The 238,750-nt window shown below is 33.8% G+C and overlaps 18 protein-coding genes and 2 long non-coding RNA genes across 32 annotated transcripts; 11 read left to right on the top strand and 9 right to left on the bottom strand.

Annotated features, from left to right (window-relative positions):
- The first annotated feature begins 1,430 nt into the window (after positions 1–1,430).
- On the top strand, positions 1,431–129,864 carry LOC123671333 (zinc finger SWIM domain-containing protein 4-like). 5 transcript variants are annotated; one of them, XR_006746077.1, is made up of 15 exons: positions 1,431–1,801; positions 112,901–113,012; positions 113,770–113,897; positions 118,624–118,916; positions 119,054–119,204; positions 119,790–119,950; positions 120,026–120,407; positions 120,565–120,957; positions 121,882–122,042; positions 122,101–122,503; positions 123,755–124,185; positions 125,467–125,685; positions 125,792–126,060; positions 127,356–127,696; positions 128,361–129,864. XR_006746077.1 is itself a non-coding variant. In XM_045605096.1 (14 exons), the coding sequence occupies exons 1-14, from the start codon at positions 1,453–1,455 to the stop codon at positions 127,597–127,599; spliced, it is 3,696 nt and encodes a 1,231-aa protein (XP_045461052.1). In that variant the 5' UTR covers positions 1,431–1,452; the 3' UTR covers positions 127,600–129,864. The 5 variants fall into 5 exon arrangements, 4 of the variants coding, with proteins under 4 accessions (XP_045461052.1, XP_045461054.1, XP_045461055.1 ...); XM_045605096.1 differs by having other exon boundaries at positions 127,356–129,864; XM_045605098.1 differs by having other exon boundaries at positions 121,891–122,042; positions 127,356–129,864.
- LOC123671334 lies at positions 109,805–110,501 on the bottom strand. Its single transcript, XR_006746078.1, has 3 exons — positions 110,283–110,501; positions 110,116–110,227; positions 109,805–110,021 (listed from the first exon to the last, which is right to left on the bottom strand). It is a non-coding gene; the product is annotated as an uncharacterized LOC123671334 (long non-coding RNA).
- LOC123671335 lies at positions 118,189–119,353 on the bottom strand. The gene is made up of 3 exons (XR_006746079.1): positions 119,117–119,353; positions 118,674–118,876; positions 118,189–118,374 (listed from the first exon to the last, which is right to left on the bottom strand). It is a non-coding gene; the product is annotated as an uncharacterized LOC123671335 (long non-coding RNA).
- A 941-nt stretch (positions 129,865–130,805) lies between the features above and the next one.
- LOC123670575 (uncharacterized protein C3orf38 homolog) lies at positions 130,806–132,420 on the top strand. Its single transcript, XM_045604074.1, has 3 exons — positions 130,806–131,007; positions 131,058–131,222; positions 131,285–132,420. The coding sequence occupies exons 1-3, from the start codon at positions 130,881–130,883 to the stop codon at positions 132,001–132,003; spliced, it is 1,011 nt and encodes a 336-aa protein (XP_045460030.1). The 5' UTR covers positions 130,806–130,880; the 3' UTR covers positions 132,004–132,420.
- Positions 132,421–133,161: 741 nt separating this feature from the next.
- Positions 133,162–135,307, top strand: LOC123688890 (rabenosyn-5). Its single transcript, XM_045627627.1, has 4 exons — positions 133,162–133,478; positions 133,550–133,963; positions 134,256–134,479; positions 134,699–135,307. The coding sequence occupies exons 1-4, from the start codon at positions 133,343–133,345 to the stop codon at positions 135,236–135,238; spliced, it is 1,314 nt and encodes a 437-aa protein (XP_045483583.1). The 5' UTR covers positions 133,162–133,342; the 3' UTR covers positions 135,239–135,307.
- Positions 135,308–138,512: 3,205 nt separating this feature from the next.
- On the top strand, positions 138,513–150,346 carry LOC123688888 (DNA mismatch repair protein Mlh3-like). Its single transcript, XM_045627625.1, has 8 exons — positions 138,513–138,879; positions 139,027–142,234; positions 144,856–145,074; positions 145,127–145,393; positions 145,955–146,136; positions 148,130–148,256; positions 149,743–149,891; positions 149,956–150,346. Exons 1-8 carry the CDS (start codon positions 138,790–138,792, stop codon positions 149,992–149,994), a joined length of 4,281 nt encoding a protein of 1,426 aa, XP_045483581.1. The 5' UTR covers positions 138,513–138,789; the 3' UTR covers positions 149,995–150,346.
- A 1,152-nt stretch (positions 150,347–151,498) lies between these two features.
- LOC123688889 (sporozoite surface protein 2-like) lies at positions 151,499–152,590 on the bottom strand. The gene is made up of 2 exons (XM_045627626.1): positions 152,452–152,590; positions 151,499–151,826 (listed from the first exon to the last, which is right to left on the bottom strand). The coding sequence occupies exons 1-2, from the start codon at positions 152,458–152,460 to the stop codon at positions 151,554–151,556; spliced, it is 282 nt and encodes a 93-aa protein (XP_045483582.1). The 5' UTR covers positions 152,461–152,590; the 3' UTR covers positions 151,499–151,553.
- Positions 152,591–156,258: 3,668 nt separating this feature from the next.
- LOC123678280 (protein arginine N-methyltransferase 1) lies at positions 156,259–158,868 on the top strand. The gene is made up of 2 exons (XM_045615255.1): positions 156,259–156,420; positions 156,557–158,868. The coding sequence occupies exons 1-2, from the start codon at positions 156,418–156,420 to the stop codon at positions 157,643–157,645; spliced, it is 1,092 nt and encodes a 363-aa protein (XP_045471211.1). The 5' UTR covers positions 156,259–156,417; the 3' UTR covers positions 157,646–158,868.
- On the bottom strand, positions 158,858–170,633 carry LOC123678272 (exocyst complex component 5). Its single transcript, XM_045615243.1, has 16 exons — positions 170,459–170,633; positions 170,278–170,402; positions 170,109–170,226; positions 169,855–170,052; positions 169,736–169,800; positions 169,499–169,682; positions 168,916–169,133; positions 168,750–168,860; positions 168,335–168,430; positions 168,121–168,280; positions 161,977–162,212; positions 161,259–161,345; positions 161,096–161,201; positions 160,888–161,044; positions 160,015–160,172; positions 158,858–159,173 (listed from the first exon to the last, which is right to left on the bottom strand). The coding sequence occupies exons 1-16, from the start codon at positions 170,489–170,491 to the stop codon at positions 159,087–159,089; spliced, it is 2,139 nt and encodes a 712-aa protein (XP_045471199.1). The 5' UTR covers positions 170,492–170,633; the 3' UTR covers positions 158,858–159,086.
- A 97-nt stretch (positions 170,634–170,730) lies between these two features.
- Positions 170,731–173,838, top strand: LOC123682867 (tRNA-specific adenosine deaminase 2-like). 2 transcript variants are annotated; one of them, XM_045621683.1, is made up of 2 exons: positions 170,731–170,879; positions 171,959–173,838. In XM_045621683.1, the coding sequence occupies exon 2, from the start codon at positions 172,233–172,235 to the stop codon at positions 172,836–172,838; it is 606 nt and encodes a 201-aa protein (XP_045477639.1). In that variant the 5' UTR covers positions 170,731–170,879; positions 171,959–172,232; the 3' UTR covers positions 172,839–173,838. The 2 variants fall into 2 exon arrangements, with proteins under 2 accessions (XP_045477639.1, XP_045477631.1); XM_045621675.1 differs by having other exon boundaries at positions 170,745–171,533.
- On the bottom strand, positions 173,512–175,000 carry LOC123682882 (protein HEXIM1-like). Its single transcript, XM_045621687.1, has one exon. It carries the CDS (start codon positions 174,854–174,856, stop codon positions 174,014–174,016), a length of 843 nt encoding a protein of 280 aa, XP_045477643.1. The 5' UTR covers positions 174,857–175,000; the 3' UTR covers positions 173,512–174,013.
- A 3,433-nt stretch (positions 175,001–178,433) lies between these two features.
- On the top strand, positions 178,434–180,792 carry LOC123670726 (integrator complex subunit 11). Its single transcript, XM_045604260.1, has 2 exons — positions 178,434–180,048; positions 180,205–180,792. Exons 1-2 carry the CDS (start codon positions 178,514–178,516, stop codon positions 180,455–180,457), a joined length of 1,788 nt encoding a protein of 595 aa, XP_045460216.1. The 5' UTR covers positions 178,434–178,513; the 3' UTR covers positions 180,458–180,792.
- An 84-nt stretch (positions 180,793–180,876) lies between these two features.
- LOC123670724 (chromosome-associated kinesin KIF4) lies at positions 180,877–198,295 on the bottom strand. 7 transcript variants are annotated; one of them, XM_045604255.1, is made up of 17 exons: positions 197,934–198,295; positions 196,660–196,888; positions 196,289–196,552; positions 195,398–195,572; positions 195,045–195,259; positions 194,695–194,904; positions 193,984–194,565; positions 193,686–193,920; positions 191,617–191,884; positions 190,945–191,161; positions 189,389–189,682; positions 189,086–189,297; positions 188,877–189,030; positions 183,114–183,280; positions 182,620–182,657; positions 181,525–181,594; positions 180,877–181,464 (listed from the first exon to the last, which is right to left on the bottom strand). In XM_045604255.1, exons 2-16 carry the CDS (start codon positions 196,886–196,888, stop codon positions 181,546–181,548), a joined length of 3,309 nt encoding a protein of 1,102 aa, XP_045460211.1. In that variant the 5' UTR covers positions 197,934–198,295; the 3' UTR covers positions 180,877–181,464; positions 181,525–181,545. The 7 variants fall into 7 exon arrangements, 6 of the variants coding, with proteins under 6 accessions (XP_045460211.1, XP_045460210.1, XP_045460213.1 ...); XM_045604254.1 differs by having other exon boundaries at positions 183,102–183,280; XM_045604257.1 differs by lacking the exon at positions 181,525–181,594.
- Positions 198,296–198,440: 145 nt separating this feature from the next.
- Positions 198,441–215,927, top strand: LOC123670723 (DNA polymerase epsilon catalytic subunit 1). Its single transcript, XM_045604253.1, has 27 exons — positions 198,441–198,849; positions 198,904–199,027; positions 199,083–199,301; positions 199,354–199,580; positions 199,743–199,990; positions 200,109–200,496; positions 201,442–201,635; positions 201,700–202,040; positions 203,316–203,508; positions 204,629–204,896; positions 204,952–205,125; positions 205,179–205,619; positions 205,872–206,237; positions 206,440–206,623; positions 207,058–207,348; positions 207,403–207,639; positions 207,694–207,881; positions 208,439–208,801; positions 208,853–209,087; positions 209,800–210,068; positions 210,813–211,154; positions 211,209–211,463; positions 212,247–212,382; positions 212,740–212,984; positions 214,009–214,163; positions 214,227–214,489; positions 215,729–215,927. Exons 1-27 carry the CDS (start codon positions 198,767–198,769, stop codon positions 215,894–215,896), a joined length of 6,597 nt encoding a protein of 2,198 aa, XP_045460209.1. The 5' UTR covers positions 198,441–198,766; the 3' UTR covers positions 215,897–215,927.
- On the bottom strand, positions 215,917–217,078 carry LOC123670729 (ATP synthase-coupling factor 6, mitochondrial). The gene is made up of 3 exons (XM_045604265.1): positions 216,918–217,078; positions 216,657–216,817; positions 215,917–216,185 (listed from the first exon to the last, which is right to left on the bottom strand). Exons 2-3 carry the CDS (start codon positions 216,815–216,817, stop codon positions 216,017–216,019), a joined length of 330 nt encoding a protein of 109 aa, XP_045460221.1. The 5' UTR covers positions 216,918–217,078; the 3' UTR covers positions 215,917–216,016.
- Positions 217,079–217,627: 549 nt separating this feature from the next.
- On the top strand, positions 217,628–219,616 carry LOC123670728 (NKAP family protein CG6066). 2 transcript variants are annotated; one of them, XM_045604264.1, is made up of 3 exons: positions 217,628–218,051; positions 218,178–218,371; positions 218,439–219,616. In XM_045604264.1, exons 1-3 carry the CDS (start codon positions 217,741–217,743, stop codon positions 218,840–218,842), a joined length of 909 nt encoding a protein of 302 aa, XP_045460220.1. In that variant the 5' UTR covers positions 217,628–217,740; the 3' UTR covers positions 218,843–219,616. The 2 variants fall into 2 exon arrangements, with proteins under 2 accessions (XP_045460220.1, XP_045460219.1); XM_045604263.1 differs by having other exon boundaries at positions 217,629–218,051; positions 218,436–219,616.
- Positions 219,617–220,570: 954 nt separating this feature from the next.
- On the bottom strand, positions 220,571–221,744 carry LOC123670727 (protein SEC13 homolog). Its single transcript, XM_045604262.1, has 2 exons — positions 221,052–221,744; positions 220,571–220,998 (listed from the first exon to the last, which is right to left on the bottom strand). Exons 1-2 carry the CDS (start codon positions 221,652–221,654, stop codon positions 220,675–220,677), a joined length of 927 nt encoding a protein of 308 aa, XP_045460218.1. The 5' UTR covers positions 221,655–221,744; the 3' UTR covers positions 220,571–220,674.
- Positions 221,745–224,341: 2,597 nt separating this feature from the next.
- Positions 224,342–226,258, bottom strand: LOC123671646 (glycosaminoglycan xylosylkinase homolog). Its single transcript, XM_045605608.1, has 4 exons — positions 225,682–226,258; positions 225,205–225,629; positions 224,859–225,059; positions 224,342–224,625 (listed from the first exon to the last, which is right to left on the bottom strand). The coding sequence occupies exons 1-4, from the start codon at positions 226,117–226,119 to the stop codon at positions 224,436–224,438; spliced, it is 1,254 nt and encodes a 417-aa protein (XP_045461564.1). The 5' UTR covers positions 226,120–226,258; the 3' UTR covers positions 224,342–224,435.
- A 155-nt stretch (positions 226,259–226,413) lies between these two features.
- On the top strand, positions 226,414–232,429 carry LOC123671647 (ubiquitin-conjugating enzyme E2 R2). Its single transcript, XM_045605609.1, has 5 exons — positions 226,414–226,563; positions 226,620–226,952; positions 227,174–227,260; positions 230,126–230,358; positions 230,940–232,429. Exons 2-5 carry the CDS (start codon positions 226,773–226,775, stop codon positions 231,169–231,171), a joined length of 732 nt encoding a protein of 243 aa, XP_045461565.1. The 5' UTR covers positions 226,414–226,563; positions 226,620–226,772; the 3' UTR covers positions 231,172–232,429.
- Positions 232,430–233,849: 1,420 nt separating this feature from the next.
- LOC123671648 (ras-like GTP-binding protein Rho1) lies at positions 233,850–235,856 on the top strand. Its single transcript, XM_045605610.1, has 2 exons — positions 233,850–234,035; positions 234,150–235,856. Exons 1-2 carry the CDS (start codon positions 233,996–233,998, stop codon positions 234,731–234,733), a joined length of 624 nt encoding a protein of 207 aa, XP_045461566.1. The 5' UTR covers positions 233,850–233,995; the 3' UTR covers positions 234,734–235,856.
- Positions 235,857–238,750: the final 2,894 nt, after the last annotated feature.

Below are 238,750 nucleotides of genomic sequence, written 5' to 3' on the forward strand. Positions count from 1 at the left end.
GAGAATGATGGGCTTTAGAATTTTTATCATGTCTCTTCTAGGTTCCTACCTTTATAAATTTTTCAATATATTTTATTGTGCTTCGATTTCATAGATCTTTAGCAAATTAAACTCATTTCAATCAAATTATAAAATGAATCAGTCATTGCGTGTTTACTGTTTTCTGTTTTATTATTTGTTACAATTTCTTATTGTAAATAATGATTTTTTATTCATTATCATATTTCTTTTAATCATATTTCAAAATTGTTTATTATTATTTTGAATATTTGATTGACTTGGGCCTTCCTTTTAATATTAAGCACAAGTTATTCCACTTTCCATTATTTTATCATGTAACTAATAATTGTTTCTCTACACACTATTTCAGATTTATTACATTTTGAACAATTCAATATTCGAAATGTAAGAAATCTGAAGAAGCTAGTTTGTAGCAAAGCAATTGTTATTTACATGATAACTAGTGGAAATAAGAATAACTTGTATTTGATATTAATATTTTTTCTTTTGTTTATTCACTCTCTGCCGGAAGAAGTGATATCAGCACATACCATGAACACCTTCAAGAACAGGCTGGACAATTTCATGGACTTGGAGATTCAGTTTTATTTTCATTTTCATTGTTTTTTTTTTTTTTTTAATTTGAGCACTATAGGATTAGTCCTCTGCTCTTTTTTTTGTATAATAATAATATGTTTTCTATTTTGTAATGTTGTTTCTCTTTTTTTATCGGTTATTGAACATTATGTTCTTTCTGTTCTTCCTTGATAATCTCAATACATCAGGAAAAAAAGGAATTCGCTATTTGAAAGCAATAAAGTCAAAATCAGATTTCTGAAATTTTTCCCAAAATATATGTACCCAAGAATTGTTCAAATTGTTCCAGCACCTAATGAAGCTGTTGTTTGTAAGGGCTAAAAATCGAGATGTTGTAATTGAAATATAAATTATTTATTTGATTTTGTCCAAATAATTATAGTTTCAATAATACGATAGACAGAGCATTAAGAGAATCCAATTCCAGAAATATTATTTTTATTGTTTATTTTTCAATGAAACGATACTTGGTGAGGAGTCAGGTTTATAATTGTGAATAAGGTTTTTACAGGTTAATGTTGATTTTTCTTCTTTCTATATATAGTTCTTGAATTTTTTGTTTTTCTTTTTTTTGTTCAGAATACATTATAGAATTAAGATTCTAAAATGGCAAGCCTGTATGAATAAGTAAATAAATAAATTGATATGATCACTAATTAGACAAATTGCAAGGGCAATAATACTTACGATTCAAGAACAAACAAAATTTCCTTTGAATTTAAAACGATCTTTGACTTCTTGATAATTTCCCTTTCTTCTCCGTAAAATTTTACCAATATGGCAACGTCGCAAGCGTCTCCCTACCTCGTCTCGTCAGTTCCTGCGGAGAACTCAGTCAGTGAGAGTGCGTTGTAGATGGCACAAGCCAAGCGGGTTTGCTGCTCCCGTGGCAGCGTAAACGGGGTGGCTTTGCTCAAGGACCCGAGTCCTTGCAGCCCCGACACCCTTTTAGACATCACGGCGAAAAAAGTGGCTGAAACTATTCCGTTTCAACGTATAGAGGAACGTTATGACCGTATACCCGAACCCGTACAGAGACGTATAATTTTTTGGTCGTTTCCGAGGAACGAACGTGATATTTGTATGTACTCTTCGTTGTCTCAAGTGCCCCCAGTGAATTCGAGTGCCGAGCCGCAGAATTTGTCTTTCTGCAAAGGATTAAAACTGCTCGAGACCGGTTGTGTGGATAACGTCTTGCAAGTTGGTGAGTTTTCGTTTTTCGTTACCCTCGTAAGCGCACGTATTCGTAATCGGGCTGAATTTGATGATTCAGTGGGGTAGGAGTATTGAATATCTGTCAGTTTGAATTTATCGGATGCATCTTGTATGCGGTGTACTGATCTCGGTCGGCTTCGATGTTTGGGTTTCTTATACTGTTTATCATGGCCATTCATAATCGTACAATATGAAGATTAGTCGAATTTTTAACTGGTGATTCTTCGATACAATACGAATTAGCGGATAACCTCGAATAATATGAATGTAATACTAATTACACATAATGATTATTATTGAAGGGGTTGATTATTTTCTACTGCTGAATCAATATTTGTTAATAATGTATTTAATGATACAAAATAAACATTTTGCAATTATTGTTGACAAACTAACAAAGTTATGAAATTAATTTCGCTTATTTTGATTACAACACATATTTTCGTTGGGATTCAAGTTTTAAACGAATATATTTCTCCTTTCGTTTTATTCTTCCTGATCAAATGTCATATTCGATAATTCTTCAAAGAAATTTGTATAACAGATGACACAGTTTTTCTCAAACAAAACTCGAAAGAGTCTAATGTGAGTACTTTCAGATAACAATTCGTATAGAGATAGGTATGTGGGTACTGACAGTCGAGTACATATTAAAATTCCAGTTGGTGTTCAGTATTATATTAAAAGACAACTTACTTGTATTAGGTATACCCTCGGTATACTATCATTTCAAAAGGGTGTGAAATAGGTGTCATCAGAATTAATCATTTAATGTTCTCTGCTATGGGGTAAAAGATTAGAAGCTTTCTTAGAAGTTTCTTTTTCGGAACAATCGAATTCTAACCATAAAAACTCCAAAATAGGTATTCTGTTTCAAGGATTGGTGTCCTGTTTTATTTATTACTGTTTTCTTCGTGAGCTAAAACACGTTTGTCGAAAATCTGAAACACTATTTTTATGGTTTTCGAACCTTTTTGAATGTTTTTGGGTGGAACATCTGAAATGGATCCCACATATTTATTTTTATTATACTATTGTAGTTTTCTTGAGACCGTTTTGTAATAATGTGGTAAATTCACACAAAAAAAATTATAAATAAAAAAATCGGTGCTCGGAGAGCAGTGGGCACAGCAGCAAAATCGATATCGATCTGGTATTTGAGAAATGCAGATTTTCTGTTAATGTTTATAATACTATTTATTCGTCCTATTGATGAGGAGAAAATATCATTTACTTCAGCTAAAAGTTGATTTGGTTCGAGGATAATGACATTGTATTGTTGTGGAAATGCTAGTTGGGATTTTTCGAACTGGTGCGTTATTTGTGCTAACATCTGTCATTGAACTTTGATAGGATCTAGAGTTTGATTGCATTTACTTAAATAAAAAATTCTACAGTTTTTTTCATACCTATTTTAGGCATATTTTGTTTGAAATATTGCACAATAAAATTATCTTATTATCTTATTGGAAATTAACAACTTAAATACCTACTTCATCTTGAATTACTAGAATTTCTAAATAGGGATTGGATATTTCAACAGTAAACTGTCACTTTTGTATTCAATTGTCATTTTTCGGAGAACCAAATCAGTCAAATTTAAATAGGAAATAATAGTTCTCATTCCTACTAATTTCATTAAAAGAAGTGTGATATTACGATCGAAACATTTCAATTTATTATTTTTGAAATGTAAAGCGTGCAAAATTGTCGATTTCCAACCTTCCTGAAATGTTCACAGTTCACGATCTCATATCTGCAGTTTTCGTAATTGAAGCCATCTTGAATTTAATTTTCCGAATAACTCGAAAAATATCGATTTCATCTAATTGAAACTAAGTTTCAATCAATTTAATGCGTATTTTTCCACGACTTATATATTTATTAGAAAAAAAAATCTTATTTTATGACAATTTCGTTTCCAATATTTCGCCATTTTCGATTTATGAGTAAGACGTCACTTTGACATGTCAAAATTAGTAAACATTTAGATTCATAGAAGAATATTCGAATCAGATGTTAAATGACATCTAACACAAATATTGAGAAAAAAACATCATAATTGTTGAAAATCTCGAGGTTCAGAAAATTTTCGAAGTGTTCATTGATATTTTCAACTATTACTGAAGGGTTGCGTTAAAGCAATGAAAACCAAAATTAAGCAGCGATTGTAGTTGTCTTTACCTATTCGACATGTTCATAAATAACTGTTTTCTTTAAAACGAATAGATGTTTCATATTCAAAATGAATATAAGTAAAGCCCACTGAGATCCTTAAAATACACCTTTGTATTCAATTGTCATTTTTCCGAAAATCAAATAAGTCAAATTTAAACAAGAAATGATAGTTTATATCACAACTAATTCCATTAAAAGAAGCGTGATATTACGGTAGAAAAATTCAAATTATTATTTTTGAAATGTGAAGCGTACAAAATTGTCAATTTCCAACCCCTCTGAAATGTTCACAGTTAACGATCTAAAATCTGCAGGTTTTCGTAATCGAAGCCATCTTGAATTTAATTTTTCCAATAACTCGAGAAATATCGATTCCATCTAATCGAAAGTAAGTTTTGCAATTTCTTGAGTATTTTTCTACCAAAAATATCCATATTAGAAAGAAAAATCTTATTTTTCTAAAAATTGCGTATCCAATATGTCGCCATTTTCGATCAATGACTGAGACGTCACTTTTACATGTCAAAATTAGTTAACATTTTGATTCATAGAAGAATATTCGAATGTGAAATGAAATCTAACATATGAATTAGGCAAAAACATCATAATTGATGGAAATCTCGAGATTCAGAAAGTTTTCAAATTTTTCATTGATATTTCCAATATAAAAAACAATATATATTTGGGTTTTAAAACCCAAATTAAGCAGCGTTTGTAGTCTATACCTATTCATCCTGTTCATAAATAACTGTTTTGTTAAACCGAATCGATGTTTCATATTCGAAATAAAAGCCAACTTAGATCCTGATACGAAGAAAGCGAAATATATATGTAATTGAAATTAGGGCTCACGAAGACTCATTGTTGACCGATGTAATTGATACAATCATCCCCACCCCGTTCAAATCAATAAGAATATCCCTGCATATTGCAACCGATGCGCACTAGTTTTCTGTGATCATCTGGCTACGACCGTTCCCACCTTGGGAACAGAAAGCTAGGCAAAACGTGACTTCCTGCGCTCCCTACGTCTAAATTCGATACTTGCTCCATGTCACAGCCGAGCGCAAACACGGCCTCTATTTGTTTTTTCCAGTTGTGTAAATGGAAATACGGCCGCACACTCGACCGAAACGGCGTACGGAATAATACTAGGAAATTTTGGACAGGGCCGAAGCTGAGGATTGATCCCGAACGAATTTTAAAATAAGGATTTATGCCGGATGAACTTAAGCCTAACCTTAACGAAACATAACTATATTTACTCAGAATTCAGAAATATCGCCAGCTGTCATAATTATATACTCAGAATTCAGTCAACTGTCAAATATTAGTTATGTTTAATACTTTACAGTTGACATTATTGTCAAATTTTAAAAATGATTAATACTTGGCAATTTCAAACATTGAGACTTCTTAAATAGGGGTTACTTTACAAATACAGGGTCTCCATACATAAAGGATTGTCACATCCTAGTTGCCTTCAAATTATCCTTATTTTGACGCTTCAAATAATAGTATATTCTGAAACAAGTTGTAGAATGGGCTCCTATTCCAACAAGAATGCGAAATTCGAGTGTTGGAATAGGAGCCCATTCTGCAACGAGTATTAGACGCGAGATTAGACGATATTTTCTCTACTTCAGTCAAGTTTTGTGAAATATTGTCGAAATTAAAAGAAAAATTCAGATTATATATCCTAGTGACTTGTATAGCGTCTCTACGCAGTTGGTGTGACTGTTACGAAAATTGACAGATTACAGAATTTGAATATGAATCGTTAGGGCCAGTTGCACCATTTGCCTAATCGTTGATTAAAAATTTAAACATTGATTACTTTCTGATTTCTCTTGCACCATCTGTCAAATGACGTTTAATGTGGCCTAATCACCGATTACACTAAACAGGAAAATTTGGACGTTTATTTTTCCGATTAGTTATGTTTAATATTTTACAGTTGACATTATTGTCAAATTTTAAAAATAAATAATACTTGGCAATTGCAAACATTGAGACTTCTTAAATAGGGGTTACTTTACAAATATAGGGTCTCCATACTTAAAGGATTGCTACATCCTAGTTGCCTTCAAATTATCCTTATTTTGACGCTTCAAATACTAGTATATTCTGAAACAAGTTGTAGAATGGGCTCCTATTCCAACAAGAATGCCAAATTCGAGTGTTGGAATAGGAGCCCATTCTGCAACGAGTATTAGACGCGAGATTAGACGATATTTTCTCTATTTTAGTCAAGTTTTGTGAAATATTGTCGAAAAATTCAGATTATTTTTCTAGTGACTTGTATAGCGTATCTACGCAGTTGGTGTGACTGTTACGAAAATTGACAGATTACAGAATTTGAATATGAATCGTTAGGGTCAGTTGCACCATTTGCCTAATCGTTGATTATTTTTCCGATTAGTTTTAAACAGGGTTCTGCGCATAGACCTAATATCAATTTGATAAGAGGCGCAACTCAAAACGTCAAAACATATGACATATTACATAACCATAAATATTATGTCTTTATGGACATAACCTGATGGTGTCACATTATATGTTTCTCTGTTTGGTTTTGTGAGGAATTTCAAAATTGAAATATGGATTCTGATTCAGATCGTGAATTATCATTCAATGACAATTTATAATAATAATTTGTAATTTATTTTATTTTTGTCACCACAAGAACAGAGAACATTATACTAGAATATTGAAATTCCTGATTTTTCTATGATCACCGTCGATATTTTGAAATGTTGCCAAACATATCTCATGTTTAGCGAAACATCGATTATTATCAAACGGTGCAATCGGTAGAAATTATAATCATCGATTAGTACTAAACATTGATTAGGTAAACAGCGTTTATTTTTTGAATGGTGCAATTGGCCCTTAAACAAGGTTCTGCACATAGATCTAATATCAATTTGATATAATGTCTATGGTTCTGCACAACTCAAAACGTCAAAACATATTACTTATTAAATAACCATAAACATTAAGTCTTTATGGACATAACCTGATGGTGTCACATTATATGTTTCTGTGTTTGGTTTTGTGAGGAATTTCAAAATTGAAATATGGATTCTGATTAAGATCGTGAATTATTCAATGACAATTTATAATGATAATTTATGATTTATTTCAACTTTGTCACCACAAGAACAGAGAACATTATAATAGAAAATTGAAATTCCTGATTTTTCTATGATCACCGTCGATATTTTGAAATGTTGCCAAACATATCTCATGTTTAGCTAAACATCAAAGGTGCAATCGGTAGAAAGTATAATCATCGATTAGTACTAAACATTGATTAGGTAAACAGCGTTCATTTTTTGAATGGTGCAATTGGCCCTAAGTTTCGAATTTTGAAACAATTTACAATAACATATTAAATTGGTGAATTATGTCTTATCGAAATCGATTTATCGCCACCAGAATTGAGAGATATTGCGAATAATGTTGCAAATCATTTCAATATATATCCAAATTATATTATATTGACAATTATTGACGTTTGTTGAAATTTGATAAGTGCATACAGGGTAGTCTAACGAAAAGTTAAGATCTCGATTTTCCAACATCCCTCATCCCTTTGCGAAGAGCGGAAAAGTTGTTCCACCTCGAATCAGAAATTGACGGGTCCGAGCGATTTTCTTATTTTTTAATTTTAAAGGCGGAAAATCGTGTAGTAAAGTTTTCGTTGGTCCACGCTGTATATATTCAGTGTTAAATTTCATTTGAATTTCGGTTCAAATTCCTCAAAATATGTACTTTGAAAATAAAGAAAAAAGTTTTTTAATCATAGCACCCTCGATAGCACTTTTCCTCAACAAGATATTCAACTCAAATTCGGCAAAGATATTACAATATAAAGTGTTCATCATGTGTTGAAAAAATTCAAACAAATCTCGTAATCTTCAGGAAAATCCAAATTATTATAAAGATCCAGTTAGTAAGATGTGATGAATTTATCATCACAAAGTATGATACAAGAAACAAACTGTATCTCAAAAACAAATCGTTTGCGGGCCCATGTTTGAAGGATTTTTTATTCTTAAAATTATCCAAGGAATTTTTTTTTTGTACCTACAATTTAGGAATTTATTAAATTATTATGCAGCAACTCGAGCAGCAAATCGAAATAGGTTATGGGACATGATTGATTGAGCCCATTTTTGTGATTATCGAGTAAGTGGAAATATTTTTTGTTACTTGGACAATTCATCAGATGTGCTATAGGAGACAGAATAATTCGGCATTAATAAGGGAAGTATAAAAGATGTGTTCGTGCAGGTAAATCGTTAGGAGACTTAAAAGTAAATCATTTGTTGGGAAGGGGGGAGGTTATTATAGAAACGTAATAGTCCTTTAATGATCTACATTATAGTAGCTTAACTGAACAAACATCGAAAAGAATGGAATTAGGTTCTTCTTATTTCAAGAGAACACAAAAGACGCATTAAATTATTGTGGTTGTTGAATTTTGATTGATTAAAATAAAAAAAAACCTGAATCGATGGAGGATTAAGTTTAGATGTCACTCAACTCGTATATTTCTATCTCTCATTCCTTTTCAGTACTCTACACTCAAAGAATAAACCCCCCTATATGCGGGTATCAGATAATTATTCGTTATATACAAAGGCATTTAAGACTTTCAGACGATAATAGGATCAACTTTTCTTCATTTTTCCCAATTATTTTTTAACATTTTACATTTTCATTAATTGCAATAAGTAATTATTGCAAATCAATGAATTACTGTTACTAGCATCATTATTATACTCCATAAAGTACTATTTTCAATGGTTCTATAGTCAGAAGAATTTTTTTTCATATCATTGATTTGGAATCAATAAACCTATTTAAAATTTGCATTTTTTTTCCGTTGATGGCCTATAGTGCCAAGCTATTTATTCTGTAGCAGCATGAAAAGGTAGCAGATGACCTACCCTTTATGCATACCACATACGAGTTTCTTTCACGTCTTCAACAATAATCTTTCCCTTTATGTTGAACACATTATCATTGGTTATTCATGCCAGCTGTGCGACAGAAGTGCATTTCTCAATAATATAAGCTCTTCGGTGTGGGAACTGGTTGAATTTTTTTCGAGTTGCTTCAAGGAATGCCTCCAAAGATTATACATTGAAAAAAGAAATAGCCCTTAAGATGGGTTTTATTTATTTTTCCCGAACTAATGCAGCAAAAAACATATTTGGTTTGAGTCTTGCTACTAAGGAGCTCTAACTACTACACTAAATATACTACAGAAATTTCAAGAGGATGCGTTTCAAATCTTGCTTTTAACTTTTTCTTAACTCTATATTTTCCATTTTTGATGAGAAGCTTCCAAATTGAAATGCATAGAGTATTTTTAGTATAATACATTTGAGTTTTTTGCCTTTAAATTCGAAAATATTGAGGTAGTAAAAAGTTCTGAAATTTAGGCTGTTTGAGACACCCCATTAAAGCTAGCAGCACCACTTTGGAATTTTTGATTAATTTGAGGCTAATTTATTAATCTATTGATAAATATTTGGTTTTTCAATTATGGAAGAAATAGCGGATTCTACTAGCTCAACGTTAAGCTAGCAGAATCAACAATGCTAATCGATCTTTTGTGTACCATTTCATTATAGCATTTGGGATCAGGTTCGAATCCAATGCCAAATTTCTGAATTTACGTTTTATAAAAAAGATCCTGCTAGCTTGACCGTTGAACTAGCAGTACCAGCCCAATAAAAAAATACCTTAGAATAAATTCACTTACATATCAATTTTAGGCTTCATTCAAAATAATTAATTACCTTCTTACGAAAATTTTTGCTCCTCAGTTGAACGTGATATCAAAGGTTTTGCTAGAGTCTCCATGTTAGGTTCATATTGCCAAATTATTGAGAAAAACGAACATCAAGGGTGAGGTTTCAAACGTAAGCCTAAAATGATGGTGCAATCAGATTTTTCATGTACCGGGTTTTTCACCATAATTTAATTCCCCCTTTAACTTTGTTACTAAAAGTTACAAAAAATTTTTTTCTACAACAGTTTCTCGAAATCGACTAGTGTTTTTTAAAATGATTTCACAAAACGAAATATATTCAGAGTGGGCAACATATTGATTGCAACTTCATTTTTCCGCTTCTGTGTAGTGCATATTCGATGAATAGTTTCATTTAATGACAAACGTATGTCATATATCGTTGTTAACGAGATAACTCAAAAAAGAGCATATTGAATTATCGCAGCCTTCCACTTGAAAACTGATTACTTAGCTTGACAGGTGGTTCTTAAAATTTAAAACTCTGTGATACTCAGAATAAGAGAGATAGGCCGAACATATGTTCATATCAGGGGAAAAAGAGTTAGTCAAATATAGAAAAATATACAGGGTGTTCCATTTGAAAAAATGAAATTGCAATCGATATGTTGCCTACTCTGTATATATTTCCTTTTGTGAAATCATTTTAAAAAACATTAGTCGATTTCGTGAAACTTTTGTAGAAAACATATTTTTGTACCTCTTTCAGTAACAAAGTTGAAGGGGGTGTCAAATTATGGTGAAAAACCCGGTACATTCGATTTGCATTTGGTATTGCCAATTTAGGGTGATATCTCGTTAAAATGAAGAACAAAAAATGAGTAATATGATAATAAAATAGCCTCAATAGAGCCTAAAATTACTATGTAAGAGAATTTCTTTTAAGGTGTTTCTTTATTGGGTAGGATTCTGCCAGCTTAACAGTAGAACTAGCAGGATTTATCCCACAATTGAAGAACAAAACATTTTTCAGTAGGGTAATGAATTAGCCTAAAATTAAACAAAAAAAAATTCCATAGTGGTTCTACCAGCTTTTATGTGGTGTTTGAGAAACACCTGACTGAAATTTCCACAGTCAATTCACAAGAGTTTTTACAAATAACAAGAGTAGTTTCGAATTCCATAGCTTTTGCTTTGTTAGTTGCGGTGAAAATAAATAAAATCTATCTCAAGGATCGCATTTTTGAAAGGCTATTAACCACCAATTCTGGGACACCCTATATCGTGAACCGACGATAATTCTTACGGTTTCTTCAGAGTATATCCTCACCTCACATATTGGTATACCAAGCAGACACCGAATGAAATTAATATTTTTATGCACCATGGTTACACAATCCACCTTGAACCGATCCTCGAACCGTAGATTAAAATGTTTATATACCGTTCTCTCCTCTACAGGTAAAACCGGCCTAGGTGGTGGCCATTTCATTTATTTATTCTGTTCGTTTCCTTTCTTTCTACCTCAATCAACAGCACAGAAACGGTGAACAAAAGAGTCCTTGTCTTCGGCAGTGTGCAGCAGGCAGAATTCGATCTTTTTTTGGTTGGTTCTTCTTTGTGCCTCGCTATAATAACACTCCTCGGTATTCTATGAGCTTTATTCTGATGTTGAAAAGTATAAGTCATGATGATGATATCATTGATTTTTGTAACAATTCAACCCATAGTTTTTGAACAATATCAACAATATAAGTCTTAGTTGACTATTGGATTCCATTCCAATATGTTAGCTTTGAAAATTTCAATGTGGGCTATTTTTTATTTTATACAATTCCAAAGGTAGGTATTTTTTTCAAAAATACCAAGTCGATCAAATTGATAGTAGAGTTGATGTGAAAGTTCAATATCTCAGAAACCTTTTTGTTATAAAATTTATGATATTGAATTAATAAAAATTAAAAACAAGTATGAAGCATATGAAAGCGCAATATCACGGATTTAGAATCTAAGCTCCTGTATGCTTTTATAGAATATGTAAGAATTGAATTTTTCGTGATAAATTTCGAGAATAAAAAGGTACCTAGATTAAGAAGAACGTAATTCTTCCCGACTATTCCTCAGAATTACGTATTTAATTGAAAAACCTTTTATGTCCGTTTTTAATTAATGACAATGGAGAAACCCATGAAAATAGATCCTTTTAGATAAGATTAACTTCGACCAGTAAAAATAGAAGATAGTTGGTGGGACTTTAGAGGTTAAGCCAAACTTTGAAATATAGTCCATTACGAGTTCTTTGTAGAAACCGAAAATGTTCTCAAGTTAATAATACATTAGGCTTTTGCAATTAGTGCTGTCGAAAATGCTATAAGAATTCACTTTCGATTACCTATACTATTGAGTAGTTTTTCCTGAAATTTTGGCCCTTTTCTAACGAACATATCGAAAGGCTCCATTCATATGTCAGGATAATCGAAATTCGGTACTTGGAGATTTGGAATTTTTATGTTTACACTGATGTCTGAAATAGTTTTGGGTGGAAGTTTCGAAGTCATATTTTTCTCAACAATACTGACCGGAAAGAGTTCAAATTAAGAAGTTGTTTGTGAAATTACTCGAAAATTTGTGTGGAATTTAGGTAGTGAGAACTTACTTTTAAGAATAAAGAAGATGACGATCCAGCTTGCATCTACTGCAATTCATTATTTTCAACGTTTGTCAGAAAATGGATCTTTTTCATTTTTGTCCTCAAGATCCAAGTCATCAAACACATTTTTTTTTGCATTTCTGTTTAAAACTTTGCTTTTGTGGTGAGATTTACTGTATTGAACCACCCTAGAAGACAAATTTAGATAATATAGGACGTGAACATATTATGATATTCGATTGAAGGTCTTTACTACTGGCGTCTATTTTCGAAATTAAATGCGCATTAAGAATAAAGTAATGAATTTCGTTAGTTTTTGTTGATAAAGAGATAAAGCCTTACGTTTTTTATGCAAATTCTTAAATCGAATATGTAGAAAACACACTGAACTATTTTTCGTGACGCGATCGTTCTAAGGTTTCAACTGACACTATTTTCACACTCAGGCACTGCACGCGATTACGTCAATTTTGAAGAACCGAGGCGGGAAATTTGAACGTGTATCAACCCTCCCAAGTCTCCCCTATTCGCTTTTATTAATATCAAAATGAAACTTCTTATTGGGAGACAAATGTGCACATAGAAAACAAAATTGTATACAGTTCTGAGGTCTCCAAGAGTGCATGCAAGGGTGAATTCACGTCAGCTCTGTCTTCATTTAGAATGAGGCAACCTCAGATCAGACTCTGAGACAGGAAAAAGATTTTTTTCGATAAATTAGTATAGCCCTTGAGACATATCGTTTTCTCATCCCAAATAAGAAACCCGCCGTCCGTTTAATTCCCGTCACACCCTGTAGATTACCCACGTCCCAGCAAACAGCATCCAATAACGCCGTACGTATCGAGGACCGTATAATTTCCAGCCATCCAACTCATTAATTTAACGGACCTGTCCGCCCAATCCCCCAGTCCGGTCCATGGCGGAGACCACGGAACGCACCCCCATCATTTTGGGCCAAAGGAAGCCGCTACTCTTTTTTTCTGGGGCCCGTATTCATCGATCCAATTTGGCCAGCGTCATCACGGCCTGTACTTAAAACGGAATCGAAGACGTCCAAAATTGGCCGACACACACTCATTTTCTGGGTAACTTATTAATATCCAAGGTTTTCGGTGGATTTTACGCTATAACTGCCGATCGTTACAGACGCCGGTCTAGGGATGGCCAAGGGAAAGAAAACTATCGATATATTTATATGGTATCGATATTGTCTGACACTATCGAAATGTATCTGAATTGGAGGTACAAATGAAAAAGAAAGATTCCTTGGTTAATTTTAAGGTTTCCCCATAGAGTAATAAATATTTATTTATAGAAGAAGTATACGCAATTTTTACATGTCTCCAACATGGTTAGATTACGTTCTCTTATTGTGATATATTTTCAAATTCACAATTTTACTATATCGTTATGAATGTATATTATATCGAATGAAATATATTGATTCGAGTAATTTCCGATTAAATATGCAAATTTTAATATTTGGAATCCGATATTTTTCCTAATTGTCGAATTTATAGTATACACCATATTTATTATTTTCTGTATCGAGCAGCTGAAATCCAAGGTTTGGCAACTTTTGCTCTCCTATTGGTGAATTTCTGATATATTTAGGTATTTATTTCAATATATTTTGAGTTAATATGAAACGTTGATTCACTATAGGACATAAGAAGAGCGTTCTTGTGGAGAAACTCGCGAATTTTGTGAAATATCCCATCACTGATATGTTTTCATTTCCGCACGCTTCATGTCAAATTTGATAGTTCATGTTAGGAACAAAATTTGTTTACTGAAAATGACATATGCTCCCTTTATATATGTTTTTAACGCTGAGGTTTTCTCAAATTCGTTTTCTATTTAGGGGATTCCACTCGGGAACTCAGAACCCCTTCGAGCTAGAAAAAAACAAAAAACGAATGCCACATTTTCGGGCTCGATTTTTGGAAGAATTAATTTAGGTAGAACCGCAACTTTATGAATTCATCTGTTTTCAAGCTATAAGAGAAAATTGGAAAATTTCATTTTATTTATTATTGGTGCTATTAACATGAAACAAAAACATCCTACAGGCACTTGTGGTGATAGAATCCGTAGGTAAATTTTTTTATTTCTTGTTGACGTTAGTTTTGTAGTTATAATACAAACTTGTGTTTTTTTTAATGTAAACCATTTTCTACAACAAATAAATTCGTATTTTTGCTTTCCAAAAATATATAACATGGATATATAAACTTCTTATCAAACTATAAAAATCATCAAAAGTTTCAGTTTTACACGGCAAATCAACCTAGTACCCATCCATAATAATCTGTGAACTTCATCAACATAGTCGATGACCACCAATGTTTCCGGTTTTTTTCAAATTGATAAATTTTGTTCTTTAAATGTGACCAAAATCTAACGATGTTAAATCCGGAGTCCTTAGTGGCCACTGAATATTTTAATTCTCTGAATTTCCCAGATTATTATAGTTAAGAATTTGGTTGATTTGCCGTGTGAAACTGAAACTTTTGATGATTTTTATAGTTTAATAAAAAATGTATATATCATGTTATAGTTTTTTGAAAAAGGAAAAATTAAGTGATTTTGTTTGTTATAGAAATTGTTATGGTTTATATTTAAAAAATACAAGTATGTATAACTTTAAAAAAAATGGCAATAAAAAATAAATAAATGGAATTGGTGAATTTCCCATAGTTACGTCGTATTGATAAGTGGATATACCTTTGACGGCGTGGTATAATCGTTTTGGTGTTTCGCCTCCTGCCATATTGCGATCATTTCCATAGTAACTTTCTGGAACGTTCGCCAAAAAGTAAAAGTCAAGCTCAGTGTAATGTAATTGAATTATCAAAATGCGGTGCTTTGTTTATAGTTATTGATATTATTCGTTATATAATCGTAACGAATACCACTCGAGCATAGACAATATATTTCGATAAGACGAACCTCTTCACTCGACGTAGTTCGCGAAACACCACTCGAGCTGTGCTCTCGTGATGTTTCGGGAACTACGTCTCGTGAATCGGTGTATAATCGAATATTGTCTATGCTCTTGTGATATTATCTCCTCCTGAAGTTCTGCCCCACAATTAGGAAACACCCTGTACATATATCGAATATCGATAGTAACGGAATTGAAAAGATCGACGTTATTTATCGACAATTTGCTGAAAAAGTATCGATGAAAATTGGCCATCCCTATTTTCGGTCGATTTTTACGTTAACAGACGATCGTTACAGACGACCGTCTGCAGCCTGCGGGCGGACATTTGCGGTAGACGTGGCGGAAATGCCGCCACGCCACGGAATCCGATACGATACATATCCTCCATCTTTTGCGGTACGCGAGAGATATACCGGCTATTGGATATTTCCTGAAAATCACGGACGGCTGTTCTGGGACGGCAAGCGCTCGGTTAAGCGGAGCCTAACGTTCTCATGCGGGGTTTGGGATTGTTGACTTTCGAGAGGAGGTTTGAAGGTTGATTCGTATCCGATGATAATATGGATTATGGGAGCCAGTTCCCAGAGTCTCGTCAGACTTGGATTATTTTTTGAGCGGTCGTTCCGAGAACATAATTTTGTCATGATGACGGTGTTCTGTGGTACTGATCTTGGCTGGCCCGGCCGTAAAAAAGGTAACTCTCGAACGGAACGACCTTTAAACAAGAAATTTGCAGTATAGATTCGCATCTTGACAGCCTTGGTTGAGATCGTTAACGTGTATCGGTTGTCCCAAATTAGTAGTTTAGTGAGGAGATCACAGAATCCCTTTAAGCTAGAAAAAATGAGTGGCACATTTTAGGGCTCCATTTTTGAGGGAATCAATTTGGTGGAAACCGCAACCTCATAAATTCAACAGTTTTCAAGCTATAAGAGAAAATTGGAAGAGATTACGTCATTGATGACGTCATCCATTACATATTCCAATATGGAGTTGTGTAACATGTGACTCCCAATATGAAGATCTTTCAATAACCTGCTCAGTGGAACAAATTATTGTAGGATCTACTCATATAAAGTGAACATAAATATGTTTATTTGTTTTATTTTCATATTATATCATTTTTGAAACTCTACTATATACACTGTGTCCGTAAAGTATGGAACAAATTCATTTTTAGTTAAAAAAACCATTTTGAGAAATAATGCTGAAACACGTCGATTTTTGATTTACCGTATTTTAAAATAATAATCTAATATACAGGGTGAATTACTTTCGAGTAATGACGTCACCGTATTTTCTTTTAATATGGAATACCCCCATTATGTCTCCATTTTCCAATTACCCTAGCTGAGCTGATTTCAAAACTGTATCACATGTTGATTCCAATTGGTACAGGGTGGACAAAAATACAATAGTTTTGTGTGTGCTCATAAAGTAACGCGTAACATTCTTTATTAGTTGAATTAACAATATAATCAAAAATACTTATTGTCTAGCGGCAATTGATTTGAATGTCTGCAGTTTGTTACATTTTTAGATTAATAAAAATGTATAAAAATAAGAAATAATTTCTTTCATATTCTGTCTGCTAGACCACAAAATACCAAACTTGTTTGGAAACAGCTCATTTTTATTAATCTAAAAATGTAACAAACTACAGGGTGTTACATTCAAACCAATTGCCGCTGGATAATAAGTATTTTTGATTATTATCAAAAATAGTTGAATTAACAATATTTTGTTAATTCAACTAATAAGGAATGTTACGCGTTACTTTATGAGCACGGACAAAACTATTGCATTTTTGTCCACCCTGTACCAATTGGAATCAACATGTGATACATTTTTGGAATCAGCTCAGCTAGAGTAATCGGATATTTGAGACAAAATGGGGGTGTTCCATATAAAGAAATCACGGTGACGTCATTACTCGAAAGTAATTCATCCTGTATATTAGATTATTATTTTAAAATACGGTAAATTAAAATAAAAATCTACGTGTTTCAAGATTATTTCTTGAAATGGTCTGTTTTGCTAAAAATGAATTTGTTCCATACTTTACGCACACAGTGTATATGATGGCTATTAAAATTGCAATAAATTCTCAATCTAATGACCTTCAGCAATAATGCAATGAGAAAGACGGACTATCCACTATTTTTGAGATTTTCCAATATTCATAATTTCATGTCGCATGCGCTCCTTCAGCTGATGTTCTAAATTGTCCGGTCGATTTGGATACAAATAGCTTTCAAAATAAAAAAGCCCAACGACGTCAGGTGTGGATACCTGTGAGTAAATTTCGATGTTGTACTACCAGTTTCAGATTTATCAATACAGATCTTAGCTCAAGATGCCCTTGGATAAATCTGATTACTGCGTTTTCTGAGGAATACCATAATATTCAAAAACACTCAAATCGTTGCACAATGACAACTAAATCAATTGCTCGAAAGGATCTCGATTGGACAATCGTTTTAGTCTTTACTTATTCAATGCAAATCCCTTACATCCTAGATAGAGAATAGTGGCTGAGTACATCATATCCCAACGTATCTATGACAAGGTCTTCCAAAATGATTAGCTTATTATCAATATGAGACAAACACAACACACTTTCGAATAAATATCGTTAAGTATGTTATACCTACAAATGAAATAGGTAATTGGGACTTGCTTATCCAGGTAGATATGCGCTCGTTCGTGCGTATTGCTAAATCAAAAATGTACCTACTGATCTCATACTCCGCAAATTTTGCAGCGAGAATGATACCGGCAAAAAAAATATACCGAGAAATACTGTGTTGCAGTTCTAGATAAGTTGCTACACGATATCGATAGAATCGAATAGACTTCATTAGTTATAATCGGATATCGTTCCATTTTTTTCCTAGAAGTTGATATAATATATATTACGAAACGAAATGATCTCACAAGGTATATTATAATAGTTGTGCATGCAACAAGTGTGTAAAATTTTTTCAAGATTAGAAAAAATATAGTAACTTCACACATGAATGTTCATAATAATTATTATTTGATTTGATTTTTGTAACTTTTGGACCGTTGATATTTGGTTACTATTAATTTGAAGAATGTTGAGGTAATTAGTGTGGTTAAGAAATTATCAGGTATATCCTCTTCTCAACTTGAAATTAGGAGCTTTTGAGCTCGGTAATTTATGTGCCAATTGTGCCCTAAATACAGTTATGTGTTCTTCAAAGGTGCAATTGATGAACTAACTAGCGCTCGAAAGCTTTTAACTTCACGTTAGTGCCTTCCTCATTTTTTTTCGATATTCTACAGTACTCCGCTTCTCATTCAGCAAAGTTGATGTTATAACGCCGGAAACTAACTTCAGATAAAATTTCATAAGCAGGTATATTCTCTATTTCAACGAGGAAATATTTCAGGAACGAGATTGATTCGATGTATGTATGTACTATTCCAGCTCTAAGGGATGTTTTTTTTTGCGATATTTATGGGGAAATGACAACAACGATATAAGAATACATTAACCTGAATTTATAACCCCTTCTCGGATTTCTGATTACATTTATCATCATCATAAGCATGAGAAGGAGTTTTATTGAAGTTATTGGACTCATTGAAGAAGTTTACCAATTCTGAAATACGTTTTAACAAAATGTATGACTCTAAGGAATCTACTGTTTCAAAATTAATAAATTCCACCTGGTGAAATCATTACTTGTTAAATGCTATTTGTGAACACTTATCGAAAATTCCAACACAATTTCCGCCGATGAATTAAATTTTAAATCTCAAATTTAGCTAGTAATCTAAAACAACATACGTAATATTTCTGAAGTCTCAACAATTATTGAAAATCTTCCAGAAAATTCCCTCAGTTCCCCTCTCTTGATACGCGCACTCGTAGCCGATTCATCGGCGACCAATCACGTACGATGAATTGACAAATTACTGCCTCGTTGCAAATTCTAGTACCGTAACATGAATTGAAACGTGTGAAATCGTTGCAATATTCTGATATTTATTTGAAATCGAAGTAATCTCAAATTAATTTTGGACTGCCCTTCATATTGTCAGAATTTATATCTACCAACATAATTCGATATATAGTAACGAAGAGTCTAATGGTAATGGCAGTGAAAGAAGGCGGTATGACAAATGGTACCGTCAAGTTGAAACGAAACAACAACTAAATGCGACCATTTTTTCCTTTTATGAAGCAATCAAGTTGAGTATGGGTCATATTATTCAAGCGTACAATTTTTAACCAACGCAAGTAAAATTTTGCTTCTTCTGATCCCCCGGTTGACTTATAAGGATTAAAATATTTGGATGTTCCCTTTCCCTTTTTGAAAAATTCCATAATTAATTTCCACAAAAAATAGAGCCTCATATCTTCAGTACGAGACATGAAGCATTAAATAAATCATGACAGTCATTCAAATCTCACAACAGAACTTATCAGATGGACCCAGGGAGACTTCTAGAGGTATACTTCTTCATTCCGTCACTATCAAGGTTCACAGGTCACTTTCAAGCAGACGAGGAATGCAGTGCTATCTGTGGTCAAAATTAATATAAATTGCCGGCTGGAAACTGGATTGACTAAAACTTGACGTCGTGCATTTGAACGAAGTTGAATGTGTATTGTTCCTTTGTTATGAAGATATAGTGGTTTATTATTTCCAGTTCTTAGTGAACCTTTGGGAGCGGGTAATTCCAGAAATATAACACGAGTTTTTATACGAGGCGAAATAGAGATTATGAATTCCCCGAAACAATAAACAAATATCTGAGGTAATGTCAACGAAACTGACTAATCTTGGCATATGTGTTTTAGTGGTTGAAAAATACGAGGAGAAATGTGGAAAACATTAAATATTTGAACTCATCAGGAACACAGGGATTCACAATCAACATTCATTTTATTTCCAAAAATTATTAGTAATTGGATATATTCAAAATTGTCAGGGACATATTTAAGTCATGTGGCAAATGTGTTCTTTGTGCGTAGTTTTATTTCATACATTTTTTGGAAAATATATTTATTTTTATTTCAGTTTCGTGAAGAGAATTTGTTGAAGCTTCTTAAAATTAATGGGCAATCTGAAATGTAAAATTTTCAAGTAAGCTGTTATTAGGCTCATGAGACATTGAGGAAACATCAATATGTTAACTAGTATAGGTACCTATTGTTATATAAACATGATTGTTAAGTGTTGAGAATATTTGCTTTAAATGCAAACCACAGAATAAGTTCATTACAAAATTGTTCAGTGAAAGACGAAGAGAGAGAGAGTTTTTAAATAATTGATCCTAAGTATTAACTTCCACACATAAACTCAAGGTCCAAAAATTTGATCGATATTCTGAATGAAAGTGCTATTGATTTACTTCCACGGATAACCATATATTTTAGGTGTACAACTTTGCTGTAGCGATAAGTGGTAGTCGCAATGAATATATCGCAGATGTCATACAATAATCTTAGGTATTTGATACATAACGTCATCGAAATATTAGTCGTTTTGAGTCTGCATCATAGTTATTCTCGATTAAACATGTCAGCCTACGAGCTAAATTCTTGTCATTTGCGGGAGGTTTTAAATTTCTGCTTTAATATGTAATCTGCGGCTGAGGCTCATCGAATGTTCTCATAAACCTATGGTGAGGCCGCTATTAGTGAAAGAACGTGCCGAGAGTGATTTCAATGCTTCAAAAACGGTGATATTGACATCGAAGACCAGCATGGCGGTGGAAGAGAGAAGCTTTTCGAAGATACAGGATTGGAAGCATTACTTGATCAAGGCTCGTATCAAACGCAATTAGAATTGGCAGGATCTTTGGGAGTGACGCGACAATTTCAAAACGCCTGAAAGTCATGGGAATGATTCAGAAACAAGGAAATTGAGTGCCGTACGATTCGAAGCCGACGTATGTTGAACGGCATTTGTTTGCTTGTGAACAGCTACGTGCAAGGCTAAGATGGAAGGGATTTCTGCATCGTATTGTGACTTGCGACGAAAAATGGGTTCATTACGATAATTCCAAGCGCAGAAAATCATGGGGATATCCCGGCCATGCTTCCCCGTCGACGGCAAAACCGAATATTCACGGTTCCAAGGTCATACTCAGTATTTGGTGGATTAGCTCGGCGTAGTGTATTATGAGTAGTCAAAACCGACTGAAACAATTACAGGAGATCGTTATCGAATGTAATTAATGCGTTTGAGCCGAGCATTGAAAGACAAACGGCCGCAATACAACGAGAGACATGAATAAGTGATTTTACATCATGATACTCGACCCTATGTTGCGAAAGTGGTCAAGATATACTTGGAAACGTTGAAATCGTTGTCCTACCCTACCCTCCGTATTCTCCAAACATTCTTCTCTCAGATTATCATTTGTTTCGATCAATGACACACGGCCTGGCTAACCAGCACTTCCGGTCTTATGAAGATGTAGTAGATTCGTGGATCGCTTCGAAAGATGACCAGTTTTTTCAATGCGGGATTCGTACGCTGCCCGAAAGATAGGAGAAAGTAGTGACAAGCGATAGACAGCCTCGAATTTGGAAAAAACGTTGGAAGCAAAGCTGTACGCATATGTTTGTTTGGTTATGAAGTTTATCAACGCTGTAAACGGGGGTGGATACATTCAAATGCCTGCGTTACTCTTCCTCTACATCTCGAGTCACGACGAGTCAACTCTCCGTTCCAACTGACCACAACTCCCACACCTACCAGTTCCGTTTTCTTATATTGTTTCAGGTGAGAGTTCCTACTCGTCGTGAACCTGCGCTAGGCCCCTGAGCGTCCGCGCGACGTTGCCATATGCCGCATACAAATGGGCCTGTAACCGGATCGACCAAATTCGACTGCGGAGACACCCTCGCATCGACATTAACTCAATTTTCTACCCGACCGAGCCGCGGAGAGGAGAAGAAGGCTCTCATCCTGCCAATAACGCGGCGGTAGAAGCGGTATATTGTTTTTTAGTTGTTTCAACTCTGGCTCGAACGAAGGGGTGCGTGATACGCGCGAGAACGCTGGGGTGCGGTACCCTTGGGGGTGGCGCGGGGATTATTTCGTCCTCTCGCCCCGAACAGGGGCATCAGAGGCGGTCGCCAGACTTGGCTATGACCGAGGGGTAGAGGGGGCGAGCGTGTGTGTTTGTATGCTCTGAATACGGACGGTGGATGAGCTATTATGTTTTCCCTTTCGCATTTAAGGGATGATCCGGTGTGTCGTTGGAAGAAAAAAAATTGGGGGTGATATGTATGTGGAAAAGGGCGGTCGCCCATCCGGATGCTGAGCGTGTCCAACGCTGCTTGGCTTGTTTTGAATTTGTTTAGCAGCAGGGAGGGTTCGATAAATGGCGTATATTTTAAAATAAGTTGCAGAATATGCTCCTATTTTCGAACGCATGAGTGTTGGAATCGCCGTCTGCAACGAGTATTAGACGAAATATTCTTTATTTAAGTCAAGTTTTGTGAAATATTGACGAAATTCAATGAAAAATTCGGGTTATAGATCCCAGTGACTTTTGTATTTTATCTTGGCAGTTAGTTCGACTGTTACGAAAATTGACAGATTACGGAATTTGAATTTGAATCGTTCGTTTCGAATTTTGAAATAATTTTAAGTACGCATTAAATTCGTGAATTATGTCTGATGAAATCGATTTAACACCACCAGATTAAGAGAACATTAACATTACGAGAAATTGTGAATAATGTTGCAAATCATTTCACTTCATCAAAATTATATTATATTGACAATTGACGTGTGTTCAAATTTGATAGGATCGGAAGTCAGTGCAAACAATCTCAAAACCAAAAATATAACTGCAAACAATGCTGCAATGAGTTTATTCCAGCATTGTTCTTAGTACTATTATGAACTCATTACGATACTGAAATAGAGAAATATTTTTATTGTGCGGATACAGCACTGTTTTTAGTGCAGTAATGAACCCATTACGATACTGAAATAAAGTAATTGTTATAACAAGGACGAATTTTATACTTACAAAAAAAAATTTCGATGATTTAGCACTACAACTTTTAAACCAGAGGAGATACACCTAATCTGATACCCTAATCTCAGTCTCTTTTTCTGAGAAACTAACAAGGGTAGTATTCATTTTTGGCCACCTTCTTTTGTTTTCAAGTTATAAGCGAAAATTGGAAAAATGGCGATTTCGAAAAACATTTATATTTCCGCTAATACTGGATAGTGCTCTGAAATTGAAACATTATACAGGCACTTCTTTACGTAGAATCCAGTGCCGTGCTTGTCTTTTCAAAAGGGTCTTCAATTACGAAGCTATGATCCAAAGTTATGTTTTTTCAAATGGGAACACTACATTTCTGTGTAATTTTTTGAAAGCTAAATTTTTTCTGATTCAAAAAATATACAACATTGTATGGTTTGTATAATATAAGTAATAGAAAATAGTCAAAAACCTTTTTTTATCTAAGGGTTCCAATATTTCTATGGTTTCAACTGTTTAGGAGCACAGAAAAATTGAGCATTCTATAACAAGAGCAGATTGACGGAAGGACACTGCTCTTGTTATAGCTGTTATATTATATAGAATTTCTCATTCGAGAGAGTTATATAAAAAAAGATTCGGTAAAACGAATCTGAATCCACCACAAACAAGTCCAAATCCATTTCAAAACTTCCATCATCGAAGTCCCGATCAAAACTGTAAAAATATCGGTGACCTTCCTTGCGTTTTCGAACAGCTGGCCTAGGGATTTTTTTTCGCCGTTCCCCGAACTTGCCGCCAGTGGCTTGGTAATCTACGCTCCGCAGGCAATTTCTGAGTGTACGGAACCCTCCAGGAATAATGTATAATACGCAACATCGGATCTGTGGGGATCCATGAATTGGATGGGATCTCAAGGGGTATCCGAAGGCGTCACATGGTCTTGAGGGGGGGTGGGAATAATGAACGGGGAAGATTGTTAGCGTAGGGCTTCGGTATAATGAAAATAGGGAGGGATAGGTCTCTATGTTATTTATTTTGGATTTCTCCAACAAAGTGAGGATAAGAATTCTATGGTTTTGGTTTCCTTTTGTATAGCATTCCTAATTTCCATAGGTAAACATAAGTGCAGATAATAGGATGTGGGCAAAAAGCACGCTCAAAGGATTAAAACAAATTTTTTGTTGCTAAGTGGCATCTGTCATCTTAATTCATACAGAATTAAAATTCTCCAGATTCATCTGTGAAAGAAAAATGTATAAAATTCAATTTGGCTATGCAAATAGAAGTTCGTATAATAAAGTGTTGTGAATGTACAGGTTGTTCCACCATTGACGCGACGCTCTATATGCTTTATTAGTGTGACGTCACACACCGCCATTTTTGATTCTCCTGTCAGTGTTCGGAATCCAAACAAATAAATTGTCATTCAAATTAGTACGGTGTGGTTGAAGGAATTGGCTTATTTTCATAAATAAGAGTATTTGAGGAACGATTTCAGTATTAATTGATAGACAGAAGGAACGAGGTTAATACCAGTATGTTTGAGTCCTGTATCATTCCCCAGATTTTGTAAAAAGCCGTGTTTATTAGTTGAACTTCAAGTTCAAACTTACTGGCATTAATCTCGTTCCTTCTGTCTATCAATTAATAGTAAAATCGTCCCTTAAATAATCTTATTTATCAAAATAAGCCAATTTCTTCAACGACAACGTACTAATTTGAATGACAATTTTTTTCTTTGGATTCCGTACACTGATAGGAGAACTGAAATAGCGGTGTGTGAAGTCATCAATAATAGACCGTATTGCGTTTAAGCCCTGAATTTTTTTGGAAATACTCAGGGTGTACCTAAAAAGTGTTTTTCTGATGGAAAGAGTCATCAATGAATTGTATCAGTTTGAGCACCCAGTAGAGTTCTCAATGAATATCAAAAAGTCAGTATTCATTTTTTTAGGATTCACGTTCAAATGTCATTTGAATGAAAGTATTCATTTTGGAGTCATTAATTTTTCTCAAAGACTTCTTTTTATGAAAAATCGAAATATCTAAAAAATGGTAAGTTTTAGCATATGAAACTTCGAACAAACTTGGGTTAATTTTGTCCATGCAACAAGAAAATTCAATAGAAAAAACAACCCAAATAATTTGGTAATTTAGATCTGATGGAGCCTTAATACTGTGTCGAAAAAATTCGAAAAATTCTGATCTGATGGTTATTTCAAAGGAACACCCAAATTTTCAACTTTTTTTGTTGGGGTTTTGGGTTCACGGAAATATTGGTTATACTTAATTTTTGAATTTCAATTCTGAATATTTAAGAAATACGTTATTTTAATTTTTTACTCCGTTGATCTATAAGATTCACTACATGAAAAATACCTAGATCAAAGTGTAATAGTTTCGACCTCATTTAAAGAGAATTTTTTCAGGTGAGAAGAAACACCACTTTGTAAATTTGAATTTGAGAGCGTACTTAGAATCATAAATGAAATATTTTCGACAATTCCACTACAATTAAAAAGTTAGGACGTCTTTGAAATTATATCACCTAAAAATACTCTGCTTTTGGAAAATACCAGTATTCTCACCACAAAGATAAAAGCTTGAAGTGAAAGATTTCAGAGGAACACCTGTATACTTTTACAAATTCCAAAAACGCCTGCAATTTGCTTTGTACGTAATGTTGCACCAATAACTGGTCAAGTTTGTGACTGAAGTAATTCGATTTTCGTAAGTAGGTCATGATTACTATTCCACATTATTTGTATTATTGATATTGTGTAATGATATCGACATTTTCGTTCATTCAGAAATTATTCAAATGAAGTTCTCATTTATCTGTTTATCTATTAAAGTGTGATTAAAATTTGAATTCGTTAAAAATTGGTACGAATATGTTTGAAAATTAGGTTTGAAACGATTTTGTTTTATTTTTGATGGTGAATATTCTTATTTACAAATATTGTGATATTATTACAATATAAATGCTGAATTGCAATCATGATCTATTCGTCAGAAATTAAATAACATTATTATCATGGCATATTTAAATATGTAAGAATCTTAGCATAAGCAAAAACAACTTGTTGTAAATTTGGGAGAAATCATTTTCTACTAGCAAATTATTTTTCCTTGAAAGAGATAACATCTACTGATGTGTAATGGATGGAGTTTATCCTTTAGAAAAAAATTTCAATGAGCTATAATTGAAAGTTAACATTGAATTTAGAATTTGTATATTCCATAATTTAATAAATGAATATAATTCACAGATCGAGATAATAGCATAACCTTAATCAGACATTTATTGATTGACGCAGAACCAGACTACTTTCAATCATCGAGTTCACTTGGTTTGATGAAGAGTTTCCGGAGTCTGCACCAGGAAAATCAACCATCATTGATTGGTATGCTACGTTCAAACGTGGTGAAATAAGCACCGAAGACGGCGAACGCAGTGGATGCACAAAATAGGCTGTCACCGACGAAAAAATCAAAAAAGTTCACAAAATAATTGTGAATGACCGTAGAGTGAAGTTGATCAAGATAGCAGACATTGTGAAGATATCATCTGAACGAATATTTGTACATGGGAAAGCTGTGTGCAAAATGGGTGCCGTGCGAGCTCACAATAGATCAAAAGCAACAACGTGTTAGTGATTCTGAGCAGTGTTGTTATCTATGAACTGCTTTGTGATATCTTATAATTTCGAAAAAAGAGATCGGAGGTTCTTGAAGAAGTCTTACAGTTCTCAAGATGTTTTCAGTGGACATCGAATTTGGGACACCCTGTTTTATTCTGCTTTATTATTTGTATCTATAGATGTTTAACATTCAACTCTAGTTTCATCTCAAAGTAGAACTACCTTGTTGAAAAGAATTGAATATGGATTTCCAGTGAAGAGATTGATTCTAACTTCACTAAAATATGCACTCTTGTAGGAAAGTACCCACTCGTGTGAACTGATTCAAACCTTTGGGGGGCATGAACCTGATTTAATTCTTCATTTATTTCGCCGTAATACGACGTAATAAATCATGGTAATGCGACCTGAAATTATTCAATTCGTATCACGATTTCAACATAAATTCAGAAGATTTGAAAGTCAGCGTCAAGATTCAGAGATACCCAGGAGGCAGATCATGTAGCTGAATCCTAATGGTAATTCGATTCGAGCTCGCAGGCGCGGTTCCTCATAAGCTTTGGGTGGAAAAGATTTTTCCTACAAGTTTTTTTTTTTGAGGAACGGTAATATCTCACCTTCTGTCATTATTATAATACACAGTTCGTTGTATTATTCAACAAGAACACTGCTAATTTTGTTGATTCATTGTTTCCGCATATCCCACACAATTATCCCAACAATTTTCAAAAAACATCTGGAATTTAATACATAGGCGTACAACTTTGCTTCCGCAGTTTTGTTTCCGAAATTCGAGGTTTTAATGTGAAAAACTGGTTATACATTTATGATTTAAAGTATTGTCCATCGCTGGCTACAACTTTCTCCTATCTTTCGGGCAGCGTAAGAATTCCACGTTGAAAAAACTGGTCATTTTTTGAAGCGATCCACGAATCGGTCCAATTTTTTACTTCTCCATAACACTGGAAGTGCTGGTCAGCCCGGACGTTTGCTGTTGATTAAAAGTGATAGTCCAAGGAAGCAACGTCTGTTCATGCTGCAAAATCACTTTATCATCTCTCTCGTTATATTGCGTCCGTTTGTCTTTCAATGCGCGGCTCAAACGTAATGATTGCATTCGATAACGATCGCCTGTGATTGTTTGAGTCGGTTTTAACAACTCATAATACACTACGTGGAGCTGGTCCCACCAAATACTGAGCTTGACCTTGGAATCGTGAATATTCGGTTTCACCGTCGACGTGGAAGTGTGACCGAGATATACCCATGATTTTCTCTAATTCTGTGGTTATTCCGTTCATTCTTTCACATCTTGTAGAACAAAATCGTGCGAGAATATATCAGAAACGCACAGTTTTCATGGTTATATTTTATTATTCTATGTTGGTACTCCGAACTTTCCGCCACGGCTTTATCTGTCAATTCATCAATTTGCCTTAAAGAAATCAGTTCTGCCAACCAACATTTTCCAATGCAAAAATCACTAAATTATATTTATGGAAATATTTCATTAATTTCAATGAAAATGCAATGAATTAGAGAAAATAATGTATAATACTCGTACAGAAGGCTCATTCTACCACTCGTTCATTCCAAAACTCGCCACTTCGTGGCTCGTTTTTGAATTTTGAACTCGTGGAAGAATATCAATGCCTTCTGCACTTGTATTATAAATAACTATTCTGCGCTTGGGATTATAGTAAAGAATCGATTTTTCGTCTCCAGTCACAATGCGATGCAGAAATCCCTTCCGTCTTTGCTTTGCAAGCAGCTGTTCACAAGCAAACAAACGCCGTTCAAACATCTCTCGGCTTCTCTGTTGCGTTTGACACTAATCTTGATCAAGTAATGCCTCCATTTCTGCATCTTCGAAAACCTTCTCTCTTCCACCGCCATGCTGATCTTCAACGTCAAATTAACCGTTTTTGCAGCGTCGAAACCACTCTCGGCACGTTCCTTCACTAATAGGGGCTTCACCATAAGTATTTGAGAGCATTCGAGTAGTCTCAGCCGCAGATTTCATCATATTATTATAGCAGAAAATTAAAACCTTCCTCAAATGGCGATAATTTGGCTCTTAATTTGTTTAATCGGAAATAACTTTATGACGCACACCCAATACAAATGGACTGATATTTCGATGGCGTTATGTTTACAAAAACCTAAGCTTATTGTATGACATCTACGTTCTATTTATTTCGATTACAGCCATCTATTATAAAACAGCGGAAGCAAAGTTGTACACCTAATATCTTGCCTTGTTATTCGAAATCTATTCTTCGAATTTAGAATTCAAAATTCCAGATTACAATACCCAGCAAGTTTATATCATAAGTATAAAAAGTAATTTAAGGAGAAATATGCAGTGTGGATTGTATGTAAGAGGGTTTTAATGTAATTAGTTTATTCGGTGGTAATACTATAAATAGCTGATGTAGAAGATATCCTTTTGCAAATTACCTCTTGGTTGGCTTTCGCCCAATCTTAGTTTTAATGCCCTAATGGACTTGTGAAATAGAGTGACTTCTAACAGAGTTCACACTTCAGATTAAGTGAGTAATTAGGAGACTAGATCGATAGTTGGTGAAATCGATATGTGCTTCTGGATCGGAAGTACTGATAAAGGTATGGTCTTTTTTTAAGATGACGGCTCTCCTTAGCTCATAGAATGGGAATAAAGGAATACTTTATCATCGCCAATGACACGAAAAATATATATTCCTATGGGAAAATCACGAGCACTGAACAGTATCACGCAATACATGTTTTAACAATCATGATTCTAAATTTATATAGGTCACATTTACAATTTTAATTTTAATTTTTTGATGTTTACCTTTCCTCTGCAATTTTTGGATATGATTCTCGATTTCCATATAAAATTCTCTTATTGTTTGGAGTTTTGTTTTTCCTTCGATTCATTGATTTGTCTAGAAAATTATTTTCCTTGAATAATTTCAAAAGTTTCTTTGTCCCAAACGAAAACTAGTGCATTATTGTATGGATCTTTGTTACGATTTCTGAAACATTTTGCTCAATATACATCGTTGTCGACATACTTTATCGTTTGAATATAAAAGTGATAGGATTTATATTGTATAAACAAGCGCGATCATTTGCCAACTTGAGCTTCATAAACTCAGGGTCAACGACAGATTTCCGACGAATATACAGGACGTCATTACCCTGAAGAAATATGAACTATAAGAGGATTCCTCTCAAGCTGGGCCTCGAAACTTCCAAACAATGGACTTGTTTTCGCATTTTCAGTTCTTTTGATATATTCTGTTAAAAAATAACCTATGCCTCAGAATAACTGTTAAATTTTTCATTACTTTAATGTCCAATGGAAAATTTTTATCTGGACTCAGCCGGTAAAAAGTAAACTTCAAAAGTGAAATTTGAATAGTCTGCATCAGATGTAATTCTAAGAAAAATGAATGTTGTGTGACCATACAGAAACTGATTTGACCTTTTTAGTCTTTAAAAGATGTTAAAATTGACATGACTGAAATTGGTTAAGTTACGTTATTATATTTGGTAGGATTGTTACCAAATGCAGCGACAACAAATTAGTCCACACCACATATGTTTCACCGAGTGTTTGACATATTTAGTCCAGTCAATTTGTGCTCACAAGTGTCTTTCGCGGAAAATTTTTATTTCTTCGATTTTATATGTTCTTTATTTGGTGCTGAATCTGAACATTGAGAAAATGCAAAAAAAAAGGAAAAAATTTCATATTTGGGTTTTTTTGCATATAACTCGGAAAATATCAATTTTTTGTAAATAACCTTCCTTTACAAAAACAGAGTATATATTATTCCTCAAAAATTTCTTACATTGAGCTTTTTGGTCTGATGAACCGTTCTGGCTCAAACGATAGTTGAAAATTAGCGTATTTTATCTCTGCGCAAAAAGCCACTTTTTGGGATAGTTTTGATTCATCGATATGTTTTTTGGGGTGCTGAATCCGAATATAAGGTTTGCCACTAACTTTTTTTGACAGATCATTAAAAAAATAGGTAAAAATATTTCATTTTTTGGCGATCTTTTGCATATAGCTTGGAAAATATCAATGCTGCAACAAAGTGAATATAATTTCCTACAATATTTCTTTTTTAAGATTTTTCGTCCGATGAGCCGTTCTGGCTGAAACGACAGTTGAAAATTGGCTTATTTCACCTGTCTCTACAAAAACTCACACTTTCCATTCCAAAACTTCAATTTATTATTGATGGCATGTCTTCTACTCAATATTTTCGTCTTCTAATACAACCCATATGGTTTTAAACTATGAGACCATCATCAGTTCAGAATATAGCATTTGCAAATTCGCTTTTTGAAATTTAGTTTATATTTAATTATATTGATTTCAATGAATACATATAGCGAGGAAATAATACCATTTACGAAGAATTGATATTTTCTGAGTTATATGCAAAAAACTGCCAAGAAATTAAATTTTTAAAATTCTTTTTTCAATGTTCCATCTCGAAATTTTGGTGGCAAACATCAGATTTGGATTCAGCCCCCTATGAATCTTGTGAAATCCAAGAAATCAAAACTACCCCAAAGCTTTCCCACTTGGGGCCCTTGTGAGCACAAATTGACTAGACCAAATATGTCCCAAAATAGGTTGTAGCACGTTGTGGATGACAAAATGGGCGGAGCCGGTTCTGTTGACATCAATTAAATACCATCGCGGTTTAATTGATAAGTAATTCACCTGTAAGTGAACAATCCGAGATGAATGGAAACGTAAATGGCTTCCTGAACGCAGACAAGGACAGACAGAGGCTCATTAACATCGACTGGTAAACGCATTCCAAAGAAGACAAAGCGCGATTTCAACTTCAATGGCATCGTGCGGTTTTGTTGTTGGATTTCGAAATCTCGAATCTTACCTGGCCTGACCTGGAGTTGCTACAGAAACAAACGTGTGATTCTGGCCCCACGGTGGACCCAGATTGTTGGTCACCCAAAATACCTCATGGCAGTTGTCGATGGTACCGGGGAAGTTCACGAAATAACGAGACCGATTTTGATGGAGAAAATCCAGATAAGGATTGACTATGAGTCAGATACATTCACATTTACATACGCTGAAAGCTGGATGAATTTCAGTGATTAAATTCGGTTCTTTCACGTCCTTGAATAAGCATGATGAAGTAAAATTACAAGTTTATGGTCAAAGGCCTTCACATTGATTAAAAATTTAAACGTCTACTTTCTGATTTCTCTCGCACCATTTTTCAAAAAACGTTTTATGTGACATGATCACTGTTAACACTAAACAGGCAAATTTGGACGTTTATTTTCCCGATTATTTTTTAACAGGAATCTGCACAACTCGAAACATTAAAACGTTTATTACTTACAGACATAGCTAAGATGTCTAAAAACCAGGTGTATGAACTGATTAGCTTTTGTTTTGCCAATTTTGAGAATATAAGTTAAGCTTCGTTATGTCAACTGTAGGTAGCGCTGTCAACAAATTAAGATTCTTGTTATTTATTATTTATGAGTTTTGTGCCATTATGGACCTATATATGCATATCTTCCATTATAGTTATGATCTATGGAAGCAATTCCTGTAATTGAAATACCAATAAACTCTCCCTATTTCAAATATTTGAATTCATTTCAGTAAACGTTTCATATTTTGTTTCACGACTTTGCACAATCATACTCGGTTACACATCGCTTTTGATTGGTCAGTATCGGGTTTTAATTAATGTATCCAATCAAAACAACGGAAAAAAGATAGAAATGACAAGTATGACATTGCGGAGCCGCCACGAACTAAAACTAATATTTTCAATTTGGTCGAATGTCATTGCATTCTAAATTTGACGAGTGCATTCACCATGTTTTTAGACATCTTAGACATAGCCATAGACATTATTTCTCCATGGACATGACATAACCTGATTGTGTCACATTGTGTGATTGTTTTGTTAGGAAATTCAAAATTGAAATATGGATTCAGAATATTCAGATTCGGATCATGAATTATCTTTTAATGAATAATAATAATTTATAATTCATTTTGACTTTAGCATCACAAAAGCACAGAATATTATACTTCTTCTTCTTCTTCAACCCTCTTTCATCCAGTGTCGGACATAGGCCTCTTCCAGTTTTGCTTCTCTGTCTTTTGCTGTTCTCGTCCATTGCTTGCCGGCTACATCGACTATGTCGTCTATCCATCTTTTTCTCGGTCCTCCTATGCTTCTTTTTGTCTCTCGAGGTCTCCAAAACTTCACTTTGTGTGACCATCTCTCCACACTCTGTCTTGTAACATGTGCCACCCACTGCCACTTAAGTTTCGCTATTCTACTCATGATGTCAGTTACCCTGGTCTTTTTTCGGAATTCTGTCCCTCAAGCTTATACCCAGCATAATCCTTTCCATGGCCCTTTGAGTTACTCTCAGTTTTTCTGCCACTTTTTTCGTTATTGCCATATTTTTAATATTATACTAGAAAACTAAAATTCTGAACTTTTTTTTGGTGAACCACTGGTAGTTAAGAAAAATGTAGAAAGAAACTTTGGCCCAGTAATACACTTTTTGTGGTCTTGTATTTTTGTCATATCTGCTACCGATTTTGAGAAAAAATATCAAACAATTCTCTAGTAATCCTCAGGAAAATCCAAAATATTATAAATGTCGAGTTGGAAAGGTGTGATGAATAAATTAATTATAAGTTTTCTGTTTATCTACTTAATTTGTAGCGAAGATAAATAAAGATTCGATAAACTTGTATAAATTTTTTGATGGATTTCGCCTTTAATTTCATTTAGACCATTGGGTCTAACCTCAGAGTAATAAACGTAGATAGAGGGAGAATATGTCATTTTCAGTAAGCAAATTTTGTCCCCAACATGAACTATCGAATTTGACATGAAGCGCGATGAATTGAAAATATATCAGTGAAACGATATTTCACTCAATTCGCGAATATCTCCACAAAGAACGCACTTATTATGTCCCATAGTGAATCAACGTTTCATATCAACTCAAAATATATTGAAATAAATACCAAAATGTATCAGAAATTCAGAAAACAAACTGAAAAAAAACGACGTGAAACAACCTATGACACTAGGAGAGCAAAAGTTGCCAAACCTTGGATTTCAGCAGGTAGATACAGAAAATAATGAATATTCTGCTTATTATAAATTCGACAATTAGGAAAAATATCGGATTCCAAATATTCAAATTTGCATATTTAATCGGGAATCACTCAAATTCACTCAATATGATCACATTCATAATGATATAGTAAAATGGTGGATTTGAAAATATATCACAATCCGACAACGTAATCCTACCATGTTGGGGACATGTAAAAATTGCGTATACTCCCTCTATGTTTATTACTCTATGGGTCTAACCTAATCGTTTGAGATCATTTTTGGTCTAAAATAAAAAATTAGAGACAGCTGTCTAAAATAATAGCTCAATATTCTATAAAACAAATGCGAAAAAATACAGAAAATAATACATACGTAAGTATTCGTTTATTTGAATATACCAAGTTATCAATACCTAATGATTATGCTGAGGTTATTCGTTTCGAAATTAGAATCGAATTTTCAACTAACACTAAAACTATCAGTTAAAAAAATATCACAAATGTTACAGTTAATCATAGAAGAAGTTATTGTAACAGGTTTCATAGTCGACAGAAAGCTGATAATATTATCAAGCTCTATAGCTGTATCTAAATAATTTAATACGATAAATCAACTAGAAGGACAATTAACATTTATAGGAATAATTTTTCGACAAAACTGCTGGTACCATTACAGTAATTTTCTGAAATTTCTTTGAGTGATATCCATTAGAATAGGCATGTTAGAATTAATTTTCTATTTATCTCTTATGTTTAAGTGGCTGCCATACAAATTCGATATATTTGTTCAGCGTCATCTAGATCGTGAAAATAACAAGCGATATGAAACTATGCAAGTCTGAATTATAGTAGTTGTTATAATTATTTCCAACTGATAACTGCTCTCAATTAAATAATTTAGATTGTCACGTGTTACACGTGGCCATCAAAGAATGTTGACGCATCAAAGTTAATCGTTATAAAGATTCTGAGAGGGTATTTAAAATGAATGTATCCATTGTAAAATATATAATTTTATAGACTGGACATAACTTGAATAAATTATGAAAAATTGGTGTTAAATTGAAATAACTGTTATGTTCAGGGTGGGCAAATTTCGATGTTTTAGCACTACAACTTTTAAACCAGAGGAGATATATAAAATCTGATACCTATTCTCGTTCTCTTTTTCTAAGAAACGCCATCCGTGACGTCATGCCATTGCTGAATATGAGGGTATATTTCAACAGATAATGTTACTGAAGCAGTTGCTTGTCATATTGTTTCTGCTGCACGCTCTAGGGATCATAATATTTTCGAAATACCACTACATGTGGATATGCCCCGTCACAATATTAAGCTTATGTCAGCAAAATCGCGGAGAGCATTTACCAGACGTGTAGTTTCATTCATAATGACCAAATGTCTACCTATCTTCAAATATAAAAATTTTTTTCGAAATACTAATTCTAATTTTTTTTTCCAGGTAAGTTTCTGATGCGAAGCTGATCCAGTCAGAGTTGGGTTGAAATTGATTAAACTCATCATACTTTCAAGATGAAAAATATTTTCGTGAGTTATCCTATAAAATTAAGTTAGGTGAGTTACACCTTTGATAAGTCAAAAAGACTAAACCAATTTTTATAAAGGTGGATTTTTTTCTATCACTAATGATATATGGAAAAATATTTGTGGAATGTGTAGAATTTGGTCCTAGCACCTTCCACGGAAACTTTAAAAGATCTCTAGTTCGATAAACTTCAATTTTAGAAGCAGATAATCAAGGAAACAATATAAAAAAATCTTAAACTTATAAAATGGATCATGAGATTTAAAATATACATTGCTTAATTTATATTGTGGATATTTTTTTCATGAAATATGCCACAATAATCGATGGCGTCACTCCTAGCTAGAGAATATGTAACATCAATTTTAAAGACAAAAATTCAAGGGAACAATATTAAAGAGTAATCTTGAACTTGACCACTTATAATTTTGAAATTCAGAATATACATTGCTCAGATTATACTGAATACTATATTTGTTACTGCAATGTCCTAATTCCTCTAGTTTCGGAGATATGAAGTTTTCATTTAGACTTCGGATTGAATGACTCCGGGTTCGAATCCCGCTGCTAGATATTCATTGAAACGTTTGCACATAAATGATTTTATATTTTTTTCGTCACATTTCGAGATGTTTTTCTCGTTGAAAGTGGAAATAATAAACCATAGTTAAAAATTCGCATAGTTTTTTTTTTAAGAACTAAAAACCTAAGCAGCCACCTCACACAGTTTACCCTATTCGCCTTCGTAGCCACATCGGCCGATAAAGAAGAAATCGACTCGTACAAACACACCAAATCTTCTCCTCGAACTCCGGGCATGTCCGCAACAGATATCGAATCTACTTTTGAGCGATTTCCCGGCCTTTGAGCCTCAAGAAGATCCTGTAAGTTTCGTCTCCCAAGCCTGCTACGTACTCGCCGCCACCGCCGCGTCGGTTTAGAATTTAATTTGGGCTGATCCTTGCGGATATATTCCATTTGAGATGGCGCCCAACGGGGGGGTATAAATCCGGGTACCCTGCTCATTACTATGCCGTGGGGAGACGTGTGTGTGTGCGTGTGGGGGCAGGGCCTTAGCTGGAAGTCGCTTATGATCTCGCTAAGATTGATTAATCCCGTAAGATTGTTTGGGAAAGGGGTCCAGGGTGATGCTGGATCGATACTTGGAATACTGGCCACGTGGGAAGGAATCTGCATAATGCACGATGGGAATCGGTGTCTGTGTTTGAACGGCAACGTCGCGGTAGATGTGGCAACGGCGCCTTTCGATATATGTATTTGTAGAAGGGGTTTGGTTTCGTTTGTTTTTTAATATAAACCCATGGGTAGTCGTTTCGAATTCAATTCTGAAAGTAGGAATGAGGAAAAAATTGTCGTGAAGCCAGTGTTTTTCATTTGAGCACTCGTTTATTCATTCGATATTTTGCTTGAGTGTATGATACCTATGACGGATTCAACACAAAATTTGGCATCAAGTTTGAAATTGTTATTTTAAACTGACTTCCCAAATCTCAACCAATATTAGGTTTCATTTTGATATTGAAAAAAAAAACGCGTTTATTTTTAGAGAAATCAATGGATGTTTACTGCATGATGAAGGGGAATGTATGCCATTAACGATGAAAATGATATCAGCCAAATGGCCGTCAGGGCTACGGCTGCAGGACTATATCAAATTTTCCATGATCGATTCGCACATTTGCGACTGTATCTCCTCGATAACTTCACGAATTCCATTTTTGAGGCCTCTAATGGATTGTAGAGCATTGACTTAGCCCTTTATTTCACGTGACCTCAAAGAAAAGACTTAATGTGTTAAAGCACAAGATCTCGGTGGTCAATTGTGATCAACTCTACTTACAGAACCTTTTTTGCAATATTGCGATTGTTTCGTTGTTCGTATAGCACAACGTAGAGTTGAAAATGAACGTCGTTCAAATCAATATCTTCTAATTCTAGCCATAAAAAATTATTAATCATGCCTAATTTCCAAGATCGAATAGGAATCGATAAACCTGGGTTTTCATCAACACTACCTACTACATCAGAAATATTCTAAGTTCCTGAACTTAGGACACGGTTATTCTCGATTAAACATGTCAGCTTACGAGAAAAATTCTTGTCATTTGCGGAAGATTTTAATTTTCTGCTTTAATATGAAGAAATCTGCGACTGAGGCTCATCGAATGCTCTCAAATACCTATGGTGAGTACGCTATTAGTGGAAGAACGTGCCGAGGGTGGTTTCAACGCATCAAGAACGGTGATTTTGACATCGAAGACCAGAATGGCGGCGGAAGAGAGAAGGTTTTCGAAGATGCAGAATTGGAGACATTACTTGGTCAAGACTCGTGTCAAACGCAACGAAAATGTGCTAGATCATTGGGAGCGACGCAACAAGCCATTTCAAAACGCCTGAAAGTCATGGGAATTATTCAGAAACAAGGAAATTGTTTGATGTTGAACGGCGTTTGTTTGCTTGTGAACAGCTGCTTGCGAGGCAAAGACGGAAGGGACGTCTGCATCACATTGTGACTGGAGGTGAAAAATCGGTTAATGACGATAATCCGAAGCGCAGAAAATCATGGGGATATCCCAGTTATGCTTCCACGTCGACTTCCAAACCGAATATTCACGGTTCCGAGGTCATGCTCAGTATTTGATGGGACCAGCTCAGCGTAGTGTATTATGAGTTGTTAAAACGACTGAAATATTCACAGGTGATCGTTATCGAACGTAATTAATACGTTTGAGCCGAGCATTGAAAGACGAACGGCCGCAATACAACGAGAGACATGATAAAGTGATTTTACAGCATGACAATGCTCGACCCCATGTTGCGAAAGTGGTCAAGACATACTTGGAAACGTTGAAATAGGAAATTCTATCCCACCCGACGAATTCTCCAGACGTTGCTCCCTCGGACTATCACTTGTTTCGAAGAATGACACACGGTCTGGCTGACCAGCACTTCCGGTTTTATGAAGAAGTAAAAAACTGGATCGATTCGTGGATCGCTTCAAAGATGACCAGTTTTTTCAACGCGGGATTCGTACGCTGTCCGAAAGATGGGAGAAAGTATTGGCTAGCCATGGACATCCAAAATGTGTTATCAGTTTTTTACAATAAGGTCTCGAATTCCTGAAAAAAACGGCCGAAGCAAAGTTTCAAGCCTATGTGTTATAGAAATCAGTAATCAGTAATGAGTTATTGACTCCACAAACTATCAGTGAAGAAAATGAGAAATTTTATACTGCTACCGAAATACAGGGTGTTTCCTAAACATGCGGCAAAAATTCAGGGGGTTGTTCCTTGGACTATTCTAAGAATATTTTGTCCTTTGATGATTTTTGAAAAACCTATTTGTTTCGAAGATATAGGGGAAACAAAATTTCAGATAATAACATTTTATTATGAAAAATTACATGAAAATTCAACTCAACCTACAAAAACTGTTGAAAATGACCACCTCTAGCCAGCATACAAGCATCCAATCTTCTCCTCATTGACTGCCGAACCCTTTCAAAAACACCAGGATCATTTCTTATTAAGTTACACCCAGCAATGATCCGATACATCACAAAACGAATTCAAATGAAAACCGTGTTTAATCTGTATTCCTTTACCATCTGCACTTATCAATTTTTAGTCAAAAAACTGGCCGTTTTTAGTAATTGGAATGTTGTTAAACAAATTTAAAAATAAATTGTACCTACTTAGTAAACACAGTGCGGTACGCATTTTTATTTAAACTATTATTAATTTTAAAAATATGAAAAATGTTGTTCGCCCTGTATCTTCGAAACAAAGAGGTTTTTCAAAAATCATCCAAGGACAAAACATGCTCAAAATAGTCCAAGGAACAACCCCCTGAATTTTTGCCGCATGTATAGGAAACACCCTGTATATTGAAATAATAACCTGGTTAAATTATACGACCTACTTTCGGAATATCAGCAAGAATAATATTGGAAAAAAAAAGAAAAATTTTATCATAAATGTATAACCACTTCTTTACGATAAATCCTCGAATTTCGAAAAAAAAACGGCGGAAGGAGAGTTGTACCAATACCTCCTAGAGTTAATGGTACTTGCGCTCCCAGAGGTATTGGTTGTACGCCTATGTAAATTCTCGCTACGCCACTTTTCCGAACACCAATCCAAATATCCAAATACTGTTTTCCCCGGAATAGTTGGCATCGGATTTTCCGCCGATTTTCCAACCATCCCTATTTATCGCGATATTAATGCGTGTTAGTGAAATACCAAAACGGATAATTCGCAACATTTTCCGGCCAGGCACAGGTATCCCGTATCGGAATTCGTGAATGATTCCCGGCATCGCAGTTATTCAAACACAATGCCGGCTCTTCACACCCTTCTGTTGCATTTCACCCCTCCGTCCGCCGACCGAAGTGTTAATTTAACCACTTTAATTGGTTTCGTAGGAAGTTTTCGTACACACCTACCTGGGTGATTGTATTCCGAACGAGCGTCTGAAAATATACTCGGCGACATTAGAAGTGGAAGCAATTGGATCAATTTGGGGAAGAAAACAATTTTCATTTCATTCTCATACTGGATAATTTTGGTTTCGTTTATTTCTATCTTTCTGTCGGTCAGTGTATCCTTGTCTCTCCAACTTCTAAAATTATAATCTGATTTTCATTAAATTCGGTATGAACATTCAGTTAAGGTGCGCTTTCAGCAGGCGCAAACGTGACATTCCTTGGATTTTCATATATCGCATTTTGTTAGTCCTTCATTCCTATACAGCGTGCCAAAAAAGTAACGTCAATAATTTTTGTACGAAGAATCATTAAGGAAAATCCTCGCACCCGTCGATTTTTAATTTCAAAAGCAATTTATCGTATGCCTTTTTGCCTTTTGCCTATTTTTGTGTGCAGCTGAGCTGCACACAATGATTATGGCATCAGTATTCTAGGATGCGTAATGTATAATATTCATTGCTTACCTCCAAAAGGGCCATACCATCAAAAACGATAATTATATAGCGTTATTGGATCGTTTGAAGGATTTAATCGTTAAAAAAAGGCCCCATTTGAAGGTAAAAAAGTGCTGTTTCATCAAGACTATGCGGCTTGTCACAAATCAATGAAAACAATGGCAAAATTGCATGAATTGCTTCTGCATCACCCGTATTCGCCAGATCTGGCCCCCAGCGAGTTCTTCCTGTTCTCAGACGTCAAAAGAATGCTCGCTGGAAAGAATTTTAGCGTCAATGAAGAACTAATCGCCGAAATTGTGGCCTATTTTGAAGCGAAAGACAAATCGTACTACAAAAATGGTATTGAAAAGCTATAATCGCTGTTTCGCCCTCGAAGGCAACTTTGTTTATTTATTTTTTTTATTTATTTAAGACAAATAGGAATACAAATAGGTAAAACCCAATACAGCATTCACAGTTTGACAATTAATATATCATACAAGATATTGAAATAATGTAAACAAAATTCAAGCTATGCTATGAACTATAAACTAAAAATTAACCAGAACATTATCTGAAAATGATCAATATACTGAAAAAACAAAGGGCAACTTTAATTTCAAAATTCTCTGCAATTCATGGAGTTGAACATTGAAAATATCATCACATGAAAAAGAATTAAATGTTGACAGCAGTGGCGAATTTTGGAATGTTGAATAATATAATCTAATTTTGCCAAAAAAAAAGTGTTTTACTATGGTGAACCAGGGATTTTTCCATTGGCCTGTTATCATACCTTAAAATATACTTTTTCTACATTCATGCAAAAAGCAAAACTTTATTAAACTATATTTAGTGGAAAAAGAAGTTCTTTATTGCACTAGTGCAATAAAGTTTTTATTGAACTCATCTGTCATTCTACTTCAACGTGCTGTCATCATGACAAACATAAACGTTCAAACCCGCTACATATTTATCAGATATGCTGTGAGATTGGCAATACGTTTTAAACTGTTACATATTTTATATTATTTTGTATTAATGTTAGCAGCCAGAGATAAATAAACAATGCCTTCCCGAGAATAACTCCTTAATCAAAACTGATCCGATATTAATAATAAAGTATTCAAGTTGCGCTTTTCATTTTCCTACACCTAGTGCCGCACCTCAATAAATCATTTTTTGCTTTTTGCATGAACGTAGAAAAAATGTTGTATGCAACTCGTGCAAAAATTGTTTATTGCACTCGACGTGTTGTCCAACTCGGCCTAACGGCCTCGTTGGACAATTTCACGTCGAGTGCAATAAACATTCACTTTTTGCACTTGTTGCATAAATAACTATTATATATACGTGAATTTTTTTATGTTGTTTTGCTTTATATTTATATTCATTGTTATTTTGTCATCTAGTTTATATTTCATATTTATTATTGTATAGTGACGTCATTTTATCTATTTTTTGTCTTTATTGCTACACCAATTGTAAGATCCATGCCGTTGTTTATAAATTGGTTTTTGTTTTTAGCCTGATGAAGGAGCTAAATGCTCAGAAACGTAGCCATTGAATAAATTGTATACAACTGTTCCTTGTGACTGATATTCCTTACCATTGAATTAAATCTTCGGAACGATAATTTTATCTGAAATAACAATTATAATTGCAAATTTCAACAAAATACTAACACCAACAGAAAAATGTCTGATTTTTCATACATTTCGTTGAAATTTCCAACACATTTTCGTGCTGTTTCGCAGTATTTTTCATTTTCAAAGATGCCAATTCCGAAACATCTTTCACGAAAACCAGTCCAATTTCTAGCCAACTTATACCGGCGCCATCAATTTCACGGCTTTTGTTCTCTGCCGAAGTAACCTATAATTTCGTTATTAGAATGCCCTCATGTGGCTAGACCGACGAAATATTCGTCCATGCATACCGACAAAAACAATAAAAAGAAGGAAGTTGAGGTCGTAACATTTCAGCAGAGTGTGCTTGTGCTACTACTACCACTCCATAGGAGTGGTTTAAAAGTTGTCGCGTGGATATATTAGGGGCAGTCAAGCGTGGTCAGCTCGGCTAGCTAATAGGCCTCTTCCTGAAGCAGGTGACAGAAGGAAACAGCGTTAGATGACCTTCCAATTAAGTTCTCCGCCCGGAATTTTCCTCTGAAGCTAAAAGCTAATTGCATGTTACTTTGTATGTCGCATGATGAATATTTCGGCAGATGAAATGCTAGTTAGGTTAGTTTTTTTTCAAGAAAATATTTGTATACAGCAAACTTTATTTCAATAAAGGACCAGGCTGAATATATGAAAAATACTTATGGTTAGTTTCAAATGTTGGTATTGACTTTCGTAGATCTTTATGTCCTTAATAAGAAATATATACACTTAATAAGACATAAACAAACATAGCCTTCGTAAGTACAAAGGCTATTCTTCTTTAATTACTAAGGTTTTTCAATTTTTAAGGGGTCTTTATCGTCTTTACTTATCGGTTGCATAACTAGACAGAAAACGTGATTGCTTAGCTGTTTTGCTCATACAATATCATACTCATTTTTATTATTACGCTATTTTTTCGGAATATTAAACGCAACAGAATATAATGACAGCATTCCTGAATGGCACACCAGCTAGCAAGGCCTGTGTGTCCAATATAAATCATAGGTTAACTCAAACTTAAGAAGATTTAATTGTACAATATCTTTCAGAACCATTAATAATTCTGAAATTCTTATAAAAATAATAAGGATGGAACATGGCACTAATAAAGAATATAAATGCGGAGTCTACAATTGGACAAACAGGATGATCTTACAAGAAAGCGGATACATAAACATCAAAGAAGTTATACCTCTGATAGTTGCCTTTCAACATATCCGGATCATTTCAATCATTGGGGCTATATTTAATTATAAATTAGAAACTCTCCACATGGAAAATTAAAACATAAGTCCAAACTTTTAGAATTTTCTGAAAAAAAAATTGGTACAATTACCAAAATATTCTTTTGGGTGAAAAAAACAGATATAAACTCATCCCCATTGTACAATATATTTCGATATTTTCTGCCCAGGCTGCAAATGTCCAATATACCTCTAATATTTATTATGTCCTTTTAATTTTCATGCTTTTTTCGATCAACTTTCAAATTTTTGTCACCTATATAAGTTGGTCTATAAGCCCTGTTTCGTATTTGTGTGGAGGCCACAAAGTGGGCGAAATCTCAAAATATTGGTAGAAATTACTTTATTTTATTTTAATACTTGCTTATTGCTCACAAAACTAACTTTTAGATTTTATTCCCAATGTTTCAATGTATACTGAAAGATTGATTCAAATTCTTATGAAATCAATATTATACCTAAATTCTGATGAACATGGGTGTGGCCTCGGGTGTAGCAGACGAAAATTACATCGAACACAACCAAAACTAAAAAAAAAAAATTTTAACACTAGTGAAATAAACACGCTCAATCAAGGTTGACAGTACAAACGTAAGATTAAGTTCATTTCAATGTGGATACAGTTGGCATCGACTGTACGTCATCGATGACGTCACGGTATTACCCGCGAATCATCCAGGTCCCATACACCCAAAAAAATAAAACGAAACAACTTTTTCCCCCAAATTGCCTCCCCTCCCTGAATGGCGCCCAGCACCGCAGGCCGGCGAAAGATCAAAGACGTCGGCGGCGAATTCCAAAGCTCACTCTACCTGACCTTCCGTCGTCACGTTTTTTCTCGCTCTTTCCCCCTCTCCCCTCGCTCGTCTCCTTCTTCTCGCCCCCTCTTCTTCTCGTCCTTGCTCTTGTTGCATCCAAACAAAATGTTATCGGATATGACGTCGGTTCCCTTATGCGGTGGGCTAGAACAACGGAAAGAAGCGGCATTTCTTGCGGTCTCGCATTTATATGGAAAACGTTCGTGGACTTGATCATTTCCGAGAAGGAAAGTTCGGGGAAAAAAAATTTCAACCCCGGTGGGAATTTCCGGAGGTTTCTTGTTGAGGGAAGCAAACCGGAAGTGAGGAGGGACACCCTGGTTTTGAGCGGTCGTTCTTTGAACAGGTCATTTAGTCATGATGTCTGTAATTTTCGTATTTCGAACTAAACGGTAATGTCCGTCCGTAAACACGATAACTCCCCAAGAAGAACGTGAAAATTTTTCACTAAACGATATTTGAGGATAAATTCCATTAATTTCAATAAAAATTCAGTGAATTAGAGATAATAATGTATAATACTCGTACACAAGGCTCATTCTAACACCTGTCAATTCAAAAACTCTGCACTTGGTTTATCAATAAATATTACATGTTTTGCTCAAATTTTCTATATTTCTAATTATTTTTTTCAACACATGTTCGTTATTGCACAATTTATATTGGTTTTAAAGAGTCGATCAACAAGACGTTTTTCATCAAGCTTGAAACTATTATTCTTCATCTGCTAACAAAATCTCAATGTGGTCTGATCACTGAAAGATTGAGTTCGATAACGATCGCCTGTGATTGTTTAATTCGGTTTTAACAACTCATAATACACTACGCCGAGCTGGTCTGCACAAAATACTGAGTATGACCATAGAACCGTGAATATTCGGTTTGGCTGTCGACGTGAAAGCATGGCCGGGATATCTCCTTGATTTTCTGCGTTTGGGATTATCGTAATGTCCCCTTTTTTCGCCTCCAGTCACAATGCGTTGCAGAAATCCCTTTCGTCTTTGCTTTGCAAGCAGCTGCAAACAAACGCCGTTCAACATATCTCGGCTTCAACTCGTACCGCACCCAATTTTCTTATTTCTGAATCATTTCAATGACTTCTAGGCGTTTTGAAATGGCTTGTTGCGTCACTCCCAATGATCTTGCCAATTCTTGTTGCGTTTGACACGAGTCTTGATCATGTAATGCCTCCAATTCTTCATCTTTTTTCTTCCAACGTCTTCGACGTTAAAATCGCCGTTTTTGAATCGTTGAAACCACTCTCGGCACGTTCTTTCACTAATTGCGGCTTCACCATAGTTTTTGAGAGCATTTGATGAGCCCCAGCCTCAGATTTCTTCACATTAAAACAGAAAATTAAAACCTCCTACAAATGAGGAGAATTTGGCTCGTAAGTTGACATGTTTAATTGAGAATAACTTCATGATGCAGACACAAATCGACTAATATTCCGATGGCGTTAAGTTTATAAACACCGAAGCTTATCGTATGAAATCTACGATCTATTTATTTCGACTACCACTTACCGCTACAACCATCTATTGCATAACGGCGGAAGCAAAGTTGAATCCAATAATTAAAGTCATTTTGAACTCTAAACTAGGAAATTGCAAACATTTAAAATTCGACTAATTAACCTAACCTAACCTTACTATACCTATCTAAAAAAAAAGCTCAAAAGCCAAAATCATGTCGAACTTTTAATTTATTCCCTTGGCCCACCCTCGGACCGAGTGGAAGCGGTACAATACAGCCGAATCGGCGTCGCATGTCGATGCAGCCGCGGCGTCGACGCCGGCGTCGGTGAGAATCGGCGTTTCGCAATGCCGATAATTTGGTTAATGTCTCGCAGAAATTCCTATCGGGACGTAGCAGGCAGACAATTACACAATGCGCGTTTCCATTCGTCCTTTCAACAGTTCCAGCGACAATGACTCGTAATTCACCTTTGTCGAAACTTGTTCGACTGTTCTTTGTATTTACGTGACGTCCAAGAAACGGATAAAGTCCTCCTGGAGGTGTTCGTTACGTTTTGAACGCTTCAGGTGCGTTCATATACATAGAATGATGATTGGTAACAATGGGGACGTGAGCTGTTTAAATTGAATTGAAGAAAAAAAATGGACGTGATATGACACGACGTCTGTTCTTAGGTTGTAGGACAGGTGCATGCTTTATTCGATGTATTTCGATCTAAAATCGTAATTTCAGTTGTTCTGTGTCAATGCTCTTTGTTTATTTCAAGTTGCATATTGGGAAAATTTTCTGCGAAACATAGGATTTTCAATATGTCCGAAGTTACATAAAATATATCATTAAATTTAACGTGAAGGATTATGAAGTATTCAACTGGACGATCTATTCGTGCTAGAAAACTTAATATTTTAGTGACAACAGATCCAAGAGAGTTGAAATGGATGCAGATATAAAACAACAATTTCAAGCTTGGTACAAAATTTCGTTTCAATCTCAGAGTAATAAACATAGATGGGGGGAGCATATGTCATTTTTCAGTAAGCAAATTTTGTCTCCAACATGAACTATCAAATTTGACATGAAGCCCGTGGAAATGAAAACGTATCAGTGATACGATATTTCACTTGATTCGCGAGCTTCTCCACAATGACGCAATTCTTATGTCCACAGTGATTCAATGTTACTTATCAACTCAAAGTATACTGGAATAAATACCTAAATGTATCAGAAATTCAGAAAACAAACTTCAAGTGCGTCAAACGACGTGAAACAACCGATGACACTAGGAGAGCAAAAGTTGCTAAACCTTGGATTCCAGCAGGTGAATACAAAAAATTATAAATATTCTTATTATAAATTTGAAAATTAGGGAAAAATCGGATTCCAAATATTCGAATTCGCATATTCAATCGGGAAATACTCAAATAAATATATTTCATTCAATATAATATACATTCATAACGATATTGTAAAATTGTGGATTTAAAAATATATCACCATCCGACAACGTAATCTAACCATGTTGGGAACAAGCAAAAAATTACGTATACACCCTCCATCTATGCTTATTACTCTGTGGTTTCAATTGTATCACCAGAATCGTTTTTGTGTGAAACTGAAATTTCTGATGATTTTAATGATATCATATTATATATTTTTGAAAAGGGAAAAAATGGGATTTTATTCGTTTATGGTTTACATTTGAAAAAAACACAAGCTCTTATTATAACTTGTGGCAATAAAAAGCAAATGATTTCACCAATGAATTCTACTGAAAAAAGTGCATGTTCGTTTTATGTTTATAGCACCAGTAATAAAGAGTTAACAGAACTTTTCTTTTCACGCCATTTTCTAATTGTCTCTTTTAGCTTGAAAACATTAAAATTTATGAGGTTGCGGTTTTCTCCAAATTAATTATCCCAAAAATCGAGCCTGAAAATGTACCATTCATTTTTTTCTAGCTCAAAAAGATTCTGGGATCCCTCACTAGACAAGAAATTTGGGACACCCGATACATTATATCTAAAAAAATAACATACTAAATTGCCAAACTGGATGAGTTTTATCAATTGAAATAATATTTTGTTGGGAAAACATTCTTCTTATATATCAAAAAATCAAATTAATAAATAGACTAGTGAATACCATTATCAAATTCATTGACTACAACTTTATTCAAATTACTGAACAGTAATTCTCATTATATGAAGACTAAAACATTGTTGTCGAAAAGTTATTAAACGTAAATAAGGATGCATGTAATATGTATAGTACAGAATACACTGAGAGCTCAAAATATTGCATATTGATCGTATGGTGATTATTGTCGATGGAGATTTTTTGGCAACCATAAGAACAACCTACAGCAGCATGCATACCACGTTCTGGAACTAATCAATGAAAGACATCACACTCCAATAAACTTGGAACATTCTGTAATAACTATCTCCTATGGGGTTCGTTCGTCCTTCACTTGAATTAGTGATCATCGATTATCTCTGCCTCAATTGTCAATTAAGTTTTCAAACTTTGAAGTTAGTCAGTCTGGCAATATCGAAACAAAAACGAATTGTTAGAAACGTTGGATAAATTCGGTCCACACTTGTTGGAAATTCATTTTAAATAAAACACATTTTCAGAGCATCGACAAATAAAAAAATCATTAACATACCTGAAAAATCAGTAGGTAACTAACATACTAGTTCTATTGTTCAAAACTGTAAAATGCTCGGTCACCTCTTGTGAAGAAATATTTTTATATTCAACGTGTTTTTTCAAACTGTTATTGGTATCTTCATGATATTATCCATAGGGTGAATAATTCAATAGGATTCTCATATTTCGTACAGAAAAATCATTCAATAACGCTATATTTTTTATAAATAGCCAAAAATTTCTGCTCGACTTGTTTCACATACAAAGGTTGAAATGTTTCAATATTGACCATTTTAGAGTAATTTGCGTTTGAATGTTGATGTGTTTATTTAAGCTTTCGAAATTATAGTTATGAAAGTCCCATGAATATATTCCAAGTAAACTTTGTTCTGACTTGAAAACATCAGCAGAATGTCAACTTGAGATTATGTGAGTGACATTTTGTTCGAATATACATAATCGGGGTCATTTTACGCATCTGTTTGATTCAAGTTTATAAACGATGTATATTTTGTTCAAATATTATAAATTTTTTTATTATCAAACTTCTCTTCATTATTCAGTTTTAGTTTTCAAATATTGATTCTAACAATCCATCAAGCTAATATTAGCCATTTATTCAATTCATATCAAGACCATCTTTAAATATTTTCCAAGTAATTTCGAAATCATCGTCAACATTTAAATATAAATTACTCGAAAACAGACAACTTCGGAATACTTCCTCTGTAACAAAAGAGACCTACTTTGATATTTTCGATTAATATGTGATGAGAAACCACAACCCCCTGTTAGTTACGCCTCTGCATGGAATACGAGATTTCGAATAATCAGTAATACTGTGGGTTATCTATATATAAGCACTTGTAGTATTATTCATGAAAACCTACGCCCTATGTAGTTTATCATGTTTTGTAATTTGGTTTTGAAATCATCGTTTGGTAATAATCCATATCGTTTGGCAAGAAAAAATACTAGATTATTCTGAGTTTGAAGGTAGAGAATAGTTATTTATAATACAAGTGCAGAAGGCATTGATATTCTTCCACGAGTTCAAAATTCAAAAACGAGCCACGAAGTGGCGAGTTTTAGAATGAACGAGTGGTAGAATGATCCTTCTGTACGAGTATTATACATTATTTTCTCTAATTCATTGCATTTTCATTGAAATTAATGAAATATTTCCATAAATATAATTTAGTGATTTTTGCATTGAAAAATGTTGGTTGGCAGAACTGATTTCTTTAAGGCAAATTGATGAATTGACAGATAAAGCCGTGGCGGAAAGTTCAGAGTACCAACATAGAATAATAAAATATAACCATGAAAACTGTGCGTTTCTGATATATTCTCGCACGATTTTGTTCTACAAGATGTGGAAGAATGAACGGAATAACCACAGAATTAGAGAAACAGCAATTTCGAATTTAACCTCAGCAAGTGCAAAAAAAAGAATGATAATCTTTAATTCAATATGATGTTACACTCTCGAGAAATGAAAGACTTCAGATATACTTCAACAAGCTAGAACTATTTAATTTTAATTGTTGTAATCTTGCATTAAGCTTCCACATAGTACCTAATGTAATTGAGCGCTCTATCATATCGTTACAATGTCTGTAATTTTCTAATTTTGAGCCGGAAATGGTGTAAAACGATAAGGTTCGACTCACTGATGGGGATTCCTTCATCAAATTCTATTCTGTCTGTATAAACGTAACTCCCTAATGGAAGGAGCTACAAGCTCGAAAATTTCAGAGTTTCTGACAAGGAGTTTTGTAGATAAATATGGCCGTTCTTATTTTATAAAAACTGCATATTCGATTCATATGAAAATTTGTATTCAGATGAAAAATAACAAGTGAAAGCCTCTTGCAAAATTTCATGTTGATCCCATATCTAAAAGCATAGGAAATTCAAGATGAATATCGAAAAAAAATCACCTGATGTTTCCGCGACGTAAATGAGATTTTGGCTATTGATTTAAGATACAAATTTCAAGCTGCGTGCAAAATTTCAAGGGCACATTATCACAACAAAATTGATAATTGTACAAAAAACAAGGTTCTTGCTCAATTAGTTTTGTAGTTCAATATTCCTCTCTCGAGTGTTGGTTTGTGTCATTTTTGTGATTATAACATATTTTCTTTCGAATTCAAATAAATAATAAATCAATTTGAATTTTCAGTGAATCAGTGCTACAAACTCCGGGAAGTATTTCTGCATGAAAAATAATGACAGTTTACTATATAATTTTTGTTCGCAAATCCTTCGTATTCTTAAAAACAGATTATTCATAATATAGTTATAAGTCGTCATATAGCACCTTCTCGGTCAGCAATGGTGAAATTGATGGAAAAAATGGAGCTTATGTGACAAATTAGTGATGTGGGGAATTGAAACCGTGTGCGTCGCTCAAGAAATACTGAGAATATTTCTGCTAAAATCCGTAGTGTTGACGAAAACCCAGATTCCTTTCGATCTTGAGAATTAGCTGATGATTATGATTTTTTTTTGGCCTCGTGACAGATGATGTCTATGGATTCAAGATGTTAAAGATGGAATTCGTGAATGAATCGAGGACATTCTGCCGCAAATGAACAAATTGTTCATGGAAAATTCCATAAAAAAGATATGGTGCAATCATACATTCTGACAGTCAGGCTACAGTCAAAGAACTGAACTCACATATCATCGATTTCAAGATGGTATTGAAGTGACGAAGAAAACTCAATGAAAGAGAAAAGAATAACAAGATCTTCTTAGTCTGGGTTCCCGGTCACTAAGCAATTAAAGGGAATGAAGAAGCCAACATACTTGCCAAAAAGGAGCACATTTTTTTGGCACGGAACCTTTCTGCGGTATAGGCAAATGTACATACAAGAAAGAGTTAAAAGAGAAGGAAAAAACCGAAAGAGAAACACTATGGCGAAATCTTCCTAGATTGGATCATTCCAAAAAGTTTCTCCGTAACTTTGACACTGCGAGATGCAGTAAGTATCTGGATCTTAGCAAGAATACACTTCATCTCCTCACTAGGTGCCTCACAGGGCATTGTCGCCTTAAGAAACACCTCATGAGGATGGGTCTAGCAGAAAATGACGAGTGCAGTTTCTGTGGGCAGGAAGGGGGAAACTTCGGATCACTTGGTGACGGAATGTCTCGTCATCGATCTCTCTTTGGCCCATCTCCCTAGGAAGGGGTTAGTGACTATGCTGCCCATGTAGCAGTTTGATGGTATTCTGTCATTTCACTCTATCTTGAGCCATATACTGATAGTGATGACTGTTTGCTGCAGCCCATGACCGATCAGGTCTTTAGTTCGGTCCACCCATCTCTTCGCTGGCCTTCCTCGCCATCACTAGCCAACGCAAAATCTGCTTTGGACAAGAAACTTGTAGTAGTGAAGAAGAACCCCTTCTCGAAACCATTTCAGATACTGATGGAGTTCATTAGAACTCTCTAACTGGAAGGTGAACTGTAGATCACGCTATGGCGAAAATAGCTCAGATGGTGGGACACAATAGACCATAAGGTCGCAGTGGAATGGATACCCCCTAATTTTCCATCATTGAGGGCATACAATGAAATAAACATCTATTTATTTCTCATAAAATAAACTAGTTTTTTTAATAATCAAAATGAAACATCCTATTGAAAAGCCCATTAGAACTAACGGGTGTTTTTTTTTTCGAGGTATATAACTTTAAGTTGGCATTACTGTTCAAGATGGCGACCGATTTAAAAGCTGTCAAGTGATTTATTCTCAGTTGGCTTTGGCAATTCATCATGAATAGACCCACTCACGCCTGAACAACGCTTGCAAATAGTGCAATTTTATTTCGAAAATAATGGTTCTGTGCGGAATACGTATCGCGCACTACGTTCATTTTATTTTGTTTAGCGATGAAGCGCACTTCTGGTTGAATGGCTACGTCAACAAACAAAACTGACTCATTTGGAGTGAAGCTAATCCTCAAGTGTATGTCGAAACACCGTTACATCGAGAAAAACTGACTGTTTGGTGCGCTTTATGGGCTGGTGGAATCATTGGTCCGTACTTCTCCAAAAACGATGATGGCCAGAACGTTACAGTCAATGGTGATCGGTATAGAGCCATGATTACTAACTTTTTCATTCCTGAATTGAACAACCATGATGTCCAGGAGCTGTGGTTCCAACAAGACGGCGCAACATTTCACACAGCTCGTGCCACTATCGATTTATTGAAAGACACGTTTGGTGACCGCCTAATTTCACGTTTTGGACCTGTGAATTGGCCTCCAAGATCTTGTGATTTAACACCGCTAGACTACTTTCTGTGGGGCTATGTAAAGTCATTGGTCTATGCGGATAAGCCACAAACCCTTGACCATTTGGAAGACAACATTCGCCGTGTTATTGCCGATATACGGTCACAAATGTTGGAAAAAGTCATCGAAAATTGGACGTCCAGATTGGACTACATCCGAGCCAGCTGTGGCGGTCATATGCCAGAAATCATATTCAAAATGTAATGCCACTAGATTATCTTGCGGATAAATAAAATTCATGTCAATCGAATAATCCATCGTTGTTTTATTGCAATTTGAAGTTCTATAGCTCTAAAAAAAAAACACGCTTTACATCATGAGCACTCTCGTTCAGATTTCGATTCCGTTAAAATCTCCTTCGGTTCCACGCATTTCCCGTTGACTCAAATTTCCATCGGAGCAACTCTGGTTCCGGTCGGTCTGCCTCTCTGTGAAAAGATAGCGACATTTCCACAACCCTTTGCCAGGCCTGGAGTGGCGGTCTGCGGTTGCTCAGTCGGAATAATTGGGAAACCGACTCTCTTCGGATCCGAACGGAATTCAGAGGAAATTCGGGGGAAATATCCGGGCTGCATTGTACGGAATCTTCGGAGGAACCTCGAGTAGGTCCGTTTCAAGAGACTTGAAAGTCCATCGTTAATCTACAAAAAACGAAATAGTTTTTGAACTACTAAACTAAAACTCAATTATTTCAGGATAAAATTCTAAGATTATACACGTGAGTGTTTCACCATTGACTTTAACCTAACCATAGGGTAAGGTTAGGTAGCATAGTATAAGGAAAGGATAGTAAGCCAACCGCCGTTTGACGGCAAGGAAATAGTCACCAGGGGTCGCTACTGTAGTTGGATTTGGATTTGGAGAAGTAACTCGATAATAGATAGCGCTGAATCATGAGCTATAGATGGCGCAGAAATAATACGATAATTCATTCAGTGGTGTGGTTGAAAAGGGGTCGCATGACATTGCCAACAATTTTTATGTTATTATTAAGTTATCACAAATACACGCCACTGGCGTGAAAGCTTATTACAGAGCAGAAAAAATATCAAAATATAGAAATCTTCTGACCACTCTATTTCAAATATTTTAGTTCTTCAAAATAACACCGATTTTTTCAGAGGGCTCCACTTTACGGACCAATTTTTGACAGTAAAATTCGAGTAAAACGTGAGTACAACTAGATGGCGCTCAACATCAACAAAATCGAAAAAAGCACTACACTGGCTATCCTTTCCTGATACTATGGTTATAGTCAGAGTTAGAGAGACTCTAACCCATCGAGATAGAATAGAGAGGAGACGACATCACGTGACTTAAAGCAGATCCACTTCGCCATTTTGGATGTAGATCTCAGTCAACTTTTGACCAATAACATTTCATAGTAGTGAACAGATCCGTATTCACAATTTTGCATATCTGCATATCTATTTTCACCATACTCTAAATATATTGAAATTTATATGGCAGGATATGTTGTATATCATTTGAAACAAACAATTATTTGTGAACAATGCTTAGACTGTTTAAAAAGTGATGAACACGGTTTATTATTGTATTCCTACGTGAAGGTTTACTTAATCCGAATTTTAGTAATAGAATTAGCCCCCCCTACTGGTTACTTTTTTTCTAGCATGATAACAGCTCATAGCGTCTCCTTCTATTCTATCTCGATGCTCTAATCTAACCCAACCGAAGGGTTTTAGGTTAGTCGCCAGTTGCACCGTTTGTCTAAACATCGATCGAAAATTTAAACATTGATTGTATTTTGATTTCTCTTGAACCACCTTTTGAATGATGTTTAATGAGGTCTAATCACCGGTTACCCTAAACAGGCAAATTTGGACGTTTATCTTCCCGATATGTGTTAAACAGGGATCTACGCAACTAAAAGGGTCAAAACGTATATTATAATATTTGTAGGATTTCACATATGCCTACTTATGCGTTTCGTCCCTGGCACACACACCGGACTCATCAGTGTGACTTTGGTATATTTGTGTGTGCCGTGTCACAGACGCTTGGGGAATTTATTATTATCGGGAGCCGCCAGGACTCGAACCCGGCACCTTGTCGCATCTCGGTAAATGAGTCTACACTTTTAACCTCTAGGCCACCGATCGCTGCGTTTATTGTTGCTATGTGGAGCTTTATGAGAAGCCGCCACATGATTCCCTCCCCAGTGACGGAGGAACGAAACTTATGCGTGTTACGAAGTCATCGGCGCAGCCGGGTGATTGCCGCCTAATCAGAGCTGCACCTCGCGGCATCGTGCGGACGGTGAATGCCGCCTATTCAGGTCCGCTATACCGCGGCAGACCAAGGAGCACGTATTGCACGTCATGGGAATGGGCGTCTAGAGTTTCGTTGGAAATTGCAGATATATGGGAGCTACACATCAACCTTCTGCTTTCCAGGACACATCGTTAAGACGGCCATTCCCATCACGTCGGGCTTGCGTGCTGTGTTGACGGAAACACGAGGCTCGGCGTGCCATCGGCTCTAGTGTCCGATGGACACCCCAGTAGCCGTAACGTTGAGCGGGGCAGTGAGTCGTCTCTGCGCTCAAATGCCGCAGCTTTCCGCCATCACGTCGGGGTTACCAATGTAGGATTTCACATATGCCTACTTATGCGTTTCGTCCCTGGCACACACACCGGACTCATCAGTGTGACTTTGGTATATTTGTGTGTGCGGTGTCACAGACGCTTGGGGAATTTATTATATCGGAGGCCGCCGGGACTCGAACCCGGCACCTTGTCGCATCTCGGTGAGGGAGTCTACACTCTTAACCTCTAGGCCACCGAGTGCTGTGTTTATTGTTTGTGGAGCTTTATGAGCCGCCACAGCGTAATTATAAATTGTTTCAAATTTCGATGCGTACGATTAAAATTCCGTAATCTGTCAATTTTCGTAACAGTCACACCAATTGCCAAAATACAATACAAAAGTCACTAGGATGTAAATTCTGAATTTTTCATTGAATTTCGACAATATTTCACAAAACTTGACTGAAATAGAGAAAACATCATCAAATACTCGTTGCAGAAGGCTATTCCAACACTCATGCGTTCGAAAACTCGCCCCTTTGTCGCTCGTTTTCGACTTTCGCATTCGTGTAGGAATAGGAGCCCATTCTGCAACTTGTTTCAGAATAATATACTATTATATTTTGAAGGGTGCAACTGGCCCTAAAGGTTGAAAATAATACCCTCTAGTCTAGTCCGTTGTCGAGAGAAACACCACACTTGAGAACTGGTTCGCTGTGTTGGTAGATCTAACAGCATCGCGAAGAGAACCAGCTGACCAACCAACTGAAGAGAAACCTCATCTCGCATCAAAAGCAATGTCATCTCCAAGGAATTCCATACGATAATTAACTCCCACAAATAAAAGATCGCCAGTGAGACCGGCAGGTTCCTTCGGTCGAATCGTGGTAGGCTTAGATGTATGGAATTCTTGGGATACCCCATGTACGCACGTTCCGATTTCTTCTCGATTTTGACCAGAGCCGACGTCGACCTCACCTCGGCTGCTTCGCAGGCGGCGCGTGCCTGTAGACATCAAGCGTGCCGCGGCCGGCCACCAACTGACGATTGTTCCGTACCTGGCCTAAGGGGGGACACACACCGTGCGGCTTGGGGATTAATATTATTTCGTGTTGAGGTGATATTTATTCTTGTTTGTTAATGGAGTTTCTTTGAGGATAACCCTGCGACTTGGAATCAGTAGTTTTTGGGCGCTAGTTCGATCATACGTAGATGAAATTGTAATTTTAAAAATTTCGTGTGAAAATGGGTGGTTTTTTTCATATTTACCATAGAGTATTAAATACAGGGTGTTTCCTAAACATGCGGCAAAAATTCAGGGGGTTGTTCCTTGGACTATTCTAAGAATATTTTGTCCTTTGATGATTTTTGAAAAACCTATTTGTTTCGAAGATATAGGGGAAACAAAATTTCAGATAATAACATTTTATTATGAAAAATTACATGAAAATTCAACTCAACCTACAGAAACTGTTGAAAATGACCACCTCTAGCCAGCATACAAGCATCCAATCTTCTCCTCATTGACTGCCGAACCCTTTCAAAAACACCAGGATCATTTCTTATTAAGTTACACCCAGCAATGAAAACCGTGTTTAATCTGTATTCCTTTACCATCTGCACTTATCAATTTTTAGTCAAAAAACTGGCCGTTTTTAGTAATTGGAATGTTGTTAAACAAATTTAAAAATAAATTGTACCTACTTAGTAAACACAGTGCGGTACGCATTTTTATTTAAACTATTATTAATTTTAAAAATATGAAAAATGTTGTTCGCCCTGTATCTTCGAAACAAAGAGGTTTTTCAAAAATCATCCAAGGACAAAACATGCTTAAAATAGTCCAAGGAACAACCCCCTGAATTTTTGCCGCATGTTTAGGAAACACCCTGTATAGATAGAGGGAGTATAAGCCATTTTTTACATGTCCCCAACATGGTTATATTACGTTGTCGGATTGTGAAATATTTATTTTCAATTCCACATTTTATGAATGTATATTATATTGAATGAAATATATTTATTTGATTAATTCCCGATTAAATATGAAAATTTGTATAATTGGGATCCGATATTTTTCCTTATTGTCGAATTTATAATAAGCAGAATATTTATTATTTTCTGTATCTACCTGCTGAAATTAAGATTCGGCAACTTTTGCTCTCCTAGTGTCATCGGTTGTTTCACGTCGTCTGGTGCGCTTGAAGATTGTTTTCTGAATTCCTGATATATTTAGGTTATATCTATTGATTCACTATGGGACATAAGAAGTGTGTTTTTTTGTGGAGAATATAATATGTTTTCATTTCCGAGCGCTTCATGTCAAATTTGATAGTTCATGTTGGGGACAAAACTAGCTTACTGAAAATGACATATGCCTATCTATGTTCATTGCTCTGAAATAAACCTGGAAAACGGACAAAAACTAAAGTTTGTGTTGTCAACTTTTTGCTATGTTGTCGTATATTTCATTCGTAAAAGAGTTAGGTATGGTTGTTATCGAATGTCTTTCTTCTTTAATCTAGTTTATTCAATTAAGACACATAAAATATTGATATCATGAGAATTTGAATCAATTATCAAATTATTTAATGGATTCGGTCCTTACTTGATGGAGTTCTATTATAGATGAAATAAACAAAGTAGATAATTGGAATTTTTATTAATCTTCTGGTACATATATGTACAATTAATCTCATTCTTTTTGTATAAGAAAGATTTTTGTGAAAGTCTGGCAACTACACTTTCCTCCTATAGCTGACGCCATACTACTGCTAAAATAAATAATCTGTAATGTTTCTATCATATGAACTAAAAGGAAATAGATAACATTTAGAACGAATTTCATCAATGAAGTGGGTTATTAGAAAATCAGCTGATTCTATTAATACATGATTTTTTTTTATTGGATTCAAAACACGAATGCATACCATATACTTGAATTGAGTGAAAATCCTGTTATGCTATCGAATTATTGCAAAAGCGTAACTGAAAGATTTTTTCAAGAAAGAGATTTCAAATAATTTTCTTTATTTTGAATCCTACCTGTAAAATAACCTATTTTAATTCCTCTAACAAAACTGCGAAAAGTTCAGAGCAGTAAATATTCCTCTTCTCAAATGGTTTCAAAGATTTATTACTGCAGCAAATAATAAACCAAAATGTGAAAAACCACTTTAACCAAAAAAAAAACATAGGGAAGTTCCTGACGTGTGTGGCACCCTTAATCTATCCAACTTCCGCACGCTAACCGTGCCTCGTCACTTTCAATGGAATCGCGGAGGCGATGACTTCCCAATCCCGACGTTATTTTCTCTGCACGTCACTCGTCTCCCGTCCTTCTTCGACGCGTTATGGGAACGCAGCCGTTTCACGATACTCTATTCCCAGGAATTTTGCGGTCTGTATCTTTCACTATATTGCACGTTTAGTGTAAAATACTTCGACAAAAACAAACGATTAACTTGACTGACATCCGACAATTGTCGACGTCGCGTTGGAATTTTAATTAAACGTGACTGTTATTTTTCTGATCGGAAAAATGTGAAAATTTGTTATTCTTGCAATTCTTGAGCTTTTTAGAGGGGGATTGAGTTCTGAGTAGGGGGTGAGTTTAAGGGAGGAGGGGGTTTGAACTTTTATTTGATTTGTTTATAGTTCGTTTTATTTCAAGCTCTTTAGTTTTTTTTTTGTAAAAAATTCGAAGATTTGATATGACAAGGAAAGTGATTTCATTATTTTAAGATTGAATTAACTAGTTACTGTGAATAATGAACCTATGGACCAACAGTCCATTTTTAGTGATATGAGGTTTCAACATTGTAGCAATTTTCCAACTAACTAGCTATTTTTGAAATGTTATTTGCGAAGAAATGGTAGCAAAAACCAAAGGGAAAAAATTCGAATGCGAACTTCGAAATATGATGAAATACAAACAACAATTAGCTGAGACCATAGAATCGTCTTCATTTCGATGTCATGATTACACAAGCACAGAACAATGCAAAATAGCCAATTGTGTGATATAAAATTGGTACAGTATTGACAACCTTTATTTCTGAACTGTGACATTCAATATCCGAACCTACCCTGAAATTTTCTAAAAAAAAAAATTTGATTCATAAGGATTGGAACTCGGATTGGAATGAATCATAACTCAAGCCAACTGATATCTTGAGAGGTTTTAATTTTCTGTTTTGATATGAAGAAATCTACGGCTGGGGTTCATCAAATGCTCTCGAATACCTACGGTGAGGCCATTTAGGGAAAGTACGTGCCGAGAATGGTTTCAACGCATCAAGAACGGTGATTTTGACGTCGAAGACCAGCATGGCGGCGGAAGAGAGAAGGTTTACGAAGATGCAGAATTGGAGGCATTACTTGATCAAGGCTCGTGTCAAACGCAATTAGAATTGGCAGGATTATTGGGATTGACGCAACAAGCCATTTCAAGACTCTTGAAAGTCATGTGAATGCTTCAGAAACAAGGAAAATGGGTGCCGTAGGAGTTGAAGCTGAGAGATGCTGAACGGCGTTCGTTTGCTTGTGAACAGCTGCTTGCAAAGCAAAAATGTAAGGGATTTCTGTATCGTGTTGTGACTGAAGACGAAAAATTGGTTCATTACGATAATCCCAAGCGCAAAAAATCATGGGGATATTCCGGCCATGCTTCCAAGTCGACGGCCAAACTGAATATTCACGATTCCAAGGTCATGCTCAGTGTTTGGTGGGATCAACTCAGCGTAGTGTATTATGAGTTGTTTAAACCGACTGAAAAAATCATAGGCGATCGCTATCGAATGCAATTAATGCGTTTGAGCCGAGCATTGAAAGACCGCAATACAACGGAAGACATGATAAAATAGTGATTTTACAGCTTGATAATTCTAGACCCCATGTTGCGAAAGTGTTCAAGACATACTTGGAAAGGTTGAAAATGGAAGTCCTCGAAAAAAAAGGGCGTAAGCTCAATTGTTCGCCTTTGTATTAATTTTATATTTTCGGCTAGTATCAGAACTACCATCCATTTACTTGGTACATCATACACCAGAGATGATAGCAATAATTGGTTGCCTTTTTTTTAAATCAGCACATTTGAAACATTTCAAATTTTGTTGGTCTGTGTATAATCAAACTTCCGTCAATGAAATGTTCGAGATAGAATCTCAAAATTTGTCGGTATTAGTCTGACAACGACATTTCCCTCTGTCACTGCCTTCATACCATTGCTAAAACAAATGAACAATATGCGTCATCGTCCGTAACTTTGGCGAATCCCAAATAAAAAAGAAGACAAATCGATGACATTCCAAAAAGGCACAGAACAACGTCGTCCCAACCGTAAAGATAACCAAGTCCCCTTCCCCCATATATCGAAACAGTCACAAATGTCCTCATCATTCTCAAAGTCACCCAGGAACTATCGATCCCGGCAGCATATACACACCCGGACCACAGAAACCGATAAGGCCGCCGTTCAAAATGGCCGACGCGGTGGCAGCACACTCGCTCACAGAATCTCTCTCCTCTCTCCCGATCTCACTTTTATTATTTATTTAATATGTAACATGTGTAGGGTGTACAATGGAGTACCGTGCACTTGTCAATGTCATTCGGCTCCCCGGATGAGGAGAATCGAATTATAGGTTCAACGACCCCGTGCGTTGGGGGAGCCGGGCCAAAGTCGACTCGTAGGATCTTTTGCGCTGTGGGGCAATCGGTTATGCATCAGGCGGTCCTTGTCCGACTTCGTTATCTGCGGCAGAATCCCCGTCGGTGATTCTGGCCATTTGCGAGCTGCTGCTCCTGCTTGGGTGTTTTAGTGTTTCGTACATGAATCTTTGATGACGTGCTTTCGAATGGCAGCTTCATCTTTTCCGATGGAAATGGTGGTTTGGTCGTAGGGGGCGCTTTAAGTGATATCGTGTCTGAGTGCTGGGAGGTTTATATGCGCGTTGACGCCTTGAAAAGAAGCTGTAAATTTTTCTCTATGGTTTAATGTTCTGGTCGTATACCGCAGAATATTGCTTTGGTAAAAATGAACAGGGAATTGATTGGTGATGCGCAGATTATACGAGGTGATTCGAAATTCAGTATCAAGATTTGAGGGGCGTTTTTTTCTAGTCGAAATAGGACTTTTTCCCATAAGCATGTGTCCGAAAATGCTTCGTTACCGAACTACAGAGCGTTGAAATTTAATTTTTTCATAGCTATTTCAGGTTTTGAGATATTAAGATCAAATAGCATAATATATGATGGGAATTTTCAATTCCGGAAAAAGTACCTCTTCGATATGCGTTTTGAACTTTCAACTTTCTCGGTAGCTCATTCGGTGAGAGCACCGTGATTCGGAGGTTGCGGGTTTGATTCCCGCTCGAGGAGGTACTTTCTTCAGAATTAAGAATTTTCTGTAAGCCATCATATATTATGCTATAATGATTAATTTCTGACATTAGCCAATATTTCTAATTAAGATCAAATTTAAAAGATAGGTTACGTTTTATAGTTTACATCATCCAGTATGTAGAGGCAACAGGAAGATACATTTTCAGGGATCAAGCCTTTTTTCGCTTAATAAACTTTTTTGGAAGTTGAACTTCCTCGGTAACTCAGGTTGTTCAATCTGGATGCAAGTTTTTCTACAGTCTCCTATAAGAGATTGAGGTTTCTTGTGAGATCATTGAGTTATTTTTTATTGAAATACTATTGAGTTGTTAAATCGATTACTGATACTGACTTAAGTACATGGGCGCCCGTAGGGGGGCATGGCCCACCTGAGATTTTGATTACATCATTTTTCAGCACAACACCCTCAATATTACTTTCTCAATCCAAAGGGCATGGAAAAAAGAAGAGTAATGGATTCTCAACAATTTTCCGGTTTTCAATGACAATCATGGACGCCTTATCGTTTTTCAATAATTTTCAGAATGAGTAGAGATAAAAACTATTCAAGGAGTAAGGACAAAGTTTGTATAGTTTGAAAAATCATATAACAATGCTGCAAGCTTCATTTTGATCTGTCACAAAATATTGAGGAAAAATGATTTGTTTTTTCAAACTTCAACGCCCTGTATTTTGGTGATGAAGCATTTGCGTATATTATTCCAATACACAGCGGAATATCATTAAATGAAAAGTATTCTTCTGATAGTAGCTCTTTTTTAGAAAATTTTTTTGAATATACCGAAAGATGAGAGATTCTCAATATGAAATATGAATATTATATATATTATAAACGTCATACTGCATGTATTGTGTGAACCAGGAAAAACGTGTGACCTCTACTAGGAAACGTCACCACATCCACCTTATCCTCTCAATCTTTCGTCAAGTGATTAACATCTGTTCCTGTCTCTTGACAGTTGTACAAGTCTTGAACGGTTCAAAAGTAGGATTGATTTTACAGATGCGGTCCCATAATCTTTGATTACTAAATCGAGGATCTCTACAACAGTTCCCTCCTACAAAAATATCGTATTGTTATGAGGAGTATAGGCAATGGCAGTTGCTTTATTGAATTTAATATATTGGGTACTGGACATTTTCGAATTTTGCCCACATAAAATCAATAGTAACAATGCGCCAGGTAATGTGAAATCTTATCCTGAAAAAAAAAGGAATTCCATAAAATTATATCTATTCCTTTACCTAGGAATGATATTTCTTTCAATAATATAATAAGTTATTATTCATTTAAACTGAAAGAAAACCCAAAATAAAAAATCTTACAAATTAAATAACAAAAACATTGATAGTATTTTTTACAGTTTTTCCACATCAGACAATACCAAACTCATCAATTATCAATTTTTATGTATATAAAATGAAATTCGTACACAGATTTCATCGACTTAGAGTTGAAAATTACTCTAAATTGTATGCCTGTATGGCTTTTTCAAGATGTTTCACATTTGAACTTCATGTTTAAAACTATCGGTGAAATCAACTACTTCACCCAAAAACTATCGGCGGTGTAGATATAAGTCTCGAGAATCCCCTTTTGGGTGATCCAATTTCACCACCCTAAGCGAAGGGATGATACGACGCCCTCTTGCTATCTTTCGAGTCCGAAACTCATCAAAGACTTATCCATCTTATCGGGTATTGAGACTGAAGATAAAATTTCTCTTGTTTCAATCAATACAACTAGCGCCATCTACCCAAACGTGTTCAGTTAGTGGAACATGAATAAATCATTCTCACCTTGCCATCTAGGCCCTCCCGATCATGTTCACACATAATTCAGTGGTTCTCAACTCTGTGCATTCTAAAGGTTCCACACAATAGATTGTCACATTCAGCCTCTGGATATAAATCCGGTACCGCGCCTTGCAGAATTCAATTACGAATTTAATTCGAATTAACTAGTTGGCGTGGTTGCTAAGAAATAGAATTTGATTGTCCGAAGTTATACGGAGGTCACAAAACCGCTATAGGTTGGAACATTGATTATGTCGAAAGCATAATTCTGGATATTCCTGCATATGAAAATATGTTCATTCTCATTGTGAACTTGTGTTCTGGAAGTTAGTAACGGGTGCCTTTTTAGCTGCATGCATGAGAAGTTTCTATGGTTGTTGTCTATGTTTTGACAGTTTAGAATTCCATATTTTGTTGACATTTCTGTTCACTGAGTTTTGGCAATACATCATGAATCGTTTAATATCAGAACGTTTCCAAATTGTGTAAATTTTCTTTTGTTCGTGAAGTTCATAGAGCATTTGCATAATCGGCCTAGTGAGCAAGCAATTCGTGCATTTATTGATCGTTTTCGCACTAAATCTATCCTTCTTTATTCAAAAGCATCAATAAGACAAAGAAGTGTGAGTAGCAAAGAGAATATTGTTGATGTGGAGGGAAGTGTTGAATAAGACGCCGAAATGTCGATGCGTCGCTGTTCTCAACCTATTGGCCTTTGTCCTTCGACTACGTGGAAAATTTTACGTGAGGATCTTGGCTCACATTCCTATAAAATACAGTTCGTGCAAGAATTAAAGCCAAATGGCTATCGTTTACCATCGCAATCTTGCTGATTAGGCTAATTTGAAACTGGCCGAAGATGAGCATTTTCAACAAATTATTGTGTTTAGTTATTGATCTCATTTCTAGTTAAATGGCTTCTTCAATATGCAAAATTGCCGTATATGGAGCAAATATAATTCCCAAGCCATTGACGAATCACCATAACATCTATTAACTTTGGCTATTAGGCAACATTATTTCTTCTGAAAAGAAAGAGGAGCTGCTAAATATTAGCGATATTTTGTTCCAGCAAGATGACGCTACTTGCCATACGGCGCGATGAACCATAAATTTATTGCAGAATCAATTTGGTGACAGCTTTCACCAAAAGTGGTCCTGTTAACTGGTCCCCTCGTTCGTGTGACTTGACGCCTCTCGATTACTTTTCATGTAGCTGTTAAGTTATTGGTTTATGCCGTGGAACCAGCAATTCTTGAAGCATTGGAAGCCAATATTCAATCCATGGGCCTTATTTATTGGAAAATAGTAGTGGAAAATTGGACTCATCGAATAAACAATCTATACATTGTAAACTCGTAGCCTCAATTAAAGTTCAGTTTAGTCAAATGGAAGAGAAACAAAAAATTCTGCGTCATACAAAAAAAAATTTGATAACTGAAAATTTCGTAAAAATGATATAAATAACCTCAAAAAGAACAGTTCTGAAATCTTGTGGTTAGGGCATTATTACACAATGGGACTCTAGTAATATATCTGTTTGAAAAAAACACCTACCAATTTTCCTAGAAATGTTTCCCCTTATTTAGAGAAACATTACTCTCACAATTTACCATAGCTAGCTTATTTTATTTGAGGTGACGGAAAAATGTAATCTATTTACCTTCATTTATAATTATCCCGACAATAAATTCTGTAATAATTTAAACATCGTTATTCTGAAGTATTCAAATTTCAATTCGAAATATCTCGTCGTTATTTTCGTTTTTTTCAAACTCATTTCATTCTCTTTGTTGTTAAAATATTCTCGCACCTAACGAAAAAAATTAATTTATCTAGAAGGTGATTGGTATTGAAATGTTATAACACTCATGGATACAACTGCTATACTTTCTCAGAAATTATTCTGTTCAACTGTTTCTGTGGTTTTTTGTCTGCTATGAATTATACCATTAATATTATTTTTCTTTTCCAGGTAAGTTTCCATGCAAATCCAGTCAGGGTTGGTGGATTGAATATAATTATTTTATACTTTCAATGCTGAAACTAACTATCGTGAGTATTAAAGGATATTTTTTTCAACTGTTGAATTCGAAGGAATTGAATTTACGCTATTATAATTATGGATTTTGTGGAAATAACACAATATAGATGCCTCTATTTTCACCCAAATTTAATTACAACTATATAGGGCGTTCTTAAATTGGAGGTACAAATTCGAATTAAATATAAACTTAAAAAAAAATAAAACTTTATCTCGAAGTGTTTTTTTTTTCTGAAAATTATCCAATTTAAGAACACCCTGTGTAGTGGCAATTAAATTTTCGAGAAAATAAAGATATCTACATTTATAAGCACCTTGTATTTTGAGAATCAGAATGCTTCCTCCTTTAGGTAGAGGAACCGATCACATCAACGGTATTTGTCAAACTTGAAATTCCTAACGAAGAAATTTGAAATAACGGCAATGTTTGTTAACGATACAAGTGTTCTTGTTTGAAAAACGTCCTGGCACCTGACCTTCGCCATCACGTCGCTTTTTCACTCATCCGGTTTTGACATTTCAAAACATCACCTGACTGACGAGGGTATGAAACAGAAAGTCCTGAATTGTAAGCAATTGGACGTTTGAAATGAAATGGGAAAACGTGTACCAAATGAATACGAGAACTCCGATTTCTTGTCAAGTTCTGGGAGGTCTTATAGCTTTATAAACTAATAATTTGAATTATACGGTATAATACTGAATGGAATTTTCGGAAATTCAAACTTTTGGATTGGCTGTATTGCATTGCGGTTCTTTCAATTGCGCAAAATGTTGACGTTGTTAGCGAAAGTTTACGTTTGATTTTAACGGAGCAAATGCACAGGGGTTCTGGCAATATAATATTGCTGAAAAAACATATGCGTCGAGTGAAAATGGATGGTGAAAAATACTTGATGATCACATATTTTCGACTATTGATCCTTTTCAACAAGATGTTTCATTTTGAATTGACGGATAGTTGGACAGCTGTCATCTTTTGACATTTGACAAGTAATAACTAAACCATCAGTAAAAATCATAGAGTAATAAACATAGATAGAGGAAGTATCCGCAATTTTTACATGTCCCCAACATGGTTAGGTTACGTTGTCGGATTGTGATATATTTTCAAATCCACAATTTTACTATATCGTTATGAATGTGCATTATATTGAATGAAATATATTTATTTGAGTGATTCTCGATAAAATATGCATATTTGAATAATTGGAATCCGATATTTTTCTTGAATGTCGAATTTATAATAAACGGAATATTTATTATTTTCTGTATCTACCTGCTGAAATCCAAGGATTGGCAAGTTTTGCTCTCCTATTGTCATCTGTTGTTTCACGTCGTTTGGAGCGCTTAAAGTTCGTTTTCCGAATATTCTGATATATTTAGGTATTTATTTCAATATATTTTAAGAATATGAAACGTTGATTCTCTATGGGACATAAGAAGTGCGTTCTTTGTGAAGAAACTCGCGAATTGAGTGAAGTATCGTATCACTGATATGTTATCATTTCCACGCGCTTCATGTCACGAAATTTTCTTACCGAAGATGACATATGCTCCCTCCATCTATGTTTATTACTCTGAGCTAAAAATGGAACGATACACGCTTTATCAACGTACTGAAGTTGTTGAAATTCACTACAATTATGATGAAACTTTTGCAGTCACAGCAAAACTGAAGCACTTTTGGGTCGTCGTGGAGCACCTTCTCGACCAGTAATAGTGACACTGGAAACAAGTTAGTGATTTAACGAATCGAAACCAAAGCTTTGAATTTGTAGTAGTATTTAATTTTTAATTTTAGTAGTATTTGTAGTAATTTAGGTTATGGATGAGGAAAGAGTCGACCGGATCCATTTCAGGGCAATACAGTGGTTATTCGATTTGTTGAGTTTTTGATCAGACATTTTTCATCATAGAGTAAAACCAACAACATTGACCTCCACGTTCGGTATTTTGGTCCATTGCAAAAATCGCATAACTCAGATGGGATGACACTGAACAAACCAAATGGCAGATGATCTCAAAATCCGGGTCAGTATATGAAGGACCATTTTGAAAATGGCTTTAAGTGGGTATTTAGAATGATAAATTACGGGTATTTTTTGTCAGAATCTGAATCAAAGTAGATGAAATATGCATATCAATTATTATTACACCTTCTGGACATACCCTGTACATGCCCATTATTCATTGTAAGGCACGTTCTCGTTAAGCGGTGCCCACACCCACTCTGTGTTGAAACTGAACGAAGAGATCAATTCGTTCCGTTGCTATTGGTTCAAAAATAACCGCTCGTGTAACGAAACTTTTCCGAACATTAATAATTATTATTTACTTCGATATGGATGACTAGGGAGTAAGCCGAATTTATGGACACGTAAAATATTAGTTTAGGTAACTAATGAACATTATCGGTTTCAGAATTCAATCTGTACATATTATGCAACTTTCCAGATAACGTAATGGATTTAGCAGGGACTACACTAGAACTTTCTCTCTTACCTTGAGTTATTTCTCTATGGTTTGCCCGTTTTTCCATTAAAAGTTATATATAATTTTTTCCTGGCCTCCAGTCTCCACTCAATCTATTTGATGTTCATCCCTCCCGAAACCAGACATTTTCTTACCCCACTTATTTGAGGAAGGGTGAAGGAATTAACTCATTTAATTTTTCGAAATTCGAATGGAAATCCTTATACAGGGTATTTCCTAATTGAATGTCAATATTTATGGGGGTAATTTTTCGGTCCATTTCAAGAAAAAAACTTCATAGGAACATATGTCCTTAACGTCTTACCTTTTGAGATACAGGGTGGTAAATTTTCAAGAATAAAAAAAAATTATATCTGTATTCAATTATGAGCAAACTTGATCTCTTGAATTTTTTTAGTCCGACGCAAAGGCTTCATCTAAAGAAATAAAATCATACGTATGTCTCTGCGGATTGAAAAAAGTCAAGTGATCAACTTTGTTAAGAAATGATTGGGAATTTCGAAACTAAATTTTATTTCAGGAAAAATCTTAGACGTACCATCAATGTCTGTCAAAATAGGCAGTTCAAGTTACGTATGAACGCCACTGGTGGAAATTAATAAAAAAGTGATACATTGAAAAACTCCTCTTGATTCATGGTACATGTATGACAAATTTCATTAAAAAATCTGAAGTGGTATTGTAGATGTTAATAATAAATGATTTTTTTTTTTAAACTCTACCACCCTGTATCTCAAAAGGTAAGACGTTTAGGACATATGTTCATATGAAATTTTTTTCTTAAAATTGGGCCCAAATATCCCCCCCATAAATACTGATATGAAATTAGTAAACACCCTGTATATTAAACCTTGTGATTTTTTCAAGCTGAATCATTTATAAATCTCGAAAATGAGACATCATATTGAAAAATATTTCGAATAAAAAGTTGATAGTATTGTGAGGGAGTCCACCTATGCTACAACTTTTTCAATTTATGTACTTCACCAAAGTTTCATACGAACAATTTTTCACGACAGTTGGCTCTGTAATCGAATTTGAATTTTCCGTCAGAGCGGCCTTAATGTATCCGTTCCATTAATCATACACATAAAATTTTAGTCATAAATTGTGCCTCTATTCTTTGAAACGATGGAAAACGTTTTGCGCATAAAGATAATGGCTTGACGGAAATTTCTACTAGATCACAAATAGAAGAGATCAATTTCGATTATTTTCTTCTCTATCAATTGATTCTTCTTAATTATTATATTATATTTTGAACCAACAACAACAGGAACAAATAACTGACCAATGATATTAAATGTACTGGAAACAAACAGTTCAGTAGGAAACGTCGGTATTTCATGTGAATTAATAATGGAACGGATACGTTAAGATCGTTCAGATGGTACATTTAATTTCGATTTCAGAGCCATCTGTGACGAATCGTCCCATAGAACATAAATCTGTAATAAAAATTTTCATGATTTTTGACTGATTCATTTTGAGAAATTCACCCTGAAAATGAAAACGTCTGATAATAAAACATAAAAAATTAATCTTTAACGCTGTTCCGACAAGGATATTATCAATATCAGAAAATTTAAGTCACTAAAATTGTGCTTGAAACAATCTTCACTCTACTTCATCGTTTCTTTTAGAATGATGTAATTTAATTCTATTTTCATAGAAATTCATTTTGAGTCAACTTATTCATATGTGATTTGTTTCAACCCTTTTTTAATATCCATTCTCTCTTCATTCCATATAAATACATTGGACAAACTCTCAAAACTGGTCAATCCTCATTTCTCGGAGGGGTCATTTTTAAAATGAAAATCATCGTCAGATCATTGCACCCCTTTGCATAGCAACCCTCAAAATGAAACCTAACCCTTCGAATCCAGATAGGGAGAAATATCCAGCAATATATCATAAGAACAATTCCCTTCTGCATTGAACAAACATTTTTTGCTCATTCGTTTTCTGAATGTTTTAATGTTATATCGTCCCTCACAGCTTGAATTGTACAAAATATTCTCATCATTGTAAGTAATTTATTGATAATTCATATTTCACACTAACATTTAATTATGATGTACTCTAGACTGTACATCATAAACGGATTTTTTGGATCACTTTTAGATGAAATGTAAAAATGTATCTATTATTTTTTTCTCAAATGGTCCTAAAGAGTTATTATTCGAAATAATATGCTTTTACATTACGCTAATTGACAGACGCCAACCATAAGACAATAAATATCTGTTAAATTATTAATTTTTCAATTTAACATCATTACTTTCAACTACGGTTGTTCTGCATTTGGATCTTGTTGCCCTTCTCATAAATTATTCCTTCTTTTCAATTCATTGAGTTTCGAGACCGTTAATATGTAAAACAGGTTAACAGGTTCCTGTTAGACACTTCGTTGCTGACAACATCTTGAGACTGTTCTGTATAGATTGAGAGGCAGAGATTAAATTTACCAGTTTGTAGGGTAATGTGCTAAAGCAAAAGAAGAAGGGGGATATGCAGTATTTTAGTATTTCTAGTTATTGACTTGAAAATCATGTTATCACCTGGAGAGGAAAGGCCTACTTCTGAATCTGTAACTAAATATACAGGGTGTTTCCTAAACATGCGGCAAAAATTCAGGGGGTTGTTCCTTGGACTATTCTAAGAATATTTTGTCCTTTGATGATTTTTGAAAAACCTATTTGTTTCGAAGATATAGGGGAACCAAAATTTCAGATAATAACATTTTATTATGAAAAATTACATGAAAATTCAACTCAACCTACAAAAACTGTTGAAAATGACCACCTCTAGCCAGCACAAAAGCATCTAATCTTCTCCTCATTGACTGCCGAACCCTTTCAAAAACACCAGGATCATTTCTTATTAAGTTACACCCAGCAAACGAATTCAAATGAAAACCGTGTTTAATCTGTATTCCTTTACCATCTGCACTTATCAATTTTTAGTCAAAAAACTGGCCGTTTTTAGTAATTGGAATGTTGTTAAACAAATTTAAAAATAAATTGTACCTACTTAGTAAACACAGTGCGGTACGCATTTTTATTTAAACTATTATTAATTTTAAAAATATGAAAAATGTTGTTCGCCCTGTATCTTCGAAACAAAGAGGTTTTTCAAAAATCATCCAAGGACAAAACATGCTTAAAATAGTCCAAGGAACAACCCCCTGAATTTTTGCCGCATGTTCAGGAAACACCCTGTATAGTTCTTAATTCGTATTTATGCTCCAGTTGTATATTACAAAACATTTCCGGAAATTTTTGTTCTCTTAAGCTGTTAGCCTTGCGCAAAAACTGATATACCTAAATTGAATATCATAGTTACATAGTAAAATAGATAGGTCTTGGCTACAAGACTCTTTTCGAAGGGCAAATAATGATAATTATTAAATACAGGACAAAAAATGCGGTACACCACAAAAAAAATCAAAAGTTATCAGGAATGGAACGATGCTATGAAGAACCTGAATTCCACTAAATCATGCAGAGCCTAATGAGCCAAATCTCACTTAAAATACACCTGCACAAATTCTACTTCAGAACAAATGCTACCAAAATATGTAGCAGCTTTTTATAAGAATTCCTATAATGGATCATAAACAATGTGTACCATTCAGATGGTTCGTTGGTGGTGTTGTCAAAATGATTTGGAAAGGCTCAAGGTCCTTGGCCAAAAAACCCGGACAGTTTTTACTTCAGTTGTTCAAAAATTCTGAAAATATTGATCTTGATATAAATAGGATAGTTCTAAATCATAATTAAGTAGTAGTAGAGCGGGATTTTTGAGAAGACAGACATATATCATACCCTTGTTGAAATAAATCCATATATTACTGGACCCTGTTACATAGAAGTCTTAGAACACTGACAGAAGATTTATATGAACCAAAACCACGTCTGAAACTGAAAAAAGGGCAAAAAAAAATGAAAAATTATTACTACAAGTTAAATCTCTTTGAAAAAAATTGAAAAATTCATAAAATTGGCAATAAAATATAAAATTTTCACATAAAATTGGCTTATTTATGTTACATCAATATGATTTTCATTCATAAATTTCCTCCTCTTATCCATGAAGTTGATCATATCCTTGGGCTAGAGTTTTTTCTATGAGTAAAACAAAATTTTTAAGCCAATAAGAAATGAGGTCCATTTCGTATAGGGTAATTCTTCAACAACTTCCAGTCCTGAAAATATTGGTGAAAAACGACAAAATTTGTATGGATAACATTTTATTCAGTTTTAATTTGAATATTCAAGCCTCAGTAAGTATTGAAATCTGAATAATCGAGGAGTTAGCGAAACTTTAGGCTCCAGGAAAGTTTTTGAGTTCTGATTATATATTCTGAAATTTTATGAATATAAATTATAAAGGTACTAGATTTAGCCAGCTAGATCTTTCTTGAATATAGGAATTATTTATAATTCGGTATCCTTCCATATTTCGAAACTTTTCGAGAACATTATTTTTAGCATAGAAGTTAATACCAATTTATGGCTACTGCAGGCCATATTATAAGTCAGATTGAGTTAAGTTTGGATCTAGACGTTGAAGCTCAAGTGGCGCAGCATTTGTTGTTAGAGAAAGATATGAGACAGTGATCAAAGTTCAGCTGGCAAGATTATTTCATCCGTTTTTTGGGACATGCATAGTATATTGTTCATTGACTATCTGAACAAAGATAGAACCATCAATATAACGTTACTGGATTGCTTGGGTGGAGAAATTAAGAAAAAAACGTCTTCATATGCAAAAGAAAAAAAATATCTTTATCCAAGATAATGCTCCTTGTCACAAATCAATGAAAAACATGGTCAAATTGAAAAAATTGCGTTTCAAACTGCTTGACCAACCATCTTCTCCAGATCTGGCCCCAAGTGACTACTGTTTTGTTGTAGTCCTCAGAAGAATTATTCAAGGAAAAAAAATTGGCATATTGAAAAGTAAGAGGAACGCTGGAGTACGTGTATCACTCTTGAGCAGACTATGTTGACGAATGAAGTGGAATCTTCAAGAAAAAATATGTTCCACTGGTTAGGTTTTGGACTTATTAGGTGAATTTTGATGCAATATGCCCAAGAATTACTCAATGCATATTGTAGTGCAGCAGAGTTATATCCAACTTTGAGAATTTATCAAAATACAAAGCCAAAAGTTGCAAAATAGTTTAGAGCAATCAGCCCAAGTTCCAGATTACAAAACCAAATATTCAAACTTAGTGAAAGAAGCAGACGATATCGAAAAGATAGAACAGTTATCATCGAAAAATGATACACCCACCACGTCCCTCCCTGACCTTCCTATCACAAAGGGGAAGAGACTTCCGCTGGGTGGGTGCCCCAACAGATACATTTTTTTTTCGGCCATCAAGTTCCCAAATCCAATAACCTTTCTCTCCACGTAACATTCAAACAGTCTGAAATTCCATCTCGGCAGCTTGGTCCAAATCGGCCGCTAGCTGTTATTTTAAGAAACGTTTCTCATGTTTCAATAATATGAACTGAATACTGGCTGCACATACACAGATCTGGGCCTGAACAAACGCAACTTTACCTGCCTTTGTGCGCTGCACTGCCAGCTGTGTCTTTCTATGGTGGAACGGCACAAAGGACCTTTATCTCGGTAGGGCCATTCGTTCGATTGATACCGAGTGCGCTGCACCCTGTCTACCGAGAGATTGAAGAATGGGATAAGGAATTGAATGTGTCTGCGGACCGGTGTTAGCGAGATGCAATATTTCAGAAGACTCATACTCAACAGAAACTCTAAACCTGAAGATGCGTTGTTGATATCGGGTTTGATTATTTCAGGTTTCGGTTATATGGGGCTCCCTGTATTCTTCGATTATTTTCACACTGGCTCGACGAGACTGCATCGTTGGATATTCGATTTGTGTTTGCGGGGTCTCGGCAGGATATGCAAATCCGTGATTATTAAAGTATTCTATGGTTTTAATGAATAGGGGCCTGTAGGTTGTTGGGGTAAACGACATTTCCTACTGATGGATCGTGAAATAAGGTTGGTTAAGTAGTCGTATAAACGAAAAAGATATGAGTTGGTTTGGTTCTCGACTTTGAGGGGATATTTGTAAGTTATCAGGCAAAAAAGTCGAAGAAAAAAAAGGAAAAGATATTATGCATTATGTCAGAAGAGTATCCAAACTTCATGCAAATAGCAATGATAGTTTCCCAGAAAAACACCAGACGTCTGACAGGCCAATTATTGTAATCGATTTTTGAATTCTGTGAAAATTTAAGAGTAGTTTAATTTTTTCGGAATGTTCCCTGTAAAATGAAAAAACTGTTGAATATAACACTATGGCCTGTTCCTTCCTTTCAGCTCTATAGATATATGAAAGTAAAAGGTTTCAACGAATATCCTGTAACTCCAAAATTATGAAACTACAGGACTTTGAGGTAAAAAATTTTGTATTATGTGAAAAAACTGCCAATTATTTCATAAGTTGTCAAACTATAATTATCATGGACATTACATTTCCATAGCAACCAACCATTCTACCAATTGCGATTTCTAGCAAATTTCGTTTCAATTTATAACTACAGGAAAAATAAAAAGATTGTGGGACTAGTAATAATTTGCAAATATACAATATCCTTCATGTATCATTATAAACAACCGAAGAAAAAATTATATGTTTACCTCGGCAGCAAAATAGATTGACTGCCTTGGCGGAATTCCTAGTCGAGCATAGACAGTCTAAATCTACTACTTTGCTGTCTAGTAAAACAAATAACTATTTTCTGATTGTTTCCTTGATTTTTTTTCAAATTGAAAGATCGTTTTCTCGAGCTGAGAGGATCAATACGGTATAGCAACTGTTTTGTGTTCTAAGTTTCTTGCAATTAACTGTAATAGTTTTCGAGAAAAGAATTCTTTTTTATTCGAGTTTTGGATTCTACACATCCCAGAAGTTAAACTGTAAAAATTTAAGGTTAGTTAACGTGTCGTTGTTGTACACCATCTAAATTGGACTGTTTTATATGAACTCCCTGTGCCTATACATTTTGTAAATCGTATTATCAAAGGATATACACGGTGAATCTTCGACTTGCGCATATATTTAAACAGTAGATCCTCGAAGTCATAAGCACCTCATTCACCATTTTTTCCATTTAAATTTTCATAATTAGCTGCCTGAAAACCTGCACACTCCTGAAACCCTGCACACTGAAGTTCTTTCCAAGCTTAAGATACCATTTCAACCTTTGAAATCAGCCTCTACATTAAAAATAGGCCCACTTGTTTTCATTCCATTCGGTAAACGAAGTAGTGTTTATAATACAATAAATGAGTTACCGCAATTTCGTTGGCGTGAATATTGCATCGTCTTCTCTTGATTTCTATTCCATTTTCGATAATAATATGAAATTCGGCTAGCAACCACCCATTTTAACTCTGATATTCATCCCCATTATTTATTATCGTTGTTTATTTAATTTCGTACAAGAATATCCCATTGAACTCAAATAAAAAATAAATGATATTCATCTTTGAACGTTGCCAAGTTGACAAACAGATCATTGGTACCTATGCAGGGTGTTTCCTAAACATGCGGCAAAAATTCAGGGGGTTGTTCCTTGGACTATTTTAAGCATGTTTTGTCCTTGGATGATTTTTGAAAAACCTCTTTGTTTCGAAGATACAGGGCGAACAACATTTTTCATATTTTTGAAATTAATAATAGTTTAAATAAAAATGCGTACCGCACTGTGTTTACTAAGTAGGTACAATTTATTTTTAAATTTGTTTAAAAACATTCCAATTACTAAAAACGGCCAGTTTTTTGACTAAAAATTGATAAGTGCAGATGGTAAAGGAATACAGATTAAACACGGTTTTCATTTGAATTCGTTTTGTGATGTATTAGCAATTAACATTTTATCTTTGACTATTATGAAGGGTTTGGCAGTCAATGAGGAGAAGATTAGATGCTTGTATGCTGGCTAGAGGTGGTCATTTTCAACAGTTTTTGTAGGTTGAGTTGAATTTTCATGTAATTTTTCATAATAAAATGTTATTATCTGAAATTTTGTTTCCCCTTTATCTTCGAAACAAATAGGTTTTTCAAAAATCATCAAAGGACAAAATATTCTTAGAATAGTCCAAGGAACAACCCCCTGAATTTTTGCCGCATGTTTAGGAAACACCCTGTATAATTCCAATTAAAAATTCCTGGGCTTTATTCTTAATTTTTATACGTGACAACGTAGCCAATATTCATTTCTGTGGTTCTTTTCAACAGAGTTGCATTCAGCCAAAGTACCCACTTTGGACTTACTTTTAAGACTTGGGTACTTCGAAGCTGGTGGATGTGGATTGAATTTTTTGATCGGATAAGATTCATTGCATCAATAAAGAACTATATTACGAAAATCTTTTCCTTCCATAGAACCATTTGCGGGATATATCCCCGCATATTTTCAACCGAGCCGAATCGGAAAAAATGGTAAAGGAAAAAACTGTTTATTTTGACGTCAGGAATCTTTAGTTGAAATATAGGCACAGATCAAAGACTCACTGTATCATGTATACTTGTAAACTTCTCATTCCCAAATTGCGAAAAAAAAACACGAATGAATCAGATTTCCAGAAATACATCCGCATCAGCATCCCCCCAACGAAAGCAACACCAAGAAACACGCCCCTAATTCGCATCCTGCCCGAGGGGTTGATGGGGCGGCGGCGTCGCCACTCTCCGCGATTTTTACGCGTCCCCGACACGACGGGGTGGTGGAAATGCAGCTAATTCGATATCGTTTACGTCTAGATTTAATTACGGACGGGGGTGGTTTCCTCCGAGGGGCGAGCGGCGGGGCATCATCGAGTTCAGTATGTCAAGATAATCGGTGGAGGGGAGGGGAAGCCGACCCTGCCCGATTTCCCGCAGTAAATCTTCGGGCACGTCGGCCGTTGACCGTCCGTTTTCTTTTCTTAGGGGTGCGGGGTGGAAGCAACAGATGGCGCGAATTTTTTTTTTTTCGCGGAAGGGTCAAGTTTTAGGTGACGGTGAAGGTTTTGGGGAGGAGAGGTGTTTGAGACGTTTTGGGTGGGTGAGGTCGAAAATAAAGCGGCCTTCCAACTAAAAATAAAATGACCGGTGTTTTTTGCTGCATGAGAAGTTTTGTCTATGATTTGACAGTTGAGAATGTCGAACTGTGTTGACATTTTGTTTGGCAATTCATCATGAATCGTTTAACGCCTAAACAACGCTTCTTAATTGTGTAAATTTAATTCGAAAACGGGTGGTTTTAAGCTGCATGAGAAGTTTTGATGGTTGTTGTCTATGGTTTGACAGTTGAGAATGTCAAACTATGTTGACATAATCTGTTCAGTAAGGTATAGCAATTCATCCTGAATCGTTTAACGCCAAAACAACGCTTTCAAATTGTATAAATTTAATTCGAAAACAGGTGTTTTTTAAGCTGCATGAAAAGTTTCGATGGTTGTTGTCTATGGTTTGACAGTTGAGAATGTCAAACTGTGTTGACATAATCTGTTCAGGAAGGTATGGCAATTCATCATGAATCGTTTAACGCCAAAACAACGCTTTCAAATTGTATAAATTTAATATGAAAAAAATTAATCTATTCGCGAAGTTCATAGTGTAGATACTTTCAACTGAAATTTTACGGAGGACATAATCACCCTAGTGAGCAAACATTTCGTGCAGTTAGCGTAGCGAACAGAATATTCTTGCTGTAGCGCGAAATGTTGATGAAGAAGTCGAAATGTCGATACGCCGCCATTCTCAACTTGTTGGCCTTTGTTCTTCGATTACGTAGGAAATTTTCGTAAGGATCTTCGCTTAAGTGCCTATAAAATACAGCTCATGCAAGAATCAAAGACAAATGATTATTGTTTATATCACATTTTTGCTGATTAGGCTAATTTGAAACTGACCGAAGATGAGCATTTTCAACGAAGAAATGTGTTTAGTGAAGAAGTTCATTTCTGGTTGAATGGCTTCGTCAATAAGCAAAGTTACCATATATGGAGCAAAAAAAATCCTCAAGCCATTAACGAATCTCCATGGCATCCATTAAAATTGACTGCTTGGTGCTGTTTACACGCTGGAGGCATCCTAGATCCTTATTTCATTCGAGGAAGGAGCTGCGGTTACGGTAAACGGCTTGTGCTATCAAGCCATGCTTGATAGCAGATTTTTTGTTTCCGAAAATCCGCTAAACATCGGCGACAGTTGATTTCAACAAGACGGCTCAACTTGACATACAACTCGCACAACCATCAATTTTTAGCAAAATCAAATATCAATATTTAGTGACAACTCTATTTTAAGGAATGGTTCTTTTAACTGACCTCCGCGTTCGTGTGACTTAACGCCTCTCGATTATTTTTTGTGGGGCTATATTAAGTCTATAGTTTATGCTGACAAACAAGCAACTCTTGAAGCATTGGAAGCCAATATTCAAGGCACCATTGACGCCATACGGCCATATTTATGGTTAAAAGTAGTGAAAAATTGGGCTGATCGAGTGGACTGATTAACTTGTAGCCACATGCCGGAAATCATTTCTGTCTTGTATTATCATTTAAAGTTCTCAATCTCTCTCAATTACCTTATGACAAAAATATGTCATGTAATTTCATATAAACATCGCCCATTAGAAGAAAAGGCATTAGAGATTCTTTCAAAAAATTGATAGCAATAAAATTGTCAGTTTTCGAAAAAAACATTTTAAACCTCGCATAATATAATAATAAAAAGCATACGCGAACAAAATTTATTTAGAAAACTGTCGTTATTTTTCAAGCATTTCTATATTAGAAAAACCATCTTAGACTCACTTTTTTCATGCGATTTGGTGGAAGAAGTAGTGTTTATAAATAAAATAAATTAGTTACCCCTATTTCGTAGGCGATAAATATTGAATCTTCTCTTCTTGATTTCTATTTAATTTTCGATAATAATAAGGAATTCAACTGGCAACCACCCATATCAATTCTGATATTCACCCCCAATCATTTATTCGTTATTTATTCCATTTCTTACAAGAGTTACCCATGCAACCCGTATAAAAAATAACTATGTTTCTGTGACGGGAAAAAAATTTGACATTTTATCTGTGTTGACAGGTAACAAAGTATGACTTTTCACGAAATAACTTTTTTCCCGGATATATATTTATCTACATATAGATAAAGGAATAATAATAATTCGACTACACTGTTGATGGCTTTTGTTGTTGTGCCAGTTCCAAAAAATAAGCCAATAACACTGTCTCCGAGAAAGAACTGCATGTCTTTTTCATTTTCCATTCCATAAATCTTGAATACGCGGTTTCGTATATTTTCCGCGATTTAGCTGGCAATAATTTTCGTGACGCTACTTGCGCTGCTTCTATCAACTCCGGTGGAGTCAGAGAAAACTCGGAATCAGACATTTTTTAACTTTATATTATTCAACAAAATAACTACTAAACAATTATTATTACTGTGTTCGCAATTTTTGAAACAAATCACAAAATTAAATTGACAGATATTTGATTACTCTGAAGTTTCCCTTAGCAACGCAGGTCTATTTGCAGCTTACTAGTTTAAAAATTTAAAATTCATATCGATAACATTCTGACTTTAATACATTGTAATAATATGTTCTTTCACTATTAAATTGTCGTTTTTCCTGTCACAGAAAAAAATAGTGTATTATACACGGGAAAAATATTAGATTTTAGCTCTCGGTTTTTTGTCTCCCTTCGCTTCGCTTCGGGAGACAACATAACCTCGAGCTAAAATCTAATACTTTTTTCCCTTGTATAATAAATAACTAAATATTCATCTTTGATCTTTTATACTTCGAACGTTGCCAAGTGGACAAACACACAACATCCTTAGCTATCAAGAAATCCTGTGGTTCATTCTTAATTTCTATACGTGACAACGTAGCAAATATTCATTTCTGTGATTGTTTTCAACAGAGTTGCATTAGCCAATGTGCCCAATTTTTGAATTTCACAGATAATTTACCCGAAAACATGAAAATATGATGAATACATTAATGAGCGTTGAACTTTTTTTTTTAGACTTGGGTTCTTCGAATTTCTAGTATTATTTAGGTAATAATAAAAACACTGTAAGATGGAAAATTTGACGCACTCATTCTTTATAACACCCTGTATAAGAGGAAACATTAACCCAGTGAAAATAGCATCGTTCTCACCAGCCAAATCCACGTCAAAGAGTCAACGCCCGTATCAGTGCTGAAAATCGTCGCAACCCATTTCCATTTCCCCCACCACCACCACCAGTGGCCCCATAGATAATGCCCTAATGGGAAATATGGCTAAGCATGTGTCGAGGTCAGCCTGGGCCACGCTCTCTACGCATACGATTATTTACGAGTCCCCAGTCTGAGGGCCGAAGCCACATCTCCCATCTGTGAATACTAAATCAGACTTTTATCTTCGCCCGTGTACGCGAGGACGTCGGCCCAACTGATCTTTTGTGAAGTGGGCGAGTCGTTTTCGAATGCACCCGGGCTGGCCCTTGCATCCTGCAACGGTACCCTATGCGCGTTCGCTGCGAAGAATAAAAAAACTAAGACGGACGGCAGTGATTGAGGTGGTTTTTATGTTAATAGGAACTGATTAATCGATAGTGTTGCCTTTGGGGTAGTTTTGAAGGGTGTTCTTATAGACGGGATTGCATTTTGGGATTTGTTTCTGTGCAGGGCTAGTGGTAGTTATTTTGGCATCAACAAAGATTTTTTCGGCTCCCCTACTGAAAAAGCATCAATAACTTTGTTCTCCCGATGAAGAATCTTGCATTCGTGCGCAAAAACATTAACTAGTTTCGAATGCAAAAACGTAGGAATTTTCCATGATGTTGAAAGATTAAACATCAGCTTCCAAATAATTCGAAAGCAACTCTACCTTGGCCCAATCAATATAAACAGAATTCCTTATCACCTTCATTGAAAGAGGTATAAAATCATTATTTTATTCCCTATATTTATGTTGGTTGGGCTTCCATGTGTTATTTATTATAAAGGTGGTTGAGTAAAGGGGGTTTGGAGATTCTTATTCAAGGGAATGTTGTTAAACGCAGCGGAGCAGAACAACCTTGAGTTATTTTCAAAAAATCAAGAATGAAATATGAAAAGTCAGCCAGCGAACTGGGCCGAATTGCCGCCCCTCACATTGAAGCTCCTGAATCGGTCGCTCCACTGTTTCACTCCTAACGCCGGCAATGTTTCTGTGCGGTTGTTTTTGATAGTTCTAGATAAAGGGAATGTTAACAACCACGTGGCTGCTAAGTTCAACACGAAATTATAGATAATTCTCCTTACAAATCACTGATTTGTATGGGATTTTCACATGATTTCTTTATACAATGATCTACATTGTAATACAGTCGACTTTCGTCAACTCGAAATCCTTGAAAACACTAATTATTTTCAATCCCCTTGAAAAAACCCGTCCAAGTCGAAAAAATAACCATGCATAGCTCAAAATTATTTTACGGTTATATTTCACCATTTTTTACCCTCTCTAAGTCGAAGGCCCACAAAAATTACATCTATAACTAGAAGTAGTTAATTCAAAGCCCGTCCGCACAAGTCTCAAAGTGTCGGTGAATGGATCATATCTAATGCTGCAATAATTGCACATTTTATTTCTGTAAGGGGTAGGAAATACATTTTTCGTTTATTGTTTTTTCATCTCGACTCTCCTAGGACTCTGCAGAGTCCTAGGAATGAAATGCTCCTGCGTACATTATTGCACTTATTTGTCAGAAGTAAATTAGTTGAAAAATGTTTCCTAAGAATAAAGAAACATTAACACTTAGAATTAATCGACTCTTTTGCCTTTTTGCAGTCGAAATCAGACTTATTTATAATGAAACTCTAAAAATATTGAGAATTTGTCAATTGACATTTGTCAACACGTATTAATCTCGAGTTACAGGGCGTTTCAATATATCTATATGATCTGCTATTCTGTTTTCTGATATCTTATTATTTCGGAAAAAGAAATCGGGCTCCTTTTTTCTCTAAGTCTTATAGTTCTCGAAATGATGCTTTCTGTGACCACTTATTGACAGTTCTTACAACCAATCAAATTTTGTCATTTTGTGTCAAATAATTTCACCCAATCATTTCGACATTACACTCATAATTGAATTCAGTGCAATTATCAATCACTATAACACGATTGAGTTTGACAACTTCATTTCAAATAAATTTCAAAATGTCACGTTTTGGCAATGCGTTATGTTCAAAGTGTAACAAAGTAGTCAAAGAGAGAAGAATTTACGTTGATACTAAAAGATTGGGTGGTCAATATGAGAAAGAAAGACGGGACCGAATATAAAGAAACAACTGTGAAGACAATGTGGAACGTTTTGTGCAAAAACGTACAATTATGTCTATAACGTTATAATTGACCCGTTTAATAATATAGTACCTATTTAAGTCACCCCGAGATGCCCACGATGCAATGGTAATAATAGATCATTTATAGTAGAGAACAGCAACGAATCTAATATGTAGTTGAATTTTAAGTCATATATTTTTTGGTCAAAAAATTTTCCGCCGTATATCCCTCGGGCATTGACAAATGCTTCAAAATTTAATGACAAATTTCTCAAGCTTGTATCTTGGTAAAAGAGCCAGAACCAAGAAACGATTGTCATAAAATTATCTCTTCTATTATCGATGTCCTAGGTATATTACTACTAAAAATCGAATTTGGGGCACCCTGTACAAGTTTTACAACAGTCGTTATATCTCATTATGCAAAGTAACATTTGACGCAACCCAACCCGATTTTCGTAAAACCAAAACCCAAAAAACGAAAAAAAAGAACGGCGGCCGCATCCTATTCTATGACCTCCAGTCGCGACATATCGAGTTACACGGCCGGGGCGCGATCTCCCTTCTTCCCCGTTCCAAGCGAAGCTTTTAAGGATAACGATAATCGTCCGCCGACGAATGGCGCGGCCCTACTGAATAAGGGTGGCCCGCTGATCGATCGGGCCGCGTGCTCGACCCGCCACCTCACGTCGGAACCTTTTCTCGCGCCCCGACGATTCCGCGAACATCTTCGATATTTCGATTTTCGAACCTTCCGCCGCCCGATCGGGGTCCCCGAGGCCGGAATTCGGGCCGATCGGCGGGGTCTGGGTTTGACGTTTGACGATGTTCTGTGCGCACTATGCAGATTCCTGTACCTTTGTTATTTCCGTCCTTTTGGAACCGTTCTCTGAAGTCTACTTATTTGCTCGGTCTGAGAATGTGTATGCTTGCTTGATTGTGGGTGAAGAAAAATACGATAATGATTTTTACTTGTATAGTATATTAAGCGAGAGAACACAAACACTGAATAGAATTGTAATTGTTATAATAGTAATAACTTATGAATCCTACTGAATGAATGAATACTTGTTTATATTGAATTGAATACTGAATTATGGAATGACTCCCTAGAGGTGAAAGCCTGGTGCGAGTAATCATAGAGTAGAACCACAGATGAATTCTTCTTCTTCCTGTGTAAGCCTTAACAGTTTGTGTTTTAGAATGTGAAGAGTCAAACTTCTACAAAATAATTCGTAGAAATGATTGTGTTCCGTTTTATTTAAGGATGAATTAATGAATTTTCATCAATTTAGGATTGAACCAATTTAATAAGTCCAAGGTGTGCCGGGACTCAGCGAGGCACTATGACTTAAGAGGGATTACCACCACGTGATTTTTCAGTCAAACTTTGATGCCCATTCATTTCTCCTCTGGCGCTCCCTGTTGTACATTCACTGCATCTTCTTTCTTTTTTCGAAGTAAATAAGTAGAGGGCAGCACTGTACGAGGACTTTTACGAAATAATAATATTACCTCAAAAATAAATGATTTTTGGTAGGTTTTTTTCACGAATATTGTAAAAATATATCAGTGTTTTGTACAAAAACGAGTAGTTACCAAATATTTTTTTTAATCGCCAATTAAAAATATTTACTTTCTTCCATGAAGATTATTGTTCAAGGAAATTATGTGGAAACCCCAAACGAATTCAAAGATATTTCTTTTTACAAATCACCGATTTTATGGGGTTTTCACATTATTTATTTAAACAATAATCTACGTGGTAGTATTTCAATATTTTCAATTTGCCAATGAAAAACAATTATTTTGGTAACTTTTAGTTTTCCGCAAAAAAATAGATGATATAGTATTCCTATAAAGCACTGATATTTTTTAAAAATATCCGTTGGGAAAAACCTTCGAAAAATTATAACAAAAGAGGCAAGACTCTATTTTGTCCAAATCTATAAAAAACTAAGTAGAGTAAAGAACCCTCTTTCAACGAAAATAGGAAGAAAATTTAAATTTATTCATTTCTTGGCGCGCACAACATTTGAGCCCCTCTTACGGCACGTTTTGGCTAATTTTTGATCTGGATTTGCATCTTCATCTTTATAAGGTTCAGTTGTCATACGAACTAAATCCAGCTGATCATGGAATGTGTAGAAATTCTGCCGATTGGGTCCTTGAACAACAACGTTCCGATTATTTTTCGCACAGAATTATCTTCAGCAAAAAGGACACTTTTAACTTAGCGGCTATGTGAACAAGCAAAATTGACAGTAAAAATCCTCATGTAACTGCTGAGAGTTCATTATACATCTTCAAAAAGTCACTGCATAAAATAAAGGGGTCATTCAAACCGTCAATTCTAAGGTCAATTCACATCACTATAGCCAAATGATTACCGATTGTTTTGGCCTGAAATTAATGTTATGGAATTGTAAGAGATGGTGCAACAAGCTCCACAACACGACCCGTTTTGGCTTTATCGCAAGAAAATTTCCAAGGGTGCGTAAATTTTCTTTCCGGCGATGTGAATTGGCCACCATGATCTTGTGATTTATGGCCTTTGGATTTTTTTCTCTAGGATTATGTGAAGGATCGTGTTGTCTGAAATATACCAGCGAGTCATCGAAAATCACCTCAAAACTATCGAGTCTTATTAGAGATCACGCGGAGGACATTTAAATTATAGATTACTCCATACATATTGGCAAGGTCCAAGCATTATGTATATCGATATGTAAATTTGATCGATATTCTAAATGAAAAAAAAATGAAAAATGAAAATGGATAACCCCTCTATTATTCAGGATTATGAATTGCCAATTTCTAACACAAAAAATATCCTATTGTTTCAAAGATATTCGAGAAAAATTGAATTAATCTATAGAGTTTGCTGTTTGCTTTCAAGAGCGGAATATTTATCTTCATATAGTTCATCAGAAATTGTCTCATGTTAAATGTTAGTTGTTGAATAATGTTTTATATCCCGACTCTTATAGACCTATGTGAGACTTCTCAAAAGGTACCTCGTTATCGAAAAATTCTGGCATTTCAACAAAAACTTGACTCCCCTGTTAGTTAGAAACAAATGTCTAATTGAAAGCTATACATACATTTTTAAATAGCAGTCATAATCCTTGAAGAGGCCCCTTGTCTCTCTAATAGGTAACATTTACTTTTCGTTTCATTAAAATCCGGTGAATGTAAAGAAAGTTATCTTCATTTCAATTTTTGTAGTATAATATAATTTATAGAAACGGAAATCCAACCGGCGTATGTAAATTATTTGGTATCCAGTTTTTTCAATACTTGAGAAAATATGCTTGAAGTCGATCTTCTATCTGTTCTGAAACTGAATTTCGAAATTCTTGGGACTGCTTGCATAATAAAGCAGAGTGCTGCAAGGTGTTGTCAGGTAGCTCTGGAAACCTAGTCCAACCATGTCAGAAGTTCACCTGTACAAACCGACTTATTTAAAACACTCATTTAGTGCTTCTTCACAACAAAGAACTATGTAACATACAGACCTTTTATAGTTAGAAATGAGGAGAACCACCTGCTTATTCGTGGGACACCTGCGCCTCTTAACTAATTATGATGGTTCATTAAAGTTTCATTCGCTTCTAACTTGTTAGAATATTCTCGTTACAAATGTTCTTAAAGGAATAGAAGGAAGAATTTCACATAATAAACATAACAAAAATTATTATTCAGCCAGAAATCTCTTCTACGTACAAGGCTCGGGCTGTTAATTTTTCAGCTTGTATTATGTGATATCAGCTGTTCATTAATTCTTTGTAGTTTATTTATATGCTAGATCTAGAAATGGGCTGTAATTGAATACATAAAAAAATTAATTGTGACATTAGATACTCATATGGAGCTTTTCTGAATTCTATTGAAGTTGTAGTTACCACAAATATTTAGCGGAATATTAAACAAACGTTTAGTTTTAATCTTCAGAAATTGAATGTTACATCAGTTCCGCAGAAACTTTTTTCCTCTTTTCAAACTTTTCAATAGCTTTTCTGTAGATAGATTTGTCTTTGCCTTCAATAGAGTTTAATTTATTTCGCTGACTAGATAATGTTTTGAGGTCTGCAAAAATCTCAATGGGGGCCATTTCTGGAGAATAAGCTGGGTTATCAAACAAATTGAATAGCAATTCATTCAATTTAACCATGGTTCTCGCTATTTTGACTCAGATACCCCAAGGTACATTTTCTTTCCTAGTAGTGGAAATCACATAACACAAGCACTTCAGTGCTTAATTGTGTTTCTGCCAAGCAGAAGTGCACACAACTATAATATTACTTAGAATTAATATGTATGTACGCATAGTATTCGAATCTATATTGGAATAAAATTTAATTTAATTTTCATCAATTTGTGACAAGGAGCATTGTCAATACACGAAAGTCGTATTTATCCATTTTTGAACAAGTATAGCGTCACTTAAACTTTTAAAATCTCGATCCAGAACTTTTGACATGCATCTGTTGAAGCTTAGTAGGTTCTAACGATAAAGAAGTGTTATGGCACTGGTGGTGCCATCTGTGCACAGGCCAAGACTTATCATATCATTTCTATATGTAATTGTTTCTGTTCGAGTTAATTTTTTCATTAACCATAGATTTCAAACTGAAGTCATCGATCGGTCAAACAAAGTTACATGAAAATCGCAATAAGATAGGAAAGTTATAGAATCGTATAGAGTCAAAGAATTATTAAACATTAAACTCCATTCTGTGCCTACTATACTTGAACAATAGGTATAATTTTCTGAAGGAAAGGCTCATATGGATTAGTAATTTTTTTTTCGTTGAAAAGTTGAATATCTTACATATGTTGCCATTTTAACAATTGTTCAAATTAATAAGTAAAATGAGGTTTGTTGACAAATTGGAATTTTTGAACTTCTTATAATATCTCAAATAACTGTAGGCAGAAACTTCTTCCTGACTCGAATTTCATGAGGATTAAAATTGAATATTCGAAATTCCAGTATATATCACATTGTTAGATTTTGCTACATACTACTAACATAGTAGTAGTTTCTATCATTTTATAGGGCTTTCAAACAGAAATGAGACAATTTTAATTGGTTATAATGGCATCACTGTATTATTTTTTGACATTTCTCATGTCATTTATGTTCATAGAATATAAATACTTTGATTAATAGTAAATTTCACACAATATTCATCTATTATTTCATTTTTCCTTATTTTATACAAAATATGAGCTCTTTCCGAAAAAAGTTCTGGAAGGTGGATGTTTCATTGAATTTTACACATTCCAAAACGTCAACTGTAAACATTTCAGCTGGTTTAGAAACAATTTTTACTTGGAAGCCTCCAACGTTTATTACTAGAAATAATTAGCGCGAAATTAGCCGCGATAACAAAGTTGAAGAGGTCGATTCTGCAGTCCTCCAGCGCGGAAATAACTGTGTGTGGCTCCTTCTGTATGACCAATCCCTGAAGCACACTCATCTACATAAATAATGACTAATTATCCCTCGAGAACACGGTGCCATCCCATTTTCATTCAACAGCTAGTGTCAGTGACGTCATCTGGCGGATCAATACGCAGACACTCGAAAGAGATGCCGCTACCGCGCGTGCTCACTCCATTTAAATAATCACATGTGAACCGTGCAGTATGGCAATGTGATTTATGTTGATTTTCTATGGTCCGCCCTGCCATGTTCGATGCGACGATGGGTTATTTAGTTTTGTTTTCGTGCTCTGATGTATTGGTATTGTTCCTGGTATTGTAATAGAAATTGTGAGACTAATGACCCATGTATTGAATTTCTGGTGGATCGAAGCCTTGCGTTTCTAATAGTGAACAGGAAGAGCTATACATACGTTACCCGAAAGCTTTTTGAACAGAAAACTGACGGGATTTTCCAGAGAATTTCTTTTTTTATTGGAAATATTATAAAGAGTTATATCTGATCATCTAATGTTCATCTAATGTTTCATATCCCTTCTCTCCTAAACCTATCTTATTGTTTCCCATCGTTTTAAGCTGTTAAATATTTAGCTACAGCTTTCCTAGTTCTAAAATATATCTAGAAGAACTCGAAAGACTCAAAAAACGTAAAAAGATGTGGTACATATATTTGTTATGAATGAAGTATTCTTTGCTTTTCTCTAGATCTCCAGGAGTAGATCTCCTACGCTTGTCAATTATTACCCAACTTGGATGCATTTTTCGCTCTTTAAAGAAGCTTCAACTTAAATGTGGTATTATTTTATATACCTTCTACTCGTTATTATATTCAGTTCATGTTTATGATAGTTTCAATAAATTTAGACAAAGGCTACTTATAATAACAAATATTGATTTCGATTTTTTTGTTTCAGGTGAGTTTCCTTCGAAGAATACGAACCAATGGTGGGTTAAAAAAAATGTATGCACCGCTGTGCCGAGAACAACTAAGCCTACGAACAACCTGAAGCTTAGGGCCAAGACCTACGACTTGGGGAAATAGATGTGAAGGAGAGAAAATACGCAATACAGTACATATATATTTAGGTGAACAGTTCTTTGCTCTCCAAGGGAGCATACATGAACAGCTCAACGAACTTGAGGCAGGACTTTTCACGAATTGACAAACAATATCCGATTTTTCTTATTTAATTTTAAAAATAATTTCTGTCAATTGACGCCTACTCCATAGTTGGTAGTAACCACAACAAGCCCTTTCTTGAAAGTTGACTCGTTGACTCTTCGTTTGATTGTTTTCTTCAGGGTTATCTTCAAATAGGTACCCCACAAGAAATTTGGAGAGTTGTTTGCTAGGCTTCTCCTATCTTAGGAGACCTGCCTCGGCCCCTTGGGTCATGTGATTCATCACCCTTAGATTTTTTCCTGTAAAAATATTTAAAGGTGCCAGTATAAAGCCTACAACTAGCACGCAATGTGTCAAAATTACCAAGAATTATTTTTAAAAATCAACTGTGGAAAATGGCATATCATTTAAAAAAAAATTCTGTATCATTGTTCTTCGTTCATATTAACAGTATTTTGAAATATAGGAAGTATTTTTTCTGAAACATGATGGAATTATAATGCTTTCTTGGACATTGATAAAGTACGGTAGAAGAAATATTCTCGCTGTTTAACTTTTTGGAAGCGTGGCTAATTTTCTCTGTCAATTTATTTGACCTCAAGTTCATAGAATTTGAGCTTTCTTCCTCTACCCAATTGTCCATTTTGTAACCTTGTTATTTCTTTCCTTTGTAAAGTTCATTCGGATTAAACAATTTATAGATATCTAGAGATGGGATATCTCGAATTGAAATTATTTCAATTATTAGAACCTTTACAATATACCCTGAAATTTCCGAAAAAATATGATTCGAATGATATTCTAACGGGTTGAAACTGAAGTAAAAGGACTTCTCAACAGCATTTCACTCGCTTCTATCACATTGAACGATTTAATTCGACAAGAAACACTAGAGAACTGAGTACCTAATATAGTCAACAAACAGCGAATGACGTTATGCTCGTTTTTCGATTATTCAACTTCCTTATAGAAAGAGAGGAATAGTTATTTACAATACAAGTACAGAAGACATTGATAATCTTCCTCGAGTACATAATTCAAAAACCAACAACGAAATTGTGAGTTTTCTAATGAACGAGTGTTAGAATGAGCCTTCTTTATGAGTATTGAACAATAGGTACTTTCTCTGAATTATTGAAATCGATGGAATATCTTCATAAATATCGTTAATTGATTTCAGCATTAGAAATGGTTGGTTGGCAAAACTGTTTTCTGTATCACAAATTTGACAGATCATAGATAAATCCCTGACTGGAGAGTTCCAAATACCAACATATAATAATGAAATATAACTATGAAATCTGGCAGAATGAACGGATTTACCACAGAATCAGAGAAAAGGAATTCGGGGGCCTGTTTGAGAACAGAAAACCTTAAAAGCGTTCAATTCATATCTAGAATGATAAGTCGACAAAAGCAACCCCTGAAAATATTTCTATTATCAAAATCACCCGATCAAAACCATAGAGAAGAACCTATTCGATCCGCCATGAGTCACGTGAAGATTGGAAACCGTTTTGACATATGTCAAGTCACGGTCCTCGGCAGGGCAGCATTTAACGCCGCCACGCAGGTCAAAACGTCGTTATGGCCACTATCTGATGTTTCACCTATTTAATTGAAAGACGAAATTCCCACATAATTTTCCGCATGGGACATGGCTCTACTTCCGGACAAGCGGGTGCGTTGACCCTCTATTTTTAAATTGGACGTTCTTCGGCGCGGCGCTGTTCCAAGAACGGCTGAAACGCGAACCCGATCTTGTTAATCGAAGATCGGTGATATTTGGAATGTTTCGAAATCTGATTTCCCGGAAACTAAGCCTTGAAGTTGGCACATAAATCATTATTGGGGGATTTCGAACTGTTTACTAGGTATTTAAGTACAGGGTGTCCCAAATTCGTTGCATCTATCATATCAGATCCAATTTTCAAGCACCCCGAGCGCTTTTTTCGAAATATGTAATAAGATTTCAGAAATCAGATCATAGATACATGGTTGGCACGGTCGATGGTACCCTAGCATTTTACGGTAAGTATTAAGGTATGATTTTATTGAATATTTCCCTGCTGTCAAAAATTCTATGTAAATGGAATGCAATTATCGAAAATTACAGCGATAATTGCATCGTAGAAAGCGAAATAGCACTGCGATAATTCTTCTGTTCATAGATGGCAGATGCATAGTTTCCATGAATCTTACACAGTTCGAATCTATGCCACTTTGACAAGTTAACAGTTTATTCGGGAAATATTCACTCGTGCATCAAAATGACCGGATAATTTCGCATTTCAGCGTGTTTTCTTTGAAAAACTGCATTCGGTCATTTTCATTTTTGGAGTTTTTATGAATATTTCCCTCCTGTCAAAAATTCTAATTATATGGAGAAAAATTATCGAAAATTACAGCGAATATTTCTCTCCTGTCAAAATTTCTATGTATATGGAGAACAATTATCGAAAATTACAGCGATAATTGCATTGTAGGAAGCGAAACAGCCCTGCGATAATTGCACTGTTCATAGATGCATAGTTTCTATGCATCTTAGACAGTTCGAATCTATGGCATTTCCATTCTACATCAGTTTGACAAGTAATGTAACAGTTTATTCGGGAAATATTCCCCCAAATTACACTCGTGCATCAAAATGACCGGATAATTTCGCATTCTAGCGTGTTTTCTTTGAAAAACTGCATTCGGTCATTCTCATTTTTGGAGAAAGAAATAAAAATGAACTCATGCAGTTTTCATGCAAAATTATCGGTAATTTTGATGCACTTGTGCAATTACTTACGACAACACGCTGTCATGCAAAATTATCGGTAATTTTGATGCACTTGTGCAATTACTTACGAAAATCTGGTTTCTTGGGAAGGAACCACTGCTCTATCGATCTAAAATATTTTCAACGTTGCAGTGTTGCCGCTTATATCAAAAAATACTAACAACTTCGATATTTATAATAGCCTTGTATATTATTACAATATTATTTTTTCGGTTATAATGATAACTTCTTTGTTCCTATCTATAGCTGTTTTCGAGTAATCGATTGATTTACTTTTTTCTTTGTGTGAAACATAACTTTGAATCAATTGAACATCCATCACTTCGATACTTGAAATCCTAGAGAACTGAAATTTCGGGTATGGATTACCAATATCGCGTGTATCATTTACGTGTACACCGCAGCGTTGAAAATATTCTAGATCGATAGAACAGTGGTTCCTACCCAAGAAACCAAATTGTCAATAAAATCTTACCATCCGTTTTCCGCCTAGGGTATCATCGACCATGGCCCAGCCTGTATATCTTGGTTTCTGCTCGAGATATTCGAAAAATTCAAATTTTTCTTCAGTAGATTAGATTTGAGGGGGTTAAATTGTACTAATTCCTAATTGTACTGTTACCTAATGATCTATTGTGCCCCCATCACAGCTATTCTTGCTATTACGTGACCTACAGCTCGCCTTCCAGTTCCAGATTTCTAATGAACTCCATTATCTGAGATGGCTTCAAAGAGACTACTTCCTCATTTCTACAAGTTTCTTGTCCAAAGCAAATTTTGCTTAAATTGGCTAGTGATGGCGAGGCATTCCGTCACCAGATGATTCGGAGTTTCTTTCCACAAAATCTGCACTCTTCGTTTTCTGCCAGACCCATTCTCATGAGGTGCATCCAGATGCGACAATGCCCTGTAAGGAATCCAGAAAGTATACCATTTTCTTGCTAAGATCTCACAGTGTCAATGTTTCAAAGAAACTTTTTGGATTGATCCAACCCAGGAAGATTCCGCCAAAGTGTTTCTCTTTAGGGTTTTCTCTTCTCCTGAAACTCTTTCTTGTAAGCACATTTGCCTCTAAATACCACAGAAAGTTTCTGGGCCAACGGAAGGAGATTGTGTTTCTTTTCTGGCAAGTGTGTTGGCCTTATAATTTACTTTAATTTCCTTGTGACTGGGAATCCTGACTAAAAAGACCTTGTTATTTTTGCCTGTTTCGTTGAATTTTCTTCGACACCCAATATCATATAACCAATATCACTAAATCACGAGTAAAAATCGAAACACCTGAGTAATAACAGTAACGTCACTGATTGATGTATTTCATACTTTTATTTTATTGAAAAACTTATCTGGCAGAAGTCGTTAGGCATTTACTAGAGCTAAGATGTCTAAAAACCTGGTGTATGCACTGATTTGATTTTGTTTTGCTAATTTATTAGTTAAGTTTCGTTAAGTCAACTGTAGGTGGCGCTATTAACAAATTATGATTCTTGTTATTTCAAATATTTTAATTTATTCTAGTGAACATTTTAGAATATTTCACTGCAGATGTTCCAAATGGGGATGACTTTTCATTGTTTTCTTCTTGAAAGTCCTAGGAGAGACAAATATTCGCAAGATGATCATTCCTTGCACTTTTCTTTGAACACGATGCACTTCACGTTTTATACAAGATATAATATAGGAACAACTAGTTCATTAAAATTCACTTACCTTCATTTCCTTAGATTAGGGCCTTACAAGAAAAAATTTTGAAAATTTTCAGTGCTATCATATTTATCCTGTCATTAGTCGATTTTATATTTTCTTTTTCCACAGTAACATTCTGCACATTTTTCTTATAACGAGAAGTTAATGAGATACATATTACAGATGTTTATTATACACAGAAAACTGATCCTTGGAGTTCATCTGTTGATTTGATACTTGATATGAATCAAATTCAAATCAAAATCAACGGAAAAAAAGATCGAAATGACAAGTATCACTTTGTGGCGCCTCCACGAAATAAAACTGATATTCTCAATTTGGTCGAATGTCATTGCATTCAAAAATTGACAAGTGCATACACCATGTTTTTAGACATCTTAGCTAGAGCTATAATTATATTTTGTAATGTTGTTGTATTAATTCAGAATTTGAATTAAAAAAGTAATTTTTAAGAATACTTTCATCAGTTTGAAGCCAAAGCAATTCGATATTATGCTGAATTTCAATTACTTCAAATAATACGAAAATATCCAAAATATCGAGATTTCAACGGTTATATTTCCAATTCGAATTTATGATTCGAGATCAATTTTGAAAAGTTTATATGAGAACTCCCCAACCCACCTAAAGCCGAAACGACAGCTGTCAAAATAATCGGAAGTAGAAGTTTTCTTGGCCGTCGCGTGATCGAACGTTACCAGATTTCCGGCGTGGAAACTCAAAGAAAACACGTCCTATCTTCGGAAGAAAATTCATCAGATCTCTCTTCGAGCAGGGCATCCAATAACAGAACGTCTATTATGCCGTTCTTTTGACGTTGAAATAACTTTCCGCTAAGTTTCGTGTTTTATCGAAAAGTTTGCAGCGAATGGAAAGCCTGGAATTTTTCGAAGGGGGAGGGTAACAACAAATTTCCCGTGTTGAAGCCATCGATCCTTTCACGGGGCAGACATCGAACAACGTGAAATTTGAATGTTTCTTTTTCTTCATTTATCCCTGTCTTATTTTTCCGCTTGGTTTGACGTACTCTGTCATCGTGATCTAATGTTTGGTTTGGTGATCCTTTGATATCTGGTACTCCATTTTTAGTCCAGTTTGGCCATTATCAACAATTTATTTAAGAATCTTTTGAGTATATTAGAAAATCTTTCAAAGTGAATCTCAAACTTCTCATTTCAATGTTCCCAAGCACCGCCTGTGATTTTTTAAGTCGTTTTTAACAATTCATAATTCACTAAGCCGAGCTAGTTCCACCAAATATTGAGCATGGCGTAGGAACCGAGAATATTCGATTTTGTCGTTGAGTTTTAGCAGGAATATTCTTATCATTTTCTGAGCTTGGGATTATTGTAATGAACCCATTTTTCCCTTCACTATTTGCCTTGCAAGCAGCTATTCACAAGCAAGCAAACGCTTTTCAACATCTCACGGCTTCAACTCGTGCGGCACCCAATTTCCTTGTTTTTGCATCATTTCCATGAGTTTCAGGCGTTTTAAAATAGCTTGTTGCGTCACTCCCAATGATCCTGAATATTTTTGTTGCGTTGGACACGAGTCTTGATCAAGTAATGCCTTCAATTCTGCATCTTCGAAAACCTTCTCTCTTCCACCGCCATGCTGATCTTCGACGTCAAAATCACCGTTCTTGAAGCGTTGAAACTACTCTTGGCACGTTCTTTCACTAATAGCGGCCTCACCATAGGCATTTGAGAGTATTCGATGAGCCTCAGCAGCAGATTTCTTGATACTACAGCTAAAAATTAAAACCTCTCACAGATGACGAGAATGTGGCTCTTAAACTGACATGTTTAATTGAAAATAACTTTATGATGTAGACACAAATCGACTTATATTTCAATGGCGTTATGTTTACAAATACTTAAGCTGATTGTATGACATCTACGATATATTTATTTCGACTGCCACTTATCGCTACAGCCATCTATTGCAAAATGGCGGAAGCAAAGTTGTACACCTAATATATTTTCCTGGGAAAAAGAATTGACAGTGCCACTCTCAAGTCAACATTGACAAGTACAAAACGCTGTTCACAGAATGAGAAAATATTCGGCCGTTACCAACATAAGTGAATAATCACCACATTATCATTCTTAAAGCAACCATCTTCGAGAGACATCCTGTATCTATAAATTACGTTCTGAAGGAAGTACAATAAGCGGGTTCGACAATGCAATTGCCTGTTGGGAACGTATTTCAACCATTTCGGTTCTAAGACGGCGTCGGAATCCTCAGTCGCATTTCTCGTTTTACTTTTCCTAATATTTCCTTGTCGTATTTCTATGTCCTAGTCATAAATAAATTCCGAGGGAAATCGCTGGCAGTAAACGAATGAAAAGTTTGAAAAAGCTGCATTCGGAGGCCACTAGAGATTTTTCGTGGCAAACAATGAACGGTGCCCCGAAGAATGATCGACCGCATATTTGCCAGAAATGGGATTCCTCCAATGGACCTCGCAATTTTCCGGGTTTCATCGCCTTTGCGGCAAAGAAATGATGGCCATCAATGATGACATAGTTTCTTAAGACAATAATTCATTAGATCAAAAATTATTCTTTTTAAGATTAAATCATTTAAATAAGAAATGGTTATATTGGCAACACTGTATTATTGTCTCATTTCTGTTCAGTAGGTTAAGGGATTTAATCATAGAAATATACATTCCCCAAAAACGTTTAAAATTTGTCAAATTTTTTTTCTCGGATTCAAATCTATTCATTCTGCCATACTTTTTTTAACAGAATGCGTGCAGGAATATTTCAGTTTTATCTAGATTTCATGGTTATACTCGTATTTCATTATTATATGTTGGTAGTCGCAAGTCTTCTGTCACAGATTTATGTATTATCTGTCAAATTTGTGAAACAGAAAACCGTTCTGCCAATCGAAATTTCAAATATAAAAATCACTAATATTTTACCTTTCTCAAAGAACAACATGGAGAATTTTAAGAAAAGATTTAGGTTTACAACTTACAAAATGCAACTGGTTCAAGAACTGAAGACATTTAACAACCATAAACAACTTTTATTTCCTGATTCTTCTCTTGAACTAAATGAAAATGATCTACAATCTTATCGGAAAATTTTATACATTACAATTGAAACTAAACGAAATAATTGAAAAAAATCAAACCTTCTTTCCAAAATTGTTGACTTCTCAAACATTATCATATTACTTTTCGACTAATTTTCTCATGAAATAGTCATGTCGAATACCACTCGAGATAAAATTTATGCATGTAAAACTTTATCTCTAGTGTTATTATTATGGAAATAAACATCGAGTGAATGTGTTCAAAAATGCAAATGTAATTATGGAAGTATGTTAAATCATCGAAACGTAAATCGAATTTCTGGCAGGACAATATCTTATGGGTCCACTCATCAGCAATATTTTATTGATTTCCACAAAAATTGTTTCCACACAATGGCTCCGTCACATGTTACATTTCAACTTAGAAAATTCATCAAACCGAAAAGTGTTGCCTAGTACGGATTAGAATAACATATTTGAACTTTGAGCAAATTGAGAGGACGTATCGGTTTATTTTCAGTTCAAAACAGTTTAACCTTGATTTGATTATGTGTTATTATGCGAAGTGCTCGGATGACAATTCAAGTGACAACTACAAGCAACTAAATTAACCTCACGAGGATCCAATAAAAATTACACTATCGTCAAACAAATTTCTTACCAATCTTCTGAACCCTTTATGACTGAAGCCAGTTCACATCAGGAATACTTAGTCATACCTACCTACTCATTCGTCCAAAAAAGAATACATTAATAAAAAAAACTAAGAATTGAAATAGTTATAAAAACACTCGTTATAAAAACTTATGAATGAACTTGAGCACAAATGATTTCTAAATTTAACTCTTGTTGGCGTCAATGCGTCCGATGATTTTATTATTATTATATCAATAATTTGACCAAAATTCCAAATGAAATCGAGCATTTACGAAATCAAAATGTTTGTATTTCAATAAATTATACTTACAGAGGTCAAACCATTCGAAATATTCACTAGCACTAGATATACAAGGTACATGTGTATGTTTCATATAAGAAACTATATTTTCGATAAGTTAACTATTGCTTATCATATATTATATTGCTGGATCAGAAGAGATATTGTCAGGTGCAGCTGCAGTTAGGACTTTGGAGTGGTTCTAACTGAATAGGTTGAGCGTGAATCTAAAGTAAAGACCAAATAGAGGAGAGCTGTTTCTTAGTAAGACGAGAATCGTCTTACGTGGTGTGTTCATATTGCATTTTGTCAAATTTGCAGAGTTGAAAATTGTACAATATGCATTGAGTAATGCTAAGGACTGTTTTCTTGATTTTAACTTCGTACTTTTCAATTCTGAATGTTTTTCGTGCAACACAATTCATTTTGAAAGTTATATAAGTGTAATGTGAACACTTCCAAGGCAGTTTGCTTCATTTTTGCACCAATTAATTGAAAAAACACGTTGATTTGACTTAAAACATGGGGCCTTTCATTACATTGTAATTTCTGCAGACGACTCAGATCTCAAAACAACTAAAAACAAGTTTTATATACTTGTATAATTATATATTATTATTATATAGTTTTATATTATATTTTATATAATAGAATGTTTCGTAATGATTGTATTGAAATGTGTACAGATAACTCAATAACAACGACTAAACCCCTATTGACATCCATTATTTAATGTGAATACGGGTTAGGGGAATGTTTTAGCAGATAGTAGGATACGAAAAATCGGTTGGAGTATTCCTTATATTTCTATTTGCTTGATATTCTTATAATAACTTTTAATTCTCCTTGATATAATGACAACGCTTCATATTTTTCACAACCTCAATCTTTCATGACGACTAAAATCATTGTTTTAATTAAAATATTGTGAAATATTTATTACGATGAAAATTTTAGTACCTATGTACCATCAAACAAAAAACATTATGTTGAAATATACTATATACCGATGAAATCTTAGGTTTTACGACGTTATATCTTATATCATAAGGAATAATATTTCATTCTTCACCACGATAAGAATTCCATCCATACATATATTATTGATCGTGTCCTCAACGTACAACTTGAAAATTAATGATACTCATTTTCATACAATTTTTCAATAATGAATATTTCAATCATCATATAGATACACCTCGTACATTTGCATTCTGGATTTTCAAAAGATAGTTACGTTTTTATAAAAGTTATAAATAAACGCTTTTCATTATTAATTTTCTCTTCCTCCCCATTAAAAACTCTTAACACCTCCGAATTGAAAAAACTACTTAGTGTAGATTACATTCAAATCCGAGATTTTGAATTGATCCTCGGTTAGGATTACATACATCGAATTTGGGAACAAACTAAGCGCTAATTGTAATCACAGAAAATCAACTCTTCACAGCACTCTTGACCACGAATTTAAATAAACACTAGTTATAAGTAGACACACCAGGTTTTCTATGAATTAACCCTATATGTTCTTCCATTTCCATGAAGACCTCTATGCATCCCGTAACCATAGAGGTAAATGTCTCTCATGACTCATCCGCCATTCCACCCAGTCATCCTTTGACCTGACAGAACATTATTTCCACGTTCCCATCGCACAAAGAAGAACTGAAATATCGAATTCTTTATCTATTATTTCCTTCCGTTTCCCCGAAAGAATAAGAATTGAAATTCCGATCGTTCACCAGGAAAATCTCTAGATATTGGGCCGACGTGCGGGATAAACCAACCGGATCGGGGACTCGCTCGCAATCCGAGCGAAGTTCAGACGTCGGTGTTCCCCTGCCCTCGTGTAATTCGCGTCGCGACTATTAGCCCAGGTCCCCCGCCGTCCCCCTCTACTCGGCAAACTTGTCTGGGTCTAGGTCACCCCGACCCCCCGACCATTCTAGCTTCGATCGAATTCAAGGTTGAATTTGTTTATACCTGTTCTGCTTTATTTGTGTATTGTCCGGTGCTGCACTGACTGATCTTCGACGGCGTGCCGATGCTGCTACGTTCCTGAATCGGAATGCGATTAGTGCTCGCGTGGAACATAGCCATTTCCTTTTATGTTCGGAATCTTGCCCTTTTATGTCACTAATATGATGTCTTAAAATACTGGTGTGTCCACTGAATTTTGTATGAGATGTGCAACTTGACCACATCGTTCTTGGTGGTTCCCTTTTCTACCGTAGGTGGCGCTATTTAATAAAATAGCCATATATCAAAAATCTCTGAAACACTGGTATGATCACTTACTCTTAAATAATCCTAGGATTGAAGAGGTGAATTTTGAAGGGACCGGTCTTCTCGTATTTTAATGGTATTGGTCCCTTTTCACTTGATTTCCGCATCGTTACTTATGGTGGCGCTCACGTCGTCTTTCTGTCAATTTCTTTTTGAGGTTAAATCAACAATAAACTACTTCTGACAGAACAAATAAGAATTTTGAAATGAATCCAATGATTGGTTAATTCTACAGTGACTTAATAAAACACAGGTGCGACAATTCATTCAAATTGAGCCTAAAAATGTCGAACTATATGGCTTTACCATAAAACTCAAGAAAACAATTGACTGAACTTAAGTGACACACGTCAAATGAAAAATTATTGGGCCTGATAGTATTCAATTGTATATAGAACAAATTATGTTATTCAACTGAAAAATACAGTGACTTAATAAAATGTGTCTTACATTTTGAATAAATCCCCAAAATCAGGTAAACGGAGAATGTAAACAAAAAGCCGCCATATTTAGGCTTAGCTAATCAAAAACGAGACCGCACGTGTCGCCACTGTGTATAGCGCCACCTCAAGGAAGAAAAGGAAAAAGGAACCCATGACGGGCCGAGTCGCCAGAATTATCTAGAAAAGTATTAAAAGAATCTGGAAACACTTGGTTTTTATACTAGACATGAATTTGTACTCAATACTCCAGGAGATAATAATGGAACACATCCCAATAGGGCAAACGAGATCATAGAGAATTGATCTTATCATTCTCTATACAACTTTGGGAGATCGCAGATTATATGCTAGACAACAACGCACTTGTCAACAGGTCGGATTAGCTTGATCGCTATTTCTATAATGCCCTCTTTTCAATTTTTTCGTAAAGCTCAACACTATATGAAGAAGAAATTAAGATGTCTAAAATACTGGTATGTTCACTGATTAGATTTTATTGAGGCGACTCGGCTCTCAGCATGGTTCCATTTTCTCCTTTCTTCATAGTTCATAGTGGCTTCATAGTTGATCGACTTTTGATTTAACCTCAAAACGACATTGACAGAAAGACGACGTGAGCGCTATAAGAAACAATGCGGAAGTAAAGTGAAAAGGGACCAATTCCTTTAAAATCCAAGTAGGTTGATCCTTTCAAAAATCGCCACTTTAATCTTAAGGTTTTTCAAGAGTAGGTAAGTGAGCAAACCAGTGTTTTAAGCATCTTAGGAGAAATGCATAGAATGATAAGGCCTGTTATACGAGATCTACATTTTAAAGATACAATATAGCTTTGAAAAACTTCTATTTATGTGCCATGAAAAATGAATAATAAATGTTTTTAAGGGGACATCTTTAGTATTTTTGCTAGTTTTTAAGAAAATGTTAAAACTTTGCTATACATTCAAACGTTTTCAAAATTATATAAGTGCGTATAACTTTGGATAACAATCCTGTTTAGAAATGTTATCGATATATTTTCCATACGTCATTTTATTCAAATAATATTTGTGTTTCTTATCGATTTATCATTTTGATTCTCATGATAATGATTGAAATTTTAGTCTCCAATTATGTAAAAATTTGCATCATTGATAGCGGGTTCCATAAAACTTTGATCGACCGATCAATTCGTCGATTAGATTCTGATTTCTATGATGAGGCCAAATATAAACACAAATATAAAATATTTTATCGTAAAAGTTTTGTGAAACCAGCGATTAGTATGGAGAAAAGAGAATATAAAATTCTCTCAAAAGCATTAATTTCACGAATTTGCAATTACGAGCCGTCCCTCTCCAAATAAAAATCTATACTTTTCTCGGCGGTTTCCGGAAACACTCGTACGGAAATATTTGGCTGAAATGTTTTATGTGGACCACCCTGTATAAGAATTTCTCGTTCGAATAATCTCCAAGGGCCCGGCACAAGAAATAATATATCAAAAGGGCTCTCAATTCAGGAGACCCATTATTGCTTTAGAACACGTAAAATTGTTCTTCAGTCCGAATAGGTAGAAGAACAATGGAAGGGGCCATTTACCAAGCACTTAGTCTCGGCGATTTCTCATGGTCTTTCGCTATCGGGCGGTCGCCCCCCAAACCCCTCCGATCGGTTACGCCGCTGCCGGACTAATTGAGAAGAATCGTAGGAATTCTCCTTTGTTACCTCGCCAGCGGCGCGATCCGCCGTGGAGGACCATGCATCTCGACAATGGCCAGAGCCACTCGGTTATGAACGGCCCAATGACTCGACTGTGTCCATAAGAAATGCTGCGTTCTCACTTCGACGGTTCCGAAGACAGCTGGGGCCACGTCTAGGTCTCCCGTCGATGCAGATGGCTCGTCTTCAAGCAGTGGCGTGGCTATAGGGTTGCAGAGCTGGCGAAAAGTCACGGAGCCCCCTGCCTTCAAGGCCTCCGACACAAGAAGACGCCAGCTCAGAGATAATTATTATTATTATTATTAGAACTCTTTATTGCAAATTCATATATAACAGAAGTGTGTATAAAAATGTGCAATGGGTGGGCATATCGCTGAGCGATGTCTTCCTGCCAACCTTCTACAAATCAGCATTTCCATTACATGTATGAGTGCACTAAACATAATTTGAAAAAAGAAAATACATATAATGTTTGTGTTACCTGTAAGGGATAAAGGAGGGATGAATTGGAAAGGAAAATGAGGGAAGATATCGACGAAACAACAACCAGGAAGAAAACACCTCAACCGATGGTCTGTTTTAAGTATCTTTTGAGGCTCATTTTGAATGATCTGAAAGTAGGCCTATGAGATATCTCCTCGGGGATGCGGTTCCAAAGTTGAGAATATCTCACAGAGAAGCAGTTACGAACAGAATTGGTGGAATGAGCGTTTATTCTTAAAGTGAGATTACCAAGTGCTCTCGTATGATGATCCTCGCCTCCGAGAGGTCGAATATTGCCGTGCAAATGAGATGGAATGCGACATTTTAAAACCCTATAGCCCATAAGCAGAGTATGCCAATTACGACGCAATGCAATGGGCAGCAGGTTGAGAGCATCTCTGAACTGACTAACGTGGTCAAATTTTCTCAAGTTGTACACGAATTTAATACCTGCATTCTGTAAGCGGTCAAGTTTACCCAACTGGCTTACCGTTAGACCCATGAAGGCCACGTCAGCATAGTCCAGAATAAGGAGCAATAGTGTGAAGAAAAGAGTCTTTCGTGTTTGGAAAGGTAGGAAATTCTTCATGAGACGGAGCTGATGGAGGCTCTAGTAAAACTTTTTGCTTATACTGGTAATCTGAGGATCCCAAGAAAGCGTCTCATCTATAATCAAACCCAGACTTCTCACCTCCGAAGAGTAGGGAACATTCTCCCCACAGAGAACAATTTCATGGTCGTGTATATCTTAACTTGATATAAAAATTGTAAATTAAAATCGATTAAAATTAGACTCAACTAAAGATCACATACAAATTCAAATGAATCATTGAAATTTAAACGCATTCGTAATGAATGGATCACTTTTAGAATATATAGAGCTAGTGATGCATGATGTTAGGGGAGCAGATGCCCTAGCGAGGGAGCAGGCACAGGTTGCCCAGTCGCAGGGACAAAGCTGGCCGCTTCTGGACGATTGCTTCCTTCAGACGGTCAAATTGTTGACAGTACAGTTCCAAGATAACAGTTGTGCCGTATGGGAGCAGCTCATAGTAGATCATTCCCTGCCAATCCCACCAAACACAAAGCAAAACCTTCCTGACCCCAAATCCTAGCTTGGCTACCGTTTTCGCCGGTTCACCGCGTTTCGACTACGACCGTTTTCACTTGATGTTGTCGTAAGTGATCCACTTCTCATCACCAGTCACCAACCGCTTCAAAAATGAGTCGATTTTGTTGCGATTCAGCAACGATTCGCAGATGGAAATTTGATTTTTTTGCGTTAACTCGTGTGGTACCCATACATTGACCTTCTTGATACCAGCTTTATGACAAATGGTTCCAAACGATATTTTGTGTTATCCTTTGGGCAATCGAAACAGTGCTTACATGACGGACGGACTCGACAATGTCCACATGATTTTATCCACAATTGGCCTTCCAGTGCGTTGTGCATCTTCGACATCCGTAGGGAATCGACCAATCTAAAATCCCGCTTGATTGGCTGTTACAGTATCAGGACCATAAACACTATTCACATTTTCATCTGACTGGCTTGCATTTTTGCCTTTATTGAAAGAAATCTGTAAAATATAGCATTTTTTCTCTTTGCTTGTGTCCATTTTTGACGAGCGCTCAAACTAAACTCATCACTAAACTAATCACAAAACTGTCACAAAAGTTTTTGTAGTAAGAAATCTCATATTTCTAACGCCTTCTAGTAGAATCCGATCGGACTTATACAACACGAGATACATATATCTAAAAGCCATCTATTTAAAAAATAATGGATTTCTTTTTACTACACCTTATTTATGTACCCTCTATTTTCTAGCCGTTTCAGAGAATGTGCCGACAGCTCATAGTCGTTGAATTGATTCAAATCAATAAATGTTATAAAATATTTCAAAAGATTCTGACAGTAGGCAATATACGTTTTGAGGAAGTTTGAGAAATAGTTAGAAAGATACATGTTTGGAAAATCTGTATTAACTTTCGTTCTTTTCGTTTCTTTTTTTTTTTGTTATTTTATTTCAACGGCCCCATTCAATGACTTCGCTAGAGGTTCCCGATGGTATAGTTACGCCACTGTTTTCAAGGGGTCATTAAGGGACCGAAAATAGTTGGTTGGTCCATATACACAATGTACGCGAAAAAAAAACGTAAAATGGATATCTTCTGGAGGTTGAGGTTTCGTGGGGGTAAATGAGGTGAAACCAATCGGGTGAAAGGTGGTCCTGCGGCAATTCGAAGCCCAAAACGAGACGAAACGTTTACAAAGCCACTGGGCTATTCGAAAATAAATGTGTGCCTAATGGTTCCATACACGCACATTCTCTTATGAAAACTTATCCGTTTGGGTAGAAAAATTGAAAAGTTTTATCATTGTCAACATTGTCTATGTGGTATGGTAGATACCTAAGGTGTCATCTGTCGAGATATCAACGATCTAATGTTAGCAACAATGTAAATTTTCGAATCAAATATTCAATATAATGCATGTAATATGGAATTTTTCTCAATCATTGAAAATGTCCTATCCGATAGAACCGAAATTTAAAAATCAATTGTGAAATAGTAAAATGAATTTTCTTGAAGAATTACGATTCAAACATAAATTTCTTGTAAAATTTCGGTATATGAGAATCCTTCCTTCAGATTTCACTGAAATTTTTCCACAATTTCTAATGGTTCTGTTTTTTTTTTTTTTTAAATTGCTACTTACAATTTCTAAGGCCTACCCTGAAATTTTCAATCGACATTATTTGTGCGTTCACCTACTTTTTGGTCCAGTGTCGGCCTTATATTTCATACAGCGACAAAATAGTCGATGACTGAGTGTCAATCGTGTGCGTTGAAGTTTCTTGAGGAAAAATAAGATTAAACCAATAGAGAAAGATAATCCGGTGGAGATAGGAAAACCGAAACAACGGCAGATTGAAAACTACATTCACGTGTTGGCTACGCAATCTTCAAATAAATGCGTGATGGTAATTAGTTCTAGTCTAATGGTTCCACACACGCACGTTATCATAAGATAAAATTTTTTCATTTCATCCAGAAAAACTTAAATAAATTTAAAGGTGTAACTTTTTTTTAATATTCTCAATCGAAAATAGAGTATAAATCAAATAATTTGACACCTTTGTGTCTAATCCTTCACAATAATATATCTATATGATATTTTTAGTTTATTTTTGTCTTGGAATATATTCCAATTCTAAAAATGACAAATTTAATAATCAACCAAAAGAAAATTCTAAATTACTAAAAATGTATCACTTAATTGATACATTTTTAGTAATATCGAATTTTCTTCTGGTTGATTATTAAATTTGTCATTTTTAGAATTGGAATATATTCCAAGACAAAAATAAACTAAATATATCATATGGATATATTATTGTGAAGGATTAGACGCAAATGATTAGTCAAATTATTTGATTTATATTAAATAGCCTTCAACAAGTAGACTCATTAAACTTTTATAACGAAAATAGAGTCTTCAGAACTATATTCGAGCAGAATATAGTAAAACCAAAATGAGAAAGTACTGACATGAAGCCAGGAGCTTTTGAGCGCTCGTTCATTCATACCTCAATGCCGCCTACATCATATTCCTTTATACGGTAATATGGTCTTCAAGGCTGTTATAGAAGCATGAATTAACGAGCGCTCAAAAGCTTCTGATTTCACGTCAGGGCTATGCTTATCCTAATTATTTTTTTTATCGAACGTTTCTGGAGATTGGAGATTCGTGAAGAATGATGAGATAAAACCAACGAAGAAGATAGTGAAAGGTGGTCCTGCGTTCAAACAACACCAAATTGAGATTTATGTTCACGTGTGTGCGGAGGAATCCGAAAATGATTGCGGGACAAAGATTAAGCTCTTCTCTAATGGCTCCACACACGCACATCCTCATTTGAGAGATACAGTAGCACGAAATGTTTAAGAAATTGATGTGTGTAGGTACGAGTTTTTTGACGAAGTTCAAATCGAAACTTAATTGGAAATATATTGAATAAATATTTCAAGGATCTTTTGACCTCCTGAATTCTGCTTTGTTAGGACAATGTTTAATTTTGCACGTTTTTTTTCTTAACATTGAATAGCGTCTTAACAATAAAAATTCTGGAAAATAATTTAATAATAACAAGCTCAAATAGATCGAATTTTTGAAAACCAAAATTTTTTTGCGGAGAATGATATATCGTGCAATAGCAGAATTGCCTCAATCTTCCAAAAAGTGGAAGACTTGGACTGTTAAATGGACATAAAGCAAATCACTTAATCGAATGCCAAGAAAAGTACCGAGAATTAAATTGGAAAGTAATTCAGAAAACTGGTATTTCCAAAGATACAATTTCCAGAGAACTGAAGAGAAGAGATGTAGAATATCCTGAGAGAAGAAATGTCCAAAATACAAGCCAAAACAGTTAGCTCGAATCAAGATTTTGCTGTGCCTTAAGATGCATTTATTTTGCAAATAACAAAGACTTTGTCGTGGATAATGTAAAGTACTTTACTCTGAGTAATTCCCATAGAGTAATAAACATAGATAGAGGAAGTATACGCAATTTTTACATGTCCCCAATATGGTAAGATGTAAGATTACGTTGTCGGATTGTGATATTTTTTCAAATCCACAATTTCACTTTATCATTACGAATGTATATTATATTGAATGAAATATATTTATTTGAGTGATTCCCGATTGAATATGCAAATTTGAATATTTGGAATCCGATATTTTTCCCAATTGTTGAATTTATAATGAGCAGAATATTTATTATTATCTGTATCTACCTGCTGAAATCCAAGGTTTGGCAACTTTTGCTCTCCTAGAGTCATCGGTTGTTTCACGTCGTTTGGCGCGCTTGAAATTTGTTTTCTGAATTATTGATATATTTAGGTATTTATTTCAATATATTTTGAGTTAATAGGGAACGTTGATTCACTATGGGACATAAGAAGTGCTTTCTTCGTGGAGAAACTCGCGAATTGAGTGAAATATCGTATCACTGATATGTTTTCATTTCCGCGCTAAATTTGATAGTTGAGGACAAAATTTGCTTACTGAAAATGACATGTGCTCCCTCCATCTATGTTTATTACTCTGAGATGTTTATAAAAATCCAATTGAATCATTTATGGAAAATGCTGTGAAACCATGTTTTCTTTTTAAAAATATATAAAGAAATGTTTGCAGAAGCTATTTAGAAAAATCTTACCTTGAATAGGTAAATGATGGGGAATTATGAGTGGAAGATTGTCGTTATTATCTTCTCTACGATCGATTCCACTTTGAGGAATATTGATTTTTTTCTCTGGATTCTAAAAATTTTGAATAGCCCTCCAATTCACCAAATCGAATGTCGAATTCGATGACACAGCTTGACCCGGGTCTCCAAACTCCTGAAGATGGTTATAAACGCAGGTTCTCTTCCATCGTAATTTCATCCGATTCGATTGGTATTCGCTGTATATTCTCCAAATCAGAATTATTGGAATTCCCACGAGGTCACGTTTCGTACAGGCCTCTTCCATAGGCTACTTTCTACTTCCAAAAGGAACCGTTTTCGTGTTGTCGTCGAATTAAAACGATGCGTATTCACATTCGGCCGTTTTTATTTTTCTCATCGGATGGTCGTTTCACAACCCACGGGCCAGTTTGAATATTCCGATTGCTTTACGACTTTTTGATATGCTAATGTCTGTCAGTCAGGAAGACGTGATTCTAGGTTAGCTATGCATTTGAAACTGGATATTTAATAACTATTTCCGTCATTTGGAATTCCAACTTTTATTTGATCTTTCCGATAATAAACTCCAAAATCGTTCAGAGATTTTTTTATTTATAAAGGGTGTTCCTAAATTAAAGATACAAAGGAAAATGAGAGATAACTTGGATTATAAAGGTGTTTTTTTTAGAGCTATAGAACTTTAAATTGCAATAAAACAACGATGGATTATTCGATTGACATGAATTTTATTTATCCGCAAGATAATCTTGTGGCATTACATTTTGAATATGATTTCTGTCATATGACCGCCACGGCTGGCTCGGATGTAGTTCAATCTGGACTTCCAATTTTCGATGACTTTTTCTAACATTTGTGGCCGTATATCGGCAATAACACGGCGAATGTTGTCTTCCAAATGGTCAAGGGTTTGTGGCTTATCCGCATAGGCCAATGACTTTACATAGCCCCACAGAAAGTAGTCTAGCAGTGTTAAATCACAATATCTTGGAGGCCAATTCACAGGTCCAAAAAGTGAAATTAGGCGGTCACCAAACGTGTCTTTCAATAAATCGATTGTGGCACGAGCTGTGTGACATGTTGCGCCGTCTTGTTGGACATCATGGTTGTTCAATTCAGGAATGAAAAAGTTAGTAATCATGGCTCTATACCGATCACCATTGACTGTAACGTTCTGGCCATCATCGTTTTTGAAGAAGTACGGACCAATGATTCCACCAGCCCATAAAGCGCACCAAACAATCAGTTTTTTCTGGATGTAACGGTGTTTCGACATACACTTGAGGATAAGCTTCACCCCAAATGCGGCAGTTTTGTTTGTTGACGTAGCCATTCAACCAGAAGTGCGCTTCATCGCTAAACAAAATTCGCTTATGAAAATCGGGAACAACGGCAATCTCATTTTAGGCCCATTCGACCAATCTACGCCTTACTTGATGATCGTTTGGCTGAATTTGATGAATTGCCAAACCAAACTGAGAATAAATCACTTGACAGCTGTTAAATCGGTCGCCATCTTGAACAGTAATTCCAACTTAAAGTTATATACCTCGAAAAAAACACCCTTTACAACTCATGTTCTGATGAACCAATAGAATCCGTGAATTTCCCATAGTTACGGCGTATTGATAATAAAATATACTACTTGACAACGTGGTATAATCGGTTTGGTGTTTCGCCTCCTGCCATATTATGATCATTTCCATAGTAACATTCTTGGACTTTCGCCAAAAAATAAAAGTCAAGCTCAATGAAATGTCATTGAATTATCAAAATGCAGTGCTTTGGTTATAGTTATTGAAATTATTTGTTATATAATCGTAACGAATACCACTCGAGCATAGACAATATATTTCGATTATACGAACCTCTTCACTCGACGTAATTCGCGAAACACCACTCGAGCTGCGCTCTCGTGAGATCGTGAAATCAGTTGCTCACAAATTTTTGAGCTAGGTAGAATAAAAAGTCAAGGTAATAGGTACCTATTAAAAAAAAAATTTTTTTTTCAGCATTACCATTAGAATTTATAGAAAATTTCACTCAAATAATGTAATTGTTTCATAGCGATGGCATAAAAATGTGGAAATTGATGGTGATGTTTTGATGAAAATGGGAATTTTCCAATTTTTATTCATATATCGAAAAGTAAAAAATAATATCAACTTGTGGTTTTCAGTTTCTTTTTTTTTTTCTCGAAAAAGGAGCTCGAAAATTGGCGATCCATTTTTCCATCTAACAATGGTATTTCCGGAGATCCAATCATTATTGAACCATTTGGACCACCCTGTACTGTTTATCGCCTATACTTCCCTGAAATAATAAGTTGAATTCTCATTGAAGATTTTTTCAGTCCAAGCCTGTGCGAGTTCGTCCACATGCGATTAGATGTGTTTTTAATACATACGGGTAGTTATTTTTTTATGTTGGGGCAATGCCTCAGCAAGCAGGTGATGATCGAAGTGAATGACCTCCTTGTTATCATTTAGATCCAAACGATTAAGTTCGTTATTTTTTATCTACATAACGTATGTAATTAGTGATTAGTGCTCTAAAAGCTATTTCCTGTCATACCTTATTACGTTGTTAACGCTCCCTTCTGGAATTTGGAGTATTGTATAGTGTAACATATTCTGCAGTGCCTCATCGTGGTTTATAAAAAGACAATTTTATCCTTCTCCTATTTTTTTTCAAAAACACTGTGAACTTTAATAATGTCTTCTGATTTCCTCGTAACTAAGATGTCTAAAAACATGGTGAATGCACTCGTCAATTTTTGAATGGAATGACATTCGACCAAATTGAAAATATTAGTTTTAGTTCGTGGCGGCGCCGCAATGTCATACTTGTCATTTCGATCTTTTTCCGTTGATTTTGATTGGATACATTGATTAAAACCCGATACTGACCAATCAAAAGCGATGTGTACCCGAGTATGATCGTGCAAAGTCGTGAAACAAAACACGAAACGTTTACTGGAATGAATTCAAATATTTGAAATACAGAGAGAGTTTATTGGTATTTCAATCACAAGAATTGCTTCCATAGATCACAACTATAATGAAAGATATACATATATAGGTCCATAATGGCACTAAACTCATAAATAATAAATAACAAGAATCTTAATTTGTTGATAGCGCTACCTACAGTTGACATAACGAAGATTAACTAATATTCTCAAAATTGGCAAAACAAAAGCTAATCAGTCCATACACCTGGTTTTTAGACATCTTACTCGTATCTCATAGAATAAATCATTGAGACCATTGAATCAATAATCATTGAAAAAAAATGTATACAGGGTGAGTCAATAGTGCGATCGGTCGATAACTCCAGTAATTTTTGGGCTAGGAGAATGAATCATTTTGACGGAATCGACAGCACTCAATGCATAAACTTCAATTATTTTTAACTCTACAGGATGGTGAAACACGATACCACCTTGTTTTTTGAATGGGAATGCCCATTTTTCAATATCATACTCTTAATCACCATGAGATTCTGAATTAGAAATATCTCACTTGTCATCATTTTATCTGTAGTAGTTTTTGGCGTAGACCACTTCTTTCGGAAAATTTCATTTTTTAAACTAAAAATCATATCTTGGAAACCGTTTATGTTTTATTGAATTCCCGAAAAGTTCTACCCCTTGAAGCCAAAAAAAAAAATTAAATTTCAAAAAAGTTATACTTATACAACCAGTGTGTAAAATTTGTCTTTTTGTAAGTGTTTATTTGTTCCAATTCCAATAGCACTTTAGACATATTAGTTGTATAAATAAAAATATATTATCGCACTGTTTCCAAAAATGAATCAATCTCTTTCGTATGTTAAAGTTGAATTTTATATACTGTTGTAGAAATAATCATTTCTCGGAAACTTGATGGCGACTTTGTACCGCTACCTTGAGGTCTATTGTGTCCTTCACCGGAGCTGTTCACAACACATTATCTACAGCTCACCTTAAAGTACCAAAATTCTGATGAACTCTAGTATCTGGGATGGTTTCAACAAGCTCCTACAGAATCTGCACTCATCAGTTTCTGATAACCCTTGTGTCATTAGTTGTTTCCTGAGGTGGCAATGCCCTGTAACTGTAAGGAAGACAGCGAGGAATACCTCGGAAACTTTTTGGAGTGTTCTATTCCTTGAAGATGCCGCAAGATTATTTCTCTCTTTTTCCAAAACTCATTATTTTAGGTGCATTTTTCAATGCCACTGAAAGTTTCCTGGTCAGTAGAAGGCGTTTGTACTCTCTATCTCCCAAATGTATAGGCCTTCGTTTTTTTTTAATTCTCGAGTGACCAGGAACCCAGAGTAAAAAGACATTATTTTTGTCTTTTCGATCATTTTCTTTTTCGGTACTCCCATATCAACTTTGAATCGATGACAAGGTAGCACAGTGCTTTAATTAACAGCAGTTTGACTATCATAATGGCTTGCTATGTCACATTTCTATTAGTTTCTTTATAGGTTCGTATTTTTTGAATTCCTGAGAATTTATACCCATTACGGGTTTTTGATGGTGCCAGCTCAGGATATCTCAACTCAACTCCTTCTTCTTTTCTGCCTTTTGTACCAGACTGCACACCATTTAATGGTATTTCTTTTGGGAGTTGTTGGTGCCTTTTCTTTCCCAATATTTTTTCATACTTAACATCGTAGTAAAGTTCTTTTCTGGTCATTTCATCACCAGAAAGATTTTCTGAGGATATGCACTTGGTTTGAGAGGAACAGGATCCCTAACTTTCAATTCTTTCTTAGATATTCTGAAAATAGCATCATGGGCTAGTCTGTCTATCACTAAATGTAGAGGTGTGAGATGTGTAATAATCTCAAGTGTCTTAGTAGGGCACGTTCTCATAGCTACAGTTTACAGGATAGTATTTATACTTTATCGAGGATCTCTCTCGTGCTACCTTGATCTTGCCAAAGTAAATACAGGTTACTGATGATGACACCAACACACAAGCTAGCTTTTGTAGGTACTTCATCGAGTATCTCTCTCGTGCTATTTTGACTTGCCAAAGTAACTACAGGTTACTGATGATGACAACTTCTTTATCGAAACGTACGTCAGACACTAATTAAGAAATTTCGATGACAAAAATGTGAACTTCACATTTGAATTTCGTATCAATAAATATTTGAATATGTAGAATATTACTAATTTTATATTTTTGTTACAGGCTTCCATCTGAGTGGGATCGTTTCAGCATGCAGAAGTTCACCACCGCCAACCCTGCCTTGCGGAGGTCTCGAACCTCCTCAAAAATTTAAAGTTGCCGTCAGTTTCGATAGGTGAGTACGAGAACGAACAAAATGGCGGATCGATAAGGTCTTGCATTTTTATGAGTTACAAATGATTCAGTAGATTGAATAATGAAAGACAATGGGGTTACGGGGGTGGGTTCCGTTTAATGGACTCATTTCGAGATATATTTGCCTTGTCTGTGTCATTCAATTATTCAATGAAAGAACATCGTATTTTCTCCGTTATTGTCGACCTTCGAACAAATTTTTTTTTTTTTATTTCGAACTCTGGCAAGAATGTGGTAGTTTCATGTGTCAAGATAAGTAGATTAGATATCAGTTTTTCATTAAAGTAACTACATAGTACCTTTTTTGTTTTACACTACAATATCAAAAAGTTCCTGGAATGAAACTCAAAATAAGTATTATTTATACAAATTTATTGTAACATCTTCAAAGTAGACGGAAAAGAAATGATATCTTGACTATATTTTAACGTCGTGTCAACTCTCTTGACCTGATGTTCCTGAATCTCCATTATTGATAATGAGATATTAACTCAAAACGTGAAATTTCCATCAGCGTTCGAAAATGATAAAAATGTTATTATCATTAATCTTTCTTGGGTTCTACCAGTAGCCTCTAAACTAAGCAACTTCGTGCAAACCCAAAAGAATCGTAGTCACACACCTAGGAGATTAATTATAGTTTTATAACATAACAAGAAAATATCATAAGATCTATATTACTCTAAATTCATATTATGTTAGGGATAAAAGTTAATAACTACTTTAATTTCTTTCAGATGTAAAATTACGTCAGTTACATGTAGCTGTGAAACAAGAGATATATTTTGGTGTCAGCATGTGGTAGCCTTATCACTTTACCGCATAAGAAATGCAGAAAGTGTTAGACTTCGTGTTCCTATATCAGGTGGGTACATTCTCTATATATGAGAAGTCATTTTCTCATTTATAAAAAATATCTTTGCATTGTCAACAAAAGAACAATTCAGTTTTCACCATATCTCATTATTTTGTAACCGTCCATTTATTATAAAGCATTCAAACTTTTAACAACAAATGATTTTTGCAACCTTGACAATTTTGATAATCATTACGACTAATATAAAAATCATTATGTCTACCGCAGTAGGCATATCATATGGGTAATAATGACGAGGTTACGGGGTTTGCGCATATTCAGTGCCGTTGGTAGGAGAATTGAGAAGGAGAGCGGGCCATAGACTCATGACGTGACAGCTGAAGGATATTTCAAACAGTAGTTCTATCGCTTATGCGCCATATTTGTTTCTCTTCCAATCCAATAGTGAGGTTACTGATATTTAGATGACCTGAAAAGTTATTCTAAACGTTTAATTCTGTTCGTAGTAAAATATTTGTGTTTTATAGATTTATTGATTTTTATGAAGCAAAACCATGGCCTCTAAAGATACTTTTTTTGATACTTTCAAATGTTCTTCATCTGGCGTTGGAAAGAAGTTCACTTTTAAAAAACTCGGTGGAAACAATACGAGTAACAATGCTGATAGTATTACAACGATAAACCCAGCTGTAACTTCAGATTCTAATCATACATTCAAGAAACAAGTGGAAAAAAAATCTCAATCTTTGTCCAATTCCTCTACTGGAGCTACTAGCAGCTCTTTAAAGAAGGGGGAAAATAATTCTACAGTAAAGCAGGTTACCCCAAAAAAGAAAAAAATTATTACTGAGAACCCTAAAACAGGGCCAAATCTGAAATCTCTAAAATCCCCTTTATCGTTACCGCAAAAGAAACAAACAATCGACAAATTCTTCCAACGAATAGATTCAAAAGACGAATTTGTCAATTCCCAAGAGAATAAATCAAAAATTGAAAATTCTAGGAATAATTCTGGCTGTAGTGAGTTTGCAGTTTTGAAGAAAAATTTCAATGAAAGTCTGAGTGAATGGCCGAGTTTAGTTACCAAGGTACAAAAAGATGATCAGTTCAAAACTGCTAGTACTTCTTCGAATAAATGTAGCAACAAAGAAAGTGTTATTAGTAAGAAAAAATTTGAATTCAAGAAGAAGAATATTAGTGAAGAACAAAATGAATCAAAGATCAGTGCGAAAGCAAGTTTAACTGTAAAAGATACAAACAGTGGAGGTGAAGTGAAAAACATGATTTCAAAGGAACAAAATTCCATGAATAAAGTTGTAGACTCAGAAAAGGAGATCCAACAGAAGTTCAAATTTAAAAAGAAAGTAATTTGTTCATCCCCAGCATCTGAAAGTGAATCTTCTCAAGGCGATTCAAAAGCATCAAGTATTCCTGAAAGCATGAATTCTGAAAAAGAAAACATAAATGATATTTTAACTATTGCTGAATCTGATTATATGGATGATGAGGAATTTGACAGATTATTTGGAACTGCTAAAGTTGCTTCTCCACAAAATGAAACGGTAACAAAGTCTATAGTTTCAGGAGATTACTTAGATGATGATATTGATCTTGAAGACATTGATTGGGATAGTGAGATTCCAGTGATAACAAAGACAGGAAACGATGAATGTGCAGAACTGCTAGAAGGTGTGGATTTAGGGGATTTTGAAGATGAAGACACAACTTCTTTTAATTTCAGTGGTCGAGTAGATAATTCCAAAGAATTTGTAGGGGACTATCCCCATTCTCAAGTGATGATGGAAGTATTACATTCCCGTTTTGGTCTGAGAAATTTTCGACCCCATCAACGTGAAATTTGTAACGCAAGTTTAACAGGACATGATGTATTTGTTCTTATGCCAACAGGTGGAGGTAAAAGTTTGTGTTATCAGTTACCTGCAACTCTTACTCCTGGTGTAAGTATTGTAATTTCACCATTACGATCGTTGATAAGTGATCAAGTTGATAAATTGAATGCTTTAGACATTCCTGCTGCGCATTTGTGTGCTGACCAAAGTAAAGAAGAAACTGAGACGATTTTAGCGAAATTATATACCAAAGAACCTGAAATTAAATTACTCTTTTTAACTCCAGAAAAAATTTCTGCCTCTAGGCAATGCTCTAGTGCGTTGGATTACCTATATGCTCGTGATAAACTTTCTAGATTCATTATTGATGAAGCTCATTGTCTCTCACAGTGGGGTCATGATTTTAGACCAGATTATAAGGAATTATCTTGTCTTAGAATTAAATACCCGAAGGTTGCTATTATCTGTTTGACAGCAACAGCAACTAAACAAGTGGAGGGTGATGTTGTAAATATTTTAAAATTACGCAATGTGAAACTATTTATTAGAAGTTTCAATCGACCAAACATCAAATACAAAGTGATTCAAAAAGAAAAAGCTAATGTTGTTGATCAAATTTGTGCATTGGTTAAAAATCAGTTCTTCAAGAAGTCAGGTATTATTTACTGTCTTTCAAGAGATGATTGTGAAAGAGTAGCAGAGGAACTGAAAAGGAAAGGTATTCAAGCAATGCCTTACCATGCTGGAATGAACAGTAAAGTTAGGGATACCATACAGAGGCAATGGATGCAAGACAGATTCAATGTTATTGTTGGTACCATAGCCTTTGGTATGGGAATTGATAAACCAGATGTAAGGTTTGTTATTCATAATTCTATTCCTAAATCTGTAGAGGCATTTTATCAAGAATCCGGCAGAGCCGGTAGAGATGGAGAAATCTCCTACTCATACCTTTATTATGGTTATAATGATGTTAAAAGGTTGCAAAAGATTATGATGATGGAAAAGAGTAATAAAAGGGCTATGGAGGGACATTTTGATGCTCTAAAAACGATGGTATCCTATTGTGAAAACCATGTTGATTGTAGACGATACTTGCAATTAATCCATCTTGGTGAAACATTTGATAGGCAAATCTGTATCAAAAACAAAGAAACTACCTGTGATAACTGTGAGCAAATGAAAAATTACAGTCAAGCAGATATGACTATTCATGCAAAAAATTTGTGTGAGTTGATTCGAGATTTTTGGGAAAGAAGAGATAAAGTAACACTTCCTCAAGTAAGTGAGGTGTATAAGGGTTCTAAAGCTAGAAAAATAATTGAAAGAAGGCACGATAGACATCCTCATTATGCTAAAGGTGCAACAATGGATAAGGTAGACATTCAAAGAATATTGAAACAATTATTAGTTAAGGATATTTTGAGTGAACATTGCGAGTATGCTGCAGGATTTCCAGTAGTTTATATAAAACCAGGAAAGGGTTTTTTCAAATTTAATTCCAGTGACTTTAAAATATTCATAAGTGTCGGCAAGAGAACAATGCCTGTCGCATCAGTTTCAAAAGATGTAAAAGAAAAAAATAATTCCCCTCCTGAACAAAATACATCAGTTATTATCAGTCCAGCTGCATCTACCTCTAAGCCACAAACTTCAACTCCAGTAACTTTATCTAAACAAGAAATAAATTCAATAAGAGTCAGGTGCCATGAAGATTTGCTGGAAGAATGCAGAAAATTGGCATTAGAAAGAAATATGACATTATCTTCGATCATGAACCTGTCTGCTATTAAGAAAATGTCTGATGTACTTCCAAAGAATAAAGAGGAGATGTTGAAAATTCAACATGTTACAGTAGCCAATTATGATAAATATGGAGAATTTTTCTTACAAATTACAAAAAAATATGCAGAAGAATTAGAAAACAAAAAGATACTATTGGAGAAATCTAAATCACAAGTGCAACCCCTCAGTTACGATGATGATGCTGACTGGTTTTGTGATACTTCCTTACCGAGTACTTCTAGCCAAGGAGTGAAGAGGAAATCTTTTGGGGGATACAAGAGGACGGCAAAAAGGTTTAAAAAGGGAAATTGGAAACCAAAAGGAGGGGGAAGAACCAAAGCTAAATCGGCAAAAAGTAAAAGTTCACCAAACAAAAAGACACCAGCAAAAGGCTTAAAGCTGATGCCGGTACTTCACATAAGTTGATAAAATTATAATTGCTGAGGAGTGGCGGGTGGGATATGAATTTTATTATGTGAGTAGGTCAAATAGAAAGTTTTTTTTGCAATTCCAAAAAAATGTTTACCTAATGGAACTGGGCTCAATCTGAATTGAACTTTCTCATACATGTAAATCCAAATTCAGATGAACTGAAATAATTGTAATGCTTTGGTGATATTCTGATATTTTCATGCAATCAAAAGATTGGTTGAGGTTATACTTGCATAGAGGTCTAATAATAATAATAATGTTTATTTTCGAGAATCCCATATGTACATCTCAAATACACACAATCAGAACGAAAATACAGTCAAAAATAGAAAAACAGAAGCATTTTTTAATTTTACAGTTAAATAGAAGGATTTAGGAAATCCTGCATTGTGTAAGGCTCACGGTTCATTAGCAATTTGTGTATCTCCCTTTTAAATATATATTGGCTGGTGATTTGTCTGAAATGCAATGGAAATTTATTGAAGAGTTTCATGCAAACATATTTAGCACCTTTTTCTGTTACAGTTAATAGACATTCACAAAATAATGATCAAAATCATTTCAGAATTAAAATATTTTTGCTTAACACATTATCATTACCATTGATCTATAGTCCATCTACTTGAATGATGATTATTAGGCATGCAATAGTACTTTTTTCAGTGTGAAATATAATATAAATTATTTTCATCTGAAATTTTTTGCAGAAACTCTTTTACAAATGGACAGGCAACAATTACAAAAATTCGTACAGTACCTGATCTCAGAACACCACACAGAAGTGCTTCCGACAGCCCAAAAACTAGCTGATGAAATTCTTCAGCAAAGGTCGGAAATAAATCAAATTCCCGGAGCACCAGATCCAACAGCAGGAGCTTCGGCAGATGATGACCATACCTGGCATCTTGATGAGGAGCAAGTTTGTGAACAAGTTAAATCGTATCTCTCTCAAGGGGCTTACTACAATGCAAATAAACAGCTCAATTCATTATTTTCCAAGGTATGCATTACTGATTTTTAGGTTATATACAATTATTGAGAATACAAAATTTGGCATGGGTACAACTCTAAAACAATAAAATGGAATTTGTCCACTCACAACCTGAAAATTTCAAGTTCAATTTTTTAATTTTTCAGGTCAGAGAAATGTTGAGGGCTCAAGATTCTAACGGTGCCAGAATGTTAACTTTGATAACTGACCAGTTCCTATCAGATCCTAGACTGCAGATGTGGAAAAATCAAGGCACTCCAATGACTGATAAATGTAGACAGCTTTGGGATCAGCTTGGTAAGAATTTTCTCTAATTCTGTGGCTAATCTGTTCATTCTACTGTGTAGAATCACGCGGAAACATTTCAGTTCCACACATATTTCAGTTCATGGTTATATTTCGTTATTATATGATGGTATTCTGAGCTCTCCTGTGACGGATTCCTCTATTATCTGTCAAGTTTGTGATACAGTTTTACCAACCAACATTTTTCAATACAAAAATCACCAAATTAGAATTAGAGAAAATAATATATGTAAAATACTTGTACAAAAAGCTCATTCTAACACACTTTCATTCAAAAACTCGACATTTCATGGCTCATTTTTGAAATTTGAACTTTTGAAATAATATCAACAGAATATCAACTTCTGCACTTGTATTATAAATAACTATTCTGTGATCATATAAAATTATACTAAATATTAAATTTCAATCATTTATTTAATACATAATTCTAAAAATCATATATTGATGTTCCCATAGAATGAATATGTTTAGCAAAAATTACTATAAAGATATTAAATGCGAAAAACAATTACAATAAACTGAAATACTTAATTCCGGAGTTGTATATATTTGATTATTTATCTTGGTTTTCAGGTTCTTTATGGGTTTGTATAGTTCTGAATCCAAATTGTACAAATAATGAAAAACAACAATGGAAAGCATTATTAGAAAAATGGACTAGGATAGATGTGTGTCCTCCTGAAGATCCAGATTTTCGATTGCAACAAGTAAATCATCATTCACACAGAGATTCTGTAAGTTTTTAATTTTTAGTTTTTCTCTCATATTCTCTTACATGAACGTTTTTAATTATACTTATTCGTTTTCAGTATAGGGATAGAGATCGTGACAGAGGCTACTTTCATGATAGAGATAGAGATAGGTATGCTGATAGAGAAAGAGATCGACGTGACAGGAGGGACAGAGATAGAGAGAGGGAGAGAGATAGGAATAGAGCTTTATACGATTCTTCTGAAAGTTCTGATGATGACGAAGACTACAGCCCAGTGAATAAAAGATTAAGGACAGGGGGTAATTCGAAGTCGGCTTCTTTGCCAAGAACAATATTTCATAGAGCATTGGATGGCGTAGGCATGTCTTGGGATAACATGCATTTGAAAAATATCTTGTATAGCGACACATACTGTTCCCATGTTCCGGACACAACTAATTTAGGAAGCTTTAACTCCCAGGGCCAACCACTTTGGAATGGTAAGTCTTACTTATACAAGGGCGAGCGCAGCGGTATTTGTCTAGTAATTTAAATATTTCAACTTGTCTTTCTCATAAGGAGTAAGAAGTTTACCAAAAATTTATTTCTTGATATAGATATGAGATATGGCAAACTGACGAAAATTTTATGTTGCAGAATCTATTCCTTTATGTGCGGCCAGAGTGGATTCTTTGAAATCTCATGGACATAACGAAGCTGCCTTGAGGTTGGCAGTTTCTGTAGTAAGGACAATGAAACAACAACAACTAGTCGCACAAAGAAGGTGGCACGAAAGTCAGCAAAGTGCAAGTTCTAGCAGTAGTAGTGGTAGTAATAGTAAAACAGATGCAAGTTGTAAAACGACAGCTTGCACTTCTAGGTGCAATGGATTTTGCAATGCTAATGCATGTAGCACAACATCAATCAACGCTCCAGTGAACACAGAGATGTGGGTGGGACATCCGTTGGATCCTATTGGGTGCCTGTTTGATACTTTGGCAGACGCTTCAGTTCTTCCTGATGACCATACAAGATCGCCATCCTTTCTAGGTAAATATATCTTCCCAATTTAAGCTTTCAAGGCCTCGATTTTTGATGATAATAGAAAAGAACCATCCCTAGTGATCCACCTATTTGGTTTTACCTAAAATGCATAGAAAACCTGGTGTGTCTATTTATACCTGTAAAACTTTCAGACAAAACGGGAGATTTTTAAGATTTATACCTACTTGATTTCGAGAGATCGCGTCTGTTTCAGATGGCGCATACAGCATTTATATTTGACATTTCTCGCGATTCTCGACTCTTGTGACTTGTTGCCGTGGCAATCTTCTATACTCTGAATAGATCAATAGCCGTCTGTCATTATATTCTATTTATCTCATTAAAAATCCGATATGAACTGATTTGTAATTTATTGTGAAAGTTGCAGTGTCTCAAATCATTATTTCATTTTTGAACAAACAATTCAGAAGAGCGCCACCTTACATAACTCTTGTAAGCTGAACACCAAAGCAACAAGTGGAATGTCTCATGAAGTCTGAAACAAAATCGAATCAGTACCCACTTCAGGGATTCTACCCACTCATTTGAAAATGACATTTCTGTTTTTTTGATATTCAGGGAGTTTTCAAACTATATGCTCCTATATATAAAAACATAACCTAAGAATCGTTTCCTCGCTGTTTTCCCTAAATTACTTTGAAATAAAACAACTTCTCTTCAGAAATTGTCGTTCTAATGCCATTCAGTTCAAAAATACCCATTTCATTCCTAACACTATTTTGACTTGTTGATTTTTATCCTTGTTTTTCGAGAATCGAGGCCAAGGTTATACATTTTAGAATGTTTCATTCACAAAACAAATTGCTATCTTGAGAAAACTACTCGAACGTAAATTTTGGTGGCTTACTTCTACTGTTTAAACATTACTTCATAATACATTACCTCGTAACATTGTTTTTAAAATTTTAGAAATTTTAGGAATGGACGATGATACCATTAGGCCCAGATACCACCATGTGCCAGTGGTAGGCTCTAGGGACAGATCTGAAACTTACTTAACCCTCGCTTTCGAGGTAGCCCTAATCGGGTTAGGACAACAAAGGATAATGCCTGTAGGATTATATGCCCAGGTAATTCTGAATCAAGAGTTTGTTTTTTCACACAAAATAAACGTATTTATTTTTTCAGGAGAAAGCTTGTAAACAGCAAGAACAATTGATACTAAAATTACAAGACATTGAACAAGACAACTCCTTGGTAGCTGTACTCAGAAGGCAAGCAATAATTCTTCTGGAAGGTGGCCCCACCAGCGGACTCGGCATTGGAATCCACCCGGAGAGCATACCAATGCATACTTTTGCACGTTTCATGTTCCTATCTTTATTGAACTATTATCCTGATTTGGCGTACGAAGTAGGATTGAGAGCTATGAGGTTACCAATCCTAGAAGAACACGAGGATTCTGATGACCCTTTAGGGGGTAACCCTGGGAATTCTTTGATGATGGGGAGGTCGCCGAGATGGTTCACTTTGGGACATATAGAGACTCAACAATGCGCTCTGAGTTCCACCATGCTGAGTGCTGCTAAAGGTAATTTTTTTGTATTCATAGCAATACCCGAGATGCTTCAAAGAATGAATAAAAGTATTATGAGAATTGGTTGAGAAATAAATTTCAGCAGAAAGATCGGTAGCGTAAGTAGCTCCGCTAATGATAAGTATCAGTTTGGTAGCGTTAGTATTCTCTGCTGGACGGGTTGCTCCTTTTCTTGACAGCAATAGGTTCTGTGGGTCCTTATTGAAGGTTACGTTATGATGAGAGGCAATTTCCTCTTATAATATTGATTTTTATTTCCAAGCTTGCTTACGGTATTATTACTATTTTCTTTTTCAATATATGTGAAATTTATTCAGAATAACATTTCAGAATGTTAATAAACGTATATGTTTCAATTTCCATTATTGCTATATTTTTTAAATTTAAATTTCGTTCCAAAAACACTATCACTAATGTCAGTTTCTCAACATTTTCTTCTTCAACCACGACAGTGGCTACTATGGGCTTTCTCAACATGTTACCAAAAAGTAGCATAATAGTTATTTATAATACAAGTGCAGAAGGCATTGATATTCTTCCACAAGTTCAAAATTCAAAAACGAGCCACGAAGTGGCGAGTTTTGGAATGAAAGAGTGGTAGAATGAGCCTTCTGTACGAGTATTATACATTATTTTCTCTAATTCATTGCATTTTCATTGAAATTAATGAAATATTTCCATAAATATATTTTAGTGATTTTTGCATTGAAAAATGTTGGTTGGCAGAACTGATTTCTTTAAGGCAAATTGATAAATTGACAGATGAAGCCGTGGCGGAAAGTTCGGAGTACCAACATAGAATAATAAAATATAACCATGAAAACTGTGCGTTTTTGATATATTCTCGCACGATTTTGTTCTACAAGATGTGGAAGAATGAACGGAATAACCACAGAATTAGAGAAAATAAATTCGCTACCAAAGATAGCGATCGCTCCGTAGCGGAAACTGATAGATTGCGTTCATAGAATAAAAATTCATAGGATATTGAAAACTATTCTACAAATGTTGAGTCTGCTGAACGCTCCCATTGATATCGTCGTATTTCATGATCTATGACAGTGAAATGATACAAAGTTTTTTCAAAAATGTGTCTACTGTAAAATAGACTCTAATTTGGTCCTAGATCAAGTGATCAAAATTCAATGGCCACTGTTAGTTTTATGTTCACATTTAAAGCATATTTTGGTATTAACAAATATGCAACAATGAATGTGGATATTCAGTTTTGATGTTTAATTCTAGGTGAAGTTCTACGCTTACGAACTGTTCTCGAATCGTCCCAAAGGCATATTCACAGTTCGTCTCATCTGTTCCGACTCGCACAAGATGCCTTTCGTTTTGCAACACCCGAAAATGGACCCAGACACCCCACTCTGCTCAGTGTGGCTTTCGAATTAGGCCTTCAGGTAATGCGGATGACATTATCCTCTCTCAACTGGCGACGAAGGGAGATGGTCAGGTGGTTGGTTACTTGCGCCACCGAAGTTGGTATGGATGCGCTGATGTCGATTATGCAAAATTGGTATCAGTTCTTCACGGCTACAGAGGCGACAGGTCCGGTTGCCACGACGATCATGTCCCACAGTACTATTATGAGGCTCAATCTGAGCTTTACCCAACAGGAGGAGCTATCGAGCTGCGCCAGAAACCTGGCTTTGCAGTGTGCCACAAAAGTAAGTGCAATTTTTTGTTACAAAAACATAGAAAGTATGAAACATGTTTTCATCAATATCATAGTGAATGTAGGAGACCCAAGTCCTAATTTCCAACTCCTTTTGTCAAAACTCCCCAATTTTTTTGCTTCCTTGGCTTCTTCGACATCATCCCTACAGCTCCTTCTTGATATTCCTCTTTTCTATCTTTCTTGATGTATCCACTCCAACAGTTTTTCTTGGCCATCATTTAATCCAATCGTTCTGTATGTTCAAACCATGTCAATTGTTTCCTATGTACGTCTGCAATAATATCTGTTCATCTGCCTCCTGATTTCAGCAAAACATACTCTCTCCGATGTTGATCTTTCACAACTCCTTAAAAATCCCAAATCTCATACTTTCGCACTACAATATAATTCTTTTAACTATTGATTTGTAGATACGCATTTTTGTTTCTTTCTTTATATTTCTTCCCAAAGTATGGAATTGAGTGCTCCAATGGTTTTTCTCCCTAGTTATTTCTCCCAAAATACAAAACAAATCTTAAATACTAGGATTTTGCAGTAAAAAATATTGCATTCAGTATCATTAGAGCAATGCATAGAGTAATAACCATAAACAGAGGGAGTGTATGCAATTTTTACATGTCCCCAACATGGTTAGATTACATTGTCGGATTGTGATATATTTTCAAATCCACAATTTTACTATATCATTATGAATGTATATTATATTGAATGAAATATATTTATTTGAGTTATTCCCGATCGAATATGCAAATTTGAATATTTGGAATCCTATATTTTTCCTAATTGTTGAATTTATAATAAGCAGAATATTTATTATTTTCTGTATCTACCTGCTGAAATCTAAGGTTTGGCAACTATTACTCTCCTAGTGTCATTCATTGTTTCACGTCGTTTAGCACGCTTGATTGTTTTCTGAATTTCTGATATATTTTAGGTATTTATTTCAATATATTTTGGGTTAATATGAAACGTTGATTCATTATGGGACATAAGTCGTGCGTTCTTTATGGAGAAACCCGCGAATTCAGTGAAATATCGGATGACTGATATGTTGTCATTTCCGCGCGCATCATGTCAAATTTGATAGTTCATGTTGGGGACAAAATTTGGTTACTGAAAATGACATATGTTCCCTCTATCTATGTTTATTACTCTGAGGTGCAATGTTTATGATTGTATATAGAAAAATTTCATATATTGCAATATTCAAAATTAACAACATAACAATGGTATTATTGGATTTCACTTAGTTATTATTTTATATTTTCAGGATCCACCAAATTGTGCCTTGAATGCCTTAACTCTTTGTGAGAATGAGGCTTTGTCTTTTGAGACAGCCTATCAGATTGTTGTGGATGCCGCTTCTCATATCATGACATCTTCTCAGTTGTTTACAATAGCAAGGTACATGGAACACCGAGGTTACCCTACAAGAGCATATAAGTTAGCCATGTTGGCTATGAAAAATGTACATTTAGCCTACAACCAGGTAAGCTGCACACACTTATCATAGAATTCACACCACTGTTTGTTTTTGTTTGTTCTGTTTCAATGTTTTTTATCTCAACTCTTCTATATTCGTCCTTTTTTTTCAGGAAAGTCACCCTGCTATTAATGATATTCATTGGGCTTGTGCCTTGAGTCATTCGCTTGGCAAGAATGAGCTATCGAATATGATCCCACTACTTGTGAAAAATGTGCAATGTGCAAATGTTCTGTCTGATATATTAAGAAGGTGCAGTATGACCGCCCCTGGAATGTCTTGCCCACACCCTGCCCCCCTTGAAACAGGAAAGCATTCGAGCCATTCTCATAGAAGCAGAAGCTGTGCACCTGCTGCTATAAAACCTTTATCGTATGATAGGTATGTAAAACTTTCTAAAAACGTTTATTTTTTCTTTTATTTTTTTTTATTTGTTGATTGCTGACCCATCAAAAGATTTTAATATTTTATTCATTCATAAAAATAGTTTTTTATTATCAGAACTTTTTATTACTATACTAATGTTTTTATAGTGGTAAATAATATATACCAAGTGGCCCACCACAGACACGGATCTCATTTTAAGGGTTAGAATCAAGATATTTTCAAAATCGGAACGGAAATCACCTTGTAACTGATGCATTTGTTTTGATGCCAACATTTGTCACTCCTTATCTGACGGGACACTATAGCAGTAGCGTAACATTATTTGATTTATTTCGAAATTATCAATTCATGCTCAAAAATAGTTTAAAATGTGATTTATTCATAAAAATTCTTTTGTGTTTCAAAAGGGTCAATGTTTTTTCAGTTTAATGATTTAGCTATTGTAAAGTTATGAAAAAAGGATTCCTGAGGAAACATTCAACAATCAAATCGGGATTATCCACGCCTATGGCTCGCACACACAATTGGCTGGCTTGATTGTGATTGGTGACACTAAACTTCCATCTCTCTTGTATTCAGGATCGAGCGCAAATGTTTACTTTCATTTCTTTCTATCTATATTCTAAGGTATAGAGTAGTCAAAAGCACAATCTAAAATTATTTTCATTTATACAAGGTGTTCGAAAACAAAGATATAGACCAATGTAACACACTCTTTATGTATTCCAAAATGGAATGGCAAGCTCAAATAATGTATACTTTATACCTTAGAAGCACTATTTACAACAAAATTGCGAAAATTTTTAAATGATGGAATTTTCTTATTGGAGTTCAATGAAGAAACCAGTTATGCCACCCATTCAATGTTTTTTTCGAGTAAACATATTGGCTTCTTTGATGTAGAAAAAAAATTTAACTCTGAATTATACTGAGTGATCATTATTAATATTCAAACATTAAGTATAAATAATGGCCAAAAACTCTCTTATTTGAGCTTGCTATTCCATTTTTGAATTCATATACACTTGAATAAGTGTATATTTGGTCTATATCATTGTTTTCAAATGAATAATTTTAAATTATGCTTCAGATTACCCTATTCACATCACAAAAAGAGTCTGTGGTGAGTCACCTGGTATAATGCATATCACAGAACAATGTCTTCTTATCTTATTTACCCAATAATCCTAAGAATTCATTATGGGGAATGATGAATCAAAAAGGAAAAGTAGTTTTTTAGATATTAAATTTTTCAACTCTAAACGCTATAAACTATGGTTTATTTCCAGGCCCCCTCTTCGTCAATTGCTGGAAGCTGCAGTCTCTGCCTACATAAATACGACACACTCAAGACTTACACATATATCTCCTAGACACTACGGCGATTTCATAGATTTTTTAACGAAGGCTCGAGACACATTTTTATTAGCCCATGACGGTCATGCCCAGTTCACGCAGTTAATAGAGAATATGAAAGTAGCCTACAAGGGTAAGAAAAAGCTAATGTTCCTAGTGAAGGAGCGTTTCGGCTGATGCTACGCCAAAAGGGGACAGTGTTGCCTGAGAAATGAACATTTGGGGTGATATTCGTCTGTGTATATTTGAAAAATTGAAGCGTCCGGAAGAAAAGGTATGGTTAATGACCTGTTCAGAGTTTTCATATCAATTGGTACTTCTTGCGAATATACATAAAGGAATCATTTTATCAATACAGGAATCGAATTCATTCTTTGAACTCCAACATTTCTCTTTATCTGATTAACAATTCCAATTATTTTTTACTTCTAACTAGTTTCACCAGACAGTAATGAAGACTGATGTTAAAAAAAAACTCACTGACAAATTGAAATTGTTTTTTTTTCAATTCTTGTTAACCAGCTTGCAAAATGTTTTTTAAAATTTATCTTTGCCAGGAAACATTTTGCCAACCAATAATTAGATCAAGAGAATATTATTGTTTTTCAAAAATACTACATTTAACATCTTCATTTTATCATTAATGAATTGCAGAAGTACCATTTGAAAGTTTAACAGTGAATCTGTTATTATTCTTGCCTGCAAAATGCAAAACTTATTGAAACAGTGCCTGAATAACGGATTAATTTCTATTTGTATTGTGCAAATTGAATCCACTAAAAATTAGCCACTCAGATACTTTGAAATCATGATTATCCATTGATCATTTGCACCCTCAGATAACTTATCGGACAATATTCAATTTATGAGATTGACTTAACTACGTAATATTTATTTTCATCCTATTTATTTTAATTCAATTGATTTTTTGATTGAAGAGACTGATGTAAAGGAAAAAAGCTAGGAATAACTTCGAAATTAGCTCTAATTTCGAACAATCGATCCAAGATCTCATGCTCTCTTAGGGAGAATGTTTATTAGTATTATTTTCATTCAGCATATATTTCACTTGTGTTTAAATTATAATTGTAATTTAAATTCAATTCCTTGAGGTATATTTCTCAAATTCAGTGATGTCTCCTGTAGTGTATGTATGTGTACATTATAAGTTAAGTAACATTGTGCACATCAATTCAGGTCGAAAGATATCCCTCAATTTAAGATCTGGCCATCTTTTTGTTTTGATGATTCCTACATCCGAGTTTTTATTTTGTTTAATATCGAGCACTAAAATTTTTTTGTTAATACTGATCAAAAGAAAATTTTACAGTTCATGATTGCTAGATGAATTCTCTGACTTTTGACTAGTTCTTATATATATAAAAGTTGTTGAAACAAATAATCAAGTTTTGGAATATGTGGATCAGAGAATGTATCTACTTCAGCAAAATCTCATAATAAATTTAGGAATCATATTTAAAAAAATTTTCTTTATTTTGATTTAGTTATTAGTTGTTTCAATTTTTATTCAACCAAAGATTGTTGTTTATACAAGTTAGTATTTATGTATATATATAAATATATTAGTTTCATAGAATACAACATAAAGAAATGCTTCTCTGTATGAAATTACCGAGCGAAGAAAGTACTGGAATAATATACATACGATCCATTTGTACTCAAATTTTCTTTTGTTACTTTTTTGATGTTATTTTTCTGTTATATTAGGACTTGTGTTATCGAATGGATTGTTTTGTATGTTAACTTCCTTTTCGTAAAATTACAAAGGTGAATGCTTCCTGTTGTATGTAAAAACAGTATAGTAATAGTAAATAAGTACAAATAATTGACAAACAGTTGACCAAGGCATAAAGCATTGTCTACTGTCATTCCATAAGCTACCTCCCTAGCTGATACGCTGCAAGAAACATGAATCGGGGAATGGTCCTTTTGAGTGTTTAAAATTTTTCAATCAGAGACAAATGTAAAAACTGTGTGCTTCGGTTAGAACGATAGAAGTCCCAGTTTTTAATAATGCAGCATCTCATTGAGAACATAAATGCAAATTTTTTGTTGCTATGTTCAAACTAATCAATCAAAATGGATGAAGTAATCAATTTTGTATTAAAAATGAAGGCAATACTAGTATAAATTTGTAATCCACCTTCTATTTGTTAAGTAATGCCTCTGAAACACATCCAGATTTTGATTTAAATGGTCTGTGATTATCTCATGTTAATTTATGTCCAGTGCCACAATATTTTGGCCCTCTCCGGTTTTTAGTTGTTTTGAAATCTTATTTTTAAAGTGTGTACATATTAAATTCGCCAAATTGGTACATGTTCCATTCCGATGATATAATTTTTATATTAATTGTTGTCCTGTGTTTGTGTATACTTAGGAAAATGTACATATTGCCAAAAATACAAATATTTGTAATTACAACTTGGTTTTATTTCATTACATTATTGTTATGAATTTTCTTGAAGAGCAGTACAAAGATTTTTATATGAATATATCTAGAAAAATGAGAAAAGCACTGGCTTACTCAGGAGTTTTTGCTTGCTTGTTCAAATAGGTATTTATGGAATGTAGAATTTTGTTTCAATTATACATAATCAGTTTGGAACACGATGTTGAGTGAATAACTGCAATTATAATCATTAAATAATGAAATCCTCTACTTCTACTAAGCAGACAATGGCTTAGAATTCAATGGCCGTTTTTTTTTTAAATATCATTAAGAACATTCTCATGTAATCAGATTAGATGCCTCCATAAACTATAAATAATTCATAATTGAGGAATTGAAACAAACCAAGCACTAACTAACCTAGGTGCAGTATTAAGTTCATGGTCGCAGAAGAAAAAAACTCCTAAATGAAATAAATATCTATATTTTTAAAATAGGTAATAATAGTATATCCTAAAACTAGTTGCAGAATAGGCTCCTATTCCAACACGAATGCGAATGCAAGAGTGTTGGAATTGCCTACTTCAGTCAAGCTTTGTGAAATATTGTCGAAATTCAATGAAAAATTCAAATTATACATCCTAGTGACTTTTGAATTGCATCTTGGCAGTTGGTGTGACTGTTACGAAAATTGACGCGTGTTTAAATTTGATAGGATCGGAAGTCAATGTAGACAACCACAAAACGAAAAATATAACTGAAAACAATGCTGTAATGAGTTCATTACAGTACTGTTTTTAGAACTATAATGAACTCATTACTATACTGAAATAGAGAAAACAATTTTTGTGTTAATTGAGCAATTTATCACAGGAATTTTGTGTTAATATTTTGACAGATGACAGCCACAGCGCCAAACATATGATTTCCATAGACCTAATATCACATTTGATATAAGGTCTATGATGATTTCTTAACCTAGAACTGGAGTATTTGAAGTTTGAAATAATATAAATAACAGAAGTTATGTTTTTATTTGATTGAAATGGCTATTTCCGAATATACCAATAACATTGTGGAAATTACGAATATATTAACTGATGAAGAAATTAAATCTTTAGCGACAACCATAACAGGTGGACTTCTCAAAAATAAAATCAATTCTAGAGAAGGTGAAATTTTTATGTTGTGTCCTTCTTGAAATCACTGATTTTTATTATAGATACACTGAAAGCAATTTTAAATTACTCAGGTGATATACGTAGCATTCTTCGAAGGAAAGTTTTTACAAGGGAAAAATTGTTATCGTACCTATATGACAAAAATGTTTCTGTAATATTACCAATCACAAAACATGATATCATAGAAAAGATTTTGGAATTTTGGGGTATGTAGCAATAAATTATGGACAGAAGAAAATATTAAACACTATTAAACATTCTTCTTTAGGTTGTGGTAAATTTACAACAGAGGGACGTACTCAAATTATTGAAAAAGAATATAGTGATGAATTATCCAGTGATGAAGAAACTAATATTGTGAATAGGGAAATATTGCAGGCCAGTTCTTCTATAGGTTGTAGTAAATCTACAAGGGATGAACACCACATGTGTAAAAACAGTGACCAACAAATTATTGGAAGAACTTATACTGATGAATCTTCAATTATAAAGGAATCAAACCAGGATATTGATTATAATGTTTCAAAAACAGTTAAGCTTTTAGCTGAACAATTTAGTGATTGGTTCTACAAGTTATTAAATGCAAATGAACTTTCCCCTGAGCATTTCTTTCCAGATGGGGTTTTAAATCTAGTACTTGCATTGAATGGGGATGTAAATACTAAAAATGTTTGCAATGATCCCATAGCCCTAACAGATACTTTGATCAGTGTGAAAAACCAGTTTAATTTATTCTTCAATCCAAATTTAATGGAAGAGTGTTTGAAAACACAAATGGATCCTCATGGATTAGTTAGTATTATAGTTGGAGGAACTTTACATATCAACAGTGTTTGTGTTGGTGTCTTTGAACAAATGTTTGCTTTAGCTAGAGATCCCACTTCAGAAAATAATTGGAAAATTAAAAGAACTGATTTACGTTTAACTAATGGCAGCAGACTAGGTAATTCTGAAATTGAAGATTCAGATTGTAAAAAGATTTTATAATACCTTGAAGATTATTGACTTATTATAATATTTATATGTGTCATCGATATTTGATATCAATTTGTATACCTAAAATAATCAAAATCATTGTGTAAATTGTCGAATACTTTTCACTCTGGGTCAACTGACTAATAGGGTAATTTGAATTTTTGTAGAGCTAAATGACATAATTAGTTCGCACTGGTGCAGCCAGCCGGATACGTTATTCAAATAATAATCTCATGATATATTTTAGTCAAATATAAATTCCGTTTTTTTGTTAAGTCTGAAAAATCATTTTGAATTCTTAATATTCTGTAGTAAATGAATATTATTTTGCCCTTTTTTCATTTTCTCAAAAGTTGCTTTTTGTAATGCAAAGTTTCTAATTCATTATGATATTGTAAATATGTTTGAAAAAATATATAATTTGAGGTTTAGTGCTTTCAGTATCAAATATCCATGGTAGAACATGGATATAATTTTACAATGAAGATGTATACATTTTTAGAGCAACTTGTCTCATTGAATATTAGAATATCAAAAAAAAAATCAGAAACATTACATAGTAATTCTTTGATAATAACTTTTTCAAAGGCATGGGGGATAAATGAAATCAAGAAATGATGAAAACACTGATACGTAAAGTCAGAAGCTTTTGAGCGCTCGTTCGTTCATGCGGCAAAGGCACCCTTGAAGACCACATAATTATGACCTCGAAGGTGTAATTGACGCATGGTTAGCGAGTAGCGAAAGCTACTCTCGATTTTTTCATAGTTCTAATGTGATAGTAATTTCAACTTCGTCGGTTATGTGTTCGTGGAAATATTGGGTATTTCTTTTTTTTTATTTTTAATGGCTCTGTTTACCTGATCAACATGAAATTTTGCACAACACTTTAATTGGTCATTCTACATGCAAATTTGGATGGAACCTGTAGTATTCAAATAAAGAAAATTATTTATAGAAACCCTAGTCGGATTTTGACTATTAACAAACTGTGGCATTCAAGATCCGAACCTACCCTGCAAATTTCAAGTTCCTAGGTCCTTTCGTTTCTCAGGATTTTAAAAAAACATATTGTACTCGATTCCAAGATGACCCTCCGTAGTAGAAGTAGCTACCGCATTTTAGTATATGAAATCACAGATGTGTTTAATCACAGACTAATCTGTGTTTATTCATTGACATATTATTCTATGTCTATGAATGTTGGAAAAATCTACATCAACTATGATTTTTATTTATCGGTACAGTAATTCAATTAATAATGAATTGATCTTGATTTGAAAAATGTAGGACACAGTACTAATGAGTTAGGAAAGATAGTTCATTTTTGAATAATATAGTCAAAGGAGAAATGGCAGAGTCAGTTCCTATTCAGGAAGGTTTTTTGTGCCCTATCTGCCATAAAGATCTTCGTTCTCCCCAAAAATTAATTGCCCATTTTCAAGACTTGCATTCTGAAGAACAGGATATATTAAAATCCATAAGAGGTGAATTATTATAATGTTTCTTCAAGTTGTTAAATATTAAAAGAACCACCCCTCACTTGATTTTTTTTCAGAATTCTATGGAAAAGCTAAGAAAAAAATTCTCAAATTGGATGAACAAGATTTAGAAACCTTTAAAAATGAGCTCACTCTGGAAAATCTCTACTTGGAATTCAGTGAACCACAAGCACCAGGATGCTTTACATCACATTTAGAATTATTCAAAGAAATTCGACGTGAGAGGTTAGATCATCAAACTGCAGAAACAAACAAATTAATAATTAGATTAGACAAGTTATTGAGATTAGAAGGAACTGATAGAAAACAACAAGAACAAATAGTAGTTGCTTGGTTAGATGGAAGTACCGTAACAAGATGTCCATCTTGTGCAGCAAGTTTCAACATTACCAGAAGACAGCATCATTGTAGATTGTGTGGGAGTGTAATGTGTAATGATTGTTCAACATTTCTTCCTTTTGAAAGAGCTCGTAGGTATTTTCAAATTAAGTAATGGAGTGGTATCAATACTCTGTGATCTGATCAGCTGCAGGGGTACATGTAAAAAATAAAGCACATGCACAAGTTACAGTGATTCGGAAAAGTTGTCAGTAGTTGTTATCAATTACAATTCTATTCTAATCATGTGAAGCATTATTAGATCCGCCTAGCAGCTGATTTGTAACGTCAGCCGATATTGCTCTATTCTATATATATCATTTTACAGTATATTAAACTCGCAAGTTTCATTTTTCAATTTATAAATTGTTCTAATTTTTTCAGAGAGTATTGTAGCTCCTGTACAGAACTTAGGCATAGGTAATAAAGAAGGTATCAAAGTGAAAGATAATGAACAATTCAGGATATGTTTTCATTGTTCAAGTATGATAGAGCAAAGAAGGATTGTACAGGCCGAACAAATGATGCAACCAATAATATCTCAATTATATGCTCACCTCCAGACAATGAAGTCTCAAGTTCAATCAATGGTTGATCTATATAAGAAGGTGAATATAATACCATACATATCAATATCATTTCATTGATATTGGTGAGTTATTGAGTTGATTGATAATGATGTATGGTTGCATAAAATAACAGTTAATTAATTAATGATTGATAATGATGCATGGTTGCATAAAATAACAGTTAACAAATAAAATTTATATTTATTATTTCATATTAGAAAAAAAAATTGTCCAATTTATCAACTATATTTATTTCAGATGTATGTCTCTCTAACTGGAGGAGAAGCCACTTTTCAGCTTCAAGATGCTCAAACTTTGAAAGCATCTATAGGATCTAAAGCGGAAATAATTGATACAATCAGTAAGAAAATTGCTAACTTACCAATAGATGATTTTAATCCCAAAGTACAATCTCTTCAAAACAGTATTCGAAGGGCAACATCCAATTATATAAAAGATTATCTATTAACTCTACCACCCCTTCCTTCTATACAAGAGATAGCGGCTATAAAAGAAAATCGTTTGCTGAAATTCGCAGATGAAGAAACTACACAAGATAAAAACCAAATAAGAATAAAAAAGGTAACAGTAACTACAGGCTGGTCTCCCTCTAGTCTTGAAAATACGGTGAAAACTGAAGATGATCCAATAATAGAACAGATTAATATCGTACGAGACTATATAGCGCAAGCTAGAAAAGCCCAAAGGTTTGAGGAAGTTGCATCTCTAGAAGAGAATTTGAAAATGTTGAAAGAAGCATATCGAAAAAGTCAAACTTCTGAACAGGAACAAAAGTAGAACATAAGAGAAATAAAAAATATTTTATTTAAAATATACATGTTTATAATAAATATTATATAAAATTAATTTATAGATTTAATAATTTTATTATTTCATTTCAATTGTATCCTACTGTTAGTCCGAGCTTTTTTAATTACAGTTGGAAGCTGTGAATATTTTTTTTTAATCAATACAAATTTAAGTTATTTTTATTTGATGATTTTCTGTAATTTCTTGAAAATTTTGATTGCTTTGAAGTTAACAGCTTTTTCTTGGCAAATAATAATAATTAGAGAAATCAGTTGAAATTTTATGTTAAAAATACATGGTGTTCCTAAATTAGTGCAACAGTAAAATGAGAGGTACAGGATGTTTCTTGTAGTCTCACTTTCATGTGATGAAACAAACTTTTTTTTTTAACTTGATGAAAGCTTTAAATGAGGGAAATGCTTATCTGAATCTTGTCGCATTCACTATTTCTACTAAGCGACAACAATGATATAATTAATCACATACAGTTCTCCGAGAGTGCATTTGGCGCCAGAATTCAGTGCTTTTTTCGAAATTTTTTTTCTTACATGAAATTGAATACCTTAAGCGCTTCGTCACATAAAATTCTTTTTGCGACGCAAATTCTAATGCGGCCCTCTCTTGAGGCTCTTTTTTTGAAACTTTCGGGTAGCCATCAATGAATGCTCAAGAAAATTTTTCGTATGTGGTCGATCGGTACCAACACAGACCATTAGTAATATGTGGTACTTGACCACCCGACTTACAAGTTACCTCGTGTATGTATATGATCACAGGAGCCCGTATTTTAGCAGGTACTGATAGGAAACAGGTCTAAGGAAAATAAAAAGTGTAAAATATATCTATCAGCACATATCTAAATTCCTTTGATTTCATTTTTTCATTCAACCTCGTTGCCTTAGCTATTTTCAAGCCATTTCTTCCAATATCGCTTCTTTTTTCTTTCGAAATCATTAATTATCAGGACATCAAGTTGGTACAGGGTAGTAACGACTGGGAGGAGAGATAGGGGTGCTTCCCCCCCTGGAGTATATTACAATAAAGGGCGCAAGATCGTTAAAAAACTATAGCAAAATATCATGATGAAAACAGATTGTACTGGAAGTAGGTACTACTTGCATGAGATAATTATTGTTATACCAACATAAACATTGTAGGTTCGTATTAGTGGCATTTGGGGAATCCCCGCCTATACATCAAAATCGTTGAATAGAAAAGAAAGAAGCATAACCTTCTTCTCCTTATAATAATATATTAGTGACATATATTCTAAACTGTGATTAGTGAATAGACAAATAGTTAGTTTATTGGTGAATCTAAAAATTGATCGAAATTTGAAATCGAATATCGTCTGGAACGTAACTCAAAAGGATTCCTTAGAATCAATGATGACCTCTTATTAGAGTTTGCGAAGAATACCTATATTTTGTAAATATTCAAATGAGGGGCGCTTATTGAATCCGTTTCTTCGCACCCTCTCGGAAAAGCTCTTAGCTACAGCCCTGGGTTGGCATGTTTTCCTGAGGACCTTGCTTCGGACTATTTTTATTTCTCTGATGCCTCCGTTATTTGACGTTTTTCAGGTGTTGTTTCTGCTGCATATGCTATACCTGAATGGTCTTGTAATGCTTTTGTAAATATATGTTGCAGAATTAAGTATCAGTGAGTCTGTTCTTGTTATATGATCCTCCCATTTACAACTAATTTATACATCTGAGCGGTTATTATATGGACGTGGGCATGAATTTAGTCTTGGATGTAGATTTTATCATCCCAAGAGATTGAGCAACTGTGTTGGTCTGTGTACAAGCCTCTGCAAGTCATCTTCACTTTTTGCTACGAGAACTCTACATCATTCGCATAGCATATAGGTATAACCTTTAGTTTTTTATTTCCCATCTTATAATCTCTCTGTCTACAGATTATTTTTAAAATTTCATCCATGATAATTGTCTCTATTGGTAAAAAACTCAGACTACCTACTCGTATTTTCACAGGCTTCTATTGAGGGCGAATTTGTGTAACCCCAAACGTGCTAGACACAGAAAGGAACTGGTGGTACTTAGTCACTTGGTGCCAGTTCCGGACTATAGGGTGGATGCATAAGAACTTTTCATCCGAGCTTCTGGCGCATCATCAAAGATGTGTGCGGCTTGGCGTTGTTCTGATGAAACAAGATTCCTCTCCTATTCAATAATTCTGACCGCTTCTGTTCTATCGCCAGCTTCAAATAGTGGAGTTGTTCAGAGTAGAGGACAGAATTGACCGTTTGTCCATAGGAATGTAGCTCATAGTATCCCCTGCCAATTCCACCAAACACTCAGCAAACACCCTCCTGGCTTGGTCACTATCTGGGCCGCTTCTTTGGCTTTCGTCCATTCACCATTCGCTTCAGAAATGGGTCTTTTTTGTTGCGATTCGCTTATGGAAATAAGGTTCATGAGGTTTTTTTTACGTCGGACTTGGACATAATGTATGACATCCAAACATCGATTTTTTTTAACCCGGTCTTCTACAAATGGTTCAAAACGGTTTTATGACCGATGCTAAGCTTCAGAACGATGCTACGACTGCTAAGATGACGGTCTAATTATAATTTTAACGACATTTTCGATGACACGAAATCGCTCGAACCACTGTTTTTGCAAATATCTCGTTTCCTATAGGTTTTTTGCTGTTTGTTGTTATTATCAATATTGTAGAAAATGAAATTCACTACAACTTTTGTTCCGAAAGTTTTTCTATATGTTGAATCGTTTTCGAAATAGAGGGCGGAGAGCACGTGGTTAGATCATTTAAAGTCAACCGGTATAGTCCCGGCCACAAATATTTTTTCATAACAAACTTTTTCTGAAGAAATATTGAAAAAAATGTAAGTCTTCGTAGCAACCATTTTTTTCATAACAGTTGAATTTTTAATTCAGTTATTGCTGAAATTGTCATTAAATAAGCTATCTAATGATGCAATAATATACTGGATGTGCTATTTGGAATAAGAATAGTTGTCTGTGACATCCAGATAAATCACAACTCATGGGTACCTATACAGTTTTATGGACTCGTATAAGGCGCAATACACGAATGAATATGAAAGAGCACTCTAAAAACACCTCAAGCCTAGCCAAGTTTTTATCGAGATATTTCGCGATAAATAAAAAATAATAATAGATAGCGTAACATTTACGGTGTTTATTCGTTTTTCTGATATTAAATACCAATTCGAAATGTTTTTAAAGATTTGCTATTGAAATCAACCAATATTACGTATTGTTTGCCAGAGTTAACAGCGCGAAATCTATACCTACTTAGATAGGTACCTATATTGTGCGTGGGACATGAAACCAAAGAATAAAAACTAACTTTTCTGGAACTCTTTAATCTCAGTGGATCTAGTAGGCATTTTATGAATTGTGAAAACATTATCTTCGATGTGATGATGAAATAGTGAACTTACAATATTACTCTTGTCAAACGTATGTGACAAATGATTCATTGAACTATATTTTGCGAAAATAAGCTACATAGAATCAACAATCAATATGGATATTAAACCCCTTTCCGAAGAAGTTATATCGAAAATACGTTCCACCAGCAACGTCAATAATTTAACACACTGTGTAACGGAACTGGTAAGTTATTCAAATCCATATATTTTATCTATGGTTCATATTTTCCATTGCCTAGTTACTAGTTTTAATGAAATAAATATCATTGTCTTATCCATTATTGATATTTTATAGAATACTCTAGGTTTTATATAATTCTAATTCTTCTAGGTTTTGAATAGTTTGGATGCTAAATCATCTGCAGTTGCAATAAGACTAAATACTGCAGTATTCAGGATTCAAGTTGTAGATAATGGTTTCGGAATATCTCAAGAAAACTTGGGAAAAATCGCACAGAAATATTCAACCAGTAAATGTCAAAATTTATCGGACCTCGAGAAGAAACCAAAATCCTATGGCTTTAGAGGTGAAAGCTTATGGAGCATTTCGAATATATCAAAAATATGCACCATAACTTCTAAACACACAGCATCTGAAGGAACATACTCGAAAATTATTAATTTCCGAAAACATGGAAAAGTCACACTTGCGAAGAATAGACAAAGTGATGGCACTACAATTACAATAGAGGGCTTTTTCTATTATTTGCCCGTCAGACAGAAACGTATGAAAAAAGAATTCGAGATAGAGGAAATAAGTAATTTCCTGAAATGTATGTCTATAATTCATCCCCAAATTTCATTCACTTTGAGGGACGATATATCTGGAAAATTGTTATTCAAACGCCCTAAAAGTGACAACGTCCTTAAATCTTTCACAGGACTATATCCCGATATAAAATACGAAGATACAATTGTAATGAAAGTACGTAAAGATAAAATTAGTATTGAAGCTTTACTGTTGAAAGAAATCGTTACAGATAAGTCCTTTCAACACATATTTGTTAATAAACGTCCAGTTCGTCACTCTAAATTGCAAGCTTTCATTTGCAAAGAGTTATTCAAAAATGTAACGAAAATACAATCAATTAAAAATCTTCATCCAACATTTTTAATAAATATAAAATGTCCATTGTCAATATATAGTATAATTTACGAAAATTCTGAAGCAAAAGTGGAATTCTTAAACATTGACTTGATATTAAATTGTTTGGAGAAGTTGATTCTGAACTTTCTTGGTAAATCGAAACCGATTCAAGAAATCAAGAAAGTTTCTGAAAAACGAAAAAGTATTTGTGGAGTTTCCGATCTCGAAGGTGCAGTTAAAGGTTTTGGATTTAAGAATTGGTTGCAGAGGAACGAATGCAATAAAGAAAAATCCTGTGAGGACGAAATCGAACAGAGCCTGTCTCAAATTAAACCATTAAAACATACGAGCAAAAAACAATCATGTGAAAAGGATAAATTGAAATCACTGCCTATCAAAATATGTAAGCAAAAAAATGAAAAATCAACAATTGGTGGAATGAAAGAGGTCGAAAAACAGAAAAAGGACGGAATCATAAAAAGTGAGGAAGAGACTTGTCATAAAAAGAATGAGATTTTTGTTCCAGCATGCAACGAAGGTATTCCAGATAAAGTTATGATAGAAAACTTCCACAGGTTGGAAAAAAACTGTAAAGATATTATATCGAAAAAAATACCGGAAGAAACGCTTTTTTCTAATTTCACAACTACTGAAGAAAAAGGAAAAGACTTTTTGATGTATATGTTTCTGAAATCGACAGAAATATTCAGAGGTGATACTCAAGAACAACCTACTGAAGTTCCTGAGGACGATGGTAAATTTAACACATCCATAGAAACAATTATGGAATCTAATATTTTCTTCGAGAATATTACAAAAACAAAGACCCATCAACTGAATGAAAATATTTCCGTTTCTGTTAGATTGAAAAGGAGAAAAAAAAGCGAATCCAATTTCTCAGATAAGTTTTCATTTTTGATTCCGAAACATAACAAGAGAAAAGCGGAATACTTGGGTGAAAAGGACAGACATCAACCGAAAAAGCAAAATATTTCACTGATGAGTCCCTATTTCAATATGGCAAAAAAGCTAGATGATAATAATAATTTGGAAAAGAAGATTTTCAAACAACAGGGTCTTATGAAAACATGCAATTTTTCGATAAACGACGATATGAGGCAAAATTTTTTGTTCACAGGACAGCAAAATGACCAAAATTTCAAATTCAATCTCTGTTCGTCAAAAATTAACAATTCGCGATATATTGAAAATAATAATATAAAGAAATGTTTCGATGAATTGTCGAAAGGCAATTGTTGTTTTTTGAATTTAACTAGAAAGGGGTTGTTAACTGATTATAATAAATCGTATATTTTTAATTTCGAAAATGTTGGCGAACTGAACAAAGAACTTTTCGATGAAAGGCCGCAAACTGGAAAAGATCCAAGAAAAAGATTAGCACTTAAAGAATGTATAGTTGATGGGTTATCAGGAAATTTCGATTTTAAAAACTTGCCATTCAGTCCAATCCCTAAACTTTCAATACCCCAAAAAAATTTAATGAAAAATGAGAAACAAAATGAAATGCCTAAGTCAACACTCGTGAATTTAACAGAAAGAAAGAAGACAACTTGGAGGAAATACGTTTCAGACGGGGATTTTCGTGAAACGTCAAGTCCTTTGTTCACAAAACAAAAACTCAAATACGAGAGAAAATATTGTGACAACAGGTCTTTCACCCTCGAAAACATATTGGAAGAAAAATGTCCCAATAAAATATTCAAGAAATTTCATACAGAACCCTTCGACCGAACGAAACTCCAAAACATTCAAAGAATGAAGCAAAATATCGACAAACTGTTTTTGAATTCAAAACTCAACAAAAGTCCATGTTATAAAGCACAAGAAGAAGTAATTTTTCAGATTGAAAAAAACAAAACAAAGGAATACACTAAAGATAGCTTGGAACGCGATGAAAAAGACAAACAGAAGAGCAGAAGTCCTTTATGGAAAAAGTTCATGAAGAAAAAAAGTGAATTAAACAACAATCTTAAAGAGAGGTCCCCGGTAAAAGCAGGAAAAAAGGATTTTTTCAACGCTCTTGAAGTCATGAACGTTCACTTCGATAAAACTACTCACCCAAACAGAGAAAACATTGGTGAATCCCCTGATTTGTTTTCAGGAGTAATGATTGATAAACCATGGAATGGATTATTTGGAAACCCTGAGAACGATCTAACTTTTCTTCCCAATTCTGCCATCAGCTTCGACATCGATGATAAGAATATTATTGATGACAAAATTGTTGAAGATGGAGAGTTGAGAACTTTAACGGCAGTAGGTACAGCTATGAGTTCAAACTTGATTATAACTCTCGATGATGAGGACACAAAGATGAAAACCGTTGACGTGGATACAAACTTGGCCGATGGTAATGTAAGCCTGTATGATGATGAATGGATACAAAAAACGAATCTAGAAGGAAATGTATTCTACTTCAATAAAAGGACAGGTAACGTAACATGCCAATTGAAAAGTCCCCGGTCTACCATAGTAAAACAAATTTGGCAAAATTCGATTTTATTATTCAACATGAGGGCGATACAGCGGTCTTCCAACTTTTCGATACCATTTTTGTAGTACGATTTGTCTTTCGCATCGAAATATGCCTCAGTTTCGACGATTACTTCTTCATTGGCGCTAAATTTGTTTCCAGCGAGCATTCTTTTGAGCACAGGAAAAAGTTGCTGGGGGCCAGATCTGGCGAATACGGTGGGTGCAGAAGCAATTAGAAGCCCAATTCATGCAATTTTGCCATTGTTTTCATTGATTTGTGACACGGCGCATTGTCTTGATGAAACAGTAGGTACATTTTTTCGTCAAATGGGGCCGTTTTTTCATCCTTTAAAGGATCCAATTACGCTTTATAATAATCGCTGTTGATGGTCTGACCCTTTTGGAGATAATCAATCAATCTTATACCTTGCGCATCCCAGAATACTGATGCCATAACCTTGCCAGCTGAATGTTGTGTTTTTCCTCGCTTTGGATTCGGTTCATCGTGTGCAGTCCACTCAGCTGACTGTCGATTGGAGTCCGGAGTTAAATGATGGAGCCATGTTTCATCCATTGACGCTTATCGACGCAAAAATTCAGGTTTCTTGCACTCAAACAGCTTCAAAAACTGCTCAGAATCATTAATACGTTGTTGATTTTGATCGATTGTGAGCTCGCGCGGCACCCATTTTGCATACAGCTTTCTCATGTACAAATATTCCTTAATGATATGATGTATACGTTCAGATGATATCTTCACAATGTCTGCTATATCGATCAACTTCACTTTACGGTCATTCAAAATTATTTTGTCAAATTTTTTATTTTTTCGTCGGTGAAAGCCTCTTTTGGGCGTCCATTGCGTTCGCCGTCTTCGGTGCTCATTTCACCACTTTCAAACTTAGTATACCATTCAATGATGGTTGATTTTCTTGCTGCAGACTCCGGAAACTCTTCATCAAGCCAAGATTTTGCTTCAACTGTATTTTTTCCCTTCAAGAAGCAATATTTTATCAGCACACGAAATTTTTTTTCCATCTTTTTCCAAATAACAAAAGTAGCTACACTCACAACGCATTATCTCACAAACTGATGGTTTGATTGATGTCAAATTTTGACACATATCGTTTGAAGGTTGGTACTAACTAAAAATCATATGGATTTAATATCAGCACTGCCATCTGTGCATCAGACCGGGGAATTTTCAATTGGCCTGATAGTCTATTTGATCATTCCAATTTTTTTCAACTTTGTCCAATAAATCTGGCAGTATGGCGTCAATGGTGGCTTGAATATAAGAGCTTCCAATGCTTCAAGAGTTAGATACTAATTTGTCGGCATAATCCAACAACCAAGGACTTAACATATCCCCATAAAAAGTAATCGAGAGGCGATAAGTCGCAAATTGATTTTGTAATATGTAAATTGATTGCTAAGCGCGCTGTATAGCAAGTTACGCCGTCTTGTTGGAACCAAACGTTGTCCCCCATATAAAGGTGTTTTTTTTAGAGCTATAGAACTTTAAATTGCAATAAAACAACGATGGATTATTCGATTGACATGAATTTCATTTATCCGCAAGATAATCTTGTGGTATTAAATTTTAAATATGATTTCTGGCACATGACCGCCACGGCTGGCTAGGATGTAGTCCAATCTGGACGTCCAATTTTCGATTACTTTTTCCAACATTTGTGGCCGTATATCGGCAATAACACCGCGAATGTTGTCTTCCAAATGGTCAAGGGTTTGTGACTTATCCGCATAGACCAATGACTTTACATAGCCCGACAGAAAGTAGTCTAGCGGTGTTAAATCACAAGATCTTGGAGGCCAATTCACAGGTCCAAAACGTGAAATTAGGCGGTCACCAAACGTGTCTTTCAATAAAACGATTGTGGCACGGCTGTGTGACATGTTGCGCCGTCTTGTTGGAACCACAGCTCCTGGCCTTCATGGTTGTTCAATTCAGGAATGAAAAAGTTAGTAATAATGGCTCTAATCCGATCACCATTGACTGCAACGTTCTGGCCATCATCGTTTTCGAAGAAGTACCAAAGATTCCACCAGCCCATAAAGTGCACCAAACAGTCAGTTTTTCTAGATGTAACGGTGTTTCGACATACACTTGAGGATTAGCTTCACTACAAATGCGGCAGTTTTGTTTGTTGACGTAGCCATTCAACCAAAAGTGCGCTACATCGCTAAACAAAATAAAATGGACGTTGTGGGCGATACGTATTCCGCACAGAACCATTATTTTAGAAATGAAATTTCACTATTTGCAAGCATTGTTCAGACGTGAGTCTATTCATGATGAATTGCCAAACCAAACTGAGAATAAATCACTTGACAGCTGTTAAATCGGTCGCCATCTTGAACAGTAATGCCAACTTAAAGTTATATACCACGAAAAAAAACACCCGTTATATACAGCAATTTTGCTTATTGGCGAAACCATTTGGCCATAATTGAAAATATCTCGATTAAAATCAATTCCTTTCGTTTTTTGAGTCAGTGTTCTAAACTAATGCTATATGACCGATTTCTGAAATTCAGGTAATTTTTTTTGTTCAGGAATGACTTCATTTTTGCACCCAACAAAAGAAGATATTTACATCCTGAAAGAAAGAATGGAGTTCTTACCAAAAGGTTTGTCACCAATTCTGATACCAGATCAGAAATTAGAAAAAAGCTTGAGCCCCACATCCAAGAAAAAACTTCAAGATGAAATTCTGAAATCTTATGTGGATGACCTTGGACTTGTCAAATGGGAAAAATGCTTTAAAGGATGCGGTGTGTTTTTTAAACGATCTTAAGACACCATTTGAACAGTCTCTGTTTTCAGATCCGAAAAAATTCTTCGACAATTTATATAGGAAGAGGGTAAATGAATATGAAAAAGAAGTCCCCAATCTGAAGACGAGAATGTCTAAATTCGCCATACAAACCTCTCACAATCATAAATTCAGCAAAATGGTACTGAAAGATTTGAAGGTTATCGGACAAATAGACAGGAAATTCATTGCTGCAATTGATGAGAGAAAATTTCAGTTGATTCTTTTCGACCAACACGCTGTACATGAACGCATAAGGCTTGAGGCTTTACTCAAAGGTAACTTTTCACTAATTGAGACCTTAATTTGATTCATCAGAAGCCTCTGCTCACTTGTTTCACATTTCCATTCAAACATTAACACAAATAAAAGACCCTGTCAAACATATTATATTCAGATAGTTTCTATGAATTGGTAAGACAGTGAAAAAATTTGAATATACACGATCTGATGGCTCAAGGTCCAAATATCATAGAAATGCACGCTCAACCAAAAATATTGCTGCTAAGAGTGTTAGCGCGCACAACATTTGGGCCTTTTTCACAGCACGCTATGACTTCGATACTTCAATAAGGCAAATACCAGTGGCGCCTACCTTTGACATAGAGATTAAGAGATTGTTGCGTTGCGTGTTCCAAAATCACGAAATTTCTGATTTTTTCGATAGATAGAATAATCCTAATATCTCCATTTTCATATTATAGGGAAAATTTCTCACAAATAATATTGTTTCCTTTAAATAGCTATTAAAACTATAAACACTGTAGTTGATCATCATAAAATATGTATGAAAAATCTGATTTATCCACCTATGTTTGATTGTGGTTGTTTTTTTTTAGAATATGAAGGAAAAAGTTCAACTTGTGAAAAAGTTACGTTATTCATGAATCAAACCGATGTGGAACTAGTGGGGAAGCATAAAAAATATCTCGATGATATCGGAATCCACTTCAACTTGTTGAAAAATGGGATAACTGTCCATAAAATTCCTTCATGTTTCCTGAATAAAATTACTAAAGAGGTAAACTTGTAGGTATATCCAGTCATATGTCATTATACTGAGCTATCGGACGTAACATCTAAATTGAGCTTGAAATTATTATTCAACATCTGAATGAACATTTCAATCAAATTCGTAATTTAGAATTTGCATTCGATATTCATTGAATATACACTGCTCAACAATTGATAGGGATCACTTACTTGTTCTAAATTTATTTCTGAAATATTCGCTTCAAGATTATAAATTTAGTCAGATATCAGAGTATTTTCAGTTGATAAAATGGTTCACTTGAGAAAAGAATGAAAAAATGGAAAGTTGGAGAGAAAAAAAGACTTTATTAGGAACACTCAAAATTCTGTGTTTGAATAACATAAAAATTTTATGATGAAACCACAACAAAGCTGAAGTTTCGGTGAAGCTAGTACCTAGTTGGTCCCCCACGAGCTCGTCTCAAGCATTCTACCCTACGAGGCATACTTTCGATCAAACGATTTATAAAATTTTGGGGCAAATTCGTCCAAATATCCCGTAAAGCGTTAGAAAGGTCCTCCAGGTTATTGATCGGTTGTTCTAAGGTTGACAATTGTCTAGACATCCCAGACCAGACATGTTCGATGCAATTCATCTCTGGAGAGCGAGCTGGCCAGTCCATCCTATCAATAGCATGAGTTTCTAGCGCTTCATTAACCAGACGACTACGGTGTGGACAGGCATTATCGTCAATTAAAATGAAATTCTCGCCCACGGCAGCCGCAAACGGAACAATTATGGGTTCAATAATCATATCGTGATATCTCTGGCTGGTCATGGTGGTGTTCTGCAGAACAACCAACTCTGTGCGTTGGTTCAAACAAATGCCTCCCCATACACATATAGAACCTCCGCCAAAAGCTGTTGTGGGTACCATAAACTGTTCTGCATACCTTCGACCTCTTTTCCTCCAAGCAAGAATACGTCCATCGGAGTTGACCAAACGAAATCTAGACTCATCCGTAAATAAACATCGGCCCCAATCTTCAAGTGTCCAATTGCGGTGCTCCTCTGCCCATTGCCGTCGATGAACCCGGTGTTCCCTATTCAAACGGGGATGTTGTACCCTCCTACGTGCTCTCAAACCACGAACATGTAGTCGTCGTCTTACACTCTTGTTCGAAATTAGAACTCCTGTTGCAACTCTCAGTGATCTATTGAGCCGCGACGCCAGGTAAGTGGGATTTCTCCTAGCATTGAGGATCAAAAGACGATCTTGGGCAGCTGTTGTACTGCGCTGCCGACCTCCCCCATGAACATAAGCTACTGAGTCGTTTTGGATTAACCTATTCCAAGCCCGACTCACGACACTTTGCGAAACATTCAACCGCCGGGACACTTCTCGCTGGGACAAACCTTCCTGTATCCACCGTATGATTTGGTCCAGTTGCACAGGAGCCAAACGTCTTGTCGGCATGACTGATAAGCTGATATTGTTCTCATTTCTTCAATTATTGTCACCTTATGTGTTTGAACGAGAGAAAAAAACAGATTTAATAACAAATACCACATTATAAAAGTTTAATGAGTCTTCTTGATGAAGGATATTTAATACCACATTGCTTTTCACTCCACCTGTAACAGCCTACAGATAATAATCGATTTTGTGAACAAGAGCCGATGAAGTGAGGAAGACTTTGATATAATCAACTCAAAACATCTTACTTTTTCCTTAGAGAACATATAATGTACAGATATTCACGAGATAACTTGAAAAAAATACAAATGAAGAGAAGTTCATAAGTGATCCCTAGCAATTGTTGATCAGTGTACATTGAAAATTTCAAGTCTCTACGTTCCTACGTTCAAGAGTTATGCTATTGACGGACGAACGGACGCAGTGAATTGAATTTAACCACGGATTCGTCATCAGGGAAATATCGCGACGAATTAGCGCACTGTTTGGGGAGCAGGCGCTCAAAAAACAAATTATTCGATAACATTTTCCATATTAAGATTTTTTCCGGTTTTTGTTTTGCAGTGTCCACTTCCAAAATTGCTACAACTTTTTATAAGAGAGATTTTGGATCATGTGAAACATACTAGAGGAGTCTTGACAGGACTACCGAAAATGATGAACGAAATCATAAATATGGAGGCTTGTAGAGGTGAGATTTTCAATTTTTTTAATTTATTTGATATATTTAACCTGAAATTATATCTGCAGCAAAATGATAGAACTGAAATTATGTATTAGATTATATATAGGTTGTTTCGTGAAAATGATTGTCAAACTAGATGACTCTACCGTCAAATTATTTTTGCGAAATAAGGCCAATATCGCAAGTCATTTCCTAAGTTTCGATTCATTCATGTATAATCCCTTGTCAAGTTCAATTCAGTTCCTCCGTCCCTTCCGTAAACACAATAACTCTCGAACGGAAAAATCTAGAAACTTGAAATTTTCAGGGTTGGTATTTTAGTTGATATTTTAAATCTGTTTTTTTTTTGCCTCGAAAATCTTGGATCTTGATCTAGATCTAGCTTCAAGCTGGATTTACGTTTGCGAAGCTCCCTCGCGAAAGACACTCGAGCGAAACTTACTCGCCCGATGGAAATTTCGCTCTTCCCAAAAACAGAGCGCAATTCAGCTCGAAATATTGCGCGAGTGAGGCGAGTCCTTAAGGGAGCCACCTTACCTTTTGCTATACAAATAAAAAAGCAATGTTCAGAACTAATTTCACCCACACATCTTTTGTTTTATTTCGTTTGAATTTTTTTTTATTGTTGACCTCTTCTTAGTTCATCCCTCACGAAACTATGGGTACCCACCGGTGAGGGGTGAGGGAGCGCAAATACGCTTTATTAGTGTGACGTCACACACCGCCATTTTTGGTGCTCCTGTCAGTGTTCGGAATCCAAACAAATAAATTGTCATTCAAATTAGTACGGCGTCGTTGAAGGAATTGGCTCATTTTCATAAATAGGAGTATTAATTGATAGACAGAAGAACAAGGTTAATAGCATTAAATTTGAATCCTGTATCATTCACCAGATATTGTATAAAGCCGTGTTTATTAGTTGAGCCTCAAGTTCGAACTTACTGGCATTAACCTCGTACCTTCTGTCTTCTATCTATCAATTAATAGCAAAATCGTTCCTTAAATAATCTTATTTAACAAAATAAGCCAATTTCTTCAACGACAACGTACTAATTTGATTGACAATTTGTTTGGATTCCGAACACTGACAGGAGAACTAAAATGGCGAAGTGTGACGTCATCACCTATAGAGCGTATTCCCTCGCGAAATTATTTCGCGAGAGAATCGCACCTGGTGAAAACGCAGCTTAAGATGATCAATGTTTTGCAGCAATAGGTTTTTGTACTCAAATTCGTGTAAATATCTTTTACAATTATTTGTATATTCGAGCCATCGAAATTATTGTCAAATTTTTATTTTTCGTTTTCACTGAGTATTATTTTCCTTTGAAGCTAAATCTAAATAAGTTTAAAATTTGCCATGTTTTTCATTGAGTTCAGCGATTTCGTTTTATGAAGAAAATTAAAACCTTTATCATTGAAAATAATAAACTGAAAGCTAGATATTTCGGTATATCATAGACAGATCTTGATATAGATAAAAATGTTGAAGGTTCGATAAAATTTGGAGAAATCTTGTCGCAAGACGATATGAAAAAATTAATTGAAGAATTATCAAAATGCATTTTACCCTTCCAATGTGCTCATGGAAGACCTACATTAGTTCCACTAATAACTTTTGACGACACCTTCAGAGAAAAGGTAGGTTCACATGCCAAATAAAATATACATACAATTCTGGTTATATATCTTATTTCTTTTTTAGATAGAAAAACCTAACTTGAGAAGTTTGAAACTGTCTTGAATAGGATAAAAATGAAGATTATTATGGTTTCTATTTATTATTGGTTTATTAATTAAACTAGTCAAGAATATAATGTTGTACGAAACTATAAATTTATTTTTTGTCCAAATTTAGTTGATTAAAAGCGTTTACTTGTTATGTTCACTTTTTATTGACGGTTCATCAATTGTTATCATGGATCGTTTTAGCTGGTTTTGTTGCACATACTAACTTATAACTGTTTCACTTTTTTTATTCAAATAATATAGTGTTTTTTTGAAGAAAACAGCGAGCAATTTGATATTTTGTCTTATACCTGCTTTGGAATTTTGACTGGCCGTTTGTTATTATTGCTTTCAGTATGATGGAATCCACTTTGAGAAAGATGAAATTTTAATCTGAATTGAACATATACTAACTGACAAAGAAACTGCAATACCCAGAAGCAGCTGTTTAAATTTTAAATTTTTTTGGTAAAACATAAATAGTATAGCAAGAAGTAAAGGATTGAATTTGGAGAAAAAATCGTGAACAATTACAGTGATGCAGAGAACGTCAACATTGGAATGTGAAACGGCATCAGGTCGTCTTTTCTGATGAATCTCGTTTATCCTTGGGTGCACATGATGTCCGAAGAAGGGTTAGACGACGTCAGGGAGAAAGACGTGAACCTCAGTTTGATGTTGAGCGTCATGTACACCGGACAGTAGCCGTTATGGTATGGGGTGCTATTGCACATGCAAGTAGGTCACCTTTAGTCTTTATTCGAGGTACCATGACAGCGCTGCGTTACCTTCAAGAAATAGTGGAGCCATATGTTCTCCCTTACCTTAACCGGCTCGAGAATTCAATATTTCAGCAAGGTAATGCCCGACCTCATGTTGCCAGAGTTACTTTAAACTTTTTCGAAGCGACCCGTGTGAATCTTTTGCCATGGCCGCCCAGATCCCCCGATCTTTCACCTATAGAGCATATTTGGGACATCATGGGTAGAAGGCTTGAAAATTTACCCCAGCCTCCACGGAGTTTGGCGGCTCTGAGACATGAAGTGCAGATAGCTTGGTGATAGTATCCATCAAGAAAAAAAGACCATCTTATTGCATCAATACCGCGACGTGTTGGAGAGTGTATAGATAATCGCGGTGAGCAAACACATTAACAACAAATTTATAAAAAAAAATTGTAAACCCTTTGTTTTTTCCTTCAAATTTCAAGCATCTTCTCCTTGCTATACTTTCTATGTTTTACCAAAAAATTTGTTAAATATAAACAGCTCCTTCTAGGTGTTGCAGTTTCTTAGGTCAGTTAGTATAGTAGTAGTATATGTAGTATAGATGTTTATTACTCTGAGTGAGGGACAGAACACATAGGTACCTTTTGGTCTGTCCGCATGTATTCCACCAGAAAGATCTCTTTCGAGCTCTAATAATATGATAACATTAAGTAGTTTGCAATGGTAATCTTATGTTTCAATTCACACTACATTGAATTGGATATAGGATGAAAATAATAAATCGAGTTTTGGGTATATTAATTATTTATTTGAGTTTAAGAATCTTCCATCAAATTTCTCAGTTCCATTAAGCAGTTGGGACTTGGGCATTTCTTCCAGGTAATGCGTTTTGTCCAGGTTGATAAATCTGATTCTGATAAGGATTATATGGATTTGGGTTATAGGGATTGTATTGATTGTAAGGGTTGTATGGGTTATATGGATTTGGGTTATAGGGATTGTATGGATTGTAGGGATTGATTCCTGCTTGAAAAGCATTTGGTGCTGCTGGTGAAGGTAAAGTTTGAGATGAACTCAGTCCAACCATAGCAAGGATGAAAGCTGAGCAAATGATGAAAATCTGCAAATTGAAAAAATATTATTCATTGTGCGTTATTTTTGTATAGGTACATATTTCTCATGTATAGAGCGTGGAAACTAATAATATCCGGAAGTATTCAGAGCAAAAACATATAATTTCATTCAATTTCATGAATTAATATCGGGCGTTACCTACAATATGCTTTCTCGTCCTTCATGTTATTTATAAGCAAGAAAATTGATCGCACGTTAAAAGATTAGGGTGCAACAGCATAACTTTAACTCTTTAACATTCAGTCAGTTGGTTTCATATCGAAGAGATAACTCTGTCCGAACATAATCCAGAGATCATTGCTAAAGCTGGAGAACTAGTTCTTCTTGATCTTATGCTCTTATTAATGTAAAAATGTCTTTAAACAAAAACAAAAATGGGCTAATTACAGTAATTACTGTTACGATTCTCGAGACTCCAGCTCCAGAAACTCATTTCTTGTAAATGTAAAAAATACTAGATGGTAAAGTTGAAATTCTGAAAAAGCACATCGCAATTTTGAAAACTTCCGGAAAGTTTTCCAGATAACCTCATTTTTACACCAAATAACTGTAGTATAAGAATTAATTGATCATCAAACCTTAAGCAAAAAAATTGGAATGTAAAAACTTACTTTGGCCATTTTTATGCACGATTCAAGTCAATGTTCTTAGGATTGATGATAAAATGGAACTGAAACTCTAAGAAGTCAACGAATCTTTTATACTCTGGTCCTGTAGTGTACTTCGTGAATACCCAGTAAGGCAAACAGATAAATTTCTACCCCTTCTCATGTTTTTATTATTCTTTAATTGTGATATGTGAGTATTCCTTTCTTCCGTAGATTATACCGATTATCAAGTGATGATTTGATTTTCGGATGCCCCTGTCATCATATACGAAATAAGCTGAAATTCATAAATGTTGCAATCAACCTGAAGTAGGACAGCTGAATATGAAGACAATAAAACTTAATTACCGATAATATTCTGATATCAGATTGTAACTCTAGAATTTCAATTATACTCAAAGCATTTCCGAATTGACACTTTAGTGTTAATTTGATATAATTTACTCGATTGAAGCAATAAAATCAAAACAATGAACACATTTCGATACAAATTTGTGATTGCTGGTGTGAAGAGAGAGGTTTAATGGAAAAAATGTATAAAAGAAAATTTTGCGTAGATCGGAAATCATTGTGAAGTTAATCTCCACAAAATTTCATTCATTCCTTCACCATGTTCAAGGTAAGTTTTTTTTAAATTTTCGTATTTCAAAACTTAAATCCATTAATAAACTTTTGGAATTGACATGATGGCTCTTTACCCTCTCAGAAATTTAAATTTTTACGAATGAAAAAGTCAAAATTTTTTGAATTACAAAAAAAAAATTCTCGTAGCTTTATCAACAAAACCAATTGTATCCCTCATTTTACCAGATCTTGAATCTAATAAAATATTTCAAGTCTGTATATCTGTTCTTCAGTTATCGTGTTGTACAGGATTGAATGAAGTAGTCTATATTGTGACCACAAATTATTCATCAGTGAACAGCACTCAACAGTTTGAGATCATTTTTATCTGAAAATTCTGTAAGAAGAATTGTCAAGCTGTAAAATCACTTTAACATGTCTCTCGTTGTATTGCGACCGTTTGTCTTTCAATGCTCGGCTCAAACGCATTAGTTGCGTTCGATAATGATCGCTTGTGATTGTTTCGTCGGTTTTAACAACTCATAGTACACTACACCGAGCTGGTCACAACAAATACTTAGTATGACCTTAGAACCGTGAATATTCGGTTTGGCATATCGTGGAAGAATGGCCGGGATATTGCCATGATTTTCTGCGCTTGGGATTATCGTAATGAACTAATTTTTCGTCTCCAGTCACAATGCGATGCAGAAATCCCTTCTGTCTTCGCAGCAAGCAGCTGTTCAGAAGCAAACAAACGCCGATCAACATATCTCGGCTCATACTCGTACGGCACCCAATTTCCTTGTTTCTGGATCATTCCCATGACTTTCAGACGCTTTGAAATAGCTTGTTGCGTCACTCCCAATGATCCTGCCAATTCTTGTTGCGTTTGACATGAGTCTTGATCAAGTAATGCCTCCAATTCTGCATCTTCGAAAACTTTCTCTCTTCCACCGCCATGCTGGTCTTCGGTGACAACAAAATCACCGTTCTTTGAGCGTTGAAACTATTCTCCGAACGTTCTTTAACTAATATCGGACTCACCATAGGTATTTGAGAGCATTCGATTAGCTTCAGCCACAGATTTCTTCATATTAAAGCAGAAAATAAAAACCTCCCGCAAATGATGTGAATTTGGCTCGTAAGCTGACATGTTTGAACGAGAATAACTTTATGATACAGACACAATAAAATCGACTAATATTTCGATGGTGTTATGTTTACAAATACCTAAGCTTATTGTATGACATCTACGAACTATTTATTTCGGATACCACTTACAGCTACAGCCATCTATTGCAAATCGGCGGAGCAAAGCTGTGCACCTAATAGTACTTGGGCATTATTCCAGGAATAAATTAAGATACCTACGGCGACAAAAACATAAGATAAATATACATATAGACATAAATTTTGTTTTATTCGAATTGACTTTTCTACAAAAGCAGGCTTGTCGAAGGGGCACCAAAAAAATTTTTTTATTGGGCCAAAATTACTCGCGCCGGTCCTGCATAGGTATACATTATTTCAAATGGGTGACGCACCGTGGCTTATTTTTCAGCCTTTGACTCGTTTACGGACTTGACGATATCTGCGTTAGAAACACAGCATTTTTTTATCACACTAATACCGTGAAATATAAAAATGCACATATCACCAGAGCCGACAATTTTCGTTATCAATAAATAATTCGCTGATTCGCTCAATAATTGTTTCCTATAAGGGACATGTGTGTGGCATGATCTCGAAATTAATCAAAATTATGAGTAAGTAAAGTTCTTTGGAAAACTTCTTCAAATAAAGGAAAACTGATGCAGGCGAATCTTCAATCTTTTTGCCATTCAATACAACAGTTAACACTTCGACAGGTGAAAATCAATCTCAAGAAGTGTCTGTAAATTCAAACGACATTGAAACGAATAACCAATTATTTTTCTTTATCCCCCCTCTCCCCCCAAGGTTCACTACTGTATGTATATGAACTATAAAATAATATTATTTCACAGGTTAGCGTATTCCTTCTTCTTCTAGTAGCCCTGATTGGATTGTCGGCTGCTCAATACCGGGTGAAGAGACAGTCATTCTCAGCCGGTATAACACCTAATGGTTACCAGGCCACTCTGAACCCTTACAACAGTTACAACCCATACAATCCTTATGAACCGTACAACCCTTACAGACCCTACCAGCATCAACATTATCCTGGTTTTCCCGGACCATCCGTCTATCCAGGACACAGACCTCATAATGCAGCTGGAATCCTACAATTATGATTGGAATTCTAGAAGAACATCGAAACTTGAACCAGAAGAAAAAGTTACATTTATCGATAATTTTTTTGGTATTGATGACTAATAATAAATATTTGTAGAATATCGAAGTTATGTTATTGACCTCATATAGAACACCTACCGCTGAAGTTCAAAATAATGCCCAAATTGTTTAAATTTTTACAAAATTCAGAAATTATCTCAAATATTAAGAGCTTATTGCCTCATCAAAATAAGACAAGGAAAGGAACGTATCAATAGTCCAAAACGCATGGTTAACAGCAATAGCTCGCACTAAAATAAAACTAAACCTTTCAAAATTGGAGGGAATAAACCATATAGCTCTGCCATCTGCCATCATCACCACCCAAGAATCGCTGGAGGACTCTCCAGAAAAATCCTGAAAGAACAGTTTACTCCAAATAAATCAACTAACCATCGTTTGAAATGGATATCCAAAGATACAATCAACAAAAACTCGATCTGCAAGAAAATTATCGCCTTGACGATGTAACCATAGAGGAAATAACAGCCTTCATCAACAATCTGAATGCAAAAAAGTCCCCAGACATGAACAAGATAACAGATAGGACCCTAAAGAACCTACCGAACGGAACAATTGAGCAAATCACCAACAATTGCAAAGGAATTTTACTTCTGAGACACTTCCCAAGCTGATGGAAATCCTCGGAAGTAATAATGATTCAAAAACAAGGAAAAACGGGAAACAATTTTCGGCCAATCAGTCTGCTAACAAACCTTAGCAAAATAGCCGGAAAATGCATCCTGGAAAGACTCAAGATAATCATTTATCATTACTTCCGACTCCGAAGTTTCCACAGTTTTTTACTAGACGTTTCATCCCATCATTAATCACACATATCAGTGTTCTGTGCTTCATCCCCCTGACTTAAAGGTTGAAAAAGGATAAAGAAAGAAAGGTTGGCAGAATTGGAATATGACAGTTCCTACGGTTTTTGGTGAGTGGTTGGTGGAACTGATATAATTGATCCCGCTTGGTTTGGTGTTTGGTTCCTTTATTTCTTATTCGTTAGAAGTGAAAATCACTTAAGAAGTGCGTTAATTAAAAATATCGTTAGTACTAGTAACACAATCGAATTTGTTCATCAAAATGGTAAGAACCCATTAAAATACACATTAGTCTGAACATAAATGAGCTATGTCCATTTTATGTAAAATTTTTCATTTAACACGTGTTACCGGCATAAGCTGCTTTTCTTCGAATAATGCTTTTAATTTCATATTTCTAGTCTAATCAAGTCAATGGACAAGTAGATGAGACGATGGAAATAGGACAAACAGTTACCAATAATTCAGTCAAAGACGAGAAAATGGAAGATGTGCCTGTTGATGAAATGACATCTAGAGATTATTATTTTGATTCATATGCTCATTTTGGAATTCATGAAGAGATGTTGAAGGATGAAGTAAGGACCTTAACCTATCGAAATTCGATGTACCACAATAAACATTTATTTGCTGGAAAAACCGTTATGGATATTGGTTGTGGTACTGGTATTCTGAGTATGTTTGCAGCTAAAGCTGGAGCTAAACGTGTGATAGCAGTAGAATGTTCTAACATAGTAGATTTTGCTCGTAAAATAGTTGAAGCAAATAAATTAGATCACATTATTACAATCGTCAAAGGAAAAGTTGAAGAAATTTCGCTACCTGAGGGAATAGAATCAGTAGATATCATTATATCTGAATGGATGGGATATTGTCTTTTCTATGAAAGTATGCTAGATACTGTTTTATTTGCCCGTGATAAGTGGCTAAAACCTGATGGTCTTTTATTTCCTGATCGTTGTTCTCTTTTTGTTACTGCTATTGAAGATAGGCAATATAAAGATGAAAAAATCAACTGGTGGGACGATGTGTATGGTTTTGATATGAGTTCAATCAGAAAAATAGCCATAAGTGAACCTCTAGTAGATGTTGTCGATCCAAAACAAGTAGTTACAAATGCTTGTCTTCTTAAGGAAGTTGATTTATATACAGTTACCAAAGAAGATTTGGAATTTTCATCACCTTTCCATTTAATATGTAGAAGAAATGATTATATTCAAGCTTTGGTCACTTTTTTCAATGTTGAATTCACAAAATGTCATAAAAGGCTTGGTTTTACTACTGCTCCAGATGCAGCTTATACCCACTGGAAGCAAACAGTGTTCTATTTTGAAGATTACTTAACTGTTAAAAAAGGAGAAGAAATTGATGGTATGTTCACCATGAAACCTAACCCCAGGAATAACAGAGACTTAGATTTTGTTGTTGACATCAATTTCAAAGGTGAACTAGGGGAAGTACATGAAACTAATAGATATAGAATGCGTTAGATATAAATCTTATAGTTCGAATGCTTTTCTGTTTCTTCATTAGTGTGATTTATAAATATCAGTGTTTAATTTTGAGCTAGTCTTAAGTCATTTACTCAATTCTTGAAATTTGAACTGAAGGAAACCTAAAAATGAAACTCAACATTGTGAAAAGCACTAAAACGTAAGGTGTGAATGTTCCAGAACTAACACTTCCATGCTCTAACACTGGGCTGAACTATTTTTTGCATTGGTTTACTTCTGGGGATATTCCTTTAAGTGAACTATCCATTAGTATTATCTATTTTAGTTTATGGTTTTTCTCTTTGGAAACCTTAAATTTTTATTTTCTTCTAAAACAATTATTTCTGACTGCATCAAGTTCTGAATTTATAAAATTCGACCGCCCATTTTAGAAATATTTTGTTTTAAATAATGATCTATTTGTTTTACTTAGATGAAACAAATAATTAAATTTAATATTTTGTACTCTAGGTCTTTACAGGAATACAATTTATTTCTGATGTGAATTTTTGTAAATATAACTAGAATAAATGAAATTATCAATGCAAGGAACATTTTTTTTTTTACAAATGTTTCTAAATTATGGTCATCTCAATTAAAATCCTTGATACTGCTATCTCCAATTAAAAAATGGTATAAGAGGTAATAAATTTAAGTTGAAATTCATGAAAAGTTTTTGTTCCATTTTTAGGGTACCTTTTTATATTTAACTATTAGATATTTGTATGACTTCCACTAGCTATATTATACTGTAAATTTTATCAGAACAAAATAATCTAGTTGTATATAAAATACAGTTTTCATAGGTGAAATGAATCTCTGGATTTATGAGGATGTGATTATGAATGAAATTTCAAATATGCTATTTAGGTTTTTTTCTTCATGACATGAAATTGCAGCAATTATATTGCTCCTTAGTTTTTGATTTTTTTAAACTATTATTTGTTTAAACTACTAAGAAATATATGAAGAACTATATAGTATACAATGAATACTGATTAGCGGTGATTTTTTTTATGTATAATACCTAGTGTTTTTCCTTAATTTTAGTATTACTTATGTAAATTCGCATGAAATTTTTAAAAGATTCCGAGGAATATTTTTTACAGTGAAATGGGAATAATTAGATTATAAATTATTTTCTTTCTATTATAACATCATGATATAATATAAATTTCAATAAAAACATCAAGTGAAATCACGAAATAATTTATACAACATGCCTATACTTTTTATTATTATAATAATATCTGACAATGCAATTATTGATTCAATCAACTTAAAATTATTTGAAAACTAGTATTCCAATAATTTTGAATGGAATGTATATAACAATTAACATATTCAAAAAATAATTGATTAATTACAATAGCACTTCACAAGGATATAACTGTTGGACTACATGATAATACAAAAAATTATTATTTGAAATTCCTGATTATGTTTTGAAAAAGTGTTGCTTTTGTGATTTGAAGTCGCTCCTTAGCTGAATAAAATTATATAAAATAGATTTATCCAATTTCACCTGAAATATAGAACAATTCAAATATTTTTATAGCTTCACTCATATAACTAAACTGAGTGTGAAAGTGCCCCAAATTCAATATTTACTAAGAGCATCTCAAAAATTACGGAAATAAGACTTTAATTCTTTTAGAAAATTTGAGATTTTAGAGTGCAAATTATAAATATTTTGATTCGCCTTAAAAAATTGCTGTTTCAAATAATTTGCTGAACCTTCATTTCTGTTTGAGATATTTCAAAACTTTTGAGTAATTTTTGTGACTCAAATTCTACTTTTATATGATCAGACACTATTTTTTAGCCTCAGATTCGTCAAATATCAGGTTTTTGAAAAATCTGTTTCAAAATTATAACATTCGATTTTGTTTGTTATATGATACTACACCTTACATAAATATTGTTCATTTATTTTGAGCTATAATGTTTAATTAAATCAACATATCCTCTTAAGTGAGGGAAATTCCATAAAATAGTATTATTCAAATGTTCAATCCAAAGAAACAGTCTATTGATTGGATTACTCAAATTCTGTGTTTTTTCATAAATTATAGAATCAGTTGGTTATAACTAGACGCATTATATCACGAAATAAATGGAAAATATTTCTATATAATGTTTCAAGAACTTGTCAAAAAGCTGATAACGTGATATTTGACCATCCGAAACCAAGATTATATTTGAAGCAGTAATTTTTCATAAAGAAAATCAATATTTCAGTGATCTGCCTCCTGATACCTTTTTATTCCAAAAAAATAATCGGATGCTGTCAATGAGTATCGATTTTCAGATACTTTCAGCCAAGCCTTAACCATTAATTAAAAGAATTTATGTAAATCACATACCAAGGAATCTTCAGAGCAGACTTGTTGCAAATTTTCTGGTTTCACTAATAGAAGATTACAAAGAGCATGAAGTGTTTCAAACTGCTCGGCAGTAGTAGGGCCCAGAGGTTTTGTAAAAGAACGATATTCATTTAGATCACAAATTGCAACCATAGCGCCTAGAAAGTTGAAAAAATAATTCAATCTAAAGAGGAATTGAAAGCAAATTTTTTTTTCTCTAAGTATTTTTGGATATTGGAGAATAATAAAATTCCATTTGTGTCTGTGTGTATTTAAATATAAGATGTGATTTATTAATCAATTACACCAATGTTATTGGATTCTAGAAGTTGGATCAATTATTATTAATAATAATAATAATTTATTCATCACCATTACATCAAATAGAATATGAAAATAAAATAACAAGATTAAGAATGACCTAAGCAAAGCTTGTATGTATTCACAATCTGTTGCATTTGAATGAATAATTATCGTGTGCAAAAGACCTAAAAATGAAAATTATTGCCAAAACGTGTATACAGGAGAAGACCAAGGAGCGTCCCAAAAAAAAAAAAAACAATAATAATAATAACAGTAACAAAAGAAAAAAAAAACACATAAAGAGTCAGTCATAGTTGAAAATACTAGCAAGTCAATACTCTCACAAATCTCTCAGGATTTTCCATTATATAAACTTTCAATCTATTTTTATAACCTTTTTGTCGAGGATTACAATTAACTTTAAACTGAATGGGCAAACTATCATAGAATTTGTATTTCGTATTAAAAGAAATGATAAAATAATTACGAACTCTCAAAAGCTTCTCACTTCATGTCAGTTAAAAATTAGTCAGTCATCAACTTAAATAATCATTTCAATAAGAATTTTACCTGCCGTATTGTACTGAAACTGAAGCATATGGTCATACACGATTTTGTACAATTTGAGACCTAAATCCTGTAAAACTTGATTAACTCTACTCCCATCTAGGTTGTCACTTATTTCTTTGATCACACCTGTTATATACTGTGAAACTTGTTTACATGCCTACAAAATAATGTATAGAGAAATAGAATTTCAAAATTTGAGAGAACTCACTGAACTTGCAACAGTATCAAAATCATCAGTTTCTGGCTTGAAATCGTTCTTTTTTTGTTCATTTTGTAAATACAATTTCACCCAAGTAGTGATAGCATTAAGAGATCTAAAATTAAAAGGTAAATGATATAATAGTACATGACACAATAATTTTAAGTATTACCTCTCCAAACCAATATTAATCTTTTTTTCAATATCTTCTAATATGAATTTTTTCCTTCCAATACAATCATCATACTTCAGAGTATTTCTACAAGAAAAAATTCTTAACATTTTCAAATTCAATGCCAAGTTTAGAATTTTTCAACTTCTCTAACATATACATGCATTTGGTTTTTTTTTTTTTTAATTAATTTGCAGCTAAGGTTATTAGGTAATCATTGCCAGTTATAAACCTTTGGAAATGATGAAGGAAAAACTTCCCCTCCCCAGAAATTTTCACAGTTTATGTGATAGAATGTGTGAATTCAAAAATCCTCCTAGCACAAGTAACGGATTAATAAACTTTGAAGATTAAAATGAATGATTCAATAAAAAATAATTCTCAAAAACTTGAATTACAATTATTGAAAAGATATTTTGCTACGGAGATGATAATACAATTTTTTTGCCGCAAAGTCGTAGCTTAACAGTTATTTATTTTTTAAAGTGTTATTCGGAGCTCTGAACGAATTTTTATTGATATTTATTATATTATTTTTTTCATATGGTCGACTTGCTGTGTCTCTCTTAGAGACTTTGTATGAGTTTGAAGAACTGATTATGTTTTTGGTCAGTTAGTATACAACTTTATCGGTTGCAGGAGAATTGTGAAAGGGTAGCTCCAAGTTGGTAAATTCCTTATATAAAACATATGTAACAATGAGAAAGCAATATCTCACATGATCAATGGCGTAACAATATCAGAAAATTGTTTCTCCACCAAGTGAATTATGTTATTTGCATGATAAACCACTGTGAAGAAATAGATGGTAGGAGGAGACCGTGAGCCTTCTACAACAGGCACAGATTGGAGCCCCAACTCTAAGGCATAATCAACATGTTCTATCAAAAGAGAATTCATCAATTTATCCAATATCTGGGAAGCATTATTAGCCTTATCCTCTGATTTAGATAACTGAAATAATACATCAATTATTCATCTAAAATTCCAAATCACTATTTATAAGTCACAATATAATAGATTATATGGGGTTAGAACTATTTTGAGGTGAACTAAAGGAATATCAAAAACCGTTAAAGATACAGGGTGGCTTGAATTAGAAAAAAGTTGCGTTATTTAGGGATCAGTGTGTTACTGTTACTTCGTTCAGTTGTTATGTGAAACCATCACTTAATTTTTATAAAAACCTCAATCCTGTTTGATAAGTAATGTCCTATTAATTACATAATCATGCTGATACCAATACTCTACATAGCATACAACTGGCAATGTCTGTTTTTTCTGAGTATGAGTTCTTTAAATTATATAGATCGATGTCTCAGACATTGCCAGTTGTACTCTACGTAGAGTATTGGTATCAGCATGATTATGTAATTAATAGGACGTTACTTATCAAACAGGATTAAGGTTTTTACAAAAATTGAGTGATGTTTTTACATAACAACTGAGCGAACTAACAAGTTATTTGACAATTCTGGCACCAACCTAGTACTTAAACAAAAAAAAAAAGCGAAGTTCAAATTTGCGTAGCTAGACTCGACATTTTTGTAGAGTGTGATACATTATTGAATTCGTATTTTTTTTCCTTATGGCGTCCATAAGATGAAACAAATTGACAATCATTGGATAATGACTACAAACCGAATTTAGTGAAGTTATCTCCAAAAACAAATTAGTTATACAGAAAAAAAAGAGAATCTCGATTTTCTGTTTTTTCGAGATATCTCAAGAACCATTGGAGATATTTTGGCCAATAGTGGCCCTCTAAATAGTTCTAACCCTATATAGTAGAAGTAGCACAATGTTATTTTCGCGAAGTAATTCTCAAAACAGATTACACTACTTCTGAAAGAGATAGTTTTGCCGGGATGAATTTTTGTATAGTATCTCTACTTTTTCTTAGATGGTACTTGCTCTCGGGGGATTAGTCGACCCCAGCCATGCCAAGGTCTGTGCTGGCATGGTTCACCGCAGCCTCCTCGGGGCGAGAGTTGGACAGTGATCGACCGACACTGACCAATGCGGTGCGACTCCCCATACCCTGCTGTAGTGTCGTGGCTTGGGGTATTGCACGGGGTTTACGATGCCAGGTATGCAAGGGATCAGCACTTCATGCCTGATATACCGACATGTGGAATCTGATGTCTGTAGTCATGTCTCGCGAGCAGAGGACACATGCCGGGGGATTTGGCTTAACCGCCTGAACCGAGTGTATGAAAGACACAATAAAAACTTTCCCCAAGACAAGGTGGAACAGCGTATGCCGAAGTCTGCGTGGCTAGTGGGAGGATCTAGTCCTGAATATGCGAACTCCAGATACCAGGCGACCTCTGGTTTAATTGGCCTTCCAGGGGCATGCGGGGCTCTGCCTCTGGTGACTGAAATTCCCTAGCTGCACGTGGGACTTCATATGGACCAGATAGAAAAAAGGGCTGATCCGCAAGGGCGTGATAAGGGGGGTCCGACGGAGAAAAACCGGCGGTCCCTTCTGAAAAGCCTAGCGGACAACCTACCTCATAAGGAGTAGATGTCTGACATGCCTTCAGATAAACCTCCAGCACTCGAAGGCAGCCTCTAGTGCCTTATGCTGGAGAACATCTAGAAGGCATGTTGACATAGGGCTGATACAAGAGCCCTGGATCAATGGAGGCCAAGTAAGAGGCCTACCAAACAAAGTATATCAGACGATATACTGCGATAAGGCAGTAAGTCCAAGAGCCCTAATAATACTCAGAAGGGGACTAACCTGTCTTCCACTTACAGAGTTCCTGACAAGGGATCTTGCTGCGGCATTGGTTGAGGTGCGAACTGAGAACATCAAGAGGCAGCTTGTTATCGCCTCAGGATATTTTCCAGGAGATGCCATCAGCCCACCACCGGAGGAAGTACAACGCCTCATCGAATGGTGCCGCATAGAGAAGAAACAACTTATTCTGGGCTGCGATGCGAACGCACACCACAAAGTATGGGGCAGCACAGATATAAATCATAGAGGTGAGGATTTACTTGACTTTCTATTTTCTACTAACATAGAGATAGTAAATGTGGGTAATAGTCCAACCTTCATGAATGCGATCAGAAGGGAAGTAATTGACCTTACACTGGCGACACCTTTTATTGCGGGGATGGTCAAGAACTGGAGGGTCTCAGAAGAGCCATCCATGTCAGACCATATGGCAATAGAATTCAACGTTGAAGCAACTGCTTCAGCTGATGTTGAGTGCAGGATACCCAGGAAGACAGACTGGGAACTTTACATAGCCCACATGAGTTCTGATCTGAAGGGCCTGAAATACAACATCAGCTCCAATGAGGATCTGGAGAACGCCTCTGCTCACTTCACATCATGTCTGAAGAGGGCATTTGAAAACAGTTGTCCACTCAGGAAGAAAACGATCTCCAGAGACGTCCCCTGGTGGAACAATCATCTTGAAAACCTCAAGAAAATTGCTAGAAAAGCCTTCAATAAGGCTAAGCGAGAAAGCAGCTGGAATGCCTACAGACTAGCCCTGACCAACTACAACAAAGAGGTCAGGAAAGCCAAAAGGCAGTCCTGGAGAAGCTTCTGTGAGGGAATAGATAAAACGGCCCCAGCAGCTAGACTTCAAAAGGTACTATCTAAGGATCACTCAAACCCAATTGGCCAAATAAAGAAGCCATGTGGGGAATTTACGAATGATCCTCAAGAGAGCCTAAGAGCTCTACTAGAGACTCACTTTCCTGGCTCCAGGCAGATTACCAGTGAAGATGGGGCCCCCGCTGGGGAAGTATACAACCCCACCAGGTGGGATTCTCAGAAAGCTGGTAGACTATTCACACCAGAAAGAATTGAATGGGCGATAAAGAGCTTTCAGCCCTTCAAATCAGCAGGCATGGATGGTATTTTTCCAGTCATGCTTCAGAAAGGTGTTGAAGTACTTATAGCCCCGATAACTGAGCTCTTCAAGGCCAGCTTTACAAGGGGCTATATCCCGAAATCATGGAGGGAGGCGAGGGTAGTATTCATACCCAAAGAGGGTCGAAAAGGCTCCCCAGAGCCTAAATCCTATCGACCCATATGCCTCACCTCCTTTCTCCTGAAGACCATGGAGAAAATAATTGACAACAACATACGAGGCAGTGTAAAACTCCACAGCAAACAGTTTGCTTATAGGGCGGGTAGATCTACTGTAGACGCCCTTCATCATCTTCTTAGAGAGGTGGAAGGCACCCTCAACGCGAAGGAGATTCTGCTTGCAATGTTCGGTGATATCGGAGGGGCCTTTGACAATACCCTACATACCTCCATATGCAATGCAGCCAAAAGGAAAGGGATAGAACCCTCCACTGTTAAGTGGATATCAGCTATGTTGAAAGGACGAACCGTTACAGCCTATCTGGGAGAAACCGAAGTGACTGTGCTGACGTGCAGGGGATGCCCTCAGGGAGGGGTTCTATCACCCCTGCTGTGGAGCTTGGTCATGGATGGCCTCTTGGAGAGGCTTACAACAGGCGGATTTAACGTCCAGGCTTATGCCGACGACATAGTGGTGACGGTTAGAGGCAAGCATGTGGGCCGAATAAGTAGCCGAATGCAACTTGCTCTCAAAACTATTGAAAACTGGTGCGGGGAAGAGGGGCTTACTGTCAACCCCTCGAAAACATCAATAATCCCGTTCACTAGAAGAAGGAATCTCGACCTCAGAGCTCTGGTCTTAAATGGTCAGACTCTGCACTTCTCTAGTGAGTGTAAATATCTAGGTGTTACCCTGGACAGTAAACTGAACTGAGGGAAACATATAGATAAGACTCTTTCCAGAGCCACGGCGGCTATGTGGGCATGCAAAAGACTCTTTGGAAAGACATGGGGAGTGAAACCGAAAATGGTACTGTGGTTATACACAGCGGTGGTACGCCCTATTGTCACCTATGCATCTCTAGCATGGTGGACAAAAACCGAGGAGGTCACCACACGCATCAGGTTGCAGAAAATGCAAAGGCTGGCGTGCATTGGTGTCACAGGAGCTATGCGCACAGCTCCTACGGCAGCGCTGGAGGTCATACTAGACTTGCCTCCCTTACACCTACATGTAAGGAAATGTAGCCTGCTCGAAGCAATAAGGATTTCCCATAATGGAAAGCTCCTTCCTGGGAACTGGGTTGGACATATGAGGATACTGAATCAACTAGATTCAAACCTCCTCGCAAAACCATCAGATATTATGCCAACCACCTACGATTTTGAAACGCCCTTTGAAACGGTTATAAATGATCGTCATAGTGCAATAAGTTTCATAAATCGTTTAGACAAAAAGTCATCCATATGGTTTACAGATGGATCAAAAACAGAGAAGGGCACCGGCAGTGGGATATATGGACCTAGACTGAGGATCTCTAAAGCCCTGGGAAGTGAGCCCTCGATTCTACAAGCCGAGATAATGGCTGTTTATGTATGCGCCCAGGAGTGTCTCAAAATGAACCTTAAAGGGGCGCATATATACATCACCACGGACAGCCAAGCCACGCTGAGATCCCTGGAATCGTGTTGTCAGGGGTCTCTGCTGACTTGGGAGTGCCGTAACACCATAAAGCAACTGGCCAGAGGAAACAAGGTGACTCTACTATGGGTACCAGGGCACTGTGGTGTTGAAGGAAATGAGAGAGCGGACGAGCTTGCAAAAAGTGCATCTAGGCTAAGACCTGCTGGACCTGAGCCTTTCTGTGGGATAGGAAAAGACCAATACAAAGCTGCGGTCCAGCTATGGGAGTTGAACAGTAGGACAATCCACTGGACTAACACTCCTAGACTTGCTCAGGCAAAGAAATTCGTGAAGATTTCACCTACTTACACCAGAAAACTCCTGAAGCTGTCACGAGCGGAGCTTCGGGTGATGGTGGGACTGCTGACGGGGCACTGTCGGTACAAACATCATTTGTACCGTATGGGTAAGTCAGCAGACGAGATTTGCAGGCTCTGTGGATCGGAAGTAGAAACTTCTGAACACTTGATATGCAAGTGTCCAGAGCTGGCTGGCCTAAGAACCATTCACATGGGCAAGCCGGTCCTGGATACCAGAGAGGTAATGGCCAAGGCCCCTAGGGAGGTTGTCAATTTTATTAACGTCGTTGACGACCTCCCTGGGTTTCTATGAATGAGTAGGGTAGTGAACAAAAGATCTGCATGGTCGCAGTTCCCGGAAGGCTCACCGAAGCAAAACGACCCCAGTTCAAATAATAATAATAGATGGTACTGATGAACGTCGAATCGAATTTGTTTGTCATTGTCCTACTATAATATGATCTACAGGCTGTTTCGAAAGTAAACCGCTATGGTTTAACCATGCATTCAGAATCAAAAAATAATACTATTTTTGTTGAGGAACTATAGGCCAAAAAGGCTTCGTTTTGGATCTACAGGGTGTTAAAGTTCATTTGAAAAACCAAAAAGAAACACCAAATATTTTCTAATAAATTACAATACATGCTCACAAAAATTGCTTGGTGTGTTTTGTCGCATTGACATCCGTAACTAAGCAACATATCTTCTCGTGCTGTCATGGTCAGCTTATAATAAAAAGAGTTTCTTTTCTCAAACACGGTGCATTCAGTAGTATGATCAATTATTTTTGAGCCATTAATTTTCATTTCTATAGTAATTTTTTCTGTAACTTTTCTGGGTTTTTCAACCTGTAGAAAAATAGAGCTGTTTATTTTTAAAAAATGTTCCATTCTTCAATTGAACTTCAACACCCTGTAAATCCAAAAAAAAACCTTTTTGGCCTATAATAGTTTTTCAGGAAAACTAGGGTTATTCTTTGATTTTAAATCCATGGTCAACGTATGTCGGTCTTTTGGAATAGCCTGCATACAATGAACAACTTACCAATGCACATCTTTGAAATGCATTTTTTGTATCTTGAAGGATTGTAATAGCCAACTCTTCAGAAAGAAATGTTTCCCCACCATAGTTTTCAATTTGGACAATATTAATATTTGTTCTTGTTCCAATTACAGCTTGAATGTCTCTCCTCAAATCTTGAAACCTTTCAATGAAAATGAATTATAATAGTAATCTTTCAATTACTTGTAATTCTTACCCTCCAGACTGTAGAGGTTTTTTTTGATGATGTTTGGATTCATAGTATTTTTGAAGATTTGCACTATTTCTTTCCCTTAGACACTTCAGTTCAAGACTAAAAAAGGAGTAATTTTTATTTAATTTAAAAACTCTGATTTCCAGATAAGTGAATTCAAGCTTTGCAACTAAATTTTCATTGATAATTCTAGTAAAGATGTAGAAGAAACTTATGATCAACTAGAACAAATTTAAAGAAAAGCATTTAAATTCAGAAGTTCATTCTACTTTTTCAATAATTTCCACTTGATGAATAAATTAAATAATTCATTTAATAATCAGTTATTGGATGATCAAATGACTTTTTGTCATTTGACTAAGAATGAAATAGCAATTGGAATTCCTGTTAACGGTAGATTAATATTTTCTTAACATACTTGATATAATTATCCACATATTTGTTGAATATATTATTCGTTAACTTTTCTAAATAATTACTATCAGTCCCAAAATTGAAAACAGATAACTCAGTAGACAGTTGGTTGGTCCTAAAATGAAAATTTATGAATAATGGGAACAAATAATAAATAATATTTAACTCACTTCATATACAAATCATATAGAGTACATAAATAAACATAAATATCTTTAGTACCATCTAAGTTTTTTGCTATGAATTCAGCAATTTTGAGTTGATAAATGTTTAACACAAATTTAGCCATCACCTGTTCCGAATTAACAAATACTTTCTTGATGATTTCCTCACTACTCTCACACAATTTGAAGAGATATGTGAACACATCTTTCGTTAAAAGGCAGCCCTATAAAAATATCAGCAATTAATAGAACTAAAACAAAATAAGCAATCAACCAAATTAAGTTACAATTTTAATTTTTGGAGATGGCATTAAATATTAATAAATTATATTACTAAGATTCTTATATATTAAAAATATGAGACAAAATATAGGCCCATTGAAATATATCCCATGGTATAAAGATTACCATTTACTTTTGATAGGTGCAGATTAAAATATAATTGAAAATTCAAAAAATAAGAGATAAGGTAACCTTGATATTACAAAAATCAAATTCAAAATAGGCAACTGTTCCATCATTTCTGATAGTATTTCAAACAGGTAGATCTTTTCAACATCTCATTTGTCTATAATAAAAATCTGCTCACTTCTTGGCTCTGTTCAATAAAGGCATCAATACAATGAGTGTAATTTTTAAAATCTGAAAGTACTGCAGCTATTTCTTGCATTCTTTTCAAATTTCCCACTTTCTGTTCATTTACAAATTCCTCAATAAGAGCTCTTTCAATTTCATCATACTTTCTTTCTATTTTTCGTTTAACTCCATCAAATCTGAAAACAAAAATTAGAAAAAATAAAAAACAAAATGAAAATGTTGAACTCACTTGGGAGATGGCAAGTCCTGAGAAATCAGATATAACTTTTGAATAACATCAGCTGCATCGTCGATCTAAAACCTACTTGGTTAGACAGTCATTTCATTTTAATTTACTATTCAATCTACCCTTTTAGGATCCGTGAACAGCAATGAAGTCAAAGGCCCAGTTGATATAAATTCACTCAAATGTGTCATAAGCCTCTGTGCTTCTACCACACGTGACCTAGGCCCATTAACACTATCTAACTGATCTCCTAGATGAAGAACTTTAGTGGCTACATGGTTAATTTTTCCATCTAACTCTTGGAAGTGGTTTATTGTTTGCTGTAAAATAACTTCAGCTATTTGAAATTCTTTGAGAATCACGATATGTATCCTACTTTATTTTGGTCAAGAAAACCTTGAACCTTTTTACAAAATATTTCTTCATCTTCCTTAACTATAGCTTCCAATCGTTCACACTTTTTTTGTTGTCGTTCTTGTAGTAAGGTTAGATCCCTATAATTGAAAGGTATTATACTTAAAATTAATATTTTTCAATGCTCTCACTTTATAGCTTGTATAAATGATTCATGTAACAAAGAGGCATTGAAATCTCCTTTTCCATCTTGCTTAATTTCTGCTATAGTTCTCCATGCAAGACATTCAACAAATTCCTTAGCGTCAAAGGGTTCCTAATAACAAGAAAATATTAAATAAAAATTATTTCAGTAAAAAGTAAATGCTGAACCTGTTCAAGTTCCTTCATATATTGTTGCATCATTTTTACTGTTTTTTTATTATTTAATATGTTGAAAAAATATTCATATATAACTAGAATCCTATATCCCTCTTTATTATGACGTTTCCAAAAATTTCAGTTTTAATAAATATTTTGAGCAATCACCTGTAATTGACATTTGACATATATGTCAAAACCTACTCAAAATTAATAGATGTATTCTATGTTCTAAGGATCACAGAACATCTAATCATTGATTATTATTATTGGATAATGGATTTTCTGTGGTTCAAATTTCCAACCTCTATTTTATGTTTGAAGTTTCAAGGTTGAACTAATAAAAATATTGCAAATATGAATTATTCTGTGCAGTTAAATCCTTATCTAATCTTTGTGAAATTCGATAGATAGATTGTAATAATTAAATATAGTAAGTAAAGTACCGAAAAATTAATTTAAAGAATCCACCATGTTGAGAAAAAAACTGAAACTTTCCAAAGTTGAGGAACAAAACGAGTATGAAGTTTCAAATAATAATACAGTGTGTAATGAACTCAGTCATCAATCCATTTATTTTGGTGCTTCACCTTCAATTGACAATTTGATTTCCACAAAAATGATAAACATTCAGCGTAATTTGAATGAAATATTAGATAAGATAGATTTCGTTAAACATCCTATATGCTATGTCTATAATCCTACTGTGTATGCCAATGAACCCTATGAAAAATATATGAAACTATATTGCAACAATGAAAAAAAAATTTTATTTATTGGTATCAATCCTGGTCCTTGGGGTATGTGCCAGACTGGTGTTCCATTTGGTGAGGTGAATATGGTAAAGAATTGGTTAGATATTGATGGAAATGTTGATGTGCCTAATAAAATGTGTAATGAGAGAAGAATTCAAGGGTTCAACTGTACTAGAAAAGAAGTTAGTGGTGATAGATTCTGGAATTTTTTCAAGGATTTATGTGGTACTCCAAAACGTTTTTTCAGAAATTGTTTCCTTTATAATTATTGCCCATTGGCATTTATGAAAGAAAAAGGAGCAAATATTACACCTGCTGATAAGAGCATGGAGGTACTGACATTCATATTTCATATATTTATTTTGTATGAAAAGAAATAAGTATTTCACAGAAATAAGTATTTCACAACTATTTGATAAATCTCAACAATAATGGCCAAAGTATTTGTAGCGGAAAATTCAGAACTCAATTTTACGATAAGGTCTTGAAATATATATTTTATATATATATATATAAAAAAAAATTTGAATGGCATGCAGGAGGATAATGAGAAAAATTTTGAATTATCGCTTAAACTTAAAACAAAATACACAATTTTACATTGATAGTAAAAATTATTATGAAAACTAAGATATTTTTCAAAATTTTACTTAAATAGATAATGAGATATTTATTCCAAATTAAATTAGGCATTTTACATACAACAGTTATCAATATTATATATATATATTTCAATATACATATTACGTTTTTACAGAACACTCTTAAAAGTTCTCTACAAGAAGCTTGTGATGCAGCATTCAATGAAGTTATACTGACCTTAAAGCCAGACATTATAATTGGAATCGGCAGATATGCAGAGAAAAGAGCTCTTGACATTGTTAAACATTTATCACAAGATATAAAAGTTTTGTATCTGCTACATCCAAGTCCTCGCACACCTGGAAATAATAACTGGGCAGAAGAAGCTAGTAGTTTCATTAAGAAAAATAATCTAACTGAATTTTTCAATTAATTGGAGTTAGAAAACAATGGAACCATTATCTAAGAAAGCTAAATTAAATGAAATTGACGAAATTATACCAAAATCATATGAAACTAATCAAATATGTGATACTCTTGATGATATCGAAAAGGAATATATGGAGAGAGCTTTCCTTTATGCGAAAGAAGCTCTGCAGGTACAGGAAGTTCCAGTTGGATGCATTTTTGTTTATCAAAATGAGATTATAGCAGTTGGACGCAACACAGTTAATGAAACTAGGAATGCAACCCGGCATGCTGAAATGAATTGTATAGATGATGTTTTTGTCTATTCTCAAAGTAAAAAGATCAACCCCTTGGAAGTATTTGAGAAACTCAATGTGTATGTAACAGTAGAACCATGCATAATGTGTGCTGCTGCGTTATATAATTTAAAAGTAAAGTCAGTGATATTTGGTTGTAAAAATGACAGATTCGGTGGTGAAACAGTTTTCAATGTGGCAAAGATAGTAAAACCAGTAACAGAAAGAAAAGGTGGGTATAGAGCAGATGATGCCATGAATTTGTTAAAAACATTTTATCAAGGTGTGAATCCTAATGCCCCACCTTCAAAAGTTAAAGTTAGGGGGAAAAAATTATTACAAAATAATTAATACTTATCATTCCATATCTTCCAGTTGTTTTGTTGAGGTTCTTAAAAATGTTATTATATCATAGTATTAAATAGAAATAACTTACTTAATTTATCCATAAATCAAAATGAAAAAAAAAATTTTTTTTGTGGCTGAAAGTACTGCATACAAATTTATTTTTTCCACTCTTCAAATAATTTAAAGAAGTTCTAAACTAGAGATATCTTTTACAACATGATAGAGGTCAATAATCATTAGCTTCACTATTTCTGAATCACAAATTTCACATTCACATTTTTGTATTAAGTAATACCTTTTTTTATAAAAAAAAGGAATGAAAACTTTTTTATAATTTTCCAAAAATTTAAAAATTTTGAGTACCTAATTTCGCCAAAGAAAAGTTGTATATAATAATATAATATTCAAATACGTTATATGGAAATAAATTTCAGTTATTTTTAAAAAGAGTGAAAGTAATATTTATTTAAATTGCAACATTATTTTCTTAACATTAAATGTATAAACTATTATATTGGATATCTACATTTTTATTAAAGAATTGTACTTGCAAAAACAGTCTATGATAATTTAAATAAGAAAAAAGTAAAAAATCTAACACCTAAAATATCAGCATATAATTTATTATGAAATCAATTTTTAAATGACTAGTTACGAATATTTTTTTTACTTCACATAATTGAAAAGGTTATCTTTGTCAATTATATTTAATATCAAAATAAGAAATATGTTCATTCAAACCCTCAAAGAGGATATAGATTTATCTGAAAAAACTAAATTCAGACCAAACTTCAAGCATAAAATGCATCTTGATCACAGTATATTAATGAATTTCTTACTCTGTTATCACTGAAGTATTTCAAAAGAGTTAATTTTTAAAGTGATTTATTTTTTCAGATACTGAATTATCCAAAAATACATAAACATTCTGATTTTTATCAACAATTCATATTCATTTCCGAAAATATATTTTATTAAAATAAAAACAACAAATTTCAATGGGTATCATATTTTCTTAAAACTATTAACACATAATATTTTCTTTGAAAATATAAAAGAATGTAACTGGAAAAAAATACATATTATATTTACAAAAATTACAACTTCACATCTGAAGAATAAAACAAGAAGTGAATAGACCAATTTAAAAAATTCAACAATTGTTCCAAGAAACTTGCTTAAGAACTAAGATTGACACATTTACGATTATCAATACTCTCTATATTATTCGAGGAATTATTTATTATTTCCGCTTCGTTCATATCACATGAGCTCACGGAGCTTGAACTTGAAGAACTAGAATCTGATTCAGAATCAGAGGAACTATCACTACTACTACAGTTAGACTTATTGGAAAGTTTTGAGAGTAACTCTTGATTTTGTTGCTTTAGAGTTTCATTTTCTGATTGCAACTGTTGAATTTCCATCTGCAAATCAATTTTGGTGCGATCATAATCACCCTCTGTGCGTTTTCTGAGAATATTGGATAATAATTCCACTTTTTTCTCCAAAGTAACATATTCTTGAATTAAATCAGCTTTTGACATATTATTCAGATGCTCTGCATGTACAGTTTCATATTGGTTGTCAAAATCTTTGATTAAAAATTGTTCCTCATCATCTGGTGAAGAATAAAAGTCACCATCAGAATCTACACTGAAACTTGAATCTCTATTTCTGTTGAAAATCGAACTAGAAGCTTTAGTTTTATTCAAAAGCCTCTCATCTAAATTGTCAAAGTCGCAGTGATCTTCTAATAAAAATTGGTTACTATTATGAGGAGCTTCAGGCTTTACAACATTCGGTATTCTGCTCTTCATATAGGGCTGCTTACGTTTGGATTTCCCGCGTCTCGTCTTCCTCTTCTTCTGTGGAATGTGATCATCGGCAACCTTCGGGTTGTGGTCGGATTTAACGGATGCACTCGTTTCTTCCTTTTCAACTACGTCATCTTTGGGACGATCTGCAACTGACTGCATTTCTTGATTTATGACGTCTAAATTAATAATCATTTCACCCATTTTGTGTGATTATCTATTTTAAGTGATTATATAGCAATATTATACCACAATTGTCTCTTAAACGAATCTAAGTATGATACTAACAGCACTCGATATTGACACGAACTGAACAGTATCGCCATTTCTATTATTCTGAAAGCTTAGTCTGTTGTTTATACGTAAGAGGCGCTGAACTCGTTCCTACGAAAAAAATTAAAATTCTATTGGATAGAAAAAGGAACAAAAGATAAGAAACATGCGCATACGTTCTTGTTCCTTTCTTTTATCTAAGTAGAAAAATCTAAAATAGCCTATGTTCTGATTCTGAATTACAATTTGTAGTGTTATCGTATCGATAGCACTTACATCATTACATCTCATTCATACACACGCTCATTATACGCTTTCAGTTTGTTAACTTAATTCTTAGGGAAACTGGAAATAATAGATTGCTTATCCTGGTTTTTGCAAAATTATTATGTGAAATGATCCTCGTTTTGAATTAAGTGAAACAATATAGTAGCTGAATGTAACAGAATTCATCAAAATTATATTCAGAAAATTGAATTTTTAATATTGATACAGCAAAACATCCAATTCATATTGAATTAATATAACTGACGAAAACAATGTGTGAAGTAATCGATTGAATTCGTGTGCTTAATTTACTTTTGTGAATTTTTTATTTCTACCGATCTTATAATAAAGAATATGGAGAATGGAGAGTTGAACACTAGCAGATGCTAGGGGAGGTCCTGATCTAACAACAGTGACGGCTCGTGCCCTCTAAATGTGGGTCGGCCACAATCTAACGAAGAACAAATAGCCCAAATAGGATCTATTTCTCTGGTAGAGCTGAGTAGACAGTTTCTTAAAGATATTGTAAGAAGCTTCCACTACAAAAGTACAATAAAATTTTGGTATTTACCCAAGCAAGCTGTGATGTTAACTGATTTTTCTAAACAAAATATGCACTGAATGTTGACACTTTCTCCACCTTTGCAAAAAAGGCTCAAATGTTTAAAACCAATGAAAATAACACAAAAATCTAGACCAATCGCATAAGGACAAATTATTGGAAAAGCCAAAAAATTTTTGCGTTTCCTTTATCCTATATTCCTATCATGAACCCATTGCGTAATTGTATGCAATAACCTGCCGACAAATGTTGTCGATACCTTTAAGTTAATCCTATAGAGTAATAAACATGTATAAGCCGGAAAGCCCAAAATTTCGAAAGCGCCCGTGGTCTGTAACTTTCCGGTAATGAAGGCCCAAGACCCTTTTGAATCTTATCTTTATGTATCTAAACCGAGCAAGATGTGCTCATCTAATCTCTTGTCTATGCATCTAATTATAAAAAATATTTAATTTTTCGGTAAAAGATTCAATTTCGACATAATATCTATGAAATTGAAAAAACGGTATACATTTATCCCCTTTCGGTACATCGGGAGATCAGTTTCCAAATCGGTATAAATACCGGTAAATCGGTGATTTCGGCAACACTGACGCGCACTTGCTTCTATTCAATTTCAAATACAAACAACTGCGAAGCCATGTGCATGCAATTATCCCCCTACTGAGGTACGGCTGGCCGATCTTACCGCAAGTTGCGAATTACAGAACTTTTGAAATCAGGATGTTTTCAAAGTTAGGAATATATTAATTATATTTTCATGATCAGAAAATCAATACCTAACTACTATCGAACGGCATAAATAAGTTCTTTTCTGATTAAGACGTAATATCCCATAATTAACCATTCATTTGAATATATTAATTATATTTTCATGATCTGAAAATCAATAGCTACTATCGAACGAATGTCTCATAATTAACCATTCATTTAATTATCAAATATTTGAAATAAACTGTGAAAAGTTGCTGCTTGACGCTCTGCAATAGGATAACCGGCCAGCCGACCCTGTGTATTGGGAAGCGACCTTACATCGAGTTGTTGTGCCGTTCTACTGAGTGGTCGTATTCTGGGCGTATGTCGTAGTATCTTTTCCTTTACGTAGCGCTCTCGGTAGCGCTGGTTCCGCCATCGGCTCTCGGCCGACCTAACATGATGAGATGCTTTCAGTGATATTCCAGGAGTTGCAATTGTATAATTGTAACATTTGTGTTACATTTCAGACCTAATGTTACGGTGTTACGTACAATTCTGGAATAACTTGTTTGGGGTGATGTTGCGAAAAGTAACCATTTACGATTGTGGTTTGTTACAATTTATGAAAGGGAATAACAACGCTGGATGCTTTGGAAATCGAATATTAGGTGGGTCCGAAAGAAAATATTGGCCGGTATAAGTTATATTTTCCTGTTCTGAGTGGAAATATTCATTACCGAGGGAATTTGGATATCGAAATCGATAACTCCGATTGAGTTTGAATGAATTGAATATCTAGAATTATTTTCTATTTCCCGATAATTTTTGGGTCGGCCCGGCCGACCCTGCCGACCCCGACGAGCCGTCACTGTCTAACAATCAGTGAAATAGAGAGGGCAGGGGTCAGAAGGAAATGAAACGATGATTAACATATGTTGTTCGTTGGTAATATTCAATTCTCAATGTCAGCCAGCCTCATAAAAATTAGTTTTTCGATTTGGAGTATATTTTTTCAAAAGAGATCATAACTGAAATTTTCAGTGAAAAAAACATTTCACAAAGTTATAAAATCGACATTTTTATGATGTAAAAGATTACTATGAATATAAAAGATCATCTTAATTGAATTTCCAAACAATAAATCTGCAAATGATCTGATATTAATAATTATATGTATTTATGTTTACAAAAAAAAATTATCGTCAATAATACTTCCCTTTGGTAGGAATGTCGGTTTTGAGATGCAGGAGATATATGTATATAAATATATTCGTTCAACTTGCATCAACGCAACTTTAACCCTCGATATATTTTAGGGGTGAGGGGTCGGTGTAACCGGATCGCAAAAAAGAATAGCCATTGTAATTCAACGAATGGATTTTCTTTTAATGTTACCAGTTATTCAACAAATGAAAATATTTTTCGTGGAGCTGAACAGATTCCATATACAGATGTAAAATATATTTGTCTATTTCTGAACGACACTTGGTGGTAATTGCTATCCCGCTATATTCTTCATTAAGTTTTTCTTTTTGCCAAAAATTACGAACTGACTCTAATTCAGTGTCAATTGATCAATAAATGCAATAAATTAGCTATAGTAGTAGTTGGCCTTGATGAAATGTTAATGGATTGATACAATACAAAAATTGTTCAACTGCGATTAGAAATCCACGAAAATTTCTTTCTTCTAAATATCAAGCGGGTCTAGCTAACTACGATTCTTTTTTTTCAAATTACATCTAAAACTTTGCATAACATTGATCATATAATTTAAAAGCTGGATCTAAACAAAGCAAACCAACCATGTTTTTTTTTTTTCAAATAATACATGAATATAGAAAATTGCATTTGAAAGGGCTTTAAGTCTTCTTGAAACAGTAATTATTTTCAAATCATAGGAGTTTTCTTTTCATTTAAATTCTTTTGTAAGATATACTTTGTAAGAGTAAAATATATGATTCATAATTCTGTGCGTAAAACTTTTTTCTGTGTTTTGGAATTTAACCTTATAAATTCAAAAAATAACAAACACTAAGCAATCGAGTTATTTCTGATGCAAAATGCCGGATATTAAATTAACTCCGTTAGGTGCCGGTCAAGATGTTGGTAGAAGCTGTATACTCTTATCTATGGGAGGTAAAAATATCATGTTGGATTGCGGTATGCACATGGGATATAACGACGAAAGAAGATTTCCCGATTTTACTTATGTCAATCCCGAAGGACCTCTTACTCCATTCATAGACTGTGTTATAATTTCCCATTTTCATTTAGATCATTGTGGAGCACTTCCCTATATGTCAGAAATGGTAGGCTATAATGGCCCTATTTACATGACACATCCCACAAAAGCTATTGCTCCTATATTACTAGAAGATATGAGAAAAGTTTCAGTTGAACGAAAAGGAGAGCAAAATTTCTTCACTTCTCAAATGATAAAAGACTGTATGAAAAAAGTTGTGGCTGTGACATTACATCAATCTGTAATGGTAGATAATGATATTGAAATTAAAGCCTATTACGCTGGACACGTCTTAGGTGCTGCTATGTTTTGGGTGAGGGTAGGATCTCAATCTATAGTATATACTGGAGATTATAATATGACACCTGATAGACACTTAGGAGCTGCTTGGATTGATAAATGTAAACCAGATGTTTTGATTTCCGAAGCTACTTATGCTACAACAATAAGAGATTCTAAACGATGTCGAGAGAGAGATTTCTTGAAAAAAGTTCATGAATGTATAGATAAAGGAGGAAAGGTTTTGATTCCTGTATTTGCTTTAGGGAGAGCACAAGAGCTTTGTATATTACTAGAGACTTATTGGGAAAGAATGAATTTAAAAGCACCTGTTTATTTTGCTTTAGGTTTAACTGAAAAGGCTAATAATTATTACAAGATGTTTATTACTTGGACTAATCAGAAAATTAGAAAAACCTTTGTTCAAAGAAATATGTTTGATTTTAAACATATTAAACCATTTGACAGACAATATATGGATAATCCTGGACCTATGGTGGTTTTTGCCACTCCAGGTATGTTGCATGCAGGTCTGAGTCTACAAATTTTCAAGAAATGGGCTCCAAATGAAAATAATATGGTGATAATGCCAGGTTTTTGTGTACAGGGAACAGTTGGACATAAAATATTGAATGGTGCTAAAAAAATTGAATTTGAAAATCGACAAATTGTGGAGGTGAAAATGTCTGTAGAATACATGAGTTTTTCAGCACATGCTGATGCAAAAGGTATAATGCAGTTGATTCAATATTGTGAACCTAAAAATGTTATGTTAGTGCATGGAGAAGCTGAGAAAATTGCCTTCTTGAAGGATAAAATAGAGCAAGAATTTAGTATAAAGTGTTTTGATCCTGCCAATGGTGAAACAGCTATTATTCAGACCCCTGTTAAAATGCCTGTGAATGTTAGTTTACAACTACTGAAAAATGAAGCTAAAGCTTTTAATGCTCTACCTCCAGATCCAAAAAGAAGACGTACTTTACATGGGGTATTGATGATAAAAGATAGTAATATAAGTTTTGTAGATGTAGATGAAGCATGTAAAGAAGCTGGTATTAATAGACATATAATAAGGTAAATCATATTTTTCGACTATTTTATTTTGCTGATCAAGTTATCTTATTTCAATATATTATTTTGAACCTTGAACTGTGGAAATCATTTTGGGATAAAAATTTTAACTACCTGAAAATGTTAAACATATATATTTCAGTTACATTTTTTTTTTAGATTTACCTCAACAGTTTACATCAATGATTCTGGACCAGCAATATCAACGGCTCATAAACTTTATGATATTATGAAAGAGAAATTGTCCCAGTGGACAGTAACTTTTGTTGATGGAGAAATATCAGTAGAATCAGTTATGATTACTGTGGAAGGGGAAGAAAGTGATCATAAAGGTGTTAGAGTAACATGGACAAATCAAGATGAAGATATAGGGAGCTTTGTATTGAATTTGATCAATAACATAGGACAGTAATGATAAGTTCAATAAAGAAATATTTTTACAAATTGAGCAAATGTTTTTTATCTGCTTTACTAGAAGATTTATTCAAAAGGTCTCATCCATTCTTAAGAATATAGGTGCACAAACGAGCATATTGAATCGAAACTTTTTCAAGTTTGGATGTAGACTAAGTCAGTGTTTTAAGAATTACCACAGCAAGCTTAGTCTAAGATAACTTGGGAAAAGCAATATTCAAAGTTCGTACATTATTGATTTGTTTAACTCTCTTTGTATCCATAACAATTGAACTCAATATGTATGGTTCAGTGAAAGAAACTGCACAATAAAAATAATTGAGTAATCTACTATCTTGTGTTTTACAGTACTTAGATTTTGATTGTTTGTTTAATAATGGTAAATGATCTTCTTACTGAGAAAAAAACAACCTTTCATTTCAAGTTCAAGTTCCTTTTATTTCTACATTCACATTTATATACATTTATTTCACTCGAATTTTACTTTTAAGGCAAAACATTACCTCTGTAATTTATCTAAAATATATTTGATGAAACTATTATTTTAATAACAGACAATAAAACCTGAATATTGATAATATCCTTGAAGATAATAGTTTGCAACAAATTAATTCATAAAATTCAATGCACTTAGTATTAAAATAGTAAATAAATTATATTTTTCAAAAGAGGATAGAAAGATTTGTTAAGACAATTTTGCCATTATTATTTTTTAATTGTCCAAAATACTTTCAAACAAATTCTAGACTTCAATAAACAACAAGAAAAATATCACTTATAAATCACAAAAAAATTAAAAATAGATCTAGTCTAAATTTGTTTGATTTTGTAAATTATAACATAAATAATGAGAATTTATTGACAGCAAAACATCTTCAATAAATTTCAGGAGCATTTTCAACTTCTCTTCCTAAAGAGTAAGGTATGCCCACCTATCATCTAGAATTTTCGGTAGGTGCGATATCACAGTTTGATACACTATGGTCTTCTATTCACTCTTTAATTCTGCAAAAGAAAAAAAAAACTTTAAATTTTATGCTTGAATTAAAATTTTAGCAATCTAACCTGAAGGAACTGGTAAAGGAATCAGGGTGTGACAGGATTGAAAACTCTTCTAATAGCAATACGTGCTTTTCTATAAAATTATAAGAGTTATAGGAATAATTCAAAGAACAAAGGATATTCATTCCATCTACTTCTACTTTTACACTATGAATCAATTCATATTCAAATATGAAAAACATTGAATATCATGCATTTCAATTAGCTTGATAGAAAGATAAAATTTAATAGTTATATTATTACTATACAATGTATATACACGGTTTCATTATAAGCTGAACAAACATATAGTCACGTAGATAAGAATCATTTTTGCCTAATGACATAAACGAGAGATACAGGGTGCTCAACGTCATTTCTGTTCAATATTCTATTGAGTGTGGTGAGTTACATAACCAGCATTATGGGTATGGTCCGTATATCACCTTGGGTACTATGGATAGAAAATGTATGGTCCATATATGTCAAATTCTTCAAAAACCGGTGACTATTTCCTCAAACTTCAGTGAGTTATCTGTCACCAGAGCAACCGTACTTTTATTCTGGCTAGGTTCGGTAACCACGCCCACTCCGGTTGACATTTTAGTTTTCAGATTATTGTTTATGGATATTCTCCATGACGACTAACTCTCAAAAACTTTATTATTTTGATTATGAAACAAATTCCCTTCAGAGCCATTAAGAACTATTAGTTATTCACAAATTAAAAGAGATCAACCATCTATAACCTCCAAAATTATGTTAATGAAAAATTAAGTTGACCAATGACAAGTGTCAAGCGATCCGTAATTAAGAAGCAGGTGATTACCTGCTTCTTGCAGGTTTGCAACATTGAAAGCCACTAGTAACCGCTCTAAAATTCTCGGCGATATACGGATCATCATTTTTATATACACATATATAACCTTTGAAGTCACGATTTCTGGTCACATCAGAGTATTTTTGAATGTTCAATACAAACAAGATAAAGATTTCTGACTAAACAGGCCTTGAATATATGTTTGTCCAGTTCATGATGAACCACCTTGTAGAATCAGTAAAGATACTCTTTTAACTACAGATAATATTTGTAATGACACTACAAAATATGAACCCTACCTTGGTTTTTTGAAAGTCCTTTTATCCAAGTTTTGAAGCTGAAGAAATAGAAACAAAAATTAAAATATATGCAATCAGTAGACATCAAATTAATGTCAATAAGATTAATAACTTAGTTATTATCTCTGTTTTTTAAATGTGGTCCTTAATAAACCATATTACCTAGTACAAAAACATGAACTAAAAAAAAAAAAAATTTTTATTTCAGTATCACTCCATTTGAATTACTAGAACGCTATTAGAATAGATGGATAGTGATACTTAAGCAAGTTCAATTCCTGACAGTTGATGAATTAATATATGATAGTTAAATTCTGGATTTTCATCTGGATTTAGCATTTTTAATTCAATATATTTGTTTTAGAATCAGTAAATTGAAAAATAAAAATATGATCTTGCGTTTATCTTGATGTAATTCACCCAAATATGTATTGCTTAGAGGAGAGATTTCACACAAGAATGATTGTTATTCATTATCATACATTTTCACTCACTGGTTTGTCTTCTGTTCTGTTTGTACACGCCCAAACATTACATTTGCAGCCATTCTTGCAACCTAGGCCAGTTTTCCGACAGCCACATCTGTTTGTCTGGCAGTTAGTGGTACAGGCACAGCCTCCATCAGACGATCTTTTGCCTGCTTTATCAGTTGATTTATTATCTGCAACAAAAAAATTACATTTATTTCATCATTCATGAAATGCATATAATTCTTATAAGCCATTGACTTAGAGATACATATTAACATTTGTTAAACCAATTTTACTCCGCTGACAAAAAAAAACACTACAAATTTTACCCAATGGTTCATTATTTCCAGCTATCTCAATGAATTTTCCAAATCCGTAGTTTTTATAATAAAAAGTAGCTCAAAATGAAAAAGATATTTAACCCCTTCAGAATTGAACTTGTGGCCGCTTGGGTATTGGGCAAGCACTTAAACTACCTGGTCACATCTGGAGTGTGTTGACTAATCAAAACTTTGTAAAAAATATTGCACAATTATGCCAATACACATTTGTGTATTCAACTCCTTTGGATATGAGTTTTTCGTCTTTGTTTGCCTTCAAAATGTATGGATCATATTCTAGAGAAAATGATCCATTATGGTAATAAAATTGTTCCTAGCTAGAGCTAGGAAAGAGTTTTTTTACCGAATAGCTCTTAAAGTTATGGACAAACGGTGTTTTTTTTATTCGATTGAATTTTCATTCCAAAATTTTGAACGATAAAAATTTTAGGAATAGAGGAGTGTGAAATATTTTTTTTTTTGGACTATCCCAGAGGTTTATTATTGAAAATAAAAATCCATTACATGGATATTCTAGAGTTGTCAATGCTTTCTTCAATTCCATGATAATACTGGAATAATCAACAATGTTGTTCTTTCATGAAGACATTTTCAAATTTAACTTGAATCGCACAAAACGTACAGAATAGAAAAAAAATTAATCATTATTTTACCATAATAAAAAACACTGTTAACAATTTCCATATTACCTGCTTAAATATCATTTAAGAGTGAATGTATCACAACTCTGTAGTACCTAACAGAATTTTTTAGCCAACAGCATCTTTGTTTGAAGATCTGCTTTTTCGTCTATAGAGACGTACTTGTTTAAATGCCCGTTTCTTTCTTTGATCTGAAAAGCTCATTTGATATATATGACACTCAAAAAAAAAAAAAAATTCATGAAAATGAATTCCAAAAATTTTATACTCAAATCAGAAAAATTAAAAAAAAAAAACTATAAATGTTCATGAATAGAATGAGTAATTCTTCAAAATAGAAAATATTTGTATGTATATACAGGCTGGCCAACAGAAAATTTTAGAAACGGCACCAACATTTCAGAAAAACGCTCAGATCAGATCAGATTTTATCGAAGGGGGACACTTTTTTGATATTATTTTCCAATAAGAGGTTTCATTTTGATATTAAAATATTTATAGAGAAATAAATGAATGTTTATTTCACCATTTTTGATAATGGTGAAGTTTTTACTTCATACTGTCATACTCATAGTTGCCTTGATGGCTTGATCTCATAAATGATCAATGAATGAATGTAGTATGAAAAATCTCATTTATCCACTTGTGTTTATTTATGTTTTTTTAGAATATTAAAGAAAAAGTTCAACTTGTGAAAAGGTTACGCTATTCATGAATCAAACCGAGGTGGAACTAGTGGGGAAGCATAAAAAATATCTTGATGATACCGGAATCCACTTCATTATGATTTATTAAATGAATAAATATGTTGAAAAATGCGTCCATAAAAGTCCTTCATGTGATATCAATAAAAGCACTTATCGTTCCTAATATCAATAGAATAGGTGAAGGTATCAGTCACAAGGAACTATTTATGTATAATTTATTCAGCAGCAACGTTTCGGGAAATTTATTCCCTTCCTCAGGCTAAAAACAATTTTAATATCATCGTTACGATAGTCAACTTCGTGTTCAAAAATAGTTATTTTCAGTATAATCGAAAATTTTATGCACAGGTCAGAGGCTCGGCTATGGGAAACCCGGCTTCACCGATTTTAGCTGAATTAATTATGAACAGTCTCATCAAGTTTGTTCTGTTGTCATTGGACTTTTTTATACCTTTTATTTTTGTCTATGTTGATGACATAATCATGGCGGTCCCTCGTGATAAAATAGAAATTGTTTTGAGAATTTTTAACAGCTTTCATTGTGACCTACAATTCACACATGAAATTGAAGATAATGGTAGAATTCCGTTTTTGGATGTCTGGATCATAAGAGAGGGCGGACACTTGAAGACCGATTTATACTCTAAGCCTATTGCTTCTCACAGAACATTACATTTTAGTTCGTTACATACCACATCCCAAAAAATAGCAATAATCAAATCCATAAGACATAAGATCCTCGGTATGTCTCACGAGTCATTCCATACAAAAAATTTTATAGAGCAAGCAACTTTACTCATTCAGAATGGGTACCCGAGAAGCCTTGTTAGTAGAATTTTTCACACTTCTACTCCTATGGTGACTCCTAGTTGTCCACCTGACTCGGATGGTGCTGATAAAAAGTACAATAAACTTATTTATATACCGGGATTAAGCCAGAGGTTGATAAAGGTTATGAGGAATTCGTCATCAATTATCGTCTCATATTATAATAAGACCGTCGGAAAACTATTTTCCCAACTTAAGGACAGGGATCCGGATTACAGGCAATCGGGTTTGGTTTACAGAGTCAATTGTAAAGATTGTACAGGTACATATATCGGACAAACTAGACAGTATTTTGGTACCAGGATTAAACAACATCAATCAGATTGCATGAAACAATCCAACACAACTGCGCTTGCACAGCATGCCATGTCTGAGGGACATCAGTTTGATTTTGATGACGCAAAAATTCTGACCAGGGAGAACAATTGGTTCAAACGTAATTTCAAAGAGATGCTCTTCATCAAGAGACACCCGAATTCAATCAATGCGCGGTCTGATATAGGTTCACTGAACATCGTATATTCGAACCTGATTAAAGAAATAAAATTATAATCTTCATGACATATCACTTTCCATCTGGTGCAGTTCTGTGTTACATTCGAATGGATGAACCTGCGACCGATACGTCAGAGAGTTTGTTTGGATCCCCGAGATGAAAGAAAATTGTTATTTTTATTTTCTCCACGAATTTGAATTTCTTCAAATGATTCACATCGTAATTTCTTATTCACAAGGTGAGCTGGTGTAATTTTCATTTGCGTTTTTTATGTTCCAGTTTCGAGTGTTGATTGTTTGTTTTTTCAATTGTAATACACAGTGAACCTGTGTGTTTGTTCTATATTGTTTTGCTGAGAGTATATTTTTAGTTAGTTCATGTTCAAGATCTCATGCTACCCATTACTAATTTAGGTAAAATTGTTTTTAGCCTGAGGAAGGGAATAAATTTCCCGAAACGTTGCTGCTGAATAAATTATATATAAATAGTTCCTTGTGACTGATACCTTCACCTGTCCTTCATGTGTTTTGAGTAAAACTATAGGTATGTCAAAGTTTGCATTAACTTTGCGTTGTGCGTTGTTGAAATGTGTTTCATTCCATTTTTAATAATGAGGTTATTTTTACTTGGCAAATGTCAAAAGATGACAGCTGCCTAGATGGAGGGTTATTCAAAATGAAACCTCTTATTGGAAAACCCTTCATATACAATTCACAAGTCTGAGCGTTCTCAAGAAATATTGATGCAATGACTAAAAAGGGCCGTTTTACAGTTGAATATCCCTTATTTAATCTAATATTATTTGCTCAACAGCAATAATGAGAGAATTAGTGAAATAACAGAAAAATTACGGTAAAAAAATGAACTATCCATAACTAGTATGGTCCATCTATCGCCGAGAAGTTTGAAGCGATTTTGGGGACTACTTGTCATTGGTAGAAAAACAGTTAAGAATTAATGTTTATAAATCATAAAAACCAAAAGCAGTTCATCCCTTATCGCATCATATAAGTAAAATAATTCTCAGCATAAAAAAATTCAATGAATTTGTTTCTAGTATTTTTTCTTCATTACTAGCTCTTCTATTTTATAGTTTAATTCTGTTCAAAACATTTCTTATTATCAATAAGACAATTAAAAGATTATAATGAACAATAATCCGATGTGATAAATAGTAACTTCCTCTCTCCCTCTTACTCGCTATCTCCATATGATTTATATATTTCACCAATTTTTCTCATTATTTCCTTACTTTTGCATATTTAATTCTCTGAGATAAACTTTTTTTGAAGGGGACAATATTCTGAAAATATCCTCTATTTTGAAGAATATTACTAAACTTCTTTGAAACAAAATATAGTTAGCAGATATCAGTCGATATTATACATATACGATTCATTTCCTGAAAGAAAAAAGTGAAGACAAAATAATTAATCAATAAACAACAGCGCCAACACTTTTGATTAGTCATGGTTAAATAAAATCAATATTCTTAGTATTGATGACATTGTAAATTATTATAATAAATTCCAGTCTCTCTCTTTTATCTTGGCAAAAAGTAAGAGGATGAATACATTTTATATTTTTGTAGCCAATTAATGATTAAATTTATTTTCAACTTTGGAAACATGTGCTGCATGTTGTTTTTACAAGAAACCCGAACACGAAATTAAATTGTAATATCTGCTGATATTTGCAAACTATACAGCGTGAATCTTTGACTTGTACGAATATTTGAATCTAGAGTGAGTGGATCTAGAAATCAATGCATTTTTTCTAAATTTAGATTTGATTAAGATGATTAAGCTGATTCAGAAAGAGCATTTGAACAAATTCACGTCTGATACCTTTTTTGTTACATCCAGAAGAAATATTTTCTTCAGCTATGTTTTGGATTACATGAACATTTACGACAATTATAGTATAATTTTTTTGTGGAAGACCACTTTGCCAAAATATTGAATTGAAGAAATCATTCCTCTTGGGTGTAATACTTTCAATGTGACCTGTATAATATATGGCCATAAAAATATAAATTTTCAAAAACACCATATTTTTTAAAAATAGGCTGTTTTTAGATATGGTCAATGTCAAGATCTTTAAACATTTCGACAATCACCTAGTAAAATTCATATTTTTGACAATAATAATAAAAATAATGAATCATATTTATTTCCAATTCTTCGAAAATTTACTGTTGTCAAATCCTTTGTAAACTTGAATTTATTTATTTTATTCAATTAAGTAAGATACATTTGCTTTCATTCTATTTTGTAATGATGTGTTTATTGAATTTTTGGAATTCATTTCAAACATTACCAGTACTGTGTTAGTATTTGTTCTTAGCGAAATCCACATTATTGGTGTTTTTGTTATAATTCAAAAGGAGTTCATTATTACAGAAAAAACCGATTTATCTTTTACATATACAAATGCCTAATAGAGCTTTACAGAAGCACTGTTCGAATCAACATTATGAAAGACCTAAAATATCAGTGTAAAGTAACCAAATTGAGAGCTCTAGCTTTCAATATTTATCCTTGTAGAAGTGGATTGTCAAAACTATTTGAAACAATGAATACATTTTTTGTTTTAGTCAATAACGACAAAAAAATCTTCATCTCATTTCATGATCGCAATAAATTGTTCACCAAAATTCAATTGAAAAGAGTGTTTTTTATTTTTATGAGAAAATTTTAACGACTCGAATCTTTATGCGATTGAATAGTATGTACAAGTCAAGGCTCACTCTGAATTATTTCTGTTTCACTTACCTTCAAACGAAAGCTTTGTTTTTATTGTATGTCTCATCTTTTGGACAACTAAATTCTTTCTATCTTCCATAACCTTCCTTCCTATTGGAGTATTAACCCAGTCTGGATCTTTCAATACGTTATCTTCTTCCACCATAGGAGTATCCAAATTTTCCTGAAGAAAAATTTAGGCATAATTCAATTAGAAAATGAAATATCAAATGAATTACTTTTCCATCAACAATGAATGTTCCGTCCAATAATTTGACTTTTTTTGGAGGTGTTTCATCCTTTGTAATAATTATTGTAGGTTCTAAAGATTCTTTTATTTCTTGCTTCTGCTCCAATAATTTAGTTAATTCTTCGATCTTTTTTTCTTTAAGCTCGAGTTGTTCAGTCTGTATTTTCATCAGTTTAACGCCATCGGATTCAGAATTGAATGCTGAAAGGAATTAATGATAATGATTAATGACATCTGTACTGATTTAAGGTCAGAAAATAAAGATAATTATTATTATTTTCAGTTTACTCACTTTTCAATTCTATTCCCCTAAGCTGTCTTAAAAGAATCGCTATTTTTTCCTGATATTCTTGTTCTAAATTATCAAGGGCGATAGAATATTCTTTTTCATGTTGCTTCAGTTTCTCATCGTACGCTTTTTTCTCTGGATGATTTTCACTAGGAGTATTTTCTAATTCAATCGATTTCATTGTCAAACTGCATTCTTTCTTTTTCAGTTCGATTGCTAAATCAATAAGTACTCGCATACCTTGTTTTGCCTCAGCCATAGTTTGAACGTTATCTAAATTGATTTTAGCTTTTACATCTGAAACAGGATCATTTTTAATATCACATTACTCTGATTCCGAACTGGTCCAGACCACTGTACAGTGCATCCCATTTTGGGTGAGACTGCCATGTTTCTCGCTTGTTATTTAAGATAGAGCCTTGCGGTTTTTCTGTCCTACTTTATCGTGAAACTCAAGTTGGTCTAATCAGATTTTGCATAACTGTTTCCGTTCAAAAGATACAGGGCGATTTTGGAAATTGATACTTTTCGGACCCCTCCTTTATCTCCGAAGTTATTAGGAATAATGCTGAGGTAAAAACTACGTCTGATTCAGAATTCTGCGTAGAATCCAGTGGAGTACTCAATTTTTTTTTTCGGGGTATGGTTTTGAAGATTCAATACAAACCTATATTTTTTTTAATGGAACACCCTATATATTATTACTTCGTTGAATTCGTTATTTTTTTTCCTTCAAAATGATGTATGATACCATGTAGGTAGGATGTTCAGAAATGTTAAAAAAAACACTAAAACATCAAATAATGATGATTTTTTGTAAATGGGCCATGAATTTTCTATGTTTCGATAAGAGAATTATTACTTTCGATTTTTAAAAGTAGTAGGTCATTGATGATACAAACATCCTTGTTGTTATTATGGCTACTATGCATGTGGGAGCATTGTTTTATCAAGTAGGCATTGGAGGGAAAAAACAATCTGATCTAGCTGTCATCGCTATAAATTATTGTTATTAGTATTGATTCTTTTTTTTTATGGGAAATCCATTGTCCATTAACAAAAAACCATCATTATTTGATGTTTTAGTGTTTTTTTGACATTTTTGAACATCCTTCTTACATAGTATCATACATCATTTTGAAGGGAAAAAAATAACGAATTCAACGAAGTAATGATATACATGGTGTTCCATTAAAAAAAATATAAGTTTGTGTTGAATCTTCAAAACCATACCCCGAAAAAAAAAATTGAGTACGCCACTGGATTATACGCAGAATTCTGATTCAGACGTAGTTTTTACCTCAGCATTATTTCTAATAACTTCGGAGATAAAGAAGGGGTCCGAAAAGTATCAATTTCCAAAACCACCCTGTATCTCTTGAACGGAAACAGTTATGCAAAATCTGATTAGACCAACTTGAGTTTCACGAAAAAGTAGGACAGGAACGTGAAAACCGCAAGGCTCTATCTTATATAACAAGCGAGAAACCTGGCTGTCTCACCCAAAATGGGATGCACTGTACAAATAGATTTAATATAAACAAATAAATTTTACAAACCATCATCTGACTCTAGAAGTTTCTGTTGCATATCTTGGATTTGTACAGAACGTAAATCAATATCATATTCTAAATTCTTAATTTCATTGAGATCTGGATTGCTTGATGCCTGTAACGTATCTAACTGTTTTTGCAGCAAAGCTCTATCTTCCAAAAGTCCAGCCAACGTAACTTCAAGCTCAGTGAATCCTAAAGCTACCTCAACTTCATGTTTCAGCTGAAAGAATATTATATTCGAACTTAATGGAAACATAATAACTCTGCAAATTTTATGTTTTTATAATAAAAAAATACTCTTCAAATAGGTGTGGCACTATGTTCCCTCGTCTATCTCTCTTGAAAAAATCAGCACTCCACGGTAAGTTACATTTTAACAGTAGAAATGTAATCTGAAGGGTGTTGGCAAAACAATTGTTGTGAACATAAAAATATTTGTGAAAATTACTGTGTTTTATTTAATTTGATAATGAATTTCAAAGGTATAGTCCGTAAATCGCCGAGAATTTCAGAGTGGTTACTATTGTTACAAATGCTTTTCAATATACGGACCACTTTACACTTTGTATATACGGACCACTTGACACTAGTCATTGTCAACAAAATTTTGGAGGTTATAAATGGTTAATCTCTTTCAACAAATTAATATACAATTATTTCATTATTATTACTCACCCAATTGCTGAACCTCTCAAGTCCAGAAGATTTGTGCTCTTGAGCTATTTTTCTTGTAGTCAAAGCATCTTTCAGTCTTTTATTTGCAGCAACAGCTTCTTCAACTTTCCTCTTAAGCACGTTCTGTTGTTTTAAGTGCATAGCCTGCATCTTTTGAATTTGATTCTTTTTTTTAACATCTTCTTGCCTAAGCTTTGCCAACTCTCTTTCCCTCTTCAATTTCCATGTCCTGAATTTTTCAGATTCTTCTTTCATACTTTTCACTAATCTGCAAGATCCCCATTATAAATAACTTCATATGTACTAAATATAAGGTATAAAAAGCTAGACAAAAAATATAAAAATTTAAAAAACCCTTGCTCCATTGTCATATTATCTAGCTAATCAAAGCCTAAACATTACACTTGAAATGATTGTAGAAGGCATATTTTAATAGGGATTTCTCAAAAGAATGATCTATTATAGACTATCGTTAAAACATCACATTTCAACCTTTCATTTGTAAACTATTTTTATTAATCACCTAAAAAGGATAAAATAGTCCAGTCAATTTAGTAGTTCACCTTAGAATTTGAGTTACCCAGCTTTAAACTCATATAAACTTCTAAAAGCTGTCTCAAAACCTACATGTTAGGCTGTCCGCGATTTTGAAAATCTTAAGTCAAAGGTTACAAAAATTGATTTTTTGAACATGTTTTGCAAATACAAAAAATAAATGCTTTGGTAGAAAAATTATTAAATATAAAATAATAGATGATAAAAAATAAATATTATCAATAATTTTGTATTCATCAAATAATAAACGAACTTTAAAGGGCGTGTTTTTGACCGGTTGACCTTAAATGATGCTCTCTGCCCCCTATCTTGAAAACGATTCAATATAGAAAAACATCTGAAACAAAAGTTGTAGGGAAATGAATCCTCTTCAATATTGATAATGAACACAAATAGCAAAATTCCCATAGGAAACAAGATATTTGCAAAAAAAATTGTGACCTTTGTCCCTTCCATATGTAGGTTTTGAGACAACTTTTAAGATGTGAAAATATAAGTTTATAAATGGGTATCTCAGATTCCGAGGTTCCTACCAAATTTTGATTAAAATGTCTGGATTATTAATAAATGTGGGGATATAAAATTTAAAGCATTTTGTTTTCATTGCAAAATATGGCAACATCGATTGCAGATTATATACAGGGTGTTTCCTAAACATGCGGCAAAAATTCAGGGGGTTGTTCCTTGGACTATTCTAAGAATATTTTGTCCTTTGATGATTTTTGAAAAACCTCTTTGTTTCGAAGATACAGGGCGAACAACATTTTTCATATTTTTAAAATTAATAATAGTTTAAATAAAAATGCGTACCGCACTATGTTTACTAAGTAGGTACAATTTATTTTTAAATTTGTTTAACAACATTCCAATTACTAAAAACGGCCAGTTTTTTGACTAAAAATTGCTAATACATCACAAAACGAATTCAAATGAAAACCGTGTTTAATCTGTATTCCTTTACCATCTGCACTTATCAATTTTTAGTCAAAAAACTGGCCGTTTTTAGTAATTGGAATGTTGTTAAACAAATTTAAAAATAAATTGTACCTACTTAGTAAACACAGTGCGGTACGCATTTTTATTTAAACTATTATTGATTTTAAAAATATGAAAAATGTTGTTCGCCCTGTATCTTCGAAACAAAAAGGTTTTTCAAAAATCATCCAAGGACAAAACATGCTTAAAATAGTCCAAGGAACAACCCCCTGAATTTTTGCCGCATGTTTAGGAAACACCCTGTAGATTTAAAAGGATATTAAATATTGTTACATTGATTTTATCAGATAACAGTAGGGGGGCACTGACTAGTGAATAGAAAAAGAAGAACAGACTTCATATCTGTCATATTTTGCATTGGAATGGTCATTGATGATTTTATCACTTTGAGCACGTGGAATGAAGCAATTGAAACTTTTTCCAAAACTGAATTCAAAATGTTGCCGCAGGTAATTCGAAAATTCGTGAATGAAACCCATAATAATAAAGATAAAAATTTTTTTCAATGATTTACTCACTTCACTCTATTCTGTTTCATTTGCAATATTTCTTGATTGAGTTGCTTTATTTTATGTTCATCTTTTTCTTTCAATCGTATAAGTTTATTCTGTTCATTCAGTTTTCTCATTAAATCATGAATTTGGCCTTCTAGTTCCTTTACTCTTTTACGGCGTTCTTCAGCAATTTTGCTCGGCACGTTATGCTGTGCATTCTTGAGTTGTTGCATCAATTCATTTTTTTCTCTCTCTAGTGCTGTTGGGATAAAGAAATTAACATTATTTGATAGAAATTACTTCCAAAGAATGTTTCACTCACCTTCAATTTTCAGTTCATTCTCTCGAATATTCTTATAGTCTACCATGTTCTCTGCATTCTTTTCCATTTCCTTTGCTAATATTTCTTTCATAGCAAGTTTTTTCAACAATTCTTTCAATTCGTTATTCAGTTCAATTTGTCTTGAGGCATAATGTTCTTGTATATCGTTTATTTCTTTAGCTTGAGATTCATTGCATTGATTATTAGATTCCAAAAGGGAGAATAATTCTGCTTCTTGAACATTCATATCTACTTCAGCTTTTTTGGTTTCGGCATTCAACTCTTCAAATTGCTCTTTCATTTCTTCTAATTTGGTTTGGCAATCTTTGAGTTCGTCAGTATTACCATTTTCAATGGCAAGAGTTATGTTATTCAATGTAACATCATAATTTTCTTTGAGGTCCAGAATTTTTTTGCTCAGAATTTCATTGCATTGTTGAAGATGTAATAGTTTTTCAAATAAACCAGCTTTATCATTAAGGGCAGACGATAATTTTTGAGTGAGATCTCTATTTTTCGCTTTGATATCAGCTATCTCTTGTTCCAGATGCATTATATTCCCTAATGAAACTTGAGGAATACCTGTAAAAAAAATTAAAAAATATCAACAAAAATTAAATGCCAAGAAAAAAAAAGGTTACACTCAGTTTCACACTACATTTACTTCAGGTTAATTGAAGACAATAATAAACTAAAGAGATATTTACATACCTTGTTCTAATATTTGCAGTTGTAGCATCTTTACTGTTTTCTTCAGCTCATTTATTTGGGCTGTCTGAGGATCTTGGTTGATAATTGGTTTGTTCTTTATTTTCCTGGCCCGATCTGCATATCTTAGGGTTGATAATGTTTCATCTATGTTATAGTCAGCAGGGCTGACACACGCTACCATCAGAGTTATGCTGTTACCCCCAAGTGAATCTACGATTTAAAAAAATTCAGTTAAGTAAATTTTTTTGATTATCAATTATACATATATTTCATTAAGAATTAATTGTAGAATTTGAGTTTCTTCTTATTCTTTTATTTTTCATGAATAAATTATGTAGAAAAAATCTTGCCTTTCAATAATCTGGTAAGATTACTGTCACGATACGGTATGAACCTATTTTCTTGTTTCTCCTCTCCTAGAAGAGATATAACATTTCCTAATACTAAGAGTCCCTTATTGATATTAACACCTTCTTTGAAAGTTGTTCCTACAGCTCCAGTTTTCTTAGGCCTTTCTGATCCAGCCAGATCGACAAGATGGAATTTCGCTGTTTTATTTTCCTCACTGAAAAAATTAGAACCTTTGAGTAATAGTGTTCCCAACATAGAATATTACAATACCTATTAATATATTAAATAATCCTGAAGAGTTTTATCATGTAAGTAGTTATATCGTATAAACAAATATGCAAAAATCACTCACCTATGATGTTTATCTTGCATAGCAATAGTTAATGTAAAAATGGCATGACTTCTAGAACTCTGAGCATTCATGTTTGTACATGCAGTAGCCCTGCCACTAGACCCTCTTATTAAACAATTGAAAATATCATTAGTATTCTCAACAGGAATTTCGGTCAAACCGGGAATGTGAATACCTTAAATAAAAGATATCTTCTGAGTAAAAGATAGAGAAGAAAAAATCTAAATTCAGTATGAACGCAACATAAATACAGAAACTCAAATGTGAATTGAACCTTAAAAATTTGAGAAATTCAATAAATAAAAAGTTCAGAAGACACATTCACCACCATAAATATCTTTTCATTTTTGCCATTAAGAATACATTCATTATCTGATATTATCTATAAAAAAACAAATCTCATCGAAATTTTTCACTTCTTTCATGTCAAAATTTGGTATTCTATAGCCTTTACCATGGAAGCTTCAAAATAGAAATTTCCCTTTCTATTTGATGCTCTAAATAACGCCAGCAACGTCGCAGGAATCATTGTAAACTAACTTGAAGAATTGCTTTTGCCGTATAACTATACCCATTCAAGACTGAAATCTATCTTAAGTTCGTCAATTATGTATATTTAAAGCAGATAGTAAATTCAGATTCCTTTTGGTTCAGTTTTCAAAATGCCCAACCTGTCAAATGTCAAAATGTTTTTAAAAACAAACGATGATATAAAAAACATACAATATATATCGGAATGGGATTTCGACAAGATCCATATATTTGAAACGCATTTCTATTGCAGATTTTGATAGTAGAGATTGACTCGAGTTGTGGAATACAAATTTGGCGCAATCTGATACGACTTACAATCAATGCGGAGCTCATTTAGAATACTGTCGAATATCTTACCTTTTTGAGGGTCTTCCCTTATTTCTAATATACACTGCTCTCTAGGTTTTTCTGACAGCAAGTCATAAAGAATTTCTTGATACAATTCCATAAAAGAGACAGTTATAGTAAAATCAAATGTAAAATTATCTTTAACAATTTCAAAAATTTGCTTTACACTCCTGGGAATTACACCCATATCTTCATTTCCTGAATATGTTGTTCCCATTGAATGAGTTTTACCAGATCCCGTTTGTCCATAAGCAAGGATAGTCAAGTTGTATCCTGAAAATATCATTTGAGCCCAAGTTTAAAAGATATCATGAAGCAGGTCGATACAATTTTTTTTAAGCATTCATTATTCATGGACGATTCAACGTTATTGAACTTACCTTTGAATAAATTTGGAATTATGTCTTTTACACAAGAATTATATAAGTCCACTTGAGATGAATCCGTGTCCAAAACATAATTGAAAGTGAAAGCTTTCTCAGTATCTTTGACACGAATCTGTGATGCATCTTTATAAACTTCCAAAATATTTTTACATCCCTTTTCTATTTCACTTTTCACTAAAGGTCTCAATCTGACTGCTACTTTAACTGACGAATTATCCCCCATCTGAAAATGAATTGAGAATTAAACAAAAACATCAATATAAATATAGAGAACAGGACAGTTCTTATTTCGGCACTTTACATCATAAAATCAATAAGTTATTGAATTATTGAAATCTATATACATATATTCACTTCATTCTGTTGAATTAAATAAATACATATATTTATTTAATTTTGTTTAATAGAATGAATATATGTATATAGATTTCAATGAGGGTATTATGTTCAATATTTGCAATTCATATACACTGAAAGGTAATATGGGATTGTGATTTTTGATATTTGCTATTATTGTTTGTTTATTTACCGAAAATAAACTCTATTATTATTATTATTATTATTGGATTATTTCATGTTCCAAACTTTTATTATTCCAATACTAGTGTTGACAAATTTCTATAGTTACTTTTATATTTTATGGAATTTAGAAATATAAATTATATTTCTAAATTCCATATTTATTTAGAATTTAGAAATATAAATTATATTTCTAAATTCCATAATATATAAAAGTAAATATACCATTAAATGTTTTTTGACATATTTCTCAATTTGAGATATAGATTTATTGTTTACACTGAAGAATCGACTTTTGACTTCTCAGGTAAAGATATCTTATTCATGATGTATGTATATTCAACCAATTAGACATTGTATTAAATTTGACTGATTTAAAAAATGCTTAAATTTCTCATTCTAATACAAACAAAAGTGCATGAGTTTAAGGATTTTTCAAAATAAATGTTAATACGCTTCCATTGGAAATCTCGTTATAACATTTCTACAAAGTTTTTACTGGATTACTTAAAATTTTGAGCATCAAAATTGTCCGAATTGACCACCGCGCGATGGTTCTTGGTGAGAGTCCATGGTGGTCATAGTTGTGTTAAACCGTAACTTTCAACTTGAGGATAGTTTAATTTATAGAATTACATTATTAATTTCATATCATAACTTATAATGATGAAAATATTCTCCAGAACAATATGAAAACCGGTACGCTTCTTATTCTAACATGTAAAGAATACATATGCAAAGGTACTCACCGTTTTTGCCAATAAAACTTGTAGAAATAGAAAAAGAACTAAAATTTAAAATAAGTTCAATAGAATAAAATGATGAATTAAAGGTAGATAAAATAAATTCATCAATTATTTGACACTTATTCATAAAACATAGACCGAGTTTCAACATATACGATACTTTGGTAAAAGATTAATTCGAGATATACGTTAACACTGGCATCACACAACTGTCTCTAGCACAGTTAATTCAAATATGACAGATGACTTTTTATTGGCGAGAACCAATGAGTGGGTAGATTTGGGCGGTAAAGGAAAATTTAGTTTGTTTTAAATTTATTCACTTCATTTTATACTGAAATGTTATAAAAAATCACTTTCTTTTGATTAACCGCTGTCAATAGAAACATTTGTATTAGAATTCAGGCAAATACTAAAGTATTAATAATCCACATATCTTCTTAAAAATTTGCAAACAAGATAGAGGTTGCAACCACAGAAAATAAAAATAATAAAATGTCGAAGTTGAATGGAAAAGACAATATAATGATTTCATATGTTAAAAAATTGTTATTGTATTTTTCGGGCGGCATACCTTTCGGGCATTGTAAAGATATTAATACATAAATACAAATAGAAGAAATATCCTATGAAACAAATTATTAGAAAAGAGACGGTCGTCATTGTGGCGGGAAAATTGGCAGAATATTCAAAAGTCAAGAGACTAATGAAAGCAGATTTCGAATATCAAAATAAACCATCTTTGGAAGGATCAAATTGGTATATTAATGCATTATTTTGTAGTGATCAAATAAGAAAGATAAAATATATGGAAATTCACTTAGAGTGATATAAAAATGGTTTTGAAGAATTCAGGAAGATATGTGGCCGATAAAAAGGATGAAACTCCTGGCAGATCTGGAGGTTTAACATCTGAAAGGTATATACTCTCTATTTTAAAAATCAACCAACAATGATGCTTTAAAATTTGTAGAGAAGAAACTTCCGAATATAGATTACGATTGTCTCTGGAGAATGAAGCTATCGATGCCAAATATGGTTTTGAAAGGCTTGCAGATTGCCAAGAACATACCGGGTTTTTACTCAACATGCATTCTGTAATTTGATTGACGATTCAATTTAATTAATTTTGCTGATTTAATTTTTTTGTAGACAGAAATATTGGACGAGGATAAAAGATTAATATCTGCTGTTGATTTTTATTTCATTGAAGAGGATGGTACAAGATTCAAAGTTTCTTATGCTTTCATGCCATATTTTTATATACTTACTAAAAGGGAGCACATCAATGAAATAAGTCAATTTCTCATGAAAAAATATGGAGGCACTATTTCTGGATGTAATGTCGTGGAAAAAGAAGATTTAGATTTAGTAAGTTTTATTTTGTTTATTTCTAGTTCGATTTATAATCTGTTGTTTGTAGCAAAACCATTTAATAGGATTGAAGCAAAAATATATAAAGCTCTCATTTGCAAATCAAACTGATTTGATCAAAGTTAGAAAAGACATACTTAAGAACGTACGTAAAAACAGAGTCAAAAGTGATGAAAATACTTTTTACACAGAAATGTTAACCGAATCATTGGTCAATGTACAAACTGACACTATGAAAAGTAAGGGAGATCCAATGGAGAATATAATAGATATAAGGTACATACAAGAATTTAATTTTTCAAATACATTTCATTATTCATTACATCTTACTACTATATAGTAGTTTGAGATAGAGCAATAAAAAAATTATTAACTTCAAACAATAAAGCATGTGTAGATGAAATCTCAGTTGTAGCATAAAACAAATTGAAATTTCAGAGAATATGATGTACCATATCATGTTAGAGTTTCTATAGATTTGAAGATATTTTGTGGATCATGGTATACAGTTAAATGTAAAGGAGCCTCCACAGATCCACCTAGCATTAAGCTGAGAAGTGATATTATTGAACGTCCAGAGCCTATAGTTTTAGCCTATGATATTGAGACAACAAAGCTGCCACTCAAATTTCCTGATGCTAACAGTGATCAAATTATGATGATATCTTACATGATTGATGGTCAAGGTAAAATAATTGTATACATATGTAATGTATATGGTTTTAAACCAGTGGTCAAACTCTCAAAATAAACTGAGATTATAAATCGTCAAGTCATTTTTCTTGTACAAATTATCTGTTTCAGGTTTTCTCATAACGAATCGAGAAATACTATCATCTGATATCGATGATTTTGAATACACACCAAAACCTGAATATGAAGGAAAATTCACCATATTCAATGAAGTCAATGAAAAAGCACTCATAACAAAGTTTTTTGAGCATATTATGGATATTCGACCACATATTTTTGTTACTTACAATGGAGATTTCTTTGACTGGCCCTTTTTAGAAACCAGAGCAGCTGTTTATAATATGGATATGAAAACTGAAATAGGTTTCAGTCGAAATAAGGAAGATATATATGTATGCAGACCTGCAATGCATATGGATTGCCTGTGTTGGGTAAAAAGAGATTCTTATTTACCTGTGGGATCTCAAAATTTAAAAGCGGTGGCCAAAGCAAAACTCAGGTGAAGATCTTGTTGTATTTCTCTAATAACTTTCAGTAATTTCAATTCTGAAAAAAACATTGCAAATGTCACCCTAATGTTTATTTTTTCTGTAGAGAATATCTTAAATCATTAAGAGCAGTCTGAGGCAAAGGTTTGGGCTCTAACCACTAAGCTAAGGCTCTTTGAAAGTAATTCTTTATTTTGTACCAACTTTTTCGATTTTTGGAATTTATACATTTTTAAACAAGCTGTATAATTAATTATTTTTTAATTTTTTTCCCCAATGATTCCAAAAATTGAAGGAAATAAAAATTCCATGGAAAAAGGTGTCTAGAAATATATCTACTGAGATTCAGGGATTCACACACAGAAAAAAGTTTGGTTATCATTTCGGTTCATAAATTAATGACAACAAAAAAATTAATTTCTTTGAAAATAACCAACATATAATCACGAAATTGAAAACATATATTTCTATAAAAATTTGAATACAATAAAATTCGTAAATTTAGAGATTAGCACACGCTCATCTCTTGATTTACAAATTTTTATTGTGTTTTTCACACGTAGACTGAGATCAGCTTGAAATAAAATTTAAAACGAAGTGAAAAAATTATCGCTATTTTGTTGTTCATGTAGGCGAAATAATAGAAATGGAATAAAGTGGAAGGGAAGTAAACAATAATAAAAAGAGTTTATTCATGACAATAAAAAATAACAATAGAAAAATTAGTAATGGTAAAGAAATTAACATTTTTCTAAAAAATTAAAAAAAAAAGAGAAATTTCTTTGCTTGTTCTTCAACTTTCAAACCAATATTAGTCCCTCTTCACCAGTATTTCAATACCCCTGAGCATGCTTTCAATAAGGTCTGTTGATCAGTCGAAAAATCTATGCAAAAGTCCTGTATTTTGTCCAAGATTATATTAATATAATTTCAACTAACGATTATTTTTTTTTAAGATACGATCCTGTAGAGTTAGATCCCGAAGAAATGTGTCCCTTAGCTGCTTCAGCACCCCAAGTTCTTTCTAATTATTCTGTATCTGATGCAGTGGCCACATACTATCTATACATGCAATATGTTCATCCTTTTATATTTGCATTGTGTACAATTATACCCTGTGAACCAGATGAAGTACTCAGAAAAGGATCCGGTAAGATTTTATCAAGTTCAATAATCGATAATATCTTTCAATAAGAGGTGTTTTTTCACATTAGGCACACTTTGCGAAGCTCTTCTCATGGTGGAAGCCTTCCATGCAAACATAGTATTTCCAAACAAAGAGGAAACAGTGTTGAATAAGTTAACTGAAGATGGTCATGTGTTGCACCAAGAAACATACGTAGGAGGTCACGTGGAAGCGTTAGAATCTGGAGTGTTTCGTGCAGATATACCTTGCAGATTCAAACTGGTGCCCGATGCAATAGATACTCTTATACAGAAAGTAACACATACCCTTCAGCACGCAATTGAAGTAGAGGAAGGCGTTGCGATTGAGAAAGTATTGAATTTAGACGAAGTGAAAAATGAAATTGTAAATAAGCTCACAGCCTTGAAGGTAAAAAATGTTTTTTTTTTGATAAGTTTACTAGCATTCAAAATACATTGTATTCTATAAGCTAATTAGTTAGCACAGGCTTCAATACACCCCATTCAGTTCTCTTTTAATGAAGAGTCCTCATGTGAGGTCAATTGGCCAGGTTCTCTGGAGTCTTCCGCTGTTTTGCACAGCTGGTGTTAAAAAATGGTCTTTGAATCAGAATAGTAACATTTTGAACTTCTTCTTTTGAAAACCCATCTACATTTTTGCTGTATTTAATCTAGTCCTGGGGATTTGTTCTTTAGTATCCGTATTTACTCAACAATTGGTTCTATTTCAACAATATTTCAAGGTTGTCATGCATCTTTATTTATTTATTTATTTATTCCTGACCCTTAAACAGCTGAAAGCTGGTATCAGAGCCTACATTTACATTATATCTCTCATAAACAACAACATTTCTTAAATATAATTCATATCAGCCTTGTAAAAAAAAAAAAATATATCTATCCCTGGAGATCCAGACAGGAATATCGTAGGGGACAAAATTGTCAGCAAAATGTTGAGCAAACAGACTGCGCTCTCCATGGGCAAGTTAGTTATTGGGGTTTGTTTCCTCATTGGTGGATCTGTTTAAATTGACCTCAATTTCGATTTTACATGTCTCCATATCGAATTAGTGATTGAGGTTCAGTATATGTATAGTCTTGTGTTGCATTATCTTTTGACTTTCTGAATTTTTTTCAAACTATTACATAAGCGGTTAACGGTAATTTTGTCACTGGGGTACGACTTTCCTGTTATTTGTATTTGTCCTTTCTTTTCTCAGTTAGCAGTTGTCTGATCTCAATTGGAAAATTGGAGAAATTATCTTGAGGTCTTTATTCCGCTTGTTGAGTAGCTGTTTGGAGTGTCGAATCGAAAAGAACTTATTCGTTTGTTACCTGACTCTTATCTTCAGGTATTCTGCGGGACATCTCCAAGTTTATATTTTCAGTTATTAACCTCCAATCAGTTCGATATTGTGCAGTTTGGGTATTTTCTTGATCAGTGTTGAAATGGTGCTAATTGTTGCAATAATAGGTGTATGGTCAGATGAAAGATTGTTACTAGAAGCTGTCTTCATATACAAATGATATACAATTGCATACAAATAAATCCAAGAGATCAGTTATCTTTATCGGAATTTTCCATTTCTGTCGAACAATCCGGCAAAGAAAACCTTCAACATTATACCTGTGAAAATTTAATTAATGTAATTAGATACATAGAATTTTTGATTTATTATTTCAGGAGCGTCCAATGAGGCTGGAGAGACCCTTGATTTATCACTTAGATGTTGGTGCCATGTACCCAAATATTATTTTAACAAATAGGCTCCAACCATGTGCTATGGTCAATGAAACAATTTGTGCAGCTTGTGACTTCAACAAACCTAATGCTAAATGTCAGAGAAATATGGCTTGGATGAGTCGAGCTGAATATAGTAAGTTGAATAATTCTGAATATTACCTTTTTCCAAACTATAACCTCCAAACACTGTAAGGTATATTGGGTTATGAATTATACAGGGTATTTTCAAAGGTGAGTATTTTTTTTTGACAGAAAGTAGAATTCGTCAAAATAAGTAATTTCTACATAATTTCTAAATAATTTCACCAAAAATCACCTACATATATGAAACATGCAAAATGGAAATATCTATCCCTGTAGCCCAATAGCTAAATTTTGGTTACAGCTCTTAAGTTTTTTGAGCTTTCCTAAGAATCACATGATTAGGTTTTAGCAAACTGTATACTTTGAATAACTTGGATCTAATTTATGGGTGACTTTTTTAAATTCGTTATTTTCAATCTTTCATATCGTCGGCTAAGAGTGTAAATCTTCTATGTCCATAATGAACAATTTTACAGGAGACCAAAAAAACCGTACAGTACAGTGTTATAATAATAATAATAAGAGAGTTTATTCATGAAAATACATTCAGTAGAGTTTATTGAATGTATTTTCATGAATAAACTCTCTTATTACTATTATTATAACACTGTACTGTACGGTTTTTTTGGTCTCCTGTAAAATTGTTCATTATGGACATAGCAGATTTACACTCTTAGCTGACGATATGACTATTTTCAAAGGTTAATTTTTTTCTGAAGGTAGATTTCATCAGAATAATAGATTTCAAGAAAAAAATCCAATAAAACTCATGAAAAGATAATCAAATTTTCTGAAAATGTTCATTTCAAAACTGAAGCCATTAGGTCAGCATTCGAATTTATCATCTTGTTTATTGCGAGATGAACACTAATTCTCTCAATTTACATTTGGTTTAAAGTGACATTCTGCTGAAAATAACTCATTATCTAGGGTTCTATTAGAGTAATCATCATAATAAAGATGATTTTTCAAATTAGTAATTTTACATGTTTTTTTTATAGGCGATTCTTGGTGGAAAATATTGTTTTGATGAACTCTATCACTCATTCATTGGAGCATGAATGAACAAGCATTCAAAAGCTACTGGCTTCATGTCAGTGTTCCTAGCATTATAGTAGTATGCCATTCGTGTAGTGATACAATTAACATTAACTATTATTTTAATATAGTGCCTGCTACAAGAAATGAATACCAAAGAATACAACAGCAGTTAGAAACAGAAAAATTCCCGTCCATAGTTCCTGGAGGTCCCAAAAGAGCATTTCATCAATTGTCTAAACAAGAGCAAGCCGATTTGGAGAAAAAGAGACTTTTAATATATTGTAGAAAAGTCTACAAAAAGCAGAAAGTCACTAGAGTGGAAGAAAAAACCACTACTATTTGCCAAAAAGAAAATTCTTTCTATGTTGATACCGTAAGAGCTTTCAGAGACAGAAGGTAAGATTTAATATATGAAATTTCATCAAGCATGCATTTTATCTGCTGTTTTCAGGTATGAGTACAAAGGTTTATCGAAGAAGGCGAAGGCTGCTGTCTCTGCTGCTATTAAAGGTGGAAATGCTTCAGAAATTAAATCTGCAAAAAACAGAGAAGTTTTATATGATTCATTACAATTAGCTCACAAATGTATATTGAATTCATTTTATGGATATGTAATGAGAAGAGGGTACATGATTTCTAAAATAAACACTGCAAATTATTATTAATGTAAAATTTCAGGGCCCGCTGGCATAGTATGGAAATGGCAGGAATTGTATGTTACACAGGCGCACACATAATTATGAGAGCAAGAGAAATCATTGAAAGGGTAGGAAGACCGCTAGAATTAGATACTGATGGTATTTGGTGTGTACTTCCAGCATCATTCCCAGAAAATTTGGTGGTGCACACAAATGATGAAAAAAAGAAAAAACTCATCATTTCTTACCCGAATGCCGTTTTGAATTCGATGGTGAAGGAATATTTCACCAACGACCAGTATCACGAGTTAGTTGATCCTTCCACAATGGAATATAAGTTGAGAGAAGAAAATTCCATTTTCTTTGAAGTTGATGGACCTTACAAAGCCATGGTGCTGCCAGCTTCAAAAGAGGAAGGAAAGAAATTGAAGAAACGTTATGCAGTTTTCAATTTTGATGGTTCATTAGCTGAATTAAAAGGGTGTGTACTAGATATTACAATTTTAATTTTATCTACAGAAAAAAAATATATATTTCCTCCCAGAAGCTAGTTTAGTTTGCAGAATCATAGGTCAATTAGTTTCCTATTTTTTGGTAGGTGTTGTTTTCAATTTAGCTTTTTGCCTAGATATAAGCCCAAGTTTGGAGATGTTTACGATGAGTATTATTTTCATTAATGAATCATTTGAATTTATCCTTATTCAGTTCAATCTTAAAAATAATTTTCTTTCAGATTCGAAATAAAAAGAAGAGGAGAGCTCCAATTAATTAAAAATTTTCAATCCTCAGTTTTCGAAGCTTTCCTAAAAGGTGATACTTTGGAAACCTGCTATGCGTCTGTTGCACAAGTTGCCGATTATTGGTTAGATGTGCTGTTTTCTCATGGTAGGAACATGCCAGATAGTGAACTTTTCGATCTCATCTCTGAAAATAGATCGATGTCCAAGAAATTAGAGGAATATGGAACACAAAAAAGTACTTCGATTAGTACTGCCAAAAGGTTGGCAGAGTTCTTAGGAGACCAAATGGTTAAAGATGCCGGGTTAGCTTGTAAATATATAATTTCAAAAAAACCAAATGGAGCTCCTGTAACTGAAAGGTGAGTCATATAAAGTTTGAAATATACAAAGTGATATTAGGCCGTTTACGCACTATGCAGTTGGCTGCATTGGGACTGTTCGTCTTGCTGATCGCAACACGGTTGTAATTGAATTGCAAAATAAATCATTGATAATCAGCATTCTTGAGGTTTCGAAGTATATTTCTTTTTATTTTCATTTAGATGAAATATTGTGTTCTAGGGCTATACCTCTAGCTATATTCCAAGCTGAAGATAGCGTTCAAAAGCACTACCTTAGAAAATGGCTCAAAGATAGCTCTATAGATACAGTTGACATCCGTGACATTTTGGATTGGGGTTATTATATAGAACGTTTAGGAGGCGCCATTCAAAAAATTATCACTATTCCAGCAGCTATGCAAGGAGTAAGTAAAACTTTTATCATTATTATTTTATGAACAAACATAACAAAAATCGGTGAAATCAATTCTTAAGACAAAATTAATTTTGTTGTAAGAATGAGAAAATCAGTTTCAGTGGGTGATTCTGTGCCTTAATTTTTTTTGGGAAGAGAAATATAGGTAAATATTCATAAGCAACGTTTGATGGTGTAAAATATGTTGATGAGTTTTGGAGGTTAGGTTAGGTTAGGTTAGTTTGAGTACTGAAACCCCCATGTAGATGTTTCTTGTATCAGATAATGTTCAAATATTGCGTCTGCGCCGTTTGATACGTTTTAAGAGAATACAGAAGAGTTTACAATACTTGTTTGTTTTTACTTTTTTTTTCACTCTTGAGATAAACCCTGTTTTATGGTTTTGAAATATTTCATTGGTAATTATTATTATTATGGTATTAGGTCCCCAATCCTGTTCCAAGAGTTAGACATCCTGATTGGCTGCATAAGAAAATGTTGGAAAAAAACGATAACTTCAAACAGCGAAGAATAAATGAGATTTTCTCAGTTGCACCAAAATCTAATACAGTCGATGATGTCGAAGATTTTGGAAAAATGAAAGCTCCTCTTCAGAGAACTGTTGCTGTTGTAACCAAAAGAAAGAGACAGAGAGAAACAGAATATGATGAAGAAGAATTGAATAAAACTTGGAGGGAAGTTTTGGGAAATCCCCCCAAATTCGGTAATACGATGGTAGGATAAACATTTTTGTCTTAATCTGGAGAAATATCATGTTGTTAATTTAAGGGAGAAAGAAGAGCTTGGTTAGCTTTCCAAAAGAAAAAGTGGGCATTCCAGGCTTTCCAAAGAGATAATGGCCAGCAGTCAAAAAGAATTAAATCAGCAGCTAATACAGCCCTGAGATCAGGGGTGAATATTCATAGTTTCATACAAAGAGCTCAAAGAAAACTATACAATCTATCTTGGCAAATTGTGCAAGTAATTGAAACAAACACGCCAGGAGAATTTAAATTATGGGCTTTGGTAAATAGATATTCAAAATCTGAAATTTTTCGAAACTTATTCGCTTCATTCTAGGTTGAAAATGAATTGCATTTACTCAAAATGAGAGTTCCAAAAATTTATTATGTTAATTTGAGAAAACCGAAAGTTGCGGAAGAAGGAGACCTTTTTAAAAAATGTACCCGAATTCTTCCAAGATCTAGGCCAGTATATAATTTGTATAGGTATTCAGTACCTGAAGAATTGTATAGAAAGCATGAAAAGTAAGTAACTTGTCATTTAACAGCTGCTAGGGGTACTTCGACACTTCACATGACTGCAATAGGCTTCTGATTGGTCATCACTACTTCAAATTAGTGTAACTTATCCAATTGGTTAAGCGTATGCGTTATTTGTTGGAACATGATCCCCTAGCAACCGATTAGACCATAAAGTGCTAATACTACTTTCTCAACTGAGACAACATTCTAGATAAAAGTAGAACATTTAACAATATCTCGAATATTTCAATCAATTTTGGTTGAATATTTCCAAAAATAAATAATTTGAAAAAAAAAATTTTTAACTTCTTGAAATTTTCCGTTCACTTTTTGCAATATGTACCTACAATCAATAAGTCATGTATTTTTTCTTCTACTAATCCTGAAATCAGGCTTCCATTTTTGTAATGTTATAATTCCTAACTATTGAAAATGCCAATGATTATTACTACATTACCATTACTATTACAGGGTGTTCTTATCTTATCAATTCAGTAAACTTTATTTCCAACAATAAATAGTTTTTGAACCTTATTCAAATTTTATGAATTTACTTCCAGAGATGTAATCTTGGATTTATCGGATCCAAATGTTGAAGGACTATACGAAACACAAGTTCCATCGATGTTTAGGGTTCTTACTCAAATTGGAGCAGTTTGTAAACTGAGAAGAGGAATCATTAATACAGATGTTTTTGATTTAGAAGACCTCGATATGCTAAATACCTCAAAGGGTGCTTATTTACCCAAGGATTCCTTGAAACATATCTATTTTTATCAGCATAGACATCCTACCAAAAAGCAACAAATATTTGGGTTATTCATCTCGCCCCTTAAAAAAGCATTAACTATAGTTGTTGACACCGTAAGAACGAATTTGATGCCGAATATGAATAATTTGTATGAGGCTGAAAGAATAGTGAAGTAAGATTTATATCAGACGTTTGATTTGGTGTTTTGATATACTTTTTACAGGCAGGATAAAAATCCGAATGATGACCATCTTCCACCCACTGGGATTCAGTTCGAAGTTAGGGTAGAAACAGACTTGAATGTAGTTTATAAATTACTGCATAAAGCATTACAAGGTTATAAGGATGAGAAACGTGGACCAACTTTGCTTGCCATCCAATCTACAACTAGTATTAGTACTCTTTGCACTAGCATTCCTGCTCTATCAGAATTTCCACAATGTCAAATACATATACAGGTAAGTTTTCACAAAATTTTATAGTGTTTTTATTCCCTGTCACTATCATTGTTTCATCTTTAGGTAAATCGTTGGATCTTTTTTCTACCCAATTTTTTTTCTCAGTTTGATAAGTTTTCGTTTTTTCTATGGATTGTTGTAATTTTCTATATTTTGCTATCTCCTGCTTTTTTTTTCACTTATTTGGATTTGACTAGAAATTTGTTGTTGTGATGAAAAATTCATTCACAGGTTTTGTCTTTTCTACTCATTTTTTCATTTTTTCTACTAACATTTTCATTGCTTCTACCTACAAAATTACATCAGCAATCTTAAATTTAAGATGGATTTTTCGTTTATTATTATTTCATCATTATTAAAAATGACGAAAAAAAAATGAAACCTAAACTCTGCGTAAGTTTCGTTGTACCAACTTCTTTATCATAAAAATTTTCTCTAAATTATATTATAAATGTTGTGTTCTTTACTTATCTTGTTTATTTTGTTACATCCAATATTGAAACAGAATTTACTATTTAACAAATTTAACTCTTGTTACTGGTAAACATTTCTTTTTGGATTATTCCAAAGATTTAATATTGAATACAATAAGTCAACAACTATCCGCATACCAAATATACATATAGAAGAAACATCGGTAGAATTTGTGTCATTCTTTCTTAATTTGTTTCTCACCAAAACCTGAAGAACTTCTCAGATCTATGAATTTTAGGATTTAGATGATCTTTACAATGTACTAGAATGGCAGAAAGTAGGTGCTAAAGCCTTAATTCGAAATTACCTCAACAGTGAAAGAGTCATTGAATTAATGACAGAACAATGCAGATACTTTTTATTACCCATAGGGAATATGCCTGCAGATCCAGCAATATTCGGCTCTGATTTATTTTATGCAAGGCATCTTATGCATCATAATCACTTACTTTGGTGTTCACCTTCAGATAAACCTGACTTGGGAGGTAGTCAAGAGAATGATGCAAGGTAGGAAAGATAATACATTGGTCATAAGTTAGATATACAAAAAAAAGAGGGGTGATTACTTGGATGATTTCAAGTAAAAAGTCCCATAAACATGGGTTTATGAAAGCTTCATTTTCAAGAAGTTTGAATTTATTCGTCATAACATAACATGCAAGATATTCAGCTGAAATTTGGCAAAGATAATGAAATGATTCTTTTTTTCTCAAAGAACTCATTTGTAGTAAATCATTGGCAGTTTGAAAAATCGAAATTTGCAAAAAAATTCTAAGCTCTGGCATATTTAGATAAATTCATTGATCTATTATTAGTTTTGCTAGATCAAAATAAACTCGTATGTTTTTAATTGTGAAAGTATTTTCAGAACTTCAATACCCATCTAAACATAGCGAATTTTACGATTCCTGAAATGGCTGACATGAATTTCATTTATGATCTTGCTCTTGTAAATGCAAAAGAAGCTATAAGAATAGAGTGGTATTTGGTCATTGAGTATTCAAAGTGTGCAGGCTCTCCTGTCTCGAGACTTCATTTTTGTTGGTGATATCTTAGTAGCATCAACTTATTACTACAGATTGAGAAAAAACAAAAAAAAAGTAAACTTTGAAAATATTCTTTAAAATCTTGTTTTTGGAAAATGAAGCATTTGCCAAGCTATGGTCATGAGACTTTTTCTTGATAAACAATCACAAATCAATCAAGGGTCTACATTACACTTTTGACATAAGAGACATTGTCTGTTTTCAGACTTCTCGCAGATAATCAAGAAACGTCCAGTGAAGTTTGCAATAAGCCTGGATGGTTTTCAACCATGTGTATTGAGCTCGATATTGATGGTTTGGCAATAAATACTCTGCTACAAGCGCATCATGTAACAGATATAGAAGGTACATCTTCAGTCAATGCGTTTGATGCAGTCAATGCAGCATCTTTGGATGATCTAGTTGGAGGACACCAAAATAGCTACGATGAAACTAGTAGGTGTGCCGAAGCTTTCAAGATTTTGAGAGGAATGGCTATATTGTGGATGAGAGATATATCAATGTATAAAAATGTTTATGCAGATTTTCAAGTTATTCACTTTTATAGGTAAACAACACAATGCTAAATACACTGGAGAAGATATTAACAACTTATTTTCAGATGGTTAAGATCACCTAAAGCTCTTCTTCACGACCCAGCATTATTAAGAACTCTACAGAACTTAATGAAAAAGCTATTTCTTCAACTTGTTGCTGAATTGAAGAGATTGGGTTGTACAATAATATATGCTAATTTCAATAAAATAGTTATTTGTACCAAAAAAAGAAATGTTGAAGATGCAGTGGGAAATATTGAATTTGTGGTTGCTTCAATAAGGAATAAAGAATTATTTCATTCACTTGAAATAACATTTAGGTAATGTATTATCATTTAGTCTTCATCTTCTTTAAGTACCTCTTTTAGAGAAAATTGGCCATAACCATGCCAAATTCGTTCCTCTTTTGTGGCTGTGGACTAAATTTAGACATTCATCCCTGTCCAGTCCCTTATATTCTTCATCCAGGAGTGTTTTCTCCTTCCTGGTCCTCATTGTCCCTTTATTTTGCCCTTTATGTTAATTTAGTTACACAATTTATACAGTTTTAGGAATTTTCGAATGTTCCTTTGATTGGTTATCAATATTTTGTCATTTTTCAAAATTGTATTTCAAGACAAAAATGGTATATATCATAAAGATCATATTGTGAAGGAGATGGCACAATGATGTCAATTTTTATAATTATATTTTTATTATTTTCTGTATGAGTTTCGTATCGAATATTTTTGGAGAGAAAAAAAATACAACACTGTTTCACACATTGAAAATTTTTTTTAAATTCTCATTCAACAAATTTGATCTCTTGACTTTGTCCTGCACTTGGTTTTCGTTTATAAAAAAAAATGGAGATACCTTAAAATAGTAATTTACGTAACAAGTCCGGAAAATAGGGTTTTTTTGGACGAATAGACAAAATTCCAGAACGAGCGTAAGCGAGTCAGATTTTATTAAAACTGACGAAATTCAATCCAGTGAAAATACGAGCCTTGAAAAAGAATCACACAAAATTCGAAACGTTGTTAGCGATGTATTAATGAGAGATTAAATTGAATTCCTCTAATTTTTATTTAGCTATTGTAAATAAGTACTTTTTCATTTAGGCAATGCTGGGAACATCTTGTTTGGCTAGATACTGCAAATTATGCTGGAATACAAGGAAAATTATGTGAGAATTTACAAAATGATGATGTTGAAAATTCGGAAAATGCTGAAAATGAAGAAGAAGAGGAAGAAGGGGTAACTTATATTATTAGATACAGGAAACAACATAAAGATTTCAGTTTGCAGGGAACAACTTTAACTTCTTAATTGCTGCATCACTTCCACATTAAATGAATAATGAAAAAATCTATAGTTTTGTCTTGCACATCAACTCAAGTTTGAAGATTTGAAAATGATAAAAATTTCTTCAAACAAATTGTTATTCTGGAAACTTGTCAACTTTTTTAATTTTGATTCATTTTCATTCCTAGATTTTCCTTATCCAAATTAAAAAAAGCTGAAAGGTGGATGTAATTAGAGAAAAGTTACATTCCTGCAAATGAACCTATCCCTCCATGCCAAGTGTTAATAAATGAATTTTTTTTTTTTCAGGCTGTAGTTATGATGAATTGGAATATTGCCGAACAACTTCCTGAAAAAGCTGGTTGTAGAGAAAGTTTCAAAACAGTCGTAGCAGGTTATATAGATGCCATCTATCAAAGATTGAAATCAAGCAATAATACCACTATGGTAGCACCTGTGTTCAGTCAACCTTACAATGGGTTATCTGCCCATGAAGATGTAGCAAATTACGCCAAAGACTTGATCAACAATGAAATAAGCCAATCTCTTTTTAAGCAAGTATCATGGTTTTTCTGAAACAATTTATTTTTAGCCCACATTAATTGCGCAGGCTGGTTCAGATTTAATGCCTAATAATAGGATCTCCGGAAGGGTTTTTTTTTCAAGAATTGAAAGCAACTGAAAACCGCATACATATCCATATTTTTCTACGAATTATTAACGAGAATTGGAAATTACACATTTTCATCACTCACCTAAACTTCCACATTTTTATGCTATCGCTTTGATCTCTCATTTTGAGGAGTTAATTTTCACATAAAATCTACTGAATATACTGAAAATATCTGGTTTAAAGAAAATTTTGAGTTATTATATAAAATTAAATTTTTTCAAATTCAAATTTTTTCATTAATTTCTTCCGAAAGCTCTTATATTCGTAATGAGTATTGGGGCAAAAAAATTCTTCTGTCTCGATTTCAAGATTTTCACTTGCAATATTTCATACCATTCCATATAACTCAATCTGTGTAACAGCCGCAAATTCTAAAATTATTTTCTGATTTAATTGCATTTCTGCTTTTCTAGATACATAATATTCACTGGGCATGAGCAATATAAATTTCAGCATGCGTACAGTGCACAGCGATTCAATTTTTGGATTCTATTCAGTCCAAAACTCAAACTGTGAAAATTTCAACAGATTTTTCCTCAAGCGATTCCCAATGTTTATATTGAATATAATGATCAGAAAACTTTGGTAATTTGGTAAAAAAAAAAAAAAAAATGAAATCAATAGGGTAAATCTACTAGAATCAGACACGTTTAAACGTTTAGTTCTGTTTTGTTGGGAAAAGTTAGGGTAAACTTATTTCACTATTGTGATGCTTTTGGGGTTTTTAGTGTATGAATTGAATTGTCAATTGAAAAAATATTTCACGGTTATCCTAACAACAAAAAACGCTATTTATTGTCTGTAGGTTACTAATTTGATAATTCGAGTTACATTGAGGCATAAAAAAAAAATGTTTGCAACTAGAACGGTTATCCTATCATCTAAAATATGCTTTTTATTTGTAGAATTACAGAAAAGATGAACCGAATCCTTCCTTCCACTCCAGATGGAAAATTTCCAGCATTAGATTATGTTAAATCTATTTGTCATATTTTGGATTTAGATCCTAGCATTAGAGAAGCTGTGCTGAATTTGAAGAGTAATTTATTCAGGCTATTAGGTGAGTTTATGAATCATTCTCCTCTTTAGTAGTGTAATCTTCAACCATGTTCACAAATTTCAGGTGTGGGAGAATTTTCTGACAAAGCCACTTGGAAAGATCATAATGTTTCTTACATAATACCGCAAGTAATATGTAAAGCTTGCAATCACTGTAGGGACTTGGATCTTGGAAGAGATCCATATAGATCAGAGCATGCCTGGTTATGCCCTCTATGTAATACACCTTATGATAATGGTGAAATTGAAAATTTACTATTGGACATAGTCAATCGAAAATTTTTAGCTTATAATCTTCAAGATTTGCAATGTAAAAAATGTGCTCAGGTGAGATTTTCCTCCAATAAAATTTGTACTTTTATCCTCATCGGGAGAATGATGTTGAATTTCATCACAGCTTTTTATTTTCAAAAGAATTTAACCGATGAATTTTGGATTTGGGGATAGAAATGAATTGTTGCGAATTAGTTCAATCGTAACTGGAGTTAGATTGAACTGATTAGAATATATTCTACTAGGCAGTGCATGTCAGTGATATTATGGCGTTAGTTGGCACAAGGAATTTTCAAGGTCATTTGCCATAAGATAATGATTTGTGTTGTATCAATTTGGGTATGGTCCGTATATCGTCGAGAATTTCAGAGCGGTTACTAGTGGTTTTCAATGTATCAGGTTACCTTCTTCGTATTTATGGACCGCTTAACACTTGTCAATGGTCAACTGAGTTTTTCATTGACAGAATTTTGGAGGTTATAAATGGTTGATGTCTTTCAATTTTTAAATAACTAATAGTTCTTAATGGCTCTGAATAGTATTTGTTTCATAATGAAAAAAATAAAATTTTTGAGTGATGTCATGGAAAAAATTCATAAACAATAATCTGAAAATTAAAATGATAACTGCCAACCGGAGTGGGCGCGGTTACCGAACCTAACCAGAATAAAAGTACGGTTGCTCTGGTGACATCTTACTCACCGAAGTTTGAAAAAATAGTCACCGCTTTTTGAGGAATTTAACATATACGGACCACCAACTTACTAACCATAGTAACCAAGTTGATAAACGGACCATACCCTTTGTAAGTTCACAGCTGAATTTTGACATGGTAAAATCCGATATTAATTCTGTATAAAGTTGAAATACTTCCCTACAATTAACTCTTCAACAAATTATGCATTTCAAAGAATAAACTTTCTAGAGAAAGAATCGGAAACAATTTTCAAGTTTTTCATTAAAAATATCAGAAGAAAGAATAAAAAAACTTAAAAAACAATGCTCGTTTTAATTTCTCATCAATCTGTTTTATATTCATCATATTGATGAGTAACTTTCCGATGATTTTTTCATTCATTGTAAAAAACACAAAACTAAATTGAGATAAACTGAAAAATTGGAGCACTGTAAACATAATCAAGAGCGGTGCGCCGTCGCATCTCCTGTACGACAACAGACAGTGTTCCATTACTGAATTCAGAAGCTTTTTAAATTCCATAATGAAATGCCTAACCTATTTAATTTTGGATATCATGAAGGAATCGAACATAATAAAAACCTTTTTTTTTTCAGATAAAATTGGAAAATTTATTGAGGTACTGTTCATGTTCCTCTGAATTTAAATGCTTAATATCAAGAGAAGACTTGATAAAACTCATGGAAACATTCAAAACTCTAGCTGAAACTTTCGATATGCCAGCCCTACAAGAAACCATGGAGCAATCTTTAAAATTATGTTGAGAGGAAAAATAAATTACTGATTATTATGTAATATTTATTTTATTAAATAACACTAATGCTCCTTATTATTTGAAATAATCAAATTACAGTATAATCCCCAAATCTTCATACTGTATCTGCTTACTTAGTCTCCATTTTAATTGGATCAATTGTTGGATCTTCAAACTTGAAGGTTGGAAATTTAGTCATATCTTCTCCTTCTTTTCCACCATATTGTCTAGCAACTTTCTCTAATTCACTTTTGAGTTCAGTTTGGAGTGCAGGAGAAGGTTCTACCAAGTTTTTTTCACTGCAAAAATTTGTTTCCTTCTCAATGATATAAAGATATGCAAATTGATACTTTAGGAAAAATAATGAACGTAACTATTTTGTCGTGTTTTAGTAATAGTTATTTAGTATGCACAACCAATTATGCAAAAGGCGCCTCATTTTAGATTTTACTGAAGATTTTGAAAGTTGTTATCATGAAAAAAGATTTTCATTCAATAAATGCTAATTTCTCATTAGATATTATTTTTGGGTTTTATTTATGTGATATTTGTTATTTGATGCTATCTGAATGCACACTAATTGAGTGTTAATTTACAAAAACAGTTATATACTGCAAACCATATATCGTATTCTTAATTTGATTTGGAATGAAAATTATTTGCAGCTTATTCTCATAATAAGAAATGAGCACTAACTAAAATTTGGGGAATGTAAGTGCAATACCAGCTTTTAGTCTTTTGAAGCTAAACTAAACATATTTGATATTTACTCATTGCTCTTTTGCCTATATTCTCTAATTTTGTCCAGGAAAAGTTGTTGAATGGGGTCTACTGCCTTTTGAAAACAAGGTGCTAATATTCCAATATTTCTGCTTTGGACTGCACTCCTTACAGATGTTTTAACTTGATTGAGAACACTGTAGTTCAGCATCTGAAAAGTGAATCTGTAGTTATGTAACTCATCGAACGCAGGCATAGGTTAAAAATTTTTTATCAAAACCCATGTAACATTGATAAATTAATTTGCTTACATTGACGAAAATTTCAATATTTCTTTCAGAAGGAATAAGTATTCTTCAATAATTAAAATTATTCGGAGCAATAGCCGAAATACGATCGAACTGATCGAAGCAGATATCAATTTTTTTGACAGATAAAACCACAAAATTTTAGAATATCTGTCTCGTCTCATAGACAAACTAATCTTAAGTTTATCTATGATCTGTCTTTATTTTGTACTATTATAAAATTAAAATTAATTACTTCAATTTCATTTCTTGTTTTCATCTTCATCAATAGAATTCTTAATCTAGGATAGAATCAAAATAGTAGTTATAGTAAATTGGTGATTCACCTCCAGGGGACGACTAGATTAGATTTTTGAATTTGCTAATTATGTGTATATCATAGACATATTCTTCTTTTTCTTCGAAAAGAAGACGAAAAGTGTGCACGGTAACGAGGCCATAGACATATAATAATTATATATTATTGATTTATTATTTACCCTGTTCACTTTTAAGGATGTTTTTTATATATTTACAGGCTTGAAAAAGGGCACTGCCCGAAACGTTGCCTCATATCACAATTCTATAACAAACAATAAATATATTCAGTATTAACCCTGAAATCAAATTTCACCTTACAATTATAATAATTACAAAAAAATATATTCTATATTATTCTATCACAGATTAGTCTGTGATTCTATGTCCCAGGTTTAATTAATAACCTCTAATTGAATTGTCAAAACAGATGTTATTGATGTTAGTAAAATTAAGTCGTCAGACGTCAGACCTAAACAGCATATTTATGAAGACTTTGTGATTTTCATTGCTTTGAGGTAAAATCAGAATGATATCGCCAAGTAGAAAACATAAAAGGTCAAGATCTCCGTGTAGCAGAAGACGCAGATCAAGATCCAACAGCAGGCAAAGGAAAAGATCAAGATCCAACAGCAAGCAGAGGAAAAGATCAAGATCAAGAAGTAAATCACATAAATATCAAAGAAGAGGAACAACTGCCTTCAATTCAGATCATGATTCAAGAAGACATCTTGATAGTTCAAGATTAGAAGAATATCTCGAAGGCAGAAGACGAGAGAGAGAACTTCTAGGAATGACCGACCCTCCATTTTTTTGGGGAAAATCTCCTGATAGGGAAAGGTGAGAATATTCATATTAGATAAGAACGACCCTTTCAAAATAAATTGTAACATCTATGTCTGTAACATTTATAAAATGAATTTCTTCAATTTCAAGTATTCAAAATTGATATTTCTATATTTTCAGCGAAACTGATGAAGAAGAAGAACAAGAAAGGGACAAACCTGTAAAGCATAAAAAAGATAAGAAAAAAAAGAAGGAAAAGAAGTCGAAAAGAGAGAAAAAGAAGCATAAGAAAGAAAAGAAAAAAAAGAAGAAGAGATTATCCAGTAGTGAAAGTGATTCATCAAGTGAAGAAGAGGTTTGGGTGGAGAAAACATGTAAGTTAATTATCTCAGTTTATATAATATTATTTGCTGACTTACTTTTTATATTATTATCCAGCAGCGTCCATATCATCGGATACTGAAGATGTACCTATAGGCCCAGAACTGAAACCACATACAACCCTGACACATAGAGAAATGGGAAAAGCTCTTCTTCCAGGAGAAGGTGCGGCCATGGCAGCATATGTAGCAGAAGGGAAGCGTATACCTAGAAGAGGTGAAATTGGTCTGACTTCTAATGAGATTGAACAGTTTGAATCAGTAGGTTATGTTATGTCTGGATCAAGACATAGAAGAATGGAGGCTGTGCGTATTAGGAAGGAAAATCAAATTTATTCTGCTGACGAGAAAAGAGCATTGGCAATGTTCAGTAAAGAAGAAAGGCAGAAAAGAGAGAACCTCATTTTGGGTCAATTTAGAGACATGGTAAAGTCTAAGCTTGCTGAAAAAAATAAAGATGAGTAGAAAAGAGTAATTGATATAATGCTGAAAACTTTTATGATTTGTTCAACAGTGTTAAAAAATTCTGTATTTTGCTGTGGCCTTGTCGATTTTTTTCCTGAAGTTCAACCTACTACTGCGGTAGTAGGCAAAAAGTTCTCTGTTTTTCAATCTTCGAACTGGAGAAATCCAGAGACAAGTAAGAATCTATGACAGAAACCTCAGGTGAACAACCAACTAGATCACGGCCAAATTTGCCAAAATTTTTCAACTCTGATAAAAATAAGTTACATATAAGAGAGATAAGAGGATAAAGAAACAAAGCAACTGATGGAATATCGACCTATGGAAAGGAAAAAAGGAGGATGGATACCTTAAGAAAAGCTGGAGAGAAGAAATCAACAAAGCAATTTGTGTAAGAGAAGTGATGCTTTAGTGTACTCCAGAGAGGAATGGAAGAGAGCTACTGGGCAACGTTTTAACCAACAAATAACTGTATATATTACATAAGATGGGATATTATTATTTGTAAAAGTAATATAAATAAAGTAGAATATTTTCATTTGCTACTTAGATATGAAATTTTTGAGTTCACATTGAGTTGAGAACCTTATATGTAATCCCTCTAATGAAATGCTAATCTTGAGGTTAGTATTTTGTCCATTTGTTTAGTTGGGTTTTCTTTTATGAATGTTTACTTATATCTTGTTTTTTATTCCTGAAAGAGGACTATTACCTCTGGAATATTGGTTTATAAATTGAATTTGAAAGCAAAATAAATTTTCTAACTTTCTGAAATGTTGTTTCAATTAAATAATATTCATGCATGATAATCACACTGATGACTAACCATGTTAACATTGTTCTGTACTTGAAAGTATATCAAAAGATTTATCGCAACCAACAAATACATAACAGAAAATTTTTATGGAAAAAGAATGGAGTGGTTGCGCAGAAAATTATTTTAAAACTGCACTATCAATTGAATAGTTAGATAACTTATTCAGGAAAAAAATAAATGTCTAAATTTGTCTTTTTTGAATAATTGAATATATATTTTAATGAATTTATAATATTAATTCAAATGATAAAGCAGACACTTCCATTATTAATCAAATCAATTACAAAAGCTGAGGAGAAATACAACTTGCAATTATCTTAAACCATTTTGATGTTGGTTGCAAGGAGAGGAGCTCTGAGAAAATATAAATCAACTGAAAATATCTGTGTATCTAAAGTAAAATTCAATAATAATGAATACTAGCAGAACGAAATGTAGATATAGCAAAATTGCTACTGTCAGGAAATTGACACTAATAAATACTTAGCAAAATTAGTATACATAGCCACTCCTATTCTTGGGTTGGATTTGTCACCGTCAGAGTTGATCTTCAATCGGATAATTGGTTTATAAATGCCCACTAGTAGGACATTCCTCCATACAAAATCTTCAAATGAAATATAATAATTTCTGAGGGTCAAAATGTTTCAATATCTCAGAGGAACAACTTCTGAGGTGAATACAACCCTAGTATGTATTAAATATTATGAACTTACTCAATTAGAATGAAGGGAAGATGTTATAATATCAAAGTTGTTCATTTATGCTGCCTGTGATTTGATGCAGTTAATGATTGGAGTTAGTTGAAAGGATTATTATTAATTTTTGCTTAATAAATATACTAAAAATATTCATATCTCATTACAACAAAGCATTCATAACACATATAATAATAATTTGATCAAATCGAATAGGAATAAACATATTTATTGTAAGGATGAAATTTTAGAAATAGTAGAAGGTATTTTATATTTTCAAGTAATTCATGAAAAAATAAAATAAACTAGACAATAATTCATTGATTTATTTGTCCAGAACCCTTTGAAACATCACTACTAATACACTGCCAATTTCCCTCCAAGCTCTGTTTCCAAACTGTTACTATATTATCACCGCCTGAAACACTCAGAACATTTCCATATAAACACCAACTGACATTCCAAACAACGTCATCAAAGGTATGAAGTACAGTGGAGTTCCAAGATATAGCATCATCACTAGTCCAAATTATGACCCTTCTATCTTGTGAACAGCTAGCTATTGTGTGGTGGTGTAGACCAGCTGAAGGTGCCCATGCAACATCCCTTACCCAATCAGAATGTACTTCAAGTTTGCAAACCTGAAAATAAACTAGGTAAATTTTTGTATATTATAAACACTATGAATTACAACCTCAACCCAACGGTCCTGATCTTCCTTCCATATTTTCACTAAATTATCGCAACCACCAGAGACCAACATTTTTTTCAAGCTTGGTTCACTGTTATTATCAAGTGCAGATTCAGGAAAAACTGCAGGTGCCCAAGATACGGCATTGCAGCCAATTGCATGAGCATTTTGAATTTTCTTAACATCCCATGAGTTAGTTTCCATTATATATGTAAGAATTGATATAGAACCATCACTACTGCCACATGCTAATATAAGGCCAAACTCAGCAGGAGCAAATTGAACAGAATTAACACTGGAGTCATGGTTTGCGTATTCATAGTATTTAGTGAATTTACCGTTGGCTTCCTTCCAAATAATAACTTTCTTATCATATGAACAAGAAGCTAATAAATTTCCAAATTTAGGGTGACTCCAAGCTATTTGCCAGACGGGTCCAAAATGACCCTTCAAGTCATCTAATAAAGCATGCCCATTCTTAATATCATAAACTTTTACACTGTTGTCCGAAGAACAAGTGGCTAACCTTAGGCCAAGATAATCGACCTCAGCATCATGTATCATATCTTCATGACCTGTATCTATAGTTTGAAGCAGGGTCACCATTTTTGTTAATTTAATAATTGATATAAATGATGGATTATTATTCTCGGTAGAATTGACACCAAACCTGCCAAATTTACAGTATTCCTACGTCATCACTCAACAGTCATTTGTGCGGAACATAGAAAATAAGTATATTAATCTTTTTTTAGCGCTCGTTCTCCAAAGAATCGTTATTTCGTCGCAATGTCTGAATTTTAAAATTTTTAACCAGAAATGATCTCGAACGATAAAGTTCGACTTACTGATGACGAATATCTCTTCAAATTTGTGCTGTAGTTCAGTCCGGCCAGCCAATCTTATACACGATAACTGGAAAAAAATCATCCAATATCATCATCATCAGAACATTCATAAGAATATTGGAAAATAAATACCAAATATTTCCGTGTACTAAATATACCGAAAATTTTGTTTTGGTAGCATCAAAGATCTAATAGTAAATAGATAACAGCCAGGTTTCTCGCTTGTTATTTGAGATAGAGCCTTGCGGTTTCCACGTTCCTGTCCTACTTTTTCGTGAAACTCAAATTGGTCTAATCAGATTTTGCAGAGATACAGAGCGATTTTGGAAATTGATACTTTTCGGACCCCTCCTTTATCTCCGAAGTTATAAGAAATAATGCTGAGCTAAAAACTACGTCTGAATCAGAATTCTGCGTAGAATGGAACACCCTGTATATCATTACTTCGTTGAATTCGTCATTTTTTTCCTTTCAAAATGATGTGATGCTATGTAGGAAGGATGTTCAGAAATGTTAAAAAAACACTAAAACATCAAATAATGATGATTTTTTGTCAATTATGTATTGTGGAAAATGGACAGCAATTTGAACAGTTTAATCTGTAAGATATTATGCAATGTTTATGAATGTTTGTATTATTTATTTGTTGCTATTAGGTAGATACCTACGTTTTGTTTTTCATGTTAGTGATGAGTGTTTCTTGTGTTCTTTGTTTGCGTACTTTACTATAAATAAAAATCACAAAGGAAAATTATCCAATAGATTCCTTTTTAATATGGGAAATTCATTGCCCATTAACAAAAAATCATCATTATTTGATGTTTTAGTGTTTTTTTAACATCTCTGAACATCCTACCTACATAGTATCATACATCATTTTGAAGGGAAAAAATAACGAATTCAACGAAGTATGATATACAGGGTGTTCCATTAAAAAAAATATAGGTTTGTGTTGAATCTTCAAAACCATACCCCGAAAAAAAAAATTACGCCACTGGATTCTACGCAGAATTCTGATTCAGACGTAGTTTTTAGCTCAGCATTATTTCTAATAACTTCGGAGATAAAGGAGGGGTCCAAAAGTATCAATTTCCAAAATCGCCCTGTATCTCTTGAACGGAAACAGTTATGCAAAATCTGATTAGACCAACTTGAGTTTCACGAAAAAGTAGGACAGGAACGTGAAAACCGCAAGGCTCTATCTCAAATAACAAGCGAGAAACCTGGCTGTCTCACCCAAAATGGGATGCACTGTACAGAAAGGTGAGACGTACAATGCTCACAACTCGTGACCACAGGCCCAACCAATCGATGTTTGATTGTTTCAACATATTAATTAATGAACCAATAATTAAACCATTTTAGATCATATGTGATTAACCTTCCCTTACCCTAGGTTGAAATTCAAACAACTTTATCCTCTCCTTTGTGGTAACGTGACATGAGGCTTTCTCTCTCTAATGTTGGAGTCAAGCCAATGCTCTGCAATGCACAACCGCTCAAGGGCGCATCTAGGCAGTTGAGATTTCGAGGGTATAAATGATATTAAATTCGAGAAGAAAAAAGGAAAGCACGGACTTGAACTTTAAAGCATGTGCCAGTTGTGCCCTTAGAAACCACAAACTATATTTAGGTACAATTGTGGTCTCTGTTAGAGCAATTGGCTCATTAATTGCCGACCGCTAAAAAGCTCCCGACTTCAAGTGAGCCCTTTTGTTTTTTTATGAAAAATTGTCATGAATACTTGAGATTACAAATTTAATCGGCCATGAATTTTTAATAGGTATACTAATAGTTCATACTACTATAAATTAAGAACAGCTTAATGTAGTTCACCGCAAGAAGTACCTAAAAACATTTATTGATGAGCTGTTCCCATCTCATTTAATTGTAGGAAAACATGCTTCTGCTGTTTAGAATTCGGTTGATTTTGAATGCTGACCTCAAGTTATAAAATATATAAGATGATGACAAATTTTTCGAACTTTGTCCTATTTTAAGACTTCATAAGAAAAGAATGTTATATGTGACAACTTTGAGTGATACCGCATAATGAAGCTGAATTAATGTACTTTTGAAAATATGAACAATGATTTCGAATTCAAAATACAAAGTGATATTTTCAACCTGAACACTTCAAATGAGAAATAAGGGTTCCGGTCCTGGAATATTGAAAAAATTAATGTCTATGACTCGACCTCGGCATGTGTCAATTACATCTCAAGTTCAATCAATTCCGCCGATAAGTTTGGTTCTGATGATGGTTTCATTAATTCCATGAATATGCAAACTCACCCTGTAGCTTTATTAGGAACGGCAGAAATTGATTTTTTGCAGTAATTTTTTGCGTACTCACCTCCACCTCTGGTAATAGTTTGTACAGGTACTCCCGGGACACTCTGTATACTGATATAAATTAAAGGGGTTCTGTCAATAGAGTATTAATTCATTGGAAAATGTATTGAAATATACATTTTAAAATATTGTTTTTTAGGTAAAATTTCGTAATATACAAAAATTATAATATTTAGCAATATAACTAAATAAAGAGCATTTTCTTTTTATTTACACAATATTCTATCGTTCCAAAAATCAATAAAAGCCTTTTGTCAATTGCTTGCAAATGTTCTTCTGATAAAAAATCTGTAACATCAGGCATAACTCTCAGGTACTTGCTTATTTTATCATTATTGAGAGTTAATAATCTTCTCCAAGTTTTTTTCCTCAATCTAAAACAAAAATTGAAATATATAAGAAAATAACGTTTTGAAAAATAACTTGTTTCACAAAGCTATTAGTGTGGTGATCTGTTGGAAGTGATCGATATTATATCATAATACGTTCTAATATACATATATTTTTGTAGTCTCCCAATGGAAATTTTTCAATTGTGGAGAAGGAACTATTTGCAATATAAAATAATGTTCAACTGAAATTATTAATATATAAATTATAAACTTACACACAACATTGATACAATGGTGCTAATATATCAATATGATGTTCGTAAGGATTCCCCAAACCTTTTCCATTATCAATGAGTAGTATTTTTCCATCCATAATTTCATAATGATGGCGATCACCATTCTGTATAAAGAAATCGAAAATTGCTGTATCTACCATGTCTAACAAATGTTTTTTCGAAACGCTTTTCTGGACAATCCTAATAAATGAAAAAAGTCACATTGATTATTTCAAATAGTGTTCATGTTAAAATTTGATATATACCATATCCAATATTTAGATTTCTATAGGGATATGCTTATTGTTTATGTTAAATTCATTATATTAAAAAAGCAATCACTTACTTGCAATATGATTCATTCTGTTCCCATTCAGCAAGTTTTCCAATTTTGTAAGTTCTCATCCAAGGTGACTTTGAAAGTTTCAGTTTATTCTTAATATTAAATATCACAGCTCCTGTCAGAGTATCATACTGATCTGTACATATGGCATCTTTTTTAAAACAATAAAAGCATTTTCCATAAACACACGTCTTATTTTCAATGGTATATGTAGTCTCTAAAAATCTTTTAGAAGCAACAGGTAAAATATTTTTTCTCACTGATATTTTTCTTTCAACACAATATGGAACAAAAGGTAAATTTAAAATAACAGATAAGTAAAATGCTATAATCTCGGAGGTGTGTCTATCTTTTCCACCATAAACAGGACCTTTCAAAATTCTTTCTTTTTCATACCATTTTGGTTTAAAAATAACTTCTTGATTTCCCTAAAGTAAATTGCTTGGTAAACCAGATTATTTTCATTAGAAAATACCTTACCTGCAATGTTAATAGAAACTTTAGTTGACTACCTCTCCCATCCAAATCTGCTTTTATTATTGGAGCAAATTTTAGAGCTCTAAATATATTTCCAATTTCTTCATGTTTGTGACTCACAATATATTGGTTCGATATCCAAGAATTTGATAGATTCCACAGATAAGTGAAATTTCTCAACACATTATACTTCCTGATATTTTGAATGAAAATTTCAGTATTTTTATCAGTACTAGGCTTAGGTTTAAGATAATATGCATCATGAAGATTTTTAGAATGGAATATGATGAGTTCTTCTATACTGTTATTCACTTCAGGAACTATTTTCAATGATAAATTTTTTGTTTCAGTCAATTTTAGGTAAAATAAATAGTTTGCTACAGCAAGAATCGAAAGAAAAATAGTGAGCAAAAGTACTATAAATTTTTTTGAGTTCTTCATTTATTTTTGAGAAACGGTACATAATTAGGGAATATATGTTGCTCAATTAAATTATTATAACTTTTTTAGCATAATGAATTTCTAACTTGTAAATAAAAATTGAATTATAATTTTATTTATATAACCTAAAAGGACGAATCATAGACATTTATAAAGATTAATTAATTCATCATCAATTCATGTAAAAATTTGTTAAGATTTTTAAAAATTATGAAATATACAGCAACAGAAATTATAAAATAATTTTTATTAGAATTAGTATTTAAAGATCAAATTTGCATTCCGTGAACGTAATAAATCCTTTGTCATCATAGGATTAGGATATCTAGGCATGCGCAAAGAGATGTTTTTGCTTCCAGCTGTTTCCCTTCTCCCTCGTCAAAAGTCAAGGAAAAATCGAATCGAAGTGAAAACGAAAATAGTGCTCAAGTGGTAGTGCAATAGGTAATGACGTTTCATGTTTTATCATCATTATTGTTTGTAAAACATAATTTATAAAGAAACTTCAGCTAAAGTCGTCAATTAATCTCTACATCGAATCAAAGATCATTGTACTTTCTGTATTGAGGAAATCAAAATCTAGTGAAGAATTAATGGCGTCGTAGACAGAACCCTGACAAAAACATTTCGAAATACTGTTATATTTTTACACAATGGCGAACACGAAACCAACTAGTAGTGCTTTAAGAGCCTTAGCTGTGGAATATAAAAGTTTGCTAGAAGAGCCAGTTGAAGGTTTTCGTGTCAAATTGGTTAATGATGACAACCTCTTTGAATGGGAAGTGGCTATATTTGGACCCCCTGATACTCTGTACATGGGGGGTTGTTTCAAGGTAAGGCTTTCTATTTTCTTTGTTCGATTGCGGAAGCAATGCCAGAAATATTATTGGCTTGTCTCTTTTGTATTTCAATTGAAAAGAAGAATGGAAAATTAATTAACACTTCTGTTAGTCTTCTAATCTATTTTTGTCCTTTATGTGAATAAATATTTTAGATAATTCACTACCTTGAAACCAAGGTACCAATTTGAATAATTATGTTTTATTCATTTTAGGCAAGGATGAAATTTCCCCCTGATTATCCCTATTCACCACCTTCCATCAGATTTTTAACTAAAGTTTGGCATCCTAATGTGTATGAGGTGAGTCATTCAAATAATTTTTTCAAGCTTTGAAACACTAGAAACTTAATTGAAATTTTGCTGGGATGCTGATATTGTTTGTGTTCAAGTGTACCTACTAAAAGAAAAAAATTCTAGGTGAAGATTTATATATTTATATATATTATTATTATATATTTATATATTGAAACAGAAGTAAACATTGAAAATTGTAGAAATGAATAAAATCTATAATCTTATTTTTTGATCAATTAGTCAGGCAACATTTCGGGACTGCTACAATTTAATATAATTTAGTACTAATTTGACATTGATTTGAAAACCAGTAAACAGAAAGGCTCTTTCTAACTGAGACGAAACAATGAAATTATGTCTAATGGTGATTGAAAGTGAAAATAATTTTATTGAATTTCTACTGTATTTTATATTAGGAATTGCTGCCAGAAGATTTGATGGTAACAACAATTTATCTGAGAGTTGAACCTGGGTTAACAAATTTAATAAAAAAAAGATCTTATTAGAAAGAACATTTTTGATAGTGCCCTTCTTGACACGAATTTTTATGCAAAAAGTTAACATATCTTTTTGAACAACACAGTACTCCCTTGTTAAGTCTTTCACAGACTTTTCCATAACTTGAATTTTGTTTTCAATTTATAAAAGTTGATTAATGCATTTATGAAATATTTGGATTATTTGTTGTTGTTGTTGTTGGTTTTTCTTGAAAAAAGCCTTGGAGGGAAAGGGTATAAAGAGTTATAAATGAAAAAAAAAAATTGTTTATTTGTTTCCAATGTCCTTTGAATTTACCGACACATTTTGATATTGATTTTCAGATGTATTTAAACTTGAAGATTTGCCTGCATCAATTTTCCTTCTTTTGAAGAAGTTTCCCAAAAAAGTTTGCTTTGTCATAATAAGATTTTGATTAGTTTTAAAATCATGCAACACGCATTAAGAGTTAAACACGAAATATAATCGAAAAATTTCACATCATCCGCCTCAAACTAATCAACAGAATATACTGAACCTACTGATGTATCTTTGTGAGTGAAAATGTTAACGTAGTAAGTAACAAAGTGCCAACAAAGAAATCCTTTGCGACAAAGGGATAATTAGATATAATATGATATTATTCACTTTAAAAAATCAGGGAAATTGCCATCAGAGGTGCTGCCGATTCAATTCGAGTAGTTCTGAGCTTTTACTTAAGGATCACATTAATTTTTACGCGATTGGTAATAATCAATTAGGCACTTATAACCCATATGTGAATAATGATTATGCCAACGACAGTCGGATCAGATCGAGCCCTTTTATTGAGCGTTTTGCAAAAGGCGCTGTGCAAAATATCTCTGTATTAAAAAAAAATTTTACAATTAACGAATTTTAAAGAATATCCAGTAGCGGGATTCGACCTTGGGTTATTTGTTCGGAAATGCGAAAAAAAATTCATACCTATGAGCGATAGGTGATCAGCATCGTCGCAGTAAATATTTTCGTGATTGAGTGTTGTTGATTTTGCTATCGATGAATTTTTCGAAATTTTGATTCTTTGATTTTGTGCCTTCAAATTCATGGGTCGTGTTCTCGAACTTATAAGAATCAATGCGTTATAACAACCGATATTTGCTTCAAATTTCGTGTAAATTGCTCTCACAGTTTCAGAGAAAAACTCTGGACGGACGTATTTTTTCGCATTTTCTTATTGATTTCTCCTATAATTGAAATTACTAGTAATTGTTTAAGGGAAAACATATTTAGACCTCCCAGAAATGTTTACAGTTCACCTTTTGGAATGTATTGTATTTGGAATTTAAAAAAAAAAGTGCTATTTGCATGAAGTTTGGTACAAAAGTCGGTTGTTATACAGCATTGATCCTCCAACTCGAGGAAAAAAAAGTCATCTCTCCGAAACTAAGATGCATATTATCCTTTTCCGAAAACAAACCAATCATGAATTGAAATGATTTCTACAATGATGTCAAATACAATGTCATGATATCGCAAAGTCCGTCCCTTATAGTTTTGGTGTTGAGTATTTTTGAAATTTTTATACGGTTTTCGAAACGCATAACTCCGGGTTCGATTCCCGCCGCCAGATATTCATTCAAATTTTTTTAGTTGATATTTAAATTTTTTTTTAGAAGTCGACCTATTCTGCTTAAAAAGATGAAATGATAAACCATAAACCACTAATTCCATTAGATTTACAATCTATGATTACATTCTATATCATCTATTTGAACTATTATATCAGTTTGAATTTTCATGAGTATCAGGAAAACATAATCAACTTATGTAATTTTATTTTCATTCATAGTATGTAGTTTCAATTTGAATCCATATCTGATCTGACTAATTTTCGATATTGTACTCGAATTTATAAATTATTTATCAGATTTGATGAATACTTATTTATTCCATAATAGATTAATCCATATGGATATAATTATTTGAAAGCCATAATACATAATACAGTATTAAAAAATATATTCCAAACCATTTTTTTTTAATGATTTATTTTTCGCTTTTTTGATTACTTCGATATTTTTTGAGATCTGAGGAAATAATGAACCATGCTATAAAATTTAGATCCTTTGTTCATTAGTCTAAAAAAACCTTCAGAGTCAATTGAAATACTTTTCTCTAATAGATTCCAAAGGTTTATTCTTGGAAATAATTAACTAAAACTACTTGTTAATTCACTGTATTTTTTCTTCTTGTTGATTATCATTTGAAATATCTTTCTATCCTTACTTCAATAGATATAAAAAAATGAACTATTTCACAAGATCTGAAGTGGTGATCCAAAAATTTTTCTTCATGATAGATAGATGATCCTACATCACCAATTTATCGTGAATAAAAAAATGAATTTTTCAGAATGGTGACTTATGCATCAGTATATTGCATCCACCAATTGATGATCCTCAATCTGGCGAATTGCCTTGTGAACGTTGGAATCCTACACAAAATGTGAGAACAATCTTGCTCAGTGTAATTTCTCTGCTCAACGAGCCGAATACCTTCAGTCCTGCCAATGTGGATGCTTCAGTCATGTATAGGAGATGGAGAGAATCAAAAGGAAAAGATCAAGAGTATGAAAATATCATCAGGTAACTTTCAAATCATATATTTTGAAATTCACACCATATGTCATCATTTTACAGTTTTTGTTAGGGACAAATCGCACTTATAAGGATTATATTAAGTAGTTCATAGCTTCAAAACTCTTAGAAGTAAGACCGGTATAGAAAATTACGTTAGAGGGATTGGTTATTCAATGCATAAGGAAAAGATTATAATTATGAATAATCCAAATTCCCAGATTCTTCTTTCTCAATCCGTGAGAATTCCCTTGTACAGAGCTGCAGAGTTTGTTTGAGGTTATGTTTGAACTTAATTATTAAATATTTGTGGTATCAACTTCACATTTTCAGTATTGAGACAAGAAACAAAAAATGAACTGAAATGAAAAAAAAAAAACATTAATTGTAATTGTTATAGTTACTGGCCATCCTAATTTTAGTTATGAAGCCATGCACATTTCAAACACGAACCTTCAAGCTCAGAAATTGACAGAAAAAAGGCCTAGTGTATTAAATAAAATAGTGAGATTAAAATTATGTGTGTATTTTTTTTCAAATTCCATACTCTGCTTAAAATAGTGTAAAAGTTTATTGCATTTTTTTTATAGAAAACAAGCAATGGCAGCAAGGGCAGAAGCTGAAAGAGATGGCATACAAGTGCCTCTTACTCTTGAAGATTATTGTATCAAAACCCAGGTAAAACCGAATCCTTCATCATCAGATTCCCAAGCTGAGATGGCAGATTTCTATGATGACGATTACGATGAGGACTATGACGATCCCTCTTATGGATCAGATTATGCTGAAGACGACAACGACAGTGGTAATGGTGAATCATGATCACCATCTCGGTGATCGAATAAACGAGAGTGTTTCAGTGAAAGTTGAATAGAATTGTTTTAGAAGATACATTTACATTGCATATTATACAGGGTGTGGCTGCTGGAATGGATATAAAAGGTATTTTAGTACCTATTTGAACTGTTGTCCTCATTTTATTGAAAAGTCATAATGGAATTGTAAATATTTAATCAATTGATGTTTTCACTTATATATTGTGATATCTGAGAGCACTCTTTTCTCAAAATTAATTCTGCAATTTCATGTAGAAATTTATATTGAAATTTGTTTTGTTTACTTTAATATCCTATTTTAATATATTATTATCTAGTATCGTAATTGGTTGAAGTATTATTTAAATTTGTTAATTTCAAAATATCGAATTTTTCAATAGATATTTTTATAATTGTTTATGGGGCTCCATATATATTTATACACATATATATATATTTATTTTTTAATATTGAATATTGATTTTCAGTTACATCCTGTATAAGGTGCTTGTTTTATTTTCAATTCATTCATTTGATGTAAGCTGTGATGGAATATTCAGAATTAGAAGTCCAGAGTGGAATTTAGTGAAACTACACTAATTGATTATTTTTCAACAATGGCAACTATTTCTTTTTTGTTAAGTTCATAATATTCAGCATCTAGAAATAACGAAACTGAAACGAATATATATATAATTCAGTTTTATTCTTTCCTTTTGTTGAATTGTGAGAAGTTGTCGTTTTTCTGGGTATTCTGTAGATTGAAAATAGGGATAGCCGGGACCCTGACATAATTGTTCACATGACACTGTACATTTTTAGCGTAAGTCATATCTCAAGTGGGCAAGTTTTGAATATTCAGGATTAATTGATGGACATCAAATTATTTGATTCATTTTAATTAGTGTTATGAAACGTAAATTTAAATATTGGTCTCTGTGGTCCATTTCACAGTGCAGTGAAATTAGAAGAAATTTGCTTTTGGAAAAACAGAAAGGAATCTTTGGTGTTCGTTATGATTATTTCCTTCATATGGACTGATATTCAAGATGCAGTTCAAATATATTCAATTGGACTGGTATCCTGGTTTGAAGATATCTTTTCTGCCATTTTTCTGTAGTGAATATTTGTTATATTTAACGATTGAAAGTCAATGAAAATTATATGTAATATGAGTGATTATATTTCCAAAGGTCATCTGTAAAAAGAACCATATGTTTTTCAAATAAAGTAGAGAAAAAAATATGTGTTTAGTACTAAAGAAATGATTTATTTTCATCTGTGATTTGCCTGATGGACACTTGGAAAAATAAATTTCAATTATACTTCCTCGGCATAGACTACAAAGATTATGTGTTGTCAAATTAGAAGCAAAAATTTCTTCACTTCTACATGGTTTTTTAATTATTGTTTCACATCAAATATTTTTCAATGTATGAAGCTGCTGGTGAGTTTAATGAATTTGGTAATTATAATTCTAGTCTTGATTTCTATTATATTAAAAATCAATTCTCATGTCATATTAATTCAGTTACATATGAAAATTGAATGAAAACAATTATCATTTGTTACAAAAGGGCCAATAATAAAAATTGGTGTGGTAAAATGTTACCTTATTCTTTTTTCTGGCTGAAAATAATCTGTAAACAGTGGAAACACTTATATCATATACGAGTCCAAATTTGCATCATAGTCATAATAAGAATATGACATACTTAGGTCCACAATATTCCTGTTTCCTCTTAGGAAAACCGTATCATACCTGGAAGTACAAGAGTACGAACACCCATATCAAATTTAATCAATATTATAATAGTAGAACCCGAGGAGTTTAATCAATATTAGAATAGTAGAACCAAAGGGAATTTCATAATTGTGTATGAGCAAAGTGGTACAACTGAAAAAGCTGAAATTCTAATGGGATCATCTAAAATCCAAGTTATATCAAATATAATTTAAATCAGATAGGGATTTTAGATGTAAGAGCTGTAGCAGATACAAAAAGAAATCAAAGTTGTTCAGAAATGCAATTGACAATTTGGGACTCCGCGACAAAAAATTTTTTTCATCCCAAAATTGCTCACAAAGCTTCTTTCTACCTTCGTTAGACTGAGAAGCAATATTAATTCAGTAAAATTTAATATTGCCTTTGATATGCATATACTATATTACTTGATATTTTGATGAAACATATTCAACATCACAAGAGGTCCAGTGTTAACTAATAGCAAATATATCATAGTTTTCGTCTTTTGAATAATCAATATTGAAATTTTAATTTCACCAAAGACGTAAGAGTAATAAATAAATTATATTGAGGTAAATGCACAGATTACAAGTTATCTGTAATCTGTGGGTAAATGTATCGACGATCTTATAATATTTGACACTGATCAATACATAGACCTATACATGACTGAGTAAAAACGGAAAATTCACCTTGATCAAATATTAAAATTCAAATCCTTCAAAAGATTAAACAAGAAACTCTATGACTCATTACAGCAGGATTATTGTTCTATGATTTTGAAAATATGTTCAGGATAATGATTTCGTGTTATATAACAAAATACCTTTTTAATATTTGATATTAGACAGGAGCTTGAAATTATCTCAAATTTCCTGGTTGAATCGTTAAAAACAATATTCAACAATTAGGTCAAGTCTATGCGCATCTTTCAGAAACGTCAAATTTGTGATATTCTGTGGTAATCGTTTTAGCGATATGAAAATTCGCATTATTTATTTTTACCTGCTTAATTAATTAAACGTTGGATGAAAATTGTGTAGAGAATTCATATCTCTACACCTTTTGTGTATTCATCATCTTGATGTTTAACTGTTGTATACAATCAGAGGACTCCGCGAAAGGTGAGGTCAGACCTATTTGCATCATTTCCATCCCCGCCGTTCTGGATTATCATGATTCAACATCCGCCATCTTTGCTTAGTTAATAGGCGTTGACTCGTATGTTTTGTTTGTAGGTCCAATGGCTGCAATTAGAAAAAAATTGGTAATTGTTGGTGACGGTGCGTGCGGAAAAACATGTTTGCTTATAGTATTTAGCAAAGATCAATTTCCCGAAGTATATGTGCCCACCGTCTTCGAAAATTATGTGGCAGACATAGAGGTTGATGGAAAGCAAGTTGAGTTAGCATTATGGGATACAGCCGGTCAAGAAGACTACGATCGTCTTAGACCATTATCTTATCCTGATACTGATGTAATTCTTATGTGCTTCTCGGTGGACTCTCCGGATTCTCTTGAAAACATACCAGAGAAATGGACACCCGAAGTGAAGCACTTCTGCCCAAACGTGCCAATCATCCTTGTAGGTAATAAGAAAGATTTACGCAATGATCCCAATACTATAAAAGAATTAGCTAAAATGAGACAAGAACCAGTAAAGCCTCAAGATGGTCGTTCGATGGCAGAAAAAATTAATGCCTTTGCTTATTTAGAATGTTCAGCTAAAAGCAAAGAGGGAGTTAGAGAGGTTTTTGAGACAGCTACTCGGGCTGCTTTGCAGGTCAAAAAGAAGAGAAAGAATCGTTGTGTCTTGCTTTGAGCCGTAATGTATTCTTATTTTATATAATATCCGTTGTGTGTTGATGATTTCAAGGGGGCTTCTGCATCATGTATGAAACTAACAAAATAAACCCCTCTTCTTTTTGTTTAGTTCTCTTCTAAAATTCCTGCTCCCTTTTGTACCTATGTATATCTAAAGTTGTTAGAGTGTGGAAGAAAACTTATTTCAAATTATGGTAGAAGATTGAAGTAATCTGATTTGGCAAATTTTCACATATAAGACCTGTTGATATTTTTCAATATAATTGTAAACATACCAGTTGATTGTTGCAAACATGTCAGTTTTTGGGGAGATTTTTCTTCCATACTGTGTCTGATATTTTTTATAATCAAATTAAATGTTAACTAGTTAGAATCTGTCAGTGTCAATTGCACAAAGTATATATGGCATGCACATTTTTCTGGATTAAACAATTTTAAAATTGAAAACTTGTGATTTCAGTTGAGAATGATACGTTTCCTATAACCTGATAATTATTTTGAAGTAAATAATTCAAAATTTTTTATTTCTTCTATATCGAAGAAGCATTTTTTTTAATCAAATTTTTTTTTTTTTTTCTGATATATTGATCAAAAGTATAAATTTTGTGTTGATGTTTGAAAGTTTTCTTCAAATTATAACAAATGGAACACTTAATAACGTCATGAATATTGTATAAACTGAAAATATCATTTTCCACTTTTTGTACTAAAATCAAATTTGCGTTTTTCATTTAGGTAGATTATTTTGTGAGGACTTGCTCGTATAGCTTTACAAACATTGATTTCAAATGCAGTCACTCAGTTGGGCAATCGAAGGAGAGAATTAAGATGCCCTCTATTTATGTATTTAAGAATAAGAAGCCATTTTTGGATTATACTGAACAAGTCTTCATAATTTAGTAGGTATCAAATTATCCGTATTTTTTAAGATGAATATTAAAAATTATGCATTATTTTATATATTATATGTAATAATGATCAATTATTATTGAATTTACAATTGTCATATTTTTGAATTTGACCATTCGTTTTTTCAGACACAAGTCTAGTGTCTGAACTGTTATTGTAGCTTTAAGTTAGTGTGTATCTTAAAGGTAAATAAATTGTTTTCCTTTATTAAATTAATTTTTTCATTGTTTTCCTTTTATTAATTTTTCTTCATATAAGATGAATCATATATTTATAATAGTAGGAGGACAAAAATTGCCAAGTTTAATTATCTCATGTAATTGAACTTTCAACTATGTGGCCAATAAAACAAGCTCTTGATATTCATTCTGATATGGCAGTGAGATTTATTGTTTGTCCTTTTTTCGTGACATTTTATGTTAGTGAAGTTTTGTCAAGTGATGCGAATTCAAGCATTCTATGTTATGCATTTTTTCCAATTTATAATCAGAACTTTCTGTTTATATGGACTAAGAATGCGAACATTGATATTTAATTAATAAAAATGTGTATTAATCATATCACAATAATAACCAAATTATAAAACATAGTGCTAACAAAAAAAAAAGGAATGTATAAATGAAATTCTGGAAAGAAAAAGTATTAATACTGTCATCAATATTTATGGGATACTGTTAAAGTTTGTGGCATATGCTAAAAGCTGATATCTAAGTATTGTATAAACCTTTATACAATGATCTAAGACAGTAATTTTAGAATTTCTGTTTCTTTTAGGACTATAGGTATTGAAGGCAGCTATAATAACTACAACAATAACTATATTATTAGAAATTTATAATTTCCCAAGAAAGTGAAATAAAAAATATATTAAAATTTTCTGTCAACTGGTGAATGAATATATATTCTTGAAATAGTTTTATCAAATTTCTTTTTAATTGTTCAATTCGTTAAATAGTTAATCCTAAATTGACACGTACTTATTATGTAAAAAATAACGATATTTCATATTTAGTACGCCCATCGGATCTCTTAGAATTATTATGAGTCATCTCTTTAATTCTATTCAAACCGGAACATACCTATTCCAACATATCTTTGTTGTTATCATGTAGAGAAGAATGAGCGTTTTCTATTTTCAGTTGCGTATCTCTTTTTATTTATATCTTATCTTCATATATATATTTTTAAATCGAAAAGTACGTCTAATTTAATCAAATGAATAAAATCAGAACAAAACAGCTGATTCGAATTTTACTTCAAATATAACCAAAACAAAAGCATTCTCCACAAAGGTCGAAATTTCAGCTCAGGTTAACTGTTTTTTTTTATTGATCGTAGGAATAAAGTGAACAGAAGAATCGGCAACAAAAGAAAACGTAATCGATGAGAAAAATCCTTCAAAACTCAATATTGAAATTATCTCTTATGTATCTGTACCTAAGTACCTATGCGTGTATGTTTCCGATTTTACCAAAAGTATAGAAATTAGATTTTTTTGATGATTGTAAATTAAAATGATAGATGAATGAGTTCTTGGTTTCCACTTAAATTCAAAATTTCCTTTTATGAAATGCATTTTACACAATTCCGAACAACGTTGGTTATATATCTTGGTTTGCTTGACCTTGTAATTAATGTAAAAACAAACAGCCTTGAGTTCTACAATTCTTTTCTGATATTGATATAACTGTCTATGCGTTTCTGGCCGTAGATGTACCATTCATACATTGCATTAACATTTTTAATGTACGGCGCGCTTTGCACTTGCGCAAACGTGGGATTCACATAACCTCAACTCTTACGTTTTAGGGACGATATTATAAAGGATAACCGACGGTTCAACCCTCGGTTCAACCGTTGCGTCAACTAACAAATTCCTTTCTAGAAATACGGAATTTGGTAGTAGACGCACGGTTCAACCGTCGGTTATCCTCTTATCATAGTATAAGGAATTCCTTATACTATGCTCTTATAATACCTGCCCTTAATAGTCCTACTTTGAAAACATTTGGTATTGGATTCGGGGCGAATGGTTCTATAGAAACGAAGAAAGAGAGGTAGCAATGTGTCAGAATATTTTGTATCGGGTGCTAAATTTTTTGTCTAGTGAGCTATAAAAAAATGAATGGCACATTTCCGTGCTCGATTTTTAAGAGAATTTGGAAAAAACCGCAACCTCATAAATGCAATTATTTTCAAGCTAGAAGCAAGAAAATTGGATAATGGAGTGATATGAAAATTACTCATAACTTATTCCTTTATTACTGATTCTATATCAACATGAAACCAAAATATTCTACAGGCACTTTTTCAAGTAGAATCCATTGGTGTAATAATTTGTTTTTTATTACAATTAGTTTCGAAGTTATAATACAAACTTGATGAAGAAGAAGAATACAAACTTGTGTTTTTTAAATGTAAACCATAAAAATTTCTATAACAAATAAAATCTCTCTTTTTTCCTATTCAAAAATATCTGACATCATAAATAAATTTCTTATTGAACTATAAAAATCATCAAAAATTTCAGTTTCACACGACAAATCAACCAAGTGCCTATATATGATTATCTTTGAACTTATTATATAATTATAATATAGGGTGGACACCAAGGTCTCCGGATTTAATACCGTTAAATTCTTTCAACATTTTCAAATTGATAAATCTTGTTCTTGAAATCATACCAAAGGAAAACATCTAACAGTGGTAAATCCGTAGATCTTGGTGGCCACCGATTATTTTCATTATCTGAAGTTTACATATTAACATAGATAGGTACTTGGTTGATTTGTCTTGTAAAACTGAAACTTTTGATGATTTTTATAGTTTAGAGGTTTTCTCAACCAATTTTATGATGCGCCTTCTTTGTGGGATTGCGGTGTTTCATCTCCAGTCCACTGATGTATGGCAATTCAGTGGTCCCTGCTTTATACACCTTCATCTCCATAGTGGAGCATAGTCTTTGGCGTAAAACGGTAGAACTCCCTTGTCAAAATATTAAGTGGGCTTGCTCATTCTGTTGTTGAAGGGCTCTCACACTGACAAAAATTGTGTAAATTTTATGCTAACATTTTGTGCAATATTTTTGTGTAATGTGAGAGGTCCA

Source organism: Harmonia axyridis, chromosome 1 (assembly GCF_914767665.1).
Source record: "Harmonia axyridis chromosome 1, icHarAxyr1.1, whole genome shotgun sequence".
Classification (NCBI taxonomy): domain Eukaryota; kingdom Metazoa; phylum Arthropoda; class Insecta; order Coleoptera; family Coccinellidae; genus Harmonia; species Harmonia axyridis.

What these genes read in the sequence shown, in the direction of transcription:
- LOC123670726 (XM_045604260.1), top strand. Translation starts at nt 178,514, where the DNA reads ATGCCGGATATTAAATTAACTCCGTTAGGTGCCGGTCAAGATGTTGGT. An exon ending in ATTAATAGACATATAATAAG is followed by an intron (nt 180,049 to 180,204) that starts GTAAATCATATT and finishes TTTTTTTTTTAG; the next exon opens with ATTTACCTCAACAGTTTACA.
- LOC123688890 (XM_045627627.1), top strand. Translation starts at nt 133,343, where the DNA reads ATGGCAGAGTCAGTTCCTATTCAGGAAGGTTTTTTGTGCCCTATCTGC. An exon ending in TCTTCCTTTTGAAAGAGCTC is followed by an intron (nt 133,964 to 134,255) that starts GTAGGTATTTTC and finishes TAATTTTTTCAG; the next exon opens with AGAGTATTGTAGCTCCTGTA. An exon ending in TGGTTGATCTATATAAGAAG is followed by an intron (nt 134,480 to 134,698) that starts GTGAATATAATA and finishes TATTTATTTCAG; the next exon opens with ATGTATGTCTCTCTAACTGG.
- LOC123670727 (XM_045604262.1), bottom strand. Translation starts at nt 221,654, where the DNA reads ATGGTGACCCTGCTTCAAACTATAGATACAGGTCATGAAGATATGATA. An exon ending in ATCAGGACCGTTGGGTTGAG is followed by an intron (nt 220,999 to 221,051) that starts GTTGTAATTCAT and finishes GTTTATTTTCAG; the next exon opens with GTTTGCAAACTTGAAGTACA.
- LOC123682882 (XM_045621687.1), bottom strand. Translation starts at nt 174,856, where the DNA reads ATGGGTGAAATGATTATTAATTTAGACGTCATAAATCAAGAAATGCAG.
- LOC123670729 (XM_045604265.1), bottom strand. Translation starts at nt 216,817, where the DNA reads ATGCTGAACTACAGTGTTCTCAATCAAGTTAAAACATCTGTAAGGAGT. An exon ending in TATAGGCAAAAGAGCAATGA is followed by an intron (nt 216,186 to 216,656) that starts GTAAATATCAAA and finishes AAATTTTTGCAG; the next exon opens with TGAAAAAAACTTGGTAGAAC.
- LOC123671647 (XM_045605609.1), top strand. Translation starts at nt 226,773, where the DNA reads ATGGCGAACACGAAACCAACTAGTAGTGCTTTAAGAGCCTTAGCTGTG. An exon ending in ACATGGGGGGTTGTTTCAAG is followed by an intron (nt 226,953 to 227,173) that starts GTAAGGCTTTCT and finishes TATTCATTTTAG; the next exon opens with GCAAGGATGAAATTTCCCCC. An exon ending in GAGTATGAAAATATCATCAG is followed by an intron (nt 230,359 to 230,939) that starts GTAACTTTCAAA and finishes TTTTTTTTATAG; the next exon opens with AAAACAAGCAATGGCAGCAA.
- LOC123688888 (XM_045627625.1), top strand. Translation starts at nt 138,790, where the DNA reads ATGGATATTAAACCCCTTTCCGAAGAAGTTATATCGAAAATACGTTCC. An exon ending in AAAATGCTTTAAAGGATGCG is followed by an intron (nt 145,075 to 145,126) that starts GTGTGTTTTTTA and finishes CTCTGTTTTCAG; the next exon opens with ATCCGAAAAAATTCTTCGAC. An exon ending in ACGACACCTTCAGAGAAAAG is followed by an intron (nt 149,892 to 149,955) that starts GTAGGTTCACAT and finishes TTTCTTTTTTAG; the next exon opens with ATAGAAAAACCTAACTTGAG.
- LOC123678272 (XM_045615243.1), bottom strand. Translation starts at nt 170,491, where the DNA reads ATGATGCAACAATATATGAAGGAACTTGAACAG. An exon ending in CAGGACTTGCCATCTCCCAA is followed by an intron (nt 169,683 to 169,735) that starts GTGAGTTCAACA and finishes TTTTGTTTTCAG; the next exon opens with ATTTGATGGAGTTAAACGAA. An exon ending in TTATTGAACAGAGCCAAGAA is followed by an intron (nt 169,134 to 169,498) that starts GTGAGCAGATTT and finishes ATATTTTTATAG; the next exon opens with GGCTGCCTTTTAACGAAAGA.
- LOC123670728 (XM_045604263.1), top strand. Translation starts at nt 217,741, where the DNA reads ATGATATCGCCAAGTAGAAAACATAAAAGGTCAAGATCTCCGTGTAGC. An exon ending in AAATCTCCTGATAGGGAAAG is followed by an intron (nt 218,052 to 218,177) that starts GTGAGAATATTC and finishes CTATATTTTCAG; the next exon opens with CGAAACTGATGAAGAAGAAG. An exon ending in GGTTTGGGTGGAGAAAACAT is followed by an intron (nt 218,372 to 218,435) that starts GTAAGTTAATTA and finishes ATTATTATCCAG; the next exon opens with CAGCGTCCATATCATCGGAT.
- LOC123671333 (XM_045605096.1), top strand. Translation starts at nt 1,453, where the DNA reads ATGGCACAAGCCAAGCGGGTTTGCTGCTCCCGTGGCAGCGTAAACGGG. An exon ending in ATCATTCACACAGAGATTCT is followed by an intron (nt 119,951 to 120,025) that starts GTAAGTTTTTAA and finishes ATTCGTTTTCAG; the next exon opens with TATAGGGATAGAGATCGTGA. An exon ending in AAGATCGCCATCCTTTCTAG is followed by an intron (nt 120,958 to 121,881) that starts GTAAATATATCT and finishes TTAAAATTTTAG; the next exon opens with AAATTTTAGGAATGGACGAT.
- LOC123671648 (XM_045605610.1), top strand. Translation starts at nt 233,996, where the DNA reads ATGTTTAACTGTTGTATACAATCAGAGGACTCCGCGAAAG. An exon ending in ATCAGAGGACTCCGCGAAAG is followed by an intron (nt 234,036 to 234,149) that starts GTGAGGTCAGAC and finishes TTTTGTTTGTAG; the next exon opens with GTCCAATGGCTGCAATTAGA.
- LOC123682867 (XM_045621675.1), top strand. Translation starts at nt 170,919, where the DNA reads ATGTTGAGAAAAAAACTGAAACTTTCCAAAGTTGAGGAACAAAACGAG. An exon ending in CTGCTGATAAGAGCATGGAG is followed by an intron (nt 171,534 to 171,958) that starts GTACTGACATTC and finishes ACGTTTTTACAG; the next exon opens with AACACTCTTAAAAGTTCTCT.
- LOC123671646 (XM_045605608.1), bottom strand. Translation starts at nt 226,119, where the DNA reads ATGAAGAACTCAAAAAAATTTATAGTACTTTTGCTCACTATTTTTCTT. An exon ending in CAGAATGAATCATATTGCAA is followed by an intron (nt 225,060 to 225,204) that starts GTAAGTGATTGC and finishes TTCATTTATTAG; the next exon opens with GATTGTCCAGAAAAGCGTTT. An exon ending in CCATTGTATCAATGTTGTGT is followed by an intron (nt 224,626 to 224,858) that starts GTAAGTTTATAA and finishes TTTTTGTTTTAG; the next exon opens with ATTGAGGAAAAAAACTTGGA.
- LOC123670723 (XM_045604253.1), top strand. Translation starts at nt 198,767, where the DNA reads ATGGTTTTGAAGAATTCAGGAAGATATGTGGCCGATAAAAAGGATGAA. An exon ending in GGAGGTTTAACATCTGAAAG is followed by an intron (nt 198,850 to 198,903) that starts GTATATACTCTC and finishes TAAAATTTGTAG; the next exon opens with AGAAGAAACTTCCGAATATA. An exon ending in AGTACTCAGAAAAGGATCCG is followed by an intron (nt 201,636 to 201,699) that starts GTAAGATTTTAT and finishes TTTTCACATTAG; the next exon opens with GCACACTTTGCGAAGCTCTT.
- LOC123670575 (XM_045604074.1), top strand. Translation starts at nt 130,881, where the DNA reads ATGGCTATTTCCGAATATACCAATAACATTGTGGAAATTACGAATATA. An exon ending in TAAAATCAATTCTAGAGAAG is followed by an intron (nt 131,008 to 131,057) that starts GTGAAATTTTTA and finishes TTTTTATTATAG; the next exon opens with ATACACTGAAAGCAATTTTA. An exon ending in AAAGATTTTGGAATTTTGGG is followed by an intron (nt 131,223 to 131,284) that starts GTATGTAGCAAT and finishes ATTCTTCTTTAG; the next exon opens with GTTGTGGTAAATTTACAACA.
- LOC123670724 (XM_045604254.1), bottom strand. Translation starts at nt 196,888, where the DNA reads ATGGGGGATAATTCGTCAGTTAAAGTAGCAGTCAGATTGAGACCTTTA. An exon ending in AAGGGAAGACCCTCAAAAAG is followed by an intron (nt 195,573 to 196,288) that starts GTAAGATATTCG and finishes CTTTTATTTAAG; the next exon opens with GTATTCACATTCCCGGTTTG. An exon ending in GAATGAACTGAAAATTGAAG is followed by an intron (nt 193,921 to 193,983) that starts GTGAGTGAAACA and finishes TTATCCCAACAG; the next exon opens with CACTAGAGAGAGAAAAAAAT.